The following is a 218,000-nucleotide window of genomic DNA, read 5'->3' as shown; positions in this document are numbered from 1 at the left end:
AGCGAGAAGTGAGTACTTTGCGAGGGTGAGCATGACTTGAAATCCGTAAAGTAATAGGCACCAGGTCTTCCGTGCATGCGAAGAGGCAGGACCGCCTGTTGGGTGACGGGAGGACGTGGGACCTCTTTCTTTGGGAAGGTGAAGAGCAGGTTGGCTTGACGATGTTGACTCATGATGAAGTGGTGAAGTTGTGGCGTAGGTCGTGATGCAGGCGATGTATTATTTCGGTGGGGGTCAGACGTAGGGCTTCGTACACGAGACGTTCCCAACACGAGGCCATGCAATAGGTGGGGAGGTTGCAGGAGTCGTCTGCCAGGTCACGTGGGTGGACGTCAGAGCGAAGGATCGTGCTGACGAGGCTGCTGATGGCATAGAGTTGATTGCTTTCTTGACCTTGAAGGGGCGCGGAATGATATTGAGGATGAAGGCGCCAATGACGGTAGAAGCTGCGCATGTGCAAGCGTTGGTTCTTCCGGCTGGACCAGTTCACCCAGGGGGTGGCATGGGCATCTTCGGGGAGGTCTTTGATGGTGTCCATGCAATCCAAGAGGAAGGTGAGGAGGATGAGGCGCATGCGCGGAGTGAGGTGAGCTTGCTTGATGTCCCACCAGCAGTCGGGCACGTCGTAGAGGTAGTCGAAGTGAGTTTGTCGGATGCGGTCGTCCACGTGCTGAGTTGTACGAGTTAGGGCCATGCTTTAGTTGCGATGCGAATCGAGGCGGGATTCGTGGTTAAGCTCACCGATAAGTTCTAGGAGGGGAACGTCTTTCCTGTAAGCTTCAGTGGTGGAAGGATCGAGGCGACTGAGGTCGAAGTCTGTGTTGACCACGTTATGAGCCAAGATGCGGTACTTGCTGAAGTGCAGCCAACGGCGGGCATCGGAAACGCGGCGCGCCTCGTAGAGGTCTTTGATCCACTGGTACTTGGGTTTGACGTATTTGTGTTCTGGGTAGGGGCAGGGGTGTTGGGCGTGCACGAGATCCAAGCAGTCGACGTAGAACTCCAGGAGCTTGAGACGCTCTTGTTCGTCGTGAGGAGAGGCGTCGTTGTCGTGGAGGGTCGGCAGGCACCAGGAGCGAACGCGCTTCTCGAGGAAGGCAAGAGCGCGGGTACGGGGTCGTGTTGCTGGCATGGTAGTTGGGTGGGTTAGTGGTTTTTTTTTCTTTCCAAGCACATTTGTAGCGCCACGTCCATGCCGTAACGATGGACCAGGAGATCGAAGGCGGGAATGGACATGTGGTGTCCAACGGTCATGAGCTTGCTGAGTTCGGTACTTCCGTGGGAGATGATTCGTTTGAGATGACCTTTGTATTCTTGAACGTGGGCGTAACGTTGCATGACGTCGTAGTTATGAGACTTGTAATCGTCGGACAACCATTGGTGTTCTTCCTTGACCTTGGCGCGGGGATGAATGACGTCCAAGCAATCCAGGAGGTAGAGAATGAGCAGGAGCTGAGGCACGCGGTGACGGAGGTCTTGCGGAAAGCAGGCACATTCTTGGACTTGATGGAAGTTGAGGCGATCGAGTGTGGAGGTGATGAGACGGGTGTGATAACTTTCGGTGGTTTCCATGAGGAGACTGATGCGCACTCGTAGCGTGTTAGGGTTTTTCTAGAGGCTTTCTAGACCTTTCTTGACACCGAACCCCACCCCTGCTCCAACGGCGCCAAGACTGGCAGCTTTGGCGGCAGCAATGGCCGCAGGAACGAGCGCCAACAAGGGGAAGATCCCGCCTTGCTGAGAGCGTCTCTTTCGTCTTCGTCTGCCCCCTACTTGGCCATAGTTTTGTTTTCGTGGTCTGGAACGGATGTTTCCTCCTACTTGTCCATAGGTTCGTTTTTTCTGGCGTGATCGGATGCCTCCGCCTCCTTGTTTACGTGGCATGTTCGTATTGGTTGACGATGCGGTGCAAAATCGAATAAAGGGAGGCTAAGGGCGAGCGGGCTTTTATTCATTTTTATCATGACTACTACCACCACCGCGTTCGGAATGAAGCCAAGGCCTGCATCGTTAATCCTACCTACGGCACCTACCATGAGGGTGGACAATCCTGGGCCAACGTTCGAGGTGACGGACGAAGTGATGGCCGCCATGCCTTTAGACGTGAAGCAGGGAGCGCCCGTTTATTTAAGACCGTTGTCTTCCCGTGTGTGTTCGAGTCATGAAAATTGGGTGCTGGGATTGGATAAAATAAAGAACCCCGCCCGAAGGGAACAGAGTAACGCGTTGCTGTTGTTGGATTCCAAGTATAACGATTTGCTTAACCTCGAGAAGACTTTGTTGGGAGGAGTCATGATGAAATTGAAGTTTTTTAAGACCAACAGACGAAGCGATGACTGGGAAGGAGAAGGGGAAGAAGAAGGAGGAGGAGAAGAGTCTGGGAGGTCGAGCATGGGTGAGCTTCATTACGAATACAAAGAAATGATGGCCGCCATTGCCAAGGCTAGGAAGGAGACCTTGAGCTTCATCATGGCGTTGACGCGCTGTTGTGGTAACAAGACAGGCGATGAAGAGGAGGAGGAGAACGAAGGTGAGGAAGATGCTGTGGTCCGCAGGAAGAATCACAAGAATCAAAAGAAGAAGGAACAGAGAAGGAGAAGGAGAATGAACGAAGTGGTCTACGATCCCCGAGGAAGAGACGAAACGGACGGAAAGGATATAAAGGGGTTAGAAAGGGGGCACGAGTACCAATTCGTGGAAGCAGCATGGGGAGACGCAGACGACGTAGAAAGCATCAGGCGGGAGGCAACGTCTTCAAGAGCCTGAGAAACCGTGCTGGGAGTGGCATTAGTAGCATCATAGCCAATAAGGCGCAAGGAATAGCTGGCAAGTTGATCGATTCTAAAGTAAAGTCCAAGAAAGCACGTGCTTTTCTTCACAACCAATTGAAAGCCTGCCGTACCGTTTATTAAGAAACAAGTCGCGTCAAGCATACAGTCAGGAAGTGGAGCGAGCAAGGACATGCAACGGGCCATGCGTGCGATGAAACGATTTGAAAGAGTGAAGCTAAGACGACGATGATTTTGACAGTGATGACCGTGACGTTGATGATGTGGGAGGAGTGGAGTCGAAGGAGGAGGAGGGGCATAAAAGTCTCAAAATTCGCACACGCCGTGTACCGTGCACTCATTGCTCGAACACCGTCGTGGGAAGAAGATCTGTGTTAATGCGAAGGAGGCGTCGAAGAAGGAGGAGGAACGAAGACGAAGAAAAGATGTATAAGGCGGTAATGGGGCACATAGGATCGTTGAGGATGATGTTGGCTCAAGAGGGCGTGCACTTGGGAGCGTATGACCGCGTGGTGTACGGCTTGCTGCAAAGCATGGAGTACGATGTCATTTGTGCTGAAACCCAGAAAGAACAACGAAAGGCACGAGTGGAACTTCATCAGCTGTTGAGCGAATCTCTGGAAGCCTTGGGTGGGGACAAGTACGTCAAAGGACCTAAGGAGGAGGAGGAAAGCGTAATCGAAGAAACTGCAACCACTGAAGGCGAAGGACCTATCGAAATCGTGACCGAAGTGATCAAGCCATTGCAACCCGTGAAGCCCGTGAAGAGAAAGAGAAAGGTCAAGACAGGAACCAAGGAGGAAGCTAAGAGAAAGGTACCGACGTTGATGAAGGAAGGAGAGATCGTACAAGTGGAAGTCCCTACAGGCCCTCCAGGCGAGCAAAGCATTTCTCCTCTCGAGGAAGACAATCTGAGGATGCTCCTAGACTCCATTACCAACCCACAGCAGACATCAGTCTAGACGTTTGATTTGATTGTGAAGAAGAGAGCGTAGTAAGATTTTGTTTCATGTAAAAAAGAAGAAAGGAAAAAATAAAGAGACCAGATTTTCGTGTTACTCAAACGTTGTCTTTATTGCTTCTAAGTTTAAATCTTTGTGGCAACAATTGCCTTGACAGGGTTGACCCAAGGGTCCTATCTTGTCGTTGAACTTGGGGCGGAGGGACTTGGGAATCATGACTTGACACACGAACTGACAGACTTTCTTGTCGTTGTCTCTCTTGTTGCGGGCGGTGAAGGGTTTGACGAATTTTGAAAACGAGCCACCACGGGTTCGGACGTGGAGATAGGCCAGACAGTAATGCCCGCAGACGTACGTGTTGTAGGCTTGCAGCTGAGGCATCTTGACGACGTCCGTCATGCCGATGAGCTCTTGGAGGAGTGGATCCCCATAGATCTCGAGGTTCGCGGATCCGTACGAGTCCATGATTTCGATGCGTTTGGTATCGACGTCGGGAGCGTACAAGGCGATCCAATGTTGACCGGGCTTGTCGATGGGGTCGGTATTGAACACCATGCCCCAAGGGCGGGGCGGGGCTTGCCCATCGCGGTACTTCTTGAGGAGGGCTAGAGCTTGGTCGGCGCCTTGAGTGCCGACGTAGGAGTACGTGGGGTGCTCGTGATAATTGGGAGGGTACGAAGCGACCGTGTTGATTTGGGAGGTGAGGAGTTGACTCTTGCTGTTCATGATCTAAGTAGCTGTATCTCTGGGAAGCGTTCTTGTTACCATCCAACCACGTTTCTTGTTCAAAGTATCCGCTGACGACCATGGTGGTGTTGTCGGCTGTGTTGGCTGAGAAGTCGACGTCGATGTTGACGTTGCCTACGTTTCGAGCGTAGCTGTAGCCAAAGTTTTGTTCGCCGTCGGGGTTGAAGTTGTAGAGGATGAGATAATTGCCGTCCTTATACCCTTTTCGATCGATGCCGGTGGGTGCAGAGTCGATGCCACGTCCTGAGAACTGAAGAGGGTATTGAAGCCTTCTTCTTTATGATGCGAGGTCAGGTCCAATCGCTGATGGGGAATTTCTTCTCCGTCGACGGTCACGCGGATGGACGATTGATGCATGTCTTGAAAGTTGTAAGGAGAATGAGCCAGGTCCCCATCGAAGGCGTCTCCTCGCTGAAATCCAATGATCATGTAGTTGGGTCGGTACCCCTGAAACACGTTGTGCATCTGAGCCCGTCGTCGACCATCGGGAACGGTGTGGGTGACGGTTCTGTTGGTGAAGTAAGGGTAGAGGGCAATGTCTTGGTTTTCCAGCATGGCAGCTTCCATCTTGATGTGCAATTCGCTGTTGACGTCCACGTGACGAATGTGCAACTTGGGGGAATAGTTGACTATTCTGTAGGTGGCGTTAGCGTGGGTAATGGCTGTAGCTCCCACGGTGGGACCATTCATCATGACCAATTCTCGAGGGTTCCATTGGATTCTGAATTTCAATTCACAACCAGGAGTCAAGTAGCGCTGGCTGGAGAAGAGGGGGATGACGGGTCTGAGGATGAACTTGACGGCTCGGTCTTGACAGCACAATCCAACGCGTTCCTTGGCGCCTTGGTTAGGCGTGACGCGAGTTGAATGCGGCACGAATGGCGTCTCCTACTTCGCCGACCGTGGGATGCGCTGACCGCAGCCCATGCAGCGGATCGCGATGGCCAAATCGTTGGGATTGAGCATGTCAAACTTGTCGGGAGTATCGGTGGCCCATCCTTCCAGGGACAGCAGGGATTTCTTTTCTTCTTCAGAATAGTTCAGCAGTCGGTCGAAGTAAGCTTCGAGATGGTAATGGTCGGCATTGACGGTCACGGCTCCTTTGTTGATGGTCAGTTGAATTTGTTTGATGAGAGAGTGAGCCACGTTGTTGATGGGGACGGCCGACGAGGTATTGGTCAGGAGTGCTCCAGGGCCGTCAAGAAATTCCACGTCGAATTCCAGCAGGATCTTGGTCATGTCGATCCAGGTACGGGTTCGGTCCACGGTGATTTCCAAAGGGTCCACGGCCGCCGTGGCTTGCGAGTAGACTTCCCATTTGGATTTTTCGCACGTGACGTCGATGGGCAGTCGTTTAAACAAATCGACCACGGTCCCTTTGTGTACTTTCAAGGGGGCGGCATCTTCGCGCGCGGCTTTAGCGGCAGGAGCGGCACGTCCTCCGTGTTGTCGTTTCATGACGAGGTCGAGTGACGAATCAGGGTAGGTCGGACAGGTCGACGGTCCTTTTTATATGGTCTAACTGTTGAGGATGTCGTTTCGCATCACCTTGTACTTGGTACGTCCACGCGTGAGCACGCCTTGCTTTGCGCGTTTTTGCTCAGGGGTCAAGCTATTGTCCTGAGCAATTTTCTTGGACTTCTGATCGATGGCATGGATGAGGTTGTCTACCTTTTTCAACTGCTTGACTTGTTGAGGCCTGAGGTTGTTCAGCGGCGTAGACGTGCCGGGCACGTTCCCAAAGTGGATTTGACGTTTGAGCGGGGTTTTGCCTTTGCCTGCATAACCACGACCACGACCACGGCCTGGACCTGAACCCGTACCCGTACCCGTACCTTTAGGAGTAACGCTTCCAGGCCCAAGCTTGACTCCCGAGGGTCCTGCAGGAAGAGACCAAGCAGGGGTGGTGCCGACGACGGATCCAGGACCAGGAACAAGAGCAGGAGCAGGACCAGGGGCAGGACCAGGTGCAGGCGCAGGAGCAGGACCTGGGGCAGGAGCCACTGCAGGAGTAAGTCCTTTTTGAGCCATGGCTTTTTGGTCTTGAAAGCTGGCCGCATAGTTGGTCATGAAGCGAACACGCTCGTCGGGCGTGAGACTGGGGTCGGACATGACTTGCTTGACCATCTTATCCGCGTACTTGACGAATTCCACCTTGGGGGATTGCTGCAACGACTGTTGAACGGCCATGGTGTGCATCAATTCGTTCATGCGGACGTTCCCATCTCGATCCACTCCGGCGATGGCTCCTCCAGCTTGGGACTTGGCGGCGGCGGCGGAAGCAGCTACATTTTCTTTAAGGTGTTTGAGTTCTTCTTGCAGGCGATTCCAGAGAATGACGGGAACCACGTAAGAGTTGGTGCCTGTGCTGCTGTTCATTTCGTGGTGGTGACGACTTGACGACCTTTAGGATAAAGCGTAACGGGGCGGCCTTTTATGACGACGTCCAAGGAGTCGTTGTTGGACGGAAGATGTCGGAGGCTGGCGGGGGCCATGCGGCGAAGAGTCTGAACCTTGTTGGAGGGCACGGCGGGACGTGGTTGTGAAAATCGGATGTGAAAGGGGTTGGTCACGGGTCCGTAGTCGGGAATGCCAGGAGCCAAGGTTCCACGCAGAGCCGCCTTGATCTTGGGCGTGGTGGACGAAGACCGTTTTCGTTTGGCTCCGCCCAACTGAGTATGCTTAGCACGTTTCTTGCCTCCGCATTGACGTCGTCCTTTCTTGGTGTTAACCATGATGCCTTTTCTTAGTTTTCAGTGAGCAAGTTCTTCAATTCGTCGTCGCCGTCGTCGTAATCGAAGTCTTGAAGCGATTCGGCGGTGGTCGAGGGGTCCTCCTTTTTATCTTCTTTGGGGGCTCCTACCTTTTTGATTTTGGTCGTGGCCACGTTGATGCCTTCGGCCAGAGCTCCTGCGGCCGCATGCTTGGCCAGACTCACGCCGGCTTTCTTGAGGCTGGGAGCGGCGATCTTGGCCAGGGCTTTGATGGCCGTGCCGACCAATTCGGCTTTGGATCCTCCTCGCTGAAGGCTAGAGCGTCGTAGGCTCTGAATGGAAGGATGCCGATCGTTGACCACCGACCCGAACCAACGTCGAGCGGCCTTGGGCATTTTCTTGTTTCCTCCCTTCATGGGGAGATCCCCATTGGCCAGTTTTTTGCACATGTCTTTGATGTACTTCCATTGGTCGTCGCTACCGCTACGTAGCAGAGGAACCACTTGCGTGGGGTGGCATTGTGCCAAGGAGCGTATATAGGACTTTCCATCCATGCTGTGAAACATTCGGTGCGTCGACGTTATGTCCTATGAACGTGTGGGGGCTCAAGATTTATACCTACGTTACGGTGTAGGCCAGCATACCGAGCGCGAGCCTTTCTTCCAAGCTCCGGGCGTTGCTCCTCGAACGCCCCGTACGACGTCCACGGCCGAACGGGCTGCCGATCGCTTCCTGATGAATACGCCCGTCCTACCGCCCCTGTCGCCGTTGCCTCCTTCGCCCACGCACGACTACGATGCGGACATGCTGCAGTTGTTGGGCTCGCCGTTCAACTTGCCAGACGACATGGTCAGCGTGTTGTCCAGCGACACGCCCTTGTCGACGGGAAGCGACTTGGTCCGGGCCATGGACCCACCATCCCCCGAACCGTCACCAGGTCCATCTCCCGAGAGATCCCCCGGTGTATCGCCAACCTTTTCGCCCTCAACGATCGCCTGCAGCATCACCCCCTTCGGAAGTGGCGAATTTGGCGGCATGGACGCCAAGCAGTGGAGGGAGATTGACGTCGTTGCCGGACGCTACGTTGGATCAGATGAACAAGGAGGAATTGCGCGAGTACGCCGAGGCCTTGAAATCGTTGGCGGAGAAGTACCCCCAGGTGAAGGAGACCTTGACGCCCACCATCAAGAACGTGATGACGCGGGTGGACGGTCGATGGCGAGGCAATCGAAGCGAGAAGAGGATGAACTTGGCCGAAGTGGAAGAGTACGTCAAGGAATTGGAAGCTACCGATCAAAGCAAGTTTGACGAAACGTCTCAAATGCGGATTCGCTATGCCCTGGAAAAAGCCCTGGCGCGACGACTGCAGCTGCGCAAGGAAGCCGAACAAGACAGGAGGAGGGATGGTGGGGACGATGACCGAAGGGGGACGATGCCGACGGGACGATGGTGGCGATGGTGGCGGCGACGACGACGCTGATGACGCTAATGACGATCATGGGGAACGCTTCAAGAACGCGGATCAAGATACCGTGTCCAAAGCCTTGCGCAAAAAATTAGGCAAAGGGGATCATCAAACCATCGCCAATACCACCACCGTGACCACGGTCCGTCGAGGCAAGCGGCCTGTAGTGGAACGCGAGCACACCAGCCAAACCTTCCCCGGTCCCGGTAGCGACAACGACGATGATGACGATGGCGGCGGCGATGACGCGACGATTGAAGGCGGCGTACTGCGGCGCAAACGAAAATCGCGAGTGTCCAAATCCAAACCTCGTCGCAAGAAACACAGTCAACGGGGAGGCATCGTAGCCGAGGAAGGGTATAACAGGAGTCCTCACGAGGTAGTGGATCAGTACATTCGCTTTCTTCGCGACGCCAAGAGAAAGAAACTATCATGAACGTAGAAGCAATCAAACCGTTTAACTCACGATGGCAGCATCCGTGCAACGTCGTCGTGGCCGGACCTTCCAAGAGTGGCAAGACGCGGTTCATCCGCAAGATGATTCGTCATCGGACGTGGAAGTTCGATCCCCCCATCAAGTACGTGGTGTACTTGTACAGCATATGGCAAGACGAGTACGACGACATGAAAAAAGAATTTGGAGACGAGGTTAAGTGGGTCAAAGGATTGCCCGACGACCCCTATGCCCTATTCAAGCGAACCCCGGGACTGCTGATCGCGGACGACCTGATGGGAGAGATGGAATCGGATCATCGTCAGATCTCGAAATGGTTTACCAAGGGAACCCACCACATGGACGTGAGTTTGGTCGTGCTCATGCAAAACGTGTTTCCCGCCCACATGCGAACCGCCTCCCTCAACGCCCACCGCATCGTGCTGTTTCGCAATCCTCGAGACAAGTCTCAGCTGCAAGCCTTGGCGCGTCAAGCGTTTCCGGGTCAAGCCAGGTGGTTGAACCGTGCTTTGGAGGAAGCCAGCAAGCGACCGTTCCGTCCGCTCATCATGGACTTTGATCAATCCACGCCCGACGAGTACCGACTGTCGTTGGACCCCTTCCCTGAAGACTTGAAAGATTCCAACAAACCCTTCCCCCAAGTTATACTCCCCTAGTCGTGAAATAATAAAGAAAAATCAATGAAACGAACACGGTGTCGTCTGTTACTTCTTTCTCTTTAATCTACATCCATAGCGATGCGTCCATCGTACAACTTGAGAAAAATGTCGTAAGCTTTAACAATGTCTCTTTCTTTAGTCCGTATGCCTTGTTGGGGTCCGTGGGCCATACGGTACGTAATGTACTTGGTATACCGCTCTTCGCTGATGCGCTTGAATACGCCATTCTCGGTGATCAGTCGGGGTTGATTCATCTTCTCTAGTCGAACAATGCGTTTAGGGTAGATTTGGCGTACTTGGATCCAGAACTCTTGATGCTTTTCTTGACGCTTCCCACTTTGCTGGCTTCGGCGTCTATCTTTCGTTTCAAGTCGACTCGAGCTTCGGGCGCTTCGTCTTTGAGGGCTTCTTTCAAATCTTTACCTTCCAGTACCTCCGAGGCCACGTTAGCCAACGCTTTGCCTCCTCGGTCCACGGCAGCGTCTTTTACAGCATTAATCTTGGGTAGGACGTATTGCATGGCCCCACGCCCCAACCGTCCAATGCTCAGTCCTCCACCGGCTTGTCGAGGGGTATAGACGGGAATGCTGCCGCCTCCTTCTTGGGGGACGTAGATGGGAATGTTCATGGTCCTTTCTTGAAATCCAACGATACGGTGGTCACTCCTGAATTGAGGAAGGGAAGCTCTTGTCCTGCTTCGTCTTGCACGGCAAAGGCCACGGTCTGGTAACTATTCTTGGAGAGGGGGTAGTATTTAACGTGTTGGGGCTCGAACACGTATTCCTTGGGTTCGGCTGCAGCCCCCATGGACACGGACGAGAGGGGAACCACGTCCATGAGAGGGATGATCTGATCGCCGACGTGTTGATTGTGGACCAGACTGCAGGTCACGTACGCATTCTTGGGAACGGCCTTGGTGTTGGTGACCACGTCGATAGCGTAGGGACCACTCTGGGAACTGAGGACGTCTTGGTTGCCTCGAAGCTGGGTATACTGGTACCCCGGGATACGGGCCACGCGATTGGATTGCGGCTCCGTATTGGTCTTCTGATCGGACTCGACGTGTCCTGAAGGTCTCCATCCTTCCTTGCACGTGATTCTCACGAATTCGCCTGGACCCATGACGGCGGCGTCCACGCTTTCGTACTCCAGCCCAGCACTCGATCCATTGTTAAAGTTCAGCAAGTCGTAGAACCCCTTGGGCATGGTCAGGTACAACTCGCTGGGGGTGATGGTTGTACTCGATGGACCTCCTGAGGACGATGGCGGTCCATTGATATCGACTATGGGTCCTAGGCGTTCAAAGAATCCCATCTTTAGGTAAAAGCGACCGAACGTGCTGACGTCAAGGCTGGTTTGAATGAGATACACGGGAGAATGATCCTCCACGAACGTCCTTGGAAAAAGGAGGAACGAAAGAGTGCCACTGGGTAGTGCCATCCTGTTGAAGCGTTCCCTGTATGGGAGTGCTAGGATCAACGATCCAAAAACCCAACCGTCGCAGGACTGTGTTGTCGGTCGGAGCTAGGGGTCCTACCAGCACGTCATGGTGCGACGTGAAGTCCCATTTGGTTTTGCTCTGGTCGGCCTCCATCTTGACCCCATTGGCAAGGAATAGATGATGAAGGTCGTCCAGGTTCTTTCTTCCTCTGAGGTCAGTGTTGATGAGCACGTCTGACCCTGAGGAGTCGTCCACCCACGTGGCCGTATGGGCCCTACTCAGCCCTCCGATGCCGAGCCCCTTGAATGCGCCTCCAACGCCTCCATTGGCCGGCTTTGCTTGCGTTTGTGGGAACCAGCTATCGAACACGGCATCCACTTGCTTCCTGAATCGAGCACACAAGTCTTGCACGCTGTTGACATCCTTTAGAGTAAACGTGTGCTGCGCCCCAGGAGGCAGCTTGCTCTTGAGGTACCCGCCGGCGTCCAGTCTAAAGGTCCATTGGGTGGACTTGGACGTGCTGGCCACGGGAGGCAGCGTCACCTTGGTCAGTCCTACTCTCCATTGGTCACTCATTCTTTGAGACGCGGGTAGTTCGCCCGTAAAGTTCCCTGGTCGATTGGAAGGAAAGCGAGGTTTGGATTGGTTGGACAGAAGCGTCAAGCTCATGGAGGAAGAATCGTACTCGTCGGCTTGAGGCGTGAAGAGAAGGCAGAGGGTGGTGTCCTTCGTAGGTCTGTCTTTCAGCCAGACTGGGGGCCGGCCCTTGGTGTCGGCCAATTTGAATCCTACGCTCTCGAGGTAACTGCGGTTCACGCGTCGACGGAAGGGATGCTTGGATTCTTGGTAGCGGATGGCTTGGGCGGAAGACGTGGTAATGCGCTCGATCAGCGGAAAGTAATCGTGGCCCACGATCTCGTAGCGAATGAGATTCGTGTACAGCAGCAAGTCGCCTTTGGTCTGTGTGGTTTCCGGCGCCATGATGGCTTGGATTTCCACCGACCACACGCCCGGCAAGTGCCATCCTATGGGCAACTGGACCACGAATTCCGAGGCGGTGTTGTCTTTGGTCTGGGGGTACTCGGGATCGGGCTTGCTGTTGAACCAGTAGACAAACGGTTTGCGCTCCAACCTCATGGTTTCTTTTTCGGGCCCAAGTCTTCGACTTGGCGTTCGTCGATCCAATTGGCGTACTTTTCAGGCCACCCTTGATATTTGACCAGCACTTGGGGACGACCTGTAACGGGGTCCGTCCTGCGTTGAAGTATCTTCTCGATGCGATAACGCATGTGCTTTATTTCTTCGTCTTCGACCTTGAGCAGCTCCTCTTCGTAAAACGTGCCCTTTAATATGTCCTCGCCGTCGTAGTCCATCAAGCGGTAGTACGCGGGTGGGCCGGGATCGCGGGCACGGATCTTGAACCATTCTTCCGACCACTGAGGCAAGTAGCCCTTGTCGAAGATCGTGGTTTGACGGCTGATCCGAACCACGTCGCCCAGGTCAAACTTGTAAGGCCCCTTGAGCTTTTGTCGTGCTCCTCGTTCGGGACCGTACTCCCCGTACAATTTTTTCTACACCTCCCCTTCGTTCCCGCGATGGACCGAGGCCGGCGATTGCTTCAACGTGCCGTGGCGCTGATGGTTGTACGACTCGACCAACGGACCAATCACGTCCACCCACCGTCGGGTCCCGTTTTCGTAGAAGTACTTCCACAGCCGTCCTTTCAACGTTCGCTGCAACCGTTCCACGATGGCGGCCTTGGTGGTGGACTCTCCCGACATGAGCTTGGGTGGAAGGGGGCAGCTGGCAAACAAGTCTTTGACGTCTTTGTTGTAAAACTCGCTCCCCTTGTCTACGTACACGGTACGGGGCAACGTATGTTTCTTGTCCGGGTCTTGGGCCACTTCCTCAAAGATCTCGCGAATGCCCCGTGCCGTTTCTTCCCCCGTCTTCCGTTTCAGCGGCCGTACCCAGCAGTACCGAGACAGCACGTCGACCACGAACAAGATCCACCCCATGCCATCGTTGGCCGACTTGTCCCACGTCATGTCCGACAAGTCCATCTGCCACTGCTCGTCCATGGAAAACACGACAAAGGGACGACGAGGATAATTACGCCGTGCTGGGCGATGAATTTGGTGTGTCGTCTGCGCTTCCAGCCACTTCTTCTTGATGGCTTTCGCTCGAGGTCCCTTGGAGACGTCGCCGGGGTCGGACAAGAACGCGGAGGTTCCCGCTAGGGCTTGGGGGTGTTCCGCCCCCACTTCGAAATACCGACTGTACCACTTGGACGCTTGTTTCTTGCTGGCCACCGTGGCGGCGGCGGCGGCTCCGATGCTGCTCTTCTTTCCTTTCCTCCCTCTCGTCTTTCCAGCGGCGGATCGACGTTTGCGCGTGGATGACGATGGATCCCCCGCAGCACGACGAGAGGCAGCATCGGACGCGTGCTTGACGTCCGCACCCGATGCGGTTGTTGCTGATGTCGCCATCAGGCTGGTCTTCTCCGTGGCTTCCCGACACGATGGCGGCGGCTTTCTTGGCCAACCAACGCCCGATTCGTCCTGCGGCAATTTGAGTCATGACGATGAACGCGTCTGCCTTTATGTCCCCCCTTCTTTTATGGACCTTTAATACCCATAAGGCAACGTGGTCAGACCTTGGTCGACTACGTTGTCGTTTGGTATAGACCAAGCGCACGTCCTTGTCCATGGGTACCGTTCGCAGCACCTTGTGCGTGCTGTCCCTCACGATCTTGCGCGGGTAACTCACCGTCACCTTTTCGTTCTCTTGGACGAGCAGACGTTTCATGCTCTTGAGGTGGACCAGTTCTTTGGCGCAGGGGGTCAAGCTGATGCCCTTGCACTTCACGACGCACTCGCCCTTCTTGGTGCGGTACGCGTACGTCTTGGGGCCCAAGGACACGTATTCCACGATCCAGTTGGCGTCCGAATCGCCGCATTCGTCCGACCACTGCCCCAGCTGATCCCCCGTGTCCAGTTCCTCGTCCCCTTCCCGCGCCGTCTTGTAGATGATGGAATCCGTGTCATGGTACAGCACGCGGTCCCCCAGAGCACTCAGCTTGTCGTACAACCGCAAGCGGGCCCAGGCCGTCACGAACGCAGGGATGACGACGTTGCCGTTGGGGTTGTACATCGTGGACTCGCGGTGCACGTCGTAGTTGACTTGTACCATGTCGCCCGTCAGCAGCAGCACCGTCTTCACGTTGACCGTATCGTCGTACAGCAGTTCGAAGAAGCGGCAAGGTTCCGTGACGTACTCGACCTTGCCGCGAAACGGATTCTGTCCGAACTTGCCCCACAACGAATTGAGGTTCAACTTGGCCACCGAACGCAGCCCCGGATTCCTGACGACGTTCTCGTACTGAAGATCGATGCCCTGACTGGCCTTCACGGACCGCACGAATTCCCGCTTCTTGTCTTCCGTGTCGCAATCGGACGGCCACCCCGAGGCTTCCATCTTCATTTTCAGATTTTCACGAATGTACGATCGAAACAGGTCGCTGCTGCGTTCGGGGTAGTGCCACACTTCGTGCACCTGTGCCACTTCGTACCCCTGATTCAGCGCTTCCTTCAACTCGGGGGTCGTCCACACGCCGTGACGCAAGCGCCGTTCTTCTAGGGTGTGCGTGCACTCTCCACCCTCATTCTCGTCCACGTCCTTTTCGTCACAGCAGGCCGCGCACAACGTGAACATCAGCTTGTGGTCGGCGATGCGCGGAAGCACGGGGAAGAACAATCCTCGGGGAGGGTCGACGTCGCACTTGACTAAGCCAAACCACTCTTCGTCCAGAATACAATCCGCGATCTCCTCGGGGTCTAAATCCAAATCGTCGCCCAAGTACACCATGGGGTGGCCTATGGGGTACTCTTCCTCCCACATCACCGTAGGGTACAGCGACACCACGTCCACGTACCGTATGCGATGCACGGGGTCCGAGCACAACATCAAGGCCATGGCCTCGTCGTCCGACTCGTCGACTTGGACTTCACCCTCGCAGTAGGCGTAGAGTCCCACGGCGTTGGTACGTCCGCCCATCAACGCTTCACGAGGCTGTATGGGGTCCAGGTTCTTAATCCACTCGGTGAACACGTGATACTCGCGTTCCGCATCCCACACGTGGCTCCACATTTCCACCACGTGATGTCCCGCGGCACGCAGTTCCAACGTTCTCTCCCGCGTCTTGTCGAACAGATCGCCCATGGTTACGCCCAGGTGAGCATGAACCTGACTTCGCCTGAAGCACACTTCGCACCCGTGGTAGAAGCACCCGTGGAATTGATAGACGGTGTTGGTTCGCCGATCGTACCCGTCAACTTTGCTGCCTTGCAAGGTCGCCTCGCCCCGCGTACTTCCGGCCCAACGCAGTTCGGGCAACCCCAACGAGTGCAACCACTCCAGGGCTTGGACCGATTGGATGTCCCGCTGACGATACCCCAACGGCGGCACGACGCCCATCACTTCCGATTCCAAAAAGTTCTCTTGAAGACCGTCAGGCAGGTCGAGGCAATGGTGACGCACTCCGCAAAGGGGTCCACGTCGAACTTGTCGACGTAAAGCTCCCGAACCTTTAGACATCCTCGGGCCATCACCATCACGTCTTGGATGCAATACTTCTCGATTTCCTTTTTCATGACGAACGTCTTGCCCTCCTGCTCGTGCCACCACGCCATGAACGCTTCCTTCTCGCGGACGTCCATGTCGTCCACGCCGTAATACTCGGGAGCGGGGAAAGGGCCCTCGTACTGCGCATTCTCCAACGTGTTGAAGAAGTGAGGAAAGTGACCCTTGTCGCCTCCCGAGGTTCCGAAGGTGGCCGGGAACTTGCGTAGGGCCATGGGAATAAAGCACACCGAATCTTTAAACGCGATCCCTTCCAGCGTCATGGTGATGACCTTACTCCCTTGGTATACGCACTTGGGCTTGATGCCTCGCTTGACGCACTCCTCCAGGATAGGGATACGCGTCGTACCCCTTGAGGTTGTGGGCCATGAACGTGTACAAGGCGTGCACGTCGCGCTTGGGGCCCAACAACCAATCCATGAAGGCCGCGGCATCGTCAAACGTGAACATCCGTTGTCGGCCGCACGTTCCTGCGCATCCTCGCGTCCGGTACTCTTCCACGTGAGAAGCACACTCGTGGCACGTCAGCAGCACTACCACTTTGTTGACCACGTGCGTTCCTCCAGGCACCGAGCCTCGAAGTCAAAAAACGCCAGAAAGAACTTACGCTTTTCGTTCTTCTTGGGTCGCGTTTCCGTAGGAATCGCTGCTCACGCCCTTGACGTAGCACAAGTGTTCTCCTCGCTTTACTTTCTTCTCCCGACACACCAAGCAATCGTATTCGTAACAGACGTGATCGTCGACCATGTACCACACCTTCGTCTTTTGGTCGTAGCGCATCCGATCCACGGTGGTCTTGCACTCCCGACACACGTACCGTCGTTCACAGGTGGTATAGGTCAACGATCCCTTGTGACGTCGCATCAGGTGCGAACGGTAACACACGCCGGACCAAAACCCGACGCGGCAGGCGTCGCACGTGATGCGTTCGTTAGAATACTTGACGTAGTGGTCGTTCCTCTCTTCCCCACACCGTAAGCAAGGAACGGACGCACTTGTGCCTCTCCTTATTGCTGTACCCCTTATTGCATTGCGTGCAGAAGTACACCCGTCCCAACCACCCCGTTATGGACTCGATCCACGTGAAGTGCTCGTCCATCCAGTTCAAGTAAATGGGGGTCAACGTGCCGTTGCTCTTTCCTGTGCGGCTTCCCAAACGAGGCTACCACGTACCGGTTCTTCTCGTCGTACACGCACAACTCGAAGCCGTGTTCTTCGTCCGTCGCGTAGCCCTCGTTGATGCTCGCACACCACCGCTTGACGTCGTCCAACCCGCACGCTCGGATCCCAGGTGTCCTCCATGCCCCTCTCGCCGTACCAATCTTGTAAAGACTTCTCGTGCCCTCCTTCCACCGTCACTTCCGATCCCATCCCCTTCAGCGCCCGGTACAAGGCCCTACCCAGGCAATTCTCGTGCTCCTCGTCGAAGACCCGCGAGACCTTACGCCGCTTGACTTCCTCCGTGGTCTTATAGTGCGGTCTCTTCTTGCCCCGTTGATACTTGGTTAAGGCCTTCGTTTCGCTGCAGGCATGCGTTCTTTGATGCCGATAAGTCATGCCGCACCTTAAGCACAGCCGATGGTGCAAGAACCTCGGCCTCCCCATACAACGCATCGGGCGACACGACGTCCAGCATCGCGGGGTCTCCTTCGTCCAGCCACATCACCCATCCCTCCGTTTCGCTGCTGTACGTGCTCTTCCAGATGACCTCGTGATGCGCTCCCGGGCCTCCCTTTTGGCAAAGGACCAAGACGTTCGTGGTAGGGTGCACGACGCACCAACGCGTCAATATTTCTTCCCACGTCCATTCGTGCTGCACCTCCAACTCTTGCCTCACCTCGTCCCTCGTTCTCACGCTTCGCCACGCCAAGATCTGAATCACGTGTTCTGCTACCTTCGATCCCACCGCCGCAGGCGGTTTGCGTAGCACTCCCCTTTCCAACCGATCTCGCAACAGTTCGGCCGTCATGATGGTCGTCGTACACACCCGTCCTCGTCCCTTCACGTCTTTGACCACCGTCACCGTAATGTCCAACGATCGACCCAACATCCATTCCCTCTTGGACTGCTGAATCATTTCGATGGCGTTGGTCAACATCAGCCTTTGAAATTGAGGCGTGTGGTACGGACGTATGGCCAACGACACCGGGTAGTCCAAGTCCCCACCGTACAGGGTCATGCCTACTTGATCCCGCGCCGTCAATCCTTCCTCGCCGGCAATGCGTTCCATGACTTGATCAAATAAACGTTCCACCCATCGCACCCCCCATTCGTCCTCTCCTTCTTCTCCTCCCTCGTCCAAGTCCTCGTCACCGTCATCGTCGTCATCGTCGTCGTCGTGACCCACGTACGGTCTACGTTGGCGACCGGCCTGTTCCAAACTGGACCTCGTCTCGATCCGATACGAAATGACCCGCGTTCTCATGGGCACGTTCACTGCAAACACCGAGCGCGCACAACTCTTAATCAGAGACGAGCTCCTGGTGCTCCTGCCTGATGCCATGGTGAGAAAACACTAAACGATTGCCCACACCGTACTCCTCTATGACATACACTTTCGTACGCCCTCGTTCTGGATCCACCAATGCCTGCTTCACTCGGACCCGTTCTCTGGCTCGGCGCGCTAACACGAACGCCAACCTCCTCTTCCGCTCCTGATGCTTTTCGATAGCATCAATCCATCCCGCTAGCGTATTGGCTAGGCCGTGTACCGCCTTGACGTATTCCTTCGCGTCTTGCAAAAACTGAGGGTCGGGGGCGGTGCCTTCCTTATAATGTTTGGATAATGCCTTCGCAAAGCCTTCCTTGAGGAAATAAAAAAAAGCAAAAGACACCCAGTTAAGATTCAACGGTGTACCCGTATTTATTCACGTATTCGGTTACATATTGTTTCAGCAATAGTACATCAAATTTATCTAACTCTTCAATGCCTCTAGTCTTTAACAACTCCACTACATTAAAAAATGTTCTTCGAACTAGGATGTATTGCGTGCTTGATAACATGTCTTGATTGCTATAATCATCTTGTCGCACTGCATCCAAGGCTTGATAAATGGTGTTCTTTATTCTCTTATTCATTCTTTGCTTTCGATCGCATCTCTTTGTCATTTTCATACTGAGGAGTACTGCAGTGTTTAAAAAGCAAAACATAAGCTCATGCCTAAAGCCACGCCCGCGCGTAACGCTTCATCGTACTTACCACACTGGTATCTTCGTAGACTACGTTGGCTTTACTGGTGATTCACTATACGAAACCTATAGAAACCCCAGATCCTGGTCGCCTATATAGACCCCACCTAGGGGGGTGGGGGGACCCCCTACCCTCCCCTCCCTACCCCTATATATTTAACCTCATTTTCGTACCCCATCACCAAATCGTATACCTAGATACCTAGTACTTAGTTACTTTACTTAGCCAACGCCGTCCTTCATCATGCCTCCCAAGAGATCCAACCGTCGCGTGGTCATCCCTCATCCAGATGACAACCAAGTAGATCGAAGCGGCGCCTACTCCTCCAGGAACGCCACCACCACCATTGCCTACCGAGGCCGGCGTCCCTGCACCGATGCCTCAGTTCAATCGATTCAACATTGACGATCCCTATGATTCCGATGATCCCGTGGTGGTTAACGCCCGCAATGCCTACATCAACAATCATGATTCGGATAATGAATCCAATGCCGAAGAAGAAGCAGGTCCTTCTGCTCCTAAACGTAAGCGGGAGAATGTGGAACAAGAAGAAAATCAGGATGACGAGCCTGAAGCCGAGACCAGTCAGGACGAAACCCTGGTATGTACCATTTGTATCTTGCCTTGCGAATGCAATACTTCAGAACCCTTCGTCATGACACCCTGCTGCAATCATCCCCTTCACGGCGCCTGCGTCCTGCACTACTTGGAAATGAAGCGTACCCACTATAGCATCATGTGTCCTCATTGCACCCAAAGCTTATGCGTGGGTCCTGATTACATCACGCCCGAACAATTCCCCGACGGGGTGGCCGACCGAGACGATTACAACTACGTCATTCACAACTACGTCATGTTTCGCTTGCCCCGTTCGTGCTACGAACAGTACTATGACGAAACCTACAGAAAACCTTACCATACCTATGCTCCAATGTTTCACATGCTCTTGCCCACCCCTAGGAAGCGCTTCGTCGCGTCATCGACTTCATCTCTAACGGCTACAAACAAAACAAACAAGACATCCGCGACACCTACCTCTTCTTCCGTCGCCAAGAACGACTAGTCACCGCATTCGAAAAAAAGTGGAAACTCTTTCGAGGCGACTTGAAAGGCATCCACGAACTCCTTCAAAAGCAACTTCATTCCTGCAGCATCCTTAAACTAGGCCTCGCTCCTCCAGACACAACCTAAAGGACCTCTATTCTTTCAGACCGCAATCGCTACCACCGCCACAAACGTCCTACGCAAACACATTGGAAGAACCCTAGTCCTTACCCAACTGCTCGACAACCTTCACGACCTCCTCTACGACAAAAAACTCTGGTTACTTCATACCCAGCTCAGCAGCGATACCCACCCTCTCCTTCACCAACTGCAATGCTATGAACGATGCCTCAAAAGCAAACTCAGAGTCGCCGGCATCGACATCGAAAGATTCCTCGAACTCGAAGGAGGGGACTTCGTCACCGGCATGTTCTGGCTCGATACCCTTGCCTTTACCTTGTGAACTTTGTGTTTTCTTCAGGCCGCTGCCGTCACCTGCGCCATTTGCCTCTCCAACGTACCCCTCAACTGCCCCAACACCGTCATGACCCTTTGTTGCAAACACCAATTTCACTACGACTGCCTCGACCAATGGCGTACTCGTCAAAACACTCAGTGTCCCATGTGCAGGGCCCGACCCATCATCACCGATCCGCCCTTCCTCACTACCCTGGAACTCTTGCCTCTCAACTCTGACGAGGACGACGACAACGACTACCAAGCCAACGACACCCCTTCACAGGACGACATCGACCACCAAGCGCAACCCTTTGCCATCATCCCCTCCACCACCATCGCCCTCGAAGATGCCCAAGATTACAGCTGCCACCACCGTACCCCCAATGCCTACGGCCCCATCGTTCTCACTTCTACCTATACGCGTCTCGACAACTTCCAGTTCACGCAAACGCCTTCCACACCCCTACGCTACCTACTCATCGCCCACGAGGCCCGCGAATACCCGCCCTCAGGATTCATCCGCGTCCAAATCTCCACCTCGGGCACCATCAACCACTACTTATTCGCTTCGGCCATGTGGAGAGAGTACCAAGACGACAGCAACATCATCTTTACTTACCTACCCTTGGTCGATGGCCTCAATCGCGACCTTTCCCTCCCGCACTTCAATGCTCACACGTCCGTCTACGTCTACGTGGCCCCCTACTTCCACACGGACAACAACAACGATCCCAGCATCTACATCATGGGGGTTAGCACCAAAAAAACATTACGCGCTACCAAAGCCTCCTTCCTAAAAGCATTTCCACGTTGTCCTTTTCCCTCACTAGAAGGCCTCTACTACACGCCCCGACACCCCAGACGACCCCTCTCATCTGGTATGTACGTGTCAAGAGGCTCAAGATCCTGACTGTCCTCCAATGCAACGAAGCGGTCAAGGACTCCGAAGTGGACAACAAACGGTTCTTCTTCCCTCCCGACTTCCAAAAACGCACTCCTTCACACCTCATCACTGACGTGGCCGACGCTCTGGATGCATGTCCCACCTTCCAATTGTTCCTCGACTTCTTATCCATCTTCAACAAGAAAAAGAACTCCAGCCCCTGCAGCTGTGGCTGGTGCAATCCTTAATACCTCACTCTTCCCATACAGACCTACTGACGCGTTCACCCTGACGAAGGCCTTTGCCAATACTGCTCCCCTCGTTCACGTTTGAAACTACTCTTTGCTCCTCAACAGTGCTGCGTGTGTTACTCGTCTCTTCCCGATCATCCGCTTCAACGACACCTTCCGACCGAAACACTTTACTCCGACACCAACACGACCTCCTGCTGTGCCCAACCCATACACACCGAGTGCCTCATGCAGTGGATCCTCAGCACGGGCTTCAACTACACCTGTCCTTACTGTCGTACCCCTCACGCGCTGCCTCAATGGCCCGGCTCCCTGTTCGTCAACTACCTCGAAGGTCACTTCTCTCAAGTGTATAACGGCGACCCCGTCTGGGAAATGGCTCAGCCCACCATGGCTTGCATCATGCTCCTCTTCTTGCGTCACGTCCACGACCTCATCCACATCCGTCCCATCGCTCACGTCAATTTTCACAACACAATCAAACCTCCACCGTGCTTGCTCTGCCGCAAGCCCATCCCTTATTCGGGTCAAGAAGGGACCATCGATTACACGGGTCAATACCACGTCTTCAACTGCCGTCAATTCGCTCTTCGAGGGTACATGCCTCCGCCACCTCGTCACGTCCCCGTCCAAGCCTGTCATTCCCTCTGTCTCGTTCGCTACATGGATCAACACCGTCATCACTATCCCATGCCGTGTCCTTGTTCCTCCCTCCCTGGACCTCCACACCAAATCTGCGTCACTCGCTTAGACACCTTATTTAAAACGTTCATTCGTCACACTCGGGACGCCGCGGCCGTCCAGTGGGCCAGTCGCTTGTGCATCCAAGAATTTCAAACCAACACCTTCCACGTCATCCTCCTCCACAAACAACGACTCCGTCTCGTCCGACTTCATCAACGAATCCATCCGCCCCACACTCCTCTCAACCACGTCAAGTTCTCCCTCGACTACCAATCCCACATGCGTCGCTACCTGACCTCGCTCGACCTCAGTCCTCTCCCTGGCCTAGCTCGTTACGTCCTCCGCTACAAACGCTGCGATGCATGTCTCGCTTACCTTCCTGGATGGTTCCCCCAATGTAGAAACTGTACCACACCTTTCCAAACTCTTCGTAATGGCAAACGCGTCCGACGACACGACTTATCTAATTAAAAAACATTTCGTTTGTTAAATTTATGTACTGCTTTTTCATTGGTAAATAAAAACCTTTAAACACACCTATGACTCGAGTTTATATGCTAATTCCTTCCGGATCCCTACCCTAGACTACCTTAACTTTACCCTTCTATTTTCATAGCAGCCCCGGTGGTCTAATGGTATGATACTGGCCTAGCTGGCTGGAGATCGAGGTTCGACTCCTCGCAGGGGAGCTTTTCTTTTTTTCTCTTTTTTTTTTTTAAAAAAAAAACTTCTTTTTTTATTCCTTACCTTCTTAGACTCAATCCTCAGCTAAGGTCTCCAAAGAAGCCAAGCCTGTCCCCACCGTCGACGACCAAGTCACGGTCAGTCTCATCAAAGTTCGTGGGAACGACCTCTCCAAAGCAAAACCCAGACCCACCCTCGAAGAAGAGGAAAACGCCAAGTGGTTCGTTCATTCTGAAACCCGCAAGCGCTACCTCATCCACAGCCCCGATACTCCCAAGGAAATAGCCGACGACCTTGCTCGAGGCATTGGCAAAGTCCTCGTCACCAATCATGGCATCCTACGACGCATAAGCTTTCTTCCCGCCTGGAATACCTATACCTTTGCCATGGTCAATCCTCCTCAAGGACCTCACATTCACTCTGGTGATCCCAGCCTCATCGAAGCGTACGCCCAATGGAAGATCAAGGTTTCCAACGATGCCCTCCGCACGTACGAGCAAAAGGAAGAAAAGCGCAAAGTAGAAGAGCGCAGGGAACAACGCAAGAAATACATCAAAGAAAGTCGTGACCGATGGATGACCTCTAAGGGTCATACCTGCGTTTGTTCATGTGACACCTGTACATGTAAATGTCATGAATACCCCTCCTATTAAAAAACCGTTAATCTCAAACCCACGTCTTGACTACCTTTTTAAACACCTCCCCTAAGTAAGTGCTCGCGGTAGTTCAACGCGTAGAGCGTCGGACTATAGTTCCGAAGGTTGCAGGTTCGAGCCCAGCTCGCGGGACCTTATACTTTTTCAAGCAAAATAAAAAAAGAAAAAATCAAAATCCCCACTTACGTCACCCGTTACGTCACCCGTTCCCGCCTCCCCTTGGGCGATCCATCACCCCATTCGTTTCCGTTTCCGGTGATTTGCTATGGTAACAGGAATATATGAATATCTAATTCATGCATAAATTATCGTGACCCTAAGGATGGACATACATAACTACTGTGACCCCATCTTTTTATTGCAGTTTTTAAATGCACATAACATAATTAACGTCCATACAAAGTTTCAGGACAAAATTTTTGGCAAAATTTCTTTCAAGGGAATTACCTTAGAGCAAAAGAGTATTACGTAAGATTAAAAAAAAAACACCTTAACAGTGGATTGTGAATGGCCTTTTGTCCCAAATACTACTTTCCATTAGAGTAACAAACATTTTGCGTGGAAGTATCAAAATAGTCATCGTCCTATTCCTTGTTTTTCTTTTTTCTTTTGTCGCTGACTAATATTTTGTAGTGTAAAATTTTACTTTTTAAGCCACAGGCAGCCCAAGCACTGCAATACAGTGCTTATAACAGCCTTGGATGTGAGTGATTAACGGTCACAATTCGAATCCTTTAAATTGCAGTTCATTTGAATAAAAACGACTTACCTTGATAAATTGTTGTGTCTTTAATTACCTGGCCGGGTTTGAAGACATTTGGACGCATTTTCACTGGGTTATCGATTTTTTTCCGCTCCACTATAAATAATCCCAAGGCCGAACACTCTTACAACCACCCAATTCATATCCGAGCTCAATAAATCCCAGAAAAATTGAGCCACGGCCACAATTTCCAGGCACAGCCAAGAAGAAATGCCAATGCTTCCTCCCAGTACGATCAAAAGGCCATTCCTGCTAAATAAAAAATAAAAAAATGCTAGAACGAAAATTCTTCCATAATAAAGCCACTAGCGATTTTCTTCCAACGCTCGATATGGACTCCATAGGCACCTCCAAGCGCGAATTGTATGACGGTCACGTTTTGTCACTCGGCCGGGTAGGCAGCGTCAGATTTCGATCGATGATCGTTCGAGTAGGGAAAAGCCGTTTTAATTTTTGAATACGATCTCTACTGGGTTTTGATTGGCCGAGAGAAAACTGAAGCGACGAAGGGGATCCCCGTTATTGAATCATTTTGTTTGTCGAAATCTGTAATAATTAAGTAAATTAAGTATTGTTATTTGTACGGTTTAAACGATCCATGATTTTCTTTTGTACAGGAGAAATTGCCCAAAGTTTGAAAGAAGGGAGCCGTTTGAACTCTGCTGAATAAAATTATTTTGAACCTTAAAGTGCCTATCACCCTTCTGACAATATTTACAGTATTGATTCTACATGGGGTAAGATGTCGAATAACCTGGAAAAAATTCATAGTTTGAGTGCAGCTTCTTGTAGCTATGAAGGTTTTTCCATGCCATATGCTAATGCGGTGACGTATGAGGAGGCATTTATGGTCATTTGTTGTTCCGTATAATTCGAAACACCGGCTTCTATGTGAAAAATAGCTTGCAATAATTTCTATTAGAGCAATGGGGAAAACAATGACGTATTTCAAATTTAATTTATCAGTGCCAGTAAGGTTTTGTATATTAAATGATTACTCCTCATACGTCACAACATTAGCATATGGCATGGAAAAACCTTTATAACTTCAAGAAGCCGCACTCAAACTATGAAATTTTTTCGGGCTTTTCCACATCTTACCCCATGTAGAATCAATACTGTGAATATTGTCAGAAGGATGATAGGCACTTTAACAGCATTGGATTTCATAGTCCAGGATGATTAATTTTCAGTGCCCAGTATCATGATGAACGGGTAATCGTTGGTTCCTCGTACGTAACATTAAGGAGTAATTTCACTTGTGTTTTCAAAACTTTGAAAACACTCGTGAAATTAACGATTCAGCTTTTTAAATGTCCTCAATTTTCATCTAATTTATTTCGAGAACATATTCCGCTTGTGTATGTATTTTTCTTCCTTTTCAAGTTTATTCAGTGTTTTGATGGAAAATAATCAACTAAAATTAAGATTTCATGCCAAACAAATCTCTAGCCAATCAGCGCGCGTATGTATGATCAGCTATACGAGGACGAGTGAAACTAGAGATAAATTACCCCAAGAAAATACTATGAACTAAGAGAAGGAATTCCCGCGCCCCATCGTGAGCAGTCTTCGGTGCTATCAGTACGTGCATGTTCTTAATAAATAATGTGGTGTATATACTGAACCGTAAATACAGAGGGCTCTTCAAGTGTCCATGGAATAGGTTTCTTATTACTGTTTTCACACAAAAAACATTTCTCGAGAATTAGGCCTAATTCAAAAATTAATTTATTTTGCTTGAGGATATCCTGTGGTGTCCCGGCCCGCCGAGACATGCTCTTGCATGCCATGGCGATTAAAAACATCAAACCTACGCATCAAAATATTACAAGTTTCAAATAATCAATTCTATTTCATTGAGAGGAGCGCCTTGGGGGCGATGGAAAATTTTTTTGGGAAAAGAATATGAGAATATATAGTATTTTCGCGGTTTAAAAGTATACAGCTGCCATTATCAGTTAGGAATGTTAACTCAAAAACTATGCTGTCATGGAATTAGATGAGAAAGAGCTCAAATCTTCCTGTCTACGTTGAAAAACAAAAAAGTAATAACTAAGAAATAATAAGGAGATATAAAATTTTATATGTCCACAACAATCGAACAACTTCGAGAATCCGTGGCAAGAGTCCAAAAAATTAATTCGCTTTCATTTTGAGGTTAGATACTGATAGGCCGTTGTTATAGATATAAATCCCTGGGAAGTCAGTTTTCAAACGTATTACTTTACTTTCGAGGACACAGCCAGCGGAGAAGAGGCTCGACCTAAGAGCAAGCAAGAGGCGCTCAAGAGGGGTGAAAGTGGGCAAACTTTGAACAGAGCGCGCGTAAAAAATAAACCATCTAAGACAAATTTTGAACTTTCTACTTATTGTATAGCTCATTGTTCATTGGACTGGATTTCATGCGTATTGGAGCAGCAGTAAGGGGGACTCGCGGAGGGGGTACCGGGAGGCCCGGGTATTACCTGGGTTAAACACTAAGCGTCCGCAGCGGAAATAACCCACGCGATGATTCCCTTACTGCTGCTGTGCGAAATCTATGTATTAAGTTAAAATATTTGTGTCGCAAACAAGGGTTAAAATATTTCTTAGATATAGATGGACGCCATCAGGAGCATTAGGACCAAAACTGTGCGCAGGCTGAGGACTCAGGTGTTGGATCGTTTGGGTGCTGACTTCGCCTTCACGACTTTTATGGAGGGAGATACGGACGAGACCATGGATGAAGAAAGGGCTGAAAAAATAATCGACTTAATGCCAGAAGGTAATTACCGTCTTGAATTGACGTTCATAAAGTATTTAGATGGCGATTGGGTAATAGAAAGGGGTCGTAATCCTATCCGGGCGTCAGGTAAGCAGAACCTGTTTGTATTAAACAAGGATACGAGACCTGGTGCGATGGTGGGTATAGACGCGTTATTCTACGAAGTTGCTTATCCTGTTACTGTAGTTATCTACGGCGCGTATGAGATTGAAGAGCCAGACGTTAGGAAACTCAGGCCGATGAGACATCCCGGCAACTGCGTGGGTAAGTTGGTGAGGGAGTTCTTTGAGGATTCCTCTCGTGGTGGTAAGTTAACTCTGAAAAGAAGAGAAGCCATCAGAAAATGGGAAGACGTCACACGCAGGGCCGGAGTAACCATAGACAACATTAAGAAATTAGAAACTGCCCTAGAAAGACGAATACACGTGAAAGACATAACAGACGGCTACATTTACCCAGGAACTCACAAATATGGAGGCAGAGGCGCTCCTATTATTATCTACCAACACAACGGACACGCTTGGAGAGAACTTCGGTTCCCCAAGAAGAAGGAGACAAAGGTCTACGAGAATTCTCCATTGGTGGAGTTGATTCATGAGAACTCCGTTTGGCTGATGGATCCCGAAGGAAGCCAGTTTATGACTCAAGATGGTACTCTTTACCGCCCCGAAATCGAACATTAGCGCATCCAGAGCGCCTGCGAAACCCTTGGGGAAGACTTCTCAGACGAGGTCCTTAGCTCCCGCAGCTTAGACTTCTTAGCTGCCAAGAAGAGAAACGGCTGGAAACCTACCCCAAAAGAGTTCAAAGATATCTCCAAAGCGTGCGTAGAACACGGTCATGGAGGTCTTTGGAATATGGAGTACGACGAAGACGAATACGTCTCCTTAGACATGAAGCATTGCTATCCTGCGTCATTTAAAGGTCTTGGCGATTGTAAGGAATATTACGACCGCTACGGACACCCAGACTCGCAGTTCTTTCGCGTGTCTTTAGATGGCAGCTACGACGCGCCAGCAACAGGGTTCGTCAGATTAACGTCTTGGAAGTTGGCTAAAGACTTGCATCCCATAATTTACGCTTGGTATGGCAAGCATTTACAGGAGAAAGAATGGATACCCATACCGCTGCTAAAATTCCTTGAAGAGCGTAAACTCCTGAAATACACAGCGCATGAAGCCATACTCTGCCATAGCGCCTTCACTAAATGGTTACCAGAACACAACCCCACCGCGAGGATTGTCATAGGAAAGTTCACCCAGGGCGCTAAGGAGGGAGAGAAACACATGCAAAGGCGCCTAATAACAGACGAAGGTGAGTTAAGTTTTCTCATGAAGCGTGCCCATGACCAAGGAACGATGGTGTCCGTGGAGAAATGGGATTATTTCATAGAAGCCGAGCAGAGAGAACGTAAGTGGAATGCTTTGTGTTACTACCAGGACCATCGACCGCAATATTACCATCTCCGCGCCAGCATGCTCGCATATGCGCATATCAACCTATTAGCGATGCTCCTGCGGTTTGACAAAGAAGATATCCCCCGCGTAGCTACGGATTCTTTGTACGTTAAGCCGAGCGTATTGGAAAAGATGAAGGAATTCTACACTGCCGATGAACTCGCAGAAAGTGGACAATGGCGCGTTAAAGATGAGGAGATAAGAGCCTGGAGGGCACGTGTAGAATATCACGGAGAACACACCCGCGGTTCCATTACGCCTACCAAAGGGCCTCTACCTTCAGTTGCCGACCCCATTTCCTACCAACGCTTCTCTTACCTCTACGGTACGGGAGGCAGCGGTAAGACGACGCGTGTGTTAGAACTCTTTCCTAAGATAAAGGTGCTAACGCCAACGCACCGTTTGGAAAGAGAACTCTGCGAAATGGGCCACGACGCTCAAACGTACCACAGCTTCTTTCGTTGGAATGGCCAAAAGTGGGTACCTGAAGCCATCCACGACATACCTCCGGTGATACTTTGGGATGAGATTTGCACCGTTCCTTTAGAAATCCTCAAAGAATTCGTAGAATTCCTCCATGGAAAGTGTCAAGTAATATTCGCCGGAGATCCCTGCCAGCCTCCTCCAATAGCCGGAGAGATGCCCCACGAATGGCTGAAAGATTTCGTAGACCATGCGGAGGAAATTAACACCGACTACCGCAGCAAGGATCAAATAAGAAACCTGAAAGCGGAATTGAGGGGCCTCAGTGACGCCGAGCAATGCCAAACGCTGCGCAAACGCGTACGAGCGAAGTCCTACGAGGACTTTCTATACGCCTGGCATCCTAAAGATCTGGTGCTAAGTAGTAAGCGCGCAGCACAGTCTCGCATACAGAAAGACCTCTTCAAAATACACCAAGAGCGCTTCCCTACGCATTTGGTGCCCGTTTCTTACAAACCCCACGACACCCGCATGCAAAGGAAAGACGTTTGCGTACCCGGTACCGACATCCAACTGCAGAACGCAGTAACGCATGACAAAGCCTGGGTACCCATAGAAAAGGTGGAAAAAATAACCTCCCATCCAGACTGGCGCTTGGGCTATTGCATGACAGTCCACAGCGCGCAAGGGCTTACCATAAAAGAAACTTTATGGATCATAGATCAGCGGCTGTGTTGGAGCAACCTTATCTACACCGCCGTAAGCCGCGTAGAATATGCCAAACAGTTAAAAAGAGCCTGGGGGCCGCAACTGCGTTACGACCGCACCCCAGAAGACATAGCAAAGGAGAACATTGCCAAGAAACTCCTTCGCTACAAAAGACACGACGAAGAAAAGGGTCATGTCTTTGACTTATGCGTGGACGACGTCTATAAGAAAGGGGCAAGGTGTGCCAAATGTAACATACCTCTACTATGGAGGTTTGACCCAAATGACGATCAGCAGTTCTCCGTGGATCGTATCAACAACAAACGCGGGCATTGCAGAGGCAACGTAAGGCTAACATGCCTAGAGTGTAATCGGGCGCGTGGAGCAGCACTACTCTGAGTCGTTGGGGACTATGAGCAGCTCTTCCTTGACAAATCCACGACTTGGGCCATTTAGGTAATACAACACGGGTTGCCCTTCCTTGGTGACGGACTTCGAAATCTCATACGTTTCCAAAGACCAGTTAGGATCCGTGGCTCTCTTACTGCCACCTTCGAGTTCCCCCGGCTGATAGAGGTATCTGACCACTATGTCGCGGGGTAGCTTTTTTTCCTTCAGTCCGACCGCCCTTGAACTTCTGACGTAGGACTTGTGTTCCACGTGTTTCTTTTTTATGGCATCCTTGGGTTTCATTCCCGTAGCCCTGGCCGTCTCGTTGTTCAAAGCCGCGACGACCTGAGGGAGCCTCTGAGTCCATTCCCTGTTGCGTTTGGAGGGATCTTCCAGCTCTTTCCAATACTGGTATCCAAAGAGGCGCTCTGCCAGGGTCTTATTAAATCTTTCGACGATGCTCTGACCCCTGTGGTACTCAGCTTCGGCTCTCCTAATCTTAGTGTCGTGGTCTTTCAGGGTCTTGGTAACCACGCCCATGAACTCTGTCCCCGCATCCACCTGCAGCAGCTTAGGCCATTTCAAAACGCGCTTATAAATCCTACCTAGGGCTTCTGCGACTTCCCCAGAATCCTTGCTGGTTATGGGTTCGGCGTCCTTGTATCTGCTTGCGATATCAACTACGGTCAAAGCGTATCTATAGGTCTTTCTTCTCACCTTGTCGTGCGGTAAGAAAAGCAAATCCGCCTGATGAACTTCATTGGGGGCATTTACGGTGAAGCTGGGCTTGGGAATGTACTTAGGCACGGAAAGATAGACCTGCCAGAGGGTTTGTTTTCTTAGCCAGTTCTTAGCCGTTTCTTCTGATACCCTGGCCGCGGTCGCGAGTTTCTTGATGGCCGACGCTCCTTTCCAATAGCCCTCAGGCCCATAGTAAATCCTTTTGAGTTTGTCCTCAGTTCGACCCATTATATGAATTCCAAAACAAGATTGATCTTACGTCCGTTAAAATCCACCGTCTCTCCGTCCACTTTAATGGTGATGTTTATGCTTTCTACCAAATTAGACAGGTCATAGCTTAAAGAAATGGGAGTGTATTCTACTGGGTCAAATGGATTACCTTTGGGTAGAAACTTGGACATAAGAGAAGACTTTTCTCCATTGTTGTAACTATGAACCAAGTCGCAATAGACTTCGTAAGAGGATGCGACTTTCCATTTCACGGGTATGGCTGTGTCGGTAATCGTCTTGCCCGAGGCACATAATAAAGATCCTAATGGGTCAGACTTTCCAAAAGTTACTGAATAGTTTGGCATATTATGTTTGAGGGTCATTTCGTGCGGCAATCCCGTGGTGAGAGTATAACCGCGCTGGGCGAGCTCCTTAGCAAGGGTGATTGGCGTGTAATGTCCATCGGGTAGCATTTCACCTTGATATTTGCCGGGCGCCTTAAGTACGGTGACCAAGGCATTGACTAAATTATACCAAGAATTGTACAAAGAGCAACTAACCAACCGAACTTTATGGGCTTTGATGGGGGGATTCAAATAAGTGGTAAAGTTATTTTTGTCGCTTTCCAAAAAGACGATCATTATATTCTAGGCGCCAAAGCCGCGCCACTAGAGGCTAAGCGTAGCTTAGACTAAGTACGCCAAAGCCGCGCCTCCCGCCAGCCCTGCGACTCCTACGAAGACCAACTCACTATCTTTTTGTTTCTTAGAAGGCTGGTAGTAATTCTTGAACTGAGGCTTTCTTAATCTAAAGTCGGGGTGTGCCTGTGCATAAAGCTTAAAGGCGTAGTCTGTATTTTCGAAGTTCTTGTCTGCCTGCATCTTGTCTTGGTAGTTCTTATCCAACCAATCCCTGTAAGCTTGTCTTTTTTCATTCCAAGCCGCCACGTCTCGCTGATATTTCTCCAGCGCTAAGTCGTGTCTCTTCCTTTCGGTGGCCAAATCTCCGCTTTTGTCGCCTCTGACTAATCTATCCAAATACTGACCACAATAATTAGCTCCAGTGAATGCTAAAGCTGCAATAACTCCGCCTGCGATTAAACTAGCCATATATATTACACCGTAGGAAGGTACTTTTCCTTCCGTAGGTAATCCTTTACCATGATAGCCCCGCCTACGGCAGCGGTCATCTTAGCAAAATTAGCGAAGCTCTTGCTTGGGTCTTCAGTAAAGTCTTCTTTGAGCACTTTCTTACCTACCCAACCAATACCCGCAACGATGGAAGTAATAATAGCTGCTTCTTCAACAGTTTTCAATAACGCGGTCGACATTATATTACAAAGCGAGAAGGTTATTCCATCACGGGTATTTTGCTTCGGGGCTCCTGCGTCACATGCACGGGTTCTACCTTTGGCTTCGTAGCCCGCCATTGTAAGTAGAGGCTGCCTGCTGCTATAGCAACTCCTAACGCGCCAATGACGTACCCAGGATTAATAAAGGATTCCTCTTCTTTCTCTTCCACCTTTTCCTCCTTCTTTGCTTTGTTCTTTTTATTCATCTCCGCGAGCTTCTTTCCGGCAGCGACTCTGCCTGGAGATTTAGCCTTGGTAATCTTTTGCTCGGGTTCCTCCACCTTTGATTCTGCTTCACTCATTTATACTAAGGACTTGAAGAACTTGACAGGTAACTTAAGGTAACCTGGGTAGGTACTTAAGGACGACTTGACTAAGTACTTGAGAATGACTTAAGTAAGTACTTGAGGACGACTTGACTAAGTACTTGAGGCGACCTGAGTAATTCCCGCGAATGACTTGACTAAGTACTTGAGGCGACTTGATCAGGTACCTCAGCAAGTGCCGCCTGGAAGACCTTTTCGACTTCTCTGTCCTTCTTGAAGTCCTTCCAAGATGTCGTAAGTTCCTTCAAGTCGACATGCTGAGCTACGTGAAGTGCCGCAGAGGCGACTGCCATTAACTTACCACACTTCAACGACAACCACCCGCAGGTTATCTTAAGTTCTTGGGATATGACATAGTCATCTCTTATGTCCTTCTGTAGTTGCTCCACGTCGTCTATGGGCAGCGCAAGTCCAAGCAATTTAGTCGCCAGCTTAATGGCGGAATCTGCTACGGCGTCCGTGGTCTTACTTGCAAGGGCGGCCTCGTACCTCTTATGGAACTTCTTAACCTCCTCTTCCAACAACTTATTAACCTGCTCATGGGTAAGTTCCTTGCCTATCATTTCTTTGCACTTCCCAGATGACACCAGGATGTTAAGTTGTTCCTTAAGGTTACTTTCATCTAACTGTGTGGGGACTTCATCTAAGAGCTGCTCAATCTCCATATATGTTAACATCATACGGAAACCTCAAAGAGAAGATCATCTTGGAATGTTGGTGCGTCTTTAGGTGCCGCATGTATTCATGCAACTGTTCCTTGCTTATCTCGCCGCCGTAGTCGCTCAAGATGGTTTCCAGGTCAGACTTGCTCGGAGTATAAAATACGACAAGTGAACCTATGTTTTCCCTAAAAGGCTTAGAGACGCTGGTAAGCTGCTGCGAGAGCAACCAAACGCTGATATTGTCGTGTCTACCGCTGAAGGCGAGCTTAACGAGCTCTGACGTGCGTCTTTTTACGTCGTCCCCGCAGGCAATGTCATCCAGTATGAGGAGGGTTTGCGTATCTTTAGGGAATTGTTTGTGCCAGAACTTAAGATGCCCAGATAACTCGTTAGGGTCTAAGATATCTACGAAGAAGTCGTCATCTTTCACTCCTACGCCCGTCCAGGTGCGGTTATTCACGTAGGTGGGGCAGAGCAGCACTATGTAGTCGAAACGGTATCTAAAGGGTCCTAATAGCTGCTCTACCACGAACTGGGTCTTTCCGCAGCCGGTGGGTCCTACTATCAGAGCGTTACAAGGCATGTGATCTGGGTTCATATATTCTAGTGGAAATCCTTGCGATTTCCTAATATATATATGGAGCCCGTGAAAGCAGTAGAAAAGATGGTTAACATCGCCAAAAGGAAGTCAGACCTGGAGAGGACGGTCGAAGTGCAAAGGGAGGAGATAGACCGGCTGAATGGACGTGTAAAGGAGCTTTATGAGGAAATGTGCGGCCTGAAGCGCGCAGAGCGGTTTGGCGCGCTAATAACGATGGCAGGTTGGGCGAAAGATTCCGTGAAGGACTTCATGAAATATCCTATGTAAATCGTGTGAACAAGTGTTCGAAAGTCATTTAAATGATGCCTTAGGATGTTGAGGATGAAGTTGTTATCTTGTTAAGTAGGGTACGAAACTCCTCAAAAAAACCCCGTAGGATGTTGAGGATAAAGTTGTTATCTTGTTAAGTAGGGCTGGAAACTATTCTGAGATGCCCATAGAATGTTAAGGAATGTGTTGTTATCTTGTTAAAGGATGTTAAATGGAGGCTAAGATATAGTTAAGTATATATGGACTGTTTGATGTGTAAGAGGGTGTTTAGCACCAAGCAAAGACTGCAATACCATGTTCGGCATGGAGTTTGCACAAAGAAGCCAATTAGCAAGGTTTGTAAGGATTGTAATAAGGAATTCAGCACCATTCAAAAGATGCAGCAACACCAGGAAAGACGCGTCTGTAGAAGCGCCTGTAAGGATTGTAATAAGGAATTCAGCACTCTTCAGGAAATGCAGCAACATCTGAAAAGAGGGGTTTGCTGTAGGACTAGGCAGTGTAGTTTCTGTGATAAGATACTTAGCAGCCGCCAACGTCTTCAGACACATAGAAAGAGGCACGAGGAGACTTATCGATTCCTTTCTAGGACCTACGACATGGAAGGAGTAGATTGTTACCAGTGCGGTGATATTATGAGTCGTTGTGAACATAAAGAGGAATATCTAAGGAATAGAATAGACTACCATAGGAAGATAATCCATACATTTCCTTTCTTTGAGCGCACCGAAGGAATTCCATGGACTAACAGAGAATATTGGAGGCAGGAGTGTGGCCGCTGCGGATGCGTCAGAGAAGAGGAACACATCTCTAACTGCTTAACAAGATAACAACTACATCCTTAACATTCTACGAGGGTTTCTGAGATAGTTTCAGATCCTACTTAACAAGATAACAACCTCATCCTTAACATTCTGAGGGGGTTTCTGACAAGGATATATGATAGCCTACGCAGCTGCATTGGAGGATTCCTAATCGCCCTTTCAATATATGGACTGTATTACATGTGAACCCCCTGCAGACTGCATCGTTAAAAAAGAGTCGCCGAGCACTGCCGACGACCCTACTTTAAATGCGCCTAACTACATAGAGGCGAAGGAAGGACGCACTTTGCGACGTCAAACGCCCAGCGACCACCCTTCTTCCCATACGAACTCAGATGCGTAAACTCCTGCCCCTCTATCACGTATCGGACGCGATCCGGCGCCCACAGGCTGTACGTAACACCCTCATGCGCCAACAACAACCGTAGCCTGTCAATATCTTCAAAGTCTACATAATTTTTTATTTCATACGTAACACCCTCCTTTAAGTCTCTCCAGTGTATCTGCCTCACAGCCTCAAACGCCATATATCCTATGGAATATCTTTAAGTGCGTCTTTAAAGTGTCCGCGTTCTTAAAGCGCTTACAGCACCACCTACATGGTAAACGCATTCCTCGTGCATACTCCGTGATGGCTCTGCAGATGTCGTCGTAGTCGTTACTGATCATTACTTTATAACCATTTCTTTCGTATTCGTGCAACAGGCGGTGTCGATCCTCAGATAACACCCCGTTGCCTTTTGGAGTCTTCAGCTCCAAGCAGAAACCACGGTATCGCACGTGTGCATTAAGAATTAACAAGTCGGGCTGACCGCGTTGGTAGCCCTTCTGCCAGCACTTTATGCGCTTTCCATCCGAGTCCTGCAGTTCACCTAGACCAGGGGTCACGAGCATTTGGGGGTAAAACCTGCGGATGTAGTCCACTACCTTTTTATGTAGGTCGAATTCATTTTCGATCTTAAATACCAACTTGTTTGGACCGTCAAACCGCTTTTCTATTGCATATCGACCGTCCTTACGCAGCGCGGGTAGGACTTCCTCAAAGACCCAATCCTGAAATGCTTCTGCCTTTGGTAGCTTTGAGCTAAATATCAGCTGATACAACCCAGGTTCGGAAATGAACACGGAATGTGGGTGTATAGTACAAGTGTCGCGATTCACGACCCCTTTTAACTCAGACAGCCTTTTCTTGTACTTATCCGAAACGTGAGTAATTAAAGCATCTCTAGCATGGGAATATTCCAACGCAGCCGCCACCTCCTTTCCCCTGAAGTACAGTTCGTTGCCTTGCACTATGCATTGCAGTTTGGTTTCGTTGTTTTGAAATACGCGAAGCATATTATACATGAGGAATATTTTAATTTTTCGTTCACGAAACTAGTAGGCGACGCTCTTTAGCTGATTCGTTTCCACGCTCAGTTGCGCGTCAGACACCACGAAAACGTAGCAGTTTATCTTATCACCGTCGCCCGCACTGGTGTTTTTGGTGCGCTTAATCTCCAATGTTATGTCATCCTGCGTATTTACTAGACGTAAACCCTGACCATGCAGGTCTTCGTCGTTCGTCGTGCGCATATCGATCCATAACGCATATTTATCCTTAAAGAATTCCTCAGGGCTAATTTGGTCGCCAAACTTGCGCATGGCCTCTCTGTACACGTCTGCGGGCTTTATTCCCTGGGAGTAGACCTTGTTGGGTACTCCGTTGACATTTACCCCCACGTTAGTAATGTTGGGGTTGTGAAAGGCCTCGGAGTCGCGCTTGCCGGCTTCGTAGGGCTTAGCAAACACCAGCATCAACCCCGTGAGACTTCTTCGGGGGAGGTTAATGCTTTGGTTGATAACCTCATCCGTCTTATCCAAGAAGCTAAATGTCTTATACATCACTACGTGGTCGTAAAGGAATGCCTTTCCGGAGCTGTATTCCATGCCAGCGCTACGGGCCAGCTCTTCGCTGTATACCGTTTCGTACTGCAGCTCCAAGTTGGTAATAGAGTATGGGGTTGTTGTGGTAAGTGCAGTGGTCAGCCCACCAATGATGTTATTAGCATCTGCTAAGGTTACTTCAAACTGTAACTCGGATAACTGTCTTGGGTAATACACACCGTGATTCGTAATCACTTCAAAGTCCAGTGGTATGACATACTTGCTACCATAGGCGGTCTTTATTCGCTTTGCGTCTGCTACTGCGGTTTCCCCACTGCCGTCAGTAGGTTGCGTTTTCGTAGGTGTGCGGACCTTACGTAGAATGACACTACCAATTCCTTGTTCTATCCTTTGCGCGCGGTCAAATGCTGTTAACCATAAGTCTTTGTACGTGGTGTATAAGTCATACCTATTCAAATCTAATAGCAATTCCCCGGCGAACTTTACGCGCATCTTAGAAACAATGTTGCGACCCACGTTGTTAACGATAATCCTTTCGTCTGTGGGGTTTGACTGCACCGCTAGGTCAAACCTCAAAGCCAAGGTACCGGGTACTAGGACTAGGTTATCCGTTAGGCGGGGTACGCCTACGTACAGGGTTTCCCCTGGCTTTGCGCTAGAAGGTGTGAATGTGACCCGGTGAAAGGTGCGTTCTGCTTTCAGTCCGCCAACCTGCTTAGGTAATACGTTGGGGTTTAACTTTGAGCTTATCATATATAATGGAAGTAGAAGGAACGGATTTTGACCCCCTTACCGAAGAAGGTCAAGTCGATATTAACGATGAAGAATTTGACGCATGGACTAAAGGCGAGGAAACCGACCCCCTAATCTTCGACGAAGCTTTACGAGAAAAGTATGGCAGTAGGTGGAAAAGGTTTAAGGCTTCCTTGGCTCGCATGTGGCGATCAAAGAAACCCAGTACCCCCATCCCTACCTACTTACAGATGGAAGATTTAGGTCCAGTACCGGAACCTCCTACGCAAACTTGGGCGGAAATGGTTACCATGCGCATGGACGAATCCTTAGAGGAAAATGTAGCCCCCGACTTTGACCGACTAACGGAGCTACTACCAGACTGGGATCACACCAAAGCCCAGCTGGAATTCGACGACAGCAACCAATGGGGTAAGGAGATCATCATAGGCAGACTTTCAAAAGCCGGCTCCAAAATTTACGTAATTAGGGATGAAAGAGGTAGGTACTTTACCGACCCTAAAATTCCTCCTACTTTGAAAAAAGCTATAGGGGAGCCTAACTTAGTAGTGCAACAGGGCTTATCCCAGGAGGAAACAAAAGCCGCCGTTAGTAGGTTCTTAAACAGGGCGGTTACGAAGCTACCAGCGGCAGCGGGAGGGCAAATGGAAACCGTGGCAGACTTAAGGACGCAACTAGGAAAACAAAATGAGTGGCTCCAAGCCAAAAACGAGGAAATCGCCAGGCTGAATTCCACGCAAAGGGAAATGAACGCCAAAATGCGTAAGATGCAATCCGAGCCCAACCCCACAATCCTCGCGGAGCAAACGATGCATCGGGCAAAGCTAAAGGAAACGAGAGACGAAATCGCGGAGATCGCTCGCCAAAAGAAGGCGGCTGAAAACGCCTTAAACCGAATTACCGCGGAGCGCGATGACCTCTTAAAGGCAAATGCGGACGAGGCGGCTCTTAGAGCGGCTTTCCAAGAGCTTGAGGCTGAAAACCAATACCTTAAAGAAAGAATTGAGGAATTAGAAGGCGAATACGCAGATCAAAACGAAGCTACCACCAAAAGTCACGCTGCCCAAGTTGCCGACTTTCGGCAGCGGCTATCAAATTTACTGAGTAAGAAGACCACTGCCGAGAATGACTTTCGATCTGCTATGAGTCGCTTGGCCGGTAAGGATACGGAACTAACGCGCATGGGAGAAGAAGTAGTGGAGAGTCATGCTAGGGAAAGGCGCATCATGGCGCAAATGGCCGAAAAGGACTTGCAAATAGGGCAACTTCAAGAGACCATTGAAGACCTGCAGGGGCAAATAGAGCGGCAGCAAGAAGTAGTTGCGGACCAAACTCGTCCCGAAGAGGAAAGGGAGGCAGCCCAAAGGGAATTAGAGGCTCTTCAGGAAAGAGTTGCGGAATTACAGGCGCAAAAGGACAACCTGGAAAAGGAGCTGGGGCTTACCACCAAGGAAAAGGTAAAAAGAGCTCTGGTGAAGTATGGCGTTCCGCTGGCGTTTGCGGCCGCTATTAGCACCGTAGTAGGAGTTATCCTATCCGCGCTTAAGGCTACAGGCGCGGGCGTAAAGAAATTAGGCAATGGGCTGACGGACTTGGGAAAAAAGATGGCAGCCGGTCTTCCTGGGCTGCTGGGTTCGGTTGTTTCCTTGGCACTTAGGGCCGGCGGAGAACTGCTAAAGTTTGTGGGGAATAACATTTGGATCTTGGTTGTCGCTATTGGAGTGGTACTTATGAAGAAGATGAAGGGTTAATCCTTATCCTTGTGTATTACTGGTGGCTTATCGTCGTCGGGCATCCGAGGCGTCCTCGACTGGGGATAAGTAAAGATAGTATTCGCGCCGCCTTGATAATTTGGTATCAAGGGCAGCACACTCATGGTGCAAATGGGCTTATGACACCAAGCAGCATCTTTGTTATGGGTGCCCTGACCATTTATTCGTGCTATTCCAGGCTTACCAAGGTCACCATGACTGGGCCTAACTTGAAGCTTTGCATATTGACAATTGACTATTATGTAAAAAGTTACTGGCGTCAAATCTTCTCCACTTGCTGGAGGGGGTTGCACTGAAAAGTGAACTAAGTGTCTAGCATTACTCTTTATCCTGTAAGGCGGCAATGGGGCGTTGGTTTCATCTAAGATCCTAAGACCAAGGTGGCACCCATACCCCGTATTGACACTAATAGTACACATTACTAACCCCAGACCTCCCACCCTTACCCATAACCCGGTGTCGTACCAATTATCACCTTCGTACGTCCTCTCATTTAAGTCATAAAGAAACCAATCTTCCCTAACGTGTGGGTTGTCCATATATTTAAAGACTAAGCACCGCAAGAGTGCTAATGGTTGCGTGATTGTAATCTCTATCTCTTTGATCTGCTATGCTATTCACGGTAGCCGTCCCGCTGTCATCTACGCGTATTTGCAGCTTTACCTTCCCATGACAATCGGTAACCATGTGAAAAGCACAAAGGGAAAGATTTTCAGCGCTGCTGGGGCTGGGCTCTACGGAGAAATGCGTAGGCTCCCTGTTGTTTGTCTTCGCGCGCATAGGCTGCAGTATACCATTCTCGTCTAGAAACCTAAAGCCCACGTTGGCGTGACTACTCGTGCCAATGCAAATACTACAAAGGATTAACTTCTTTCCTGAGTAGTTCAAGTCCACGGACATCCCCGTGACATCAACCCAAGATGCCTGGGTGTATTTTTTCTCGCCTGTGTAAGTCGTATAGACACAATCTACTCCAGCTACGTAGGGGTTGTTCATCGCCACATACAATAACTCATACCAACGCCTGCGGCGGCTAAGCCGGCCTTTAGCAGGTTATGGTCATATTCCTCAGGTATCGTGGGCATAACCTTCTTCGATGGTTTCTTAACTACGGGTAGCTTCGTTTCGTGTGACTTTTTTGACTTCTCTACGAAGTGAGGAATGCCCTTGGTAGTATCAGAGTTCACGTCATTCACCCCAAACTTCATATCCTTAGTAGCTCGCTGCAGTTTGTTGTTGTATCCTACTACAGAGCCAGTATTTATAGATAAATTACTAGGCATTAACCAACAACCCGGGGCTACTGCATAGTCCAACCTTGCCTTAGAATCTTGTATAGCTAGTTGGTAACGCTGTACGCCCTTGCTAATGTCGCCCTCCAAGATCGAACTTTCGAATAAGATCAAGGCTTCGGCTCGCGTTTCTTCTGCGGCGCCAGTATTTCCAATTATGCTAGATCGGGTGTTTACCTGAGCCCCAAGGATAGAATACACGTAAGCTTCTATGCTACGGTTCAAACGAGCAAGGCCGGCTCTAGTTAGTCCTTTACCTTCTGGAGATATGAAATTAAGATATTGCTTTGTTTGCTCGTCGTTAGTAATCTTAATAATCAATGCATTAGCCCCTGCATACTTACCACCCTCGTCTTTGAACAGTGGCCCGTCTCTAACTACCTTAGTGGTCTTGGCATTTGGTTCGAAGAAGGTGCTACTGTCGTGAGTTTCTTTGTGATACCCAGTGTTCCACCGTAGCCGCAATGCATGAACTTCCTTATCGCTTAGCTCGTGTCCACCAATCCCCCAATAAGCCCAAATATGTCCCAGACCATTGTTAGCACCGGTAGTGCATCTAAAATCCTTCCCTACGACACCGAACTCCTTACAAAGTCTGTCATAGGCTGGAACATCGTATTTATTATCTCTTGGATAGAACGCAGCATCTCCCGGTAAAGCGGTAACTCCCATCTCATGCAGTATTCTTCTAACCGTGAAGTGAAAATGAAACATGAATATCGAATTCTTCATCAAGTTCGCACTTACACCGCAGCCGCTAGTGGCACACCAAACCGCAAAGTTTAGTTGCTGTGGCCAGTATCGCATGTTAGGGCCACTTAACCATTCATGAGATTCCTTAGCGGTGGTATGAACAATGGGCACGTTTTTGAAGATATCTCGCACCTTTAACGAAAAGGAATGGTTGTTAGAGATCCGCATGTTCAACGTTAGGTCCAAGCTTGGATGTTCATTAAACGTAACTGCGGGTATCGGATAAGTACTGGTACCAAGCAATAATTCCTTTGACCAACCTTGCACGGGTTTAGGCTTATGCGGTAAGATCTTAGGATGCTTCAGCTGAGAGTCTATCTGATCGACCAGCGTAGGTTTCAAATCCTCATCGCTGTACATCCTAGAGCCGTTATAGTAAATACCATCGGGTCTTCTTTCGAACTTACTAGGGTCTGCATGTGGAAACATCTTCCTAAAGGCCCTCCAATTCCAGTAATCCCTGTTGTCGTGATGTGGCTGCTCCTCAATATCATTCCCAAAAGCGTCGTACATTAGTATATATAATGGATGTTATACCATCAGCACCTCCACTTTATCCTGAACTTCCTAAGGAACCTAACGAATTAAACGCGGAAAACTTTAGGCTCAACAAAGCAAATTTAATCCTGGCTTACTTGGAAGGGCAGGCAAAACACTACGAAAAAGTTAGGAAGAAATACGTCAGAGCCCGGAGTACGCTACATAAGATTTCGATAACTTCAGGATCCATATCCGTTGTGTTAACGGGCTCCGGCGTTGCTACTTCGCTTACTGGACCGGGAATAATTGTTGGAGTTCCTTTGGCCGGCGTTGGGGCAGCCTGTGGTATTATTTCAGCCGTTGCTACGGGCATTATGAAACAGTTGTCAAGCAAAATATCCAAGCATGACACGACAATAGCTCTGTCAAGGGCTAAAGTAAATACAATTAGCGATCTTGTCTCGAAGGCTTTGCGTGACAGAAAGATAGACGACGTAGAATTCTCGCTTATCTTAGCCGAAGAAGACAAATACGAGAAATTAAAGTCGGACATAAGGAATAAAAAAACAGTCGTAAAATATCTTTCCGAGGAATCTCGCAAAAAGATCTACCAGGAGGCAAAAGAAGAGCTTCAAAGAAAGCTTGCTCAGTAAACATCTGCTTCGAAAAGAGCGTGACAGGATTTCATTTGCATATTGAACGACAGTCTGGAAATTATGCGTAATATAAATTATTTGGTGAATTATTACGCGTAATATAAATTCAGTGAATTATTACGCGTAATATAAATTCAGTGAATTATTACGCGTAATATGAATTATTTGGCGAATTATTACGCGTAATATAAATTCATCGTATGACCTTATTTGGCAAATTATTACGCGTAATATAAATTCGGTAAATTATTACACGTAATATGTTATTGTCGCCTCGGAATCCATCCTAACAGGGGGTGGCTGGGGTCTATTTCATAAGATATTTCGTAGATTACGTCAGGGTAAAAAGGAATATCCTTATTCAGCCGACAAAACATCCACTCGGCTTTTGTCATATCAGAAACCTCGGGAATAGACTTACCGGTAATTTCAGACAAAAGATAGGGAATAGCTTTGTAATATTTCCCTAGTTTTAATTTTTTCAGCGTTTTCCGTAGACTTTGTGGGGTTGGCTCTTCTAAGTGGTCTATGATTTTCTTCCTTACTTCGTTGTTTAAATATACCGGTCGATAACCTTGGATATGACTCATCCAGTCCCTAAAGTATTTTATTCTCTTATAAGGTGTTTTCTTACGACCTCCATTGGCGTAATATTGCTCTCTGGTAGCATTTGGTACGGCATTACGAATATTCTTACCACACTCGTAACACTGTGCTGACGTGTCGTCTTCTATTTGCATTTTTTACCACAACAAATATACTTATTTGGTTTAGTAGGTACAAACTTGGGTTTCAAGCACTTTACACAGAAATCATAAGCAAACTCTTTACATTCATGCATCGTATATAAGACAAATATTTTAACTTAATACATAGATTTCGCACAGCAGCAGTAAGGGAATCATCGCGTGGGTTATTTCCGCTGCGGACGCTTAGTGTTTAACCCAGGTAATACCCGGGCCTCCCGGTACCCCCTCCGCGAGTCCCCCTTACTGCTGCTATTGGGGAACTGAAGAAGTCCTGGCATGGGAAAATAGGAGGCCTGCGTTTTCGCACGCTGGTCAATTGCCTCAAATGAATCGATAAATTGCTCTATAAAACGTGTCGTTTCTGCTCAGCTATTTTCTATGCCCATATATGGAAACTACTTACCATATTTGAAGTTTGAGGTGTGTTTGTATCGCAAAAAAGACCATTTTTTCGAGGTAAGTTTTATGCAAACTTACAGAAATTCGAGTGAAAACCCATTTCTACGTCGGCCATTTTGTTTTTGTCCAAGAAAAGACTGGAGAAGAGACACAGGGTGACCGTTGTTTAATAGGCTGTTTACCACAGGAAGCCCGCGAAAACGACAAGTAAATAATTTAACATCTTTTCAAACCTGTAAAGAATTATTTGGGAAAAATAATTCTGACTGCGTCGTATAAACTTGTTGAAGTTGGATGGAGGTTTTGCATGCGAAAATCACGCTTCCTGAATAAATGCGGGAATAAAGATTTTTGTAAAGATTGCCATAAAATTTACCCTCAGAACTAAGAAATTTTTGCTCGTGCCGTGTTTTGAAAGATTAGAGTGGTTTGATAAAGAGCTCCATTAGAAAGATGTTTTGGGTTTGTCGGTCATGTTGGCTAAGAAAGCGATCCTTTGTGATTGCTTGACCGTAGGTTTCACTTTACGAGAAGTCTGAAATAAATTGACTTTAAATTGAACTATAGGGATTCATTTATAATAATGGCCTATCTAACTTCAAAGGGAGAGCGAATTTGATTTTTTGACTCTTAGTGCCACCATTTGTTTTTATTCTTGTGCACATTGTCAAGCTCAACCCACTCAAAACGTACAGGTAGCTTCTGATTGAACGTTTCAATTTTTTTTTTTTTTTTTTTTTTTTTTTTTTTTTTCACACGTGAAAAAGTGATACCCGCATTGTAATTGGTTGGAAACGGTAGACAAACGAAAATATATTAAACAGGTTTGTAGTGACTAAATCTCGGTGTGTGTATAATAAATTGGGATTCTCCAAATTTTTCGAGTACTTCACTTTTCAGTTAAATACGACGCAGAACGTCAACTACTAAGTTTGGATGTGAAATGCTACTGGGTACAACTGGCAGATTCCTTGTCATTGGTTTATTTATTTTTGTGGTTCCTGTTAAAGGTAAGAGTTCTTCTGATTTAATCGCTTATTTGAAATTGATATCAATTTAATACTAATTTTAACAAATGTTTCGCGAAAATATCGAAAATATGTGAGATGAATGATTTATTTTCATTCGTCGCAAAAGTTTATCTCATCTATAAGCTTTCTATATGGTTACCTATCGACTTAAGATAAAAACCAAATCATACCCCAAGTATGGGGCCAGTCCTATGTTTGCTCAGATTTTGCTTTTTTTGTCATCAATTTTGTAAAGAGGCCTTGTACGGATTTCACACGAACCTTTTTAACAGTGTATTCAGAAAAGAAAAAGTAAAATAATAGCGAAAAACGTCCGGAATAAAAGTTGCAGACCCAAAAATATTCGGATGCTTGAGGCCGACGTGGCCTAAATTCAGGACATGGGGGTTGGTCAGCGCATTATTTATTAGCGTGATTCATCAAACAAAGAATTTTTTTTTTTCTTTTAACTTAATAAAAGAATATTCAATATGAAGCATTGTTAAAATGTTTGCTACTACTTTCAACACTACGTATTATAAATGCAGAAAGCATCGCAGACGTTGGTTCAGATTAGTTAGAAAGTTGAAAGCTGGTTTCAGTCTAGCCATGTTTTAGAATCGCTGTTTATCTTGCTTGTTTGTTCAACTTTTAGAAACTAGTAGTAAAACTATTTTTCTGTTCTAGAGTTTTATTTCTGATATGTAAACCTTGATGACTGATTTACTGGATCTTCATTGAGCTTCATGTTCTTCAAACGATCCCAAGTTACAGTTCTCGTATTTTTTATCCTAAATCATAATACCGAGAATCTAAGATTTTTTGGCAGATTCAAAGACCGTTATTAAAGATTTCCTTTTGGACGCGGAAGTGGGCGTAATAGAGATTCCATTGTAATTCATCAACAACTGTGACAATGGATTTTCAAACTCGTTGTCAACCAAAACAATTTTATCAAATTCAAAGAAATTTTATTAAAGATTTCCCTTTCGACGCGGGAGGTTTACATCGACTTCATCAACTTTGTTTAACAATAGATTTTGGCCCTTTTTTTTCTTTTTTTCTACAATTAGTTTCAAGTTGGTCTCTACATCAACCAAAACAATTTACATCACATGTTATTACCTTTTCAACAGTGAAAACTTCGCAAATATGGCCATCGTAGTGAGCCGACGCCATTACTAGATCAACTATTCATTATTCCATAACACGAATCTATTAACCGTACACAGGCCCGTAGCTAGGGGGGGGGGGTGCATGGGGTGCGTTCGGACCCCCCCCCCCCCCCCCCCACGCGAGCTAAAGGTCCGCTTTTCAAGCAAGTCAGATTTTGGCTGGTATGATATTTTCACGTAAAACTAAGTAAAAAAAATCAATTTTACTTCAATAATTTATCTATACCTATGCGTCCTATGGGACTTTAAAAAAATAAAGTATATGGTTGGTCCACTTTTTGTAAACTAGCACCCCCCCAACAAAAATCCTAGCTACGGGCCTGGTACATGATAATTCTGTAAGACAGAGTGCAAACAATATAACCGTGAAACTTTAGTAATACTAAATAGAAAGATATAACTAGCTAAAAACTAGTGTGAGCTGCGTCGGTGTTTCTAATGAAACAGTAATGATGAAAAAGTAAATTATACACCGTGAAAAGATGAAAAAACTTACTGACGTTTCGGACGCTAGTCCTTCGTCGGAGTAAAAGAGAAAGAAGTGGTAGAAAGGAGTGTATATATGATAGAATAAGACAAAAGAAACCAATGAGAGCAAGGTAGGCAAGAAACTTCTTTCTCTTTTACTCCGACGAAGGACTAGCGTCCGAAACGTCAGTAAGTTTTTTCATCTTTTCACGGTGTATAATTTACCTTTTCATCATTACTAATACTAAATAGCACAATTTCATGCAAATTCCATTGTTTTTTATTGTTTAATTAGCACTATTTTGTACTATTTAGTAATTAGTGTTTCACAGAGTAATTGTTTGCACTCTACTACATATCTCCTTTTCTTTCTGGATGGATAAATTATTTTCACCCCTAAAGCAGCCATGAAACGAGTACGCGCGGAATGTTATCATGACTTTCTGGGTGTGATTCCTATAGGTGAGAAGCATTATGAATGCCCCCGGGTCGGCACTTGCCTATTTAAGCGAGAAAATCCAAGGTTTCGACCTCGTTTGCTCAGGTTCGCTGTACCAGTCAGTGCTAGACGGATTTTTGACCCAACCCACCTCCCCTTCGGCGACGTTTCTCCATTATAACAGTTCAGTCCGGTAGCTTAATCACAGCCTCGGCAAAACTCGTGTTCCCAAAACTTAACCGCGTGTATGAGGTGAATGGCTGCTTTGGCGGTGAAAATGATATGATATGCTATACCAAATACCATTTTGAGAAAAGCTTTGGCTAAGAATCCCATCGGCGTTTTCGTACAATTCGAACACTGGAAATAATGACGATGAATGTAATTATTCTTGCCAAACACAGGTGATGGTGGATGTAGAGCACTTGAATTTCTTCCATGTTGGCAAGACTACACCTTCATCAATCACGTGATCAAGTTCTTCAGATTCCTAGCTCCTGGAATAGAAGAATGTCAGGACAAATGTTTTATTGAAAGCAAATGCATTTCGTACAACTTGGGTCCAATAGAAGGATTGACAAGAACATGTGAACTGAACGAGGCTGATCACTGGACCCGACCTGGCCAGGAGGTACCCAAAGATGGTTTTCAATACTGTCCAATCAGGGTGAGAGAAAGGCTTAGCTTATTTTACTACCTACTGACATTTCTTTTTTCGCGTTATCGTGAAAGGAATCAATCGAAATAGTATCGTTTATAAATCGTCGATACCTTAGAGTGACCACAGTAAATCCGTGAAACACTAATTACTATATAGTACTTAAAACACTCATGAATAATTCATAAGCTTATGGTCCAATTGGAGCCACCATACACGTCACGTGCATGAACCTTTATAACCGATAAAGTCCTCTTCATTAGTATTCAAGTGATTTTATATAAAGACACATGTGATCTTTATTTCTCATACTCATTAATTATTCATGAGGTAACTAGCCAATCGATTACCTCGTACCTGGTCACATGATGTATCTTGAAACTAGGTCAAGTGTCTTAAAGCCGGGGAGGGTTTTGATATCAGCAGGGAAGAGGTGGGGCTGATGAATTGGAACAAAAGAAATTAATTCAGTCGACCAACAACTGGATCAAAATTAATTCAGTCCAAGGACTGGAACAAAATTAATTCAGTCCAAGCATTGAATCAAGTCAATATATAGAAAGATGAAAACAGAAAATTTAATTCATCAAGCATTTATTTCAGAAGTTATTACCAATAAACTATAATCAATAATAGTTGCAAATATACTCAACACTTCGTTTAACAACTTACTTAGATATTAATGAAATTTCAAAACAATTTGCTATCGTAAACTTAGCATTTTCTATAAGTATAAATATAAGTTTTAGCATTCATTCAAGCGCAAGCTAGATTTTGAACTGGTTGATTGTAACATTACAGTTGCCAGATATATTGATAGGCCCGTCAGAAGAAAAGCTCCAAAAATTAGAACATGTATTTTCATTTAACTGAGCTTCGTGCTCATAACCAGTGATATCATTAAATATAGATTTTAATTCATTGATATCAAATACAGGCATTTCTATATCATTCTTAATTTCACTTCCCTTAATTTCATTCTTTGACTCAGATGAAACCTGTTTTGGCTGAGCTGGTGGGTTCAAAATGTTAGAAACTTTTTGCTCCTGCTCCTTGCTACTTTTTTCATATGCCAAAAGAGCATCACTAACGTGACCACTTCTGCTTCTTATAAGCTTTTCGTCAACACTTGCATTAAACAGTTTGCTAACACATGTAACGCGAAGACTATGGCTAGTTTTCCTTTTACTGCCAATTGCCAAGCACAAACTAGGAAGAATTTCATTGAGAGTATGAATTCCTACAACACAGTTTTTGTACGCAAATTTTCCGTCCTTATATGGCTGAAAATAGAAACCTTTTGCTTTAACACGAAGATTGTTTACGAGGTCAAAATACCGATTATAAATCTTAACCAAGCAACGCTCGTGGCTCTCATTGCCCTTTTCGTGGCAAACATGTTTAATCACTCTCGCTTTCTTTTTCAAATCTGCTATGCCACCATGAAATGTTTTGGAAGAATTTTCACGATAAATTATGGTATTATCGCCTTCTATTTCGATATCGCTAATCCTTAATTGCCTATGTTCTTGAGAACGCATGCCAAATAGTTTACCATTATAAAAGTACACTGTATTAAGCAAAATCTTAGCTGTTGACTGGCCTAGTACTCCTTTCCTCCACATCGTCTCTTCCTCTTCTTCTGTAATCACCTCTTTTTCTTCCTTTCTATTAGTAACCCCTTCGGCGTGGACACTTTTCATCTCTGCATCCAGAATTTTTCTCAGTCCAGAAAAACTAAAAGAAAAACGTTCAGTTAGAATAATATAAGGTTTTATTCATGTGCAAAGTAAAGCAAATAAACAGAAAGTTTCTAATTAACTCACCACATGTTAGACTTGTCAAGCATATTGACGTCGTTTCGGTTTTTCGACTCTAGGTGGCGTTTAAGGCTAGCGATAAGCTGATAAAGCGTACGAGCAGGATATGGCGAACCTTTCTTGTTTGCTGCTTCTTCAACAAATTTGCCAAGCCAGAAGTTTAGGGATGGAACTGTCATAGTTTCCCATGCCTCAATATCCAAATTTTGAATGCTCTCTAGCGAGACATCCATGGAGGTAGACTCCAAACTTGCCACTTTGTTTTCTCTACTTTGCCTCCATTCTTCAAAAATATTTACAGCCCAGTTATTCTTGTAACGGGTTGAAATTGGCACAGCTTTTTGCAAAAGTTCTTCTTCTTGGGCTTGACTTTTCACTTTTCGAAAGCGTTTTAAAGGTAGAAGCTCCGCTTCTTCATCGCTGTCTCTTTGACGAGAAGCCATGTTGAAATGAATACATTCAGAGAAAAATAACTGCTATTTGCATAAGTAATTCAGATAGCATTTATCTTAAGAAATCCCAAAGGATGAAAGCAAAATAAAACCATTACAAAACAAAAGATTGTCATTATTACAACTAGGTGAATGGAGCGAAGATCATATACAATGAAATAAATACAAGATAAAAACAACATCCCTCCCGAATAATTAATGAGTATGAGAAGTCATTTCAAATCCTCCAAATCGGACTGGACGGGATTTCAAAGTCCTTGCAATTAGTTCCAGTCCTCGGCTTCGCCTCGGACTGGAACTAATTGCGCGGACTTGAAATCCCGTCCTGTCCTCATTGTCGGATTTGAAATATTACATAAAGACCACTCGAATACTATGAGGATGACTTCATCAGGGATGAAGTATACATCGGTCCATAGTCAACCCTAATGATCTTTGACTAACGTGCCTGTCTTTGCCTTGGCACGCAAAATCCAACGTGTGGGAGCTTCTATTGAATCTGGTTGCGCATGCCCGTGACGTCAAATCTCTATCAAAGTGTAAAAATCCATGTTCGTGACGTGTATGGTGGCTCCAGTTGAACCAAAATCTTATAAATTGTTCATGAGTGTTTTAAGCAGTTCAAAAAACTCGTAGATCGTGTTTTATCAAGTATAAAAGCACTCGGCTACGCCTTTTATACCTGATAAAACACTCCTACTCGTTTTTTAAACACTACAAAATAGTGCTAGTTAAACAATAGAAAACAATGGAATTTGCATGAAATTGTGCTATTTAGTATTACTAAAGTTTCACGGATTTACTGTGGTCGCTCTACTAAATGTTCATTATCACAAAATAATTGGCCGTGTCAAGCTTCGTTCTCAAGTCTTTGGTCAATTTTATATTTTAGTTTCGAATTCTTTCCACTGATATTCTGTCATGTTAGATGTAGACAATGTTTCTATATATAGCTCAAGCCCAGTTATAAAGCATGATCGAGAATGATGTGGATGTAATCTGGTCAATAAAATGTTATCACGTTCGCAGAATCCCTGTTTATCATATCCATGTCCGGCTGACAGGATGTGTAGACCTGACTTCTCATGGGACACATTCAGCTGTGATGGTGAGTTTCAGTGAATGATTATGGGTAGCACAGATATAGGGCACTCACCTCTCACCTCGGGACGATTTCTGGACTCAAAATCAGATCTTAGTAGAGTTTATTAAATCTTTACCCTGATAAAGGAGCATAAAACACACTGTTTTCTTGAGGTTTCAATAAAAAATGAATTTTTGCACTTGGTATAGAACAATAGTAGAGCATGGGTAAAGCAGGTACAAATATATATATATGTGTGTTTGTATAAGTCTAGGTCGGTGTCAGTCTAGTGCTGAACGTGCTAAATAATTTGTTACTTCACCCATGATATTTTTATTTGTTACCTGTAGATGGAGGTTGGACGTCATGGAGTCCTTGGACTAACTGTAACCCATCAGTCTGTCCGTACACACGTAAGAGAACCTGCACAAACCCAGCCCCTCAGAATGATGGAGCCAACTGTACTGGACCAGGAATGGAGACAAAGAACTGCTTTATACCAGTCCCAGCTCCAGACGGTAAATGCATTTCGACTTTTTGTTTGTATATGTTGAATAAATGGAAAAGAAATGACTACATGAGGTCCAAAAAGATCGAAGTAGCTTTTAATTCGACATGGCATAAAATTATCTCACTTTTCTATCAAATAGGTTGTGATATTCCATTCGGGATGGCAAATGGAAATATTTCTGACTCACAGATAACAGCATCATCGTACTTTATAAACCCTGCAAGACACCCAGACATTTATCTACCATCAAGAGCGCGGCTAAATGGTACTTCTGCCGAACCTGACCGCGAAGGGGCATGGGTACCAAACACTAAGTCTGTAGGGGAATATCTACAGATTGATCTTGGCAGCGTTAAGATGATTACTGGAGTCGCCACACAAGGAAGACAAAGTTGGCCACAGTGGGTAACTGAGTATAAAATATCTTACTCAAAAGATAATAGCAGCTGGATAGACTACGAAGGAGACTGTAATGAGGTTTGAAAATATTTTTTACAAAGTATATGATGTCTCGACTATCATGTTAGGGACTGTGCAATAATTAGCATGAGGGGGGAGGGGGTGGGATGTTTTAAAATGTGTATAATAGGCCTTAAAGATAAATTATACCCCTTCTCTCCAAAAGCTGAATTAAATTCTTACCCCATCCCCCAGCACATTTTTAGGTCACTGCTTGCATTGCTTGGACAACTACGTAACTGCTTCCATGGCGAAGCTAAGATAATGGTTAAGGAGTGGCTGGCGCCTCAGTTATACAAGACGAAAAATAATTATTAAAGATTATCACTAAATGCAAAAAATGAAGAGTACTTCAAAAGAAAAAGAAAAAAAAAAAAAAGAAAAAAAGAAAAGAAAAAAAAATCCACCGCATGATCGTTTTCTCAAGCAACCTCCATTTTGCCTTTAGTATCTCAGCTGCCCGGCCAAAGACTTCAATGATGGCCTCAACGTGGCGCAAATAATCCATCGGTCTTTTAAGTGATGGTTATATGCTATGTGTTTATAAACCCTTGTTATAATTACATCAGTGGTTTAATTAGAAAAGCCCCCCTTTTTCGATTAAGCAAGACATTACCCCCCAGCGAGGTCTATTTTTTAACACTTTGACCCTCCTCAAATTTTAGAGCCCCCTCCTGCTAAATATTACACAGTGCCTTAAAGTTTTAACTTAAAACCCCCACCTACCTACCTAGCCACCTACCCACCTACCCACCTACCCACCTACCCACCTACCCACCTACCCACCTACCCACCTACCCACCTACCCACCTACCCACTACCCACCTACCCACCTACCCACCTACCCACCTACCCTCCCACCTACCCACCTACCCACCTACCCACCTACCCACCTACCCACCTACCCCTACCCACCTACCCACCTACCACCTACCCCTACCCACCTACCCACCTACCCACCTACCTACCCACCTACCCACCTACCCACCTACCCACCTACCCACCTACCCACCTACCCACCTACCCCACCTACCCACCTACCCACCTACCCACCTACCACCACCCGACCCACCTACCACCTACCCACCTACCCACCTACCCACCGACCCACCTACCCACCTACCCACCTACCCACCTACCCACCTACCCACCCTACCCACCTACCCACCTACCCACCTACCCACCTACCCACCTACCCACCTACCCACCTACCCACCTACCCACCTACCCACCTACCCACACCCCCCTACCCCCCTACCCACCTACCCATCTACCCACTACGCCAACTACCACCTACCCACCTACCACCTACCCACCTACCACCACCCACCGACCACCACCACTACCCACCTACCCCCAACCACCACCCACAAACAACACCACCACACCACCACCCACCACCCACGACCCACACCACTACCAACCACCCACCTACCCACCACCACCACCAACCACCAACCACCCACCTACCCACCTACCCACCTACCCACCTACCCACCTACCCCTACCCACCTACCCACCTACCCACCTACCCACCCAACAACCTACCTACCCACCTACCCACCCACCTACCCACCCAACAACCTACCCAGCTACCCACCCTAATTTATTTATTGTATTTTTTTTCTTTAGAAATTTCGTGGAAACAAAGACAAAGACACTATAGTGAAGAATAAGTTTGCCATACCGATTGTGGCTAGACACATTCGTATTCTTCCACAAGAATGGGATGGGAATATTGCTCTGAGAACAGAGGTGTATGGCTGTTCAATATAATGCAAGACTAGTAAAACAGTATATAAGGACTTACATTTTTGTTATGTTACTGTTTCTTTCATAACTTTATTTCAGCCTACAACCCGTTTTGGTTCCTTAGAGAAACAGATAACAGAGAGAAAAGGTTTCTTTTTTCTAAATAAGCTCTGCTTGTCTAAAGCAACGGGTATAGATAAGATATAAGCTAGAATCATTAGAGAATGTGCCGATCTTATTTCTTTCGCCATTTGTAAGATCTTTAATAGTTCATTGGAAGCGGGTGTGTTTACTGATGATTGGAAATATGCAAAAGTCACCCCTCTACTTAAACAAGGCGAGAGAAATGATATCAATAACTATCGCCCATTATCGGTGATATCTGTTGTGGCCAAGTTTGTCGAAAGGATAGTATCTATTTAGTGACTAATAGTCACTATTGCTCAACCAAAACATTTATTAAACAAAAGATTTGTCTTTGTACAATAAATGTTCTGATTGAGTGATAGCAACTATTAGTCACTAAATAGATACTATTAGTTAGTATTTAGTTTGTTTTTATTTCACGCTTTAATTGCATGCGCTCTATGCAGAATGGCTTTGTAATAATCACTTAACTGCAAATTAAATATAAATTAAAATTTCAAAATTTCAAAAAATCACAGATAGCTGTGGTGGGGGGTGCCCTTCTGAATTCCGGTTTCACGTGAAGCCTTAAAAAAAATTTTTTTAACTTCATTTTTTTGGTAGTTTTTAGCTAAAGAGAAAATGAGGGGGAAAACGGCAAAAAATAGCTAAAACTACACAAAAAGAAGCTAAGTTTTTACCATTTTTTCAGCATATAAGACAGCACAGATACTTGGGCAGCCTGTGACATAACCAAATACAATGTTCTGATTCTTTGTTGAGGGCATGTATATTAATGAGTTTGAGAAGATGTAATAATAGATAAACAAATATAATTAGAACGCTCAGTCTTTAAGTTCATTTATATCCTATTGTAAAAAAATTCCAATCCCTGTGTGGTCGGTTAGAGAGTATGCCATATATCCTAAAACAATTAGAGTGAGGTCATTAAACCCGTGAAATAGATATTAGACTAACACTTTTTAGTAGACCTTAATTCCATTGTTTTCTTTTGTGTCTATTTGACTATTACACGTTGACTAATAATTTTTATTTCACGGCGGGTCAAATAAATTAAATGCCTTCATTCTACTAGTCACATGTGGCTCTCAAAAATATTTAGTTATCGACTATTTAGTTGTAACACAACTCCTTTCTCCCTCCTCCCTCCTCCCCCTTGAAAAACATTTCACCTGCTGTTGGCCTACAGGCTGAACATTCCCAAACAGGTATCAAGTCAAAAACCCATTCAACTGTCTCCACGTGTTATAAATTTTTGATCTCTTTGTGTGCACCAGGGTCCCTAAAAGTGTCTCATTGGATCAAAACATTCACTGACACTCCGATGATTTAGGTTTTAGATAGACAATTAAACTCGGATCACTTAAGCCAAAAATGTTTCGTATTTTAGCCGTTGCAATTACATGCCAAGTCTTGGTCGTAGCAGCCGATACTGATAACACAGCTACAGTTACAAAAGAAGTATTTTTGGACATCAGTATTGGCGGCCGACCTGCGGGGAAAATCGTTTTGGGAGTCTTTGGAAATACAGCACCAAAAACTGTGGCTAACTTTGTGGCTTTGGCTGATCACGAGGTAGGACACATGCAATAATAAAGCCAGTACGCAATTAAAATATATAGTTTTTATGACATTTGATTTTTTTTTTGATAGGAAATTTTTGGTTTACCGATAATGTTTGGCCTAACGCAACACCTTTCATTGACATTATCAATTACGATTTTTTGAAGAAAAAAACATTTCTTACCAGTTTGAAAGTCACTGTTTTGTAATTTAAATTAAATTGACATCATTTAAACTCGATTTTTCATATTTAATAATTTTTTTGTGGGGGCTAGGGAGGGGAGAATGAGCTTATAAATCTATATAAATCAAAAATAGTATTTTATAGTTTTACTGTTCTGCCCAATTAGCTATTATTTTTCATTATTTTCAATAACGGGATAGACCTAAACTTTCAAAGCGACTTACACTAGTCGATAGTTTTCATCAAGGCACCAACATATTACAATATTCGGTGTATGAGAGCATTTTCCAAATATTACGCGATGAATATTTTCATGGACTTTTACTATTATATCCAGCGTGTCAATTCTATACCCTCAAAATCGGGACTTTAATTTAGTGGATTCAATATTTTTAGTAGCTAGAATATAGGTACGGATATAGACACTGTCCTTATTGAGTATATGAATCAAATTGTGACTTCCTTTCTAACGTTATGGATTTTTTATATGAAGCTAAATGACTCCATTCGTTGTCAAAAGCGTTTTCTCGTTTTTGTTTGTTTGATTTTTTTTTTTAATTATCTTGTTATCTTTCAATTTTTCCTTCCTACCTTCCTTCCTTCCTACCTACCTACCTCCCTACCTACCTACCTTCCTTCCTTCCTTCCTTCCTTCCTTCCTTCCTTCCTTCCTTCCTTCCTTCCTTCCTTGCTGCCTTCCTTCCTTCTTTCCTTTCTTGTACATGCCAATGATTTTACTCTCCCTCTTTATTGTAGTATGGTTTTGGATACAAAGGATCGACTTTCCATCGTGTGATAAAGAACTTCATGATTCAGGGAGGTGATTTTACTAATGGTGATGGAACAGGAGGTAGGCTGTACGCGTGTGTTGTGATTAATTCAATTTTTAAGATTCTCGGCCTTTCAAAGATTCAAATATATATATATATCGAGTATCATTATGGACATCATCTCTCTTTATTGCGAACACACCCAGTCATAACTATATTAGCCGCAATTTACTGCTTCTAGTAGATCTATATCATTTTATTGGATTTCAAATATATTTATGTATGGCATTTTAACATGCAAATGACTTTTTGCATTTAATATTGGGAAATCCCCTCCACTGAAGACCACTATGTTGCCGTAAAGGAGTTGCACAATGATCAGTGATGACCAACTTTATTTCATAATATCTATTCCATTAAAAATACTAATTATACAGCTTCTCATTAATCCCATATAGGTAACTGTCCAATTATTTTCTTAATTGGACAGGTCTTGTTAATATGGGATTAATTAGGCAGCTATATGATTAATAGGTAATGGGATTTTATGCTCCCCAATCAAGAAATAATTAGACTCGAAAAATTCCTCTGACTGCCAAATTGGACTCGACCTACGGCCTCATCCAATTTTGTCAGTCCTCAGAATTTTCCTCGTCCAATTATTTCACAGCATGGAGTCCTATTACATATACAAATTAGATGATTGCTCGTGCTCTTCCTTTTGCATTTAGTGGAGCAGAGGGAAACTCTCCAAGAGTAAAAGCCAATCCAGCCTTTCTCCTCCCCTCTCAATACCCTTTCTCTCATTCCACATACATCCTACTCCCCCTACGCTGACTAGCGCTATTTGACAAGGTTTTTATATGTCTTGGTTTCAAAGCTTATGTCACAACTATTTTCCAGGTAAAAGTATTTACGGACAGTACTTTGACGACGAGAACTTCGCCATCAAGCATTACGGCCCCGGATGGTTGTGCATGGCTAATGCCGGCGCCAACACTAACGGCTCTCAGTTCTACATTACTCTCGTTAAGACACCTTGGTTGGACGGCAGCCACACTTGCTTTGGGAAAGTCTTAGAGGGAATGGTAAGTAGTGCATGACGTCATTATATAATTATTAGATGAGGTTGAGCATGGTATTGCAACATCTACAAGACCGAGTGTTCGAGTTTGAGTTTACTGTTACTAGTTCTGAAGAATCACTGAAATCACGAATGTTATTCGGGTTGTTTATAGTTTGTTCATAACGAATAAATCCAATAAGATGTCGTATTCGATTATAAGTTTATTGTTACTAGATATTAGAATCACCTGAATCGAACATGAGTGAAAACTCTCCCACAACGAGCAACTTTACTCGCTTGAGGTGATTTTTTGGTCAACAAGCCGAACTCAACTTTAGGAATTTCAAACTTCCCTCCTCATTAAATACGACAGCTCTGATTGGTTCATAACTAGTTGGTTCAGTGATTTCCATCAATCATAAAGAGTTTTGACTCGACCTCACCACCTACCCTCCTAGTCTCATGATCCTTATCCCCCCGCATCCAATTCCACGAGCTATAGAAATCTATCTAAGTTATTGTGAAAATTATTATTTTACTTTGCGTTACATTTCAGGACGTTGTAAAGAAGATTGCCCAATCCCAAACAGACACCCATGACAAGCCTATAGAATCGGTAACGATTACCAATAGTGGAACCATTAACGTATCATCACCATTTGAAACTCTTAAAGACGCCGTTGTATAAATATTAAACTATTTAACCAAAACCCGTGGAATTTTAATCAACTCGTATTGTTCCGTAGTACGTACATTCCTTACTACACAATGGACCTTGATAAAAGAAAAGAACACATTTGTACACAATCGAGGGTTACACTGAGCAAAGGCGAACTCGAAATGGGAGAATAGAGTGTGCGCAACCATGTGCCTCAAAATCCCTTGACATATGAATAAAAATGAAACAGCCGCCATCTTGATTGATCTAACAAGAAAAGCTAATGAGGAATGCTTTGTTATCGTCAACCAAGATGGCGGCAATGACGTAACATCTACCTGCTCTATTGGTTGATTGATTTTTTATCTTCGTCTTCCTCAAGAAACTTTTTTCCGCATATCATGTATATTCTTAAATGTTGGCTGATTTCTGATCCAATAACAGGTTTTTAGTTAGTTTTCAGTAAGTTATAGTAGAATGGTCAATTAAAAGTGTGCCCCATGATGCCTAGCGACCAGCTCTAGCATTTGCAAGTGATTAGCATACAGCTTGCCATAACTGCTGACCTCTTGCCATTGAACACTGCAGGCGTCATCTCCAGCCTAAAGTGAGCAACACACATTATCATATCAAACAAAACAACTGTAAAAGAGAATTGAATTCAAAAGCATATTCTGAATTCAAATGTCTGAAAAACACAATATCACACTTTTTTCTGTTTTTCTGTTTTCTTTTTTCTTTTTTCTTGCGTGTGTGTATTGTGTGTATTGTGTGTAGAGGAAATACCAAACTAATGATCACTTTTTTCAAACTACCGCTACATAGCCCATAAGCTAATTAGTTCATTAAAGCAGAGCTACCTTGAGCTGGATGTCATTCAAAATGTCACCCGTTTCATCGTGAAAATTAATTGCAACCGTTTCCATCCAAGAGTTGTCAGTATTTCGTGGATCATCAACGTAGCCTTTATAAATCTACAAGAATAACAATATGGTTAGATAATCCAATATCTAAGCTTTATACGCTGTTGCAAGAGAACATTCCTGAAACTGCAATAAAACAATGGCGTCGAAATCGTACCGACTAACAATAGTTTTATTACGCAATGGCGGAAATCGTAAACCCAATATTTGGATGGTTGATTCAAGTAGATGTTTGGTTTATTAGTGAGTTGGTTGGTGGGTTGTTTGGATGGTGACTTGGTATTTGGGTGGTTGATTGATTGATTGATGGTTTAATTGCTGGGTTTGTAGCCCGGGAGGGGTACTCTTGCCCGCTAGGGTAGGGATGTGCTGTTGAGCCCTCTGAACCCTGACCCTGTTCCAGAGTAAAATCGCTGAATGGCATACCCTGTTCCAGAGCAAGATCGCTGAAAACCCTGTTCCAGATAGGAGAGAGCGTGATTTCATATACCCCCCCGGGTTTGTATGGTTGATTGATTGATTGCTAACTTTCTCCTCACACTTCATTACCTCAGTTCCCTTAGCAAAAAACTGTTTTATTCGAGCGCATTTTTCCTTTCTTTCTTCTTCGGTGTCCTCGAGTGAACACAGTGCTTCCTCACAGAACTCTCTCTTCAGCGTTTCGCTTATGGTTTCACCAACTTCGACCATTCCCTAGAAACACACACAGGCAACAAATTAAGATGGGGTTTACTTGCACAGAACCCTTTGTGGTCTACAATTTTCGAATCTTCAAGCACGAGTAGAGATTGTCCATACTCACGCCAGGTATTGCCCATTCTTTACAGTCACATCGCTGAATGGCAACGAACTCCAGAACACGCTTCCCTGCGCGTTGGAAAAATTCATTTTCCTCGTTTTTCATCCACCTAATAAAATGACAATAGCATTCTTTGCAGCCTTTGATCATTGATTTCAATTGAAGCAATAATAAGCTTATCCGCTGTAAACGTTGTCATGCTCTTTCAAAATTATCTTGGGATGTAAGTTAACAGCAAAAAACAAAATAAATAAATCGAATGTTTTCTTGATGAAATTTGAGCTACTCTTGTTTTTCTGTTTCAACCTTGCATATAAAATAATTTAAAAGGTGTTATATGCCAGGCACCGCGCATCACTGGATAAACGGTAAAAGTTCCTTTTAAAAATATCATCTGAGAAAGAGTATTAATAGGCCTTGTTCGATATCTTAAAATCCAAACATGAGGCTAAAGGAGTATGGTACTTTATATATGATGCAAACACGTGGATTACCAAATATCCCGGAGAGCCTTCGTAGCGTGCTAGAATCTTAATATCATAGGCTACTGTGAATTACGTCAAATAGCATGGTATATAATATTTAAAGCATACCTCGTTACGATGGGGTCAGCGGCATGATTCGGTCCCCATCTTCCAAGAAGTCCTCGGCCACCAAGGCCTGTTCTTCCCATGGGATTCCTGTGATAAAAACAACGTAGATTTGTATCAAAGTCCCACTGAATAATTGTAGTATAATATAGACCGGAGAGAACGCCGCGGCCATTCTCTTGACGGCAAGTAGACGACGCTAAAGCGCGGCCAAGCCTATCTTTCTATCTTCGAAAATTCTAGAATAAAAGAAATATGTGACACACTTACCGCGGTATTCCATCAAACAGATTGTAAACCCCCATGTGGCTTCTCCTGTCCACGCCATTATCCACAGTGTTAAATCTTAACTGTACCTCTTGGTAGAAAGGGCTTGAAAAGAAGATATTTTGTTGCTAATTTTAGTTGATGATGATTTTTAAGTGTCTGTCCTCTTATTGACGATAATTTGCGTCATCACATTGTCAAAGTGATGTGGATTCGCCAGTTCACGGCACGAACACGGTCGTGACACAGCAAGGGATACGCCAGACCAATCACATTGCACGAAAATTTACTCTCCATCCAATCAAATACCCGGAACACGGTATAAACACGGCGCGGACACGGTCACGCCAAGAGCACGGCACTTTTAGACCAATCATATTGCGCGTGAAAAAAATCAGCCAATTAAAATTCTAGAAAGTATCACGGTCACGGCACGTCACGCTTACGCACTGAGCTTTTCACAGTCATACGAAAACTGCAATAAATAATACAAGTACTTACTCTGATATATCGACATCAGCCCAGTTAGGGCTGACACTAACAGAGGGATCCGAATGATTGACAGGGAAATAACCAGGAAATGGCATCTAACAAAGAAAATACAATAGCTTTACTTAATGATGTTGATTATGATACTGATATCACTTTTTAATAAACTGGGTCTTAGTTTCCCTCCAATAAACTGGGTCTTAGTTTCCCTCCGATAAACTGGGTCTTACTTTCCCTCTAATAAACTGGGTCTTAGTTTCCCTCCAATAAACTGGGTCTTAGTTTCCCTCCAATAAACTGGGTCTTAGTTTCCCTCCGATAAACTGGGTCTTAGTTTCCCTCCGATAAACTGGGTCTTAGTTTCCCTCCCATAAACTGGGTCTTAGTTTCCCCCCATTAACCTTGGTCTTAGTTTCCCTCCGATAAACTGGGTCTTAGTTACCCTCCAATAAACTGGGTCTTAGTTTCCCTCCAATAAACTGGGTCTTAGTTTCCCTCCAATAAACTGGGTCTTAGTTTCCCTCCGATAAACTGGGTCTTAGTTTCCCTCCAATAAACTGGGTCTTAGTTTCCCTCCAATAAACTGGGTCTTAGTTTCCCTCCAATAAACTGGGTCTTAATTTCCCTCCAATAAACTGGGTCATAGTTTCCCTCCAATAAACTGGGTCTTAGTTTCCCTCCAATAAACTGGGTCTTAATTTCCCTCCAATAAACTGGGTCTTAGTTTCCCTCCAATAAACTGGGTCTTAGATTCCCTCAAGTAATGTCCTTGGATCGACAAAGTGTGTTTGTCTTCCCCCTGCTAAAATTAACATAATCTTAACCACTTAATCAACCAATCAATTAACTAAATATATAACATAATAAGCAAACAATAAACACAATCAAAGTGAAGCACGTTTTACCTGCCAATCAACAAGAAAGTCTGGTACTGGATAGCGATGAAGGTCGGAGTTAGGATACGGTGACTGCCTTGCCCTGATGTGGAGATCATGGTCATGTGATATATTGTCGTATTCAGTTGGATTGCGTGATGATGAAGGCATGGTGCTTGAACGAGGGCGAGCAGGTCTTCGAGGAACTGAAAACAAGGAAGATATAGAGGATATTACATGGGCGCGCGGAGATACGAAATTTATTTTCGAGTGTTGAAAAGATCTCCCAAGAGTGAGCGCAGCGAACGAGTGAGAGATTTTCAACACGAGAAGATAAATACTTCATATGTACCATTTCCGTCGCAGCTTCTATGTTCTATCTTTTGAACCCGAGTGTATTCTAAGGTTACTCGTAAACAAAGCAATGCTACCAAAGGGAATGACAGGTAGGTAGTATGAGAAAAAGGTTAATAAGGTCTTTACCTTCAAGTTCATTAGGTGTGTCCAGACTCTCAGCTCTTTTTTGACTCAGATTTGATCCTCTGCTTGGTGTAGCAGGGTAGCCATCTTTCTGATCATATTCCGCCTTCGTTTCTGGGTGAGTATCTTCTGATTTTGAGATATTCCTGGGCAAGGTGTTACTACGGAATTTTTGAATGGCCTTTTTGACGCTGCTTCCACCAGTATTGAATTGCTTGCGATACTGATATGGATTGGTCAGGGGCAGCTTGGTTCTGAAGTACATTCGTGGACTCGATCGGGGAGAAGGGACTTGCTGGTGCATATAGGCAGGCATGCTAACCATTCGATCGAAAACAGGACCTGTGCGATCATCTTGGATAATGTACCTATCGTATCCAGCACCCTCTAAAGTATGTCCTCTTGTGTCATCTTGTTCGTTACCGTTTGAATCGAGAGTTTCTTCGTCGTGTTCTGCCAAGGTCTGCGGAAACATTAGCTGTAGATGTCCCACGACATCTAGTATTTGCAACGTGTATTCTTCTAGTTTACTGTGTCGATCTTCCAGAGAATGAACTACTTTAGATATTTTGTCAAGTTGAAACGCATTGGAATCAACCCTGAGGAATAGAATTGTAAAACATTATTCAACTCGCAGCGCGAATCAATGTATGTTGTCCCTCGGAGAGGCTTCGAAGGACGTCACACGTGACAAAGTGATTATAAAAGCGATTGGTTCGGAAGGGCATGAACTGATCTAGGCGAAATGTATCTTTAGCTCTTGATTAATCCAAAGTGCTCCCAGAGTGTGGTTATACAGGGCTATAAAAGTTTGCAACATCCATTGCAAGTTAAAGAGCAAATATTATTTGTTGCAAAGAGTGTAGACAGCTTCGTACAACGCAAACTTTCCTTACCTGTCAGATATACCCTTGACTCGTTCCTCCTGAGTGGCACTAAACACCTTAGCCTTTTTCTGCAAGTAACTCTCAGTGCATTGTTCTTCAAACAGCATTAACTTGTTGAGTTCATCTTTGGTCAAAAACAGCTCTGAAACAAAGGCAACGAAACTTTAGTACGTAACAGCGAAACACTTCTCGACTAATGAATCACCACACAGATACCACAAAGCGCACTACACATATAAAGCGCACTACACATATAAAGGGCACTACACATATAAAGCGCACTACAGATATAAAGGGCACTACACATATAAAGGGCACTACACATATAAAGCGCACTACACATATAAAGCGCACTACACATATAAAGCGCACTACACATATACAGGGCACTACAGATATAAAGGGCACTACACATATAAAGCGCACTACACATATAAAGGGCACTACACATATAAAGCGCACTACACATATAAAGCGCACTACACATATAAAGCGCACTACACATATAAAGCGCACTACACATATAAAGCGCACTACACATATAAAGCGCACTACACATATAAAGCGCACTACACATATACAGGGCACTACAGATATAAAGGGCACTACACATATAAAGCGCACTACAGATATAAAGGGCACTACACATATAAAGCGCACTACACATATAAAGCGCACTACACATATAAAGCGCACTACACAGATAAAGCGCACTACACAAATAAAGCGCACTACACATATAAAGCGCACTACACATATAAAGCGCACTACACATATAAAGCGCACTACACATATAAAGCGCACTACAGATATAAAGCGCACTACACATATAAAGCGCACTACACATATACAGGGCACTACACATATAAAGCGCACTACACATATAAAGCGCACTACACATATAAAGCGCACTACACATATAAAGCGCACTACACATATAAAGGGCACTACACATATAAAGCGCACTACACATATAAAGCGCACTACACATATAAAGCGCACTACACATATAAACCACACTACACATATAAAGGGCACTACAGACTGAAAGCTCACTAAAAGAAAGCGCACAAAATATATGAAAATAATGATCAACAGCAGGTTATCGCTTGGTGGCGCAGCTCAACGATTCGAACTAAAATCAATCGAAAGCGCCTCTTGCAGAAGCTATACATTCTATGAACTACCCTGGAGAGCAGGGAGGAAAACCCTAAACAAAAAAATACTCTCGGAGTCAAGAATAGAACCAAAAACTTAGCTCACATGGGTCTTCTTGGAATAGAACCACGGACAGCAGAGGCGAGCGGCAAGCGTTTTATCACCACACCACCATCCTCAATCCCTAAATTAAGAATTATCCAAATAGGATGACATGGTTATTTTTGGGCCATGCTTTCACGGTTCTTGTTTGTTACAGTTTGAGTATATTTATCAAAGAACATACCGACAAGCACGACTGCCCAAAATAGAAGTTGGAAATGTCGCCTTTCGAGAATCCTCCAAATTCATTAATCGAAGATTTGGTAATCAGACATCATAGCTATATGAAACAAAGGGTTACGACTGATTTTTTCTGATTTATTTAAAACGTTTTGGTCATAATAAGTCTGCGACCTAGTCAGTAAAGTGTGGGCTATGGCTTTAATTGGCACACAATATCACCAGCAACGGCTTATTCAAACAAGATATGATCTATAGCCGGTCAAAAGTCCAACTGCGCCGCCACCGACAAGAGATATGCTCTCATTTTGAAACTATTTTTACTAATATTGGTATCTTATGTTTCGATAAGTGTTTCGAATACTCTTATAAAGCTGTTATAGAACATATGATAAAATATAATGATAAAAGTATAGAATAATGTATTATCACTTTCACTTTAAAAAGGCGTCCATTTTAAGCTGACTACGCTAGAAAAATCTGTATTGTTATCTAAAAGCTAAGACAATATCCGAGATTTAAAAAAAATAAAAGGGTTTTTTCTCTCGTTATTTTGAAATATTTCGAGGCGTATAGCTCCAGCCAGTCACATTGTATTGCGTTGTTTACATTTTGGACCTCTGATAAAACTTTCCAATAAATTGAAAAGTGTATGATAAAGTTGTTCTAGAATTTGTACCAATTATCTAGTTATAACTACACAATTACTTGACTCATCGTTTGTGTTTTGGATATGATATGAGATAACACTTTTGTATTGGGTAAACAAACTTTGCCATTTATTAATAAACTAATTAATAATATTCTGAGAAACTAAAAACCTAAGGAAATTTCCTAAAAAGCATTTCTAGTACTTTTTTGTCCCACTGGCTCCAAAATGTAATGGAAACCACTTTATCCAACACTTCTATTTACACTGTATGAGCTGCATTCAGTAAATTACTCACGATAAGTGTATTAAAATTCATTCCAAAAAGCCGAAAGATTCAATGATACCTTAGCTTAAATACAGCCTCTGTGTCTAAAGGATCATAATAAGGTTGTTGTGCATTCAGAAGTAATTAGGGGATAAAGTCGGCAAAATTAAAGATGAAAGTTTAGGGGCATTTTAATTCAAAATACTTCATATATTGTAACACGACTTAACTAGCGCACTTTGTAGTTTTAGTCATTGTAATCCCTGAAAAAATAAGAAAAAATAATTAGTTTAGAACTATGAAACCAACCTACGAAGCAACGCTTGACATGATTTACTGCATATATGTTTCTTGTCGTTATTTTCCTTTCATATATCTTTCCTTTATAAATCCAAGATCTTTGAATTGTATTTGAGTAGAGTAAAGTAGTTAATTAAGTCCATGCGAATGGATCACAAACTGACGCTAAACCTGATTACTTTATCTGCTAATAGTTATTGAAAATAAACTAAACCAATATAATATAAAGCGAAAATAACCTAGAGAATTCCTCTCCTTCGAGAATCCCATTTTATTCTAGACCATGTTCAAGGGAGTGGCGGTGACGTTAATTTCCTCTTTTTTTTTTTTGTTTTGCTTGTTGTTGTTGTTGTTGTTTTGTTTTGTTTTTTGTTTTGCTTGTTTTTTTGTTTTTGTTTTGTTTGTTTGTTTGTTTGTTTGTTTTTTGTTTGTTTGTTTTGTCCCATTTTTGTTGTTGTTGTTTGTTTGTTTGTTTGTTTCTTTTGTTTCTTTTCGTCTATCACGGCAGCAATGGCCAGCAATGGCCAGCTTTAAAAATATATTTAAGAAAAACAATATATATAGAGGATATTACATGGGCGCGCGTAGATACGAAATTTATCTTCGAGTGTTGAAAAGATCTCTGACGAGAAATATAGATATTTTATGGATAATTATATGATAAATATATATATTATATCAACAAGCCTATATTAATGTAAAAGCCGCATTATTGCTTCGGCCCTTTTGGGATCTACGGTCATTTGTACTTTGTATCTGGATCAAAAAGAGCGTTGTTTTAAACTTGGGGAGTACAGTGAAAGTTCGCCTTGCGACCACTTTCGTGACTAACCAGTTCTAGATACGGCCCGGCGTTATTGTAAAAATAAATAATTCAATGTGCTGAAACTGAGTCAGCTGTCTTTACACTGAGTGCTAATTTGAAATAAGTGATTGTAATGCGGCTTATAATTGGATATGAACCAACAATGTGTTAGCGTCATGCGCAAAAAGTTGATATTCCGTCGAAAAGTGATTCCAATATCAGATAGGCTCATTTTTGCAAGGTTTTTTAAAGAACGCTGTCGTCTCATTGTCTCTGAACTATATTTTTTAGATATGAAAAAGCCATACTTCTAGAATAAGACATTCTGTAACCTGGAAACATATTAAAACCGCCGATGTCCCTTTTTTCATTATATTTATATTGTTTTTAGCCCTTGAACGTTGCTACATTTGGTTTGACTAGTCCATAAGATATGTGATGCCTGTCAAATAGTCAATTAGCTAACGCATTCCTGACGAGTGAGTCCGGCACACGAAACAGTTTTGTAGAGAACCTATTATGGTCGTGTGATTTGTTCACACACACACACACACACCTATTTCGAAAATCGTTGTCGCACCAAGAGCCTCAAGTAACAAGCCAAGGCTCCAGAGAACGTCGGTACTTTTAATTATAATTGATTTATTCATGGTTCATGCAAGTGGCTATAGCTCTACGCTAATTATCATCTCAAGCAGCCTTGGTTGGAGCAATTTGTGAAGTCAATAAATGAAAAGGCACCATGAATAAACTGATTACAGCTAAAAGTACCGGCGTTCTCGGCGGTCTTGGCTTGCTGCTTGAGGCTTTCGGTGCGACAACGATTTCTGAAATAGGTGTGTATATATATACACCCGATCTCAAAAATTGTGACATTTATCGGATATATATACTTATATATATGTCCCCATTTTTCTTTTGTCTTGCCTGGATTAGTATATACGGTTGAGCGTTACGCTACAACAATGACCGACTAAATGTGTTCATATAAGGCCCCGTCCACACGTATCCGGAAATTTTTGTATCCGCAAATTATTTTTTGCGGATACGAAAATGTTTGCGTCCACACGCATCGTAATCGAATCGTTTTCACCGTCCACACGTATCCGTTTTCGTAAAATTTGCGGATACGGACACAAAAATTTGCGGACACGTGTGGACTCAACCCGTATCCGTAAAAAAAAAATTGCGGATACAAAAATTTGCGGATACGTGTGGAACGGGCCTAAGTCCGTGCGGCACAGAAGAAGGGAATAATTATTTTATCGTGAAACGGGGTTGCCTTTGTTCAAGATCAGTAAGTAAAACAGTTACATAACCTTTTTTTGTTCTACTCTCATGTGGAATGCACGTGACAGGGTTCGTGCTACATTTTCGTTACAAAATTCAAGCACTTTTCAAGCACAAAAATTCGATTTTCAAGGACAAAGTTTTTTTGTATTAGAACGTGGTTTAAACATTGATTCAATGTTACAGTGCAGCTAATTCAGCCGGGGCCACTAGCTTAGATAAAAAACGATCATGACACGCAACTAACCAGTAAACAAGCACCCAAAAACTCTTAAATCAATTTAAATCATTATTCATTTTAAAAGGAAAGTTAGAAATAACATTATATTTGCATTAAATTCAAGGAATATTCCAGGAGTTTTGGCGTTTTTCCCTTTTTTAAAGGGCTTTTTAAGCGCCCTTGAAAACGTGTTTTCAATTCCAGGGCTTTTCAAGGATTTCAAGGAGTAGCACGAACCCTGGTGAAACTACAATGAAATAACCAAATATAGAAGAGCTAAAACGATAATAGGGCGTGGTATTACGTAAACATAAATCATGCAAAGCAATCAATAGCTAGGCGTATTAACAAAAACAACAACAATAACAACAATAAATGAGAGAAATTAATTTAGTCTTAATTTTGACCAGCTGTTCCCATTAACGAATATTCTAGTAAGTTGCTAAGTTTAATCTTGTTACAAACCCTTTTTATGGGTGGGCATTTATGTAATCGTTAATGAGAATATAATGACAGGGCAATTCGAGAGCATACTATAGGAAACAGGTGAAATTGACAGCACTCCATTACACACTATGCTACACTGCACCAAGTGGGGCCAGGCGGATAAAGAAAATTCAGGAAGCAAGCCTCATAAAGAGTTAATTTAACAATTTTTAAATGAAATTTTAAAGAAATCGACTCTCTCGACTATGAGCTTATTGAAAATGTCAAGATGAATTTCCGATATCTGTTCTAACTTTTAAAAAAATCCCTCCCGCGAGGCTGTATCTCGTCTATTAGGCGGGAAAAACAGAAAGACACATAGGCTATTCCATACCTTTTACAGCATTAGTTTTTAAGAGCTTCTTAATTCATTAAATTACTTTACACGTCTTCCCTTTAATGAAGCAATACAAGCATTTTTATCAGTGGTATCTTGCCTATTATAGCGTGAAAAGGACAGAGAAGCAGAAACCTATTTTATTCCTTTTATAGCATGTGTTTTTTACAACTCTTTAGATTTTACATGTTATTACACTACACATTTTTACTTTCATGAAGCAATCATACAAACATTGTCACCAGTGGAATATCGTCTATTGTGGGGAGCGAGAAACCGATGACAGAAACGCAGACACCATTTCATACATTTTACAGTATAGGTTTTTTTTTACCAGTGGCAAATATTGTACGAGCTAGAATACCAAATACTCGGCGAGCTACAGTATACATCTGGTTCGACCAGCCCGTTGCCCCCAAAACTACTGTGAATTTGTTTATGGTTTTAACTTCCTTTTGGATTTCTCTGAATTACTTAAACAAAACATAACCATTTTGTATATTAGAGGCTTAAAGTATGGATAAGTTTTTAGATTAAAAATATTCCTCTATCATTCGTCTTTGAATTTCTCTACATTTGGTATGCAATGATTGAGAAAAACTTAAATATATCCTCTCGGCAACTGCAACAATTCAAAGTCTGTAACTGTACAAAAAAAACGAGTTTTAGCCTTTCTCAGCCGTTTCACGAGATGTATCTATATTCATTATGATATACCGCGGTTTGCAAGAATTAGATTTTTGAGTTGAAAATTACCCAGAATGCACCTGATATATCGATAAATTGATATAAAATTTATTTGCAGAATTTTTGGAAAGTGTTGTATATACAGCTATTTCAATAAAGGTTGGTGAAGAGTTTGTTACATGCTGTTTACCCAGGATTAGATTATATCCATATGGAAAAACATATATCAGCACGCAAGAAAATTGATACCGAAAAAGCGTGCAGACAAACGTTGGTGAAATTCCATATCGTTGTGAGCTATTGCTAATTATTTTCACATCGGCCACGGAGTCGCATTTCGGGCTTGGTATGTGTAACATGCTACAAAACCTTCGCCAACCTTTTTTGAAATAGTTGTATGCAGCGGCAAATTGTACCTCATGAGTTAGAAGATATGGCATGGACTAGACAAATTGATATCATATCTATGTATTCACATGATGTATTTAAATGAAAAGAAGACATGCTCGTGTAATTTGTGTTTGGTGCTCCATTGTTCACTGGCTACACTCTTTAACTTGCAAAGCAGCCTACAATTTACTATTATTTGATAAAAATCAATACAGAAGCCGCAAGATGACTTGCAATACAATGTAGATAATCGATCCAAATTCACACCTAGAGCTAAATTCAAAGTACCACTTATTGAGCGGACACTTTGTTAAGAAGGCACCCAACATTCACTATAAAACGAACCTCTATTAAGCGGACGAGAACAATACAAATCTTCTGTAATTCCTATAATTCTTTAAGCGGAAAGCAAATTATCGAATTTACCGATAATGACGGCTTAGTATAGTGTTCAGGTCCATTACAACATCAATAGAATCTGAATCAAAATTGTTGTGAGGTTCCTTCTTCGCTACTTCGCCAATGTTTATAATTGAACAAATGAAAGTTAACTAGAAATCGAAATCTATATCTAGCGAACACCCTCTATTAAGCGAAATAAAGAAAAGGGCGTCCGCTTAAGAATCGATAAGAAGTATCACGGTAAAATAAATATCGCTCTGTTCACTCTAGGCTCACTCTCATGGCTCCTAGTTGACTGTATCAAGAAAGATACTGTATTGAACTGTCCGAGCGTCGTGTTGAAACGAAATGTTTTACTATTCTGAGTGTAAGTAAAGCTGAATGTACCAAAATAATGGCAGAAATTTGATAGGCAATAACTATTCTCATTAATAATATCAAAGAGCACTACAGAGGAAATACGTTCGAGAAGTTTCGGATATTTAATCGCGTTTCTTCCAATTACCTTCCTTTACTATTAAAGTCTGTGTTTGACTTAAATTACATGCACGAATATTGAAAAGGGAAAACCTTATTCGTCTTCCTTCCTTCCTTTTTTCTTCATTCGCCTAAACATCTGTCATTATATCTTCATTCTCTCTCCCAATCATCTTTATTTTTCCCTTTTATATTAATTTGTTTGTTTGTTTTATTATTTTTTATTTGTTTTTTGCTCTTTTTTTCCTTTTCTTTTCTTTTCTTTTTTCTTTTCTTTTTGCTTTTCTCCTCTCATTTCCTTTTTTCTTCCTCTTTTATGTCTTTTACTTTGTCACTCTCTTTCTATCTTCCTTCTTGCCTTCCGTCCCTCTTTGCTTCCATTTAATTTTGCTTTCTTTCTTTTTTCTTTACTTTCTCTCTTCCCATCTTTCTTCCTCCTTTGCTTTTTTCATTTACCAAAATTTAATCAGAATTGGTTTTTTGTTCCAGACGCTTGATGCATGGAACATTTAATCTACATGGTCCTTAGTAAAAAAATAATTGATTTTATATCTATACGCATAATTTTTTTTTTCTTTTTCATGCCAAAATTTGATAGATGCTTTTTTATATATCTTTACAATAATTATCAAAAATATCACCTTTTAGATCCTACTCAGTAGACGTGAGGAGCTCAAAGAAAGCTAATCTTTTCTGTGTCTCGGAAAGGATTGAATAACGTAACTCGATGTAATAAAGTCTCGTTTTCGATGTGATTTCATGGCTCTGGCAGTTACATGTTTTTATAGTGCGAGGGCAAACAAGTGAGTCAAAATCCACGCAATCAAATGTTATTTTTTCTGATTAAAAAACTGATAGTAACAAACAGACTTCTAAAACCTTTTAACTTTTCTTCACGACATAATCTCTATCAAAATTAATCCCTCTCTAAAGTTAGATTTCTATCCAATAAACTCTACAAAAATGATTTTTACGATCTGTCAAGTAAATTCATCAAGTACGCAAAATAATTAGAAGGTTCTACAGATACGAGATTTTAGTATTATTATTCCCCATTAAGGTTTGACACTCGACGTATTTGGGTTACGTGATCGTAAAGTAATGAAGAACTTTAAAACAGATTGAAATATGTTGCAATGCATTGCTCTTGATACCCAAGTAAAGTGGGCCGTCATAGGACAAAATAACTACAGATACGAAAGATGGTTGATAGGATTCCATGAAGTATGTAACATCACAGACGTCACGCTAGTTGAGACTAAAAAGAGACTTTTATTGGTTTTCTTTGACTTTTCAGTAATTTCTGCCTCGTGGTATTTCCGCATTTCAATCCATGTCAGTTACATCATTACCCAGGGATTTACCTTAAAGCAAAAGAGTATTACGTAAGATTTAAAAAAAACACCTTAAGGTGGCTGCCTACTTTTGAACGTTCGAATTGAGCCCACGATGAGCGCGCGCTCAAAAACCGCTGAAAAATCTACAAGATTTTATTGAAGAACCATACGCGTTTTGAGCTTCAACAGGGCAAAACCCTCAAATTTTGCACAGGACTCTATATTTTTTGATAGCTCATTCGAAAAAACTCCTAAAAATCTAGGTTATATCAACATTTTAGGAAAAGTTTAAATCAGGAACACGTGAAAAAATAGATTTTTGTAGGGATTTTTGTTCGATTTTATGAGATTTTTTAAGAGCACCGAAACTACAAAATATGACAAATCAATGTATTTTTTTGTATTTTTGTCGAAAATATCCATGTATTATTGTAGAATGATTGACTAGCCTTCATTCATGCAATCATATAGTCTGCCAATAACTATTATCTTATTCCTCTTAATTTTTTTCTAATCACTTCTGGTGGCGCAATTTTTACTCCAAAAGCTCGTGCGTAGGCTTCCATTAAATGCTGATTATCTCGAAAACGAGCTCGGGACACCCTATTTTTCTTTCCAGATTTGGAATCAGCATTAAATTTCAATTCGGAAAATCGAAGTTTTAAAAAAAGCTTAAATCAATTTCCAAAAGTAGGCAGTCACCTTAAAAAAATACTGTATTGGACGACATGCGGTTTTAAACAACAAGACATTTTAGGCTCAAGCTGAATAGAAGTGAATGTCCTTAAGCGTTATCGGCAAACCAATGTAATAATACTCAAAAAAGTGGCACGGTGGTCGGTCTTAAATGAAGCACTCACTTCATTTAAGACCAAAGTTAAAGACGTTTATGTCCTCGAGTGATACTGGCAAACAAAGACATGTTCATTGAAAAATCACTTGTGCATGGTCATTTGAATGAAAAGCATTGAGCCCAACCTAACTCCCCTTTCTAACAAGCGATACCTGTAACACTTGAAAACAAAACATTAGCTGAAGCAGTCAACTTATGGCACCACTTTCCGTGTGTTTCGTTCTGAATTGCAGTTTGCTTAGCTTTGAAGGTCGATCTCGGAGTTATACATTCATTGCGGCGAATATAGTTTGGAAGAATGGACCAACTATTTTGAATGTGAGTCTAAGCCGGGAAACACAAGAAATCACAGAAATCATACTTTTTACCTATAAAATGTGTACCATTTCTTTTGCATTGTCCCGTATATGTATGCAATTAGCTAGCATCGCATCTAAGATAATTTTAAAAAGTTGCATTGTAATTTGCTTTTTGTGAAATGGTTACTTTTGTTTCCATCACGTTTATTTGTGCTTTTCTTTATCTTTTTTTATTTTTATTGCGTCATCTCGAAAACAATTCGATGTCTTTTTCTAGGTGATACTCTGATTTGCATTTTCTCTAACATCATGTCTGGTAGTAAAACAAATTTTTTTTTAGTTTTGACTTGCGACAGAATTTTTCCATCCGCAAACTTGTCTTTAGTGTTGTGACATAAAATAAGATCTTACTTCTCTTATTGTGAATTTTAATTAATACTTTATGTTTTCTACCATTTTACATTTTTTTTAAATAAATGAAGATGAAAGAAGAGTTTAAAAATAAAGAGGAGAATAAATAATAATTAATGAATAAATCATCAATGAGCAATTGAATCAATAAATCTCATAAATCTTGTGTCTACCATATAATAAGAGACGACAAACATTGCCTCCATGCTCAGTTCGGCCATACTTGTAACTGAAAACCGACCTGTCGTTCAGCTTTAAAAAGTACACACCAGACCAAAAATTACGCCTATTGATACCATCTGTGTTGAATTTATTCAGTAAAAGGCTGTGCACTTAGGAGAGATTTACAAATTTCGACGCTACTATAGCCTGCCGCGCAGACATTTTTAGTGTCGGCTCGCACTAAAAACGTCTGCGCGGTAGGCTAACGCTACTATTGATAAGGAAAAGAACAAAGACATCATGGTGAGAATAAGACAAGCGAATTCAATTCAACACAGATACAAATAAGTCAAGTATAATGTCAATGATTTCTTCAAAGTCACAAGGCTTGTATATAAAAAAACAGTACAAGTTTTATACGGTTGTTCTTTACATCAGCGATAAAATGTAATATAATATATCTCTGTGGAACTATTGTATTCGAATTCCCATTAACTTGATGTTTGGGTTTTATCGATGTTAAAACAAGCAGGAAATAGAAAATAAAATAAAATAATTTCAGTCAGTGCAATCGAGGTGGAAAATTGAAAATATTTACAAGGCTTGATTCTAAAGTCCCTAATTCAATATATTATTACAATTCATTGATGCGTTTTTACTTTTTCGGGCTTGAAAGCTCCTAATATATCTCTTATTTACTATCCCATAACATTCAGAAAAAATGTCCTTTATGAATCATAACACGTCTTTGAAAACATTGTTATGGGGAAAAAAGGAATCAGTGGATTTATACAGTGCGGATTGTATTCTTAGTATTTATAGTATACTTTTGCATTTTATTAGATATTGGGTAGGTATATCATTGCATTAATTTATAACTATAAATTAACGTCTCTGCAATAAAATTTATACTAAAACGATATCAGGTATTTTAATGGCAAAATATCGATCTTCTAAATGCTGCGATTCGATAATTTGCTTTTTTTGAAGGTCTTCTTTACTGGTTCAACCTCCATTGAAGAAATATTTGACCAACGATTTTCCAGAAATACTCGCAATCTTAGTGGTCTACAAGATATGGAGAGTGAAGGACATGAAATTTGAGTAAAGAGCAAACAACCTACGCAGATTTGATTAGTGTCCTTGCTGAAGGCGCCAAGTCTTCTCTCGGGTTCAAAAATGTACCGTTCATATTTCCAACCATCATAGGATGATGACCTTGTGTTCAATCCTAGTCTCAAGGCTATTTTTGTAATGGCCAATAATGGTCTGATATTTCTGGATTTGGCTCCCTGGATTTTAAAGTTAGTATCAAAGTTGGAACCAGCCATCAACCACCTGATGTTTTGGAATCATTCTCCTTCGATGAGACAGGTTTTTAACGGAGCTTGTCGTTACAGTGGTCACCTTGTCGAAATCTAGAGTGTCCAGTTCGAAAGTGGGTCTCAGATTGAACGTCTTATTACTTCGAAAACACTTCAATTTACAGCAGATAATTTTTGTCACGCAAGCCTTCAAGTCTTTATGAAAAATCATGCAAATTAACGGGTTGACGGTGGCATTGGAGAACCCAAGCGCAAAAGAGAAAAACATTATCTCAGTTGACAGAGATGAGTCGTAATTCCAATCTTTCAAACTCTGCATGACAAAAAGATAGTTCGTTGGTCCGTAGCATATCATAAAGCCAAAGATAATAGCAAGGGCTAAAGTGATGACTCTTCGGCGCTGTTTCTGCCGCACATTCTGCTGCAAACTACATGCAATGTTATTCTTAAGAATCACTTGCTGTTTGCGAAGGGTACAGATGATAGCACTGTACATGGCGGTAAGAAGTATAAATGGTGTATACACAAAAGCTACGGTGTAGATTATAAGAGATTTGGTGTTTGCATCTTTGTGAAGGAAATCAGGCGACCAAAGTTCACCACAGAACACAAAACTGCCCTCTGGTATAATCTTGTAAGAGTAAAAGTTTTTACAGCAGTAGATCGTTGGAATCAGCCAACTTAGTATGACAAGACGTTTCCTACATGTAGGCGTGCGAAGGTGGAACTTTGTTGGGTACACAATGGCGATGAAGCGATCACAAGTCATGAAGACCAGACTCATGTTCGAGACCAATGGAGTAAGATCAGTTAAAAAGTTAACTAATTTACAAAGGATACTCCCCACAACTCCGCCAAGCCATTCATAGGAGCCTGTTACAATCGTTCCAAAAAATGGCGGCATAGCAACGATTGGAATAAAAAGATCCGATATGGCCATGCTCAGAATAAAACAGTTTATGGATCTTTGAAGGTGCTTGTTCTTGACGATGACTGCGATGACTAAACAATTGCACACCAATCCACTTACCATAAGGATAGATAATATAACTACCTTGGAAATAAAATATTTCACCGGCGAATCTGTTGGGACCTCAGGAAAAAAGTAAAAACTTGCGTTAAAAGTTAAACTTGAGTTATTCATCATTCTCTTGGTTAGTCTTTTTTGCTCAGCTGCTGTCCAACTTTTCAAACCTTCCCTGCAATTTCTCTAGGTAAGAGCCAAACGCTCTGGTATTGAATAAGAAATTGCCTATAAATGTTGCAGATGTGGATATAACGACGTTCTTGAGATAGTTTCACCTGGAACGGATGACTCGTATTATGATGCCGATTACTCAAGAAATAAAGCCATAGAAATCCGCGAGAGTCAGTGTTGTGCATCAAACGACGGCTCTTCTTCTGAATACTAAGAAAAACAAGAAAACCTTATAAATGCAACTGTATATCAACCCACCAATGAAAAAGAAGAAAAGGCAGAAAAACATCCAATGTTGACCAATAGCAATCAAGATTGAATGATGCACTAATTATAACTGTTCGGCAGGCGGAATTAAGACGGAAAGAAATTTCGGATGCAAAGACATTGAATCTTCAATTATGCTAAAGAGCTTTTAAAGTGGGCATTTGCCTCTGTAGTCCAAATAAATATTCGACAAAGTTCAAATTTTCACGATCGAATTGAAGGGAAAATATATATTAATACCGTCACTTTTTAACAGTTCTCAGAAAAGCAATATTCCTTGTCACTCAATCTACTTTTTCAATACGATCACATTTACGGCAGAATAAGAACAGATTATGGGATTTAGATGTAGGAAAATTCATCATTTTTATAAGAGGGTGATTTTATCTAAAATTTAATCTATAGAAAAATTATAAGTCAAAATGTTTCAGCTTGAGTCGGTATTGTCGAATTGTTGAAGGTCAAAAAATAAAGTAAGGTACATAACCAAGATAAGAGCTTGAAGATAGAACGGGCTTTAACTTCAATATTTCTGTCGCTGGGTGATGTTTGGAGCGGGACTATTGTTTAATTTTATCTCGGCAAACGTCACATTCGTGAGATTTGACGTAGATTACTCTAGAGTATTTGACGATCAGGCACATATTCTGTACCTATATTTGTGCTTCTTCATATTCTTCCACCTTGTTGTGTTCACAACAAACCGTTCCGACCATTTACAACATACTAAATCAGGTAGTTCGTGTATGTTTGAAGGTGTTGTCCTGCTGTCGGTGGGGCACGGGTATTTTTTTCTACGCACTTTACTTTACGTAGCAGAAATTGGTTGCTCTTGTCAGCCATTGTTGTTTTTTGATAATGATGTTTGTAAGTACTCAAAAAGTTAGAAAAAGCACTATTTTTGAGACAATATCACTTCGTATATAAATATGTATTTGCACTATGCAAAGTCATTGGATATTAATATTCTGCCGCAATTATAATCACTAATAGCATTCCCACGTACTCTCCGGTTCCCTCTGGGATTGGAAGGGGTTGCTCATTGGTTGGGAACTGATATTTAAGTAAAGGACGCCTACTTTGGCGTGGTTGAACAAGATAGCCGAACTATGTGTGGCGCCCACCCACCCACACCCACCCACCTTGTTCGAGACGGGTTGATATCGACCCTGGCACACCCTTAGCACTTCGTGCTGGTTTCGTTTCCGGTCGGAGTGTGCATCCACATCTCATTAATGACAATGAATAAGGTAGAATAATATACTATTAGCAGCATTAGCCAGGGCCGGCGGATCCAGGGAGGGGCAAAGGGAGGCTGTAGCCCCACTTTCAGCCATATATATTTTAATTTTTTTTTTCAACTTCTCTAATGTCATTCGCAAAATTCAGTCAAGCCCCCCTGGATACACTCCTGTTAGTAGCAGCACACCATGTATGCTTTCCATAATGTCATCAGTCGTCTCTTAGTATTGCTTTTATCAGCAGACCTATTCACTTAAACCTCAAGCTAAGAACACCGTGTTTTAAGATATGAGAAACGTTCCTAATCTCTTTTTCTTGGACTCCAAGACTGCAAGTGTCAGGGGTCTACTCACAATCATATTCATTCAAATTATCTACTCCAATATTTTTATAGCAGAAGTTGGCTTCCCTATGGAATAGTCTACTTATACATCCTAATAAATTTTGAATTTGTTTTTGATCTCCAACTTTTTTAGACGAACGGCTAGTTAAGCCTTTTTTAAGATAATGGCGTGCAATATGCTTGCCAGAACCTTGGTTTGAATACATACCATCGTGCAAATAAATAGACATAAATCTTATGAAGATCAGTTAATCACACTTAGTAGCATTGCTTATAATGAAACGATAGACAATTTGATTATCCCAAATCTTTTGCTGGTCTTGTTTTGTTCTAGCGCTCGATATAAAAGAAATGGTGGTAACCATACAAAAGCGAAAGGCAATAAGCGATAAGCGATAGGAGATAGGGCCATTCCGAGATCGCAAGAATAACTTGAATGACTCGTGTTTAGAATGTTTCTTATCCTCGTCAAAATATAGAGGTTAGTGTCAAGATTTTCAAATTTGTTTGTAGTCGACAAGACCATTTTAAAGGCCTCGATTATCTATACTTAGTTTCCTTGCCGTCTTAGAATAAACTATCGCCTATCGCCCATATCTCCTTTTGCTACAACAACCTTTTTTTGAAATGGACGTAAATCTCTGGAAAAAGAAAAAACGATTTGCGTTTTATGTGGTTACGTGAGTAAAAGATTATCCCAGATTAACGATTTTTTGACAAAATATGGTCATCGAGTTGTTCTTAAAATTTTGGAAGCGCATTGGCAGTTTGCTACTTATAAATACAAAATATCTGGCACGTATTGTCTAGAGCTTTATTTTCAACTTTAGATTTATTGCTGGATATAGCGGTATTCCAAAATTGAGTGAAAAAAGCTGGAGTGGTGCATGTGGTCATGCATGTGTTTGATCTTGACCTGCTGCCATATATATGTAGGTAGAGTTGCTTGTTGGCTCATTATTCCTCCCTCTGTTAAAATTAACTTCTAAATTTGACATTTGACATTTATTGTTTGCAATTAATAGACTTACAATTACAGCTGATATAAAAGCAAAACAAAACAAAACGAAACAAAACGAAACAAAACGAAACAAAAAGAAACAAAACGAAAGGAAACGAAACGAAACAAAACAAAACAAAAAGAAGCGAAGCGAAACGAAACGAAACAAAAGACAAGAAAAGAAAAAAACTAAGGGTAAAAAATATATTGTGACTTTTGCCTTCTGAGGGATTGTTAACGAAACCTTCTTTCGCTGGCTTTATTTTCTTTATGCAATACGTAAAATCAACTTAGGACTAAAACAACGCAACTAAATTATATCCCAAAACGTAATGACTTTCAATTAAAGAGGAATTATTCAGCAACATAACATAAAGTTGGAATGAAATCATGAATAGAACTGAATTATATAAAATAAGTTATATATTATTTTAGGGAAAGCCTGAACAATATAATACACACTAATAGGCATATATTTAATATGGCGAATCAGTTATATTCCTTTATATATTTCGTTAGATTCTAAATAACATTATATACTTTCTACCATATTTTTTCCTAATAATACTAGGGTGTAGGAAGCGTCTTCATTAACCCTTTGGTTTGTATATATTCCTGCACTCTACCACCATAATAATTTACCCTTATGTTTTTTCATGTATTATTTTATATTGTTGTAAGTGGAAATAAAAAACCTTGAGCCTTGATAGTTTTATACTCTGTAATGATTTTGTTATTTCAAAATTGTTATCTTGAAACCTTTCTATCCATTGCTATTAAGTTTTTTCTTGGAAGTCGATTTCAGTTTATATTTCATTTTGTTTTTATATTTATTTTATTTTATTCAATTTGCCTTAATTATGTTTGCCCTATTTATAACCTAACTATTATCATTTGGGTTACTTTACCTACATTTCCATCACTCTCAACTTTATGGTTTAAATCTGCTTTAAAGACGTCAACCTTTTTTATTAAGTTTCAAAAAAAATTATTCAGACTTTTAAATCTATCTGTGCTGATCCAAGTCAGGGCACGGCTAACTCATGATCATAGATCGAATTGGAATTTAGCAAGTAAGGTTTTTGTGGAGTGAGGAACCACGAGAAAACACCATTGAAATAAGAGAGGGCCATAACAAGCCTTACTAACATGTGACTGCCAAGTCCAGGAATAGAATCTGTGACCCGAGAAGTGACATCTGAATCCGTCTCCAATTTTTGTTTAGCTCTTTGGGAATTTTATGGTCGATGCTAGTTCTTATCAGACTGAAAATGTCGTTTCGATTATTGCGACGTACGGATTCTGAGGACCTCACCAAAAAATAATATATTGCAATACTATGTTTTATATTACATAAACGTATTAAAAAAAGAAAGAAAAGCAAAAAATAAAGCAGTAACAAAGTAACAAAGGCATGCAAACAAAAAAAAAAAAAAAAAAAAAATACAAAAAAGGGCTCAAAACAAACAACCCCACCAAAATATCACTGATCAAGACAAAAATATTGTTTCGCTGTAGGATTGAGAAGGAATTTGATTTTGTTATGTCTAAAAATGTCGTGAAAATCAAAGCGTTAAAGTTGATTTTTTTCATATTTTGCCTGTAGCACTCAAATTGATATCAGGCTTTACAGCCAGAGGGCTTTTCTATCATCAAGAGACAAATATGAACTCCTCGAAATCTTGAACCACACATTAAAGATCTTGAAATCTGTCGGAACTGTCATTCAATGATATTTTGGTTCTTCTAGCCGATAAAATGCAAAGGGAGGATGTTTCGCTCGATACGGTGTGGTTTTCACCGGAATTTTGGTCTTAGACAGGGTATCAGTCTTCGATAGGTTAACGCTATCTAGACCGTTGAAGTCTTTTAGATAATGTAATTACTTTTGAATTTTGTTGGAACGGGTTTTTTTCGCATTCAAACAGTTTGTCGTGTAATGTTCCGAGCTGTACCGAAATTATGCACATAGGGTATTCGGTATTTTCGCATTTCCCATAAGGCAGGCTCTTTTAGGGAGTAACTGAATTCGGGGTAAATGAATTCAGGTCCCTGTGGCACAACGATATCCCTGTCAGTATCATCTATACCACCCACCCACCAATCATGATATATTTTAAGAAAAATATTGGACTCAGTAGTATCGTTTGCAAACGTTTACCTTTTAAATATTTTCCTGGCGTTTGGTAACTCGACCATAATACTTTTTTTTTAATATTCCAAATCGGTTCCTTATCTTTAGGAAAAGGCTAAGTAAGTCATAACATCAGAACAGCCGACAAATTGTCTAGCATCGCAAAATATATAACTACAAGATAGGGGCATTAGCTGGTGAATGTAAGGGAAATATGATAAGAGCATGTTTTGTCAAGGTGTAGAGCAAGTTTTCTCTGGTATTGATAGAAGATAAATCTATTCAGCCCTTCAAAAAAGAAAGTAAAAGAACTAGGGAAAAATCCTGAACCCTTGGTCTTCCTTATTCTAGTCGGATCGATGCACTACTACTGAGCTACAGGTGACTCTTGTCCACACGTCCTCTGGCTTTTCTCCGTAAAACTCATTGTACGTTCGATCGTAATTTATTCTTCCGTCTGTTCTACATTCTAATTGAAATCTGAAAGCAAAAACCCTGAAAACTGGATCAAGATATATGAACATTTCGACTTCAAAAATAGGAAGTTCATTAAACGAGGTATTGGAAATCAAGTAGCTAATCTAAAATTAAATAAAAAAATGAAATACGAGTCAAGTCTAAATCTATTATAGTATAAATTTATCTAAAGATGAGCAAGGAAGTTCTCTTAGGGGCAATTGTACAGTATGAACGTGAGAAATATAACCTATAAAAAGCTAAGGTACTTTTTTATATGAAATTGTGGCGACACTTTAATTTCTCATTCTCATTTAATTTAACTCATTCTATTAAATGGGGAAATTAAACGTGTCGCGACATGAACATTCCATGTAATTGTAAGGTAAGTAATAAACAGTTCAATTAGTACAATTCCCAATATGGGGGAAAACTAAATTGAAACAAAATACTCCCATATCAGTTCTCTTTTTTTTTTGTTATGTTGGTCTGAAAGGCTGTTCTCAAAAAAATTATTTTTAAAAGTTGTCTTTCAAGAATCGATATACAAGTAAATATATATGAAAAATGAAAATATATGGTTAGAAAACGTCCGGTTCAAAGTAAGATTAGATTTTTTGTTAAGAAAAACAAGTGGTTTTGCAAGAGAAATCCCCCTCAAATGAAGGAGCTTAGGCAATGATTTTGATGTATTCAATGTAGAAATGACATAGCGGAAAAAAGGACTGTGATTTCACAGTCAGTTGGATATAATAATTCTGACCAAAAACCTCTTCACAAGAGAAATATATATATAGAAAAAAAGGGAATGACCAAAAGAAGAAAGAAAACGTGTTTATGACTACCAGAAAATTATTTTCTCAATTTCTTTTTTTTTGGGGGGGGGGGGGGGGGGGGGCTCATTAAAATAAAATTAATAATCGTTATAATTGGAAACCCATTTCAAGTTTCGATTTTCATACAAAATAATCCCTTTTACCGATTATAAGCGGTTTTGCCAGCTTGAATACTTGGCAATACTAGGATGATATTCGTTTAACAAGATGACAATCTGGACTTCCTTTGGCGTTTAGGTTGCAAGGAAGCTATTTTGGTGACCGAGATTCAGAATAGACATAATTCGTCGTGTAGTGGTTCAATGTTTTCAAATTGTAGACCACGTGTCATTACCTTGAGTATCATTTCTTTGTTTAACGGCTGTATATGAGAAGACACATGAATATGGATACAACTCGAAGAAATAACTATATCCTGTAGGTAATCCCATTTTCCAGCTCCCATTTTTACCAAATCTCATAGTCTCAGCTTAAGTTTTGCTCAGATCTCAATCCCATTCACAGTGAATAATTTCCCATTTTCCAAGCCCAATAAAAGGCGAATCCCAGCTCCTATTTAACACTATCAGGGCCCTCTGATTACGATTTGCAAGTTCAATATGTGTCCTTTATGTATGCAAGAAGTAACAAATATTTTTGTTATACGTTAGAGAGATCATACATGGTGTTAATGAATTAACCCCGTAACGCACAAACATATTAACTGCAATTAGTACCGAACACTGAGTCCAATGGCAAGAACAGGAAAACGCTCTAAACTCAATGGCATCTACAGAAGCCGTTACACGACACCAACAAAGCAAGCAGATAATTTTAATTAATGGAAGGCAATTGGTTACGCACGCTTTTAAGTAACTTCCACTGAAAATTTGAGGGGGGGGGGGGGCGTAACTGGGTACGGCTGTAGTGCTTTGTGGTATTCCAAAAATAACCATTGTGACGTCACATAGAGATAGAGCAAGGGCGGATCTAGGGGGGGTGGCAAAGAGGGGTTAAAACCCCCCCTCTCCCCCCTTCAGCAGAAAAACAAAACAAAACAAAACTGAAGAATCAGATTCTTTTTTTAAATCGTTTTCCGTTGTGTTGGCGGAAGAAACTCAATTAGCCCCCCCCCCCCCCCCCCTAAAATTTTGGCTGGATCCGCCCTTGTAGAGTTAGGAGCCGGCACCACTCCAGTAGACGTAACATCACACACAAATTTCAAGAAGTGAAGCAGGAACTAAATCTAGTTATACAAAACATGACGAAATGGGGAGAATAGAACGCAGTAAAGACAGGAAGCCATGAAGGAAGGCAGGAAAGACAAAACATTAGCCGTATATGACGTCACTTAAAGTAAAGGTGCTCCTTTTTTGATATGGAGGGGACTACGTACGTATCATATTCCTTGTCCATTAAAACTTTAATATCAACACTATTGCAAATAAGATCTCTTTCCATGAAATTTATAATAGAAAAAGGTGTAATATTTCTTCTACTGAGAGATTTTTAAAAGCGGTTAAGTGAATTTGATATGAAAATCACTTCTATTTCATCTCAAGCGTGAGAGAGACTTGTTTTTGAATTTTAATATAGTTCAAACAAATTGTCATGGCTAGAAAGCATGTGAAAGCATGTACTTAACTGTTTACTCTGTTGTATTCGTTTTCACATGATAAGGGAGAGTAGTCTTTGACATGAATCCCCTTTTCTACTAATAGTTTAAACTTGTCCTTCAAATTCAATAGGCCAATTATACAATTTTCTATCTTTTGTATTTACTAAGTTTGTTTATTTGGGTTTTATAAGCATGTTGCGGACTCGTTTTCAATGAAACTCACTTTTTCATCGGTTCGAAACAATCTTCTCCTTAGATTTCAATGGGTGAGCTATACATCAATCACTCAGATAATGTAATAACTGACTTCGTATATATCAGTTTTATTAGACATATTAGGGTGCAGTAAGAATGGATATTTCATTCGAGCGTGCATTTTTTTTTTTTTTTTTTTGATTGAAGAAGAAAAGAAAAGGAAAAAAAAGACAAGTAAAAAAAGAAAAACCTTGGAAAATCGAGGAAGGATACGGGGACGATGATAACTCGTGGGTCTGCCTCGCAGACAACAGACACAGGGAAATAAGGGTAAAGCTATCGATGCAATCAAATATGGAGATCGTTTAACGTAAAACTGGGAAGGATTTAAAAATCAAGATAGCGAAGTTTTAACGTAGAATGTTGTCCTTGTCAATAGATTAAAAACACCTGCAACCCAGCACAGAAAAAAAGAAGCAAATTGCGTGTTACGAGATAAGACAAATGCACAAGGAAACACAAATACTAATTCACGTAGTAAGATTGTTTTTAACGTAAAGGCTTTAATAGTAATATCCTTAGCAATGGATGGGAAAACATGTACAGTAAAGAACGAATACCTGACAAATTCCAAACACTGAACGTTGAAAATACGCAAGAAAATATGGATAGTTATTTATAATTCACGTAGTAAGATTTGTAACGTAAAGACTTAGTGAGGGACTTAGTAATTAATTGACAAACATACAGTGAAGTGCAGATAGCTGGACCATATCACGTAATGTTAAATTGAAAACAAGAAAATATGAATGGCTATATAAAGTTTACATAATAACATTGTTTACGTAAAGACGTAGAGGTGTACTGAGCTATGGTTCAGCTATAGCTGAATTATAATAATAATAATAATAATTTTATAATAATAATTTATAATAATAATAATATGATAATAATAATAATAATAATTTTAGAATAATAATTTATAATAATAATATGATGATAATAATAATAATAATAATAATTTTAGAATAATAATTTATAATAATAATATGATGATAATAATAATAATAATAATATAATAATAATAATAATAATATAATAATAATAATAATTTTATTATAATAATTTATGATAATAATAATATGATGATGATAATAATAATAATAATAATAATACTTTTATAATAATAACTTATAATAATAATAATAATAATATAATAATAATAATAATAATTTTATAATAATAATTCATAATAATAATAATATGATAATAATAATAATATAATAATAATAATAATAATTTTATTATAATAATTTATGATAATAATAATATGATGATGATAATAATAATAATAATAATAATAATAATGATAATAATTTAATAATAACAATTTCAGTTTGTTTGGTAGTTGGCTACTGTTTCCGCCCAACTACCTTAGGAGTCTGGGCATCTAGAAGTATATAATAATTTTATTCACATTTAGGGTCACAGCCGTAATCTAAATAGATCCTTTTCAGGTGGCCCTTATTGTAGATATAAAGTGAAGTGCAGATAACTGAGCTATTGCTCACGTAGTTTACGTTGAACATATACACAAAAAACATTGATGGTTTACGTAGTACGTTAGCGGTCTACGTAAAGACTCAGTGATGTTCTTAGCAATGGATTGAAAACACGTACAGTGAAGTGCAGATAACTGAGCTATTGCTCACGTGTAATGCACAAAGAAATACACATAGAAAAGCCGATAACTATTAATAATTTACGTATAGTAAGTTTCGTATAATCTTTTATTGACGTCCTTAAGCGATAAAGATGAAAACACGCACACAGCGAAATACAGGCAACTGAGCTATATCAGGCTTTTGACGTGCAAAATACAACGAGAAAACATCTTACTATACTACTGCGTAAATTCAAATTATTCCGAAATTACGTTGTGAAATTGATAGCTTAAAAGTGATGTCCAATGATGAAGTACAGATAACTGAGGGATATCAAGCAACGAGCAATATAATAGAATCATATAATTAAATACTATATTGAAGTTTCTTTATCTGATATATAGGTCGTAAAGGCAATCTCGATAGGGGAAGGATCAGTCTTTGAAAAGGCATGGAAAGATAACACACGTTAAACTACACTGTTTTTAATTCATTTTTATGGAATGTAATCCTGGATTTGGGCCAATGGAGATAAGAGAGGAGATGTTAGTTATTTCGTGTTTATCGTAGACCATCTCACGTAACCATGCTTTCTCTCAATCAATTTTTTCATTCTCTTTTTTTCTCATGTATTCGTTTCGTCGATAAACAGTCATTAATCAGGTCGCCAGTCAGTCAATTCATCCTTGTCAAATATACAATACAATACAATAAGTAACAAAATATAAGTAAGTTTTTTCATCTTTTCACGGTGTAAATTTTAACCTTTTATCATTACTGTTTCATTAGAAACACCAGCGCAACTCAAAAACGATCTCCCTTTGAGGAGAAATGAATTACCGGTTAGTCATTTTAACGACGTATTACTACTTTGAAACACAAACGTGATGAACAACTACTACTTGAAGCAACCTTAATTGACGATTAGGTAATGGAGCATCTAGATACATCTTTAATTACGCCCTTAGAACGATTGAAATGAAAATGTGGCAAACCATTAAGAAAGCAGACAAAAGAAAACAATTTTAAGAGGTTCCAGAAGGGGTAAAATGGGAGTTTAGGGAAAATAGGATTTTGTGCAATGGGAATGGGATTCACAAACAAAACAGCAATCAACTAAAAGGAAATGGAATTGAGGTTAGAGAAAAACATAGGCTGTGACTATGAAATTTGATCAAATTGGGCTGAGAAAAGGGATAAAGACCCCCGCCGCTCTTCAGGACACTCTTTTAAAACGATTTAAGATACCCTTGTACGCACGCATTTATTTTAAAGTGTATTTCAAGGGGAAAAAATATTTTCAAAATCACTTATATGTGAACAGTGTAGTAGCATGGTTGCAGTATTTTTGTATGTGGACCTCTCTTTCCAGAGATATAAATATTTGAAATATCAATATGCAAATGAGATGACTTAAATTCAAGAAAGTGTTACATTTTGCAGTGTATCTTACGACAAGTGTTCTGAAGTGAAATAACCTTTAGATGACTGCCTACTTTTGAACGTTCGATTTAAGCCCACGATGTGCGCGCGCTTAAAAACCGCTGAAAAATCTACAAGATTTTATTGAAGAACCATACGCGTTTTGAGCTTCAACAGGGCAAAACCCTCAAATTTTCACAGGACTCTATTTCTAATAGCTCATTCGAAAAAACCCCTAAAAATCTAGGTTATATCAACATTTCAGAAAAAGTTTATATCAGTAACACATGAAAAAATTGATTTTTGTAGATATTTTTTTGTTCGACTTTATGAGTTTTTTTAAGAGCACCGAAACTACAAAATATGACAAATCAATGTATCTCTTTGTCTTTTTGTCAAAAAATATCCATGTATTATTGTAGAATGATTGACTAGCCTTCAGCCATGAGTTTCAAGCATGGACACTAAGTTTTTTGCATTTTTTGAAGTCCAATTCATGTTTGAAAGTCAAATTTACTTATGTATTGACTAATTTGCATACGGATTCAGAGCATGCGCAGACTTCAACCAATTTAGTTTTAAGACTGCCCAAGATAACAATTACCTTACGACTTAATCAGAATAACTCTTTTGCCTCACATTCCTGTAATAATTTAAAAATTGTAATGTTTGCATGCTGTGCATAGCTTTTTCATAAGTTGTTGTAGTTGTATCCAAACACTAACCGAAGATTCTATTGCTTTTAATTAATACCAATATTAATGAGCTTACTCAATGAAACATTAGAAAACTGTTATGCGGGAGTACCGTAACCGTGACGTTAAAGTCTCGTATTCTTGCATGTACTTTATAGTGGATGAACGGTAAAGCATCTTGTACGCTTTCAGCGCGCAGCAGCAGATCAAGCGTGGTACGTTATTGTTTGTTTTTATATTATGATTAAAAATATGCTTTACGGCTTTACAAAGAAAACAGATTAATTGACGTTTCATTCTACCAGAAATATAGCACGCAGGAAGTTACAAATTGATGAAAGAATTAAAAAAAAAAAAAAAAAAGAATAGAAAGCAGCAGCTGTAAAAAACGAAATTTGAATAACGAAATGATAAGCTTTTTGCGCGCCGTACTCTGATAAGCGAAGTTTTAAGCCTATCAGAGAGTGCCTAGCCATCACGGTGACTATATAATAATAATAATCATTATTAATTATTTAAAAAATACGTACTTAACTTTCTATCGACTTTTTTCCTTCCATTAGTGCTTCGCCTCCAACAGGTCTTAAGAAGTCTATACAAGTGACCCAGGACGATGAATGGAGGGACAAGAAGTGGTCTTTGCGCATACTCCATAACCAGCTGATACCGCTGGAACTTCCATATTTGGTTCGCATTTGCTTGTACCATTGAGAACGTGTTGCTGAAAGGTACAATGTGGCCAAAGAATTGACTACGATTTTCAACCACAAGAATCAGCGGTTTAAAAAGGGCTATGTTCAGTATATTACAATTCAGAATGGATGTCTAGACCCTAAACATTCCATGAATCCGGAACTTGTATGCTGGAACTTGGAACGGTACATGACAAATCACTTGCAGACTCGTAAATGAAAATGATGGAATATAGAAGCTAATACCGAATGCTATTGTGACATGGATATACTTTTGCAGCAATAGCAGTGATATACTGTTGGAGAAAGACGATTGTTGAAACCACATTGCACAGTTCAAAAGACTACTTTTAATATTCAAAAAAACATGTTCTATGCTTCAATTATCTCTCTAGATGATTACCCAAAAGCCTTTTGTGTCGTAGTTTTTACCTTGAAATCGCAGTCAGGGGTTGTGTTTATTTATTCATTTATTTGTGTTTATATTTTTTGAATGAAGTTTTACAATGAGACGTTTCGATCCCTGATCAAGCATCTTCTTCAGTAGCTTTTAGGTTTTTATTATTTTAAACACGTCAATAATGTAAGATCCTTACTTGAATATAGCAATCAGCAGGTTAAGTAGAAGTATGTTGGCCACAAGCAGATAGAAAGCCATGATAAAGGTAACAAGGCGACCTCCATAAGCATCGTAACTTGGCGTATTGAAGGGTGTTTGCTCTGGGTTTTCTGCAAAAAAATTAAAATAGAGCCAAAAGTCTTCACCAGTTTCCCATATGATTCCTAAATGTAGATATCTCGAGGTGTGGAGCAACACCAAACAATTTATTTAAAATGCAAAAGTTAGTTCATGATTACATTGAATAGACGGAAGCCATTCCGAGGTTGAGGAAAAAAACTGGATCGAGTTGGCATTGCAATGCATTTTGGGGCTGTTTTAGGGAACGAAATAGCCGCCATATTGGAAATAATAGGCGTAAAGTTTTCCAAACTCAAGTCAAATGTACATGTCATTCTCATTATCAATCCTTTGTTGGTTAACAGAGGTCGATACTTTACGTGTTTTATCAGGGGCGGATCCTTTTTCAAAGGGGGGGTTGTAGCATTGATTGAGGTACTTGTTTGGCGGGAAAGTAGCACAGGGTTCCCAAACTGAAGTAGGTCTTATGATAATGATTATTTACTGCAGGCGAGCATGGTTGTTTCAGGTCCCACACAAGGGTTATAGAAAAAAGAAAGCGAGAGAAATCTGTTCGGCACCCCTGTTTTAATAAAACTCGCGATGCTGTTGGTGTTGTCATGGAAAAAGAAATTATAATAAATGACGATGGCTCTCATCGGGGGGGGAGGGAGTTGCAACCCCCAAAACCCACTCTTAGATCCGCCACTGTTTATGGTATATATTTGCATGCATATATTTCCTACTGACTTTGGAATATATCCTATTTCCATTACTTACTTGAATAATCTACTTCTTCAATGAATAGTTCACCATAAACTTGGAAATACGGACGGAAGAGGATCTTGGAGATGAGTTCCCATGAAGGGTCTTCGTTAGGAAAGAGAATTGCTTGTTGCGCAATACCATACGCCAACAAGAACACAAGCATGATGAGAAGGAATGACAACATGTCTACTGTCTGAAAGAATAGGGGGGGAAATGTAAAATTCTCCTAACCGCGTATAAGAAACATCAATTGCCGATCTAATAGACCAGTTTCGAATTCCAAATTACCGCTCTGTTTCTTGATTACAGACTCATTTGCAAGTTAGCCTCGTATCAGTGTTTAAATATTCACAAATACCAACGGTAAAGTAAAGAATGCACAACTTCAATAATACAAGCACTTCGAAACTCGACGGACCTTGACTGGAGCATGTGAATATTCTGCATTAACTCGAGGCTAACCCTGTGTAAATGAGTCTGTAATCAAGAAACAAAGCGGTAATTTGGAATTCGAAACTGGTCAATTGGTTTTTGCAAGTCATATCACTTCCCAATGTTAGAAGGTTAGTGGCTTGACTCTGTATAGAATATCCATGCGTTTATCAAAGTACATAACCCCACCATCAAAACCATAGAGGTTCAACGTTGAATAAATCTAATATAGTCAAATACCGCTGTGTTCCTTGATTACAGGCTAGTTTATAGAGGGTTGGCCTCTTTTCAGTGTCCAAATATTCACAAATACCAATGGTAAAGCAAAGAATGCGCAACTTAAACAATACAGACACTTTGAAACGGACACATGAATATTGGAGGCAGATCCTGTACAATAGAGAATTCAAAAGAGAAGAATTTCTGCATTTCTTTGAGAGTTTAATCAAGTAACCAACGAAGACGATAATTATTCTTTATTAAGAGTTAAGTCCCCTCTAAACAGCATACGGTTGTTTTTGTTTGTGTGTTTTTTCGATAGATTACGCTATTATATCATAAGACTTACCATTCGACCAATCATAACAACGTATGGGCCCAAATCCTTGTTGACACAGAAAATATCCAATAGCCGTATAATCCACAGCATAATATCAAGGCTGTAAACAATGTGGCCGATTGCAAGAGTCTTGGGATTGAACCGTAAGACAACAGCAACAAAAAACAGGACGATTCCGAAAAAATCACAGATATTCCAGTTATTGGAAGCCCATTCCTTGATCTTCTTGAAAAGGGTACAAGGTAATGATTGAACAACCTAAATATATCACAGCAAAGGCACAAAATATTAAAAGGACCATGAGATAGTAAGTTAGTACCTCTTAGTGCGTTTGATAGTAAAGTAATAAGATACCTGAGATTAAATAAATCACAGCCACAATGGCAGTAAGCGCTTCAGGATATTTATTTTTGGATCATCATCTGACTTTTACAGCCCTAACCCGTCCTCATAATGCAATAGAAATAGTATATCATTTTCACCGCCAAAGCAGCCATTCACCTCATACACGCGGTTAAGTTTTGGGAGCACGAGTTTTGCCGAGGCTGAATTGATACATTCTACCAAAACTCAAAAACTCCCCAGTTCCCATAAAACCAGTTCTAATGAAGGGATCCGTCCGGCCCAGCTAGTGGGCTTTCCCTCCCAGTCGCATCCCATTTCGCATGGGGGCCGTAGAGGGTCAGAACGCATAACTCCATAAACAAACGCAGATGTAAACAATTGATACTTGTGAAAATTGAACGAGGGAAATGCACCCACTAACCGAGCCGGACCAGGAACCGTCCGAAGACAGGTTATAGGGGGGTTGATTAAGATTGCCCTTCTGGTCCAGCAAGGCAGTAGATCACCCTCCTGAATAGGTTAAACGGAAACGGTCGTCGCACGACCAGAATACGAAACTGGGTCGACACCGACCCGATCACGGTTCAATTGGCATTATGGTCGACACACGACCGAACAATAAATTTGACCGAGCTCAGGGTCGCCACACGACCGAACTACCGCGAAACACGGTCGAAACACGACCAGACCAACGAAGCATGTAATACATAACATGTTATACATAACCCTTAAAATCGAACTAAGCCGAATCTACTAACGTGCAGGTTTAATAAATACATAACAACTAATAACCGTAATAATTACGGTACAGCCATAACAAACGATTAAACCGTTGACTACGTGAAAATATAAAAATTTGGGCTAAACAGGCTAAACAGTAAACACAAAGCTTGACTGAACTACTAGGGAAACTAAACCATGCAAACACACGTGTCGGGACCCCGGACATGAAAATATCAAATACAACGAAAAACTAGAATCCATGGCAAAGTGAACATGAACTCCGAAACCAAAAATGGGGCTAGACTGAACTACGACCAAACACACATGCACGGCCAAATAAATCTTAAAACGATGCCAAGAATCGAGCGAAGCACGTAAACATGACGTGAAACAATCAAATAATTACCTCGACGACTGTTGGTACTGGACGGCAATGTTGTATAGGGAAGCTGCGGTGACGTTCGTACGGAAAAACCAAGGAAAATATCCGTCTAGCACTGACTGGTACAGCGAACCTGAGCAAATGAGGTCGAAACCTTGGATTTTCTCGCTTAAATAGGCAACTGCCGACCCGGGGGCATTCATAATGCTTCTCACCTAGGAATCACACCCAGAAAGTCATCATAACATTCCGCGCGTACTCGTTTCATGGCTGCTTTAGGGGTGAAAATAGCCTGCGTAACGCTCCCCTTCCCTTCCCTTCCTTTGCGCGTGCTTCGCAGGCTAAATGGAAATTAATCAATAGACATACCTGACGTATCTCTTCCAGTAACAACGTTACCACGAAGACTATCAAAAGCCACTCAAGTGGTTTGGGAAAGGGTTCTAGCTTTAGTAGCACAAGATGAGCAAATAACATCAAAAACATGAGATAGACAATCTAGAAGAAGAAATCAAGTTATTCAATAAAAAATAAAAAATAAAAACTAAAAACACACAAATAGCTCAAGTAAAATGTTCTTATCGAAGAAATACCAGATTTGCCCAGAATTTTGTGACAGGTGCTCGATGGAATTCGTAGAGTTTTTTAACACAACTGATCTGGGAAGGAGACTCTTTAATGATGTGGTTGTCTGACAGGCTGATGCGATCGCTATCTTGCCTCCCACTAAATGACAACAAAAGGAAAATAAAGCTACACTCTATTGTATTCAAAAAATTGTTTCAAGTTGAGGCAACAATTGTTTAAAGGTTATTGTGTCAATGTTATATACCCTGTTAACACAAGTGAGGTCATGCAAGTCATGTTCGACTGCTGAGTATAAGCAATTAGCAGGGGCGGATCCAGGAGTTGTAGAAGAGGGGGGGAGGGGGGTGACCATTGCAAAGGTTTTACCGGGAATTCAAGGAAAAGAGAGGTGACCACCACTTTTTCCGTTGTGGATCCGCCCCTAAATTGGTGACATACGCTAAAAATGCGCTAACGTTGTCACGAACCAGCTTATAGCATCACTACCCTGCCCGGGATGAATGGAATACTAATCCGTTTAAGTCACTCTACACTGCCTTACTTAAGAACTTGGAATCAACCCTTTACTAGCTCATGCGTAATAGGTAAATTACGAGCCTTGTATCACTCAAACGACTGAAGAAGAGGGCCAATGGGCCTTTCATAACTTCAAGTCAACTTCGAGTCGCAAATTAGCCAACTCAACTAGAAACCGTGGACTAACTCTTTAAATTAATGATACTCAAGTATAATTACATCTCAAATATATATCACTTTCAAGAAGAAGAAAGCATGTGAAAGGGCAGGAGATTTACCTTATCTGTACCGTAGGCTCAACATCAGCTCCGTTCTCGTAGCTGTGGTTCATATAGTTCACTTGTTGCGAGGCCTGGTTTCTAGTATCCATTCTCTCCGCTTCAAATTCCTCATAGGTGACCGGCATTGAAGACATTTTTTTTCTGGACTTAAATTCCAGAGTGAATATAAAGGGAGGTACAAGAATGCCAAGGACTGTCTGAAATCATATGCGGAGACAACTTATGGTATATATATTTTTTAATATTTTTTAAAACCCAAAATTTAAAATTTATTAATCCTGAAACAACCTCTGGGCTGATCTATGACAGGGCATGGCTAACTAACAGATTGAACCCTGAAACAACCTCTGGGCTGATCTATGACAGGGCATGGCTAACTAACAGATTGAACCCTGAAACAACCTCTGGGCTGATCTATGACAGGGCATGGCTAACTAACAGATTGAACCCTTAAACAACCTCTGGGCTGATCTATGACAGGGCATGGCTAACTAACAGATTGAACCCTGAAACGATCTCTGGGCTGATCTAAGTCAGGGCACGGCTAACTCACACATTGAACCCTGAAACAACCTCTGGGCTGATCTATGACAGGGCACGGCTAACTAACAGATTGAACCCTTAAACGATCTCTGGGCTGATCTAAGTCAGGGCACGGCTAACTCACACATTGAAACCTGAAACAACCTCTGGGCTGATCTAAGTCAGGGTATGGCTAACTAACAGATCAAACCCTTAAACGATCTCTGGGCTGATCTAGGTTATTGCAAAACCAACACTACAAAATCGGGCCCTGAAACGACCTCTGTAGATCAGAGCACGGATAATTTACAGATTCAGCCCTGAAACGATGTCTGGTCGAGTCTTTGACTCTGATTGGTCAGTGTCATCTATTACGAGGAATTTAGTCACTCTAAGTGCCCACAGTATCGTATAATTCCCTTTCCTATTTTAAGAATTATTAAAAAAAAAAAAATTAGCCAATAGGATACATGCCTTCAAAGTTGACCACTTCCCGGCTCTCATTGCACCCATCCAAATCTCGGTCATTATTGACTGACAACACGAATGTGCAACGAACTCTTCGTGTTGCATAGCAACAGCCAATGACAAGCACGTTTGACCTCCCCAGTATCCAAGATGATAGGTGAGTAGCTTTTGAGTCGCGTCTTCGTGTAGACGATAACACTCGTCCAGTAGACCAAGTGCGATGTCGTAAAATTCTCTACAAAAAAGAGAGAGAGATATAGAGGATATTACATGGGCGCGCGGAGATACGAAATTTATCTTCGAGTGTTGAAAAGATCTCTCACAAGTGAGCGCAGCGAACGAGTGAGAGATTTTCAACACGAGAAGATAAATTTTGTATCTCCAAGCGCCCATGTAATATTCTGTTTATTATATAGTTATCAATGAAAGTATGTTTTGGCTTTTTCAGGCAATTCTTTCCGTGTATTTTTGGATAGCCATCGCAATGGTGTTATTTTCACACGTGGAAATAACATGTTATTTTCACGTGTGAAGATATCAATTTTTCGAAATAGAGAAAAATAGATATTTCATTGGTAACTATATAATAAATATATATATTTACTGCTCAGTATTACGTCGAGTTTACACTTAGACTGTCTGGACAAGCTGTCCACTCTTTTCCTCTCCATGCTCATGGAAGGTGAATTAGACGAGCACGTTGCGCTAATATACTAGGGGCAATAAATTGGCAAGAAGACTTGTTTCCGTTGCAGATCAAGTCAAGTCTCAAGTTTATTCACACACAATAAATACAATTACAAATTATAATTCACAAAATTAAATTACATATTGTTTTTTTAATACTTGATAAAAAATCTCGGCCTTCCTTACTTGGCATTTCGTTCTAATCCCTCACAAAGATCATCCATCAAGTCATCCTTAGACATCTCCTTCGCAATCGCCTTGAACAACTGCCCAGCTATCAAAGCCTTAGCAAGACTTTCTTCGCCTCGCTCCCACATGAATAAAGCCATCTTGCGACGGTTACACAGCACAGACCAAAGCAGAAGCTCGTGGAACGGTGTTTTGAAACGTAACGTGTGTTCAAGGTTCGAACCACTGGCAGGCGATAAGAGGAAGGCGTTGTAGATATTTAGACTCTGAAATTTTTTGAAAAAATCACAAAGGTATCAGATCGTGGTATTAACTGCAGACCGTTAAGCAACGGAGGCAGGTTGCTGTAGCTCCAATGGAGGCATACACTTCCGAGTGGTTTAACCTCGATAAAGATATTATCAGATCTTGGCGACTATTGAAACTCCAGTCCTTTTGTTGTAGATTTAATGATAAAAACTAGCGATATAAATAACTGACGTTTCAATGTCTCCGAACTGAATTGAGGATAACCCTGAGTTAGTTTGTACATAATCAAGGAACATCGCGGTATTTTACGATGTCGAATTCGGAGAATGTTTATAAGTCATTTTCGTTCTTACACAGCTCTAAATTCATTTAGAAAAATGGTGTATACGTATCTTTACCTGACTTAGAAAGTCTGTCTGGTGTTCGCTGTCGGCAAAATTAAACGTTACATCCAAAAGATGATCCACAATTTTACCCAGATCAGAGTAAACAAAAGAATGTTGAACCTGAAAGTGAAAATATTATGGAGCAATGGAGGTCATGCATCATCCCATGATAGCAGCCATGCTGGATGACAATAACAATAACATCCTTATAATCCAATTCCAGAGAGTAAAGACATTTTCTTGTTCTGCCATCTAACATGGCTGCCGGCACGTGATATGAATATATGATGAATATATGAGTAGCTTGAGTGACATTGTCGAAGTACTTCATGACGTCCGACACTACTACCGTCACCCTACCCCCTCCTCCTCCCCAAAGTCATAATATGATTTTGCTGTATCAAAATGTCATTATTGCATGAGCTTCAGGAATTTGATTAATTATGATTAACAGGCTCAGTCCTGTGTCAACGCAGGACGTTTGAAACCATATTATGCTGTTGAAGTGTATCACGACAACTTAATAATAATAATTATAATAATTTAATCACTTACTTTGCATTTCTCTAACATATATTTAAGAGTGCAACTGACGTCCATGGTCTGACAAACAAAATTAAATAATCCAGTGTAAACTTTATTTATTCATCCTTCCATTCGTCCATTTATTCGTTCGTTCGTTCGTTCGTTCGTTCGTTCGTTCGCTTTTTCGTTCACTGGTTTCGTCTATTCGTTCGTTCGTTTGTTCGTTCGTTCGCTCTTTCATTCGTTCGTTCGTTCGTTCTTTCGTTTGTTCGTTCGTTGGTTCGTTGGTTCGTTGGTTCGTTGGTTCGTTGGTTCGTTGGTTCGTTGGTTCGTTGGTTCGTTGGTTCGTTGGTTCGTTGGTTCGTTGGTTCGTTGGTTCGTTGGTTCGTTGGTTCGTTGGTTCGTTGGTTCGTTGATTCGTTGGTTCGTTGGTTCGTTGGTTCGTTGGTTCGTTGGTTCGTTGGTTCGTCCGTCCGTTGGTTCGTCCGTCCGTCCGTCCGTCCGTCCGTCCGTCCGTCCGTCCGTTCGTTCGTTCGTTCGTTCGTCTGTTAGTTACCTTTCTATACAACTCTTCCAGGCGTTTTTCTGTCAGAAAATGTGACATGCTGACACCATTTTCCAGAAGGAGTTCGACAAACTCAACTCGATCCTGTAACAAGGCTTCCATCATCGTATTCTCTAAGTCACAGGTCTGCGCAAGAAAATGGGCAAATAAATAAGGGGTTAGGAGTTGGTCGATAGAACCTATTCGTCTTGGCTCAATGTTTTAAGACCCCTTGCATGTGACGTCAAAATAAAAAAATTCCAATCTCCTGAGAATTGGAACCTTTTTTTTGTCTCCAAATTGAGTTGCTTTCCAAAGATTAAGCAAACAAATGATCTCTAGGGAAAGACACGTGGTATGTAATATTGGAAAATAATGCACCAACACAAATTAGGTCTATTTGTGTGGAATCATTCTCTTTTGGTGCATATAATAATGGATAAATGGACAGAATATTGCGTGACAAGGGCTTTGTTTATATTTTTATGTGAATTAATGTCACGTGTACTACTCTTCCCTTCTTTTTCCTCTACTCAATGCTTTACCTTCCACTTGATATCTTCAGCAAAAATCTCTGACTTTGCAATGTCTGCTCGGTCCCAAACTAAAGCAAGGCTGAGTTGATGCTTGGGAAGTGCATTTTGACCTAAACAATATCAATAAAGTACATACACTCAACATAATACTTCACTTTTTTTTTTTTTTTTTTTTTTTTGAGCAGTCAAGTCTTCGTAATGTTCAAAATCAGTTTTCATTGCTCGCATTTTGTCCACACAGCCAGGCAGCGTTCCAGAGTGTTCCGGAAAAGATTTCGATAGGATTTTTTTCAAAAACAACATTGGTGACCCCCAATTTGTATTCTAATAATCTATGAATAGATTTATTTAAAAAAATCTTATCTTGCTTATCGAACTTCTACGTGATGATGATATCATTATGCATTTAAGCGCGAGTGAATGTGATTTAAAAATACCTATTGTTCTGTTTTTGTTTTTTAATTACCTTTCAATAAAGCTCTTAGAATGGCTTTGTCGATATCTAGTGCTCCTTCGTCCACGCTGAAGACTGTGATCTGTATGAGAAAATATTATTGTTATGAATGAATGAACAACTTAACGAACACAAACAATGAATAACTGAATGAACACAAACAATTAACGAATTAACGAAAAAAGAGAGGGAAAGAAAAGAAAGAGGAAGGAAAGGAGAAAGTAAGGTAGGGAGGTAGGAAAGGAGGTGGGGAGCAAGGGAGCAAGGGAGAAAGGAAGGTAGGGAGGTAGGGAGGTAGGGAGGTAGGGAGGTAGGGAGGTAGGGAGGTAGGAAAGGAGGTAGGGAGGTAGGGAGGTAGGGAGGTAGGAAAGGAGGTAGGGAGGTAGGGAGGAAGGGAGGAAGGGAGGAAGGGAGGAAGGGAGGAAGGGAGGAAGGGAGGAAGGAAGGAAGAGAGGAAGGGAGGACGGGATCAAACCCGTTGTTTGGTTGGTCGATCAAATCTCCGGTTGCTTCAAGTGGATGAGTGAGTAGGTGAATCGTGTAATGATTGTGATCATAATATTCGACTTGCATTGGACTTACGTATTCTCGTTTAGCTACGCACTTCAGTACACTTTTGTAGAGCGCTAAACAGCCTTTAGGATCACATCCAGGGAAAGCTTTCTCAATCTTATGCAGCAGTTGACGATGCTCAACTACATCGGCCACGTTTGACATTTCCCTGTACAAATAGTAAAATGTTATGATTGGGAATTCAGTGTGTGTTTTGAGGTATTTCCGGTAGCTCCCCGTTTTTTCTTAAATAAATTTTTTCAGTTGGTTATTGCCTGCAGTGGCTTAATTGAGAACCCCACCCACCCCCACCCCCCCCCCCTCACCCCCTCCACCCACTTTCAAAAAAGCTCTACGGTCCTTGCAAACCAGGGAATGATAAATCGTGATATCGTAAGTTCAACGTGATACTGATTCCGCTCTCTCATCGTTGGCTGAAGTTTTCAAAGGCTTCACAAAATTGTTTAATAATTCATGAGGACAAAACAAAACAAAAATCAGAAGCGTGAAGGAGGTTCGGAAAAGGTGATCTTATTTAGCATAAAATTCCCTACTCGGTGTTTGGAAATCGGATGAACCATTTTTCAGGTGTTTAGTATATCACATATAAGCGAGCAAAACTCTTTACCCTCCGAATGGACCAATGTAGCGATGTGCAAAAGCCAAGACATCGGCTGCCCGGCCACTCCCTTCTGCGATAACTACAGGAACTGCTGGAACCCTGGAAACAGACTCCAGGACTGTACGGATCGTATTAGGTCCTCCTTCTAATACGAGGAGTACTACAGGCACCCCATGGCTTTTCTCTAACGAAGAAATGTACAAATGTATTAAAGTTTGTTGTATTCTACAGTCTTATATACATATTTCTTATAATCACTTATAATTTAAAACAAATTCTGCCAAGTATGAAACGCATCGAAATTTTTCTATGCCAAATCGACACAGTCTTTCATCAACCTCGGAAACGGGACGTTCCCATTTTTCGTTTATAATTACGCCTAACGTTCTTTGGGGGGGGGGGGGGGTGGGGGGGTGGTTCCTGTGTAGACGTAAGCTATACCAGCCTAGGGAAAAAGAGGGATGTGCATCAAGAGAAGTAAAATAACTTACTACAACTTTCTGCCATGGTTTTCCGAGCGATACAGTTTTCAAGATTTGCCCTGAATGATATCTCTACACCATACTGCTCTACGGTACCATTATCGACAAGGATGAAATGAGAATGATTGTTATCCAAGCACGCCCCTTTAGATTTCATGCTGGAAGTCATGTGGTATGTAACTGGTTCCTGCCAGGAAAACAAGTAGCACGTGCACGTCAGACAAAATATACAAATCTTGGAGATTTCTAAACCCTGATTAGATAGATCAGCGAAGCTGCAGTGGGCACATTACGCACCTGAATAGGATGCCGAAAATATAATATTTAAAAAATAGTATGAATATTATTAATATTAAAGAAAGTTCGAAAGAATCAAATGTCTGGGATGCATTTTACGCTGTTTAAACGAGTGTATGGATTTTCAAAAAGCAATTTAGTCGTATAGGCCAATGCAAGGCAAGCAGTTTAGGGACCTGCCCTCTTTAGGTCGGTTTAGTTTGGCGGAATCGCTTCGGTGTATACCCCCTCCCCCTCCCTCTCCCCCCTGAAGTGTAAGTCCAAACTGTCACCTGGTGACTTGCAAGCATGCCACAAGAAAAGCCACCATACCTTTGTATTTACTAACAGATCTCTATGATCAACAATACCCCACGGGACTACCACAAGAAAAGCCATCATACCTTTGTATTTACTAACAGATCTCTATGATTAACAATACCCCAACTGGCAATACCAATCAAATGGACTTGATGAGCACTATCTTTAAGCTGGGCACCACGTGACATGACTGTATGACCGCGCACAGCCTCGCCCACATGTTTCATAACTCCTGTGTTTGTTCCTCCGGTAATTATCCATGCTCCTGTTGTCTGTGCAGCCTAGGGAAAACAATACTGGTAACACTCCCATAACTCCCATAACTAGACCGTTTTCTTCCGAACATTTATCATTTTATTTCTTATGTTTGGTGGCTAAAGTCGAATCTTTGAGAATGGGGTTTTATTTAACTCGACGTTTGAATAACAAAATAATGTCGTGATGGAGATTCTGTGGATTTGGTGGATTTGTTTGAATAACAAAAAAATGTTGTGATGGAGATTCTGTGGATTTGTTTGAAAAACAAAAAAAATATGTCGTGATGGAAATTCTGTGGATTTGTTTGAATAACAAAAAAAATGTCGGGATGGAGATTCTGAGGATTTGGCGGGAACTTGCCACTGAGCAAAATCAATGGCAAGTAACAACGTTGTCAGATCTTCGTGCTTGCGTTTGTGCCACTTGTGTTAAGTGTGTGCTACACTTAGTTATACGTAACTATAACAAACAAAGCTGCCTTACCTTAAGAAGACCATCTCTGAGAATCCTCTTCAATTTATTCTGCAGAACGAAGTTCTTCGCACCACCCGTGACAGAAATGAGTAGTTTTGGTAAACCAATCCGCCACTCGCTAGAAAGGAGACGATAAGCCAGTTCTGCATCCGTGTCATGCGCAACACGAATATACTGGGGGAAAAACACATAAAATAAAAGTCCCATAATGAACGACAAGAATTTCTATAACTGTAAGTATTTTCACTGATTTAAAATTTGTGTATGGAATAAAGAAACTCAAACTAGAACTTGATATGATTTTGATAAATTTAAATTACAAGGTTCTTAGATTAAAAAAGAGAAACATTTGACCCCGATGACTTTCCAAGGTTATATAAAATCCTTAGCACAAACAAATACCATTAAACCATATACAAATGCATGCCTTCATCATGGGTATGCAAACAAAATGTATGTCAAACAAACCGATTGCCTTTCATGGAGATGTTGAGGCCTTGCCCATTTTACAGCGAAAGAAGATATGGAGAATTCTAACAAAAAGCCTCGAAGCAAGAGAAATTCACTTCTCTCGAAACAAAAATGACATGGAACGATCTTAAGATCCTGGTTTCGAAATAACACGGTTTCGTGTATATGAAATCGGGTTGAAAATGATATGGTCACAGAAACGTTCACACGAGAACGGAATGACATATTATTCTCATTTTCAGGTCACCGTTTTCAAATTGGAGTCATTCTAAACAATGATAAACAAAGAAAATAACAAGGTTTCGCTGTTTACATGAAACCGTAACAGGATCGTTTTCAAAGCGCTCTACTTTCGACACCGTTTTCAAAACATCACGGTTTCATTGCATATTCATTCTTTGTCGTGTAAACACGAGGCGAAACCGAGAAAAAAATAACATGGGCTTGAATGAAAACGGGTCCGTTTAAACGAGACCTAAGATATTATCCATGCAAGGATTGATTCCCACCACACCCCCGAAAAGATTTCCTCATCATCTTATATTATACCTTAGCCCTGCTACAATGTCCTGCGCCATGGAATTCTATTTCCCCGTACGCATCTGTGGGTGAAGCTACTGTGTGTCTTGAAGACACCCAGGTTGAATCTTGTAAGGCAGGTGGAAGCAATGCGTCTTTATTGTGCACCTCTTTGATCCTGCCACAACAGCACCTAGCAAAGAACGAGAAGATGTAGTTATATAAGAGCGTTTAGAAGAAGTTTAGTGTGTTGAGTATATATAGTTCTACACAAACTATACCAAAGCCAAGTGGGTCGACAATGAAATATTCGTATAACTTACTTATCAGAACCACTTGAAGTCGGGATAAACCTCGCACATTCTCTCTTTTGGAAATTTTCAAAAATCCAGCTATTTTTTGAAGGTCTTGTCTGTAAAAGTAATTGTTAACAAAACTGGTTCATTTGAATAAAAATGTTTATAAACTGTTAATAAAAAGAGGTCTGTGTTCCTGAACCTATACAGGGGCTTATCCAGGAATAAAAAGAGTGGGCAGGAATAAAGGGTGAGATGGAAGACTTCGTCCTCAGAGAAAACTTAGAAAATACATTGCTTAAAAGTGGGGGCCACGGCCCCGTTGCCCATTCCCTAAATCTGCCCTTGACATAAATAATGTAATGTGTGATGTGTAATGTTAAGTGAGGGGCTAAAATTTAAACTACTGCTGTGGAATGCATAGTTTATTTATCATTGGCAGTTGAAAACCGTGTGCCACGCTATACCATCACTTAAAATCCTTTACATCAAACTTAATTATTTCGTTGTAATTTTATCTCATTTTAGACCACGTGTCATAATATATTCTTTAGTAGGTAGACAGGAATAGCTTACACTCAATATGACGAGTTGCGAGCTAGCGAAACATCTATTTCTATGTTTAGTCAAATATTTTTTAATCAAAAAAGTAGAAATAAAACTCCAATAGGTACAAATCCAGGAACTAACCTCGCTTAACCGGGTGTAACTAAGTATTTTGAATAACCATGTATTTTTCCCCACTTTGCCACAATTGCAAGAAGTGCATACGACACCTCAGTTTCTGCGGATTTCTCGAGGGTATAGGGCATATACAGTCAATGTCATTAACGTTGTCCACCAAAAAAGACTTTTACACATTTACACATTTACACATTTAGACTAAAAGAAATATCACGTGTTTCCTCGAAGGTTCTGGCATGAAACAAACGCTGAAATACCATTCTCCATCTTAAATCCTCACTAAATGGTCAGGGCATTCTGGATTTTCGATTCATGAGTTGAATTTTACATTGAAAGTTCAGACTGACGCACACGAGGCAAAGAATACATAATGAAACACGTGATATATCTTTTAGTGTAAATGTGTAAATGTGTAAATGTCTTTTTTCGGTGGACAACGTTAATAATGACATTGACTGTATAATACATAGTGGAATCAAATTTCGGGTCTCTGTCGGTGGACGTTTGTTCTATAGAGAATACTTCATGGAAAGTACGCGCCGGTTTTTATTCACGAGTTGTGCAGTATCAAAAAAACGAGCGAGTCTTCGAGCGAGTGAGTTTTTCGATACGAAACAACGAGTGAATTAAAACTATACAAAGCCGACTTTCCATGCTGTATTCTGTTTATATACATACTGAGAAATTTGATAATATTCCATTCATAGTCCTCTCCATCTTTTCGCCTAACCAAACGAATAAACTCTGCTAGATATCGATCTAGCTCTTGTGGCTCTATTTCGTGCACTTCTCTTTCCTCATTTTGTGATGTTAGATAGCTTTTCAGTAGCCTCACATCTCGCTCGGTTTTTCCCTTAGTATTCTTGTTTTGTAGACTTTCTACATAATCCTCTACAGTGTCACTGGGAGTAACACATCTATTTTCTTCCATTTTTATGCCTTTGCTTACTTTTTGCAGTAAAAAAGGACCTATTTTAGCAAAATAAGAACCACAACAGCACTGACAAGATTTACTGCTTCGCTCAATGACAAAGCTACCAAGTCTATGCACAGGAAGCCCATACAAGCTTTGAGAGCTGAATGTAAATTAACGGAAAAAAAAAATAAAATAAAATAATTAAAAGCTTATATTTACTCTAATGAAGTGTTGTTTACGTCATCCTAGTTCTTTAGCAGTGATTTTGAGCCATTTTAGCGATTTAAAAAAATTTTCCCTTCTCCTCTACATAGTGTATAAGAAGAAGGGGAATTTTTAAAAAAAATCGCTAAAATGGCTCGAAATCACTGCTAAGGACTAGAATGACGTAAAAAACACTTCATGTGAGTAAATATTAGCTTTTATTTATTTTAGTTTTTTTTTTTCTCTCTCGTTAAATTACATTCAGCTCTCAAAGCTTGTATGGGCTTCCTGTGGTCAATGGGCGCAGGGGAAGCCATTCAACGGTGCAGTGCAAAAATATCGTGAAAAAACGGTGAAAAAACGTCGTTCGTCTCTCTGATTGGCTGAGACCAGTGAATGAACGAAAATTTACTGGATAGATTTTCAGTGAGTATTTCTCAGTATGTATATAATAAAATATCATCTTATACAGTTCAATGTTTTTCCACTATCTTTTTGTATATCATTTTGTTATCATATTCTCATATAGGAACGTTAGGAAGATTGGCATATCAATGCAGGTGGACTGGCTAATATTGAAGAAAACGTAAATTATATTTCATGCAACCCCAAAACAACATCTGAGCTGATCTAAGTCAGGGCTTGGCAACGTTTCTTTGGATGGACAATAGTCGCAGTAACAGATAAATATAAATTATTTAAATTATACAAATTCTCTAAATATAAAAATCCCTCCTCCCTTCCACGCACAAAAATCTAACACCAGATCCAAAAAAACTTTAATCTGGTCATGCGCAAAAGTTGACCCGCGTTAAACAAGGAAATGATCACACTAGACTATGACTCGTGATCTGAAATGGGAGAGCATTATCATTATCCCAAAGGCCTAGGTTTCGCGGTCTATTGACAGATCTTTTTGATAAATATTTGTTAAAGACTTTTGGTGTAAAATCGTGACTATCACGAGATACATCAAGTGTGGTCCACTGAATACCTAATAACGTTAAATTCTAAATGTTAAAATAACATCAGATACATTGGTATAATCAGAGAGTGAGCTAAATCGGTAATGTATATAAAATTCTCAAAACTAATCTTGAAGAATCTATGATGAATTTCCGCTCAGGAATACAAAAAGATTTGACAAACAAACTAGTTTCGTAGCATAATGTTTGCCCATGATGACAAAGCAGAGAAAACTTCTTTAAATTTATAACATGTTCCGTCAAATATTGAAGTCGTCTTACCGAAGTTTTGTTGGTATCTCTCGATTTGAGTGAATCAAAATCACCACTTGACTGACGACTCCATTGATGATTAAAAGATCTATTTTTAAATCTTGCTGTTGGATTTTTGTTGAAGTTTTGTCCATTCATGATTAAAACAACACATAGCAAAGCTACAAAGCTGGATGATTAAATTCATTGACATTTCGTGACCTCAAAAGTAATGTGTAACGTATCTATTCCGGTTAGAGTAAGGGACCTTTCATTTTTTATCAGGGAGGGGGGGGGGCTGGGGAATCTGGGGGGCCATGTAAAAATCCGGCTTATACAGGGGGGTACATGTAGAAAAACCAATGTCAAAAGGGGGCCATTCAGGTATAGAACATGAGAGGGTGGGGCAGCAGATGTCAACAGCAATACAGGGGGGCTAGTTTTTACCGGTATGGGATCTTGCTGGAATTCCACCCCCTCCCCCCCTCCCTGATAAAAAATGAACGTTCCCTAAATCGAGAACACGCTAAAACATATCGGGCTATTTTCAAGAGAGAGAATCGAGAAAAAGTTCGGCTCTTAAATTTCTGAAATTCTGAATAATTGAACTTGACAAACATAATCAGTTTGGATAAGGGGATGCATTTACATCATTTTGGCTAATAAGGGGAGCTGCAAAGGTGAGGTGAGGAGGGTTGGTTGATTACGCCACATTACTTCCTCATGCATTTGCGATTCTTGCTTCCTTTTAGCAATAATGAAACCTGAATCAACCGGAATAAAACCCGGATTAACCCTTTCCCAACCCACCCACCCTCTACAAAAGCACTCCATCCCCATGGGGAAAAGAGAGGTGACTGTTAACCGGTCTAGGCTGTTCTTCACGATGGATTGGGGCACAATCCTCCACGAAGAACGCCTGGCTACGCAGGCTAGTCTAGACTCCAAAAGTCATCAATGAAATCAGTTACCATAGTTGGAAGGAGCATATTAAGATTAGTAAAACTATAAATATCGAAATGTTATTTTCTTTTAAAAAATCAAACTCTTCAAAAATCATGTCTTCGCCTAGAGCTTTCAAATCACTTTCTTAATTTATGCATACTCTTTCCAGCGATGGTAATTTTATTTCTGTATCACTACCTTAAAAGTAACTAATAAAACTCAGTTCGAATTCCAGCAGAACTGCCGAGAAATAAAGATGCCTAATTTCAAAGAAAAAAATCCAACTTTTCGTTTGTAGTTTGACGAAGCAATCAGAGATAAAAGGGATTTGCAAGCCAGTATTCATCACAATGCTTCAATTCGCTCCACGGAGTAAAGCCCCCTGTGGCGGGTCCCTGGTGCGACTCTACTGATGCACTAGTATCCTTTGTTTACTTTGGAAAGCGACGCATTAAAAGTTCCAAACTTTCAATCTAATCTGCTTACTGAAATTTCCAGTAACTTCTATTTCAATGCAATGTGTCTTTTAAGTCTAAGAAAAGAAACTCCTTGCTGCCAAAGCTTTATTTTCCATAAGAACCTGTTAATACCAGCTTGGGTTACCTGTTGGACTCAGTTGGAACTTGAACCGGAAGTGACGTTGAGGTGATCAACCCACGTGGCCTCTTTTGTTTTGACATTTATAGAGGAAATATTATTTTGACGATGCGAAACGATTTGCACGTGTGTTTTAAATTCGTCCGAGAATGGAGCTAGTCGAGAAGTCAGAAATGGTTGATCACTGTAGTAAATGGTAATTTAAGCATTTATGAGACCAAATTCATCGAGATGTTTGCACATTTTGAGCGTGGAAGTTCAGAAGTCGATTGGTGTGAAGCGAACTACGAGTTTTCCCCGAGCATCGCCGAGTTCTTCAACACGGTCTGTTTTCTACTGATTAACCTAATATACTTACGATATACAGTTTATATTGATATAAACTTGCTATTTTATACTTCTGTTTTAGATTAGCAACGTTATCTACCTAGTAATTCCACCATTTATTGCGTAAGTATATTCCCCAGTAAGCGACGATGTTTCAACGATATATATTTTTATCCGATAGCAGACTGCATGCATCTCTCAGTTTTAGTTGTTTCAAAACGCATTATTTATAGGAAAACTTACACCATACCTATTTTCCTTTAAATCTCTTCGTAGTTGATGTATTTATTTGAAAGAGCGGGAAAATCCCGACTTTTTAATATGAAATTTCGCTTCTTCATTTTACCTGCGTATATGGCGTTAAATATTTATTTTTAGAACAAACAGTTTAGAACAAGCAATTTTTTTCCTTTTCTCGATGTGATTTTATGTATTAAATCCACGAGATCTTCTTATAATAAGAATCATAAAGGAAATGTGATTTTTTCTGTAAACATTTTCGGCTTTTTTGACAGTATTTGTAATCCAGTTTCTATTTTTCTGATTTTACATGATATCAATTAAACATAATCTTTCATTTTCATGGTCAAAATATTAAAGCCACAGCATTTCCTTTGTTTTACACTTCCTTAGCTTGGCCATGTAAACTCAAGACAAATGAACGGTGAAAGCCTTTTCTAGACTACACTCGACGACTTAATATATGCACGATCGCACCAAAATAGAAGACACCTGGTCCGACAGCTTTCAGCAGTACTAAGCTTCCCCTTGTCTGTTCGCTACTTTAAATCAATATGTAACCCATGGACTTGACCAAGAAACTCTTCATTTGGTCGAGAAAGTTTCAAAAAAAATATTTATGATTTATAATTTTGAAATTTGGCAAGATTTTTTTTCGCAAAACAATTATTATGATGACATCCGGTGTCAATAAAAAGTTGTGCTTCCCGTTGACGTTTCGGACGTTTGATAGTGCCTATATCTTTACTTTAGTTACGTCAGCGGACCTTTAAGTACACGGGGTCTTGGTTACTTATATAACATTCTCATTATCTATGTTCTATGCTCTATAGCAACTAAAAGTATTATATTTCGAAGGTACCTTAGGCTAACAGTTAGAATCTTCAATATGCTCTCAACCATGCAACAAAATCAGTAATTACACTGTAATCTTCTCCAAAATCAATTGATACAGTAGGATTTTACACCAATTTTCATTATTATTGAGCAGTGTTCTTGTTAAATATGAACCTATTCCAGGGACTGTTTATTATTGATCGTAGGGAGAGGTGGTGGGTGAGCCAATAGCAAAAATGTTTCTTAAACCCCACATTAAGTTTATCCATACGAATAAGAAGATTATTTAGATATTAATTTAATTGTAAAATATTACGAAACAAGTTCTTAAAAGAACTAAAAAATATATATACAAAAATAGACTACGTTTCGATATAGAAAATAAAAATAAAAAATAATTTTATTTTATTGAATATGAAAAGAAAAACTAAACTGATTATTATGAATATGATATATAAACAAATAAATACTTAAGGAAAAAACGATATAAACGATAAAGTGGATTGTCACGCAAAGCTAGGTTTCGCTCTTAGAGAGTCTGATGAATTATTTAGACTAAGTTTTATGTTTTTAATCTCGGTAGCCCAGGCAACGCGCAACGCGCTGTCGGATCTTATACTCGACGTTATCTGTTCCCGACGTAATCTGCTCCAGTTGTATACCCGATATAATCTGCTCGGGTCGTACTTTTAGAGACTCAAAAAAACCAAAAATAATTGTTAAAATATAAATATGAGTTTGTTATCAAGCAAAGATGAGAATATGTGGACCGCGTAGCACTTATGAAACACAAGAAATACAAGAGTTTATTACCATTTGGAAAATTTAGCCTCAGGCTGATACAGTGAATAACACAGCCTTGCACCTTATGCGATTTGTTTTGTATAATATCATCCCCAAACAATACTTTTTGCTTATTAGCAGTGCAGGTGCAGCGAGGTCATAGTGGAAGGGGATGGGGGTAAGAAGGGGTAGGTTCCTTAAACCTTTTCCCTGCCAAAACGGATGTATGTATTTTATGTTAAGAAGTTCCTGCCATATCCACGGGCTTAGTTAGACTTAATCTTAAGCATATGTCGTTTGCGTTGATAAATTGAAGAAATAAAAACACGCGCACGTGCTGTGTGGCGTTATAAAGCACGCGGGGATAGGTAGAATACGAGAGACGTGTTAGGAGAAGCTCGACCCGTAGCGGAGTGCTTCTCGACACTTCTCGAGTGTTCTGCCAATCCCCAAGTGCTTTATAACTCCACACACCACAGTGAGCAAGTTTTTTTAATTTCTTTTATAAAATACAAGGGCGCGTGCATGCTGTGTGCTCTCATAAAGCACGCGTTCCCAACCAATCAGAATGCGAGATTTATAGCAGTTATTTTATGAATGTGGTTAATCATATTTTGCACCTTCTTTATTATTGCAGATATCTTTTCCGCCCATACTCCAACCATGTTGGTCAAGGTATTAATATCATCTGGGTATTATTAGTTGTGATCGGAGCAAGTTCAGCATACTTTCATGCAACATTAAGCTTGGTTGGCCAGCTATTAGATGAACTGGCAATATTGTGGGTACTAATGACAGCGTTTGCACTTTGGGCACCCAAATGGATTGTGACCTACTGCCCCTTCTATGGGGAAAGGTAAGATTTCTGCCATAGCTATCTCTCATCAAGCTTAAAACAGTTTACAGAACATACAAAATCATAATAATGTAGACTGATTACACAAGTGGTGCTTTCGCTAGCTCTTTTGTCGATTCTAGATATCGCTCACGTACCAACTTATCAAAAGATTGGTTACTGATTAACGTGCTTCCATCGAATTTTGGGTGCACGCGGGAGGTTTAAGCAACATACCAAGCTACTATAGGTTATAGATCCCTTGCAAATAACGTCAATGAAGCCCAAATTGGAGGACAAAACAAAATAATTTGTATCTTGTGAGAATAGTCCCCTTCACGGTTCCCTGCGTCATCTTGAAAGGTAACCGTACTTTTGCATCGAAACGAGACGAACGGTGAGCTTGCAATGACGATAGAGACCTTTTTTTTAACATCTTGGACAATTATTCACATGTCTCTATCATTGCAACCTCGCCGTTCGTCTCGCTTCGATTCAAAGCCACGGCAACCTTTCAAGATGGCGCATGGTATTGTGAAGGGGACTATTGGAAACCATTGTTATGTCCTCCAAATTGAGCTCCATTCCGACTTGCTGCAACCGGTCTGTAGGGGAAGAAAACCATTTCCATTATCACATGGCCAGTGTATAACTGTAGAGTCGCTTGGTTTGGATATTACATTTTTTCTATTTATATCTTAGGTGCAGATTGGCCTACCTAATGGTATTGTTCGGCATATTTGGTACCCTGTTGGGATTCATCTATCCAATAGCAAATGCTTTTGCATTATTGCTATTAGGAATTCCATTGGTATTTCTTATCGTATCTGAAGTGAAAGAGTAAGTATGCATTGATTAGTATATCAAACTCAATCAAACGGTGATTTCATTAACAATTATTAAGTTATTATTAATATATCGTAGAATTTTATTAAGAAAACTAGCGATAATAGAGAGTGGCTCTTATTAAAATCCATTATATCGTGTTTTTTAAATCGTCATTCTTATCATTATTAGTAAATACACCAGCCTTGAAACCTCCACTTTCAGACCCCTTGGGCAGAGCGGGAAATTTTGTGTTAAATATAGCACAGTTCCCGGGGAAAGACATAATCATGGTTGAAATTATCGAAGTTAGCTGAAGTTATTGCTGTTAAAAAAGAAATTTTTAATCTGTTGAAGTGTGCGCGTTAAATTTACCATATACCCGTACGTTCACGCTGTTAAATGCGCGTTAATACCCGGTCTCGCTCAGTTAATTCCCCGCCCTCTCCCGGGGGTCGGGGATCAGGAGTTTAAATTGAATTGACTAGCATTTATAGGGCATAATAGCAGTATTTTGTCAATTTAACTCACCAATTTCTTCTCTATTCAAAGGAGTTCAAATAAGAAAGTCAAACGTCTTGGTTTCTTCTGTACTTTTTGGTGGGTCGTCGCCATAGTGGTCTGGGTTAATGATCGCGTATTTTGTGACATATGGACACGAATTTCATTTCCTTATCTTCACTGTGCTTGGCATATTCTGATATTTGTGGCTTCATACTTTGCTTGCGTGATCGCATCCCACCAGTATGCAGTCAAGGAGTTCCCTCAGTTCAAGCCGTCTATTGCCTATTGGCCAGATGCTTCATACCAGTTGGGGTTCCCTTATGTCACAGTTCACTCAGACGACGAAAAAGATTTGATAGCCTGAAATGAACAAATGTCATTATTTGTATTTAAAAACGTGTGTTCGAGGGGTAGCGACTCCTGTCCAAGGGTATGGGATTTAATTCTCGTTTGAAATTTGAAATGAGGGGATCCGGCTAGTTTTTAATGATTGTGCGGGTTCACATGTATGATTTTAACCCCTCGCTAAAATGTAGTATAAAAGTTGCGACCGTTGAAAATTTCGTGGAGTTTAGGAGTTTAGGTCACAAAAGTATGAAAAGTACCTCTAACATTTGGATGTTGTTTCTTCCCCAACCCTAAAAAACGTCAAAGGAAAAAAATGAAAACATAGGTTTCAATTTCAATGTCCATTGTTCACTCCTTTCGGCCCGGCTGATTGCGACGACAATGAACGACCATTACGAATACTTTTATATCGGAGTCTTCCCTCCCTCTCTTACCTTTATCTTTGGTCTTATTCAGACCTAGTTCCCATAACAATAACTTCAAATCAATTCTATTTAAAGCCCCTGGATCGCATAATTATAGCTTTAAAATCCGCAAAGGCGTAAACTACGAACTGAGAAAAAATTTTGTAAGCTACCTGGAGTACTTTTTTTCCATATCATAGCTATTGTTAATTTATTTATTTTAAAAAGTTTATTTATTTTACATTGTCCTATTCGAGACTGAGGGATCTAACTTTGGGGATATTGGGTTTAAACTGAACTTTTTTGTAGAACAGTATGCATAAAACTTAAAATGATTAAGGAAAGACCTGGAATTTCAAAGGATCGGAAATCAAAGGTAAAAAGTTGGGAGTTTAAATATAAGTCCCCAGCCTTTCCCTCTCCACGATCTCTTTTTTATGTGTATATAATTTAGTATTTATATAGATCCTTTTTTAAATATATGTATTTATATATATATATATTGCAAAAAAAAAAAATTGTAAAAGTTATAATTAATAAATTGTTTTGTTGCTGTTCTTTTTTTTGTCTTTTTTTTTTTTTTTTTTTTTGTATAACGCGCTACACGATAGAAAAATGTCCGCACACTTGCCGCCGGATTACGTCCACGAATTAACATTTGACGCCAACCCCTAGAATACCACACCAATCAATGTTTTTTTTTAATCAAATAACAAATGTCATCAGGTATGCGAAAGTACAAGCTGTCCTCCGTCTTAAAAAGTTATGACACAATTCAACCGTAGCTGAACACACACCGCTACAATATTAATGAAAACCCTATGAATCCCTACTGACAGTTTCGTTTTCTATCCCGCCATCGAACTACCACAAGAGTCACTAGCAGTAGCTTGCTTTACTTACATTGCATCTCAGTTCGTTATCAGACACATCAGAGTACTTTTCGTATTTGACTAATTAAGTAAACTACACATACATGCTCTACATACAGGAACCCCGAGTGAACGCCTTTGAGAGCTTCTTCTTGTTCATTACAGCGCTTCTCAATAATCACACGCGTGAAATCGTACATTTTGCCATCATGACGAAGTTGTTTGTCAATCAATACGTTTCCATGACATTGCACAATGCCGGTAAACACTTTGATTGGCGTCCACCAAAACTCTATTATGTCTCAAAAGATTTTTCACGATTTCGCGCGTGTGATTGAGAAGCTGTAAACAGATTATTCATTCAAATGTGTTAACTAGTTTTCAGAACTCTCTTTGCACAAGACTCCGTCCAGACCTTTACGAGAAGAATTTTCATAGAAAAAATCATATGGAAGGAGACTGAAAGTGGAAAATAAACGAAAAATATCTTAAAAAAGAAAGAAAAATAGATATAAATGAAATTTATCAACAATAAGCGTAAGACTGAGGACGACTGAAGCTAGGTCCCCTTCTGGTCCCCTTTGGGTCCCTTGTTCCAGGCTTCCCCGGATGTTATTGCGAAATGCTATTGAGCCCGCGATAACACTGTACAGTATAAGGAAACCAAGATGGCGGATAGAGATCGAAATGGAAGCTTAGGTTCGGATGGTGTTTTGGGAGGCGAGAACGAAGCTGATGGCCACTTTGAAGACGAGATAGGCTTAGATATCCTTGAGGATGACGAACAGAATATAGAACTTGCATCAAGTGCACCGCCAGAAGATCAGTAAGCAAATGATTTATGATTCATTTTGGACATCAAATACGTGATGATTCTTGAAAATATATAATCGTATCGTATCATTCTACCTTTAGAACTACAAATATAGTAATCTTCAATTAATTTTGATGCTATTTTGGCTTTGTTTTATTCCTTTAAGAGTCAACCCTGATTTAAACTAAGGGATAGGTAATTCGAATTCAATGTACGATGTTTTTGCATGTACAGAAAGCTTGAAGAGTATTTTCTCAAGAACATCAATCATATACTGTATGACGTATAAGCCCTTCTTATTTTCAAACACTGAATATCGCAACGAATTTCATACTATTTTTTGATTATTATTATTTTTTAATTTAACTATTCACTAGCTTGAAGTTTAATTTATATTCCTACATATATATAGCAGTCCTGAACAGGATTGAGCTACTGTCATTGTACTGTCAAATTATTTTTTTCGGTAATGTAATTAGCATTCTAGAGTTTATAAAATGAAATTACTTTGACAGGGTTGCTACTTATTTTCAAAAGTTTCATTCTTATGATATTTAATGTTTTCTTCCTATAGTTTCACATTTCATTATCTCTAAGACACATAGATACAGATATTTATTTATTTATCAAATTATATATCCAAGGGATCAGTTATTTGCAAGACATTATTTCATACCTTTCATTATTTCAAACAGTCATTTTATTTCCTTTTAAGTAACTTGATGAATCTGAATCTGATATTGGCACTGAGGAAACTATAGGTTTTATTTCCTTGACGTGGAGGTTGCAATTTTCTTACCACCGCAAGAGGTTTTATTTTCGTATCTGAATTTGTTTTCCTTTTCCCCCTATTGTTTTGTCCCCCTATTTTTTGCCTTGCCAGTCTTTTTGACCAGTAACGTTTAGCAAGAAATGTGGTATGACTTAGGTAAAACTAATTTGACCTTTGATAATGAGTGGCATTTGATTGGCCATTATTTATGCCCTGGTTTGAAGTTAAAAAGTTAATTTGTTGCCTGCAAGAAAGCATTAGTGTTTTGCAATTTAATGTATGCCCTAATATAAACAACATCATTAACTCCAATTTCAAATAAATTTCATTTTCCAGATGGTACCATGGAAAACTGGATCGAATGAAATGTGAAGAAAGACTCAATGCTGATGGTCGTGAAGGAGCTTATCTTGTCCGTCAGAGTGATCGTAAACCTGATACCTACTCGCTCTCCTATCTCAGTAAAAATGGAGTATGTCACTTCAGAATTACTGCTGTATGTAGTGAATATTATATTGGTGGGCGTCAGTTTGATTCATTATCAGACCTGATTGGTTACTACACACGCTGGTCCTGTTTACTTAAAGATGAACAACTAGCCAATCCTGTTCCTCCTCCTGAACCGGTTACTGGGAAAAGGCGAGTGGTTGCAAAGTACACATATAACAAGACACCAGACACTGATGAAATAAGGTTTGTATACATCTATATATATGTAATATATACAGTATGAGTGGCTGTGTTGTATCAGATATACAAACTTGAGGCGTAGCTGAGCGTTTGCATATCGGATACAACATGGACACGAATACTGTAGATTGCTTGTTAAACGTCTAGGTTAGTTCCTTTGTGTTTCACTAAAATTTTCAAAATTAAAGTGAATCTGGCCAAGAAAATCCAACTTAAGGTAAATCCATATAGTTAATTTTTACCGCGAGGGAAATGGGAATGAGTTTTATGATGGCGCGAGCTTTTAAAGCCGCGAAAAACAAAATAAAGATGGCGGTGCGCCAAGCAGTTAAAATTACTTTTCAAAACATGCTGGAATAAAAGAACACTGCAAATAATCCAAAAAAATGTCCAAACAATTACATCAGTGCCTTTTAACGACTCAAGTGAAGCTCAAAACAAGTTCAATTTTAATATTTCGTGCATTATCGATGAGCCTGCGAGTGGTAATTCCGCGAGAAATTCAGCAATATCATGGATGGTCGGGGGTTTGTATTGGCTGGCACAAATGTTTACCTCGCTCGCTCAGTTTCGCACGTGCGCAAATACGGATCTTGTAGAAATTTTATTTTGATGACGTAATTGACTAATTTTTGTGTGCAATTTTTGAAATTAAAAATCTCGGAAATTTGGCGGTAAAATGTCTTCAAATTTTTACAGTGGTTTTTCCATATCAAAAGCAATTAGCTTGCAAAATATTTAGCGAGTTCTAACGACAGAATGTTTTTAATTGTGAAAAGACAGAAATTGCGTTAAATCTAAGGTTCTGTCGTTGGGATACTTAAGTCGTGGTGTCAAATGATGAAATAAGTAGTATGATTTCACTTAACAAATTTAGAAAAAAATTCACCGCGAAAAACTCGAGCTTTAATTTTTTTTATTACAAAAAAGCCTCAATTAAGACTAACGTTACGTTGCTATGGCGACCCGTCATGTTATATTTTTTTGTAAAAACTGAAACCTTGATTTACTAATATTAGTACAATGCGCAAAAAAGGGTCAAAACATACTTTGTTTTTTTTAATACAGCAATATGTAACATGTACCTCAAAAGCCTTTTAACTATATGGAGCTACCTTAAAGTTTATGCAAATGAACACAATTTTGTATCAGATTTACAACACTCTTCACGGTCGTGATTTCTGTTGTGTTCTTCTCATGAAGTATTAAATGAGTTTGACAAATATATAGATAAATATATATAATTTCTTTTCAGTAGTACTTTACATCTGGGAGTACAAAATTGTTTCCTTATTTCAGACCACATGTCACTTTCTCGGGGATTTTCTATTTGATAACCTCTTTTGAGCTCCAACCAGATCGTCAGTATCTCAAGTGTGCACTAGTAAACAAAGGGATGATGTGGTAGCCTATGCTATTAAAAGCCTTGTATTACTTTTCATCGGCCTTCATCAGGCATATCAGTACTAAGCTTGCCTACTAATAAACTATAGAAAAATGGCATTTTCAAAATGACTGCAGTAATGGCTGCGCCCAGGGGTATTTTATATTATTTATAAGAGATTTTCTTTTGCAGCTTTTGTAAAGGAGATGTGTTTATAGTCGATAATGTTATTGATAATGACTGGCTTTGGGTTGCTGCTCAGAAGAACAAAGAGAGAGGTTTGGCACCAGCTGCTCTCCTTCAAGATGCTGTAAGTAGGCAAAGTGAACAATAGAAACCTGATCTACCTGCAGACTGATTACACCCATTTTCAAAATTACACCACCTAAGACGTAGACCTCTGTATTCTTCTGGACTCTGAGTTTTGGCTTTCGTTATCAGAAGGACCCACTTCAAAGAAATTTCCTCTACTGGAAAACCATTAAGATGCTTTATGAACTGCATTAAAAAACTATTGCATTTACTATCCGTAACTTTTTGAAGCCAAAAAATACAAAAAAAAAAAATTATACAAAAAAAAAAACAACAAAAAACAAACAAAAAATAAAAAAACTAGATATAGGTTGTAAGTTCTTTGTGTACATAATAGCCCAAATGTTAGGTCCCATGTATCTTAAAGAGTATTTACCAAACCTAAGAGACATATTAAACCTGATGAACTTGTAGTTTGTTGAAGGATCCTTTTATGAAACAAAAAAACAGTCTCCTTCATAAACTTGCTAAAATTAAGTCTGTCTTTTTTTCAGGAACCAGATCTTGATCCACATGCTGGAAAACCGTAAGTTTGTAGCCAATATTTATTTTAAGTTATCAATTACGGATAGTTAATGGCTGTAAAAATACAGAAAAAATTGATCACCCAGGAGCTAGCTAGAAGTCTGTTAATTGGATACAGTCTATCATACTCAATTTCAACTTTAATTTTAACATGGAGTTTTTCAATATTATAAGATAATTTATAAGATAATATTTGAATGATCACAGGTGGTATTTTGGTGATATAACAAAGGATGGGGCACAAGAATTGCTTATGAGAGGTAAGATTTTAGTTTCCAATCAGAATGCAGGAAGTTTTGTTGAGGGTTTAAAATAGCGATATTAACACACCATTTATATACTAGATAATCAAAGCAAACAGCTGTCAAACAAATAACACCTGAGTGCGTAAGTCTTACTGACAACCATCACAAAAATAAGCTCTCTGTTAATGTACATGAACCTGGTGTATATTCTACCAACAGCCTACCCTTCTTCTGCAGATAACCTACCCTTCATCTGCAGACAAACTTCCAACAACCTACCCTTCGCCTAAACCCAACCTACCAACACCCTTCCCTTTGCCTACAGACACCCTACCCTTTATCTGCAGACAACCTGCCACCACCCTACTCTTGACCTTCAGACACCCTACCCTTCACCTGCGGATAACCTACCCTTCACCCACAGACCACCTACCAGCACCCTTCCCTTAACCTACAGACAGCCTACTCTTCACCTGCAAACAACCTACCCTTCACCCACATACCACCTACCACCTACCAACACCCTTATCTTCACGTACAGAAAACCTACCCTTCACCTGCGAACACTTTCCCTTCACCCACAGACCACAGACCACAGACCACCTACCAACACCCTTCCCTTCACCTACAGGCACCCTTCATCTGCATTCAACCTGCCAACACTCTACCATTTACCCACAGACACCCTAACCTTCACCTGCAGACAACCTACCAATGCCCTACCATTCACCTTCAGTTCCAGCAATTTATTATTTTGCAATTCACTGTGCAACCACACCTATATAAGCCAGTGGTTTTTACAGTGAAGACACTGGAACCATGAACACTTGACTTTATTCAGATTTTTATTTTCTGAACTATTTACCTTCTAAAAAAGTAGGATTGAACTCAAATATACTATGTGGTAAAAACACAACTTATTTCTAAATGATTCACTCAAGGGATGCATGTTTAAAAAAGTAGTAAAAAAGCACAAAGTGCTCATGGTTAGAGTGTCCTCACTGTAAGATTGTTCTTGTACTTTTACCCTTGATTTTAAACTGATGATGTACATGTGTTGTTTGTTCAGATGGTGCTGTTGGTAGTTTTCTTATAAGACCAAGTGACAAATCACCAGGAGATTACTCCTTGAGTTTAAGGTATTTTATTAAATAATTTCTTTAATTCAAACCTCCCATAATGAATGAATGAATGAATGACAGGAAATAATCAGAAATAATCAGAAGCCTGCAACAACAAATGAACTCCAGAATCTACTTTACACATCTGAGCTACCTGTTTTTGCCATTCTTGCGAGATGTGTAAAGTAGATTATTGTACCTGTTAATAAAGTTTTTTTTCCGTCTAAATAAGTAAATCATCCAGGTACTTGAAATTTTAAGAAAATCCCTGGAATGGTCTTTCTGTGTGGCACAGTTGTGTACCTGAGTATACATGTCTATTTTATTTTTTTCCAGGTATCAACAAGGAGTCACAAGGTTTCTTATCAGACGTCAGGGTTCACAGTATCTTATGGGAGGAAGACTTTTTGACAGGTAGGTGTATAAGTACTTTTGCGGTTTTTGTGAGATGTAGGTCCATTAATTTATAACGTTTTAAAATGTAATGGCATTTTTCAGTCCATGGTGGTATGCAGAACACCTATAACAGATTTTACGACCCACTTGATAAGGCAGCTGATAGTTCAAATTAGAACCTGAGAAAAGCACAGGAGAGAATGTGTAGTTCCAGAAATCATCCATACCCACCCCATAGAGGAATTTGGAATTTCCGAAGAGTAGGGGGTCAGAGAAAGAACACAAATTACATAGTTTGTATGGAAGAAAATTGGAATTTCCTTGGGGTAGGGGGGTGTCTTAAAAAAATTCCTCTGTGAAGGGGGCATGGATAATTTTTTAAACTATGCAATTATCAAGCAAAGTTCCTCTCACTCAACAATGAGCCTGTGGATCGAACCCAGAATTCAGACTTTTGAACTTGAAATAATACCCTTAGCTTAACACCCTTCACTCCCCTCCCTCCCCTCCCTCAGCTGTCTTGAATGCTAAGATTTCAGTTAATTTTGGTTCCAGTATTGATGATGTAGTTAAGAGATACAAACATGAACACATTGTAGAGGGTCTATCACTAAAGGAGCCAGTTTCACGGGTAAGTACAATGATGGAAATTTGATAGGGTCATATTCTTTGTTTTTGTTTGTACAATACAGCAGCATCATAAGTCAACTTTTATTGAAAAAGCTTTAGAGGCTTTGTACCATCATGTGATGGCAGCCATGACAGGAGGCACAACAATAGAGTTGTTCTGCCTTGGGAAACTGAATTCTTTCTCATGTAAATCAGATTATATCAGATTCAATTGTTTCTGACTCCTGTCATGGCTGCCATCATGTGATGGTGCAAAGCCTCTATAGGCAACTTACTATGGTGATTTTGCCATGGTTACCTCTGGCTAGTTACTAGCCTTGCTTATTGACAGGATTCTCTAGAGAATGACATGTGTTCTGAAATGAGAGAACATCATACACAAGTGAATCTGGTCATTAATTTATATTTCTATCCCTATCTACAAAGCTTTCGCCATTGTATCACGTTGTATCACAGCGTGGGACAATCACAACAGAGCTAGGCTCCAAACTGGGTGAAAGCCCAAAGATCGAATTAGAATTTAGTAGTTGATTTTTGAGGAGGGAGGAAAACCGGAGAACCCGGAGAAAAACCCTCTAAGCACAGGAGAGAACCAACAAACAACTCTACTCACATACTACACAGGAGAGAACTAACAAACAACTCTACTCACATATGACACAGGAGAGAACCAACAAACAACTCTACTCACATACTACACAGGAGAGAACCAACAAACAACTCTACTCACATACTACACAGGAGAGAACCAACAAACAACTCTACTCACATACTACACAGGAGAGAACCAACAAACAACTCTACTTACATACTACACAGGAGAGAAACAACAAACAACTCTACTCACATACTACACAGGAGAGAACCAACAAACAACTCTACTCACATACTACACAGGAGAGAACCAACAAACAACTCTACTCACATACTACACCGAACCAGGCAGGACTTGAACTCAGGCCGCATTGGTGAGAGGCGGCACATTAGCATCCCTATCCCTGGGAAAACAAATAAACACGACAATCAACAAACATCATTTCAAGTATGCCATGCTTATTTTCCTGTAATTTTTTATATATTTCTTTGAAGCCTCAAGCATGGAATATACCACACAGACCAATGACTCCCAACCGAGGGAGTGACAGTATTGATGGTTTTACATTCATGCCCCAGGCGGGTAGTGTTGGGCCGGCTATTATGTATACCAGTCAACAGGCCTCTAAACGAGGCTACCTTGTTATGAAAGGTGAGTTATTCAATTAATAATTATACAGCTTCTCATTAATCCCATATAGGTAACTGTCCAATTATTTTCTTAATTGGACAGGTCTTAATTTTGTTGATATGGGATTAATTAGGCAGCTATATAATTAATAGGTAATGGGATTTCATGCTCCCCCAATCAAGAAATAATTAGACTTGAAATATTCCTCTGACTGCCAAATTGGAGTCCTATTACATATACATACTGGATTCCAGTATTTTTTCCTTGGTTTTAATTCCACGTTTTGTGATACGAAATAAAAGATTGCAGCGTTACATGTTGCTCCTTTCTCTCGTGCTGGTCACTCAATCTTTGAGTTTGCTACAATAAAAAATAGCAATATTCTCTTTCTCAGGTCATCGAAACAAGTGGAAACGAATGTATTTTGTATTGGATGGTCAAGAACAGAAACTTTCTTTCTATGAAAACGAAAAGGTATGTTCATACTTTACTCCTGAATTAGCCTCCGTAGCGGCTCTTTGCGGAGGGAGGCGGGGAACTCGGGAGGAGGGAAGAGAAGAGAGCTCCCTCCCACTGATCTTGTAAAGTGCCATTGAGCTCCTGGAAATGGCGCCATATAAATTCATCCTTCCCTTCTCCCCATTTCCCGCCCCCTTCCTAAAGTACTGCTGCGCAGAGCATTGGATATTTTTAAAATTTTGCATATGGAAAGTACATCGTACTAGAAGTTAAATGAGCAAATGGGGCTCCCCGAGTTCGTTTAGCCATCAGAATGTGTGAACGGTGAGACGGACGACTTCTATCTAACGAATTCCTTTGCGCGCTGATCTTTTAAAGTTTCATTCTTCTCCATTTTCATATCACACACAAAAGATCGAAGAAATGTTCTTGTTTTAGAATATCTATGTTAACCTTACCTCACCGAATTCTTGTAGCGAACGAAACCAAAAAGCTTGCTGGACTTGACATTATCTACGGTGTATGTCGTACACGAGAACTTTTTTGGCAGGTAAGCTGTTTGTTAAAATGGAAAGAGTATCAGTTTGATAAATATGAGATAAAGTACAGTAAAGTCACTAAACCCGTGAAATAAATATTAGACTAATACGCACTGTTAGTAGACCCAAATTCCATCGTTTTCTTTTATTGCTGTGTTATTTTTTTCGCCTCTTTTTTCACCTTTAGGCTAAAATTTAAAACAGGTTCTTATTTTATCGAATAGAGTCCAAACTAAAAGTATAAATCAAAGGAAATAAGCTCTACAAAGATTTTACACACAGTAAACTGTGAATTACATAGAGTGTAGCTTTCAAGTGCATATAGGATTTGTATGAACCTTCTATGGCTAACTTGGAAAAATCTAGGTTCTTTTACGCGGTTTTTTACTGTATTCTGAAACCAATACATTTTTTTCAGACCTAATTGTTTTCAAGTAGTTGTTCGCGCCCTAAACGAGTCCCGGATGACATATCTGTGCGCTGATACTCAAGACCAAGCAAATGTAAGTCACTAGTACTGGGTTCCCTGTGTTAAATGACAGACCAGCTTATCTGAAATAGTGACGTAGAAATGACGTCACTGCAAAACTGACTAGGAAAAACTGGCCAGTGAAAATATATAAACTCGTTAGTTATTGTGTTCCTGTTATTATCCTCTTATTAGTAACGTTGTTTTCCATTTTGTCGCCTGGAAATCAAGAATTTCTTGTTAACAAATAGACTTCCGTTTTTTATTTGTCTGTCCTCTTATTGACGATAAATTGCGTCATCAAAATGTCAAAGTAGTGTGGACCGCATACTACTTTGACAATGTCATGACGAAATTTATCGTCAATAAAAGGACAGACACTTTAAAAACCGATGTCTATTTGTTTTTTACCATAACAAAACCGATAAAACTTCTCATTTTTAGCGATCGAAACAACCATCGGAAAGAGTGCACACTCATTGACATCAGCTTTATCTGTCTGTCCTCTTATTGATGATAAAAATAACCAATCAGCGCGCGAGAAATTTGTAAATTATTGTCAAAAGGAAAAGGGACACCTCAGTAAATTTCCTAGATTTAATTGGCTAAAAAATATTTCTCAGATCAGATAGTACGTCACAAAGAATCCTCAGACGCGTTCGGACTTGTTTGGCGTCAAATATAAATCCCGTGTAGACTGAATGGCGTCTTTGGCTTTCAACAAAAGGCAATTCGCCATTACGTCTGGATGGTACCAAAAAGCCCGTGCATGAAACTAGAAGACTGACTGATAAAGTTCTAAATTCTCCTTACCTAAAGTTAATATTTAGACTCATGGAGTAGGGAGTATTGATGATTTAATCAGCGTCATTGTCTTGGGACTTTACCTTTAAAAGATACAAAAGCTGACTAATGGCATTGGCACGAACTGCTTATTATAAAACAACCTGTTTGTACGAAAACACCTGAAACTTCCTTCGATTTCTCTGCACTGATAATTGTTCTCTAACTTTAGGTTGTCACAAGAGCCGTTACATATTTATTCATTAGTACTGAACATTTTTTCTATCATGCTAACCGTTCCTTCAAACCCCAAGGAATGGATGGATGCTATCAAGAAGTTTTGTGGCAAAGCTAAAACAGCCGATGTTGGAGATTTGGACGTGAAGCAACTACGTAGCCTAGAGCTGAACGTTATTGAAGCTCACAAATTACCCCCCAATAAAGTTTCTCATGTCTACTCGATCATTTCATTAAACGAAGTAAAAACTTGCCGGACAAGAACGTTCGAAGGCCAAAAACCTATCTGGAACGAAGACTTTAAATTCAAGTAAGTACCTAGTGTTATGTTAAGTCACTTATCTTTTAGTTAGATTTTTTTCAGTATGAATACATATTGGCCTTGTTTTTTGAGAGTAATAATTAGTATTGTGGTTAGAAAAATCTGTAACTCGTTTCATGATCGATTTTTGCAGAGGATGGAATGTGAGCAAAAATTGAACATTATTGACAGCTTGTGGGTGGGTTGATGTACGTAAATCACGATGATTTTGGAAAAGCAGAGTACGTGTTATTACGACTTTCGTTGTGGAAAATACTTTATCAGTAAAATGCGAACGTGGACAACGTTGCTTTGGAATTGTCCCGTACAACGTTGCGTCAAGAATAAAAAACAAAGTAACAAACACTGGATAGGCAAAACAAACTAAAGCTAATTATTGATCGTTTTTTTTAAAGTTTTAGTGCAATGGCGGTAAGCTTAAAAAAATTATAAACTAAATTATTGACTAAAACGAGACTAGTCGCTGCTCCTATTCTTACAAGGAGTTAAAAATTAGACCGTTTATAAAGGGACTGTTACTAGCCTTCTCAGTAGACCGAGGAAGTTGTGCTTTTTTTATCGCGTTCGTAGCGTCTTTTATGTGACACAGAAGTACATTTCAAATCGGCCACGTGATGCCAATGGTAAATCTCAAGCTCCCGTATATACCCTATATATTCTATTTTTTTCTAAGTGAATACGCTCTTAATGCGTATTCAGTGATAGTAGTTTGCGGAAACAAAAGGTCACGGAGGAAAGCGACATAATATCGGTGTATATTCTATTTTCATTTTAGTGATCTTCCAGCAGACGTAACTTCTGTCACCATTAGTCTTTACAACAGAAGTTGGCACTCGAGAGATATTCTAATAGGTAAGTACACCAGATCCTCCTACCATTATTAGCCATTCCAAACCGTTGAGGGAAAAGACTGGGTCGAGTTGGTATTGCAGTGCATTATGGGGATTAATAGGGAAGATATTTCCAAGATTGCGTCTTTTTTTAAACGTTATAACTACCCCAAAATACACTGCAATGCGAACTCGACCCAGTCTTTTCCTCAACCTCGGAATGGTTGATAGAGCAGTTTTCGTATGACTGTGAAAAGCTCACGGCACGAACACGTTCTTGACACGGCAAGGGATACGCCAAACAAATCACATTGCACGAGAATTTACTCTCCATCCAATCAAATACCCAGAACACAGCATAAACACGGCGCGGACACGGTCACGCGAAAGTCACGGCACTTTCATACCAATCACGTTGTGCGAGAAAAAAATCAGCCAATTAAAATTCTAGAAAACATCGCGGTCACGGCACGGCACTGAGCTTTTCACAGTCATGCGAAAACTGCACTATTGAACTAATCATACTTACACGGGGTGGTAAAGAAAAGTACGTTCTTGTCAATGGGGTGGGGGCAGAGTAGGAAGGTTCGACTTCTTTGGAGGAGAGGGTCCTTAGTAAAATAAGTGAAGTGATCAACTATAGGGAGGAATTGGAACTCGACGTTTTTAAGATAATTCGATGAAAATAAATAAAAAGGTCTTTTATTTTCCTCAGGATCATGCACACAAACCCTTCAAAAGCTTCCTAAAGGACAAACAAAAGATGATTGGTATCCATTGATTGCACATGGCAAAGCTGAAGTGGGAAACCTTAGAATGAGAATAAAATTTACGGTTAGTTTTGATCGTGTGTGTTGATATGTCGCTGTATTGTCGTTATTAGTCTTTTTTGTATCTGTGTCTTTGCTTTACCTTTTAAAGTACTGCGTTGTCGTTTTGCTTTTTCCCACATTATCTTTGTTTATGCGTTTGCTTTCCTTATTTGTCTTCTTGTTTGTTTGACTTGATACCTTTTCTCATCAGTTTGTAATCGTTCTTTTTCCCCTTATTTTCTTTATAGCCTCTTTTGTTTTGTTTGTTTGTTGCCTTGTTTGCTTTTTTGTTTGTTTGGAAGAACGATTCTTTCTACATTTTTCATTTTAGTTAATTTTCACTGTCTTTTTTTCATTTTACCTTCGGTTCCAATTTTTTTTCTTTTTTCTCTTTTTGTTCCAGCATGAAATTATTATGCCAGTAGGTGAATATGACAACTTAAAGGAGGTAAATGTTTGAACAAGACGCGCGCTCCTACCATAGTTTACTCCCTAATACCACTCAATTAGTATTTAAAAGTGGTCAGCCAATTAGAGAGCGGGAATAGTTAAAGAAACTAACCCGTTTAATTTAGCTTGGCATTTGTCGTGAAATCTCTTTGTCGTTGCAGATCCTTCTGGATAAAGATCTGTTTGCTGTAACTGCTCTGGGACAAGTCTGCAAAGACCGCGTTTCGCTAGCATCTTCTTTACTCAAGATATTTAGGCACGAGAAACAAGAGCTGTTTCTACTGAAGACTATGAACGCTAAAGAAATAGAAAAGCAAGGTAATACATTACTGCTTTTTTCATAAAAATGCGAACTAGTGGCGAGCTGCACGCTGAAATTTTGTTTTTGGCTGCTGTCAGTTAAAACTTATCAACTACAAAGTTCTCAAGTTTATGAAAATAGTAACACGAATTTAAAATTCCTATTATCTCTCTCTCCAAAATTAAGTACTGTATTGGGTGCCAATGCTGAAAAGGATCTACACCACATATTACGAAATGATTTTTAAAATCGAAGAGATTTAAACAAAATGTACAACGCTAGACGCGTCCATCCCTGACACACATTTAGATAACTCATTTTTCGTTGTTTCTCCACGACTTGCTTTTCAGACGAGCAAGGCACTCTTTTCCGTGGTACGTCTTTGGCGACGACGTTAATGGATCAGTATATGAAGATGGTGGCTATTCCTTACTTACAACAAACTATCAAAGATGTTATTGTTAAAATAATGGAATGCAAACAGTCTTGTGAGGTAAAATTATAAACTTCTTATTAATCGAGCGCGAGGTCTTTAGGAGAAAATATCAGATCAACGTCTTGACAGTACGGCCGAGCCGCTTGAAGAGGTCCGTACATAAAAGACCGTTGTCTGATATTTTCCAGTAAAGACCGAGTAAGCTAGGTTAATAGAACGTGTATTATATGACATTTTTGCTAAAAATGAGACGGTCATAAAATAAGACTCCTTGGGAGCAGAAAATTTGTAATGCGGGAAGATTTTGCCTGCTAAGGAACCAATCAGAGCGCACGATTTTACCGGAAGCAGCGCGTGCCATATGTTAATGAATAATAATATTAGTATTACTGTATAACCTTTAACCACTTTTCTTGTTTACTATGTCCACATCTTCATTCATCCATCGGTCCCTCTATACATTTCACTGACTCATTCCTTCCTTCCCTCATTCCTCTCTCCCATCCATTCATCCCAAGTTTTATTTGTATAGGAAATCGCACGATCTCGAGTACAATTTGGAAATTAATAGACACGAGTAATGTTTTGAAAGTTCTTGTAATTGCACGAGCCTTTAGGTGAGTGCAATTAAAGAACTTTCAAAACATTACAAGTGTCTATTAATTCCAAATTGTACGAGAAGATCGTGCGATTTTTTGTTTATAGTTCACTCAACAAAATTTCAGTAAAAAATGCGCATCGACGCCGTTCATCTTTGTCTGTTTGGCGGCCGATTTTCAGTCCATCGCGCAAGTGAAATGCATAAAAAAGATTAGTTCTTACAGCTTTAAATTTTATTTATATGTTTTTTAGATACAAAATGATAGAAAATAATTGTTTTGACATTGTTTTGGCCGTGTGGCCATAGCGACTTAATTCGGTACTCCTACGGAGTACAATTAACGCTATAATTGTACTCCTCTCGACCAATCAGAGTCGAGTAATTTTGTTGAGTGTACTATAAGATCCAATATTTTGAAGAGCGGTGCAAAATAAAGTATCAATAATAGATGGTGTTTTCATTGCACTTGTCATTTGTCGAATGTCGTGTTTTGCAGCTCAACCCAGCAAAGATGGAAAAAGGTGCCGACACAGTGATAAATCTCAAGCAATTATTAGAATTTCTCTTTGAAGCAATCGAAGCCATATTCAACTCAGCTGACAACTGTCCTGTGTAAGTAACGTACTTTAATACGAAATAGTAAGGTTTGGTATGTCTGTAGAAACAATGCGTTACATGTCACGTTCACGATGAGTCACACGATATCAACTAAATGGACTACATCCGCGACGATACGACGGCCATCTTTACTAGGGGGCAAAACATAACATACCTGAAAATTACTGCATACTTACTCTGTAAATTGTTTATCGACTACGGATTTATTTACTCTGGACCTGAGTAAATGAATCTGTAGTCGAGGATTACAGAGGTAATTTACACAAGTTTAGTCTAGTTATGGACTTGTGTATAAATTACGAATTCGAAAAAGGCCTACAAATCCTTTCGTCAACGGTTTTTTTTTTTTTTTTGTTTTTTTTTTTTGACTTAACATGCCGTTGTGTCGAATTGTAGGTCACTACAGTATCTTTTTGGATGCCTGCAGCAAAATGTGAGGGACAAGTGGACTGATAATCAAACAGTTCAAACAAGAGTTGTCAGGTATGGAAATACGTCTTTGTGTCCAGCTCATACACATGCCTAGAGTGATTTTACTTCGCCTGCGAAAGAATAGTCAACGTAATACAAAGTAGTAGACCATTTGTTTTACTTGGACTGTTATACACTATCTATACAACTTTGTTTCACAGGCCAAGTAAGATCACTCTTATCTCTATCCATAGCCAAAATCCCCTTATCAATGTGGCATCACAAATTACTACTTCCAAAATCCTTTGGATTTTTTTTTTTTGTCTCTTAATTGAGGCACGTTTTCGTTACTGTTGATCAAAAAGGAAAAATGAGAAAATTCGCGTAACATTCCGGTATAGTGGTACTAAAATGATTGTAAAATGATAAATGGCTAGTCAGTCGCTGGTCAGTACAGAACAACAGTTATTCAAATTGGTCGCCGTTTTTCGATATTTTTTTCTGAAATGGAATGTGTCGTCTATTTCTGTCTGTTATCGTAATCTTAATGAACTACGAGGTCGTTCAATGTTGTTAGTCACTCGTATGATTACAGACCGAATAGTCCCCTTCACAGTTCCCTGCGCCATCTTGAAAGGTAGCCGGGCCTTTGCATCGAAGCAAGACGAACGGTGAGCTTGCAATGAGAGAGACATGTGAATAATTGTCCAAGGTGTTAAAAAAGGCACTTTGAAGGGGACTATTGAACTCCACTCTATCCTATTACCATTATTACGCATGGCTTGGGAAGGCGATGTTGATGGTGGTGCTATCCTTTAACAAAACTGGAATCTTGTCGAAGAACAATCTTTTAAAGAACGAGTATTATAGGTCCATATTTATCTACACACAAAAAAATCTCAATTTTTGTCTTTGCAGTGGTTTTCTTTTTCTACGACTATTTTGTCCAGCTATTATGAATCCCAAGCTATGTAATCTTATGACAGGTAGGTTCAGCGAAAAACACCGCAATTAACTTGATAGCCGAGTTCTCAGTTTGCGAAGAAAAAAGAAACACATTTATTGATGATTTGCTGGCAGTTGTCGCTCATTGACACATAATTTACCTCTCGTTCTTTCTGGTTTTATCTTTTTCTTTACAGACCCTTTGCTTTCCTAGAAGAATTGTTACGGGGGATAAAACGATATGCTGTTTTTTCTCATGAAAAAAAAGATCCATTGTTTTGGAACAATTCCTCTCGGGACTCGGTGCAAGGGATCTGTTATATTTACTTCTATTTTACTCCCTTCATTTCTTTTCCATAAGCTTTTCTTTCTTCCTTTTTTTTTTGGAAATAATATTTCATTTTTTCTTCTTTCAAATATACACTCAATAGCTGTTATTACAGTTGAGCCCGCAATGCGATATTCTTTTGTTTTAAGAATCATCCAAGTGAGGCTATCGGGTCGATACGATGCTTGTTGTCTAATTTACATCTGATTTGCATGCATCCATAATATCTGCTATTGCAACTGCATACACTCATTTTCGGGCTCAAAACAGAGACCACATGAAAGGTGTTGAAATGTCTATGTCTATCATATTTGCCGTTTCAGCTTTTAATCTGTATCTCAAATGAATACATCGGAGAACAATTATTTCATTTCACAGCATATCTTTCAGTCAAAGTTTCTATGTTCTATGTTCTGAACCTCGTAATGACTTTGCATTTGAGTGTGCATATAAAATCAATAATCGTTTAATCTTTTGATTACGTCCACAGATATCCCCTCGGCCACTGCAGCCCGAACTCTCACGCTGGTGGCCAAATGTTTACAAAAATTAGCGAATCTCGTGGACTTTGGAGCCAAGGTAATGAGTTTTGCACTAAACAGCACCAATAGACAACTCAGTTCAGTACAGTGCGTATAGAGCTTTTTCACTCACGTGAGAAGGCGGCGACTTTCTGCACAGTACGTATTTGCATAAAAATAGAGATCAATTCCCGGAGGATAGAAAATGTATTTTTTAGTACCCCATAATGGCCACTGTGTCACGTGACGTGAAAACGCTCTATATAGCTTAAATGTACTTACGTTTTAGAGTTTTCAAGGTAACCGCTTCTACTATCCATGAGAAGAGTTGCTTTTGATTGGCTGATTCTGTCAGCGTCACTGATATCGTTACATCCAAAACTAATTCTGACAACAATTTGATGTTAGTAACTACTTTTCGTTCATTTCCTTTTCACCAGGAATCTTGCATGACTCCAGTCAATCCATTCATGCAGAAAAATAGGGACAAAGTTATAGCTTTTATTAATGAAATTTCGGTAAGTGTTATGCACCTACGGCTTTCTCGTTCTATCTATTATTAGAATTTTATTATCACCCTGTGCAGCTGTGGGCTTACAGTTTAGAATAGATAGATTGCTGTGCGCCTTTCAGTCTCATGGAAAAAATGGTCCGTCGATTTGAAAAGTCATGATCGCTGAACTGTTCATATCAGACGAGACTATTCATCCGCAGTTACCCGAGTTTATATGCTATTTTGCCTTCAGTCTGTTGATATTAGAATGTGCGCCGTGCACTTTTCAGTCTTCGTTTGAAGTTTCCGAAGCAATGTGCACGTATTTCCAGCGTCTGAAGAAAATCACGATAGCGTGACAGACCTTTAAAATAATGCTTGGGCATTTTAAACGATGGTGCGTAAGCGTAGCGCAGAATGCGGGAAGAGGAGGGGACAGTGTGTTTAGTTTTTCGAATTCGGGTTTTTGACCATACAAAATTAGAGCAAGTAGCGCCAGCCCCTACCCCTCCCTCCCTCCCTTTCCCCTACACGCACGCTCATAGTAGTGCTAGTCTTTCTCATACTTTGTAATTTATCGTTGTCTCTCCAGTCCGTTAATGATTGCCCAGATACACATGAACAAGTCTCGTCTGATCCAGCACGTGACTTGGCATCGCTTCAAGATATCTGTGTTGTGTATAAATCTGACCTCAAACAACTCAGCACCACCCAGGTATGGCATTTAATGATAAACAATATAAAAAACCCATTTTTGATAATAGATTTGGCCTTGTTATTCTTACCCTCTTCCTAACCTCTACTCAGTGCCAGAGGTTCTCTCGTTCCCAGTGCACGCGCTCAAGGAACTTGAGCTTTAAAAAAATGGGGTCGAGTTGTTATTGCAGTGCGTTGTAGGACTGTTTTAGGGAACATATTTTGAAGATGGTGTCTATTTCGTCCCTCAAACAATCCCACAATGCACTACAATGCCACCTTGGCCCACTTTTTTCCTCAACCTCGGAATGGCTAATATCGCCGGAGTTCGCTCTTGCCACATTGAAACCAATGACCAAGAAGCACTGACGAAGTAAGAGAGCCTCTGCGGCAAACTTAGGTTGGATTAAACCATCAAATCATGCATTCTTTGCACTTGGGATTTAACATAAGAATCCACAGAGTCACTCTTCTTCCACTGGATTCCAAGTGGAATTTAGAAATGTTTACGGAGGGAGGAAAACTGGGGAACCCGTACGAAAACCCTCGAAGTACAGGAGAGAATAAGCAACTTTACTCACATACGACACTGAACCCGGCAGGACTCGAACCCGGGTCGCATTGCTTCCCAGTAACTAATTCAGTTTCCTCCCCCCCCCCCCCCCCCCGCACCCACCCCCACCCCCCTCCCCCTCTCCCTCTCCCTCTCCCTCTCCCTCTCCCTCTCCCTCTCCCTCTCCCTCTCCCTCTCCCTCTCCCTCTCCCTCTCCCTCTCCCAACAACAACAAAATGGTGGTGTTTAAATTTAATGTGTTTACTTTAGGCGCTGTAAAACACAGCGATTTATCGTAATTTTTACTTGTCTCGTGAAAGAAATATTTATGTTGAAATTATATTCAATCAAATCAAGCATTTGTGCGACTGATGTCGTACGTGCAATAATGTTCTTCACGAGACAAGCTGCTCAAGAAATCATTTACAGCGCCTAAAAGTTGTTCTAATATCATCAAGGACTAAAACATAGGTTGGTTTATTTTTAGCCTTGTCTCAAAAAGCTTGTTGCAGTAACTGAAGCATTGCAGCAACGCGAACAGCAGTTCATTCGGGATTCTCGATGATGTCACAAATCACGTGTCTAATGGTAAAACTGGTCTTAAAAATTGTTGGGGGAAAATACCCCAAAAAATGAATATATAAAAAAAAGAATATTTGAAGACTAAAAAAATCAATTTTTAATAATTTCTAATAATTAATAATGAAGTTTGCATCGACCATTTATTTTTCTAATGCAATTTTGTGCTCACAGTTAGAGTGAAGGCATTTAACCCTTGAAAAAGATATTAGACTGATAACACATTGTTTTTTGTGTCTATTTGACTGTTTACACGTTGACTAGTATTTCTTATTTCACGGGTTAAATGTCTTCACTCAAACCTGTTTACCTAATACCAGTAGTGATCCCTCCCGCTTTAAATAGTACCAAAATAGTTCCAAATTACCGCTGTGTTTCCTTGATTACAGAATCAATTACGCAGGGTTAGCCTCGAATTAGTCTAAATACTCAATGAGGGTGCCAATGGGTGCCGAATGTCAGTTAACTGTAATTAATTATACGAGATCTTGCCATAATATTAACCAAAATAATGAAATATCAGGTCTTAATTTCGGCGATTATTTTGATAGTCATTTTTGTCGAAACTTAATGAGAATTGAATCAGAAAGAAAGAAATTTGTTTGTCAAACTTTATTGTAATGTAAGTTTTCATTTAAATCACTAATTAACATCAATAAGATATTACAGCAGTTTCGTATTCGATGTATACCGCTGTTTTTTAAGACCACAGACTCATTTGCACAAACTTAGCCTGTGTTATATGTTAGCTATTCACATATACCATTAAATGTCTCTGTGATTTCAAAACATTTTATCGTTCAACTTGCACATATTTTTAGTTTTACAGTTGATTTTTGAAAATGATTTGCTGTTAAGCGAGGCTGAGTTTTTACGAATGAGTCTTTTTAGTCATGAAACGGGAAAAGGAACTATTACTGAGTATTAGAGAGGGGACTGAAAAAAAGGAACGAACACAAACATTGATATTTCAAAAGTACTCATGTCTGTTCATATTATATTGTTTTTGAATATAAAGTATAGACTACTTTAACATTGCAGTTGGCAAAATAAGACACCTTTTCAAAATGCATTCCGTACACACTTTTCTAGACGCACCACAATAATAGCTGTAAGTATAATGTTATGAGAAAAAAAATAATTATGTAAATAACAGTTAATGAATCATACCACGCGACATGACATAGCGTAGTCAATAATAGCTACCGGTAAAGGTACCGGGTGATAGCCCAAACAAAGTAATTACAGGTTATTAGTTTATATTAGAAAGATTATGTCGAGGATTAGAAAAATTCACATGACTTTTGAGAGTACTGAAAAACGTTTAACAACATTTCTGGCAAAATTTTAAAACGGTAGATATTGTAATATTAATGCTAGATTCTGTAAATTTAAAATATCTTTCTTAATAAAACAAACATTTGTGAATCGCGTTTCCAAATTGCTCAATGTATTATTTAAAAGCCCTGTTACACGTTACTCCGTTTTCTCCATATTCTGCGAACTCGGAAGTTGCGAGCTGCAACTGAATTTTTTTTTTTTCGCCAATCGAAAATAATCAGCTATTGTTCGGTGTTCAATTATGTGTGAGTTCGTAGAATATGGACGACGACAAGAATAATGATAATAATATTATTTTACAACCACAACTTCCCAATACGGGGCTCTTCCATGAGGTTCCCTCCACACGCACTACCACTACATTCTATATTTACAACATACAACACTCAACTCACATTTTATGGAGGAAGGAAACATTCGCAGTAAAACTTTTAGCAGAAATGATTTGTGTGCAACACCATTGCGAGAAACGTTTCACGTATAGTGAATGTGTGAGTGCATCCATATACACTTATTTCAATAAAGTTAGTCACCTGAAAAGCTACTAAGCTTAGACCGGCAAGGATTATGGGTAGATACATTTTACATGTTTCAACCGCTTGATAACTGTTGGTGGACTTTGAGATCTTTTACCAGTTACAGTCTCACCTCCTCTGAGCATCCTCAACTGCTGCAGCTTTTTTCAAAAGCTTTACTTGTTGGATATAAAATATTTCCCACGATTCTCAGCGATAGCAGCTTTGGTTTTTGGTGACTAATATAACTTTATTGAAATAAGTATATAAAAAATAAATAAAATAATAAAAAATAACAATAAAATAAAAAATTAACTAACAAAATTGTACAAATTGGTGCAGAGTTTTGTAGGTCCACGGTCTACTGAGGTCTACTAAATTTAGTTATTTATTTGCAAATTTGTGCAATTTCTTACAAAGTTTTTCAAGGATAATATATGGTTTGTAGTCTATCATCCGTCGTGTTCATATAGACCCCTTACAGTACGTCGGAATGCAGCTCAATTTTAAGGACATAACGATAGGTTTCCAATTCCTATAATATTGAAATGTTGAAAAAATAAAACAGTTGTCGGATTCGGCGAATAACAAACAAAGAATTAATATTTATAGACTAGCTTCGGTGCGCGGATTAAATGCCATGCCGATTGGCCCGTTTCTGCAGACTGGATCGTTACTCAAGAATGAAGCGAGATGACGTTTTACCCCCGTCTCTAGACCATAATCCTTTTCACACTGCTTTTGTTCTTTAATTATGAATATTGTTCCTGTATTCTTTAAGGAATCAAAAGATTTAATATGAAAGAATTTTAAAAACTATTATGGTATAGAATCGGGGTAAAACATCATCTCGCTTCAGGCTTATTGAAAGGAATTCTATTCAATTTAAAGTACGCTATTTTATAGAGACTTCAAGCCATTCTCGTCTGTTTAAAAAGATATTTTGCTTAATAGCCAGTTAAGAAAATTCAGAATCAAAAGTTTGTTTGAGTAGATAGAATGTTTAGGCCACCCATCCAAACGCTAACCCTCCTCAGTCGGGCTTGACTCAGTATCTTCGATCCCCAAGTTTATCCCACTGGACCACACTTCAATATACGTAATCAGCATAACAATAGCCGTGAAAACAATGCACCAGATAGACTAGACTTTTTAACATGTTTTTTTCAACCGATTCCGTGCGTGGCAGAGATGCAAGGGATTAGCCGATATGGTCTGGGGGCCAGCTGGTCTCTCCCCTGATGCTTCGGCTAGAACATTTTCTTGCGTAATTCGTGCACCCAAGGGCAGAAGGATTTAATCGCCGTCAGGTCCGAAGTCCATACGACGCCTCAGCTCTGCGGATGTCTCGGGGGTATGGCAAATTAGAATCGATTTTTTTTTTTTTTTTTTTTTCAATTTCTGTTGGTTGACTTAGGTTCAAATCCCACCTTTTGAAAGAAATATTTGATTATTTTTTCCCACATTGTAGATAATATTCTTATTCATGCATGTTTATGCGAAGGGTTTCAGATGCATTTTTGTTACGTTGATTCAGTCTATTTTAGTTATCTATATTCTTATTCCCTACACGCTCATCATCCAATAGCAGTGAATGTTCTTCTTGTATTTTCATAGAAAGTGCCAATTCTTTTCGCCCTAGAATTCTAATATATATGACGTCAGTATTCCATGGTTACTTATAACAAACATAGATATAGAAGCAAAGACTTGTGGGATCGATTTGTGGACAAACTTCGACGACAAAGACTTCGGTTGCAAGGAAAGAATGCCGAGTATAGGATTCTAAGATTGCACTAACAAACAAATTTGAAAAAAAAGTCCTTCCGAATCGTTTAACACTTCAACATTATTATGAGATGGGATAGATAGTCATTCCTATATGAAAATACCCCGGGGGGGGGGGGGGGGTACTCCGCCAGCATTTGGGTATGGGTGTCCGCTGGGAGTCTGAAAGGGGTACCCTGTTACTCTCTTCGTCTATAATGACATAGTGGTTAGAAATCCAAATGTCTTCTCAAACTTGTTGCTATTCTCTTCGTCTATAATGACATATAGTGGTTAGAAATCCATCCACATCATCAGCCTCCGTTTCGTGTACGATTGCTTTGTGATATGAAAAACTGGAAGAATAAAGAAAAATAGGCTTGGCTTGTGATAGAATGGTGTGCTTTGATGAAAAAGACTATCACGGGCGTAGAGTGCGTCTCACAGCCCCCTCACATCCCAAATTACATATATTTACAGTATTTTATAAAGTCCTTCTCCGCCCGTGATGTAGTACTCTTGTGTATGTGTCTATTTATTGATGTTTGCCAGATGAGGTGAGTAAAGCGACAGCTGCAAGAATGTATTATTTCAAAGAAGCGGTCCACTCATTTATTTATTAACATACACTCATTTATTGGTATACACTGGAGTTCAGAATTGCGAGTTTTTAAATACCGTACCTATTTTATGTTATTAGTATTATCATATTAAGTGATATATATTTCTTCGTGTATTCCGCGTTTTAGAATATTCCGCCATTCCGCAGTTCTTCCGTTCCGCGTCGAAAGCGTTGAGTATAATCGCGCAAGGTTTTATGGGTATGCGATACACATGAACAAGATGGCAGAGTTTGAAGGGAGATGAAAATTGCTATTTCTTTACGGTAAGAAACGTTCAGAACCTTAAAAGAACCCTTAAAATATTGAATTTAAATGTTTTATCTTCTCTGTAAGGCTTTTTTTCTGATATTTGTGGTCTTGTCGTTAAATTAGCGACCATTAATTGTGACACGTGTGAAGTCGCTCGTCGCTGTAAAACTTGTTTTCAAGCATCCATTTTGTGTTCGTAGAATGGGTTTTAATCGTTGAACAGGCCTAAAGAAGGTTATTAATACTTTTTCAGATATCTTTGTTCAATTTACAATGTCTTTGAAAGTATTTCTTAAACTTATTTTCTTCGTAGTTTGAAGACAAAAACGTGTACTCACGTACCCCTCCCTAGAAAGCATAAAACCCAACGCTATTTTTGGGTTTGTTTTGTGGCAATATATTTTTTGAAGAATTAAGCTTATAGAAAATATACAATAGCGTGTTTATATCACAGTACAGAGACATGCTTGTGCGTTTTATATTCCTTAAAAATGCAATGGATAAGGCTCATCTAAGGCTCGTAATTTACCTATTTATACGCGTGTTCTTTAATGGATAACCATGCAATTTAAAAAGATATGTATTTTTAATTGTTTAAATAGTGACAAGTGTAACATGGCTTTTATACATGAAAGGAATGGAAGTTGGTAGCTGACTATTGAGATATATGAAGGATATATAGGTAATTGCATTAGCAGTGTTGCTAAAAAAAATGTTGAAAGTAAAGGTTTCGGTATTGGTTTTTATTAAATGTTGATACTGATTAATTTGGGATTCCTGTGTTATGCTGATTTTATTCTGTGCAACTGTTGCATGACTAGAAATACCAAGTGAAAGCTGTGATAAATAACATGGTTGAATTTTATGAAAACACGGCTTACTGTACTTGTCTTAAACAATGTACACCGTACTATTGACCAAGTACAACTACGTGGTTCCATTTGTCATCATCTCTTTGATGTCGCATCGCTTACTCTTCGGTGAGAGGGAAATTTTAATATTTAAGTCGTGATTGGTTCCGAAGTTTATCTATTGTTACAGACTTACTTACACAATTCGATGACATAGTGGCTTCGCCTCGATGAGGCAGCAGCCACAAATAATGATTGAAAAATGTATGTTTTAAGCCTTGAGACCACAAGAAAAGCTGTTCAATTTAGCAACACAAATATAGCAATACAAATAAAGGTCATTTTGTCTAATCCTACTTGCAGGAAAAGCTAAATAAATAACAAATAATTGGTGTAATATGCCTTTCATTTCATGAATCATTCAGCAATTAAATAAATTATCAATAGGAAAATTACAGATGTTGAGGGAAAGTGTTTGATTTATCGATTTAGAGATGTGTGAAATTTGAGTTTTTCTAGAATGTAGAAATATATGATTGCTTGCAAAAACTCTGCTAAAATGAAAATAATTCAAGTTTTTGCTTCAAAATATTATTTCAATGCTTCTATAGTTCACAGTTTTTGCTCCTTTGTGGTTGTATAACTAGTGACATCCCATTTTTACTGTTGGCTGTCGTGCCTTTAAGTTAACCTTTATAAATGAATCTTTAGTTATAAAACTATTTTAGGTGTATATTATTTTAGCAACCATTAATACGTACTATTGGGGTAATTGCCCTATATATTTCACTATGACCTCACAACAAAACAATCTATTGTTCAAACGCAAAGGATCATGGTCGTCAGAGGGGGTCAGATCAACGCAAATTCACCAAAAATTGTTCTAAAACCCGTATCAATCCACAAAGAGAGGTAGAATAGCCAGCAAACTCTCAGAATATTTTTTAATACATACTAACACATATTATATCTGAAAACCAGGCCATTTTGGATTAAACTTTTTCACTAGTAGCAAATTTTGTTGAATTTTCAATTGGATTTGGCGATTCTATCCCCCACATAAACAAGCAGTGACTTCATAGTGAAATAGGGCAATTGTTGTCCATAAAAATTGATCTCATTAATTTCCCAAGTCTTGGTTTTATAGTTTTCTCTCATTTTCCCCATTCTTTGGAATTTTTCTCTAATATTTTTTGCTTTGTGGATCGAAGGATGTTTTCTGTGATTTCTGATCCAAAACTATTTTGGCTGGTCATCAAGGCTGTCAATTGAGCAGACATTAATTTAAGCAATGGACTCGACTGACACATGGAATCAGTCTTGATATAGATCAACACATTATTAATGATTTCCTTTAATTTAATTTCAGGCAAGTAACCATATCTGGAGATAATTATGAATGATTTACTCTGCTCCCCCAGTCTTTTTGATAGCTGTATTTGCTGGTATGTTACATGCATTACTCCTGCACATTAAGATAGCAAACATTCTTAAGCAAAACATTGCTACAGTACAGGCCAGAAGTTTTTCAGGGTCCCCACCTGCGGGAAATGGACGGGCTCTGCTTGTTAGCGTGTGCTTAATTTATGCATGAAGTGTGGACCCCATTCGTATGAGTGGATTATTCTTTTGTAATATAGTTTTTTTGTTTTGGCTAACAAACCCTAGGGACCTAGCTTAAGCAAAGAGGTCATACTGTATGGAATCAGTCTTGATATAGATCAATACATGAATAATGATTTCCTTTAATTTAATTTCAGGCAAGTAACCATATCTGGAGATGATTATGAATGATTTACTCTGCTCCCCCAGTCTTTTTGATAGCTGTATTTGCTGGTATGTTATGTGTATTACTCTTGCACATGAAGATAGCAAATATTCTTAAGCAAAACAGGTTTCATGAGTGAGTGCTGCTCATCAAAACTGAAACATTTTGGATCTAAACATTTGATTTGCTTGCTTTCTCTGAATATCATTTCATTGTTTACAAAATACTCACAGTTTAGTGTTGTGTATGGAAGCATTACACTTGAAAATAACATTTGGATGAAACCTGCCATGCTTAATTATGTACATGTTGAGACAACTTGAACAGGAGAGTTCTTATCCAATTTTTGAGATTGAACTTAATAGTTTGTTTTTTAGTGAACAATAATTTTCATTCAAAGTACATTAGCCTGTGGCCTTGAATATAAGCATTGTTTGATTGGTTATGTGAATACTGAGACTGTAAGAAAAGGTTGTGGCAGTGAATGGGACACACAGAGAGGTTTAAGACCAAAGTGTAAGAATATAATGGAGTCAGATAGCAATGGCTTGTGATGGAGCCAGTGAATGGTAGAATACTGGTTGTAGGGGTCTTTACTCAACCATATGGAATTTTTGATGGGCTAAAAGTGAGAGGGCTTATTTTAGGGGGGGGGGGGGGATTGACTGGAAAGGGAAGTGGAGAATGAGATTTTTTAATTGATTCCTATTATTTTCCCAGTCATCTTTTATGTATGTACATCATTAAAATGAACACAAAATGCCAATAGGTAGGCTAATAATCAAGGGGGCCTATAACTGGAAGGATATTTGCATTGGTAGTTTAGGGGGCTATGATCAGAATTTTGTAGTATGAATCTAGAGTGTGTATGTCCCTGTGTGTATAAAATACAATAGGCATGCATTATAAAAGTAAATGCCAGAAGCCATTTTCTGTGCATAATTTATTTGTTTGATATTTCGATCACTCTCCAGTGATCATCATCAGAATGAATTATAATTCAAAGTTCAAGTTATTATCATTAGTTCAGAAGTCCCAACGGGATGCTATGTCCTTGTTCATTAAGTGAGGGTTTTTGTTCTTTGATAAACAATGCTTCTTTCACCTTTCTAATTCTGTAATGGTTGTGTCCTTCACTAATTTCAAAAACATTTATGCATACCGGCGGATGTCCTGTGTTTTGAGCATGCTGTACGAGTGCCGATTTAGCATGCATATTTAACAATAGCAAGACTGCATATTCTGCTAGAATATACATGTAAAGCTATCTGTTCAAAATGGTCTTTAATGTTCACATTTTCTTACTGTTTGGAAAGATCTTGTTACAAAACAGAAGATTCAGTAATTTATGTGACAAGTGTGCAGATGGTGATGACTTCTAATAAGTTAGGATTTCTAAGAATTTTCCAAATTCATAGGCAATAGATTATTTTGGTCAATTATTCTTGCTTTGATTAAGCTATTCAAAATAGTATTTTCCGTAATCAAAGATCAGTTCTAAGGGATAAACTTGTAATGTTAAAGTGCAACTGAACCCAAAATATTCGCATTGGTTATCAAAAGATATTGAATTTATAATAAACATAGTGTTATTTTTTTTCAAATTGGGTAAAAGCTCGATTCGTAATATAAATTTGAATTTGGCGCCCTTGCCGAATTTAGAGGTTCCTCGTGCAATTTAGGGGCCTGGGTCGAGTGACGTCAGCTAAGGTACGCGAACTAGCAAGCTATACAAAGCTATAGTAAAGTAAAGGCATCGTTCATGCTTGTTGCTCCCTTGTATTCCTTGTTATCGCTCGAAACATCGAAATCTTCTGGAAAACAACATAAATGGAAATGTCACTAAGCTGTTCGGATACTGAGAGCTCTTTAGGCTCTTTTATTGGTGATATATCGGATCTTGAAGAGGAATTTGAAGAGACAACGGTTGACGCGTCGACAACCGCCAAATGTTCATCTACAGCAGGAGCTGAACTCGATGATGTAGACGAAGGCGCTTATCAGGATGAGCCCATAGCAAGTGATCAGTGGATGGACCAATATAACCAGAGGCAAAAGGAAATCGAAGAGCTTGAATCAGAGCTAAAGAAGCGACTTACCGGCGAATTGCCAGCTAGCGATTGGTAAGCGAGAAACTCGTGGTCGCATTCAACTCCTAAAGTTAAGAATTATGTGAAACGTAAACACAGATTTTTTTAGCAAACTTATTTATTCTTTATTTATTATTTATTATTTATTTATTTATTGAAGGTGCAAGTGCGGAAGTTGTGCAATCACGAACCTCCAAAACATAAGCGAATGTTACTGTTGCACGGAAATAGAAGGTTGTGTTGAATCCCTCACAACAGATCTGGTACGACAAGAATTGTCACCCGAAGTTGAACTTTCCTGTGTGACTCAACATCCTGGATTCCAACCGGTTTGCCTCAACAAGTGGAGTTTGAGAATGGCTGCCGACAGATTCAAGACGAAAAATAAGCAGAAATATCGTCAAACAGGATCTGAAGAAAGGTAAGAATGTGTAATATTGTTCAGTGCGTGTCCCTTACAGTAGTTAAGACTTACTCACGTTTGACGTAAAAGGTTGCTTTACATTCATTTCGGAATAGCCGTTGTTGTTGTTGACAACATTATTATGAGATGTAGGTCTAAAGAGCTATCTATTTGTTTGTTTGTTTTTTGAAAGCGAGAGTTCTTTCGCCCTTCCATGACCCTCCCATGGCATTTTCACGTACATACACTTCTCTCCACTACTAGTCAACACCTATATAAAGTGGAGAAGTGTTTATGTTGTCTTGGAATCTATTCCCTAATTTATTTCCCGTTCCCTTCATAGGTTTTTGAGAAGTATCACTTATAGAGAATTTTCGCGCCTCATTCATGGCTGGCTTGGATCAAGGAGAATTCCTTTACCAGCATGTGCGTACCTCGCCATACGAGATGCATTTCCTCTTGGTACAAGTGAAGTAACTTACACCGGATTTGATTTGGATGAAGAATCATAGACTCAATGTTTCTGCAATTACTCTTATTTATTTCTTTTTTTAACTGATGAATGTTTTTACTATAAATCAGTAAAATAAAGTATACTTTTTACAGCTTTATGAAGCTTTATCAAATACATAATATTATATACAAGTTTGATGAACTGGACCCACTATCGGTTGTAAAAAATGTCAGTTTCAAAACTCAGAACATAGAACCTTAGACTGAAATGGTACACGAGTAGCACAGCAAAAAGTCTCTGGTGTATCTCAAACTATTCAGAGGTTTACTATGTCATTTTCCATTCTGGTTCCAGCTTCTATGTTACTGAAATAGGCAATAATTTCACAATGGTCCTAAGTTTTGGCATTTGGTTTTCCTATTAAATAGTTTGTTTGATGGTATGGTGCATTAAATGAGAAAATTAATGCTATTTTGTTAATTAAGAACTGGAACAAAAATTGATTACTGTACATATCATGCTAATAAAAATATTTATGTTTTGTTATTTCTTGGACAATCTTTAACTTTGTTATGCCCCTTCATGGGTTGCTGACATTGTCTGCACTTCGGGGGTGCTCTATTTGCAGGAACTTCATGTTGGACCTGTGCTTGGTTCTGCAATGCTATGAAATAGATACAAGGTTTTCAGAATAATGCATATAGGCATTATAAGAATAAAAAAATACTAGGCCACCCATACCTGGTGTAGTGGCAGGCGTATCAGCAACTTCCATACTTCTTCTTTCCAGTCTTTTTTGAATGGCTTCAGCAACAGGCTGCTTTTGAAGTACCGAGTTCATAGGGGATGGAGTCATTTCTTGTAGTTCATCTCTGGCACTTCTAATTTCTTCTTTGCTGCTTGTCAGGAAGGTGTCATACAATTCCTCTACATAATCTGTAAAATAACACTTGAGGGTGAGTTTATTTGTTATCGCATCACATTTATTAAAGTTTTGTTGGGAAATATTATAACTATTAAACACCATTTCTTACCAAAGTTTTGGGTGATGCACACATTCCTCACTGTGGCCTCCCCGTTTTTGAACTTTGGATATGACACCCTCAACTGCTCAGTCCCATCAGCTTTGTACTTAACTTCTCTGTATAAGTTGGAATTAAAGTGGAGAATGGCTAAGATGTGTCTAAAAAACAAAAATTACATCTAAATTATACCCTCTGGTAAACACAAAATAAGTGCAACAGAAAATGTTAAAGGCAGAATACAATTACTATTATCTAAGCAACTACATGTAACTGCATCGCCTACAAATAACATAGGATGAAACTTAGGGTTATAAATCTCTTGCAGCATGTTGAAGTGCAGGTCAATATGGGGACCAAACACTAGCTGTCAAGAAATCAAAAGTCTTTTGTTTTGACCCTCATATTGCTAAATATGCAAGAGGTCGAATACCTAGAAATAAAGAAAACACACAGTCTGAATAAAATGGAACTTGGAAACACAAAGAGTACCTGCTGTACATTCCAACATATGAGTATGCGATCATTTTGGGTGCGAAATAATTCACGACGGAGTGGAAACCTTCCAAACCACTTGTTTGGTCCAGAGGAGAGGCTTGTTTTATTCCTCTAATGAGGCTTGGTTTCGACAGTGCAGTTACTAACTTGTCATGGGCTGTTGAACCTACAGTACACATACACACTGAAATGACAACATTGCACAAAGTAACAAAACAACGGTCATAAGGTAATAAAGAAGATAAATGTAAAGATTAAAAACAGGACAGAAAATAACATGTGTCCTTGATAACAGAGTGTGTGCAAGGGAAGAATTGACTGTACCCAACTGCTTAGACAATAGTCCATTTAATATACACTTATTTCAATAAAGTTAGTCACCTGAAAAGCTATGAAGCTGAGGCCCACAAGGATTATGGGTAGATACATTTTACACTTCCAACCGCTTGATAACTATTCATGGACTTCTGAATTTTTTACCGGTTACAGTCTCACCTCTTCTGAGTATCATCGAGCTGCAGTTTGTATTGAAAAAGCTTTGTATATATATCCTTTTTTGATATGAAAAGTTTCCCATGACACTCAGTGATCTCAGCTTTCTAGGTTTTTGGTGACTAACTTTATTGAAATAAGTGTATCCATGGTATAACAAACAATAATATAAGGTCTTTTTTCTTCAGTGATACCTTTTTCTAACCAGGTTCTATTTCTGATCTCCCTATGGGCACACTTGTTGAACAAAGGATCAACAAGGTCACTGTGCACATTGATTACATGGCTAAAGAAGGACTTAAACTTTGCCCATATAAGATTACCATCACCACTATGTGTTGATTGTGCACTCCAATATAAGTGGTTCTCACAGGGCCTTATCCAATCCTTTAGAACTTCACAAGCCTTTTCTTTGGTCAATTTAGAGAGTACTTTCCTTATTTCTGTAAGAAAGAATAAAATGTTATACAAATACATTATCTTGATCAATTCACACACTGGCAGCAGCTATTACTGTTGAGTCGGCATTGAGATATTCTTTTGTTCAAAGAAACATGCAAGTGAAGCTATACTACTTGAAGCTATACTATTTGCCTGCTTCCATAATAACTGCAACTTAGAGCAACATCAGATCTGCCAACAATGCACATAGTGTCAGCAAGGCACCTACTTTTTTTTAAATGCCATAAGTCAAAGTAGTGTTTAATCTGGGTCAGTACTTTATTCATATGGCATGCAATTGTTGTATGTCGATCTGATACGAATGTGGTAATCCCCAGGCCACACGTCTCCAACAAGTAATTCATACAGTTCTTAAATCCCATAAATTCCATTGCATTACTGGATTCTGCTTGGTTTCTCTAAACACAATGACAATGAAAATAAAATTGACATGAGATATATCATATGCACACCATGAGAAGTGTCTAAAGTTAGTGTCTGAAATCTGTAACAATAGTTTGGTAGTGGTTGGGATGTCCTCCTTGGACGAAACAAATGAGATATGTACAGTAACAAATAATTATGTGCATGAGAACTGTAATTAAGAAATAAATTACCTGAACTAGTGAAAAGTGTATTATTTTTGGCATGTTACAACACAAGATGGTGTAGGCCCCATATTTGGCATTATGCCCCATACTGTCGTGACGGGCATCCCCTGCCACTGTTAGACCATCCTTCACGTCCTTCAGTTTGTCAAGCAGTCTTGACTGGTATCTTTTCCAGTGAAGGTGAATCACAGGGAACAGTTGATTCTAAAAATAAGTAAGTAATTAATAGTCATTACTTTCAATAGAAATTTCTTTATGAAAAAACTTTAAAATGTTTTACAGTGCAGTACAGCTACTGGTTTTACTGTACTGCAACCCCAAAGTATTTGCCAACAACCCCCTCCAATCTCTCATTGATTACACTGTCAAACTCTCGCATTGTTCAAAGGGTCCAACTTGATAATTACATGCCAATACTCACTCTTTGGTGCTTGAAGAATGATCTCAGGGAATGGCAACCTAGACCCATGTGTGCAAAGATCTGGAACACTTTTGAAGCTGAACCCCCAGCAAAGAGTATAGCCATAGACAAAAGAAGATTTCCTGCAGGTCCTCTTTGGCCAGATGTAAATAACATTGAGGGCTGACTGTGCCAGGTAAACTCTTTCTTAGGACATTTTGGTTTCCTACATGTGGTAGAAATCACTACTTCTGTTCCATTTTGGTTAGCCTCCACCATGGGACCATCAGCTTTACAAGAATGGCAGAAGCTGAACAGAAGTAGAAGTTGTGACAGGAAGACAATGTGCTTTGGCTCTGTCCGTACGTTTTTCCCATGCATACTCAATCTGAAAGCAAAGGTAAATGGGAATATTATTAATATACAGAAGGATATCAATATCAAACAGTTGCAAAGACAACAATCAATACTTTTCAGATTTATCAGCTATTTCTTCTTCTGTTAATGGTTCTTCTTCGGATTCTGTTTCCGTCATATAAGAGTTATCATCATCATCGTCGTCACTTGGACAAGGAAACTCATCTTCCATATTATCTTCTTCACTGCAACAATCATCCCAGTCACTTTTCTCTGTTTTCACAGTTCCATACTGATCATCTTGATCTGTGAGGTCTTTGCTTTTCTTGAGGGCTGTGATTTCAGCTTCTAACTGTAATACTAAGGCAGATGGAAATGATCAGTGAATATTAGTGATGAAAATTCTACACATTGAAATATGATTTATAATAAAATGTAGGTATCTCCAATCAAACACAAAAAATGGCTTATGAAAAATCAAGATAATTAATTTGTAAACTGATGCAGTATATAGTATCGATACAAACATTTTTATTATTTCATTCTATATATGTTACATGAAAAGTAAAACATAAGCTTACTTCTCTGATTTGCACATTCTAGTTGCTCCTCCTTTTCATCAACTTGATTCTTCTTTATTCGCCACCTCTGCCTCCAGCATGTTTTTTCCTTTTTCAGTCTTGAGCAGGACTTACATGACGTTTTGGTTTTCTAATAAGGTAAAAGAAAAGACTCAGTACACGTAAAATAAACTTACTCTGTTTGCAGTTATTAGAGAACACCTACTGTACAGTAGCCTACAGCTTCCCCCCATACCATAACTAACAATAATTCTTACCTCTGGTAAACTTAGCTTTACAGGCATCGGATTGGTACTAACATCCAGGTTATCTTCCTGTTCTGACAACGCGGGCGAAGAGGCAGTTGTGTCGTTGTTTACCGGTACCGTCGGAGGTACCGCAAGTGTGTCTTCTCGTTGTTCTAGGTGGACAGAGGCAGCTTCATTGCTGGTGTTGGTTCTATCCTTACTCGTAGATGGAGCTTGCACCTCTAGTTCTTTTTGTTGGTCATACTCATCTAATGCAGTCTTTATTGTCTACAAATTAATAATAATTTCTGAGTTTTGCAATCAAAAGCAAGAAGCTTTGAAGTATTAGCTTATATCTCACCTTGCGTCTTTTTCGTTGGCTGATTCCTTCGCTCTCGAATGAAGCACCAGCTTGTAGTGTAGGATACACACAGACACCAAATTCATCCCTTTTCAGACGAGGAATTTGTGGCTTTTCATGCCCAGGCAATAGTGCATATCTTATGGATAAATCCTCTGGTCGAAAGTGCTTTGAGCAGATGGAAGAACCCTTCGATTCAAAGAAATTTTTCCGCTTCTGGTTGACAAACTTCACCCAGGTTCTCCGCCGCCTCTTTGCTTCTGGCCGATTATCGTTAAAAAAGGGGATCGCAAATAAAAATATTCCTTCTTTGGGGTTTGGGGTACTACTACAACCCCAAACGACACACCGATTCGGCATATTTCGCTTAAATTTTGCTATACATACTCTTCAAAAAACTCTCTTTTCACATTATTTGGCTTGTGTTCTTCACATCGGCATCGCTATCCTACCTTTGTATACGTCACAATAGTCTCGATCCAGGCCCTTGACTAGAACCGTGGTTTTCGGATGTCAACGCAAATTTCGTAAAAATTTAATACTTTCAAAAATTCACCATAAATCGAGCTTTTACCCAATTTGAAAAAAAATAACACTATGTTTATTATAAATTCAATATCTTTTGATAACCAATGCGAATATTTTGGGTTCAGTTGCACTTTAAAGAACTATGCATCTGATCAATGGCTTCAACTTTTATTTACCCGTGGTAAACCAGTTATAAAATACCTTTGTTTTTTCCCTGTCCTGATTCCTCCCCTACAAAATAGACAAGTTACGCACTAGTACCCAGGGGTCTTCAGGACATTACCCAAGTAACCTTCGCGGGCTTCTGCTATAGAGTTCTGGTCTACAGTTTAATCAATTGGCATGTACGAGCTGTCAATAAATAACACCATGTTGCCAAATGATTAAAAGAGGGCAGAACCAGCCAATCATGTGACGTCAATTGATGTTTTCTCGCATGTGGTTTTTCGTAGACAGCCTAACTAGAAATATCAATACTGTACTTGTAAAAAAGGATTCGAGTCAATTTCTAAGCGATTACTTCAAAGCTAATATTTCTAATAATTTTCTATGAACTTCATGGACAATAGTACCCAGAGGTCTTCAGGGCCTTACCCAAGAGACCTTTAGTCTACAGTCTGATCAATTACCTTGTACCAGGTGTCAATCAATGTCATTGTCGCAATGATTATGAAAAGGCAGAAATATAAGATCATGTTACAGAAATTTATAACTACACATGCTCTATTTCGTTGACTGGTGTAATTAAAGACAGCAGAACTAGGAATATTTATTAACCATCTTAATCATAAACAAAATTTTTTAAGCAAGGTGTTAATGACTTCTAAGCAATTCATGGGCAATAGATTATTTTGGTTAACTATTCATGATTTGATTCAGCTATTTAAAAGGATAATCTAGTCGTGTTAAATAACTACGCGCCTGATCAATGGCTTTGACTTTTAGATTTTTTTGCAAGCTGAAATGATTCTGATTACTTGATGCTATATTTTAAAGGTTATTTGGCTCTGAATATTTTGAAGCATTGTAAACTGATTTAGATTTTGAGATGGCAATATGACAAAATTTTGATGACTGGTGGGAGAAAATGTATATTGCATATTATGTAGTTCCAGAAATTATCCATCTCCATCAACCCACCCCCCCCCCCCCCCCCCCAAACACACACACAGAAAGTCCAAGGCATGGAGGGTTAGAGCAAGAACAATATTACAGACTTTGTAAGACAGGTTAATAGAATTTTCAGGGCTAGGGGGGTCTTTTAAAAACATTGCTCCATAGTGGGGGGAGGGTATGGATTATTTCTGTTCTCAAGGAAGGATAAATATTGGAGAACCAAGAGAAAAACAGGTTGAGTTTGCTTGAATAGGCCCTTTGCAGCTAAGCAATCACGTGCTGATTAATTCACTGAGAGCGAATGAATGAACATTTTGATTTCCATGGGTGAAATTTACTGGACTGCAAACAAACTTTCTACAACCTGTTTCAAGAGATCGTAATAAAACTGCATTTCGTAACACACTGGATACACATGTTTTCATTCAGTTCTTTACAAGTAACTAAAAAGAATCACCAATTTAATGTAAAAACAAAAATTTTGCAGTCCAGTACAGACACGTGACCGTTAACTGCAAAGGGCCTATTGTGTGCCAGACAAACCTATTATTTTAAATAATATATTGTGAGGCTTCAAGTGCCACCACAATGAATATCTTCAAGTTTTACTACTTAAACACATGCTAAGGTACAGAACTTTAAAGAAGAAAACTGGCATTTCATTTCTTGTTAGCATTTTCGGTCCTTAAGATATTCAAGCTTTAAGTTAAATGCTAATTAGGAGGTTAATGATGTCATATTTTCATCAGTATGTATCTGAGAGTATTTGATGAATGTTGTTCAAACTTTGAATTATAATTGTATTCAAAGTATGGAACATGTACAAACTGTAGTTGCTATGATAACACACTGGTGTCCAGGCCCCTTTTAGCCATTGCTTTTGTTATTTTTGTGGCTACTGCTTCGTGCGTGAGTGAAACACCAAAGTAAGCCCAAATTGAAAAATTATTTTAGTCCGATACACTTTCGGATATAGCCAATCAGATCATTGTTTTGATGTGACTACATAAAAACTGTAATAACTCTACAAATATTTAATCCAATGTCATTTAAACCTGGACGGACATTCATTGCTGGACATTGGTTACACACAGGTGCCAATCATGTGCCATATGACATCATCAATCACGTGACTACATTAAAACTGTAATAACTCTGCAAATATTTGTCCAATGTCAGTCAAACTTGTATGGATATAAATTGCCGGACATTGCTTACACACGGGTGCCAATCATGTGCTATATGACGTCATCAATCACGTGACTACATTAAAACACTAATAACTCTACAAATATTTGACCACTGTCAGTCAAACTTGTACGGACATACATTGCCAGACATTGCTTACACACGGTGCCAATCATGTGACATATGATGTCACCAATCACGTGACTACATATGAACTGTAATACCTCTGCAAATACTTGACCACTGTCAGTCAATTTTGGATAGACAAACATTGCCGAACATTGCTTACACACAGTGCCAATCATGTGTCATGATGTCACCAGTCACGTGACCACTTAAAAAACTGCAATTGCTCTATAAATATGTGATCAATGTGAGTCAAACTTGGACAGACATACTTTGCTGAACACTGCTGACACATCTCTCAATCATGTGACATACAACGTTACCAGTCATAAAATCTTTATGATGTTGAAAATTGCAGTAGCCACATGCGGTCTTTGACTGAGTATTTTTTTGTAAACCAGTCGTGAAACTTTATACAAACTGTAAAGAATGCCCTGAGAAAAAACTCTCAAGGCAATCAGTCAATCATCAATCTCTACTCACATGCAATGCTTAGTCCAGGAATTCAACCCTTGACCCTCAGAGGTGAGTGTACTACTGCTATGTCACCTTTGATCCCCCTCTTGTTAACCAATGGGTAGCTTGTATCCAAAAAATGTCATTACAAGGTACTTATTTCTTTGGTTTTGTACTTTCTAGGAGACTCCACTTCAGTGAACAACATTCAAGAGGCACATGTGAAATGTTACAGATAAGCCAAAGTAATAGAGTAAAAACATTACTATGTACAACACATATAGCACTAATTTCAAATATTGATGAAATCGTTTTGCTTCATTGTCGTACAATGCACTTTAATGTCAACTCAACCCATCTTTGTTATCAAGCTCACTATGGGTACTACTTTCCTGACATATGCACCTTCAAAATTGTAGAAAAGAAATTTGTTGATAATTTGAAAAACTAGCAATTAGGGCACGGCTAACTCACAGATCAGAAAACTGGAGAACTCAGAAAAACTCTAAGATCACGGTAGAGACCTAACCAAAACTACTTATTTATGATAGTCAGACCTCAGAGGTGACACATGAATTGATTTGTATAGTACTCCACAGCCGATTGCAATAAATTATGGCCATGGTTTGTCATGAAAGACTGAAATATTTGCACCAAGAATACTGCCAGACTACTTTACAGTCAGATATCTGAGAATCATTTATATCTAACTTTCACAAAGATATTTCAATCCGAAACTGTTTAGGTTTACAATATAGATATTGGGATATTAAGGTTTCATTAAAATCACTGGATACCGTCTCATTTAATTTCGTAATTTAACACAGTGCTTGAAAAAATAATGAGACATAAAGAGAAAAATGTTACAATGAAAACATTGAAGCTCGTAGGAGTCCACAATACATGTTGTAGTATGCTTTGTTTAAAGATTATCGACCCATCTGTGGTTGGTACTCATCTCTGATATACTAACACCTGTCTATAGTGAAATACCTACCTCTGGTGTACCTCTAGATTCAATCAATACAGGATACAGGTGAGTAACTGGTTTAAGATAAGTTATAACACTGATAATTATAGAATATAATAGAGAATATTGTACAGACAAATGTAGGTGTATTGTGATACAAAGAACAATGTAGGGTATACAATTTCGTTTACTATTAGTAGGAAAAGTAGAACATTATAAGAGTAGTTGAATAGCCCACTTCCAAGATATGCTTTGCTTGTTACATTTCAGGCTACATGATAAATTGAATTTATTCTTTTCTCCTGTCATGGATCACTGAGCATTGTACACAAAACTTCACACTGAATCCTTTGTGCGTTACAGGGGAAGCATATCTTAGAACTAGGCTATTGATAGTTTAGTGAGTAATGAAGCCATACTACTCTACTTCATAGTATTGATAAAAATTTCGTAACATTTAATTGGATTCATTTAAAATTATTAGTAGTAAATAATAAATCTAACTCTAAACCCTAAGTCAAGGTTTTGCCTGATGTATTTATACATTTACTGTATCTTGTATATCAAGTCCAACAAACCATGGTTGGCCACTCAAGCGAGTTCACTCAAGGTTTATTTTAATATATTTTAAATATTTGGAATTGAAAATATATTTATTTTACTTAAAATGATTCCTGTGCCTAATATAAATAATTAAAGTATTAAATGACTATAAATGACTATAAATTTTAATAACTATAGAATACACAGTGAGTCTTTGTTACAAGTTTCCTAGTGTTGGTTTCAAGCAGCTTCCAAAAAGGAAGATTGAACTGTGTGAGCTGTGTTATTTGTAACGTAGCAGGCATAGCTCATTTGGTTAGTGAGAGTCCACTGTGACTCCTGTGTCGTAAACATGTTCTCTTCTGCATATCAAATATAGCTGAAGTGCAATGTTTTCAAAACAAGGAAGCAGCTCCCAGGGGTTGTGTTACTTGTTAAGTCTGTTGGAGCTCTATCAGGTTGATAGGTCATGGCCTGCTGTAGGACAGGACTGTTTTTCTCTATTAAAGAAGAGGTGTTTGAGAGTCTAATGTTGAATGCATGGTTAAGGCTGAAAGAAGAGACATTGTCTAGTTTGTTGGAGTAGCAGCAGGTTGATAGATCATGGCCTGCTGTAGAACAGGACTGTTTTTTTCTATAGAGGAAGAGGTGTTTGAGAGTCTAATGTTGAATGCATGGTGAAGGCTGAAAGAAGAGGCATTGTTAAGTCTGTTGAAGCCCTAGCAGGTTGATAGATCATGACCTGCCTTAGGACAGGATTGATTTTCCTCTATAGAGGAAGAAGTGTTTGAGAGTCTAATGTTGAATGCATGGTGAAGACTGAAAGAAAAGACATTGCCTAGTCTGTTGGAGTAGCAGCAGGTTTATAGATCATAGCCTGCAGTAGAACAGGACTGTTTTTCTCTATTAGAGGAAAAGGTGTTTGAGAATCTTATGTTGAATGCATGGTGAAGGCTGAAAGAAGAGACATTGTCTATTCTGTTGGAGCCATAACAGGTTGATAGATCATGGCCTGCTGTAGGATAGGACTGTTTTTCTCTATAGAGGAAGAGGTGTTTGTGAATTTAATGTTGAATGCATGGCGAAAGCTGAAAGAAGAGACATTGTCTAGTCTGTTGAAGCCCTAGCAGGTTGATAGATCATGACCTGCTGTAGGACAGGACTTTTTTTCTCTATAGAGGAAGAGTCGTTTGTGAATTTGATGTTGAAGGCTGAAAGAGTAGACATTGGCCGTTGCAAAGGTTGTTAATTAATGTGGTATGGTTTGTCTTGTGAAAGTCATACTTTGCATTAAAGACTGTTGTCTTTAGTGAATGGGTTTAGAACATGTTTTCTGTAGTGATGAGTATTCCAAGGCAGTATTATATGACAGAATCATACCTAGTTTTGGTTCAACTCTTGGTACAACTCAGGGTTTATAGGTATCGTCGATTTTCCAGAACATAAAGATTGTTTCTGAAAGGAGATGCCAAGTGCAGATGATAAATTTCCTGAGTGAACTTGCTCCTTAAACTGGATATGATTCCTTATTTTTCTTGGGGTGACGCCCCAGATAGATTCGCCTGAAGAAGGTACATAAACGATTGGTCTTGTGACTGGTTATCTTTGTTCTTAATGCAAGGGTGTTATCTGTAGTGAATATTTTTGAAAGGTGTTTTCTGTAGTGATGGAGTTCATATCTTGAAGATGAATCTTTGAGCTTATGTCTTCATTTTAAGGACAGTGAAAATATTTTTGTCATTTTTGTTGTGAAGATGAGACAAATGGTATCCATAGTGTCATATTCGCTTACTTGCTAATGTTGATAAAGTAGGGCTGGATGATCCTGCTCTTTAATAAAATATTACATAAGATTCTTATAAACTTAAAATTTGTTAACTAAATTAATTTATTGGTGATTTCATAATTTAGTATAATTTTAGACTTGAATATACAAGTTTGAGCAATGTGATTGGTACAAGTGACCAGCGATTCTGAGATGATAATCTTTGCTGGAGTGGTGTTTAGGTTTTTCAAAGTTTGCCAGAATGGAAGTAATATTAAAACATTTTTTATCCTGAATTTCGTTTTTTGTCTGATATCCAAGTCTAAAATTATACTAAAACAAATATTCCCCTCAGGCTCAGTGATTATGGTGAATGTTCACCTCTCTGCTTGAAGACTCACTGCTCAACATATTTTCACTGATAATCACTTCACCTTTGGTAAATAATTGTTACATATTGAAAAAAAATTGAATGCAGTACTTGAACATTTGATGCAGTTTGTTTTTTTAATGTATGATCCCATTTCACTAGATGACCATACTAAACTAGTGCTCTAATCAAATATGTTATAAACTAATAAATATCTTGATTAGCACCATTACATAGTAGCAAAGCTATAAATAGGCCAAAGATATTTACTAGGTGCATAAGACATTTAGTTATTGAACAAAATATATAAGAAATTTGTAAAGAACATTAGAATCATGAAAATAAGATAGACTTGATGCAACTCACTATTGAACATTATATAAGATGCTATACTAGATATAAAGGAGTGCTGCTGATTAAATATTGAGAATCAATGACTGTAAAAATCTTGGGTTTTTAGGGATCAAACACAAGCTAAGGTACCCAATCCTTGGGGCGTGCCCTATTAACCATTAATCAAGGTTTGTTCCTTCTTCAACATGTTACATGAAGTAATTGAGATATTGTTACTTTAATTGACTAAGCAGCTCCTGTATGTGATTCAGTTAAATATCATATAAGTCAACAAAAGCAAGAAATCAAACTATCTGATTATGAAGTAAAGTACAAGTCTTTTCGCAAGGTAAAAGAACATATTTTACCATGCTAATTTTATCCAATCAATGATTGGTTAAAACTCTTAATTGACAGTGGAAAAATGGATGGAATATGAAATAAGATAAAGGAACATGATCACTTCAGAACATGTAGAAAAGACTGTAGAAAAGACTTGTATGAGAGAGTTTCAGGTATTGGCCAGTTTGCTTCGTTTTTAATTGCTATCACCTCATGGTAGCCAAAGATGGATTAATTAAACATTAGAAAAGGCGATGCCAATACCTGAAAGTAATACTAAGAGTACTGTACAATATATATATAATATATATATGAAACAAAGTAATATTATAGTATGGTCGATCTAGCCCCTGTGCCCCTCTAAAATGATTAAACTAAATATAAAACATTCAGTGACTATTTACATCAGGGGTTCAAGTAAAAAGCACTAATTTAGTCTTGGGTAGTTCCAAGGTTTGAGGATGAAAGAATAAAGTAATTCTAGACACCCAAATGGAGACAAACAAGACGTTGTTGATACATGATACGACAACCCAATGATAAGCAGCCCAGTGACCAAAACATCTTCCAAAGTATCTGTGAGATAAGATGACAATGCAGAGAAAAGAATGCATTGGTTCCAGACACTAGAAAGAAATTGAAGCATGAAGAAAGTCTGTTATATACAATATGATTGTAAGCCCATTGAACAAATGATCTTCCAAGGCTTTTCTTACACCCTTTGCTGCTGTCTTCATGGCATACAAACTCCCTTCACATCAGAATCAACACTACATAGCTAATTTGTGCACCCCTAAGACAAAGTTCCTCCTGGCCGACAAGAATTTGTTGTCTACAGGATGCCTTACAGCGAGTGTTACAAAGTCTAGATAAAAGAAACAGGAAGACCTATACAAGATAGAATTAAAGAGAACACAAGAGATTGCTGAACATGAACACAAGACCAGTTATTGTCTTGGCTAGGAAGATGTTGAATGAGTAGATAGAGACCCCCATCAATATAATTATACGCAGAGTCAAGGAAGCCATTTAGTCCTAATAACATTAATTGGGACAGTGGTAAAGGAATCCCTGAAGTCTGAATACCAACAATAAGAAAACTCCCTGAACAGAGACACAACAACCAAACAGCAAATCTCAGCATGAACTGACAACCAATCAAAGTGCAAGATGTGCCAGCAAGTGCTATATGAAGACACACCATCCAGTCTACACCATCGCGAGATCAATAGTGTAGCGTGATGCAAGAAAAGAGTACAGAGGAAATAATGCTTTGGTTCCAGACACTGTAGAACAGTAGAAGTATGAAGAGAGTCAGTGAACCATCATGATTGTAACCCTATCAAACAAGTAATCTCCCATGGTGTATCGTGATGCAAGAAAACAGTACAGAGAAAAGAATACATTGGTTCCAGACATTGTAGCACAGTAGAGTATGAGGCAGTCAGTGAACCATCATGATTGTAACCCTATCAAACAAGTAATCTCCCATGGTGTATCATCATGCAAGAAAACAGTACAGAGAAAAGAATACATTGGTTCCAGACACTGTAGAACAGTACAGTGTGAAGACAGTCTGTAAACCATCATGATTGAAACAACTAATCTCTCATGGTGCATCATGAAGCAAGAAAACAGTGTAGAGAAAAGAATGCATTGGTTCCAGACACCGGAAGGACAATAAAAGCCTGAAAACAGTGAGTGAACATGATTGCAAGCCTAGCTATTGAAGAAGTGCTTTCTTTGCAAGATGAAAGGAGGATGAAAATAATGTAAATCCAGACAACCTAATGGAGGAAACCCCAAGTGATAGTGTCCTGGAACAGGAAAAGGGAAAGACAACCTAAGATGAGCATAAATGTTGAGTTAACAAAGCAAAACAAGAGAGAACCTGCATGCTGGAAGCATAGGGATTTCTAATTGGAATTAAGTCGCTATGGCAACACAGCCAAAGCAATATCAAAACAATAATTTTCTATCATTTTGTATCTTAAAAACATATAAATAAAATTTTAAAGATTTAAGAACTAATCTTTTTTATGCATTTCACTTGCGCAATGGACTGAAAATCAGCCGCCAAATAGACAAAGATGAACGGCGTCGAATGCGCAATTTTTACTGAAATTTTGTTGAGTGAACTATAAACAAAAAATCACACGATCTTCTCATACAATTTGGAATTAATAGACACTTGTAATGTTTTGAAAGTTCTTTAACTGCACTTGCCTAAATGCAATTACAAGAACTTTCAAAACATTACTCATGTCTATTAATTTCCAAATTGTACTCGAGATCGTGCGATTTCCTATACAAACAATTGCCCTATTTCATTATGACGTCACTGTTTGTTTATGTGGGGGATAGAATCACCAAATCCAATAGAAACTTCAACTAAATTTGCTCCTAGCAAAACAGTTTAACCCAAAATGGCCTGGTTTTCAGATATAATATGTGTTAATATGTACTAAAAAATATTCTGAGCATTTGCTGGCTATTCTCTTCTCTTCGTGGATTAATACGGGTTTTAGAACAATTTTCGGTGAAGTTGCGTTGGTTTGACCCCCTCCGACGACCATGATTCTTTGTGTTTAAACAATAGATTGTTTTGATGTGACGTCATAGTGAAATAGGGCAATTATTCACCTCAGGCTCAGTGAATATCGAGAATAATGACCTCAACTTCATTTCTGTTATTATTCCCCGATATTCACTTCAATATTTGAATACTTGTTAAATAGTATTATGAGACATTTATTTAAGGACACAAATAGCAGGCACCTAAAGAATACCCACAATGCTTTGCATGTATTTATTCATTCTGTTTTCTAAGAAGCTGTGAGCACTGTACTGTTATGATTATTGATTGAACTTGCATATTTCACTTCCACTCAATAGCACACATTCACGTTGTATTTCATCTGATTTGATGGATTTGTGCATTTGTAGATATTTTGACATAGTGCTTTTGGAGAAGGTCTTGCCTAGTGCACATATAACCAGTCTTATAGAAAGAGTAGTTTGTTTTCTCATTTTTGCTTAATGTTTTCATTCAATTCAAAAGTGATGCTAAAAACTTGGCACTTTTTTTTCTAATTAAACATTTGAGAAGTTTCCTTTTGTTTTCCATTAGGGTTAGGGTGAGGCATTATATAGTGCTTTCATTATACCACCTATATACTGTAGCTAAGAATCTAGCATTTTTTCACGTTTTATGTTGTCAACACAGAATGTAAGAAATCATTAATAGATTAGAGTTCCTTTTGAGTAAGCAGTGATAATGATAATGATTTATACTAAAGATGTAGCGTGCCTGAGATACTTGAGAATTGAAAATTAGACAAAAGGTACACTTACCTTGCAGGATAATTGTAATTCTCTGAGCCATACGGAACATTATGACCTTATTATGCGTACTTTCTTGCGCATGCGCAAGGCGCCCACGTTTTAAAGATCCATTATTATGCAAATTAAGAGACAAGGTATATAACCACGTGCAGAGCCAAGACCAAGCCTCTTCTTTCTTTGTGTAAATGTGAGGAAGGAAAAGCATTTGGCATCAAACATGATCAGGGTGGGTCAAGAGGACTACCATGAGTGCCAAGTACGGTAGTAAAGCTAAAGCCAGGTAATCATAACACCGGGTGGGAAAATAAGGTCATAATGTTCCGTATGGCTCAGAGAATTACAATTATCCTGCAAGGTAAGTGTACCTTTTGTCTAATTTTCAATTCTCTTTCACCATACTCCATATTATGCCCTTATTATGCGTGTTCGAAGAATGATGCCAAATGATAAATAGCATAAGACATACGTGATTTGCATTTCATCATCTATTACTTTTATTAGATTGCAAATGTTGAGATTCTTGTAATCTGAAATCTGAATTCTTACAACGAATTGTATAGTTAAACTAGTCTTATGAAAGGACTAAATTCGCGAATGATTGATCGCTTCGAACAATAGGTTTATTATAGAACCTGTTGAACGTATTGACTGAAGACCAGTCTGCATGTTTGAGAATATCTACTAGTGATGCTCCCTTGAAAAGGGCATTGGACGTCGCTGCACTTCTGAAGCTATGAGCTTTGTAAATTGACGTGTCTATTGAAGCGTTATGCAAAACTAGTTTAAGCCAACGAGCTATAGTAGCAGAACCGACTGCCTTATGGGGCTTGATATATGAAATAAATAATTGGTTTACTACAGATTGTCCTGCGAAACGCAGGGGCTGCGATTCTTTGATATAGGAGAGTAAATGTGCTTTCGGACACAAGTCTAAGTCTTCAGCGAAAGCAGCAATTTCAACACGTAAATTAGGTTTGCCTGGACGTGAAGTCTTGAGGCGGTCTTTTACGACGAACACGATTTTGTCATCGAGAACTTTCATGTCTGAAAGGTTAAGGCTGTGAAGAGATTGGCATCTTTGGGCCGTAGACAAGGCGACTAGAGTGACAACTTCGGGATTGACTCGAATTCGAGTCGATAACCCTTGACTGATTGCAAAATCCAGCAATCAGAAGTGATCTTAGACCATTCATCAATCTTGAGAGCTAAATTGCCGGCCATTGTACAACTTGTTATAGAAGGTGTGACACTTACATTGGTCACTTGTCCTTGTATGAATCTTGTGTTTTGGTTTGGGGTTTGTTCTGGTTGAACGGGCGGCGTCGTAGTTTGTAGCTCTCGTAGTTGTCGCGATTGTCCCGAGCAGATGAACTCGGGTTTCTTCGGGATAAAAAATGATCCCTAGGCTTGTAGTTTTCGCGTTTGCGTTTTCGATTGCCTCCACTTCGATCATTTCCTGTAATTTTTGTGGCAATCCTGTTCGCTTTAGAGATGTCGTCTACATTCTTTGACCGGTCGTCGCCAAAGAGAAGCTCCGAGATTGGAGTGGATGGTGCACACAATGATTTATAACCTTTGCCTAGCTCGGGTTTAAGATGTTCTCGGCGCTTTAATGACATTTGGTAACCGGCATTGCCGATGAAAGAAATGGCCTCGGACAACAAGCCCACAAGATCTTTAGGATTCATTAGCTCTTTCTTTTTCTTGGCTTGAATCACAGTTTCAGTAAGTGAAACTATTACCTGGGCAGTCTTGACAACAGATTTTTGCACCTCTTGAAGTCCTAAGTCGGCCGTTTTGGCCCTGTGGGACAATTCGTTCCAAAGTGAAGTATTTACTCGTGGAACGCACAATAGCCCGCAATTTTCGGGAGTGCGATATTTATCCACAAGAGGTTTCATTCTATCCTCCTTTGGCTTCGAGGTGAACGATTCGTTCACTCGTTTGGCTAGGAAATCTAGCACTTTAGGACCTTTCGTTTCGTTAACATCACAAATCGACGGTGGAAATTCAGACTCTTCGGGATCCGCTTGTGAGTCAGAATCATCACTCGAAAGGTCATCGACTAGTGGATCACTAGGGTCAAACTCTTTACTAGAACTTTTGGGATCGTGTCCCGAGTCGGGAACAGAACTTGAACGTTCGATAAGCTGAGTCAGCTTGTCAATTTTTGAAGACATCTCATCAATTCCCAGATGATGATGCAGTTGGAGCAAAGTATCCTTCTTGAACAGAGCCGAGTCGGCTCGTATTGAAATATCTGGAGTATCATCCATCTCTTCATCGAAGAGCAAAGACTCATCTTCCTCGGCAACTTTCTTTCGTTTTGGAGAAGAGGACTTACTGGTGTTCTGCTTGTCAGTAGACATACTCATCGGCTGACAAAATATATACAGAATAAAGACAGAAATGGTTTAGGAAAAACTCGCTTAAGTGAAACGAAGCGAGAGCAAAACGAGGGCTTACCTAGTGCGATAGCACGAAGAAAGAAGAGGCTTGGTCTTGGCTCTGCACGTGGTTATATACCTTGTCTCTTAATTTGCATAATAATGGATCTTTAAAACGTGGGCGCCTTGCGCATGCGCAAGAAAGTACGCATAATAAGGGCATAATATGGAGTATGGTGAAAGAGAACAGAGTGTTGTAGTTGGGTCTATAAAAATGGCTCATGTAATGGGGGTGTCAGCATCAAGTGTCATGTTGAAAATATCTAATCTTTAGTATGGGTCCATTTAATGGTGGTGTCGACATTGAGTGGTATGTTAAAGATACATCGACCTTTAGTATGGGGTCATGTCATGGGAGTGTTGGCATTGAATGTGATGTGAAAGATGTTTAAACCTTTAGTATGGGCTGTCATTAATTTTATTCCTTTGGTCACTGTCTCTGTTTGTCACAACACCAACTACTGCAAAAAATGTTTATCATGAGGATCATAAACAATGCTGCAATAGGTCACAGGCTCAGCTGGTCATTCACTGCAAGTTTTAATGATCAAATCATAATAAACTTGACTTATAAATAAGCTTGAAGATTGACTGCAGCAAGCTAATTGAAATTACAAACATGTTTAGAGGTGTACAAAAAATGAGAGAGAAAAAGATTTCAAATCTACATGTACTTCATTTCTCTTCAACAATCTTGTATTAAGAAGAGTGCAATAGAGTGAAGTCATTAGACCTGTGAAATAGATGTTAGACTAATACACTTTAGTAGACCCAAATTCCATTGTTTTCTTTTGTGTCTTTTTGACTATTACATGTTGACTAGTATTTTTTATTTCACGGGTTAAATGCCTTCGCTCTAATAAAAAAGGCATAATTAGCTAATGCAAGTTGTTATTCATGGGTAAAATGAAAAATCTTATCAAGACCTCAGTTTCATGTTATAAATTAGTGACATATATTTGCTTTTATAATATTTAAATAGTTATTTTCTTCATTTGGTGGTCACTGTACATTTTGAGTAATAAGAGTTTTCCACATTTTTAATTTATTTTCTTGGTTCTGCTGCATGAGCAACAAAATGGCAGCTTTTTTAGAATTGATACCATAATTTTCATATTTTTTCCCCTTTTGGTTCAGCATTTTGGGGACTCAAATAATATGGCATCTTATTAAATTTGGGGCCTTGCCCTTCAGAAATTCCTGGCTAAGCCCACTATGCTGAACTCATGGTATGACTTTTTTCATTTGTATCTTTTTACTTGATATACTTTTTTTTGTTTTTGATAAGAGATTTTTTGTTGTTATTTTTTAATATAAAACTGAGGTCTTTTTTTGCTGGTGAAAAAACTAATTAAATTACAATCCTATGATAGAACCTTGTATATCAGTCTAGCCGAACATCATTGAACTCAAGATTAGGTCACCTAGAAATGATTCAACTTCTAGTCTTCCCAGGTTGATAATCTACTTGTGTGAAAGTCTGAATGGTGTCTTACACAAGTCTATTGAGCACACCGCCCCTAAAGTTATCACTGTTGTACACACCCATGAATAGTGAGATATGATTATCTCTGCTCTTACTCACACTAACCTGCACAGCGTACTGGCATCCATACCATCAGCGTACTCCCATGAAATCTGCAGAGAGCCATCACCTGGTATCCTTACCTACAACCTTCACTGCCAGAGCAATCATCTGATCATAGCCTCAAGGTTAGACTCTGCCAAGAGCAGCAATGTTGTACCGCCTTTTGTGGTTTCCTGGCCTGGTGGGGCAGCTTTTGTTTGGTGCTGGTAGGACCTCGTGGGAGGTATCAAGTGTATTTCATTTTTCTGGTACAAATAATAAATGATGATAATATTAGATATAGGAGAGTGTTTCTAACTAGTGAAGGGTTCCCAGTAGATTTTGAAAGAAAAATATTTATTAAAACTAGCAGCCAATCTTAATTTGTTTCAAATTGTAAAAATTGAAACTGCATGAGCAAAACAGAAAATAATTTTAAAATTTGTTTGGTTTTTACTGAGAACCCTTGACTAGTTGTAAAATGTTTTGATTAAGATAACAGTGCTTGACACTCACTTTTGCAGATACAAGGCAATGGGCTAGTAAGTCTATAAATCTAGTAGTTCAGCAGAGTAATCTATGAGCCCAGAAAATACTTCCTGGACAATGGAATACTTTCTCTTTATAACCTTCCAAAAACCCACTAGCCTATGGTCAGGACTAGAGTGTCCTTATTTTCACTAGCCCACAGCAAAGAGTTACTAGTCGAGACTAGTGGACTAGTGTTGGCGTCAAGCACTGGATAATTAATTGATTTGGAGTAAGTATCTTAATATGTTTTGGTGAAACACTCTCCTATATCTAATATCTGAGGCTAGAGGACTGGTTGTCAAATATTTTTTTTTCCATATTCAATAATCAATTAATTTTGCAAGGTCTTTTATGACTACATTTTCAGGTGATTGAATAAATTCTAATTCATCTTTATCTGATAAAGTCTTGCAAGGAACTGAAACACCTCTTGGTGATTTTTTTGTGAATACTGTAAATTATACTTGTAGTCTCTTTAAGATAAAATATACTTAGGGATTAATCTTACTCTCATTGCAGTGTGAGAAAGTTCTTTGAATCAAGATGGTTTCAGGATTTGTAAACAATGAAAAAAAATTCCTACAGTTTACGAAAGTATCTGTGAAATAAACTTATCTGCAGGGATCAAAATAGCAGGCAACATGCAATCCCAATTTTCTGATTGCAGTTAAAAATAAGAAAAAAAATTCACATAGGATTTTGAGAATAAAATGGTGAAAGAAATTTTACAGTCACAATTCACTTGTCCTGCAAAAACATTTGTGTTATTTTGAGCCCTGCATGTTACCAGTCCTCTAGCCAAAAACATATTTTTTTACTATTTAATTTTTTATTTGAAATCTTAAAGCTCTTTTTTTCACCCCTAGGCCTAGGTAAAGCTCTGAAATGCTTTCAGATCCATCTTCAAATTTTTTTGTAGTTTTAGAAAACTCTCTCACAAAATGTTTCTTTTAAATGCATGTCTTTTTGTTGTCTTTTCTTTGACATTTCTGTCTATACAAGATATACTTTTCTCCTAGGCCTAGGTAGTAAAATTTTTTTAATTCTCTTTTTTTTTTTTTCTTTTTTTTTTTTTTTTTTTTTTCTTTTTTTTTTTTTTTCCTGAAAAATGCTAGATCAATTCTTTTTTCTTTAAATTCTTGGAAGATTTCAATCTCTAAACCATGTTACTCATATTGATATCCTTGGTGGATGATTCCTGTCATCAGTACTGATTGACTTGCCCTTGATGGTGCTGCATCATCTTACAAGGCTTTGCAGCTTGGTATAATTGAATATGACAGAATTGGTGAAGCTAGAAAAGAAAAACAAAAAGAAATTGTACATCAGATAGAATCAAATGGCAAAAGTCATATGCTTGAAAATGGGAGTAAGCATGCTGCAGTGATGTGACCTTGGTTCGATATCCGTGTGGGTTCGATACGGAGGAATAATTGTTCTGGGGAACAAAACAATGGATTTTTTTTTGCATAAGCAAAGACAGCCTATTGTATTGTCCCCCAGAACAATTCCTCTAGGAAATCAAGGGGTCTATTGCTATGTATGCGAAGTACCCTAATATTAACATGATATCAAGTAGCTAAACTTACATACTTGTCTGTCATTTATCTGCTGGCTAGAACTTGACAGCATCATCACTATGACAACATAATGCTTGGCTGAGAGGCTGACAAACTGTTGAAAAAAGTCAAAGAGATCTGGTGAGTGTTGACTACAGTAAGCTAAGTTCAGATTGATATCTGTAAAACGGGCCCCTAGTAGGCCGACGCGCAGTCGGAGATCATACACAAGACTGGCCTTTATGAGGCTCTAAGTATTTATATAACTTGGATGTAATTTTATCTGTGATAAAGTAATCCTCATTAGTATTCTTTATGTACAAAGATGGATGTCTCATTATATAAAAATCCCTTGAATACTAATGAAGAGGACTTTATTGAGTAATTTGTGTGGTCACTAAAACACTGTCACAGCTTGTCTACAAGGGGACAGCATGGTAAACAACAATAAGAATAGCCCTCCTCGGCTCAGGCATAATGTTTTCCCATTTCAGACCATGTGTCATTTAATTTAAACAATGATTGTTTAACAATTGTACACGAGAAGATACATGAATATGGATGCAACTTAAACAAATATTCTTATTCTCAAGGGAACTACACATGGTCTGAAATGATGGGAAAACATTATGCCTGAGCCAACTAGGTTAATTGGGACTCCTTTTACTCTGCAGCTGAATTGATAGCTCTGATACTTCTGGTTTCCAAATATTTTATAAACCAGTGATTATTCCATAACATATCCAGTATTTGGCTGCTATTTATTGTTTGTTTTGATTCTAAAAAATACAATTTTTCCCACTTTTCTTTGTGCTGTTGCTTTTCTGCCCCCCTACTATGGTTCTTAGTATTGAAACAAGATTCTTTGCATTTGACATCATAATAAAATAGAGCAACAAAATATAAGAGTTTGAATCATTCCTTAAAACAATACTTTGCTTGGAAACTGTAGTTGGTATTGTAAGAGAGTTGCTATGTATTGGTAAACTTACTTGTTTATCATGTTTGCAGACTGTCCAGGCCTTGACAACATCATCACTATGACAACATGATGCTTGGCTGAAGATGTTGACAACCTGGTGAAAAAAGGCAAAGATATTGATTTTAGTTCATGTGGCATTCCCTTGAGTATTATTTCTTTGTGTAATGGCTGTGCATGTGTTGTTTTTACTTTGCAAATAAGGTAAAGGTCTACCCAATAATAAAATATAGGTGAAATTCATGCTCATTTTCTTTTACTAACATCTGTTCTTACAGTTTGACTACTATAACCGGGGCCACCTAGACAGCGAGAACCAATCATATTGTAGAATGAAAACAATACAATCCAACATCAGGATCAAATTACGATTCTCATGCTGTCTAGGTTTCTAATTGGCTCCACTACCCAAAGTTGGAATTCATTGTTTTCATTCTACATTTTAGTTTGTTTTCTTGTCTAACTGTTCAAGTGGTCCCAGTTACAGTAGTTGCAATGTAATGAAAACAAAAACAAAAACAAATAACTAATTTGGAATGGATGCATTTCTATATTCTCTAACATAGCTAATAGTTTAACTTACTTGTCTGTCATACATCTGCTGGCAATAGCTTGATGCAATGTAGCATCATCACAATCTAATGATGACACATACCAATACTTGTCATCAAGCTGTTGAAAAAGTGAAAGAGATCTGTTTAGAAACCTGAAACAATTATAGATATTTGTTGAAATGATTATATTACTAGCAGATACTAGTTAAGACTACATTGTATAAATGTTCTATAATGTGGGTATAATCCATGTCAATCCTTCAGTCCTGTCAGTATACAGTACTGGTCAGCAGTAGACCATGTTGTACAGTGGGAACCCTGTGGTTGTCTGACATCTACCATGTTGGCTTTGAGAAATAATAGCCCATAGAGTGCCTCAACAAAGCATTGTATAACTAACTTATGTATGAAATTGTTCTGCAGAGTAATATACATACCTGATGATTAGCAATAAACTGCTGCTTGGGATATGAACAATATTTTTGTGGCAACAAGGTGAGTCCATATTGTTACAGGTCACAGGGTCATCAGGTTGATATTCAGGTCAACACCCATACAGCAACAAGGGAAGTCCATATTGTTATGAAGGTCACAGGGTCATCAAGTTGATATTCAGGTCAACACCCATACAGCAACAGTGTGAGTCCATATTGTTATGAAGGTCACAGGGTCATCCCCAGGTTGATATTCAGGTCAACACCCATACAGCAACAAGGGAAGTCCATATTGTTATGAAGGTCACAGGGTCATCAGGTTGATATTCAGGTCAACATTCATACAGCAACAAGGGAAGTCCATATTGTTATGAAGGTCACAGGGTCATCAACAGGTTGATTTACAGTTCTATACTCATAGACAACATTGTATCAAGTGTTTTTGCTTCTTGTTTTAGTGCATTATACCCATCATTACCAGATTAATACTGAAGTATTCCATTATATGTTGGTTAGAGTCAAGATGCAGTATGGTAATGAGGTTCAGATGTCAGGTTTCCATCTTGTTACAGATCACTGGACAGCCTTATGGAGTGTTTCACGTGTAAGTTATACTTTTAAGACTGCAATACGATGAAAGATAAATCATTAGGACATTAATATTTAGAATTTTCATGGTTCTAACGAGGGAGGGGAGGATTTAAACTTTCACGAACCAAGTTTCGTGTAACGATGATGACCAAAGTTTCAAAATATGGATAAAATGAAAATATACTCAAATTAAGCTTACAAACTGTTTGAAAACTTTCTAAAATTACATATTTGTGGCAAATTTAATTGTATTTTGGAAGAAAAAGTGAAACTCTTAGAGTTCAAAGCCAACACGTGTCATGGCGGTCAATCGAACATTCGAAATCTACAAACTGGTTAAAAATACGGAAAAACGCCAGAATAACGCAGAAAAACACAATAATTCTTACCTTTCATAGTTCTCGTGTCCTTATCTTTCAGTTAGATGGAGCACGAGCTAATAAAATTTTTTTGTTCTTGTAAAAACTTCTCTTTATATTTCCACAGATTGACACACGTCGAACTGCGAAGGAAGCAAGTTTGAAATGAATTGAAATGATCACAAGGGCCTGGAACTAGCATTTTCCACAGGGATCCCACAAAAATCTTGATTTGTTAGCGAAAAACAGACGGTTTTCGAGCAATATTTTTTGCCTGAAATGTGAAACATGACCAGAAAAGGCTATATTCGTTCCCTACGGAGGATAAAAACCCGAAAAAACGCTTATTTTAGGCAAAAAACACCATTATGTTATTTAGTCACGTGACCAGTCACGTGTCCTTTAATTTTGTGTTTTTTAAGGCGTGATTTTTAAATTTTCATAACAAAAAAAAAATCGTGGGTTTGAAATAATCCTTTCATTTGAATTCATTAGATCACGCAGTTGATAATAAAAGAACATCGAACCTTTATTGTGTGATATTTATTGTCTGACCCATAAAAATAAAAAATAAAAGAAATAAAACAACAGCTGAAAAATATCCTTTAATGTCTAGACTCCACCCGACCAAAAATAAAATACACCCAGAGACAAAGAGGAACAAACAAAGATTTCAAGACGCATGAAGCGCCAACATTTTTTATTACACTTTGATAAATTATCAAGTTTATTAACCTAATGCGGCTTCGCCATTTCGCGCGCCTGTTTTGATTTTAAGTTCCTTTCACACAATGAAACTTAAAGAAAAAAATTGTGAACAACTTTTGGTTCTTATATACTCGTGCCGCAAACGAAACTTCGGGAGCAGGTTTCACTATGAAATTGTGCCGTGCTACGCCCCCTCGAATCTTGTCTCTTAACGACGTTGAACACGAAGTTTTAGCAAAAAGTTCTAGGCGTAAAACAAGAGCTTTATTTCTTGAAGCACAACAGCACAGAGCAACCGTTTGATACTAGTAAAATATGCGCATTAATTTGTTCTCCTTTATTTCAGTTTGAATAAGTGATTTCAAGCTTAGAATAAAACAATTCCCGAGGGAATAACACGTGACTTTACTACACAACGCTCAAAGTAATCAAATACATGACGTCATATTTGGGTGAATACGGTAGAAACCCGTGGAAGGTTTTCTTCTGTTTTGAAGAAAAAGGGCCACTAGCGTTGTGTTTTACTCACGTCGTTCCCTCGAGCATCATTTATTTCTTTCATAGAATTAACATTCTTCATCATGATACAATAAGAAGCAAGCCTTAAAGAATCTAGCACTTTATGAACAAGTGCCTTTATTGTTTATTGGTTAATCCCTTAGAATTACTTCTTTGTTTCTCTGTGACGGTCACGGTGTTGATGGGTCATTGTCCAGTCACTCTCACGATTATCCTAAAAACGAGCAGAACAGGAAAATACAAAAGAAATCACAGCTTTTCTGGTGTGGTATTTCTTTTGTTTTTCCTGTAAGACTCGCATTCAAGATAATTTTGAAAGCGGTGGTCCAGAGGTCTGGGGTTGGGAGGGGGCGTATAGTGACGACTGAGATTTTGTATTTTTTTAAAAGTATTTTAATAAGACTCACTCAATTTTGCATTATTTACAGTTAACATTTATATATAGTTCAAAGTTCTTTTCTTCTCCTTTCGCTCTGTTTTATCTTTTATCTCTTAATATTCTTTACCGTGTCTTTTTTGACACACTTTCTTAATTCTTTCCTTTCCATTCCTTTTCTCTATTCTTCACATTTTTTCTGTCATTTTTTTTCTACTTGTTTCTTCTATTTCCTATTTTCCTATTTTGCTTTTCCTATTTTTTTATTTTATCTCGTTTCTCCTTCCTCTCTCCTTTCATTTTTATTTTATTTCTTCTTTTATTCTGTCATTCATCTTGCTGTCCACCTGCAGAAATCAATGTAACAGTGCAACAAAATATTAACTCTCTTTATCAGGAATACATGGTTAATATATTCAATAATCTTTGTCCAGGGTGCACATCTGAGAGTCTGCTTACATGAAGAGAACAGAGAAAAGAACAAAGAACAGATAAAAGAGGAATTCGAACAGAGAATGAAAGGAGAAAAGAGGACTGACAACAAAAAATAGACAAAAAAAAATAGAATAGAGAGAGAGAGGGCAGGGCAGGGCAGGATAAGAGTGTTTGCACATTGTTTAACATGTTTCCTCCTACCTTTTAGTGGCAGCATAGGCATTTGTACATAATACCATATGGTTGTGTAAATGGTTGTTTCATTCTTTCTGTTCTTCAAGTGGGTTTCTTACCAATATCCATACTAATCAAACCCTTCTTTTGACTCTGCAGTAGTGGTGTCTGTCATTAAAAACATCAAAGCATCCATTTATTCATCCACCCATCCATCAATCCATCCCTCACTCAGTTTATCCCTCCCTCCATCCCTCCCTCCATCCCTAACTCCCTCCATCCATCCCTCCCTCCCCCCCTCCCCCCCTCCCTCCTTCCCTCCCTCCATCCAGCCATCCATCCATCTTTGCCAATGCCTACTATGCTGTCCCACAAACGGAAAAATAATTTATATTCTCTATAAATATTTACATGCTTACTTGCCAGACTTGTTGTTCTGTTGCCAGGTTGAGCCGATGACTTCATAACGCAGCTCATCACAGTCATCTCTTAAGTCATTCACTTGTGTCTCTGTCATTAAAAACACAAAGCAGAAATAATAATATTTTCTACCTTATTTATCCATTAATCTATTACCCATTCGTCCATCCATCCATCCATCCCTCCCTCCCTCCCTCCCTCCCTCCCTCCCTCCATCCAGCCATCCATCCATCTTTGCCAATGCCTACTATGCTGTCCCACAAACGGAAAAATAATTTATAATCTCTATAAATATTTACATGCTTACTTGCCAGACTTGTTGTTCTGTTGCCAAGTTGAGCCGATGACTTCATAACACAGCTCATCACAGTCATCTCTTAAGTCATTCACTTGTGTCTCTGTCATTAAAAACACAAAGCAGAAATAATAATATTTTCTACCTTATTTATCCATTAATCTATTACCCATTCATCCATCCATCCATCCATCCATCCCTCCCTCCCTCCCTCCCTCCCTCCCTCCCTCCCTCCCTCCCTCCCTCCCTCCATCCATCCATGTAGCAAGAGTGTTAGAGCATTTAATATATGAACAATTATATTCCTACTTAACCACTTACAATCTAATTAATTCCAGGCAGTCTGGCTTTAGATCGTTACATTCTACTGTGACTGCCCTATTAGATCTCACCAATGAGTGGTGTTTTAATATTGATTGAAAAATGGTCAACGGTTTCATATTCCTAGGTCTGAAAAAAGCATTTGACACCGTTAATTATAATATATTACTAAGAAAGTTAGAGTTTTATGTCTGGACCATGTGGATATCAACTGGTTTAGTTCATATCTATCTGACCGTCAACAGCAATGCAGTCTAAACAGGTTTTCCTCAGATTTATTAACTATATTTTGTGGAATTCCACAAGGTATTATTCTTGGTCCTTTGCTCTTTTTGATTTATATTAATGATTTTTCCAACTGTTTGGACTTTTGCACTGCTAGACATTATGCTGATGACACTAGCTTGATGGTCTCACTCAATTAACGGATTTAAACTCTGTATTAAGAGCTGACCTTGAACAAGTAACTCGCTGGTTAACGGCAAATAAACTAACTCTGAACACTCTTAAATCAGAATACATGATCATCAGATCCAGACAAAGGATCACCACACTAACAGATGACATTCATTTGTCAGTTAATTGTATCTCATTAAAAAGGGTCAATGAAACTAAATGCACATAGATGCAAATATTACCTGGACTACCCATATAGATAGCATAATCAAAACGGTGGTATGTAATATTGGCATACTCAAAAGAATTTCTCATATATACTGGCCAGCTAGAGAATAGAATTACAATATATAGATCTATCATTGAACCCTGTTTCAATTACTGCTGTCTTGTTTGGGATAGCATTAATGATGCCATTACGAGGAAGTTACAATCTCTACAAAATCAAGTGATTCATATCATCACTGGCTCTCCATACACTATAAGATCACGAGACCTTTTAGTTCAATTAAAATGGAAGCCATTGATTGACATGAGGCAAGAACAGAATGCCATTATGATTTACAAAATTGTTCATGGCCAAGCTCCTAACTACTTATCAGAAATTTTTGAGATGCAAATAGGTTCAAGGTCATACAACCTTAGGTCTTCAAGATATGGCCTGTAAAAACTAGAACCGATTTGTATAAGAATAGTTTTGTTTATACAGGAGCCGAAATATGAAACGCTCTACCAGATGCCTTAAAAAGTGAACCCTCTAACAATGTTTTTAAAAGGAAATAAAAATCATCGATTTAATAGCATTGACAACACTGAAAATTAGTTTTTTAAAATTGATGTGTATCCAAATTTAACTTATTTAGTATTTTATGTAATGCACGGCTTATAGGTAGAATAGATTTTTATATAATTTATGTAACTATTTGATATAATTACCGTGGATAAATAAAGTTTTCCAATTCCAATTCCAATTCCAATTCCAATTCCAATTCCAATTCCAATTCCAATTCCATGCATCCACCCATCCACCCATCCACCCATCCAATCAAATCAACCTTTTGAGCACTAGCTGTCGCATCACAATTAAACCACATTCAATCTTTTAGTTTATTATTACTTCACTACATTTATCTAATCCAATTAAATCCAATCCATTAGTCCATTTTTGCTCCATCAATCCATCCATCGATCTAATTAATATAAATCCCATCCAATCTATTAGTCCACTCTACTTCCCTGTACTAAGCTACAATCTTGGTCAAAAATGTTGAGAAAATTTTAGTTTTAATGGTATATTTTCATGAAAAACATGACAAATTCCCCTTAAAATGACCCCCTCCCCCCTAAACAATGTTGTTTGGAGGGAGACAGGGCTTCTTTGCCTGCTGGGACCAATATTGTCATGGGGGGGGGGGGGGGAAGAGTAGGTATGGGCAATAAAATTATATCCTTAAGGGAAATTCTGCTATTTCATTATTGGATGACAAATTCTTCTCCAACACCCTCTATTCAGTCCCAAAACACTTAACAGTAAAGTAATTGAAAACATCTTTGATTGATTATAGGATATGGTCTGACAGTAGTAGTATACAGAATAAGGGTTCTGGGACGGGTGGATCAGGGTGGATCGCGGATCAGGACTAGAGATGATGTCATCGCACTAGCAGTAGTGACATCATAGCCTATAAGTGTGGTGTCATACCTCTTTGGACAGTTCACATCTATTTATAGCACAGTCTCCTCTTATGATGTCATAGATCCTTCTTTGGGAAGGTGCTCTTTCCTCTTTTAACCCCTCCCCCACCCAAAAAAAACCCGAAGACCTTTGGAACTGCTAACGTTTTCGTTGACAGCTCCAATAAAAACAAAAGTATCAATCCCATGACATCCATGACATCTAATCTATTGATCCACTCTAATCCCCTGGGCCTGGTTCTACGAAGCATTGATAAATCAATGTTGTTATCCAATGAGCTTATCCACTGGACAAGATTTGTCCACCAGATAGCGCTACCCACCCTTCATACAACCTGGCCCAGTACAATGGATAATAAATTACACAATTGCTTACCTACTTTTTTGACATCTTGTTTGGTTCCCAGGATGAACCAATCACTTGATAACATTCTCAACAGTCCTTCCTTAGGAGGTACACTCGTACCTTATTTCAAAGTGGCCAAGTCCAAATACTGAAGGAAAAGAACATTTTCTAAGTTAAAGGTTGGGCAACAATATTAAATTGATGTAATAGCATTTAAATACCCCCTCCCTCCTCAGTATCATGTATTTATTTGAAGTCAATATTTATACAGACGAGGAACATCCAGTTTAGCAAGTCTAGTTAAATGGGGTCCTGATATGACATAACACTTATAGCAAGGCTAGTTTCAGTGGAGTCCTGATATAACATAACTGTTTAGCAAGGCTAGTTTAAATGGAGTCATGATATGACATAACAGTTTAGCAAGGCTAGTTTCAATGGAGTCCTGATATGACATAACAGTATAGCAAGGCTAGTTTAAATGGAGTCATGATATGACATAACAGTATGACATAACAGTTTAGCAAGGCTAGTTTAAATGGAGTCATGATCTGACATAACAGTTTAGCAAGGCTAGTTTAAATGGACTCATGATATGACATAACAGTTTGGCAAGGCTAGTTTCAATGGAGTCATGATATGACATACAGTCAAAAAAGGTCATGCCTTGATCCCTAGAGTCAATTAATGATTTGAATTTTCGAATTTTATTTTCAGTTGAAATTTACAACGTCAAAAACGAAGATATAAAAATTCCAATCACTTTTAAATTCAATATACGAAATTTTGATTGGTTAATCAGTGCTAACACAGCCGGAAGACCAAGAAAACATGGTGGCCAGAAATAGTCTTGGCCGTGTTTATGTGCCGGGAAGGCCTTTACCTGATATTATTCGACAGGAAATTGTTTATCTCAGCAATAGCGGATTGTCCAATAAAGCAATTTCGCGACAACTGAAAATTTCTAGTTGAGGAGTCCAGAAAATACTTCAACATTATCAACGACATGGAACACTGTCTCCATTTTGCTCAAGGTGAGAGCATTCCCTACAAAATTATTGATGATATCCTCCAAGTAATTGAGGCATGGAAATTACAAAACCTAGTGTGTATGCTTATGAAATAAGAGAGCGACCTCTGCTCGAAGGTATCTGTAATTTAAATGATTTACCTTCTTCATCACGAGTTGAATAATGAACTGAATTTTCATTTGAATTTTGCAATATTGCAATTCCCGTTCGTACGTATAAAAGGAATAATTGACTAATGATTTCATTAATCGAATCTAGGGGTCAACGCTCGAGCTTGTTTGACTGTACCAGTATAGCAAGTCTAGTTTCAATGTGGTCCTGATATGACATAACAGTAAATTTACCGAATATAAATATAATAGACATAACAAGGTCTTATAGATTAAGAACAATAAATCATTCTCTTCTTTAAACCATATTAGCTGAGGGCTGCAATACTATACCACCCCTCCCTCATTCCAACTCATGCCCCCCTTCACACCCATCCCACATGCAATTGTTTGATTCATTCAATCATTCTTAAGATGACACTGAGTTTCACCTAGCTAATTGCATTCAGTTCCGAGGAAGGGAATATAATATAATGTGATATTTTGCACCCATTACAAGCAACATAGCGGGAGCAGATATTTAACTTGAATTTTCAGTACAAATGGAGCTTGAAGTAAAACAACAGAGATTTTCCATTGTTCCTACAAAGAAATTCCAGACTTTCATTGAGAAAATGGATTCTTAAAGAATGAAAAAAGGGACTAAAAATGCTGTTGCTACTCTCATCGCTTTGTTTCAGACATATAAGATAACGTATGTGAGTTGTATAAATACACGTAAAATCATGGTCAGTTTTTATGTAATTAGCTGACTAAATAAAGTTCTTATTTCGTAAACTGACTTCTGAATATTTCTCAATTGCTGTATTTAACACTTAATGTCTGGTCCCTTGGGAACTTAGTAAGTTTTGTTTTCCCTTGTGATCAGACATTAAGTGTATAATGTCTATCTTTCAATATAAATGGTATTTTGTTGTCATTCTTCCAGGGCTGTCAACCCCTGAGATATTCAAATCTGGAGAATTGATAGGGAAGGGACATGACTTCACAGCGAGTCAAGAAGGGCGTGAAAAGAAGTCTTTTGCTTTGTAACATTTGATGTTATTGGTTTATTTCCGACCAATCAGATTATCGCTTACATTACAATGGCCTGCTTGCAAGAACAGCCATGAGGAACATTTTGAATTTGTTAGCGATGTAAAATAAAACAAACAACATATATAAAATAATTTGAATTTTAAGGTTGTGAAAGTCAAATTTCACAAGAAATGGTCAGCTTCAGGGATTATCCAGGAGATTTTAGACTCTAATCTGGAGACTGGGAGATACGGTCCAAAATCTGGAGACTCCCGGTTTATCCGGGAGAGTTGACAGCCCTGTTCTTCCCTTCTCTGTTTTTTAAATGCAATTTTATTGTGTTGTTTTCTTTAGGTTGTTGTCATTCTGTCCCCCTCATGTTTTGATGTGACATCATAGTAATATAGGACAATTCAGGCCTGTCTCACTAATATGCTTGAAATGATTACCTACAGTAACACAGAGACAACTAGTTTCCATGGAGACCATAGAGAATACTTCATATCACAAATGCTGTAGTCATTCATATGTCAACCAGCGATTGATTGGCTGGTGACTCAGCTTTCAAGAAAATGACTTGTCTACCTTTGGGAAATCTTACCTTAGCTAAATGAGTTTTAAACCAATGTTAGGTTTGGATGAATAATATTGAACGATAATATAAAGGGTTTTCATAGCAGAGATAAACAAACAATAATATATATATACCCACGATAAGCCAATCAATGCACTTTGATCTACACAGCATATCTAGCACAATCAACGGTAACAACAATTTAACAAGTGTTTTCTCATGTTTTCGAAATATTTGACAATTATTCGCCAAAGGCAAATTGAATATCGGGGAGTAATAACCAAAACAAAGTTGAGGTTATTATTTCTGATATTCACTGAGCCTGAGGTGAATAATTGTCTTAGTATAAATACACAGGTGATTCTTTCAGAAAAAGAAAAAAAGAAGATAAGACACATTTTAACAACAACAAAGTAGCTGGCCTCCATTTTGGATTATCGCTGGAGGTGATTATCGTGTGATAATCTGAGTTACTCAACCAATCAGCACACAAAGTTTTCAAAAGTCACCTGTGTATTTACCGTAAATTCTCTATTTAACCCCCTGGGAGGCTTATTTATTTCAGGCACGTTTGAGGGGGGCTTATTGGAGAGAGGGGGCTTAATTGAGAGGGGGGGCTTATTTATTTAGTCGAAACGCAGTAAGTTGTACGCTGTCAGGATGTAATGTGATTGTAACTCAGGATTAAACAGAAGCATTACTATTGACCATCTCGCATAATCTGTAGTGATGTATATGGCATTTTCATTATTTGATTCACCTGTGTTAGTCTCTCAAGTATAATTTACGAATAACAAATAATTTACAAATAGCAAAACCAAAACAGGTTAACATTAACGAAGCAAGCTAAAAAGAAATGTTCTGAACAATCAAGACTTTAATAAGTTACCTTTAATCAGTACATGTGATTCTTTAGTTGTGATGGGGGAGGGGAGGGGGGCTAAAAAGAGGTGGGGTCTTAACAAATTTCTTCCTTTAAAAAGGGGGGGGGGGCTTATTAGAGAAGGGGGCTTATTTGAGAGAGGGGGCTAAATAGAGGATTTACGGTATACTAAAGTCAATTATATATTAGCATAAACCTACTAGCATACTATCATGAATCCTGCAATCTGATTGGCTAACGTACTCACTATCTATCCTGTGATAGATAGTGAGTAGCAAAAAATAAACAAATGCATGCTCAAGTTTCGTTGAAATCTCTGCTTGTTCTCTAAAAATCTGACAAGACTGTACCAAAGAAAGGAATGGAGGTTTTGCACAGTACAGATGAATTAAAAACTGAAGAATTATGGCAATTTGGACACGAAAAAGCGGCCGCCAGATTTCACTGAGATTTTCATGAGGCAAACTTATGACGGACAAACAATAAAGAAAGTGCAAGTTAACTGACACTGAGAATCTTATATTAAGCGAATTGTAAACATGGCACGACTTTGAATGATCTGACAACAAAATAATCATTTGAATATTTCTATTTTTTATTTTTTAAATATTTTGTTTAATTTAATGCGCGCGCACATATGCCATGGTTTGATCGCGTTTTTCTTTGTCAATTGTCAATAACGTTTTTCATTTCCCTGAGGATGGCCGAGTAGGCCAAAAGTTCGAATAATAGTTATTAAATCTATGGTTGATAAAACAAATTATTATGAATGTAACAACAACTAACAAGGAACTATTTGAACAAAATATTTGTCAACAGATCCGTTAAGTAACAGATCCGTTAAATACTATCATAAGTGGCACAAAGTTTTCGGGGTCCAACTAAAACACCAGTTCTCCAAGTAATCCACTGCTAGCTTTCTTCCAGCTTCGAAGATCAAGATATTTTTCAGTCTCTCGGCTCGTTGTGCATTCAAAGTGTTCATATTGAGGTGGTTTTCTTGAGTGTTTGTACAGGCTAAATGTCCAGTTAACGATCTGAACTTTGAAAACTTTGAAAATTTCAAAATCTTCACTATTTGAATTTTCATTTCTTCTAGCAGTTAAATGCTTGTTTTCTTTGGCTTTTTTGCTAAAATTTACAAGCAATTTTCCTTTCTTGTTGAACAAATGCGATAAACCAGTTCTATGCCAGGTTGTACAGAGCTGTCATTACCTGTCAAAACTGGACCAATCAGATAGCCCTATGTCGCGTTTTAAGCCAATCATCGCATAGATCAAATTTGTTTACGTGAGTTTGACGACAAACGTGCGCTCTTTATGTAAACAAATCGTTTTTCTTATTGAAATGTTACGCTATTTTTCTCGTAAAAATCTATTATATAAATCGAATAGGTGTTCTGTTCTCTGATAAAACATGACTGAAGCTGTAGGAAACGACTAAAGTTATAGAAATCATGAGCCGTAATCAAAACATTCCAGAGTTCGCACAAGTTATCACTAAATTAGCAAAGAAAGTTTGCTCAGACTACCCTTATTACTCCATGCAAATATCTCTGACTAACTCCTCGGCGATAAAGAGATCGAGCTCTTCATTCAAATGCAGTTTTCCAAGTTTCACGAATTCAAACGTCAAACAAAACTGCTTGAAAAACCCGATCTCTTGATGTTCTATTCCTTCTCGCGGCAAAACATTACTACTCAAGTTTCATACATACCTGCAGATTGCAGCCATAAGTTAAGTTTGCGAATAAACAAATCAAAATATCCATTTTTACTCCGACTTCGTATAACGAAAACACAGCGGCCACTTTTAACTATTGATCTACCGCTGATCAAAGGTCACTAAAGGCTCGAAGACACAGGTAGCCCAAAGGAAGAACTTGTCTTGGATTAAACGTGGTTACATCAAATATATTCTTTTTTATATTATAATTTGTTATAATAGTAATATTCAGTCTGTTCTGGTCAAAGTTAAAGGAAAGTATTTGGCAGGTAATGTCTAGGTTAGCAGGAGAGGGGTGGGGGGTGGGCGTAGCACTTTACAGGTTGGGGGGGGGGGGGGGGGGGAGGGGTGTGAAGGCTAGAAGTGGTTTCATTTATTTGGAGCACACTGTTTTTCTATTTCAGATCTCGTGTCATTCTCTTAAGATTAAGATTCCTCTTTTGAGTTGTATCCATATCATGTGTCTTCTCACGACAGCCATTAAACAAAGAAACTACTGTAGGGAATAACATGTGGTCTGAAATGGGAAAACATTACACGCCTGTTGCACATGTTGTTGGGTCAATGGGTGTGTTGGTCATGTTGTGGCAATTGTGTTATGGGGACGTTAATAATAACACCACACAAGTAACTTATTCAATGTTCTATTATTGGTATACATTAGACTGTTACATTACATACATTAGATTGGTATTACATTTATATAAATCCTAAGTATTCCTATTAATTCCTAAAAAAATATTCTATATTCTACATCTATGAGCTAATACGCCTAAACAAATGAATCCAAAATGACACATGGTCGAGTGTGTTACATGAAAACGAGGCATCCAGGGTCAAATGCAAAGAGATAATATGGTGTAAATGCAAAGTATAAACTTGTTCACTTGTTCTGTCTTCCCTTTCTTCTTACATTCACGCGACAATTTTGCAGCATTAATTTATAAGAAAATACTGTAAATTTGTAAATTTGGCCATGGATGCCTCATTTTCAACTGGCCGTGCACCATTTTGGATTTAGGTGTCATGTTTTAACCATGGTTGACCATGGTCTGACCATGGTCCTAACGCAGGGGTATGTTCCATTGTTCACACTACTCAAATTATAATCAGTTAACATAGAAATAAATCATTTACTGTACAAAGAGAACTCAGCTGTACTGGCTTCACATTATATTATAAGCTATGTTAACATATTTTCATGCAATATAATACAATATCTTGAACAAAGGCAGGTGTAAATGCAATGTATAAACACTTGTTCACTTGATCTGTCTTCCCTTTCTTCTTACATTCACCACAGGCTAACCACTCTAATAAATGAAGGAAATACTAAATGGTGTCTTGTCTTTGTCTTTTTATGCGCGTGCTATCAATTTTTTTGTCATCTCCCCTACCCCCCTTGGTAACAATTTTGTTTTTCTACTATACTAAGTATATTGCATAAAAAGACAAAGACAAGACACCATTTAGTATTTCCTTCATTTATTAGAGTATTTCCGTCCTTTGTTAGAGTGGTTAGCCTGTGGTATTACCATCCATTATTTTTAAAAATCTATTTCTGTGGTCTACGAAATTCTTTTGTGGCTTACTTGTTTTTCTGGCAACGAAATCTAAGCTCGTGATAAATAATACAGACTAACATATGTTATAGGGCTTTTAAGTCGTGACGTATTTCCGGATCCAATCACGCAAGAGATTGCTAATATCTTGCCACAACTTATTCCCAGGATTCATTCTCTACCTCCAACAATTAGACATACGAACAGAAAATCATGCTATGAAGAAAAAAACATATAAAAATGTCTGTAGAAGTAATTATTAAGTTGGACCCGGAAGTCGTTTTTCGTTATAATTACGTCACACTTAATAGCTCTATAGAAAAATGGTGCACATAGAAATATGATCTGGACAGGCGGTATATAGGCGCGTCCTTTGCCTTTTCAGTAAAACGCATTCTGCTAAAGCAGATTTCGTATGATTTTTATATACATGGCGTCGAATACTGTCGTATGGCGTTGTATGGCAACCACGACGTTTTCTAGACATTTTATTTGCGTTTTTTTTTTTTTCCTCCTCGCGCAACGTGATCCGTTGGGCGTATGAGGACCGCGTTCATCCCCCGAGCTTTTCACATTGAAACGAAAACTGCTGCATAATCAATCTAAGGAGATGTCTATAGATTATCTAAAAAAACTATCGAATAATCTCTATATGATCTCTATCAATAAATGTTTTTGTACTTGTTTTACTTGATATCACATAGCAAAGCCACTCCACGTAGTATCAAGTGATCTGGGTTCTGATTGGTGTTCAGGTCCACGCAGGAAGCATACGTCAGGTCTGTGCGTCGCTGCTTCTTATAAATAGGACAATGGTACAATCGATTGTCCCTTACCGCGGTAGAGTTGTTCGCATAATTATGAACCACAGGTATAGAGGAGAAGCGGACTTTAAATGCAGGTTCTATCAGCTTACAGCTTCGTCGAACCCTGATCCTGCTCCATCTAGACACAATCCATGCACGTAGACACCTTCAGTTGGGGGACTTGTGATATCATCTTTGAGAACCGTGTGACGTCATTGTGTAGGACTACGCAGTCTAGTGCCCAGTGTTTGTGCGCACGAGAGACTACTGTAAACACAACAGTAACATACAAAGATTAGAACTTGTCAGTGATTGAGTGAGTGAACGTCGAGCGAAATGTTTTACTGCTGGATGCCTACATTACTGACTACGTGAATAAGAGGAATTTGAATTATTTAGTTCCGATTCTGAATGGTTCATATAGTAATGAATAGGTAAATAGAGCTGCTACATAAGGACCTTGCTTGGTTGGTGGTGGGTAACTGGTGTGACAAATACTACTCTTGTGATATGATGTGATATGACTGAGTTAACTACATGATTGCGTGATTGTAATGATGTAACGTTAGGTGCCTTACCTTTCTCATGGTTGTCAAGTATTCCTGAGGATTAAAGAATCCAGTCATCTAAAACACATGGAAATCTAGGAATAGAAAATGTTTTAGAGGTGAGAATATAAATGGATGTACGAGAAGATGGATGATTATAGTAACTGACCTTTCCCCAGAGTTTTGCGCATTGTAGATACAGTCCAGGGAACTAAGTAAGGTCTGTAATTAGGATTATAGTACGAGAAAATGTTCAACAAAATTAACGCCATCAACAATCATTATGATCATCATGATCATCATAGTCATCTTTTAAAAATATCATAATCTTCACCATCACTATCATCATCAACATTATTATCATCACCATCACCCCCACCATCATCCTCAATATCATTATCACATTAACTGTCATCATCATCATTACTATCACCATCACATCACATCATCACTATCACATCATCACATTTTCACCATAACATCATTACCATCGCATCATCACCATCACATCACCATCACATCATCACCATCACAACATCACATTTTCACCATAACATCATTAACATCGCATCATCACCATCACATCATCACCATCACATTTTCACCATAACATCATTAACATCGCATCATCACCATCACATCACCATCACATCATCACCATCACATCATCACCATCACATCATCACTATCACAACCTCACATTTTCACCATAACATCATTAACATCGCATCATCACCATCACATCATCACCATCACATCATCACTATCACATCACATTTTCACCATAACATCATTAACATCGCATCATCACCATCACATCACCATCACATCATCACCATCACATCATCACCATAACATCATTAACATCGCATCATCACCATCACATCACCATCACATCATCACCATCACATCATCACTATCACATCATCACATTTTCACCATCACATCATCACCATCACATCATCACCATCACATTATCACTATCACATCATCACATTTTCACCATAACATCATTAACATCGCATCATCACCATCACATCACCATCACATCATCACCATCGCATCATCACTATCACAACATCACATTTTCACCATAACATCATTAACATCGCATCATCACCATCACATCACCATCACATCATCACCATCACATCATCACCATCACATTATCACCATCACATATCACCATTATCATCAACATCTATCATTCCTTACCTCACTGATAGTAATAGTGCTCTAGCTACACGTCGTTAGCATGAGATCGAAGAGCAAACTATAATTTATGTAACCGTAATTTGTGTAAATTATAATTCCTAACACAGTACAAACAATTTCTCGGTATAACTTTACACTACCCGGCCACTGAAATACTTAATTTTATCTCTTTCAACGCCAAGTTCCGTTCCTCAGTTATGTCGCAGTCGAAGCTTCAAAAGATCAACAGACCACATGAAAGTACTTGGGCAGAGCTTCATAAAGGCTTATTTCAATGCCATTCTGTTATTCGAATCTGATTAGTAAAGAAGTAGAAGATTACGTGAGAAACGTTGCACAATCATGTAGCTCAAGTGAAGGCTATTTTGTGCCATGCTTGATAGCAACGACAGCGTTTCTTGTTGGCAGAAAAAGTCTAGTTGTAAGAGCAGAACAATTGATGCCTCTAAATCTTTACAGTGTCGTTGTTGTGCCGCCGCCAACTACAGGCAAATCGATTGCCTTGAGCAAGTGTTGTATGGATCCATTGATAACAATAAGAAACAACATGGGCACTGGAAATTTTCTACTTGAACGGTGCACTTCATCTGCAATGATAAAAGTGCATTTCAGAGCAAAAGAAGGTGTTTGTTGCCTCGCCAGAAATTTATGACTTCTTAAACAAGCTCTAAAAGAATGACGAGGATCACGCAACTGGTGAAGTACAGTTGCTATGTGAGCTGTTTTCAGGAGAGCGCACGTCATACCGTTATGCCACGGAATGTCCCCGAGACATACCAGCCAACACTCCTAACTGTTGGATTGGACTTACTCAAGTTTTATCGTGTTATGTCAACTAGATCAAGGAAGTGGTTTGTTGGTTTGGTTTTAGAAAATATTGACAATAGCTTTCTCCATCATAAAGAGCTAATCATAGCATTTGTAACAACTCATCTATGTTATCATAACCGTTGTAATTTCCAAAACCTAATTTATAATATATTATACCATTCATCATTTAAATTTCAGTATATCAAAGCAGTATCAAGCATAGTAAGCCAGACCCCCTTCGGAAATACAGAAGACAAATTAAGACCGAGAAGCAGTACTTGACATTCAATATAATGCAAGTTTCTGTAGTACGCCAGCTTATGAGTCTGTTTAAAAACCCCAAATTTGATTTGAGGAAAGATCCAGATGTGTCTTTCAAGTGAGAACACAAAAAAGCAAGCGAACGCAAAAAAAACTCGCAAGAAAAGATTGAAGTAGCCAATCAGAAGATACTTCGCAGCATGAAGAGTCACAGCATGAAAAAAGAGATTTTATGTTAGATTAAAGCTGCTTAAAGTTCATAATGGAACTTTAAGCCACATGATAAAGCAGCTTAAACCTGCGTAAAGTTCAACTTTACGCACACATGCTTGTAGTTGCCATTAATCTTGTTTTAAGTTCAACTTTATGTGCTCTAATTTAAATTTGTCATAAATAGTGCATAAAGTGGTACATAAACATAAACATTGCATACAATGCTTTATTGCATATGAATGATACCTTCAAAATACCCAAAAGCATTATTTATTGTAAAAATTCCTTTTTATTGAAACTCTTGTTACAGTCCTTTATATTCTAAATTATTCAATGATGCATCTCTTAAGTAGAGTAAATAGTTATAATACATGTTTTTTCTGTTTGTTTTTTGTTTTTGTTTTTGTTTTTCTGTTTGTTCTTCTTTGACCAAAATAACTAAGAAAAGATTAAAATTCTAAAAATTACAGTCATTAACTCAATAACAATTATTAAATTTGAGCATACATTAAATAGCTAATGGATTTGCCAATACAGTAATTGTTCAGCCCATGAAACATGCATCAAATGTAAAAAAAAAACTATTTTAAAAATCAATTTCTATTTTCCTGGAAATATATAAACCTTCAAATAATGATGTTTCACTGACTGAAGGGCATGATATCTGACTGTAACTATAATTTAGTTAAACAGTCTTGGAACTGCACTAACTTCTAGCTTTTCAATGCCATTACGGTTGATAGTGCAAGAGGCAAAAGTGCTGAAAATTCTTTGAGCTGGCATGAATACCGCTGGGCCAGGAGGGTCAATTTCTTTACATCTCCAGACCTGTGTAGGTTTGCCATAGATTTTGGCTTCCTCGTCTTTCTTGTACCAAGAGATACATGCTAATGCAAACTGCCTGGTATTACCATCAATCGTTAAGCTGTGAAGGATGTAGAATTTAACTTGGCCTGGTCTTGCTAAAGAGGATGTGTTTATTGTACCATCATCATTGGCCCAGGAAGCAATAACCCTTGAGGATCGTAGACTTTTGCTATCTTTTTTGGAGCCAAATTTTTCGCTTCCAAGGTAAGCATATGCATATTTCCTTGCAATACTTGACAAAGAGTCAATGGTTAGATTGTCAGCATTAGCAAGTAGCTGCTTGTAACAACACAACAACAGACCTAAATCATCAGCATCTAAAGTCATGTATTGATAGGACTTTGGAAGGCTGACAAGTGTTAAATCATTCCAGTTCACATTTTTGTGATTATGACATGAAGCACATTCAGAAAAATACATAGCATTAATTGCACTGAATCCAGAGTTATCATCACTGTGAATCTGTTTAAAGAAAGGGAGGAAAGTTTCTTGAAATTCACATGGCATTGTAGTATTCCATACAAATCTTCCGACAATGAGCTTCCTCATTAGCTGTACCTCAATGGACCTTCCATTCATAGGTGTTGCACCCAATATTCCATTGAAGCGTTCAAAGCTGAAACACCAAAATGCATGTACGGGTCCATAGTCCAATACACACTCCTTTAAATGACAGTGGACGCGCATGCTTGGGGTGACCTTTTCTTTGCCATACACCTGCTGAAACTGTTTTCCAAACTTGAGGAAAAGACCACATGCTATTGTAATATCCAATTCAGATATAACATGTCGAGACATATACTGGCATGCAAGAACAAATGTTTGCCAGCACCTTAAATGTGCTTCTGGAAGCAATCCATTCAAACAGTACATTGAGTAAATGAGAGTCCAATGTTTCCATTGCGATGCTGTATAGCAACCATAATTTGATGAAATTTTGTTAGGCAATGAAAATAATTTCATTACAATCCCCCACCTCAGTTTTTAGCCCCAAAACCAATGTCACAAATTTTCCCAACCCCAGGGAGAATACCTGGATCCAATCCTCCTATATTCTTCCACCCATCACACTGGTCAGCCTGCGGGTGGACCCCACGGGGAAGCTGCTGATAGGTGCATTATATCTTAGACTCAATACCAATCAATTCAAGGAACATTTCACAATAAAAATATTCACTTCCTATATTTAGAATTAATATACTTAAAGTACTGAACTAGGGTTTTTAATTAATTAACTTAACTTATTTGATTAATTTATTTTTATTTTTATTTTTATTTTTATTTCTCAATATCATTTCCACATATTATGTATTTTACTATTAGCTTAATGGCAAACCCTTTGCTGATTAAATTATATAAATAGATAAAAAAATATACAGAGGTTTTGATGACTAACGTAATTTTTTTGTTTGTTTGTTTTTGTTTTTAGAAATTGCAAAGAAGACTTGATATGTTAGAAAATGTGAATTGTGGACAAGAAAAAAAAGAAAAGTATAGAGAAGTTTTGACTTTAGAGTATACGAGCTCAGACGAGAGTGATATTTCTGAAGATGAAGATGAAAAGCGCCAACTGAAATCTTATCTTACGAAAAAGTTTCCATGGGAAAGGACTTGTTTAAGAAAAACGAAAGAGCTGCTTGACCAGAAATATCTAGATGGTCTCCCTATGAGATCTAGGCGTAGCATGCTGCCAAGACGGAAGCACACAATGTTCTCAACTAGGCCAATCCCCAACAACCCCCAAGAATGGGCAGTGCGTCAGGTTGTACCCAACATTAGTACTTCCACTCCATTGTAAGACTTTTTTTTATATGTTCAACTGCTGGTTACTTTATATGTTTTAAGTTTATACATTTATAACATATTATGATGATTTTTGGATATTTCAAAAGCAATATCACTTTTTTTCAAACAGTGATGGCAACAAATATTAGTTAGATATAGAAATTACAGCAGTGTTTGTGAAAATTAGATTTTGTATTTAAGTTGTTCAAGTACAATATAGAGGCTTTGCACCATCAAGTGATGGCAGCCATGACACGAGGCACAACAACAAAGTCGTTCTTCACTGAAAAACTTTAATTATTTCTTATATGAGTATAATATTAGACCAGATTCATTTGTTCCTGCCTTCTGTTTTGGTGCTAGCATCTTTTATTTCAGTCTAGCATTGTAGATTATCTACAGTAACCATAAAATTTTATTTTCTATTTAAATTTTGGCAAAGTACATCAAAAATATGATCATGCAAATGATCATTGAATTAAAAGCCTTATACTAAACTTAGTCACATGTCTTACTGTAAAATGGTGAAAGAAAATATTTGCGAGATCTCTGTAACGATCTGTTGTATGTTTTGATTAACTTTTGATTGAAAAATAGATTAAAAAATTCTTAAATTAACAAGGTTGTTAAGTTGTTTATTATAATCGTTTGGTTCGAAGAGACCGGGTGAACAACGATTGGGAACAAAAACGTAACGGGGTGTGGGGGCATTGAATAGCTGATGGTGATCATATCCAGTTAAAATTTGAATATACTTAAAATGATATACAAATCATCCACCTTTACAGTAAGTTACTAAAGTGGTTTGTTCTTAGATTTTAAGTTACTTTAAGAGACAATTACGATAGCATTAGGCACCTTTATGAAGACTTTAAGCTATCATTTACGACAGCTTAAAGTCTCTTCATAGTGCATTAAGTCTTTGCGTAAAGCTGACTCAAAGCCGAACTTTACATAACGTAATGTTGTCTTAAAGGAGTGTACAACCTTTCTTTATGCAAGCTTTATGCTACCAATAAGCTTCATTAAATCACATTTTTCATGCTGTGCATAAAGGCAATTACAAGGAATGTATGGAATTCATTCACAAGAAACCTTTTATAATCTATAACCTGTTTGACCGAAGGAAAACATAGACTTTTGGACTTTTTTCTCCACAAGTTGTTAGTGAATAACCACTAAGTATTTGTAAAACACTAGACAAATAAAACTATAAGTACATTAAATTTTATCCAGTTTTGAAATAATCCTTCCATACAAATCTCTCTATTGGACGGCCATTTTTAAAGGGCCAGAAAAAGTATGAATAATTAGATTGTCCGCCATGTTGTCCCTGATTTCTGGTAATGACATTTATAAAAACAATCAAAGAAGACATTAAAAAAAGTTCGAAACCAGAGAAAAAGGATTTTTATTGTTGGTCCCAAAAACTTTCTGCCATTCTGAAAAAATAATACCTGGTTTACAATAAGTGGTGAGCAAGAAGTGATAAGAGATCTCAATTTTATCATGCCTTTGCTAGCCTGTATATGTATTTGCACATATACATAGTCGCAACAAAATTATTAATTTAAATCACACAGTCCGTGGAAGAGGGCATAGATTTGCGGGTGCCATCAATGAAATAAAAGGGACAGTAAAGGTAACAGACAGACGCAAAGATATGCAGGAAGAACTCGACATTATCGATTTTGTAAAGCTTGCTGATAAACAAACGCAAATGTTCGCAAACGACAGGACTTTTGGAAGGCATCCATCAGCATTCTTTTAATTACGGTGTTTGGAGGTGTGTATGGTGCTGTAGATCTTTTAGAGAGGTTTGTAAATTCTCTCAAATCCATTGGACTTGCGGAGTACGATAAGTCTATTACGCAATCAGTGCAAAGAGAACTTTTAACAAAGTTGTGTCTGCGATCTCGATAGAGAACTCAAGAATAAGATGAAAGGCTTCGTTAAGTCTTGTAGAAGGAAGTCCTGATTGTAGGTATAAAATGTTATATGCTAAATATTGTAGTCTAGTGATATCTTTATACCTTTTTAGTACTGGATTGGCCTAATAATTCTTTAGTGCTGAAAAAACATCAATTATTTACCTCTAGGCACCTCTAACACTGTTGTGTGTCAGAATGTACCAATCGTTCTGCCAATACTAAGTTTTAAGACACCATAAAATTCCGAGGGACTCAAAGGTTTAAAAAACGTTAATTTCTCACTTGCGAAGAGATAACCTTCCCACATTGGAGAACTGCTAAAAGGGAAGCGATCACTTCCAAAGAGACTGTTTCCAAACAGACTTAAGGAAACCGTTCACTGGAGAATGAGGAAGAAGGCTTTGAAGTCGCTGTCGATTGTTTAAAATCCAAAGATATAATTATGCATGCATTCGTGCTTTTCACACGGATGAATTTCACGATTGTTCTTCTGTCCGTGCATCAAATGCTAATTACTTGTCACACTAGATTGATAGTAAACTGGTGAGTTTGACCCGTAGGCTTTGGCAAAGTTATGGCAAGCCGATTGTAGCAATATTCAAAACAATACATTCAATATTCAAAACAATTCATTCAATATTCAAAACAATTCATTCAATATATTCAAAACAATCATTCAACTTCAAAACAATCATTCAAAGCACATTTTCATGTGCACCGGGTGTTAGGATTTATCTGAAATTCCAGCCATAATACCTTCGAATGTTAAGCTTGGGTTATTCAATTAGCGTTTCATACGGAACTCTTGAATTCAGAGAAATTTGGAAAATGGGATTTTTTGGGAACAAGATGGCAAGTCTCTCTTAATTGTGTATTATTACAGTGGCAAATTCTTTGGCCAGCATCGTAGCATTTAAAAATAATAATTTTGAAATTGGCGACAATTATATTCGCTTTGAGGAGAATATATCTAAGACCTATAATTGGTGTCTAAAAGATTTAAAATATGAGCCTCAGGTAGTAAAGCACATGTGCCATGCCATAGGTGAAACACACAAAGCCATGTTTAGCAGAGTACTATTGCCTGTATATAGGGCAATATCGGAAGTATCGGAAAGAGTATTAGTGCCTTTTATTTAGTCCAAATGTGCATAAATTGGATTTCGATAGGTCACCAATGGGTACAAATCCCCTCAATCGCGAAACATGATTAAGCCTCCAGGAGTTCCACTTTTAAGACAGCACATTCTTTTTTCTTTACGGCATTGAATTTGTAGGTAGCTCTAATGAAGAAGCAGCTTCTAACGAATCTCCTCAAAAATGTTTGTAAAATGTTCCTTTTTCTTTTGGGAACATTTCCAATTGTACTTTAAATATTAATTACCAACAAAAGTAGTCGTTTAAGAATTTGCTAATTGAAAATGTTCAAAAAAATAAATAAATAAAAGGTTAACTAATTAAAGAATATTTCCAAATTTAATTTTATAGGGCAAACAAAAACATAAATTTGCAAATATAAGTACACTCGTAGTAGTTATTTTCAAAATATCAATAAGTAAAAGTTATTTTCTGTTATTTGCTTGTTTTTATTGTGTTATTTAATATACGTAGAGCAGTTGTATAGATAGAAGTATAAAAAGTAAGTAATTAAGGGGAGAGCTGATTGACGGCACCCATTTCATAGAGTGCCTGTCCGAGACATCTGCCGCCAATGTTGATGTCATGTCTGGCAACTGGGGCGGCCCCCTGGCAACCTCCGTCGTGAAAAATTACGACTGGGGTGTCATCTGCCATGCCAGTGCAAATGTTTTGAAGAACACAAAGAGCAGTTATAGTCGTCGGGATCGTTTTAACTTCCTCAATTATACAACTTGCAAGACAATGCCATCTTCCTTTTAATTTTCCAAATCCCTGCTCTACAACTACACGTAAAGCGATTGAACGAGCGGTTAAGGTATACGACTTCATGAGCCGGGTTGTCTCCAACCTGTACGCAGGGTCCAATAAGGGTAGTGGCTTGATAGTTTTGTCATTGACTACCTTTGTGGGGGTACAAAGTACCTTTCCAGTGTCGATAAAGAGAGTTCATGCATAGCATTCTTGCATTCTGAATACTTCCAGGATACCCAGTACTCACATGGATAAACTTCCCCTCGCTATTCACGACTTCTTGAAGAAGCAGCATGCTTGGATAGCCTTTCCTCCAAATGTTATCCTTGCAGTTGACTGTTTGGGCCTTTATCTCAATGTGACTGCCTTCCACTGCCCCGACGATTTGAGGAAAAAGCCCCATCTCTTCAAAACCTTCAATCGCTTCACGGGAATCATCTTCATTGGTTGGAAATTTATTTAATTGTGCAGCTTTTCTTCTTAAAATAGCACAGAATTCTCTTTTAATGATATTACTTGTTGACTTTGGAAGACCATAACTCACGCCAGAAAAAAGGTAAGAGTTCCCAGTAGCTAGTCTCGTCAGGCTTTTGCAACACGCTTTTCATCTAGAATAAAGCGTATGTCATTTGGGAAGATCTGGGCCTAAAATATGACCAAAACGTTCAAGAGTCTTCTTATTTACTTTTAGATTCTCTTTCCACATATCATTTGGAAGTCTACTAGCTAGAAGATCGTCGAAAAAGTATTGCAGATTATTCCAAGACAACGATCTTCGAGCAGTTGGCAGATCATTGCAGGATGTTGAAGACCTCTCTTTAAAGAGATTTATCACTACACTGCACTTGTTAAACGTGAGTAACATAGATTATTACAACGTAATCTTCCATGTTAGTTAACCAATGACACAGATGTAACTAGAATCTGCCATTCCTTGGAACGAATGTCAAGTGTCCAGGTTGGCTATCACATAGCAAAAGAAGATATCAAAACGACATGTAAGTTTAAATCAACCTATCTTAATCAGTCATGAGCAAGAAATTTCTGCACAATAGGCTGCTGCTCTGTTCCTCTCAATAAACTTTACACCTTAAGTTAAATATGGTTAGCTATAACTCACGAATATTATTAAGAGCTAACAATTGAAACCCTTTTTACGTTTTCAAAGGTGATGGACTTCTTCACGACGTGGTATCCCCTATTGATATTGGCCAAGGGTCAAGATTTGACCAAGTGTTAGATGGGAACCTGGTACAAGGAGAGGATATGATCAACGTATGGTTCAGCTGTGTAGCTACAAGAGTCAGTGGGTCCTGGATCTGTCAAGACCAACTAATGGTAAATAGATACTATTGTTTTGTAGGCGTAGTAATTAATCCAACCTTGGGCAAGTGAAATGGCGCAATAACTAAAATGTAATTATACATCACTGTTTTGTCTTGTGTGTGTAATTAGCGTTATTTAGTACTTATTGACGTCAAGGTTTGTTTACATCGGCTAAAATGATGGAAACAATTTGAGCTTATTTTCCATTATTTGTGATATTTAGTGTAATATTTAGTTGTTCTTACTTTCACCATCTCAGTGACCATGATCACTGGCACTAAAATTGTTTGTTTTGATATTACATCATTATGCTAGTGTGCTAACAGTTTTAATGATGGCATGCTACCTCTTTTTTAAATTATCTAATAACTCATTTTAGATAGCCGCATGAATATATTTCTTTTATTATTTCACTTTAAGAAATAGCATTTCCATAATAACCAATCAAAAGTGACACTACCTATGCTTATGTGAAGATGATGTCTTTAGAGAAACCGTGAGGAAAGTCCATGAAGCAGCAGCAACGAAACGCACTGAAGATGAAGATTTATCGATAGGCGAAGGCACGGAAACCGACAATGAGGAGGAAATGACTGAAGGGCCAGAAACTGAGGAAACTCAGGAGATGAAAGACAGATATATTAAAAACGTAGAAGAGTTGTATGATCATGATTATGTTTTTGCAGTTGTGTGTGTTTGAAAGCGATATGACAAAACACGCTGTTATAAAAAATTTGGGATATCCAAGTAAAACCCAAAATAATTTCAACGAAAGAAAAAGAATAAAGAAATGCAAATTATCACATTGTTTGTGCGGCACAAACGATTAATCAGCTGGAACTTCTGTAAAGTAGAATTTTTTGTGGCCCTTTTTAAATTTATAAAGTTCTATTTCTAGAGTCTTGTTCGAAAACATGGCCACTTGCAATCAGTTATCGGTATTTTTTCATGGTTTCCTTTTTACACTTTTTTTTCATGGATATTGAACTTGGTGATTGTCATAAAAAATAGATTAAAGAAAGCATTGGATAAACATGGCCACGTGCAATCAGCTATCAGTATATTCTATGTATTAGTTTGCAGCGGTATATAATTCATATCATATATCATTCAAATGATAGCCTTTTATGGAAAGTGCCCCTATTCTTGGCTTTTACCCATGTGACACCGGTCTTGACAACGGTTACTATCCGCCATCTTTGTGCCCCTCGATAGTAAACAAACAGACGCCAACAGACAGATATGTGTGAACTTTTCACTGAACATAGTGCATTGTATCATAGTTGGTTGCGGTTCAAAGAGCGGTAAGAAAAAAGTTTCCTTTTCTTCAATACCTAAAGTGATATTAAATCAAGGCGAAGAGCACGAAGAATTGACACGAGAGTGGAGAAGGCTTTGGATTTCGGCCATCAGTCGAAGCGATACTGACGCAAAGAGGGTTCTTGAAACCGAACGTGTCTGTGGTCTTCACTTTGTCTCTGGAAAGCCTGCAAAAGTCTGGGACAAATATAATATTGATTGGGTGCCAACTATTAACCTTGGCAAAAAGGAAAGTCAGGAAGAAGATCTGAAGGAAGCAGCGAAAGCTAAGACAGAACGAGCTGAAAGGGAAAGAGAGAGCAGGAAGCGAATCATAGAACAGCAGCAACTTGGAGTCCAGAGGAAAAAGAAGGACTTGAATCAAACTGGGATGCTGTCCAAGATATAGAGTTTTCTACCGAAACACAGAGTAATTCATGTTTTAATATTGAGCCTTCTTGCAGCAGTGCGAATGATGAGCGTGAAGAAATACTCAACAAGAGCACCCAGACACCCGTAGTGACTTTCAAGGACGAGTCAACACAGATGGACTTAGACTTAACTTATTGTGAAGGATCACAGAACGCTGACACACAGACAGATGAATTTGAATGTTTTTAAAATCTGCATATCAAGCTCCGGACAGAGAATTCTTTGATACACCTAATAAAGTTCGATTTTACACAGGACTACCTTCCTATGAAGTCCTGATGGTGGTGTTTGAGCATGTCGCGCCACATGTTCAACGGAAATCTACAGTTCTTAATAGATTTTAAGAATTTGTGCTGGTACTGATGAAGCTGAGACTAAACGTTCCCTTTCAAGACCTAGCGTATCGTTTTGTGGTGTCCCTGTCAAGTGTATCAAGAATATTTACCTCTTGGATATTGGCAATGGATTCTAGGTTGTCCTGCTTTATCTATTGGCCTGAAAGGGAACAGTTGTGGAAAACTATGCCAATGTGCTTTCAATATACATTTGGGTGCAAAGTAACTGTCATGATCGATTGTTTTGAAGTTTTTATTGAAAAACCAACAAATCTTATGGCCAGTACTCAAACATTCTCATCTTATAAGCACAACAACACCATAAAGATCCTTATTGGTATCACTCCCCAAGGTACAATTTGCTTTGTTTCTGAAGCTTGGGGTGGCCGCACCTCAGATAAATATTTAACTGAGCATTGTGGATTCTTAGATAAGTTGACCCCAGGGGATACAGTCATGGCTGATCGGGGATTTACCATCACAGAAAGTGTTGGTTTAAAGCATGGAAAGCTGGTAATTCCAGCATTTACCAAAGGGAAAGCCCAGTTAGATCCCATTGACGTTGAACATTCAAGGGGGATAGCCAGTGTTAGGATACAGGTCGAAAGAGTGATTAGTCTACTGCGGCGAAAATACATTATTCTGGAAGGAACACTGCCCACAAACTTTGTAAGCAGCAACCAGAATGGGTCACCTGAATTCCAGGTACCAAATGTTGCATTTTAAGGGTTTGCTCTGCACTTGTTAATTTTTGTCCTTCCATAGTACCATTTTAGTAGTACATTTTTCATAAAAAGCAGGGGTGGTAACAATGTTTAAAGTTTTTTCTATAACATTATACCAGGAGAAATCATTATTACATTGCGACAGGCACAAAACCCTAAAATCACAATTATTATTTCACTAGAAATAAAGCAACAATTTTATTCACGTTCTTCAACAAGTCCAAATATGGAGGGGACAAACAATCTTAAAAATTAAATTTTGATATGAAAAAGGGAATGAAGGAAAAAGAAAGTGAAAATAACTCTTTACCTATGGCCTATTTTTTCATCTGAGATTATGTACTAAAAAGATAACTGTGGCTAATACATGAATACTGATTTTGATTCAACTAACAATTTTTTAGCCAGAGAGAAATTGAAATATATTATGCCAAAGGTAAACAGAGGTCTAATAATATTCAATAGCAACTGAAATGTTTATTAATTAATTTTATTGCTCTATGTTTGACTCATTTTCATGTTACTGTTTCTTCCCTAATACACCATTTCCTTGACCATGGGTTCCTGCTTATTTTAATATTGTCACTAGATTTCATAATAAGAGATGTAGATTGAATCTCGAAAGAAAAGATTTTAATATGTTGGTGTATTTCTCAAAGCAGAATTTATCTGTTTTGACTGAGCCTAAAGTAAGAAGCTGATAATGCTGGACAGTTCAGACACAAACATTTTAACATCTTATTTACTGAGTTCCAATGAAAAGATGTCTGATTTAAATCACTTAAATGAAGTATTTATTTTGATTATCAGCTTTTTGCTTTTGGTTATTTATTAAAAATTATCTTGTAGTGACAATCGACACCCAACTGTTGTTCAGAATTATTGTTTGAACAACTTTAGTTAAAGTGTTATTATTGATATAAATATTTCGGGATACCTGTGTCGCGCCTGCTGACACTTATGATCAGCGGTCTTGCTCTCCAAGCCGCCATGTTTAGTTGACTCGTGTAAGCATGAGGTTTATGCTGATTAAAGCCTTACAACACGGCAAATGTCTTATGTTACTTTACTACAATTTAATCAGCATAAACCAGGGATAAAGTTCTACGGCCTGAGAGATTCCATGCAGATCCAAGCTCGGCTGGAGCATCAAAATCGTGGATTCACTGGCGTCGAACTTTCGAAAACTTTCTCGCCGTTTTGTTTGAAGAAGGCCTCGATAAATTTAGAGTTCTTACAAATTTTATCTCGCCTACAGTGTTCGGATATGTGGAAGAATGTACCGACTACGAGTCTGCGATCGAAACTCTTCAGAATATTTATGTTAAACCGACCAACGAAATCTACGCGAGACACCTACTGGCTACTAGACGTCAGCAGACGGGTGAAAGCCTGGACGAGTATCTACAGGCTCTGAAAACTCTCAGCAAGGAATGTAACTTCCAACCAGTCAACGCTACCAAGTATTGTGAGGAATACATACGGGATGCCTTCATTTCGGGATTGCATTCTAACCAGATCCATCAAAGGTTGCTAGAAAACAAAACCTTGGATTTGAAAACCATGTTTGACCAAGCCAGGGCACTCGACTCTGCTATGCGCAGCTCAGAAAGTTACTTTGCCCCTCAACCTGTCACTGCTGTAGCAGCAGCACCAGATCCAATGTGTTTCTTCTGTGGAAATTCTAGACACCCTCGTTCTAAGTGTCCGGCTAGAGATGCAACTTGCAATAAATGCCAAAAGAAGGGACACTTTGCTAAAGTCTGTCGAGGAAAAGCCTCTAAACCCAGCGAAGTTTCAGCTGCTCTCTGGTCACCTACTCTTGCCACTGTAGGAACTCCTCCAGCTCTTAAAAGGTCAACTGCTACTGTTGTTGTCAACAAGGACTGGAGAGTGCAAGCACTCTTCGATAGTGGTAGCAGTGAGAGCTACATACATCCAAGCCTAGTTGAAGTAGCAGCTATCTCTGTTAACCCTGCGATCAGCCAGGTCTCCATGGCAACGTCCTCGTTAAGCACAAAGACCCAGGGCTCTTGTTCTGTAACTATTAACTACCAAGGACAAACTTATAAGGACTTTCGTCTGTCAATTATGCCAGGACTATGCTCGGATCTGATTTTAGGACTCGATTTCCAGTCTCAACATGATAGTGTCACGTTCAAGTATGGTGGGACAAAACCACCGCTGTCTGTATGCAGTCTCACGACACTGAACATTGAACCACCATCTCCATTTGCAAACCTCACGGCTGACTGCCATCTGATCACTACGAGGTCTCGGCGATACAGCAAGGATGACCTGACCTTCATTGGCCATGAAGTAGATCGGCTGCTTAAGGAAGGCATTATTGAGCCAAGCCAGTCCCCTTGGCGGGCCCAAGTAGTTGTCACAAAAGATGAGAACCACAAGAAGCGCCTGGCGATTGATTACTCGCAAACAATCAATCGATTCACCCAGCTTGATGCATTTCCCCTGCCACAGATCAGCGATATAGTCAACGAAATAGCTCAGTACAAGGTCTTCAGTACCCTTGACCTCCAAAGTGCATACCATCAAATACCCCTAAAAGAAGATGACAAGCTTTACACTGTCTTTGAAGCTAACGGAGGACTTTAACAGTTCACTTGGCTTCCTTTCGGTGTAACCAATGGCGTAGCGTGCTTCCAAAGAGAGATGGTAACATTTGTTGAAGATAATCACCTCAAAGCTGTTTTTCCATATATCGACAACATAATCATCTGTGGAAGAGACCAAGTTGACCATGATGCCAATTTAAAGGCATTTCAAGAAGCTGCTCAAAAGGCCAACCTTAAGTTCAACGACAGCAAAAGCGTCTTCTCTACTCAACGATTGCCATTACTGTGGTACGTCATCGAAAATGGTTGTATTAGTCCAGACCCCGAAAGGTTAAGGCCACTACTACAGCTTCCTCTGCCACAAAACTCAAAGTCTCTTAAAAGATGTCTGGGACTCTTCTCCTACTATTCTCAATGGGTTCCTAACTTCTCTGACAGGATTAAACCCATTACAAGCTGCAAATCATTTCCCCTATCCTCTGAGGCAGAACGAGCATTTGAAGAGATAGAGTATCATCGCCAAAGCTGCTGTCTCCGCCATAGACAAGAGTGTTCCATTTGAGGTAGAGACCGACGCTTCTGATGTGGCCATAGCTGCTACCCTCAACCAAAAGGGCAGGCCGGTAGCCTTTTTCTCACGCACACTTCAAGGTAGTGAACTGAAACACTCAGCTGTAGAGAAGGAGGCGCAGGCAATAGTTGAGTCAGTTAGACACTGGAGACATTTTCTTACTGGGTCTCACTTCACCCTGAAAACTGATCAAAAATCAGTTTCTTACATGTTTAATCAGCGTCATCAAGGGAAGATTAAGAACGACAAAATCATGCACTGGAGGATGGAACTGAGTTGTTACAGTTTTGACATAGTATATTGACCTGGCAGGGAGAATGTTGCCCCTGATACCTTCTCACGAGCAACATGTGCCTCCAGTGCCAATGACTCTCTCTACCAGCTTCATGATGCACTCTGCCACCCTGGGATCACTCGATTTTGGCACTTTATTCGTGCCAAAAACTTGCCTTATTCTCTAGAGGATGTTAAGAGTGCGGTTAACACCTGCTCAATCTGCCGTGAATGTAAACCGGTATTCCACCACCCAGAATCAGCTCATCTTATAAAGGCTACTCAACCCTTCGAGCGGATCAACATTGACTTTAAAGGACCACTGCCTACCAACAACAAGAACAAATACTTCCTGAATGTTGTTGACGAGTATTCTCGATTTCCGTTTGTTTTCCCTTGTCCTGACGTGTCCACTCCAACCGTCATCAAGTGCCTCACCTCATTGTTTTCCCTATTTGGTATGCCTGCCTATGTGCATTCTGACCAGGGGGCTTCGTTTCTGAGTAAAGAGCTACGGGAATTCCTCACTAGCAAGGGTGTAGCTACCAGTCGTACTACCAGTTATAATCCCACATGCAATGGTCAAGTCGAGAAGTACAATGGTACTGTGTGGAAGTCTATCACAGTATCTTTGAAATCAAAGAATCTTCCGACAGAACAGTGGCAACTGGTCCTACCAGATGTGTTGCACTCAATCCGTTCTCTTCTATGCACAGCAACTAATGAGACTCCCCACGAACGTTTCATGAACTTTTCACGCCATTCGTCTTCAGGCAGTTCGATTCCTTCTTGGTTGGCTGAACCTGGCCCGGTTTATGTAAAGCGTCATGTACGATACAGCAAATTTGATCCTTTGGTTGAAAAGGCAGATGTTCTCCAGGCCAATACCCACTATGCTCACATTCGTTATCCTGATGGTAGAGAAACCACGGTCTCAACCAAACATCTTGCTCCTTATGGTCATGATGTGGAACACGTAGAACCACACAACTCAACCCAGGATCCAATTGCTGAACCCAAGATTCCTAGTGAACTTCCTCAAGACAGAGGTTGTCCTGATGCAGATAAAACTCCAGAACTTGAGCCCATGGTATTGAGAAGATCACAGAGGGAACGTCGCCCTGTGGATAGACTAAATTTATAGGAAGGGGTGAATGTAGTGACAATCGACACCCAACTGTTGTTCAGAATTATTGTTTGAATAACTTTAGTGAAAGTGTTATTATTTATATATATATTTCGGGATACCTGTGTCGCGCCTGCTGACACTTATGATCAGCGGTCTTGCTCTCCAAGCCGCCATGTTTAGTTGACTCGTGTAAGCATGAGGTTTATGCTGATTAAAGCCTTACAACACGGCAAATGTCTTATGTTACTTCACTACATATCTATTATAATATTTATGTCATATTACTGACTATTATTTATCACTAATCATTTTCTTTGCTCAAGAATGAATTAAGAAGTTGGAAACATGCTTATTTGTCCACCTTTAAGGGAAGCTAATAAATGGGGACGCATTTTAGCAACATCAAAATTTACATGACTGGGGTTAGTACCAAAAGCCAAACACGTAGCAAAAGCAACTGAAAAAACTCCGCAGTCGCTACCATTACTTTGTTGCTGAACTGGTACAAATTCTAAATTAACTAGTCTTCCACCGATTAAGTCATTTGCTTGCTCCTCTATTTCCTGGCTAATTGCATGATGGTAAAGACTATAATAAAGATTTACAACACCAGGTAAGCATCCTATACTGCTAATACATACCCAGTGATCAGTCCCTGTATGCAAAATCTGAATAAATTCTCCCAAAACTACATCAAAGTTCCTTACTCCTCCTAGGGTTGGGCGCTGAAATCCCTCAATTGACTGGTTTACATTCTGTAATAATACTTGGGCAGCTTGAATTATATCACCATAAATCCACCCAGCAGGATCACTGATGAGGTCATAATCAGCATTGCTTAGTGTTGCAAGGGCACTATACTGGTCAACAATACCGGTTGTAACCTGTGTGATTTCAATATCATCTTCACTGTCACTATTACAGTCATTTGTTTGTGATTCTGAAGTTTCTGGTGATGGTGAATTGCTTGGCTTGGCAGAGGTTGTCTTTGAAGAAGTAGAAGTGGTAGGTGGTTTTCTTTAGCTTTACAGGCACCACACACCCACGTTGACTGGTGATTCTTTGGCATTCTTTTCAATCCCAAACAGCTAAGATGGAAAAAAATGACCATTTGTAAAGTTGGCATTGTGGCACTCTACCAGTTTATCACTTATGAGTGCCTTTGCATTACAAACACAAATAGCATTGCATTGCATTGCATTGCAGCTTGGTTGACAGTAGATGGTTTCGGCTTGGTTTTGAAGCCCTAATTCCTCTCTTAAACTGTGGCAGCCTGCTGCAGTGAGGACAATACCATCTTTTAGGTATGGACTTCCCACTTAAAGCCAAACATTCTATGTGAAATTGGCCATAAAGACAGTCAGCATTACTGCAGGAGACCATCTCATCACTGCACCGTCCTCTACAAAAGCAGACTGCTTGATCACCTGGAACTTTAATGATAACATTGCACTTTCTTGTGTACCACCGTCCCAAGATCTCTGGGATTATGCTAATCCTCCAAAATGCTTCAAGCTTTTTTACGACAGTTTTGAAGTGGTGGGGGTCTGGGTAAATTCTCTCACACACAATGTGTGCATTTCCATCTGAATCCACAGCACAAACAACAAAGTCAGCATATTTTCTTTCTGGCACAGTAAACAACTGTTGTTGAACCTGTAAGTAATAATTGTGGCTCTTCTTTAGCTTCATTAGGCCATTTACCACCTCAAGACAAAAGTTTTTTTGCAGAACATACTGCTTAAAGTCACAGTTGGGGATGGAAATGGGACATTTCACCTCTCCACATCCCAATCCGCAGCAATTGCAAGAAACTAAAAAGTCTGGGGTTGCATGGATGAAAGGAAATTCCTTGTTGATGAACAAACTACATCTCTTAAAGTGTATATGACACGAAAAAATTTTAATGTTAAGAATGTGTAGTTTATTGGCATTAATAAGAATATCACGGTTAAATTTGTTCCAAAAACCCATTTCTCTAGAAATTCAAAAAATTTTAGCACGAGTTGTGACGTCATTTTGTTTACAAGTCTCCAGATTTTGTTGCAAATACATGAAATATGTTTGAATATAGAATCTTAATTTCAAGTAGTACACTTTTCAGTTTCCCAACATTGGAAGAGTACTACGTAAGCTATCAAATGAAGCTGACTAAAATATGTCTTTTGTTGTTAATTCATATGAATTACAATTTATATTTAGTACATTACTACTGAATCTAGAGTACGTGTCAACAAAATGACGTCACAAATTGGGATTAACTTTCGCAAATATCTCAAGAAATAAGCTTTTGAAACAAATTTTGTTACGATATATTTATTATTACTAACAAACTATACATTTTAAATGATGGAATGTTTTCGTGTCATATACACTTTAAGTTCAAAGTTAATATGCTTTGTTTTCATTAAGCTTTCATATGCATTAATGACATACTGTTCGTACTTGATGCCATGTTGAATGGCCTTGTTATCCAGCTTGTACAAGTGGGGGTAGCAGATAGATTGAATCAGTGACTGGGAGGGCTGAGCTAGGTTGGTGTTGTAGGCAGCACCACATACAAAAGCTCCAATTCTGCCAGCACGATGTCTAAAAAAACCTGGGCCCTTAGCTTGATCTTTTGTTTCTTGCTCAACCGCTTTTATCTCCTAATCTGAAATGTTTAGCTTGACATCTAAGCACTTTCGCAACAGTTCTAGATAATCTAGATCTAAATTACAAGGCTCATAAAGATCACATAAAACTGGAACATTCCGACTTTTGGAAATGAAATGGTCAGCGAAGGGGTCGATTAAACTTAACAAAGCAGCTTTTGTTTGGCAGTTGTAGAGTTTTGTGTAAAATTCCTCCTTTTCCGCTGGTGAAACTTGGGCTGAAGGGTTCGGGTCTCGTCCAGGTCCAGCTTGATTTTTACGAGACTGTCCTAAATTTTCATCATTCAATTTATCAATGTTACTGTCTAGAATCTCTTTGAGTTTTTTCACAGAAGAGAAATCGATGTCCTTGGCCCTTGCGTAAGATACTTGGTTGACATACGTGGGAAGAAGCCACGTGCACTTAACTTGGGTACAGGCTAATTTCCCGTTGATTCTTGTCCAACATTTGACGTAAAATAAGACGCTGGCAACAATCGAACAAGATTCTGCTAGGCCTGCTTTACAACCCAAACAATGAGCAGAAAAAATCATACCATCCTTGCTGGCAATGATCCAAATATCGGCCAGAGGGTCATTCATGCGTTGGGAATGGCGAACTTTCGCCACCACAACATTCTTGCTTGAGATAATTCGTCCTCTTACTGAAGCCACAAATCCAGACACCACTTGATTATATGCTTCCAAACTCTTGTAATATTTAAACTGATCGTTCGTATAATAGCTTGTCTGCAAAACCAAGTAACTAAACAAATCTGACTGCTCTATTGGAGGCAAACATTCAGGATCAAACTGCTCACTTGGTATGGGGACTGGATCAACGCCTACTGCCTCGATCTTCTTCAAATAACGTTCCTTTACATAACTTTCAAGACTTGATCCATATTTCAAGAGCACTGGCGCAGCCATTTTCCAAAGTTTTGAGACGTCATTTGGCTCTGAAGAGAGCTAAAACTCTAAACACTATAAAAATGGCCTACTATTATCATAACATTTCACACTCGGAGGGGCACAAAGATGGCGGACGCCAATATTTGGATAGGTCGAAATAGGTCAGTGATGTCACGTGAAAGCCAAGAATATGCAAGTCACCCCTATTAGCAAGGCGCCCCTATATGTAAGGTAACATTACCAACACTGCTGGTTCTGAAGGGGTACTACATTTTTGCTTACATTTTGCATCCAAAACCATTATTACTTTAGAAATTCTACTATAAAAAATTATTTGAATATTTCTCACATTTTGGATTAAAAAAAACAGGAGGTACCCACATGTTTTTGTTCTTTTAAATGTTTTTTAAGGATAAATCGGGTGCCAAAAGCATGACAAGCCTGACACGGCATTAGGAAATAGCGTGGTCGGCTCTGTTTTTGGGGTTTGTGCCACCTCCTTCCTCTCCTCATTGTTTTACAATGTTTCCTGAGCCATTGATCAAAAAACAGCTTTTCATTCTATTCTATGATTTTCTTTTATTTACGTTTATTCTTTTAAATTAAGATTTTATTTTGGCTGCTTTATGCTTGAGTGAATTTATAGTGTATAAGCTAAGCATGAATGAAATATTTGACCATTTGGCTTATTCCTTTGTCGCATCGATTTATAGATCTTATAACAGTATAATGAGAGCAGGAAACCTATGGTGATATCTGTAGTGTTGGTGGATTTACCCACCCCACCCCTGTTAGGTTTGCAAGCGTGCGAGTGCGCATGTGTGTAATAAAGAGACGAGCATCAAAGCACATGGTTTAGTGTAGTTGATTATTATTTAGAAAATACACCACATTTGGCGACGAGGATCACCACAAAGATAATCTTAGATATAGATTGATCGTTTTAAGACAACATGGCCAGATTTTTATCTGAATTAGGTGGCTTGGAGCCATTTGATTGCACGGACTCGGCTGGTCTTGATGCCCGATGGCAAAGATGGCTACGTGCATTTGAGCTGTTTGCTACGGGCAAGGGAGTCGCTGACCCGGAACAGAAGAAAGCACTACTTCTACACACTGCTGGAATGAATGTACAGGATATTTATTTCACCTTGATGGAGGAAACGAATGATGAAGCGAGTGTTTATACTCTAGCGACTAGAGCATTGAATAATTACTTCAAACCTCAGGCAAATGTGCCGTACGAGAGACTTTGTTTTCGCGAAATGAGTCAACTTCCTAATGAAACTGTGGATCAGTTTATCACCAGACTGCGACAGAAGGCCCAAACCTGCGAATTCGGAGAAAATACAGCAGTGGACGAGCAAATAAGGGATCAAGTCATTAGCAAGTGCTCATCGCACAATCTTCGTTTGAAGCTACTCCAAAAGGGCCGAGGATTGACCCTCGCACAGTTAAAAGAGATTGCTCGAGCTATGGAACAGTCAGAGAGGCAAGCCCGTGCTATAGAAGGGAAATCAGAGGAAGTCAATAAGGTGACTGTTGAGACAAACTATGTACAGCGGGACCAAAGGAGAGATGGAAGAAAGGGTCAGATCACCTGCTTCTCGTGTGGACGTGAAGGACACAGGTCCAAAGACCCTAAATGCCCAGCTATTGGTAAGCAGTGCAGGAAGTGCCAAGGAACTGGACATTTCGAGAGAGTGTGTAGGACCCAGCCAAGTGAGCGAAACAAAGGTGGGAGACAACATGTAAGGCAAGTTGAATATGATGATGATGACCAAGGACCAGGTAAAGATAAATATGCATTTAGTATTCATGGTAGCTCCGATGGTACAGTTAATGGTCGAGTAATGGTTCAAGTGGGAGGAATACCAATTGAAATGATCATTGACTCTGGTGCTAGTTGTAATGTTGTTGACAGGAAGTTGTGGGAACACCTGAAAGATAGCAAGATTCAATGTACCTCCACCCGTAGTCCACAGAACCTCTTTCCATATGGGAGTAAAGAACCTCTGACAGTTGCTGGGAAGTTTACAGCCCAAGTGTCCATCGGGGAAAGACTTGCAAGTGGTGTTGACTTCATTGTGATTGAAGAAGAGGGTCCAGCACTCCTTGGTCGGGATACAGCAATATTGCTTGGAGTGTTAAAGCTGGGACCAGAAATCAATGCCCTTAACATGTCTTTAGATGGGTCCCAGGGACAGTCTAGTATTCTGGATAAACATCCAAATTGTTGTGAAGGTATTGGAAAGTTGAAGGATTTCCAACTAAAGATCCCCATAGACCCAGAGGTCACACCAGTGGCCCAAAAAATGCGTCGAGTACCCTACCACCTGCGGGATAAACTGAGCCAAAAGCTTGATGAGCTAGTGGAACTTGATATCATAGAGAGGGTTGAGGGTCCAAGTTCCTGGGTATCCCCAGTAGTAGTTGTTACAAAATCCACAGGGGATATCAGACTCTGTGTTGATATGCGGCAGGCAAACATGGCTGTGAAGCGCGAGAGGTACCCTATACCTACCATTGATGAAGTCATCCAAGACATGACACAAAGCAAAGTGTTTAGTAAATTGGATCTTAAGTCAGCCTACCATCAAATTGAGTTAGCTCCACAATCGAGGGATATTACTACATTCTCAACCCACCAAGGCCTATACCGCTACAAACGCCTCATGTTTGGGATCAGCTGTGCCCCGGAAATGTATCAGAGAGTTCTCCAGCAAGTCCTGCAAGGATGTGATGGTGCTCAGAATATTATTGATGATGTCATTGTGCATGCATCAACAGAAGAGGAGCATGATAGAAGAGTCGCAGAGGTAGTTAAGGTGCTAGCAGAAAGGGGATTAACATTCAACCGTGCCAAGTGTCAATTCAAAATGCCAAAGATAGAATTCCTGGGTCATGTATTGTCAGAAAGAGGAATTGGACCAGCAGATGAAAAGGTGAGAGCAGTTGCTGAGGCTAGAGAGCCTACAAATGCCGCAGAAGTACGGAGTTTCCTAGGACTGGTGAACTTCACTGCACGGTTCATCCCAGACCTAGCTACCATCTCTGCACCCTTGAGAAAGCTTACAAAGGCACAAGAGCCGTTTCAATGGGGTCCAGAGCAGAGTAGAGCATTCAAGGAGTTGAAGAGGAGACTCACCAATGCAGAGACCCTGGGATACTTTGACCAAAGTGCACCCACCAAAGTGATTGCAGATGCCAGTCCGGTCGGATTGGGAGCTGTTCTGGTACAGGAACAAGCAGGAGAACTCAGAGTAATTAGTTATGCCAGCCGCAGTTTAAGTGACACTGAGAAGAGATATTCACAGACGGAGAAAGAGGCCTTGGCCATAGTCTGGTCATGCGAGAGGTTCCATGCCTACATCTTTGGTGCTGATTTTGAACTGTGGACAGACCACAAGCCACTAGAGTGTATTTTTACACCAAAGTCAAAGACCTGTGCAAGGATTGAGAGATGGCTCCTAAGACTGCAGCCCTACACATACACTGTTAAGTACATCCCTGGCCCAAGCAACATCGCTGATTCACTGTCACGACTTCTGTCCCCATCATCAGTTACTGGCTCAGATGATACCACCGAACATTATATTAGGTTTGTAGCTCGGGAGGCGACCCCATGTGCCTTGACCACACGCGAGATGGAAAGAGTGTCAGAACATGATCCAGAGTTGATGTGCATCAGGGAGTGTCTGCTTAATGGAAGATGGGATGACATCAAATTTAAAGAGTACCTGCCAGTGCGGAATGAGTTAGGAGCGGTTGGTCAACTTGTGTTGAGAGGAGCAAGGATTGTAGTGCCCAAACAACTCCGAGGTCAAGTACTAGAGCTAGCCCATGAAGGCCACCCAGGTATTGTAGCCATGAAGCAACGACTCAGGTCTAAAGTCTGGTGGCCGGGACTAGACAAGGAAGTTGAAAAGCACTGCAAAGAATGTTATGGGTGTCAGTTGGTTAGCCAACCTCACAAACCCGAGCCCATGACCCGCACTGAGTTGCCCTCTGCTCCATGGGAGCACTTAGCTGCTGACCTGTTGGGTCCATTACCCTCTGGTGACTACCTGTTTGTCGTGGTGGATTACTACAGTAGATTCTTTGAGATAGATTTCACCAAATCCATAACTTCCGAGAAGATCATATCACTCCTGGACCAAGCATTTGTTACTCATGGCCTACCACTGTCATTAAGAACAGACAATGGAACACAGTTTGTAAGTGAGCAGTTCGAGGAGTATTTGCGTGAGAATGGCATTGAACATAGGAGAACCACTCCTCTCTGGCCCCAGGCCAATGGAGAAGTTGAGCGTCAGAATCGCAGTATCCTGAAGAGGTTACGCATTGCTCAAGTGGAACGAAGGGACTGGAGAGGAGAGATGAACAAGTTTCTGATAATGCACCGTAGCACACCACACAGCACAACAGGAATAAGCCCTTCACAGCTTCTATATGGGCGGAACATTCGCACAAAACTACCCCAACTGACTGAAACCAGTTGGGACTATGAGGTGAGAGATAGAGACAGTGAATGGAAAGAGAAGGGGAAACAGTACGCAGACGCCAAGAGGAGAGCACAAGACAGTCAGATCCAGGAGGGTGATCAAGTGCTGGTCAAACAGGAGAGACAGAACAAGCTATCTACACCATTCAAACCATCACCATTCACAGTGATTCAGAAGCAAGGAAACAGTGTTCTCATTGGTGATGGAAGATCTCAGTATCACAGGAATGTCACCCATTTAAAGAAATTCTACGGCAGCAGAGAAAATGTGCCTGAACCCAGGACCACAACCTCAGAGCTTGATGAGATTGACCCCTGCTTTGATGATCAACCTCCTGGAGGAACTTTCAAGGCGACCACAGCAGTAGGAATGTCACCTACCCAAGCCAGCCAGGTTGACCATCCGGGTCAACCCTGCAATCCTAACCTTCAAGCTACTCGACCTACTCGTGCAAGGATGCTACCTGTAAGGTTTGATGACTATGTACTGGGCTATGTTGGGCCTATAACTTTTGTCTGACTGTGAGCTTGCTAAAGCTTATGATGTTTAAATGTTATGACAGTTAAAGACTTTGGGCATCTTAGTTTATTGTTGTTTTGCTCAACCATGTGTGAACTCATGTTTAAAAAAAAGGGAGAGATGTAGTGTTGGTGGATTTACCCACCCCACCCCTGTTAGGTTTGCAAGCGTGCGAGTGCGCATGTGTGTAATAAAGAGACGAGCATCAAAGCACATGGTTTAGTGTAGTTGATTATTATTTAGAAAATACACCACAATATCTAAAAAGGAAACCGAAAAAGAGATTTTAAACAGGACCAGTAAATTGTTTGGTATTCCTGAAAGTATTAAGAAAGTTATTCTGCAAAAATACTACGAAGACTGGGAAGATTGGCTTCATATTGCCTTTGGTGATTTACATGACAAAGACAGAAAAAATTAATTTCTGCATGTCATTGTCAGCAGGTTTAACTTGTCTTTATTTTCCTCTTTTTTTCCTTTTTTTTTTCTTTCTTTTTGGCCGAAACTTAAATATAATCACCTTAAAAATGCGATCCATCATTCTGAGGCTATAAAGTTAGCAATAATCAGTCTTTATCACACATTTTTTTTCTTCTAGGTACTCATGTCTTAAATTTGCACAAAAAAACTCTAAAACCTTGTTTAAAAACCTTACGTTAAAACATAAGGATTATAAAATACTAAGTATAAGAGTTTCAACTCAAAGTCTTTTGTCGTTGAAATAAGACAAGTAAGCTTATAGTATATAACGATAAATAATTCAAGTTACACAGCACTTTGGCCCGCCATTTTGGGAGCAATGGAATTCACAGCATTGAAATTCACAGCATTGATGATAATAATAATAAAAATAATAATGATATTTTATATAGTGTCAATATCCTGGAGAGTTCAACAACACTTTACATTACATTTAGCATAAAAAATTTAAAAATAATATAATATTCAAATATTTCAAAAATTTATTCAATTTCAATCAATTTCAATTTCAATTTTCATTCAATTTCAACATTAATATAAATACATATGCAAATGAAGATTATAAAAAAAAACTTTACATAAAAATATGTATCAAGAGTACTAGTAAGCCTTCTTAAAAAGTAAGGTTTTAAGATCACACTTAAAACTCAAAATATCTCTGCATGACCTCATATGTGCAGGAAGGGTATTCCATAGTTCTGGCGCAGCATTTGAGAATGCTCTTTTACCATAGGATTTAAGTTTGAAAGAACCTTTGGTTAAAAGATTGGATGATTGCGATCTCAATTGATGAGCTGGCACATACGGTTTTAACAGTTCATTAAGATATGAGGGAGCACAATCATTCACAGCCTTGAAAGTTAGTAAAAGTAACTTGTAGTCAATTTGTTGTTCAACAGGCAGCCAGTGTAAGTGATAGAGAATGGGCATTATATGATCACATTTGTGACTGCAGGATACTAAACGTGCTGCTGCATTTTGAACCAGCTGAAGTTTTTCAATTAAGTGTTTTGGCAACCCATACAACAAAGAATTACATAAGTCAAGTCTAGAGGAAATGAATGCATGGACTAGAGTTTCACAGGCTTCAAAAGAAATATATTTACGGATTTTCCAAATGTTTCTAATGTGGAAGAAACATGATTTGCAAATGGAGGTGATCTGGTCTTCAAGAGGCATTTTGTCATCAAAGTTGACTCCTATATCACGAACTGATGATGACGAAGAAATATTATGATCACAGCATTTGATAGAATCAATAGGTGGCCTGGGACGATGAGCAGCCGACAGTACAGCAATTTCTGTTTTGTCAGTGTTCAATTTGAGCTTGTTTCTAGTCATTCAATTATCCATTTCGCTTACACAAGACTCTATTCTGAATTTGGCAGATTCCATTTCGGCAGAAGAGGATATTTCAAATGTGATGTACAACTGAGTATCATCGGCATACAAGTGAAAATCAATATCATGTTTTCTCAAAATGTCCCCAATAGGTGTTATGACGTGTACATCAAAAACAAAATGGGACCCAAGATAGATGCATTGACTACAATGTATACACCTCACAGATAGCACACTAAGAGTTAATTTTCAAATAAACTATTTCACAAATAAACTATCTGTTGTTTCAGCATTGTGTATTTATCTTTCATTTCATAAATGCTGTACCAAATTAAGCTTGCGTTTAGCAGCTTGTTTGCTATAAAAGCCCGCGTGTGAAAGCTTGACATACACTACTGTTAGTTGAGTTTCTGTTTTGATTGAGAGTCGAGAGCACCAGGTCGAGAGTCGAGACTACCCTTTATCTGAGTATCCAATTATAGTTTCTAAGATTTCTGAGCATAATTAATTTCCTCAAATATAAATCAATAAATATAAATGAGAGCGTACATATATAATAACACTGATGATCATGGGATAATAAGGCGGTCTTCTCCGATGTCATTAGGCTAATTATGATTCATTGCACCATTCAATGATTACTGTACCCTGCTTACAAGGTGTATTGGTTTGTTCTTTTTCTGTGTTCTCGAGCTCCACTGAATTTCTTTAGCCGTCGCCTTAGCAGCTGGGGCCAAGCAATTACTGTGGGTAATTTGCAAAGCATTTTAAGGCTTTGATAGGAATCTAACATACAATGCCCTTCTGAATAAATTCACTAGTCTGACGTCAATCATTCACTGGCAAAAAAGATTTGTGCTGCTGCTTCTCCTGGCGTTTAGCACGAAAAAAATAGCTATCACGATAATTCAATCTCAGTATATATATTGCTCTTCTTTTGTTTCACTGCATGAGTTCAAACTCTGAAAACCCTTTATTACATCCATTTTGAAATCACTACCAAATCCTGCAATCTGATTGGTTCCCTGCAGCAGTGATTTCAGCATAAATTGCACGATTTTGAGCTCTAAATTGCACGACTTTGCACATCAACTGATATGAACCAATCACAAGAGAGACATGTCATTTTCTAGCCAATTATATCAAGGAATCCATCTGAGTGTTGGGCTCAACGCTTCTTGCGAAAAAAAAGAGCCACGGCTCAAAAAATTTTTTCTGAAGAACGATTTTACCGTCAAAAGTTGTAAAAAAAGACTGAAAAAGCCATAAAAAGAACTTAAAAAGACCAACTGATCACTTAAAATTGTCAAAAGCATCTTTGTAAAGTAACTGCTTAAGTAAGTTGAAGATATTACAGCGAAAAGCAGTGGGGGAAAATGCAATCGGCATCTTTTGAATGTGACTTCTTGGCGATTGATCGTGGTAAAAGTGGTTTCCTTTCAATCTGTAAAGCATAACAACACATCGACGAAAATACAGTCATTAAAAGAAGTTTTTCTTAAGAAGAAGATTTTTGCTGAGCTACGTGACTTCTTAAGGACAACCGAAGGACTAAACAACCTTTGATTTTTGTTGTTTTCTCGGCACAAGTGTGATCTTAACATGTTGAACAGAAATCGTAAAAACACAAGCAGTGAGCATTGGCTGTATGGACAACAGCCAGTTCATTACAACCCTTTTGGGCAGGATTGTTTTGCTATTTAATGTAAGTAAACGATTCTTAATACATGTAATGCCTTTTGGTCCTATATAAATTCATTTTAGTTTTGGATTGAAAGTGTTGGTTTTCAAAATGAGAATCATTGCTCGATCAGTATAAACAAGTTCTCTTGACAGCATGTTTGAATCGACTGCTTATAGATTGTAAGTCATATCGGTTTAACTGGAAAAAACGTCTTTTTCAAAAAAGATTTCAAAATGGATATAATAAAGTGGTAATTGAACTTCGTGTCGTGCAATTTTGGTCTGAAATCAAACTTGCAATTACAAATCGCACTCCCGCTACGCGGTCGTGCGATTTTGTAATCGCGCGTTTGATTTCAGACCAAATTGCACTCCACTCAGTTCAATTACCATTATTAATTGAAATCGAACAGATTTCGGCTATTTATACAATGTAAGATCTTTTAAGATCTGATGCTATACGAGCTGTCATTGATTGTAAAGCTGTGCTATATGAAACTCAATATCTTCCAAGAATCCGGAAAACAAGGGGAAAAAGACTGCTATCTGCGCAGATACACAACTATATATATATATATTTAACTATTTTCTAAATAACGCATGTGAAATGACACGTTTGAATATTTAAGTGAGTGTAGAGGGAAAAGATCACGTAGCGCAATGACGCGATGTCAGTGTTATTATATATGTACGCTCTCGTTTATATTTATTGATTTATATTTGAGGAAATTAATCACGCTCAGAAATCACAGAAACTATAATTGGATACTCAGATAAAGGGTAGTCTCGACTCTCGACCTGGTACTCTCGACTCTCGACCAAAACAGAAACTCCTGTTAGTTTTTCTTCTCGTGTGCTAAATAAGCCGACTTTGTGCAACAATACTTACCTCATAAAGCTTCTTTTTAGATTAATCTTCCAGGGAACGCCATATTAACTTCATATGAATTCAAAAATTCGTATTCTTACACGATATCTTTGCTCATCTTGCTCCTCGTTCATCACCTTCTCACTTGCTTTGATTTTTGGTTTGTTTTATGTACCTTGACGCCCTTCAATGTCCCTTGATGTCCCTTTACGTTCTTTCACCACAGGGAGACCAATTTAGATAAACTCGAGAGGTGAATATAAAATCGGGAGGAAATTTGACTTTAATTTTCTTTTTATTCGAGATCCAGATAAAATCCTACATAATGAAAACCAGTGAAAAATTCAATAATGAATATTTTTTCGTGCAAGTCTTTGTTTTCGACGGGTCATGACGGGCTTAGTTACTGGCGTGAAGCAGCACTTTCAAAGTGCTGGTCTCAGATTTCGTTTCTATTTAAAAGTATGGACTACCTGTGGTGCGACAAGGTCTTGGCGCGAATTAATTGCCCTGCGGTTTTTAAGTTTGGTGAGATTCTGTGGAACCAATTCTAATCGATTTAAAGAATTATTTTATAGAGAAACTTCAAGCCATGTTTTCATGGAATTAATAGGTAACTTTACTTTTAAAAAAAATTACGATCAAGAGCTTGTTTGAGTAGGTATCATGTTTAGGTCACCCATCTGTAATAATATATACTTGTCACGCAACATTAGGCTCTATTATGTAACAAATGTAATATGACTCTCTCTCCCCTCTCTCTACACACATTGTATCAAGTTAAGCACCAGAATAAGTATGCCGAATTAATCATCATTAAAGCAAGCAATCATAATCAAAGCCTCCACTAAATATCATGACACCATCCAAATACTAACCCCCCTCTGCCGGGCTTGACTTGGTATCTGCAAGGTGATGCCCACGTTTTTACCACTGAGCCACGAATCTACAGAATCAGCATAACATTAGGCCGTGAAAACAATGCACCAGATAGACTAGACTTTTTAACAGCATTTTTTTAACCGATTCCGTGCGTGGCAGAGATGCAAGGGATTAGCCGATATGGTCTGGGGGCCGGCTGGTCTCTCCCCTGATGCTTCGGCTAGAACATTTTCTTGCGTAATTCGTGCACCCAAGGGCAGAAGGATTTAATCGCCGTCAGGTCCGAAGTCCATACGACGCCTCAGCTCTGCGGATGTCTCGGGGGTATGGCACCTAGAATCGATTTTTTATTTTTTTAACCATGGTTGTGGACTCAATTCCAAATACCACCGTTTGAAAGAAAGATTTTTTTCTCTTTTTAACCCGCATTAAATTTTACTGATCTTTTTTTTTTTTTTTTTTTTTTTTTTTTTTTTTTTTTTTTTTAACAGTTTATCCAATCTCCCCATAGCTTTCCTTTTTCTTTTTCCTGTGTAAAACCATTAAAGTAAAGTAAAGTAAAGATGGATTTTTAAACCTACACGCTAATCCAACAGCAGTGCATGCTGTTTTCAATTTGCACACAAGTTGGGGGTGGTAGTACCCCCCCCCCCCCCCCCCCCGGGGGACCGCGATATTCGATCATGGCACAGCAAAGAAGGGGAGATAACCAAATATTCCGATATAGAACTAGGATCCCTTACTTGAACTAAAACCTTCAGTTTCATCGATTTAACTTCAGACATGAATGTCTATTATTGAGATAAAATGTCCCCAAATTTGTTTTAATCTTGTTGTTCGTCGCTTCGTCCATGATGAGTTTGGTGGTTAGAAATCCATCCTCATTAGCCTCGGGTTCGTCTACGATTGCTTCGTGGTACAACAAACTGGAAGGATAAAGAATAGCAGGGCTTGGCTTGTGATTAAATGGTGTTTTGAAAAAAAAGCTATATCACGGGCGTAGAGGGCATTTCACAGCCCCCTCACAGCCCAATTTACATACATTTACTGTATTTTACCTCTATGTCTCTCCGCCCGTGATGTAGCCCTCATCCGTATCCTGAATCTTTCACGATGAAAAACTCATTAAAGCCACTGTTTTAATTCCCAAAACTCAAAGAATATGAAAAGATCATAGAGTACATTCTGTGCGACAGTGAAAAAGTCAAGGTATAGACTAATCAAGTCCTTGTAGTAGTAGTTCGAGACTTATAACTCTCTTATTAATTCACCACCAAATATTATATTACTTCATTTAGGAATTTTAGGAACGACAAAGTTTTTTTCGATTTGCTGAGCTTTGCTGGTTAATTCAACTTGAAAAACGAAAGCTAACTTACAGATAATCCAACGCAATACCAAAGCAATTTACCTTGGATGTGCATCGGGCAGAATGAGGCGACATCATCCGGATATTACTATACCATACGCGCCAAATTCAAACCGTGTAATGAGATGCAAATTAGTGTCTACAAAGGACTTTCCTTGAAAAAGCTCAAAACCCAACTTAATAAAATCCTAAATTGAAAAATCTAAAACATACATCGATTAGGTTTCATCGGGATTTTGTTGTTGAAAAACAAAGCAACAATTCTAGCTTTCAGCAAGAGTATTTCTGTAAATTTTTCCCATGTAAAATGTTTTTTAAAAGACTTGATAGGAAACATGGTTGTTCATATTCAGGTATTAAATTCTCTTTGAATTTCGAAAATATCAATTAGGTTTCATCGGGAAATCTTTGTTTGGTTATTACACTTCTTTTCATACATACATTTTAGTATCATTTTATAAATACATCCCTGGTAAAAATATGTATTTTTATAACCCGTGTAGAAAACCTTCACTTTTGCATATTTAGCGCCTATACGGCTTCATAGTAGAAAGCGTGTGAACTGGTGCTATCCGACCGTCCTTTTGAAGCGTGTGAACTGGTGCTAACCGACCGTACTTTTGAAGCGTGTGGACTACTGCTAACCGACCGTCCTTTTGAAGCGTGTGAACTAGTGATAACCGACTGTCCTTTTGAAGCGTGTGAACTAGTGTTAACCGACCGTCCTTTTGAAGCGTGTGAACTAGTGTTAACCGACCGTCCTTTTGAAGCGCGTGAACTAGTGATAACCGACTGTCCTGTTGAAGCGCGTGAACTAGTGATAACCGACCGTCCTTTTGAACCGTGTGAACTAGTGTTAACCGACCGTCCTTTTGAAGCGTGTGAACTAGTGTTAACCGACCGTCCTTTTGAAGCGTGTGAACTAGTGGTACCCGACCGTCCTTTTGAAGAGTGTGAACTAGTGCTAACCGACCGTCCTTTTGAAGCGTGTGAACTGGTGCCAACCGACCGTACTTTTGAAGAGTGTGAACTAGTGCTAACCGACCGTCCTTTTGAAGCGTGTGAACTAGTGGTAACCGACCGTCCTTTTGAAGAGTGTGAACTAGTGCTAACCGACCGTCCTTTTGAAGAGTGTGAACTGGTGCCAACCGACCGTACTTTTGAAGAGTGTGAACTAGTGCTAACCGACCGTACTTTTGAAGAGTGTGAACTAGTGCTAACCGACCGTCCTTTTGAAGCGTGTGAACTGGTGCCAACCGACCGTACTTTTGAAGAGTGTGAACTAGTGCTAACCGACCGTCCTTTTGAAGCGTGTGAACTAGTGATAACCGACTGTCCTTTTGAAGCGTGTGAACTAGTGTTAACCGACCGTCCTTTTGAAGCGTGTGAACTAGTGTTAACCGACCGTCCTTTTGAAGCGTGTGAACTAGTGATAACCGACTGTCCTGTTGAAGCGCGTGAACTAGTGATAACCGACCGTCCTTTTGAAACGTGTGAACTAGTGTTAACCGACCGTCCTTTTGAAGCGTGTGAACTAGTGTTAACCGACCGTCCTTTTGAAGCGTGTGAACTAGTGGTACCCGACCGTCCTTTTGAAGAATGTGAACTAGTGCTAACCGACCGTCCTTTTGAAGCGTGTGAACTGGTGCCAACCGACCGTCCTTTTGAAGAGTGTGAACTAGTGGTAACCGACCGTCCTTTTGAAGCGTGTGAACTAGTGGTAACCGACCGTCCTTTTGAAGAGTGTGAACTAGTGCTAACCGACCGTCCTTTTGAAGCGTGTGAACTGGTGCCAACCGACCGTACTTTTGAAGAGTGTGAACTAGTGCTAACCGACCGTCCTTTTGAAGAGTGTGAACTAGTGCTAACCGACCGTCCTTTTGAAGCGTGTGAACTGGTGCCAACCGACCGTACTTTTGAAGAGTGTGAACTAGTACTAACCGATTGCCTTTTGAAGCGTGTGAACTAGTTATAACTGTCCTTTTGAAGCGTGTGAACTAGTGATAACCGACCGTACTTTTGGAGCGCGTGAACAAGTGGTAACCGACCGTCCTTTTGAAGAGTGTGAACTAGTGCTAACCGACCGTCCTTTTGAAGCGTGTGAACTGGTGCCAACCGACCGTCCTTTTGAAGCGTGTGAACTGGTGATAACCGACCGTCCTTTTGAAGCGTGTGAACTAGTACTAACCGATTGCCTTTTGAAGCGTGTGAACTAGTTACAACTGTCCTTTTGAAGCGTGTGAACTAGTGATAACCGACCGTCCTTTTGAAGCGTGTGAATTAGTGCTAACCGACCGTCCTTTTTGAGCGGGTGAACTAGTGATAACCGACTGTCCTTTTGAAGCGTGTGAACTAGTGGTAACCGACCGTCCTTTTGAAGCGTGTGAACTAGTACTAACCGACCGTCCTTTTGAAGCGTGTGAACTAGTGGTAACCGACCGTCCTTTTGAAACGTGTGAACTAGTGTTAACCGACCGTCCTTTTAAATCAATGATGCATATCCTAAAATGTATTCGTGAAATTATACCGATCTTTGAAAATCACTCAACTGTAAGTTCATGTCGCATAGAACAA

At 39.8% G+C, this 218,000-nt stretch overlaps 14 protein-coding genes and 5 long non-coding RNA genes across 31 annotated transcripts; 7 read left to right on the top strand and 12 right to left on the bottom strand.

Moving 5' to 3' along the window:
- Positions 1 to 4,612: 4,612 nt before the first annotated feature.
- On the bottom strand, positions 4,613 to 5,956 carry LOC148906257 (uncharacterized protein F54H12.2-like). The gene is made up of 2 exons (XM_089037707.1): positions 5,391 to 5,956; positions 4,613 to 5,258 (listed from the first exon to the last, which is right to left on the bottom strand). The coding sequence occupies exons 1-2, from the start codon at positions 5,954 to 5,956 to the stop codon at positions 4,613 to 4,615; spliced, it is 1,212 nt and encodes a 403-aa protein (XP_088893833.1).
- Positions 5,957 to 12,364: 6,408 nt separating this feature from the next.
- Positions 12,365 to 13,279, bottom strand: LOC148906256 (uncharacterized). The gene is made up of 2 exons (XM_089037703.1): positions 12,912 to 13,279; positions 12,365 to 12,707 (listed from the first exon to the last, which is right to left on the bottom strand). The coding sequence occupies exons 1-2, from the start codon at positions 13,277 to 13,279 to the stop codon at positions 12,365 to 12,367; spliced, it is 711 nt and encodes a 236-aa protein (XP_088893829.1).
- A 31,517-nt stretch (positions 13,280 to 44,796) lies between these two features.
- LOC116304848 (uncharacterized) lies at positions 44,797 to 54,877 on the top strand. Its single transcript, XM_089038361.1, has 6 exons — positions 44,797 to 44,967; positions 47,454 to 47,716; positions 51,009 to 51,087; positions 51,414 to 51,581; positions 51,714 to 52,051; positions 53,666 to 54,877. Exons 1-6 carry the CDS (start codon positions 44,901 to 44,903, stop codon positions 53,807 to 53,809), a joined length of 1,059 nt encoding a protein of 352 aa, XP_088894487.1. The 5' UTR covers positions 44,797 to 44,900; the 3' UTR covers positions 53,810 to 54,877.
- On the bottom strand, positions 48,281 to 50,328 carry LOC148906255 (zinc finger MYM-type protein 2-like). Its single transcript, XM_089038358.1, has 2 exons — positions 49,534 to 50,328; positions 48,281 to 49,444 (listed from the first exon to the last, which is right to left on the bottom strand). The coding sequence occupies exons 1-2, from the start codon at positions 49,968 to 49,970 to the stop codon at positions 48,475 to 48,477; spliced, it is 1,407 nt and encodes a 468-aa protein (XP_088894484.1). The 5' UTR covers positions 49,971 to 50,328; the 3' UTR covers positions 48,281 to 48,474.
- A 344-nt stretch (positions 54,878 to 55,221) lies between the features above and the next one.
- Positions 55,222 to 58,225, top strand: LOC116304850 (peptidyl-prolyl cis-trans isomerase B). Its single transcript, XM_031714639.2, has 4 exons — positions 55,222 to 55,507; positions 56,436 to 56,529; positions 57,353 to 57,537; positions 58,072 to 58,225. Exons 1-4 carry the CDS (start codon positions 55,307 to 55,309, stop codon positions 58,201 to 58,203), a joined length of 612 nt encoding a protein of 203 aa, XP_031570499.1. The 5' UTR covers positions 55,222 to 55,306; the 3' UTR covers positions 58,204 to 58,225.
- Positions 58,215 to 106,665, bottom strand: LOC116304847 (transient receptor potential cation channel subfamily M member-like 2). 2 transcript variants are annotated; one of them, XM_089038347.1, is made up of 32 exons: positions 106,518 to 106,665; positions 103,494 to 103,582; positions 103,201 to 103,363; positions 102,190 to 102,354; positions 101,532 to 101,729; positions 100,861 to 101,038; positions 100,376 to 100,553; positions 99,778 to 99,916; positions 99,208 to 99,277; positions 98,751 to 98,851; positions 98,218 to 98,352; positions 97,692 to 97,739; positions 97,149 to 97,256; positions 96,499 to 96,767; positions 95,628 to 95,860; positions 94,633 to 94,828; positions 93,844 to 93,976; positions 93,620 to 93,748; positions 91,810 to 92,058; positions 90,822 to 91,002; positions 89,959 to 90,091; positions 89,201 to 89,391; positions 63,493 to 63,625; positions 62,600 to 63,195; positions 62,147 to 62,322; positions 61,254 to 61,339; positions 60,756 to 60,857; positions 60,489 to 60,575; positions 59,899 to 60,004; positions 59,646 to 59,789; positions 59,034 to 59,147; positions 58,215 to 58,775 (listed from the first exon to the last, which is right to left on the bottom strand). In XM_089038347.1, exons 1-32 carry the CDS (start codon positions 106,644 to 106,646, stop codon positions 58,659 to 58,661), a joined length of 5,076 nt encoding a protein of 1,691 aa, XP_088894473.1. In that variant the 5' UTR covers positions 106,647 to 106,665; the 3' UTR covers positions 58,215 to 58,658. The 2 variants fall into 2 exon arrangements, with proteins under 2 accessions (XP_088894473.1, XP_088894475.1); XM_089038349.1 differs by lacking the exon at positions 106,518 to 106,665 and adding an exon at positions 104,829 to 105,159.
- LOC148906254 (pinopsin-like) lies at positions 74,771 to 77,146 on the bottom strand. The gene has a single exon (XM_089038359.1). The coding sequence runs from the start codon at positions 76,766 to 76,768 to the stop codon at positions 75,608 to 75,610; it is 1,161 nt and encodes a 386-aa protein (XP_088894485.1). The 5' UTR covers positions 76,769 to 77,146; the 3' UTR covers positions 74,771 to 75,607.
- A 1,459-nt stretch (positions 106,666 to 108,124) lies between the features above and the next one.
- Positions 108,125 to 113,689, top strand: LOC116304857 (inactive alkaline ceramidase). Its single transcript, XM_031714644.2, has 5 exons — positions 108,125 to 108,353; positions 108,439 to 108,479; positions 110,854 to 111,072; positions 111,754 to 111,891; positions 112,429 to 113,689. The coding sequence occupies exons 1-5, from the start codon at positions 108,261 to 108,263 to the stop codon at positions 112,742 to 112,744; spliced, it is 807 nt and encodes a 268-aa protein (XP_031570504.1). The 5' UTR covers positions 108,125 to 108,260; the 3' UTR covers positions 112,745 to 113,689.
- A 979-nt stretch (positions 113,690 to 114,668) lies between these two features.
- LOC116304855 (ras GTPase-activating protein 1) lies at positions 114,669 to 134,929 on the top strand. Its single transcript, XM_031714643.2, has 25 exons — positions 114,669 to 114,830; positions 115,927 to 116,283; positions 117,857 to 117,974; positions 118,471 to 118,502; positions 118,709 to 118,761; positions 119,816 to 119,885; positions 120,204 to 120,281; positions 120,819 to 120,894; positions 121,983 to 122,139; positions 122,513 to 122,592; positions 123,054 to 123,127; positions 123,535 to 123,619; positions 124,683 to 124,915; positions 125,703 to 125,779; positions 126,473 to 126,591; positions 126,973 to 127,017; positions 127,181 to 127,337; positions 127,671 to 127,813; positions 128,854 to 128,969; positions 129,372 to 129,458; positions 130,305 to 130,372; positions 131,150 to 131,238; positions 131,621 to 131,698; positions 132,266 to 132,388; positions 133,410 to 134,929. Exons 1-25 carry the CDS (start codon positions 114,673 to 114,675, stop codon positions 133,485 to 133,487), a joined length of 2,751 nt encoding a protein of 916 aa, XP_031570503.1. The 5' UTR covers positions 114,669 to 114,672; the 3' UTR covers positions 133,488 to 134,929.
- A 3,020-nt stretch (positions 134,930 to 137,949) lies between these two features.
- Positions 137,950 to 152,623, top strand: LOC116304856 (uncharacterized). 2 transcript variants are annotated; one of them, XR_016121416.1, is made up of 4 exons: positions 137,950 to 138,010; positions 140,217 to 140,292; positions 140,608 to 140,683; positions 152,150 to 152,623. It is a non-coding gene; the product is annotated as an uncharacterized LOC116304856 (long non-coding RNA). The 2 variants fall into 2 exon arrangements; XR_004198107.1 differs by lacking the exon at positions 152,150 to 152,623 and having other exon boundaries at positions 140,608 to 140,958.
- On the top strand, positions 142,236 to 143,691 carry LOC148906253 (uncharacterized). The gene is made up of 3 exons (XM_089038363.1): positions 142,236 to 142,738; positions 142,866 to 143,126; positions 143,452 to 143,691. The coding sequence occupies exons 1-3, from the start codon at positions 142,446 to 142,448 to the stop codon at positions 143,618 to 143,620; spliced, it is 723 nt and encodes a 240-aa protein (XP_088894489.1). The 5' UTR covers positions 142,236 to 142,445; the 3' UTR covers positions 143,621 to 143,691.
- LOC148906252 (uncharacterized) lies at positions 143,746 to 149,097 on the bottom strand. 2 transcript variants are annotated; one of them, XM_089038355.1, is made up of 11 exons: positions 148,222 to 149,097; positions 147,965 to 148,094; positions 147,497 to 147,743; positions 147,048 to 147,414; positions 146,633 to 146,830; positions 146,245 to 146,434; positions 145,769 to 146,017; positions 145,077 to 145,266; positions 144,597 to 144,745; positions 144,304 to 144,498; positions 143,746 to 144,226 (listed from the first exon to the last, which is right to left on the bottom strand). In XM_089038355.1, the coding sequence occupies exons 1-11, from the start codon at positions 148,246 to 148,248 to the stop codon at positions 144,096 to 144,098; spliced, it is 2,073 nt and encodes a 690-aa protein (XP_088894481.1). In that variant the 5' UTR covers positions 148,249 to 149,097; the 3' UTR covers positions 143,746 to 144,095. The 2 variants fall into 2 exon arrangements, with proteins under 2 accessions (XP_088894481.1, XP_088894482.1); XM_089038356.1 differs by having other exon boundaries at positions 145,077 to 145,248; positions 148,222 to 149,090.
- A 7,483-nt stretch (positions 152,624 to 160,106) lies between the features above and the next one.
- Positions 160,107 to 162,648, bottom strand: LOC116297626 (uncharacterized). The gene has a single exon (XM_031705886.2). The coding sequence runs from the start codon at positions 162,007 to 162,009 to the stop codon at positions 160,894 to 160,896; it is 1,116 nt and encodes a 371-aa protein (XP_031561746.2). The 5' UTR covers positions 162,010 to 162,648; the 3' UTR covers positions 160,107 to 160,893.
- A 465-nt stretch (positions 162,649 to 163,113) lies between these two features.
- LOC148906251 (uncharacterized) lies at positions 163,114 to 169,185 on the top strand. 5 transcript variants are annotated; one of them, XR_016121411.1, is made up of 6 exons: positions 163,114 to 163,794; positions 165,799 to 165,879; positions 166,750 to 166,921; positions 167,695 to 167,766; positions 168,222 to 168,309; positions 168,783 to 169,185. It is a non-coding gene; the product is annotated as an uncharacterized LOC148906251 (long non-coding RNA). The 5 variants fall into 5 exon arrangements; XR_016121410.1 differs by having other exon boundaries at positions 163,114 to 163,892; XR_016121413.1 differs by lacking the exon at positions 163,114 to 163,794 and having other exon boundaries at positions 165,747 to 165,879; positions 166,750 to 166,827.
- LOC116294200 (uncharacterized) lies at positions 165,349 to 168,190 on the bottom strand. 3 transcript variants are annotated; one of them, XR_016121403.1, is made up of 5 exons: positions 167,709 to 168,190; positions 167,301 to 167,389; positions 166,731 to 166,814; positions 165,773 to 165,853; positions 165,349 to 165,473 (listed from the first exon to the last, which is right to left on the bottom strand). It is a non-coding gene; the product is annotated as an uncharacterized LOC116294200 (long non-coding RNA). The 3 variants fall into 3 exon arrangements; XR_016121405.1 differs by having other exon boundaries at positions 165,378 to 165,473; positions 165,769 to 165,853; XR_016121404.1 differs by lacking the exon at positions 167,709 to 168,190 and having other exon boundaries at positions 167,301 to 167,411.
- A 1,108-nt stretch (positions 169,186 to 170,293) lies between the features above and the next one.
- LOC148906250 (uncharacterized) lies at positions 170,294 to 179,779 on the bottom strand. Of its 3 annotated transcripts, none has more exons than XR_016121407.1 (6): positions 179,673 to 179,779; positions 174,371 to 174,488; positions 171,595 to 171,685; positions 171,287 to 171,377; positions 170,895 to 171,035; positions 170,294 to 170,605 (listed from the first exon to the last, which is right to left on the bottom strand). It is a non-coding gene; the product is annotated as an uncharacterized LOC148906250 (long non-coding RNA). The 3 variants fall into 3 exon arrangements; XR_016121406.1 differs by having other exon boundaries at positions 174,375 to 174,488; XR_016121408.1 differs by lacking the exon at positions 170,294 to 170,605 and having other exon boundaries at positions 170,616 to 171,035; positions 174,375 to 174,488.
- A 587-nt stretch (positions 179,780 to 180,366) lies between these two features.
- LOC116294219 (uncharacterized) lies at positions 180,367 to 213,320 on the bottom strand. 2 transcript variants are annotated; one of them, XR_016121414.1, is made up of 4 exons: positions 213,197 to 213,320; positions 182,766 to 184,398; positions 182,627 to 182,691; positions 180,367 to 182,315 (listed from the first exon to the last, which is right to left on the bottom strand). It is a non-coding gene; the product is annotated as an uncharacterized LOC116294219 (long non-coding RNA). The 2 variants fall into 2 exon arrangements; XR_016121415.1 differs by having other exon boundaries at positions 182,766 to 184,106; positions 213,197 to 213,308.
- Positions 185,664 to 187,138, bottom strand: LOC148906249 (uncharacterized). The gene has a single exon (XM_089038360.1). The coding sequence runs from the start codon at positions 186,923 to 186,925 to the stop codon at positions 185,777 to 185,779; it is 1,149 nt and encodes a 382-aa protein (XP_088894486.1). The 5' UTR covers positions 186,926 to 187,138; the 3' UTR covers positions 185,664 to 185,776.
- LOC148906248 (uncharacterized) lies at positions 200,564 to 203,797 on the bottom strand. Its single transcript, XM_089037602.1, has 3 exons — positions 203,154 to 203,797; positions 201,631 to 201,636; positions 200,564 to 200,822 (listed from the first exon to the last, which is right to left on the bottom strand). Exons 1-3 carry the CDS (start codon positions 203,795 to 203,797, stop codon positions 200,564 to 200,566), a joined length of 909 nt encoding a protein of 302 aa, XP_088893728.1.
- Positions 213,321 to 218,000: the final 4,680 nt, after the last annotated feature.

The sequence above is a fragment of the Actinia tenebrosa genome, unplaced genomic scaffold (assembly GCF_029948245.1).
Source record: "Actinia tenebrosa isolate PJP-AT-01 unplaced genomic scaffold, QUT_ActTen_1.0 PGA_scaffold5__44_contigs__length_20552954, whole genome shotgun sequence".
In the NCBI taxonomy this organism is placed as follows: domain Eukaryota; kingdom Metazoa; phylum Cnidaria; class Anthozoa; order Actiniaria; family Actiniidae; genus Actinia; species Actinia tenebrosa.
The sequence above is the reverse complement of the archived record's forward strand: the minus strand, read 5'-3'. Positions and strand labels throughout refer to the sequence as shown.

What these genes read in the sequence shown, in the direction of transcription:
- LOC148906257 (XM_089037707.1), bottom strand. Translation starts at nt 5,956, where the DNA reads ATGAAACGACAACACGGAGGACGTGCCGCTCCTGCCGCTAAAGCCGCG. An exon ending in CGCATCCCACGGTCGGCGAA is followed by an intron (nt 5,259 to 5,390) that starts GTAGGAGACGCC and finishes CCTCTTCTCCAG; the next exon opens with CCAGCGCTACTTGACTCCTG.
- LOC148906256 (XM_089037703.1), bottom strand. Translation starts at nt 13,279, where the DNA reads ATGACGTGGGACAAGTCGGCCAACGATGGCATGGGGTGGATCTTGTTC. An exon ending in TACGAAAACGGGACCCGACG is followed by an intron (nt 12,708 to 12,911) that starts GTGGGTGGACGT and finishes GGTTCGGATCAG; the next exon opens with CCGTCAAACCACGATCTTCG.
- LOC116304848 (XM_089038361.1), top strand. Translation starts at nt 44,901, where the DNA reads ATGCTACTGGGTACAACTGGCAGATTCCTTGTCATTGGTTTATTTATT. An exon ending in TTTTGTGGTTCCTGTTAAAG is followed by an intron (nt 44,968 to 47,453) that starts GTAAGAGTTCTT and finishes TGCCAAACACAG; the next exon opens with GTGATGGTGGATGTAGAGCA. An exon ending in ACGAAGGAGACTGTAATGAG is followed by an intron (nt 52,052 to 53,665) that starts GTTTGAAAATAT and finishes TTTTTTCTTTAG; the next exon opens with AAATTTCGTGGAAACAAAGA.
- LOC148906255 (XM_089038358.1), bottom strand. Translation starts at nt 49,970, where the DNA reads ATGGCTTCTCGTCAAAGAGACAGCGATGAAGAAGCGGAGCTTCTACCT. An exon ending in CTTGACAAGTCTAACATGTG is followed by an intron (nt 49,445 to 49,533) that starts GTGAGTTAATTA and finishes TTTTTCTTTTAG; the next exon opens with TTTTTCTGGACTGAGAAAAA.
- LOC116304850 (XM_031714639.2), top strand. Translation starts at nt 55,307, where the DNA reads ATGTTTCGTATTTTAGCCGTTGCAATTACATGCCAAGTCTTGGTCGTA. An exon ending in TAATGGTGATGGAACAGGAG is followed by an intron (nt 56,530 to 57,352) that starts GTAGGCTGTACG and finishes ACTATTTTCCAG; the next exon opens with GTAAAAGTATTTACGGACAG. An exon ending in GGAAAGTCTTAGAGGGAATG is followed by an intron (nt 57,538 to 58,071) that starts GTAAGTAGTGCA and finishes GTTACATTTCAG; the next exon opens with GACGTTGTAAAGAAGATTGC.
- LOC148906254 (XM_089038359.1), bottom strand. Translation starts at nt 76,768, where the DNA reads ATGATGAATAACTCAAGTTTAACTTTTAACGCAAGTTTTTACTTTTTT.
- LOC116304847 (XM_089038347.1), bottom strand. Translation starts at nt 106,646, where the DNA reads ATGAATGGACAAAACTTCAACAAAAATCCAACAGCAAGATTTAAAAAT. An exon ending in TCAGAGATGGTCTTCTTAAG is followed by an intron (nt 101,730 to 102,189) that starts GTAAGGCAGCTT and finishes TGTTTTCCCTAG; the next exon opens with GCTGCACAGACAACAGGAGC. An exon ending in ATATGTTAGAGAAATGCAAA is followed by an intron (nt 97,257 to 97,691) that starts GTAAGTGATTAA and finishes TTTCACTTTCAG; the next exon opens with GTTCAACATTCTTTTGTTTA.
- LOC116304857 (XM_031714644.2), top strand. Translation starts at nt 108,261, where the DNA reads ATGTTTGCACATTTTGAGCGTGGAAGTTCAGAAGTCGATTGGTGTGAA. An exon ending in GTAATTCCACCATTTATTGC is followed by an intron (nt 108,480 to 110,853) that starts GTAAGTATATTC and finishes TTATTATTGCAG; the next exon opens with ATATCTTTTCCGCCCATACT. An exon ending in TGCCCCTTCTATGGGGAAAG is followed by an intron (nt 111,073 to 111,753) that starts GTAAGATTTCTG and finishes TTTATATCTTAG; the next exon opens with GTGCAGATTGGCCTACCTAA.
- LOC116304855 (XM_031714643.2), top strand. Translation starts at nt 114,673, where the DNA reads ATGGCGGATAGAGATCGAAATGGAAGCTTAGGTTCGGATGGTGTTTTG. An exon ending in CTTTCTATGAAAACGAAAAG is followed by an intron (nt 122,593 to 123,053) that starts GTATGTTCATAC and finishes GAATTCTTGTAG; the next exon opens with CGAACGAAACCAAAAAGCTT. An exon ending in ATACTCAAGACCAAGCAAAT is followed by an intron (nt 123,620 to 124,682) that starts GTAAGTCACTAG and finishes TCAAACCCCAAG; the next exon opens with GAATGGATGGATGCTATCAA.
- LOC148906253 (XM_089038363.1), top strand. Translation starts at nt 142,446, where the DNA reads ATGGAAATGTCACTAAGCTGTTCGGATACTGAGAGCTCTTTAGGCTCT. An exon ending in GAATTGCCAGCTAGCGATTG is followed by an intron (nt 142,739 to 142,865) that starts GTAAGCGAGAAA and finishes TATTTATTGAAG; the next exon opens with GTGCAAGTGCGGAAGTTGTG. An exon ending in CAAACAGGATCTGAAGAAAG is followed by an intron (nt 143,127 to 143,451) that starts GTAAGAATGTGT and finishes TTCCCTTCATAG; the next exon opens with GTTTTTGAGAAGTATCACTT.
- LOC148906252 (XM_089038355.1), bottom strand. Translation starts at nt 148,248, where the DNA reads ATGCCTGTAAAGCTAAGTTTACCAGAG. An exon ending in AGAATGTGCAAATCAGAGAA is followed by an intron (nt 147,744 to 147,964) that starts GTAAGCTTATGT and finishes CATCTGCCTTAG; the next exon opens with TATTACAGTTAGAAGCTGAA. An exon ending in CTTATGGCATTTAAAAAAAA is followed by an intron (nt 146,018 to 146,244) that starts GTAGGTGCCTTG and finishes TCTTTCTTACAG; the next exon opens with AAATAAGGAAAGTACTCTCT.
- LOC116297626 (XM_031705886.2), bottom strand. Translation starts at nt 162,009, where the DNA reads ATGAGTATGTCTACTGACAAGCAGAACACCAGTAAGTCCTCTTCTCCA.
- LOC148906249 (XM_089038360.1), bottom strand. Translation starts at nt 186,925, where the DNA reads ATGAAATTATTTTCATTGCCTAACAAAATTTCATCAAATTATGGTTGC.
- LOC148906248 (XM_089037602.1), bottom strand. Translation starts at nt 203,797, where the DNA reads ATGGCTGCGCCAGTGCTCTTGAAATATGGATCAAGTCTTGAAAGTTAT.